The 221,900-nt window shown below is 38.4% G+C and overlaps 1 protein-coding gene and 1 long non-coding RNA gene across 4 annotated transcripts; one reads left to right on the top strand and one right to left on the bottom strand.

Annotated features, from left to right (window-relative positions):
* The first annotated feature begins 4,159 nt into the window (after nt 1-4,159).
* On the top strand, nt 4,160-169,130 carry adamts3 (ADAM metallopeptidase with thrombospondin type 1 motif, 3). 3 transcript variants are annotated; one of them, XM_079871576.1, is made up of 23 exons: nt 4,160-4,537; nt 5,625-5,649; nt 6,290-6,690; nt 36,747-36,903; nt 74,178-74,365; nt 80,029-80,112; nt 81,433-81,589; nt 96,899-97,004; nt 101,236-101,379; nt 103,892-104,024; nt 108,941-109,054; nt 109,139-109,284; nt 110,189-110,364; nt 115,222-115,355; nt 122,194-122,317; nt 134,007-134,090; nt 134,576-134,656; nt 140,963-141,126; nt 153,937-154,093; nt 154,701-154,833; nt 162,216-162,423; nt 164,188-164,305; nt 167,900-169,130. In XM_079871576.1, exons 1-23 carry the CDS (start codon nt 4,472-4,474, stop codon nt 168,379-168,381), a joined length of 3,582 nt encoding a protein of 1,193 aa, XP_079727702.1. In that variant the 5' UTR covers nt 4,160-4,471; the 3' UTR covers nt 168,382-169,130. The 3 variants fall into 3 exon arrangements, with proteins under 3 accessions (XP_079727702.1, XP_079727703.1, XP_079727704.1); XM_079871577.1 differs by lacking the exon at nt 134,007-134,090; XM_079871578.1 differs by lacking the exons at nt 134,007-134,090; nt 134,576-134,656.
* LOC307158731 lies at nt 62,751-65,010 on the bottom strand. Its single transcript, XR_013821270.1, has 6 exons — nt 64,808-65,010; nt 64,373-64,426; nt 64,136-64,196; nt 63,976-64,035; nt 63,797-63,894; nt 62,751-63,586 (listed from the first exon to the last, which is right to left on the bottom strand). It is a non-coding gene; the product is annotated as an uncharacterized lncRNA (long non-coding RNA).
* Nucleotides 169,131-221,900: the final 52,770 nt, after the last annotated feature.

The raw sequence follows: 221,900 nt of genomic DNA, 5'->3' as shown, positions 1-221,900 counted from the left end.
ACAGACCTCAAAGTGGTGTGACGAAACAAGGACTCCGTAACAAACACTAAAACAGACAGGGTATAACTACACACAGAACTAACAATCATGATGGGGAACAGCTGGGTACAATGAACAGTGATGAGTGCAGACAAGGATTGTGGGAAATGCAGTTCCTAATGAGAATGACACCGTGGGGGAAGGGGACCTCTAGTGGACACCAGGGAACATAACACAACACTGTGACAATGTGATCCAAATGGACTGTGGGGCATTTTCCTTCCCAGCAATTCTTACATTTACTTATCAAAAGAGGTCATGGATAAGAAATACAGTCAATTTGAGGCTGGATCCAATTGGTTGATGTTGTGACCTGTCCATGGGCTTTAAAACAGCTGCTCACTCATGTTCTCTCTCTCTCTCTCCTCCCATTTTCTGCTTCTACTGTATCTTCACTTTTTCTTTAATTTAAAGTTTGATCAAACCGGGGGACTTCATCAGTCGTTTTCTTTGCCAAAACATCACATGATAGACTGTGGTGAGTCCACCAATTCTTGTTTGATCTTACAATGTTTTTTGGGGAGAAAATAAAAATATGCTAAACTAAAATGCTAAATTAATTTTAAACAAACTGAAGCAGCATACGTTTCACTAAACTATTGTTCTTCCCACATTAAAGTGTATGACATATTAGTAATGATTGTGTTTTTATGTTTTATGGGAACATTCCCCTAAACCTAACAATCACAGAAAACTTTCTGCATTTTTACATTTTCAAAAAAACATCACTTAGTACGATTTATAATCCATTTTGCTCATGGTGACCAAAAAATGTCCCCACAAGGAATTTGGATATTGCCATCTCTGTGGTGACAAAACACACACACACACACACACACACACACACACACACACACACACACACACACACACACACACACAATGAAAACAATATTTTTCTTCATGTCTTTTATTTTAATATTATCTTTGTTCAGCAAGATCTATCAAACTAGTACAACCTATTTAAGAGCAGATCACATTAAGAGTGTAAGGGGCAATTAAAGAAGACATAAAGTAATACATTCAGCATAATGTGATTGTAATGAATAAAATAATAATAATAGTAAGTTTTATTTATTAGTTTATCTAACATTAATTAGCTTTACTGTAATGTTAGTCAAAGGCTATTTTCATCTGTAGTCCCTGAACAGAATGTTACAAGTCACCCTAAAAACAAAATGTATTGTTATAAACATAAAAGGAGAAAAAAACTATACCATGCAAAGCAGATGCACAGACCTAAAAAGCATGCACAGTGTATTAGATTTAAAAAAAATAATACAATAAACCACAATACCATTGTGTGCTTTTGTTTTAGAAATTGACATCTTCTCAATTTTGCAGTGGGTTTTTACACATCTAGTAAGTTAGTGTTATTAGCAGTTGTTTTTCCGGTTTGGTTTGGGTTTCTAGTATCAAGACAGTAGTTTCCTGTTTTCAGTAAAGCTGTCTACATGAAACTTTTAGAAGAGACATACAGCTACAGTATACTAACATAGATACACATGGATGCCCCATTAGCGGCTATTTCTATAGGCTGCTATTTGAACACTTGTGAGTTGACTGTGTGTCTTATATTACTCACATGTGTGAATATCTATATAGACTTTAGCAGCAATAGGATTTAATTTATAATAAATATTAGATAATTCTGCAAATGGATATTGCATACTGAGTTAAAACACAAATCAACACATTCTCACCTGAAATGTATAACTTTGTGGTTGTTATATTCATATTGCTCTGGTATTTCTGATTTGTTAGTGAAGACTGTTGAAGACATGCTGAAAACTGTTGTGGGAAACACAATTAATGGATAACACAAACATTAATTTAAAAAAAATCACTATTTCCTCTAAAGTTATAAAATTGATAATAATTATAACATTTTACCGTTACAAATATCTTGCTTTTTTAATCTCGTAAAACAGTACAGACTAACACCAGAGGATAAGGGACTGTAAAAAATGGTCTTGCCCTCAGAATTAGACAAGTAAGGGTTAAAATGGCAAAATGTGTTGTCCTTCCCTTTGTGAAAATCCTTTACATGGCAAATTTTTATTGGTGTTTCTTTTCTTTGACTCAAAGATGAGCATGGACAAAAACTTCCATTCAGCCCTCACGAGGTCAAAGCACCAGTGAGATGCACATTGTGACTTCTGCATGCCTCCAGTTGCTATTGTGTTCGAAAACAAAGACGGAATGACAGCAAGTGGACAGCTTGACATTCAAATATTTCATATATAGCAATCAGAATGCCCTTTGTGAGGTCAGGAAGGTCTATCCGTTTCAAATTGCTGTTTGGTGTGGCCTTGTGGTCTGGTCAATGTGCAACACATTAGACAAACCACAAGTGTCTTGTTTTGAAAGACCAAAGCATTTGAATTATTTCCGGAATTGGTACTCATTTCGCATTAACCTCAAAATGCATGACTATATGCTTACAGTTTAAGGTATGTATTTCATTCAAGTCTTGTGTTTTAAAACAAGCTTTAGTGTTGAGAAATGCCTGGCTGAAAGACAAAACAGGTGATATGCCTTAAACTTAAATGTCCTTCATGAACAGTATGGCTCTTAATGTCAGCAAAGTTGCAAATAGTTTATTGTTTCATTGACCACTTTACAACCTCATTACTCAGCTGGAGTCTGCTTTACAGAACCAAAGCTTAGGCACAAAACAAAAGGGTTGCTGACATTCAATTTTACCTTCCAATAAAAGCTTCAGAGTGCATGGACCTGAGTGCAGACAGATTCTCAGGACCTCCGAGCACGTCTTTAATCAACGATAACAATACTGCTGGAATTTCATATACCATTTCAGCAGCAGACCGGTAACACTTGGAGGGAAGCCAGAGTTAGGACCACAGGGAAAGAGAAACACTGCTATGAGCATTATCCATGGGAGAGTTACATGTATCAGATATATCATTCAAGAAATAAGAACAACCTTTTTACAAAAGTAAATAGATAAAACAATGAACAGTGAATTTCTTATCGTACAGTAATCTAACAGTTATACACACTCCAAATTCTTAGGTTGAAATGAAATAACAAAATTGGCATGTGCTTGTATTGTAAAACATACAAAAAATGTCACCAGATGGGAACTGCTTTTTTTGTAGACAGTCGTCACTGAACATGGGCTATTATTGAGTGATATGGTCTGGGAACGTACTCAGACAGTGGAAGGCATGCCTAAATTGGGATGAGGGAAACATAAGGTCTACAGATGTGAAGGTGATCAGATTACCTCTGCTTAAAACTCACCTGTAATGCATTTGAACTGACACATGGCCTTGAAGGCATCAGAAAGACCTGGAATAGTGTGGAAGAGAAGAAACGAAGGTAAAAACTGCAGGTGGTCTTTGCATGGATATGAGGAACAAAATTGCTGGTAGCCCAGTGTTATTTTGGCTAAGAAAAAAAAAAAAAAGAAAAGTGCTAAACAAAATTGTGTTACAGATTCAGACAACAAAGAGGTTGAGAAAAGTGATAAGAAGAGATGAGAGGTTCTGTTATTATGTTAGGGAATGGAACCCTACAGCAGTTCCCTACTTTTTCTTTTCTTTTTTTTCTTCTCAGAGGTATTGACACATCCCTCACAAAGAAATGAGAACGCAGAAATTAGTTGTATTACCCAGTATTTTTTTTTGTCTAGAATAGAGACCTTGTAGAAGGCCATTAAACAACATGTTGATTGAGATGGGAGAGGAATGTATTCTCTGCTTTGTTGAATACAAAACAACTCATTTTAAAGCACTGCAAGCTGTTATTGCATTTGTTTAATAAAAGTCTTGAAAATAACTATAAAATAACAGATTTTAACTTCGAACATATTGAAATCAAAACTAGTGTAATTTTATGCTATGCAATATTATTATATTATGTTACCAGTAAATATAACATGAGCAGCTTAGTTTTACCCCTGTAGGATCTCAGACCTCTTCTGACTTCAATAGCTTCACTACTATATTCACACCAGCTAGCTTTGACAAAAGCATCGCCATGTGTTTTCTTAGCATATTCCTTTTCTTCTTCCCCCCCACCTTCCCCCCCACCATGTGCTTTCCTGGGAAAGGGTAGAAAATGACGTCACTGTAGGGCTGGTCTGTAGTTTATTAGGCAGCGCGAAGTGCCAGGTTAGAACTCAGACAAGGCTCTGTCCAGCCAGCTCAACTCAACTTAACTTAACCACCTCAGTTCTTCAGAGGGATGTCTTTCCTATAAGTTTAACAAACTGAGGCATTGACCCAAGTTCTACAACTTTTAACTTTCTTAATGACTCTTTGCTTACTTTTAACCAGTCTTTAAATGTGTCTTGTTTAAGGATTAGTGCGCAACACTTTTAGAGAAGACAGGCGCGTAGTGAAACATCCAAATTTGGATTATAGTTTCTGTTTCTCGTCTTTCAGTTGAGAAAACCCGACTCGTGATGGTTGTCCTGTCACTTAGGTTACTAATGGTTGGAGTTGTAGTAGGTCTGACTTCAGCTCTTCTGGTAAGTGTTAATGACTTTCTGTTTCTGCATGTAAAGTTGTATGAAAGTGATCTGTAAGTGAAAGCTCGCGGGACATGTTGGAGGTTTAACAGTCGCCCTCCCGCTTGGAACACGATTAGAATCCAAATAAATCTGACTGAAATTTAAGCTGGTTTTAAGAATATCTACACCAGTATTGTGTTTATTCTGTCTGTTCGTAATATGCAGAGAACTTAGAGAAAACGTATCAACCAAATACTAGAGAGAAACTTGCATTATAGGAGAGTGTTCCCAGCTGTCAAACCAATAGCCAAACTGTCCGAAAGTTGGCATGGCAGAAAACACGTGAAATATGGCAAGCTGTTTTCATATTTATTCCTTTAAACGAACAAGCACTGAATTAATTTATTGATTAAATACTAGTAGCTACTTGTAATTAATTGATAGTGACAAATTATTCCTCTGAGAGTGACAAATTATTTCTTACTATTCCAGGTGTCTAGTATGTATATACCGGTATATATATATTTTTTCTTCATTATATAACTTCATTTTTAATTTTATGAAACTATAAATTACACAAGAAATGTTACTAATAACAGCTGGAATGGAATACTAATGTCAGATAAATAGGTAAGAGTATCTGATAAGTATCAGAAAATCTGAAATAGATACTAGCAAAAATCTGGATGTTATAGTAATAACAAGAAGTACTAGTAGCTCACCTAATGAATAGATAATAGTAAAAATAGATAGGTACAGTTGGAGCACTTGTTGGAAGTGAATCTGAACCACAGTAACAATAACAATGGAAGAGTTGCTTATTCCTTTGCTTCTGGTCACTATTGGGTTTCATCCTAGAAATTGAAATTAAGTAGTAGCCTAACATAAAAATAGATACCTATTAGTTCAAATGAATACATGTAAAAATGGCTTGCCACAAACGAAATTGAAAGTTAAATGTCAGATTTGGATATACTCATGACAGTTTTACATCCATTATGGTTTCTCTTGTTCTACAAATGGTACTTTCTCAGCTGTTTTGTAAATGTCTTGGCTGCATGTTTTATGCATCTCTCTTTATCTGTTTGTTTTCTTTTTCTTGCAGGCTGGTGAAATTATAGATAAAAAAGGTAAAGTATACGGCCTTGTGGTCCTCAAAAATTTTCCTCTAATATTGTGTTTGTTTTGTTTCTCAAATAGTTTTTCAGGGTGAAAAAGTAATTTTATAACTTTTGATGCTTCTTTAATAATTTATGTAGACAGCTGCAAAGTAAGAGTCACACTGTGCCAAGTCATGTGGTGTTTAACTGTTATCACTTGCATCTTCTCCTCTCAATGTTTAATGACAAATATTTTAATCAGAAAATTGATCAGAATTGTTAAACACTCAGTAGAGGAAAAGCCCTAAGAGATGATGCAAGCCAATCTCAAGAGAACTTTTAACAGACTTTAACACCTATAATAATGGTCTGTTAATTAAAGTTGGGAATGACAAACAAATTGCACAGGATAATACATTGTTTAGTCAGCTAGACTTACAATAATTTATTTTGTTTCTCTTTTTTAATGAACAGTGGGATAACTTTAAGAAGTTAATTGTACACCGTAAAAACTCACACTTGATCCTTTACATTTAAGTAAACTCAAAGTAGAGTCAACGTCACAACCTGCAGTGATGAGTTCAGTGCACTTTTTCAACCACTTTGATTTTAATTACTGATGTAGAAAATCATATTTTTTTCATCATATGTTTGTCTTATGTTTTATCAGACTTGTTGAAGATCCGTCTGAAAGAGTATGGCCTCATTACTCCCATCAGTACCGATGCAGAGGGACACTACCTCTCGCATCTTCTCTCAGCCAATCACAAGCAGCGTGTGAAGCGTGAGCTTTTGGAAGGGTCGACGCAAGCGGTAGACAGACTGTTCTTTAACATAACTGTCTTTGGCAAGGAATTCCACCTCCGACTACATCCCAACCAAAGATTAGTGGCTCCAGGATCTATGGTGGAATGGCATGATGAGATCGAAATAGCTGGGAATGCAACTGAGAATGGAACCCACTCAGAGAGAATACTTAGAAGGGAGTTGCTGAAAACAGACTGCACTTTTATAGGGGACATCACGGATGTGCCTGGAGCTTCTGTCGCTATTAACAACTGTGATGGACTGGTGAGTGTTGTTTCCTTTCCTAGTATATTACTTTTGAAATGAACTTGGCACAGGGCCTGGCACAAATGACAAAATGCAACAGAAACTGCAAAGCGTCAGATTTGTGTAGTTAATATAATGGCTTACAATCTATTTTGGCCTATTTTTGTACTACATAATGCCAGTGCAGTTTGGTTTCTAAACTTTTATGGAAATCCTCACTGGCATTGAGTGTTGAGTCATTCCTTTCCACCCCCCACCCACAGAATATTTGAAGTTTGCATTATATTTGGCATTCTCTTTATTTCTTTATTTCTATGCTATAAAGGGACAGCTCACTCCTTTGTCTACTAACTTTCATGGCTCTCAAAACTAGCAGTAGAGCAATATTACATTTCATAGTCAATATAATCAAGTCAGTGATGTTTTTAATTTTATGGCTGGTAATTAACAAATGGCCAATAATAAAATGTTACATTAATAAACTTTTCTAAAAAAAAAAAAAAACTAACGTTACATTAGACTGCGAAAAGATATATAAGCAGTCCATAAGAGCCATTTGTTAAATTACAAGTCCTCTAAAGCCATCCAATAGCTTTGTGTGAGAAATGGTCTGACATTTAAGTAATTCATTGAAAATCTAGCTTATAGCGCAAGTGAAAAGTTATTAATTTCCCTTTCAGAAGATGCTGTGGTGAGGATGGTACAAATCCACTCACCTGCCAGTTTACAAATCAGATCATTCAAGGAAATTGTGCATTGTACTGTGTGTCTTTTGGTCTTTCCACTTCCTCACAAAAGACTGTGAGCTTGAGGCTAGTGTCCTGAGTGATAGTGGAGTTGAGTGAACTGTGAGTCACCCCAGGAAGCTGACAAATAGGATGAAGCTGCTCTCCCCAGGGCCTGTCTAACATCAGAGGAAAGCTTTACTCTTCAACAATAAATTGAGAGGTCAAATTGGAAAAATCAATTTCGCATAGACTTCCAGTTTGCGCAGATAAGCATGGGCAAAGGAGTGATGGCTATGTTGATGAGACACTCAGTGGGAAAATATGTTTTTTTTGGAATCAAGCAGTAACACTCGATCTCTTTGCTCTGACCTCCTCAGTAAAAAAATAAACTTAAATCAATTACTCATAAGATCATCAGACTACTCTCACTATGTGCTGTATATTTGTTATTTTTGTAGCCTGCTAGAACACCTCAATTGAAAGTCGTGTTTTCTCACCAGTTATTATTTTGATTCAGATGTTGATTCAGTAACTGCTTTGGGATGCATTTCCCAAAAGCATTGTTTGCCAACTATGTTCGCAATTCCATCATTATCAGCATAGTTCAACGAGTCTGTTTCCTGAAAACATTCCAAGCAGCGTCGCAAAGTTGTGTGGTCTGAACGACAGCTCTCGACCTGTGGTTAGAAGCATAGTTTCTTGTTTGCTTGACATGTGGACTTAATAAATTCTTATCTTGAACAAAATAAGCAAGCTGACATTCAGTACAATCTATATCTTTTATTTAGAATATATACAAATTTCATTTACGTCTTTTAGTTTATCAAGAGATATAAAACACCATTTTTGAGTGTGCGTGTGTACGTGATCTAGTACGTAAGAACGAGCCTATCTTTGAAACTGGAAATAAAGCAAAATAACTAAGAAAATTTTAATTAGTCCTCAGATGCCATGCCCGTAATTTATAGCAAAACATCAACAGATTCATTAAAAGAAGTAATTACACCACCACCTGCCTGACATCAACCAACATGGTTGAATAGCAAATTTATGACAATACGGTTTCGGGAAACATTCTTGAGTAGCTGGTTGATTTCTTTAACAATGCATTGTTCTATGGTAGTTAAGCAAGCCCCCTGATGAATTCATTGAGTTCATTCAGTAAATTTGTCAGACTAATTTAAATTGGTTATTCATGAGTTTGCAATTCTTTTTGAATGTTCATTAAAATAACTGCTTAAAAGTTTAATTTGGTCATGAATTGGTCTACACTACATGCTGTATGTTTTGATTGCAGCCCACAAAGGCCCCTAAATAGATTTTTTTTTTAGTGAATCAGATTCAGTATCTGCTCTGACTTATTCAGTGAAGGATTCATCAGACTCATTAGAACTGCAATGCAACTCCTGAGTTTGAGTGTACATACTGTGAGACTGTAAGCTGAACCATTCCATTTGAACTGACTTCTTTAGACATTTTCCTTCAGCTCTGAATGTTTAAATTGTCTTAAAATGACATCAGATTCAGTGCTATTGTGTGACCTTTGAAACCTTGACTGTGTATTTCTTCAATATCCACTGAGGTTTTTGTAGCTTTACATTTTCCTCTTAAACTATGCCATTTCCTTAAGTAATGGATCAAATGCTTACGTGGACAGTCTTTGATGTAAAGTGGCACTCAGAGTTGACACCAAGATATGTTTCACTGTTCTTAATTACAGCCACCGTGGATCTTGAAGTCTTCACATGCAGCCCGTGAAGCAGTTATTTCCTCTCTGAGCTGAGAGGTTGTGGGGGATGGAGGGATGATTTTAGCTGAGAGAGGAGGAGGAGGAGGAGGAGGAGGAGTGGGAGGCTCACTTACATGACATAGGCATGTTTCAGGCTTGTGAACATTCCTCTGAAAGTGGAGAAAAGTGAACAGTTCTGTTTCTGCTTAACAACTCAACAAAGTCTCGGGAATATCAGCAGAAATACTTTGGTAGAATTATCAAAGATCCCAGCCATTGCCCATTCCCTTTCCACTAGGGACCAAAAAAGGGTCAGTAGTCCCAAAGCAATGGGAATTATCCTTTGCTAATCTACAGCTCTGTGTCACTCATAGCTTGGCCTCTTTAATGCATACTGCTATATTCTGTGGCCAGGGTGCTGAATGAGGCTCCTCACTCATTGATGATCAGAGCTGGCTGTGTTACTGAACTCCTGGCTTAGCTTCACACGGGAGGCTGGCTCTGAGCCAGAACTTCACCCCCAGTGCACCTTTGTCAGGAGAATAATGACATTAATGGTCAGTGGAGTCTGTGTTCTTCTGCCCACACTGCCAGTAACAATCTAACATGTTCAGTCTTTTGCAGATCCACTTTAGTGCTGAGATGACTTTGAACTTCTCTGTTTTTTTTCCCCCATCATGCCTTGAATTCCTCTGAGTTCAGTTCACTGTTCCAAGACCTAGTAAGCTGACAAACAGTAATTTGTAGTACTCTACTGTACATAGACAACAAGAAGCTACTAACAGCATAAATGCATATGACACCCATCATTTGAATTGAATAAATATTCATCAACGATGCATTAAATTGATCTACACTTGTGATGAAGAGAGTTAAGACTTTTACATTGTTACAAAGATATCTAATTCAAATAAATAAACTCTAAAAAAGTTATCATGGTTTCCACAAAAATATTCAGCAGCACAACTGCTTTCAACATAATTCAGCATATTAGAATGATTTCTGAATGATCATGTGACACTGAAGAGTCATGATGCTGAAAATTCAGCTTTGCCATCACAGGAATACATTACATTTTTTATATAATAAATAAAAACAATTAATTAATTTATTTTTTATCACATAAAGGCCGACTCGATAAGTAATAAGATACTTGTTTCAAAAACATAAAAAAAATCTCACAGACTTCAAACTTTTGAACAGTAGTGTATGTTAATTTAGTGAAGGATTCATCAAACTGATTCAAATGGGCAACCGCATTTTTGATTTATTCCTCAAAAGAATCACTCATAAGAGCCATTAGTATTCATATGTTGATTCAGTAACTGCTCTGATGGATTCAGTGAATGATTCATATTCATATATGACAATTATTTATTTTGATGTATATTTAGTGATGGTGGAGGGAGCTGGAAACACTGCTGTTATCACAGCCTGGTTAAAATGTATGTTGGAGTTGCAGTTCAGAGAGGAAAACTGTGCTGTTTTTTTTATTTTATCAAGTTCAGACACAGTGGCTGCACGACCTACATCAAACAGAAGTGCCAGTGACCAAGCAGTGTATGATGAACTGTCACAAGTGGGTGTAAGCTGTTTTAAGAGCAAACACATCTCTGCTTTCTGACATCTCTGGCACACCAGTGTGTGTCCCACCCTTTACTCATTGGATCACTCACTGTGCCTTTTTCTTAACGCTCCAGACTCTCACCATCTGGGAGACAAACTAAAAAATGACAAATTCATTGAGCATGAAAATAAAATATGGAATTGAAGAACAACATTTTTCAACCAAAACATAATGCTTTTTAAAACTTATAACAAAATTGTCTCTGAGTCTGCCCTCATGGCTGCTGCAAAAGTGAGTCAAGAATTGTGGAAGATGTAGATGCATGTGCATTGAATTCTGTAACCCATTTACATAGATACTAGAACAGATAGCCTTGCTGATAGAAAATGAATAGAACAGTTACTAGTTAAATAAATGGTGTCATCATTTACTCTTAAAGAGGTTGTTTCAAACCTCTTTTACCTTATTTCTTCCATGAAGCATAAAAGTAGAGATTCTGAAGACTGACCCCCCATTCCATGGCATTAAAATTAATAGAAAAATAAAGCTTTTCAGCTTCAAAAAAGAAGGACCTAACATAACAGTGCACTGCGTATATGACTCGTTTTATGAAACCATATACAGTAAGCTTTGTGTGAGAAAGCTGGGACCAACATTTATGTCATTCACCTCCACAGCGCTGTTAACCACTCAAGACTTAAACTTGAGAACTGGATCAGGTAGATTTATGAATGAATCATTCAGAATCATGTTTTGTTCATGAATCGGACATCTCTACCTTTCTTTTGAAATTTCTTGAGAACTAGGTTGGATGTTAAGATATTATGTGAATAATGAATTCATATTATCCCTGGAATATTGACCCTTCTATAGCATTTTTGAAGCTTGAAAGCTTCAATCCGTGTGTGTGAAATAGCTTGGAAAAGAGCATAAGAACAATCTTCAAAATAAATCCTTTTGAGTTCCACAGAAGAAAGAAAGTCATACATGTTTGGAATAACATAAGGATGGATAAAGTATGACTGGATTTTCATTGTTGGGCGAATGGACAGCTATATTATTGAGAGAGTGCTTGAAGGAAAGAGAGTAAAGCGAGCTTTCTGTACTATCATACCTATCAGAAGTTATTGCTTTCCATTGGAAAGAGCAGCATTAGCTTGAGTTTCACTCCTTAACTCTGTTTAAACTTTGCAAACTTAGGTGAGGCTTTTATTCAGTCCAACACCAGTTTAAACTCAGAAACCATCCTTCTGGGAACACAAACATTCTTCACCAAATATTGGCTGAACTCAGTGACTTCAACTTTAGCATCTCAGCTTGAAATCAGGTAACATTTGGATCATAACAGGCTGTCCTGATTTTAACTGTTACCTCAGTTCTGCTAGTGTTTTTACAGCTAAAGAAATGTAGACATGTAAAAGAAACTAAAGCCCCCTTCTATGTTCCTCAGTGCACTATAAAATGCACCAAAATAATGTTTTTAGGGTGCAAATTAACTGGCAGTAGTCCCAAAATATTTCATAAAGTTTTGTTTTTACTGGCAAGACTTCCATTACGCAGAGCATTATCTAAAGCGACAAAGAGAGGCTGGAGAAAACAGATGCTTCAATATTTGGATTAGACTCAAATGCCCAATTTACATTTAATAAGCCTCTTGTCCTCTTTCAGAAAGAGAGGCCCTTAGTCCATCTTCAATATGATTTAAGCATTTGCGATTTAGCATATCCAGAAAAAAAGGTTGCCTTTGATTGAGAAAGAAACCGAGCCAGTTCCTTCCCCCTGAGAAGTGAACCCGTGCACAAGAGTTGTATTCACTAATAGTTATTGATGTACTTTGTTGATTCAGCCGAGGACTTGCCTGTTGCAGAGGCTTGACCCCTGAGCTGTTTTGGTATATGGTTTGAGGTTGAAGAGAGGAGGTGTTGGAGGATATGCAGAGGCAACTTGTTTCTTTAGGTCTGCTTCAGGAGAGGCCAGAGACTAGCAACTCTAGCCCTGTGTGTTTGGCTGCTTTTATTGGTATATTCCTTTTTTTTAATACATTTTTAATCATGACTTGTTTAAAAACACATTTTCTGTTGTCATTGCTCTGAACATTGGGTCCTGTTCACCAACAGCGCTTGGGTTTAATTTGGAGTTAAGGCCCTTTCACACTGAGCGTGACGCGATAAAGCTAAGCAAATTGCAGATGAATGCAGCTTTCACACTGAACGCTAAACTATTGATTGCCTTCAACTAATTCACGCCTGGTGGCAATAGGTGGCACTGACCGAGAATACATTTTTCTTCATGAATGTATCTCGTAGGTTTTCCCATTTGGATTTAACCTTGTCCGCTGCACAATATACAATAGTTATTTAAGACAAATAAAGTTGGGTACTTACACAGAAACCATTATCGATTGCATGTAATAACTTCCGACTTTGATCTAAAGTGGATTTTGCTTAAATAATCAGCAGACGTGCATTATTTGTACTGTTTTATAATAAACTTTGAACGCTACACCTGCTTAGCATTTCTCATGTAAGCATTTCTCATTCTTTATTGTAATAAAAATACCCTGAGCTGCATGAAAAACACATACAGAACATTAACGTCGTAATCTTACATTTATTTGGCTTCATGTTTCATCTGTATGAAACGTTTCTTTCAATTGTTTATGTGCGTAACCGTGTGGAACTCAGAACGAGGAAATTAACACAACATCGTCATTCGGAAGGGCAGGAGTTATGATCACATAATATGATTGACAGCTCAAGCGAATGGGCTCCCTGACTCATAACAGACACGCATGGAAGAAAACAGCGCCCTGTACGCTATTTCAAGCTCTTCAGATCGCATAAATGATAGAAAATGATAATAACATTCTGATAACCATGATGATAACACTAAGAACGTAAGAATAAATCTGTTCTCTAAGACACAAATGATAACACTCAACATCCATTATCTTCTCTCTTCCGGTGTGGTTGAGTCCCAGCGAAGTCTAGGCTAAAACAAGGCTAATTTTCGGCTGTCAGTGAAAATTTAATAGACGTCTAAACGTAGCCCAAGAATAGACTAGTCATCAAATAGACAGAAAATGAATTACTACATATAATAGACAACAAAATACAACTTAAGGATTCTGTTTACTCAAATATAACACATTAAAAATATATATATATAAACCTTTTATTAAGAACAATATAAAAAATAACAACTTAAGATAATAACACATGAGAAAATATACAATTATGACACTTATTAATTATACAATTACAATTATGAAAATAAAATATTATAAATACAATAAAATATATTATAAATACAATAAAAATATATAAAGATTATAATAAAAAAATATTGGAAATTAACTTAAAATAATGAAAATATAAAGAATGACAAAATTAAATATTTTAAACAACAAGTATAGCTAGGTATAACTTACATAACTGTAAAGTTTGGGTTATTATTCTCTTAACTCTCAACAGTGAATAAATGATTAATTGGATTTCTGACCAGAAAACTCGGCCTCTCAGTTGATGCCATTCTCTTAAGTAGGCTAGTTGAGATCCATAACTGTTGAATATGATAATTAAAAAAATACATAATTTAATGTGCATCACTGTTACTGCATAAGACATGTTTGCCTACTAACATCATATGATTTGAAATTAAAATATATAGTAGATTTCTAATTAACATGACAGTAAAAACAACTTTTATTTTTATTTCATTTGAGTTTTTTTCCTAAATTTTAAGCCATTTATCACTAACCCATTTATGTCTAATGCACATGTAAGTATACTTAAACACGTCACATGTTTTTAGCTATCGTGTTGCATTAGAACAACGAGATAGGCGATTGGGAAAGCTGCTTTTATTCCTTTATGAGTAATGTGCTGCCTGTAAATTTAAGTGTTACGTTCTGTATATTTATTGTTGTGCTTAGTTGACTGTATGCTGGATAATTTGCAAGAAACAGTGTCTTTAAAACCAAGAAAGTGGATCACATCTCTGCAGTTCTGAGGTCTTTACGCCGGCTTCTTGTCTGTAAAAGAATTGATTTCAAAATACTCATGTTGGTTTAAGCACTGAATGGTTTAGGTACATTTCTGATCTTCTGCTATCTTATATTGTATTTTTATATTGCCTTGCTGTTGAAATGTGCTATACAAATAAACTTGCCGAGTTAAAAAGTCCTATTTTCATATCATAATGATCTAAAGAAAAGAGTAAAATATATTTGTGGCTTTCATAACACATTATAATAGGTTGCACATGTTTCATGTTTACCCCTTTGAATTCAGATAATTCGAGTTTAAGGGCACATGGAAACGGGTTACAGTTCACTGTACACTATTACCCGCCAAAATGTCACGATTCCAACAACAGCAAATAATTTAGATAAAAAAATGAGCACATGTCAAAACGAAAACACAGATACTTGAAGACAAAAGTTGGAATGTCTTTTACCTGTTCTCTTCGACCGACAGATAAGTGAATGCAATGCTCCATCTCGTTTAAAATGTTTAAAGCTACACTGTGTAACTTTTTTAGTTGATTCTTAGCAAAAAACACTTAGTTCTTTCAAAAATATATGTGCTCATTAATGTATATTTACTTATTTCAAGTAATAAAGTATTCTCTTAAGTTTATAATCTGCCATTGAAAGTACATACGGGTGAGGGGTTCGAATGCCAGTCGCCATGTTGCCCCTCCATCTTGAAACTACATTAGCCAAAGAGGGACATACCTGTAAATTCAAGCTTCGCCTTTTGCGTTTTTCACTCAGTGACACCGTGACGAATGCGAGGGGGAGATTACTCGCGAGCTCGCGAGTGCCGGCAGATTTGAAAGATAGTGTGGTGTGTGTGTGTGTGTGTGTGTGTGCGTACTCACATTTGAAAGAGAGAATTAAAACGTCAACGCGACAGACAAATCAGCAAGACCATAGTCAATATTGGAGTAACTTTTCCCTGATGGAAAGAGCTCATGAGGAGAAAAGATTTTAAAACGGACGCCGAGGTTGCCTGCTTTCTTCTCGACAGGTAATTCAGCCTGTTGTAATTCATTTGTGTAAATTCGAAGTTTTATAGTTGCTTGTCTAACCATAGCATGGTTGTGCATAACGCCAGAACGACCTCTAGTATAAATTCATCCTTGCATCAATGGTGAAAAAGTATTGTTTACCTTGTAACATAAATCTGTGCTGCGACGGATCACAGGTAATGAATAGTTTTAAAGGCGCAATTTTTTAAGCTATATAAAAAAAAAAAGGACACTGTAAATTTTTGTTATTTTTAATTGCTTTTACTTTGTACACATTGTAACGTTAGCCTAATCTGATTATGCTGGGATAGCCGATTCCAAGGGTGAGTTTACCTCCTGACATCTGTCCTGTAGTTTTATTCATTTTAGACGTATTGTTTATTATTGTCATGGACGAAGTGATAACTGGAAGCCATGTTAATCTTGGAATAATACGGCCACCGTAGGAGTTTAAACGCCCTCGGAATTGAGAGGAACAGAAACTAATATTCACTGGGTAGTCATATACAATTTCACCGCTAGATGGGGGTAAAAATCACACAGTGTAGCTTTAAAAATGGTGGAAATGTTTATCGCGCGATTGCGAGAACAGTGATCTCTAGCCTACTAATTATCAAGTCTCGCGTTGCCAGTAGTCATGTCTCAGTAGGGCTGTTGCCATCTAGCGGTTGAGAAATGTAATTGCATTTTTATTTAATTTAAAATGAAAGACATTCAAATAATATCGTAGATTTTGTATGAATGTTATGTGTGACAGCAAACATGAAGCTGCGTGGGCAAAAAACATGTAAACTATTTTAAGACTATTTTGGCTATACTCATCGCTGGTCTAAATCAGGGCTATTGCCAAGCCGTTAAACGTTGACCACTGATTGCCTCGATTTTGCCGGGTGGGCTAAAAGCAGACTACACATAGCCCGTCCAATTCAGAGCTAAATCTACAGATCGACCATGTCATGAAATGACACTTGCACCTTGTAGATATTATTACCAATGCGAACATAATGGGATATCATCCATATCATGCGCTGCCTGGCCACAAAAACTACAATTAATCAGTTTTGACTATAAGTAGGCTACAAATAGCCAGCCTGACTACGAACTAAATCATGGCTACGCACAGCCTACATATAGAACATGTCAAAGAAATGAAACCAAACACTTTGTAATCACAGTTGACTGTGCCTATATGATGGAATATCATACATCTCGCAAGTTATTTAGCAAAAAAATGACATGTAACCAGATTCAATGTTATTTTGGCTAAAAGTGGGTTGCACATAGCCGGACTATATAGGGTCTATATTTAACCGAGACGGTGAAATGACGGCTATTGCTTGCTGGGCCAGCTTAGGACCCCAGTAATATGCCTGATCTAAAGCTGTTCTCGCGATACTTAATGTAATCAATCAAACTTTAATTCATCTAACAATCTTTTATTTCTATCCTAAATATTTATATAGTTATAGTGAAAGAAATTGCATTTTTTAGGTATGTTTTGCGACATTGTTAATTGTTATTAAGCAATAAGGCATAATAGGCCCATATATTTTTTTAATTACAATTAATTACAAGTCATAACATATGACGTCATGTCATTAATTCTTAAACAGAATTATGCTTGTATCATATTTGTTATCGAAGTGTTTTATCGAAAAATATAGTAGATGTAAAAAAAAAAAAAAAAAAAAAAACCCTCTCTCTAATAACTTCGGATAGCTGTATCGCGACGTACATTGGCGCCGTTTAATCGCACTTACTGTGAAAGGGCCTTTAACCATGCAGGTCTTGCCAGCACTCAAAGTGGTGGGTAAATGTTTGCTTTCAGAGCTGCACAAAAATAAATGAATGATTCTGATTTGATTATCATGTTGTATTTTCAAAATGGATTTAAAATTGTAACACAGTTCATTATTGTGGGAAGAAGGAGGTGGAGCCGGCGAACATTTAAATACTTTAATGACATAAAATAAAACAAATACAAAACGAAAGTAAAAGACAGCAGCCCCTCACGGATGACTGCTGTCACATCAAATAAAACATAAACATGAAATAAAATCCAGGCCTGGCCTTTCTCGATCTCCACTGTTGTCGCTCCCCCTTTTATGCTTTTATGCTTCATGTGTCGCTCATTAGCAATCACGACACCGGCCTCGCACCGTTCTCCCATGGCCCTCGGCCTCGTCCTGCTCGCCACATAATGTAGCATCACATGGCCTACTATTGCTTTTTATTTTTTCAGAGTCCCTTTGGGCTTGTCAGATACAGAAATTTTGTAAAATCATGCAGGGGATTTCCAAGTTTCCAAGTTCAATGCAATTTTAAGCTTTTATTTTGATTAGGCTGTGGCTAGGATTTTGAAAGTGTACTAAATTCGGGTTTTTGAAAAGGAGATGTGCATTTTTTCTACTGAAATGGCGAATATATATGAAGACTTTATTGATTGTGTATTGAAAGCGATTATTGCACACACTATTGCACATTTTACAGATACACCCCAGAGTGACAGATAGATTGCACATTTTGAGTGGTATTGAGCTGTTTATTCAGCACCAGCACATATAATAATTTGCTATGTATGATGTTTTCAGCTAAATTCTCTTCTTCTGGCTAAATAACAGCATGCACATAATTAAAGGGATAGTTCACCCAAAAATGAATATTAGCCCATGATTTACTCATCCTCAAGTCATCCTAGGTGTATATGATATTCTTCTTTCAGACTAGGGCTGGGTATTGGCAAGGGCCTCACGATACGATACATTTCGCGATACATGTGTCACGATACGATATATCGCGATAGATTGTGATACGATACATATTGCGATATATTGCAATACTTAAAGTTCCCATATGGTGACACTTAAACTGATATTTGTACCGTTTATATGTGTCTATTAAACACTAATTTAATAGTGTTACCAAAAAAAAAAGAGTTGGGTTGATTTTCCCACACTTTTCTGAGAGCCTTTTTTCTCCCCTCCCACAAACGCTTGGATTCGCTGCTGGATGGAATGTTCACGTTTATGTTTGAAAGTCACAGAAACCACTTAGACTAGAGTGAATGATGTGTTTTCATATTATTATCATACTTTCAGTGATGTGTCTGTGTTTATGTTCCGGTACACGGCACATAATGTTACCTGACACACGCCCACCTACTCTTATCCCCGGCTCTCTGTGCGCCGCTGTTGCCTGGAAAAGGCAGCGGTGTCAGCAGCATGAAGGTCCCCTGTGACCGCTGGTAGACGATATAGTACAACCTTATTTGTAGTTTTATAAAATGATGCATTTCTCATGGCCGGTTTTCAGGGACGACTTAACTCCAGACATGACTCCCGCTTCCTCTCGGATTCGAGAAAGGGGGCAGGGCGAGGTCGAGTTTTGGAACATGACACCCATTGGTTACCCAGGTTCTACGTAGTAAAATACATCAAATTCTAACTGGCCCGTTTAGCTGGGAGGCGGTCTAGTTTTGTGGGGGGTGGAGCAATGGCGGCATTGAGCGATTTCATATTTTCACAGCTTTTAATTTACACCCCTGAGCCTATATGACACACAGAATCACATAAACCCCCCAAAAAATCAAAAATGAATAAAAAAAAAATCAAAAATGTAAAAAATAATAGAGCTGAGAAACAACTTGCTGTTTACCACCTGAGGTATTCTGGTATGTGTATCACTTTATATTGATAACTCAGCAGAAAAATAAAAACTTCCATTCTAATTTATTAGCAAAGCTATTTGCATTGCACAGTTGTCACTGAACAGTGAACACACTGAAATGTATGAAGTGCATATTGTGTCACTGAGCACTTAAAATGTAGATTTATACATTATAAAATCCACAATTTATAAAACTGAAATAGTAGGCTATGTTGTAAATAAAAAAATATTTAATATTTACATAAAAAGTGTTTACTTATCAGTGTATTAAGTAAACATTCATAAAACTGAAATAGTCAGTAATATTCAACAATATTGCTGATCTGCCTGCATTGACACCATTATATGAGAACTGAACTAGGCGATGACATCACTTTTTTCTCCAGAGCTGCTGTATAGATAAATGATTTTTTTAATAATTCATGATTTTTACAACCTAAATTAATCGAGTATTGAACTATTACAGTACTATTTTCTTCTAGAGCTATAAACAAATGTGTTGCATTATTTTCCTGTTATCACTTTAAGCTGCTTTAAAAAATCTCTGTTGTGTAAAAAGCGATATATAAATAAAGGTGACTTGACTATGCTTTAAACAATTTTTTGATATTTTGATAAACTCACCTGCTAGACAGTGCGCGCATCGTGTTCATTATATGCCTAAACCTGGGTTTTTTTAACCACACTATATGACCTTGTAATCCTTACAAAGGAAATGCACCACCGACTCCATTATCTTCTTTACACGGGCTAAGGTAGAAGGAAACTTGTTGGTGTTATTAACTTATTATCCAGTGTAGTTTGCCTTGAATCAACAGATTTGGGTTTAACAGGTTGCAGTGGCGCCATTTCATCTGCTTGATGTCTTAAGTGATAACGCAAGTTGGTTGTTGCCTTAATATTTTAGTGTAGCCTGGCAAAGCTTACAAATGACATTTGTTTTATCTAAATCATTACTCCCTGACTTATTTTAAAACCAAAGTGCACCCACGTCTGCTTTGCAAGCTGGAGGCACTCATTCCGCCATGCTCGCTCCCACTTGCTTCCGAGACATTGGCCGTATGAATGTAGCCTATATGACGGGGAACTGTTAGCTTTGTAGTCAGCGAGTCAGCGATCTACATGAACTGAAGAGGTCATTTGACACACAGAGGGATTTGATGAAATGTTCACGTCATTTTAAATCCGTTTAAAACATGATTTTTTTTTTTAGTAGGCTATCGATACTAAAGGTCGGAATATCGATTCCAAGCTTTATAACATTTAGGCCTACATTTTACATTTATTCATTTAGCAGACGCTTTTATCCAAACGTGAGCTTGGAATTATAAGGTTCTATCTCCACTTTTGGTCGAAATTGAGTTTTTGACATAATCTGATCCATTAGGTGTTTATTAATGCCTGTGTGGTTCCATCTCTCCATTGCCAGCTGGGATGTAAAAACGTTGATGCTCAATATCTCAGAACTACCCTAAACGGAGATAGAACCTTATAATTCTAAGCTCACGCAAAGCTACAAGAGAGCAATAAAAGCAATTAAACTAACAATAGGACAACAATATGCAAGTGCTATGTTATAATGTCAGTGAATGGCTGTTTCTGTTTTGAAGTCCATAAAAGTGAATCTATCTATCATAAAAGTGCTCCACACGGCTCCGGGGGGATAATAAAGGCCTTCTGAAGCGAAGCGATACGTTTGTGTAAAAAAAATATCCATATTTAAAACTTTATAAAGTAAAATAACAAGCTTCTGGCCAAACAAACGGATTCCACTTAAGTCTAAAGTGCAACTTTGCGAGTAATGCGACGTACTGCTGATATTTACACTACGCCATGACGTACTACGCTACTTCCGACGTCATAAGTTGCGTAAGTTGCGCTCTAGGCGTAAATATGGCCATTTGGCCGGAAGCTAGATGGTGGAAAAAAGAAAAAGTACCAAAGAGTATAGTGTAAATGTGATTATTATGTTAATTTTTACTAAGTGCACGTAACATAATTTTGCTTCACTCAGTTTACTTTGATTCTCCTTCCTCGAAATACAGAGATTCCTCTTTTCCTCTATGGGTTAGATGACTTTTACATTCTTCTCTGTTTTGTTTTTTTTTCGGCGAAAGAAATTAACTGGTGTAACTTTTTAAAAGTTCCTTTTAAAGGAGGGATGAAAATGGCAGGTAATGATGACGAAGGTTTACACACATTTCTAAACCAAACACACCTTTAAACAACATGGCGGGTGAAAGGTAGCAGTGTGTCGGCTGAATCTATGCTTTTTGGAAAGTGGCAGTACCTCTTTTTTAAATAAAGTACATTCAGACCGGCTCCTTAAGAGGTTTAGACTGGAGTGCCGTCTTAGAAAACTGGACCCCTTCAGCTGAATCCCATATGTTTGTCTTGGCCCATAGCTGGTGTCTGCTTGGCGGGCGCTGATGCTGGGGATATTAAACTGATGGAACACAGGTCTCTTGATCCCTTTCGAGGGCTGCTATTTAGGTAAAGGCAAGAGGCTCTGTCCATCCACCTGTGATTGTCTGCTTCATAAAACAAGCTGCTTTGTGGTCGGTGCAGGTAATGGACTACTGGGGCGTTCATAGAGGTGACTACCCTGTGTCCTCCTTGTTTTTTTACTTGCACTGTCACCTCAGAGATGTGTTTAATATTTTTAACGAGGGCTGGATGTAAAAGTGGATTTTTTGAATAGTAGTAGTTCATTGAATGTGATCAGCTTTAATATTTATCTACCACAGTGTCCAGCCACAGATGTGTATAAACGTGTATTTATAAAAATACAAAATACATCCCAGTTATTTTAGCTTGAGGACTTCAGATTCATTCCAGTGTTGGTCTACTTGACTAGTGGTTCCTTACTACAAAACATTAGATTTTGTTTTTTACCCTTATTCAGGAGTACAACACAAGACTTATTTATTTTTTTATTTTTTTAAAAGCTTCCCCATCTTTCATCTTCCCATTTTCCAAAAGTCTTTTTCAAAAGATTTTACAAAATGCAGTATAAGTCTCAGGTGTCCCCAGAATCTGTCTGTGAAGTTTCAGTTCAAAATACCCCACAAATAATTTATTATAGCATGCTGTAATTGACCATTTTTGAGTGAAAGCAAAAACGTGCAGTTTTCAAGCATGTATTTTTAAATGCAAATGAGCTGCTGCTCTCCCCCCCTGCCCCCTACCCCCTATCCAAAAGAGGGCAGAGCTTTATAGCTTTGCCAGAAATGAACAAAACATCTGATTGGTTTTGATTATCATCTCTATCTCGGTCATGCTTGCGTGACATTGCAGTTCTTCGTCATCATGAAAGTGTATTATCTGCATGTGTTTTAAAGCCATATCATTCTAACCTTCTGATATATGGTTTTCTGAGCGCTCACATCCAAAGCACACGCACAGAAAGCTGGCTGTCAGACGGCGTATCCCGTGAGAATCAAACTAATTTCTCTTTAGTATCTTATTGCGCTTAAACTGACAAATGCACACAAGGTTATGTCAAAAACATACAAAGTTCACACAAACAAAGTCCGTAATGTCTGTGAACGTAAACAGCTGAGAAAGAAATCACATGTGTATATTAGATATGTATATGAAAGTGACAGCAGTGTAATATACAGTACCCACTGCTGTATGTTGTTAATATGAACCAAACAACAAAAGAAAAAGAAAAAAAAAAACACTCACTGGAGTCACTGCTCTTGATTGAATAACTCAAGGAGCTTTAAAAAGAATGTATTTCTTACTTGAATGCTGCTGTTAAATGCTCTGGCGAGGAGATACACATGGTGGACTGTGTACAGCTCACTCAGGGGAGGAGTTAAGCTAATAGGGCAGATTCTATTGCCAGTTGTGGGCAGAGCCTGTTCCAATGTGATGTTAATGTGATGAGTGAATGGATTTGTACCACAATAGGGTCTTTGTGTACACATACTGCAGACACATAAATATGTTCAAAAACAATCTAAAAGTGAATTTTGCATAATAGGTCCCCTTTAAGTAAGTGATGCCTCAGACTGCTGCTTCTCTGAGACCTTGTACATGGAGATGCTTTGAGATCCCCATATCTATGGGACTGAACTATATAGGGCCTTCAAAATTAGGGGCTCCATTGACAGCTATTTCATTAACACTTCGTAGACCCAGAAAGGTAGGAAAGACATCGTTAAAATAGTCCTTGTGACTACAGTGGTTCAACCTTAATTTTATGAAGCGACGAGAATACTTTTTGTGCGGCAAAAAAACTAAATAACGACTTTATTTCTTCTATTTCGAATCAGTCTCCGACGCACATTCACGAGAGCACCACGACACATGCGTGTGATACATGTGTCGTCTCATCGTCTGAATTATCCAAACTTTCAAGATGTGGCATGACAATATCACAATCGGTGCACCACACACTCTCCTGTTCAGCAGGCATCGCTTGGTACTGATGACATCTTCACCACCAGCTCTCCATGCTCTCTGTTGCTGTGTGTTGCAGCCTCTTCTATCTCTTTTATTTTGTTCTCTGTATATTCTGGTTCGAATAAGTACGTTTGTGCAAAAAAAATGCATTCTCTGTGTTGAAATCTGCAGACATAGTTATGAACTGTTTTATGTTGAGCGTGCGTCTTCCTCTGCTTGTAAAAAGCCCTACGTTTCCTGGTCATGCGTCATGCGCACGCGTCGTGGTGCTCTCGGGAACGCGAGTCGGAGACTGATACGGAAGAGAAATTGTTGAATAAAGTCGTTATTTTGTTTTTTCAAAAAGTATTCTTGTCGCTTCATAAAATTAAGTTTGAACCACTGAATTCACATGGACTATTTTAATGATGTCTTCCCTACCTTTCTGTGCCTTTAGTGTTAATTAAATAGCTGTCAATGGAGCCCACCCTGAGCCATCGGATTTCATCAAAAATATCTTAATTTATGTTCCAAAGATGAATGAAGGCTTTAAGGGTTTGGAACGACATGAGGGTGAGTAATTAATGACTTAATTTTCCTTTTTGGGTAAACTATCCCTTTAAGATATCTTTAATACTTCTTGAGTTACAGGCATGCAAACGAGGCAAAAAACACAATAAGTGTTTTTCCCCATTTTTGAACTGTCACTGTTGGCATATAATGAAACAAAGATTGCTAAAGTCAACAGATTTAAATAATTGACCTACCCATCTCTGTTTAAAAATAAAATAATGATGCTGCCATCTTTCTAAAGTCATTTTACACCACTGTAATTTGGCTCCAAATCTTGGCTTTCATCACTATAAATGTTTGTCTATCTTCAGAAAAAATATTAACAAAATCAACTATTTGAGCTGGGGACCTCTGGTTAAGTTGACACGGAATGACCCCGCAGTGTGTGTGGAGTCAGGATCGCTAACAGTATACCGCTGCTCTTGTATTTTGAACTTGTTTTTACCCCATAGCGAAGAACAAAAAAGATCTACACTGCGAGTATATAAGGGTCTTTAATGAACTTGCAATGATCATTAAAAAATTATAATATTATCAATATGTCTTACAGGCGCTTTTGACAGCTGTAATGCCTGATTACTTGATTAAACTTGAACCATGTTACTTTTTTGATTATTATTGTATGATCATTAGCTTTACTGATTGATTGCCAATTAAAGGTTAGTGCACAACAGTTTAGAGTTAGATTTGAGAATTTGTCTATATTGGCATCCCCACAAAGGCAATAGCATTTTACATGGTTAAACAGCAGTTGAGAACAATGTTCTGTTACAATGGTCTCCTGCATATCCTCTTGCTTTCCTTGTAGACTCATCAATAAATTATTCTTGCCATAAATGGACATTCATTTACTTTTATTTTACATGATTAAAGTGCTCAGTGCAATATTGTGCAAAGATAATCCCTCTCCGCAAGTCAAACAGTTTGTCAGTGGCTCAGGTGGTTGGTGCAGTGACTTGTGGGTCTGCAGGGAAGAGTGTTGAACATGTATGTTTGGTGCATACTGATTCTGTATTCAACACGGTCTATTTACTTGCCTCGGGCAGTTTGATAGAAACTGGGTTTGATTTTCATAATAATACATAATCATTTAGGGCCCTATTTTAACGGTCTGAAACGCAAGTATCAAGCGCAAAACGCAAGTAACTTTGTGGGCGGGTCTTGGGCGCTGTTGCTATTATACCGGCGGGATAAATGACTCTTGCACCCGACGCAAATCTAAAATGGGTTGGTCTGAAGTAGCTTCATTATTCATAGGTGTGGTTTGGGCGTAACGTGAAATAAACCAATCAGAGCGACATCTCACATTCCCTTTAAGAGCAGGCGCGCTTGTTCTATAGCGGATTCCTATTATAACGCAGATTTGCCAGACGCACGCGAGGAGCGGTTGTGGAGAAACACACCCAAATTAACTTCGGTTAAACAGGCGCATGATAATTTGGGTAAATGTGTAAGCTTGATGTATGCTTTTATAATAAACTGTCTGTCTATCTATCTATCTATCTATCTATCTATCTATCTATCTATCTATCTATCTATCTATCTATCTATCTATCTATCTATCTATCTTAATAATGTATGATTTGCAAAAATGAAAACTGCTGCGTCTGTGTAGATGAGAGAATCAAAGTGTATGCGCGTTGTGCACACTCTACATTGATTATGGCCAAGCATGCGCCCTTAAAATAGCATATGAATAACATGCGCAACGCGCTACTGACTTTAAACTATTTTTTTTCGGTTAGTGGCGGAATTGTTTTCTAAACCTGCAAAATAGCATGAGGGAACGTTTGCGCCGGAACACGCCTCCTCTTTGCGCTGAACCGCCCCCGGGAGCGCAAGTGTATTTCTTAGTTAACCGACGTGCGTCTGTGGAGGGAACAGTCCTCTGTGCGTCGGGTGAAAAATAGGAATGATACATGCGTCGGTGTACAAAGTCAATTGCGCTGGGTGCAAGATAGGGCCCTTAATGTTATTGTGACTAATGGGTGCAGTGCGATTCACGTGGTGCAATTGTTCAGCTTTAGGAATCTGTTACACTTCGGATGCATTTTAAAATGTCCTATAAGCCAAAAATGACTTTTGAAGCATAGAGTTCTTTTGAAATCGATGCAGGCATGGAGGAAGGTAAACCGTGTCTTCTTTAGCACACAGGATGACTCTGAGAAGAGGTGGCCAGGTTATAACTAGGAAAGAGTGGACTGAGAGAAAGAGAGAGCGCTAGTCTTTCAGCACATTCCAAAGCACGGCCTCTGAGAGGCTGTTCTGTGTCCAGGAGGCCGACTCTGGGGCTGGAGGTAAAACTGAGAGGCTGTTCAGAAGAGCAATGAGGTCGGTCCATGCACACACACTTGAAGTACTGTACATTTGAACACTCACCCAATCACGTGCACAGAGCCGAGTATGCAGTTGAGCATATGAATGAACTCCCACAACAGAAGTGAGCACATGTACATCACATATTGCAAGTCAAGATGGTTTGGCGTCTTCATGATGTTATGTTGTACACGAGTTGAAATGCACATAATTTACTAATATACTGGTGAAAATGCTTGCTATTTTGCACTTTTTTAAATGTTTTTACTTTAATTGCTTTTTTAATGAGTTTACCAAATTGAAAAATAAAATAAAAACTTAACCCTTTAACCCTAAAACCCCTGTATCTTAACTCATTAATATAAAACTCTCCTGATATTATAGTAACACTTACAGAAGAATAAAATAAAGTTTGTTACCTTTTAGAGCTTGGAAATGTTCAGTGTGAGCAGATGTTTTATACCATCATAACTGTCATCATCTGGCTCATATTCGTGATCTCAAACATATTCTCAATCATTTTCAACATCTTCAAAAGCAAGATTTTGGCTGACTGCTTCTTCACCAGATCAACCATCAAGTGACAGTGACACTAATATTTGATTGTCTTCATTACTTGCTCTGCGGTACATCGCTGAGCCATTTCAAGTTTTGCTGATGATACTTCCAATTCTTTTATTTTCTGCCTGCGGTAACAATGAGTGAAACGTCACTTCATCATTGTGTATCAGACATTTCCACCTTGTGGAATAAAGGTGAATTGCACTTATTCAGTCATCAAAGATTCAATTATTGTTGTGCAGAAAAATTATACATACACTGTTACACACCTTGGGTTGTTAACGGAAATACAGGCATTCGTTTGTATTTTTTCTTTTTCTTGTTTTATTGCTTAAAAATGAATTGATTGAGGAATACTAAGAAGATTGATGTCTAACTTAAAAAAAAACTGAATGAGGAGGAGGGTAGTGATTGACGAGGCATGCATTTAAGTATTAATACATTTTTTTGTTTGTTTTATATATCTTTTTTATTCTTCTCTGTGTTACACAATAAGAAGACAATCTGTAGAAAATCAGAAAAGGTATTGGTAATTAATTTTCTGCCACGACATTATCTGTTAGGTTTACAGACATTTCCTATAATGCAATGCGTAATTTAAAGGGGTGGTATAATGCCCTTTTCACAAGATGTAAAATAAGTCTCTGATGTGCCCAGAGTGTGTATGTGAAGTTTTAGCTCAAAATACCCAACAGATATTTTTAAATAGCATGTTAAAATTGTCACTTTTTGAGGGTGAGCAAAAACACACCGTTTTTGTGTCTGTTCCTTTAAATGCAAATGAGCTGCTGCTCCCGGCACAGGGGGCGGAGCTACAATGGCTTGTGTCTTGAAAATTACAAAAACTTTTAGTCTTTTATGTTCCAACCAGAATCAGAGAAGAAGTGACAACATGTAGACAACCTTTCTGAATGGCTAGTTGATGAATGTATGTAGCTTATGTGTAGTTATCTTCTAGTCATATTCTGTCATGATAATCTATAAATTGTGTTCCCGGGGGCGAAGTTTATGTAAATTTTAGGGTTAGTGATGTCACTAACCCGAGAGGAATGTTGTGTAGTCCCTACCAGCTGTTTGTTGTAGTCCTTAAAAAGCTATTTCTTTAAAAGAAAATATCTCCCTTTGCTTTGAACTTTGAGCGTTGTGACTTTGCAGATGTTGTTTATGCTCAAACAGCAACATTACACACTAACTAAAGTTAAAAAAGTGAAATCATAATCAACCACCCCTTTTAAATATGGGTAAAACACCTGTAAAAAATAAATACAGAAAATTTGTTCATATTAACACAGTACATTGTGCCCTATTTTTATGGAGTTTCTTAGTGCATAAAGTTTTTTTTTCTTCAATTATTCAAAATACCAAAACTCTCTTTCTATTAGATAGAGTATTTAAAGGGGTCATATGCATTTTAATTTTTTCCTTTTCATTTAGGGTGTATACTGTATGTATCTATTTATACATGTATACGGTCTGCAAAGTTACGAAGCTCAGTGTCCCACAAATATTTTATTCTATCTAACAGAGGATACTACTCCATGACCTGTCTAAAACACCTAAATATTATTTTCGGAAATATCTTTGTCACAATGTGAAATATTTGCATAATGCCCGCTCAAACGCAAATGCAAAGAAAGAAGATGAGGCTTCAGTGAATTGTAGTGTTGACGTTGTGTTTAGATGCGTAAGCAAAACCCCTTTGTTTAGCCATCCAAAAATGGATGAAATTAGGAACCAATGGCTAAAATGTATTTATAACTCTATTCCTGAGCAGTACAACCCTAAAGTTAGATTGTGTACAATGCATTTTATGGAGGACAGCTTTCTGAACCTGCGAGAGTACAACGCCAGCTATACATTTCAGTATGTTTTTTTAACTGTATTTTATGTTGTTACATTAGGACATAAAGTTGTTATAGTGAAAAAGACAAATTAAACTATTTTAACCTTTCTGAAAAATAAGAGAGTTACAAAATAAAAATTTATCAAAATGTTTTGCTCAAGTCGATTCCAGTCTATCTGCTTGATCATCCGCATTTTCAGAATCTGACTCGGGCTCGAACTGATATGTTAATAGCGACAACATTAAATTGTGTGTTTACAATTTATTTAGAAGCCATGGAAGCTTAAGCTCACAATTATGGTAAGGGGCGTTACATTTCCGACACACACTTGAGCTGTTTGGCCAATCACAATTCACTGGGTCAAGTGGCCAGTCAGATAACTCTGGGCTTTTCAGAAGGAGGGGCTTTGTAGAAATCGGCGCATTTCAGACAGACTGGGAATAGAGATACTGCATTAATGTACAGTATGTGAAAAATGATGTGTTTTTAAAGCATGTTAACCTATTCCATTTCACCCATTAAACAAAATAATGAACTTTTAAAGCAGCATCATGACACCTTTAAATAACCCCTACTTTGTTAGTTTCTGAACAATTTTGTGTAATAAATAAAACACACAATGCAGTAATATACATTTGGTGAAAATTGTGAGGTTTTTTTGCCCTTTTCATATCATTACATTATTATATTTATTATAGTTATATAATCAGTGTTCCAATTTGAATTTTAAGTTTTCTTTTTCATTTTATGTGATCATTTTTATATATTTTTAATAATTTTAATGTGATAAAGATTTCTCACAATACCACACCTTTTAGTTTTCATTAGATATTTCCATATTTTCAGGATTAAATTATCCCCATTTTGTTGATTTTTAATACATTTGTGTTTCAGACTCATTAAGTCTGATCTGTTTGGTCAGGGGAAATCTGATTAGTTTATTGAGTTTTGCAGGAAAACCAAGTTCCCTTTCGAGGAATCTCGAACTGCGTCGATGACGACACTTTGGGGAATGCCCTTAGCGTAATGCATCTGAAGTATGAATTAAACTATCCAATCCTGATTGGTGCTGCGTCATGACGTAACATGTGACGGCATATACGGAAGCTACAAAGGGACGCCGGCACACAACAGAGTTAGTTTTTTGCTCTTCAGCAAGCACTCTGTGTCAAACTGTCTGTCCTATTTGGTGTTGTTTGTCCCGTAAGAACTTCAAATAAAGGTCTGCATTGCCATATAGAATCTAGTGGCTTGGATCTCACGTTTGCCGAGGCAGCGCGTAGATTACGGGTCTACTTTGCAATAAAGATTCTGTGGCTGGGATCTTGTGTTTGCCGAGGCAGAGCGTAGATTAAAGGTCTGCATTGCAATATAAAATCTAGTGGCTCGGATCTCGCATTTGCCGAGGCAGTGCAAAGATTACGGGTCTACTCTGCAATAAAGATTCTGTGACTGGAATTTCGCATTGCCGAGGCAGCGCGTAAATTAAAGGTCTGCATTGCAATATAGAATCTAGTGGCTCGGATCTCGTGTTTGCAGAGGCAGCGCGTAGATTACGGGTCTACTCTGCAATAAGATTCTGTGTGGGTGCCAGGCATGAACAGTCAACTCCTGAGGGTGCTGGCTATGTTCATTGAGAAATATCTCGACACGCACAGCCGTGCGTTTTCGGGTGTTTCAGCCTCGCGCTCGTTGACTTTCTTCTCGAGAGATGAAAGCCAAATATATTGTGAATGACTCGAATCTCACGTTTGCAGAGGCAGCGTTTAGATTACGAGACCGTATAAGTAAATATTAAAACAGTATTGTCTGGTGATTATGGCTGCATTTAATTCTAAGAAATTAAAATGATGGAATATTATCTGACTTTAAGAAGTTATATATTTTAATTCAGCCTACCATTCAGACTGTGTTTCACTTATCCAGTGTTTATGCCTGCATTTAATTCTGAGGAATTAAAATGATGAGCACCGAATGCACGCTTGTCACAGAACGCTCTACAACGCCTCCCTCTGGCATCATTCGATCCCTCTCTCCTGACTATTAGGACTTCATCTACCCTCTCTGCACTCATCTCCATCCAGCCCTGCCATATTCCCTGATTATCTTCAGTATTATCACCTGTTCCTCATCATCTTCCCTTTATATGGACTGCTCACTCTGTTGTTCTTTGTGAAGTATTGATTTGCCAACCTGTCTATGCCGCACGTTCCTGTTATCTCTGAAACTTGATCTCTGACCTGGACTTTGTAATTATATCACGAACCTCCGCTGCCTACCCTGACCTTTTGCCTGTGTTTCACTCTGATTATTGGACTGCCCTCATACTATTCCTGCCTGAGTATATTACTGATGTCTGCCTGAGTTTGAGTCAGCTTACCTCGCTTGTTTCCTGTTTAAATAAACTGCTGCAGATGGATCTAACTGCCTCAGCCTCTACATCACAACGCTGCTCTGTCTGCCCCACAGGTTTGCGGCCAGGCAGTGTTCCGTCCGCACATCGAAAATCGTTTTCGATTTTTCCTTGCCGGTCCTCTGCTTTAGGGTATTGAAAATGAGACGAAAATAGCAGGGCTGCCCCCCCCCCCGTGGAGGGACGAGCGGGAATCGCTCCTCCGCGAAGCCCTCAGGAAATCAATGTTTGTATCCAGCGTCAAGTGCGCTTCGGGACACATCGGTTTCCAGTGAACGCACACTGCTCTGTCTGCCCTACATGCTTGCGGCCAGGCAGTGTTCGCGTCCGCACATCGGAAACTGTTTTCGATTATTCCCTGCTGGTCCTCCGCTTCAGGGGATCGAGAACGAATCTCGAATAATACCCAAAATCAGTCTTGAGAGACTGGTTCCCTTAGTAGAATATGTCAAAACATGGCAAGACCTGCCAAATATTTCTCCTTGGGTCCTGCGCACAATAGAGAAGGGTTACAGGTTGCAGTTCGATCCCGCCAACCGAAATTCAGCAGGGTGGTGTGGACTGCAGGTGACCCAGTGCAGGGTCACATTGGAACAGGAAGTAAACTCCCTGCTGGTAAAGGAGGCCATAGAGCGTGTTCTTCCGCCGGGCAGGGAGTCCGGGTTCTACAGCTGCTACTTCATAGTAGAGGTCTTCACAGTGAACCCGAGACCCGTCGACCCGTCGACCCGGGACCCGACCCGGGACCCGTACTAGTTCGGGTCTATATTTTAAATGATAAGCCGGGTCCGGGTCGGGTCCGAATCTATTACTTCGGGTCCCGGGTCTGTTTAACATTGTGTGTAATACCCGTGCGATCGGAGTCATCAGATCAGACTCGGAGAAAACCCGGTCGTGTTTAGACACTGCTTGTGTTTTTTTGTAACTTGCAACTTGTAAAATTAGGACACTCAAAATAAATTGCGTTAAAAAGAATATTTTGGGTTGATCCAGCTAGCGCGCATGTGCAGTCTCAAACGCGTGTCATCTTTCTATGGCAACCAGTTACCAGAGCAGTGAGGGACCGCCAAACCGCGCTTTAGATTTTACAATATAAATTAACAACCGTCTTGTTTAATCTTAAAGTTTTAGTGGTCAGATTCAGACTCGATGCAGAGCAGAGAGCACGGAGATGATAGCAAATAAATAACGTCAGTGGCCATGGCACTGAACGAGAAATCGTTATTATAGTTCAAAAGGGCAAACAGTCAAAGTTATTATGCGAGTTAACTCGAGTCAGAATGTAAGTTACATGTGCAAAGTTGCATTTGTCATCCGTCACCGTGACATCAAGTGGACTTTTGAAGCTGAAATAATGAGTGGATTAAGCTTGGACTTGGAATAACGAGAGGAATAACATGAATAACTTTCTTGTCGGAGGATTGTAATGCATGATCACAGCCAGTCAGGTACGTTAGAAGTACAAGGAAGGGAGAGGAGACTAACGTTACTACGGCTCCTTAAATTAAGACAAAAAGTTGTATTTTTCGCAACAGGTTTATTGACTTGTAATAGCAGTTTAAGGTGGAATATGTGACAATCGGGTCCAGTCGGGTCTGTGTCTTCCCGGCGGTTTCGGGTCCAGCTTTGAAATAATAGACGGGTCCGGGTCGGGTCCGGTTAGGCATTTCTCGGATCTGCACGAGTCCGGGTCCAGCTTTGGAAATAATAGACGGGTCCGGGTCGGTTCGTTGTAGCACATTACGGGTCTCTTTCGGGTTCGGGCACGAATTTTTGGACCCGTGAAGACCTCTACTTCATAGTTCCCAAGAAGGATGGGGGTTTGCACCAATTTTAGATCTAAGGCACTTGAATCGTTCTCTGAGGAGATTCTGGTTCAAGATGCTCACTATTCCCATCATCATGAGTCAGATCAAATCTGAGGATTGGTTTGTCATGATAGATCTAAGGGACGCATACTTCCACATATCCATCCTTCCATCTCACAGGAAGTTCCTAAGGTTCGCTTTCGGGGGCGAAGCGTTCCAATATTGCGTTCTTCCGTTCGGCCTAGCTCTCTCCCCTCCCACGTTTGCCAATTGCATGGATGCTAAATTATATAGACGACTGGCTTATTATGGGCTAGTCACAAGAGCTGGCAGTTCGGCATCAAGATGTCGTCCTTGCCCACATCCAGAGCCTGGGGTTGAGACAACACAAAAAAAAGCATGTTGGCACCAGCCCAGAGAACCACGTTCCTGGGAGTGTTGTGGGACTCGGTCACGATGCGGGCACAATTGTCTCCCGCACAGATCGAGTCCATCCTTGCCACAGTGACCAGGATAAAGCTAGGCCAAGCCATCACTGTAAAACATTTTCAGAGAGTGTTAGAGCTCATGGTAGCAGCGTCCAGCGCCATTCGATTCGGTCTGCTGCACATGAGGGCCCTGCAGTTGTGGTTGAAAACCAAGGGGTTTTCCCCGAGGGGGAACCCGTTCTGCATGATCAGGGTTACGCGCAGATGCCTTTGTTCCCTATCTATGTGGAAAAAAGCGTGGTTTCAGTTCCAAGGCTCCGTGCTGGGAGCGTCATGTCGCCGGAAAGCCATTTCGACAGACGCCTCCCTGACAGGCTGGGGCTCGGTCATGGATGGTGAGGGTCTGAGGAGCTTCCTCCCATACCTCAGGGGTCACCACGCAGACAATGTGTCGGTGGTCTCCTACTTGATTCATCAGGAGATTCTGAGATTGCGCCCTCTATCCAGATTGGCGTATCAGATCCTCCTGTGGTCCCAGGGGAAACTGTTATCTCTCAGAGCAATGCACATCCCAGGGGACCAGAATCAGAGAGCAGACATCCTGTCGAGGCAGGGGCTGAGGCCCGGGGAATGAAGACTTTAACACCGGTAGTGGAACACCGAGGTGGTGAAGTCGATATGCAAGAGGTTCGGCCCAGTGGTAGTGGATTTGTTCATGTCTCGAGGGACGTCCCACTGTCTACTGTGGTTTTCTCTCAGCCATCCAGCCCCATTGGGGTTGGATGCCATGGTACAGACGTGGCCGAGGCTATGCCTGTGCGCTTTTCTCCTGATTGCTCTGCTCCTGGGAGTTCTGGAGAGGGTCCGTCGAGACGGGGTCAGCCTTCTTCTAGTAGCCCTGTACTGGCCGGCCCAAGTATGGTTTTCAGACATCATAGCACTTCTGGCAGGCCAGCCTTGTCAGATCCTTCTGAGGAGGGACCTGCTTCCTCCACAGGCCGGGGGCTCAATATTCACCCTCGAACAGACCTGTGGAAACTTTGGGCCTGGCCCCTGAGGGGGCTCAGTACCTTGAGGCTGGCCTGGCGGCTGGAGTGTTTGAGACCATACTCAGTTCCAGAGTTCCTTCCACGAGGAGATTGTACGGCCTAAAGTGGAATGTGTTTCCACTTGGTGTAGAGAGCGTGAGGTGGACCCAATTAACTGCCCAGTTGGCTTCAGTGCTGGAGCTCCTCCAAGATCACTTCTCGGATGGTCTTACCACATCCACACTCAAGGTGTACTTGGCTGCCATTGTGGCTTTCCATGCTCCTCTGGGTGATGGGCCTCTGGGGAGACATCAGCTGGACGTACGTTTCCTCCATGGGGCTCGCAGGATGAGACTTGCGGCTCGTAACAGAGTTCCTGAGTGGTTTTCGAAGGGCTGGTTGACTTCTTTCGAACCTCTGGAGTCGGCTGAGGCCAAGAACCTTTCCCTCAAGGTATCTTTTTTATTAGCCATTACTTCTCTGAGGAGAGTAGGAGACCTTCAGGCTCGCTATATCTCATGGGTGCCTGGAGTTTGCTCCAGGCGACATTTAGGCTATCTTGCAACCCAGGCCGGGCTAAGCTAACTCTGTTGTGTGCTGGCGTCCCTTTGTAGCTTCCGTGTATGCCGTCACATGTTACGTCATGACGCAGCACCAATCAGGATTGGATTAGTTTCATTCATACTTCAGATGCGTTACGCTACTCTCGTTCTCTTCTCAGGGAACAGGGGTTATTATCGTAACCCGAGATGCTTTGTTTACAACTGTGTGTAATAATCAGTTTTGTATCCTGAAAGCATTTTTGAATTAAAGATGTCTTTGATTTTGAAACGAATATAGGAGACTGAGAAGAAAGCAGAGATGAGATTCAATCTCCTGATTTTTCACTGATGAATGCATTAAACATTTACAACTTTTTCTGGTGTTTTCAGTTGTTATCGAGGCTTCTAGAAAATATTTGCTTGTAAAGACACACACTGGACTGCTTTTTATCTGAAAAATATATGATTGCTGAACTCTGAGTTGAAGGAATGTTTGGAGGTGAAGCACATGTTCAGTACCTGTACAAATGTTGTGACTTACCATATGTTAGATGAAAATATAAATGTAAATGTAAATGAGGGGATGAGGGTTGAGTGATAAATAGAGCATCTGCTCTCCCAACAAGACCATACGATGTGTTTTGGCAAGGGCCTTGCATTTAGTGGTGAGACTAAAGTCCCTTTCACACATCGCATTGATCCCAGGAAATTGCCGTAAAATTGCTAGAGTGCCTTCTGTGTGAACGTAAACACGTCCCGGGATTGATGCCAGGATGGGGACCTAGTAACATTGCCGGGATCAGTCCCGGAATGCGCCCTGTGTGAACAAAAGTGTCGTAGTGATGACGCATGTGCCATCGCGCGACACTGTTGCTCTTAGAAGGCAGTTTGTATTCGTCATCAACAAAGAAAGAACGAAAAAATTTTTGCAAAATGGAATGATGCAGAGACCAGGGAGCTCCTTACTTTCCGCGCTGAAGCTGAGATCGTTTGCCAGCTTTGTGGAATGGTACGCGATGCATTAGCTGTACATGTTTTCGATGCGTACGTTACGTCACATCCTGACATCACGTGTCTTTACGGGATCTTTACGGGATGTGTGTGAACGCACCCACAGATTCCGGAAAATCACTGGCAGTGTGAATGAACCAAAATCAAACGATCCCGGGACAAATCCTGGGACAGATTATCCATGTTTTTTATGGAATCTCTGTGTGAAAGGGGCTTTATTGTAACCAATGACAGTCATCTACATTTCAGTCACATACATGACAGCCAATGACAGTGAAATACATGAACATATTTAATTTGTACACTGTCAAATCTGGTGTTGTAAATAACAGTAGTTATAGGATAATTCTCTTGAGAGGTCCTTGGTTAGACAGACTTCAATTTTCTGTTAACTTCATTTCTGATAACAATTGGTCTTTTTTTGTCCTCCAAAGGCTGGTATGATTCGTACTGATTCTGATGAGTACTTCATTGAGCCTCTGGAGCGAGGAACACAGGAACACGAGGAGAGAGGAAGAGTGCATGTGGTATATCGAAGGTCTGCAGTATTACAAGCTCCTTCAGACATCTCCTTGGATTACCAGCCGATCCGTACGTATCACTGGTTTATTAAAGTCTTGTGTGCATCTGTTGATTCTAGCCTTGTCCAATTTCCTGTGTATGCCTTGGGCTTAGGGTTTTCCACAGCTTCATGTTGTAGATCATTTAATAATGCTTGATTTGAAACCTCTCTGTGTACACTCTTAAAAATAAAAGTTCCAAAAGTTTTTTTTTTTACATTGCATTGAATGACATAGAAGAACATTTATTGGTTCCCTAACAAACCTTTTCATGAACAGTTCTTAAAAGAACCATTTTTTCTAAGTGTGAAGAACATTTTAATAATCTAAAGAACCTTTTGTGGAATGGAAAGGTTCCATGGACGTTAAAGGTTCTTCAATGAACCATAGATGCCAATAAAGAACTATTTTTAAGAGTGTATTTTTCTCTACCTTTTTAGAGATTCCTCTGTACTTTTATTGTACACTGCTATTGTGACAGTGTTTACCCGAGTGACAGGGGTGGCACACATGTCTATGGTTGCCGACTCGTGCCGCTTTGTCATATTTATGGTTCTTTAGAAACTAGTTACATTTTTTTCTTCAATCAAATATACACTACCTGTGCTAAACTACCGTAAATGGTACATGCTTTTCCCCCTTTTGAATGAATAGTGTTTGTTTGGAGCACATACATTCATTTATATAAAAAAATTAAATAAAATACATATACATATACATATATATATACAGTGCCCTCCACAATTAATGGCACCCCTGGTAAATATGATCAAAACTGGCTGTAAAAAATAAATCTGCATCGTTTATCCTTTTGATCTTTCATTAAAAAAATTAGCAAAATTCTAACCTTTCATTTAAGTAAAAGAATTGAATGTGGGGGGGAAATCACATTATGAAATAAATGTTTTTCTCCAAAACACGTTGGCCACAATTATTGGCACCCTTTTATTAAATACTTTTTGCAATCTCCTTTTGACAAGATACCAGCTCTGAGTCTTCTCCTATAATGCCTGATGAGTTTGGAGAACACCTGACAAGAGATCAGAGACCATTCCCCCATACAGAATCTCTCCAGATCCTTCAGATTCCCAGATCCATGTTTGTGCTTCTTCTCTTCAGTTCAGCCCACTCATCAGGTCAGGGAACTGGGAAGGTCATGGCAGAAGCTTCATTTTGTGCTCCGCAACAAATTTTTGTGTTGATTTTGATGTTTGTTTTGGATCGTTGTCCTGATGGAAGATCCAACCACGGCCCATTATAAGATTTCTAGCAGAAGCCGTCAGGTTTTGATTTTTTATCTGTTGATATTTGATAGAATCCACGATGCCATGTATCTGAACAAGAAGTCCAGGACCTCCAGCAGAAAAATATGCCCACAACATTAAAGATCCAACGGTATATTAAATTGTACACATGGGGTACTTTTTATCCTTGTGTTCACCAAACCCATCTAGTGTGTTTGCTGCCAAAAAGCTATTTTTTTTTGTTTCATCTGACCACAGAACCCTGTGCCGTTTGAAGTTCCAGTCATGTCTGACAATTAAATTTGCTGGAGTTTGTTTCTGGAGGAGCGAGGAGGATTTTTCTTGAAACCCTCCCAAACAACATGTGGGGATGTAGGGTTTTTTTTGAGTTTTTTTTTTTGGCTTTCTAACCCCAAGACTTAACTAATCTCTGAAATTCTCCATCTGTGATCCTTGAAGAGTCTTTGGCCACTCAAACTTTCATCCTCACCGTGTATTAAGACAATATAGACACACGTCCTCTTCCTGGCAGATTCGTAACATCTTTAGTTGATTGGAACTTCTTAATTATTGCCCTGATGTTCAAAATGGGGATTTTCAATTCTTTAGCTATTGTCTTACAGCCACTTTCTATTTTGTGATGGTCAACAATCTTTTGATCCACATCAGAACTATATTCTGTGGTTTTACTCATTGTGATGGATGATTAAGGGGATTTGGCCTTTGTGTTTCCTTATATTTAAACTCCTGTGAAACACGAAGTCATAGCTGGACAGTTTCATGTTCCTAGTCACCCTGGAATATACTTCAGAGATATTTTACTCATAAAAAATTCTAGGGGTGCCAATAATTGTGGCCAACGTGTTTTGGAGAAAAACATTTATTTCATAATGTGATTTCCCCCCACTTTCAATTCTTTAACTTCAATGAAAGGTTAGAATTTTGCACATTTTTTGAATGAAAGATCAAAAGGATAAACGATGCAGATTTATTTTTTACAGCCAGTTTTGATCATATTTACCAGGGGTGCCATTAATTGTGGAGGGCACTGTATATCTATCTATCTATCTATCTATCTATCTATCTATCTATCTATCTATCTATCTATCTATCTATCTATCTATCTATCTATCTATCTATATATATATATATATATACAGTGAGGAAAATAAGTATTTGAACGCCCTGCTATTTTGCAAGTTCTCCCACTTAGAAATCATGGAGGGGTCTGAAATTGTCATCGTAGGTGCATGTCCACTGTGAGAGACGTAATCTAAAAAAAAAAATCCAGAAATCACAATGTATGATTTTTTAACTATTTATTTGTATGATACAGCTAACACCTGAGAAAATCAATGTTAATATTTGGTACAGTAGCCTTTGTTTGCAATTACAGAGGTCAAATGTTTCCTGTAGTTTTTCACCAGGTTTGCACACACTGCAGGAGGGATTTTGGCCCACTCCTCCACACAGATCTTCTCTAGATCAGTCAGGTTTCTGGGCTGTCGCTGAGAAACACGGAGTTTGAGCTCCCTCCAAAGATTCTCTATTGGGTTTAGGTCTGGAGACTGGCTAGGCCACGCCAGAACTTTGATATGCTTCTTACAGAGCCACTCCTTGGTTATCCTGGCTGTGTGCTTCGGGTCATTGTCATGTTGGAAGACCCAGCCTCGACCCATCTTCAATGCTCTAACTGAGGGAAGGAGGTTGTTCCCCAAAATCTCGCAATACATGGCCCGGTCATCCTCTCCTTAATACAGTGCAGTCGCCCTGTCCCATGTGCAGAAAAACACCCCCAAAGCATGATGCTACCACCCCCATGCTTCACAGTAGGGATGGTGTTCTTGGGATGGTACTCATCATTCTTCTTCCTCCAAACACGTTTAGTGGAATTATGACCAAAAAGTTCTATTTTGGTCTCATCTGACCACATGACTTTCTCCCATGACTCCTCTGGATCATCCAAATGGTCATTGGCAAACTTAAGACGGGCCTTGACATGTGCTGGTTTAAGCAGGGGAACCTTCCGTGCCATGCATGATTTCAAACCATGACGTCTTAGTGTATTACCAACAGTAACCTTGGAAACGGTGGTCCCAGCTCTTTTCAGGTCATTGACCAGCTCCTCCCGTGTAGTTCTGGGCTGATTTCTCACCTTTCTTAGGATCATTGAGACCCCACGAGGTGAGATCTTGCATGGAGCCCCAGTCCGAGGGAGATTGACCGTCATGTTTAGCTTCTTCCATTTTCTAATGATTTCTCCAACAGTGGACCTTTTTTCACCAAGCTGCTTGGCAATTTCCCCGTAGCCCTTTCCAGCCTTGTGGAGGTGTACAATTTTGTCTCTAGTGTCTTTGGACAGCTCTTTGGTCTTGGCCATGTTAGTAGTTGGATTCTTACTGATTGTATGGGGTGGACAGGTGTCTTTATGCAGCTAACGACCTCAAACAGGTGCATCTAATTTAGGATAATAAATGGAGTGGAGGTGGACATTTTAAAGGCAGACTAACAGGTCTTTGAGGGTCAGTGCCCGGTTGCATAAAGCACCTTAAGTGTAATTTTCCCTTAAGTTCGCCCTTATGTTTCCCTTAAACCTAAGGGTGTTGCAGAAAAAAACCCTTAAGTGTTACTTAAGGGTTTCTTTAAGTGAAACGTCATAAACACTTAGAATTTCCCTTAAATGCTGTTTTTTCACTTAAATAATCCCTTAAAAAGCGATAAGTGTTGCATAAAACCCCTTAACGGTCATTTCCCTAAGTATAACAAGGTTTGGAAATCGTAACCTTAAGAGTAACGCGGACAAAAATAAGACGACATGGCTGAATTTATGGAACCAGCTTAAGATCATTATGTGCCAATAAGAATTTTTAGGGATAGGGAGAACCATTTGGACCATTTTAGCGATGAAAAATTGTTGCAAGAATACCGATTTGATCGACGCGCAATATTTGCGCAATACATCGCTAACAAACTAGAGAGCGACCTTGACCATGTCACACATCGCAACCACTCTTTACCTGCGGTGTTACAACTGCTTATAGCACTGCGTTTTTTTGCAACTGGGAGTTTTCAGTAGTGGGATACGTTTTACACGTGCATAAATCGGCTACCATTAAATAAATATAGGCTACAATTAGTGTGTATCGGATTTTCAGGTGATATTCTCAATTCATTCAGTTAACGGACGCTCTGAGGACGTAAAGTGTTCAGACTGCAGACTTATAGCAACGATTATATTTAATTGTACAGTACAGTCATAACATAACGTACAGACATTATCTTAATTCCATAATGTCCTTAAACATAACAATATTGCTGGCCATAAACTGAGAAAGTGCGCGTCTGGTGTGTGATACAGTTGTCCTAGACGCGACACGGCGTGTTAGTGTTTTGCGTATCTATGGCAACAACAGACTTTTATAACGTGAATCCAGGATCGCTGTCGTGAAACACTTAAATGTTTCCCTTACCTAAGAGAACCGTTTAAGAGATTATATGCAACACCCTTAAGTTATTCTCTTAGGTAAGGGGAAATCGCCCCTTAAGTATCATACTTAAGGGACAAACTTAAGGTGCTTTATGCAACCGGGCACAGAATTCTAGCTGATAGACAGGTGTTCAAATACTTATTTGCAGCTGTATCATACAAATAATTTTTTTTTTTTAGATTATGTCTCTCACAGTGGACATGCACCTACGATGACAATTTCAGACCCCTCCATGATTTCCAAGTGGGAGAACTTGCAAAATAGCAGGGTGTTCAAATACTTATTTTCCTCACTGTATATATATGTATATATATATATATATATATATATATATATATATATATATATATTATATTGCCTTTGCTCAAATGAAATCAAATGCATTGTGGTACTTTTTAGAAATGGCTTACTAAAGCATGCCAGAAACTCTGAAGTCAGACATTCTTTGTAGGTGGGCCAGCCCATTATTGCTTAACAGCATCTTCCCAACCAGATCACATAAACCTTTTTACAAACCGCCATCAGGGCGTGTGAATGACTGACAGCACTTTCAATTCACAGGCAACTTTTTTTTGTTGAAGTAATTTTATAATCACGTTCAAACAGTGGGAAACTCTGGGAAGTCAAGCCCTTTGTGCGGTCACGACCTTTCGAGATTTCCTCTCAATTCAGTCACTTCTAAAGAGTCAAGTGCTTGTGTGGTTGAAGCGGTTGCCATGGTGATGTGATGGCATTCCATTGTCCCAGGTGGGAAACATGCCGTAGGCAGAGATGATTACGCTCTCGCTCCTGTTGCTTAGATAGCCACAGTGTGCTGCTTATATGAGGAAAATTCTTCTCTGTTTGGCCAGCAGACCTTGAAGTTATTGTCACTATCAAACCTATTGTGACTTTTAATGTACTACTTTTAAAACCTAACCAATGTTTAGCCGTATTTGAATTACATAAAAGATGCAAGATCCATTTATATGGACAAAGCTCTCTCAAGGTAATAAAGGGATAGATCACTCAAAGATGAAAACTCATTTACTCACCTTCAAGTTGTTCCAACCCTGTATGGTTTTCTTTCTTTTGCTGAACACAAAAGAAGATATTTTGAATAACATGAGTAACCAAACAGTTGATGCGCCCCATTGCCTTCCATAGTGGAAGTTAATGGGTCCCATCAACTGTTTGGTTACTGACATTCTTCAAAATATCTTCTTTTGTGTTCAGCAGAAGAAATAAATTCATAAAATAAATGTCCAGTTTGAAACAACTTGAGGGTGAGTAAATGATGACAGAATTTTAATAATTTTGATTTTTTTGGATGAACTATCCTTTTAAGCTAAGTTGCTTGTCCAAATTATGGGAATATCTCTATTTTTAACATAGTATCATCTTTATGATGGCTGGTCTCATGAGTATCAAAAATACAATGATCTAAAGAAACTCAATTGCATGCCTCATTCAGCTGTCTTTCTAAAACATCTCCACTGAGCTCATTCAAACTGTGGCCGGGTAGCAAGCTGTGTAGTTCTAAGAGAAAGTTAACGTCACTTTGCTGCTTAACCTTACGTTATGTGTTATTTTAACTCCTGTCTGGTACACAGGTAAGCTGCTTACTCTCCTGACCAAAGAGAAGTTCTCCTTCCTAAGTGAACGTGTCTTGAGCTCTAAGAAAAGACCAAAGCGTCTATCAGGTTACATTTGCAAGTGTGCAAGTGTCTGTCCTGTAGCTCAAACAGTATAGCATGGTGACGGCAACACCAAGGTTATAGGTTTGATTCTGTGTCTTGAATATCATATACAGTAACTTGCTTTGGATAAAATGTAAGTGGGTTTGTTGCACACTAGGTAACACACAAGTTGCTTCTATTTTTTTTTTTTTTTTTTTTGGACATGTAAGGGAATGAAAATTGTGTAGACAGCTCTCAAAAAACTCACTAGAATCAGTGTAATTAACATAAAACTATCATGCTGATCCATGTTGATAGATGGCTGTGCAGCGTCTAACACCATTGTGGTTTTTGTGATTTTACTGACTTGGATCTTTGAATCTCATTCAGCAAAAGGAATGAATCTTTATTCAAGTAATTTTTTTTATTTTAGCATAATTATTACATTTTCAATAGCCAGATTCCCCAAAAAAGTCACATACACAAACTTTGATCATATTCGATCAAATATTAATATTATTATACGAGACATGGATATGATTAATTCAGAGTCTTCTGGTCCAAGTCATTCCTTGTCATATGGCAGCTGCATATAGGCTGTACAAGATTGTGCAAGAAACAGAAATGATTAGCTCACCAGAATCTTCTGGTCAGAGTCGTTTTTTTGTCATTTGACGGCTTAAATCGGCTCTGTACAGGAAACGGACAGAAATGGACTGTGTTTCTCAAAAGCTCTGTAGGCTATAGAAATTTACACCGATGGTCTCAAACAACTTAGCTCACAATGCTTTTGAGAAACGTAGCCATGATTAGTTCACTTTTCCTAGGCTGAATCCAAAATCGCCCCCTATACCCTCAAATATGACATCATTTAAGGGGACAGCCATTTGTAGTGGTGTCCGAAACCATAGTGGACGTTATTGAGTGCACTCATTGAATCCCACATTACACCACAATAACGAGTGTACAGCTGATGTACGCTCAATGGCTGTCCAAATTCGCTAACTCGTTTTCATTCATTCCTTCAGGTGAACTGTATTTGTGGACTAATGTAGGGAAATAGTGATTGAGGGTTTAGGGGGTCATTTCGGATTCAGCCCTAGAGTCTCTCCTCTGGTCCAAGTTGTTCATTTGTCATGTGACTTCTACTCATCTCTGTATTTATTTACAAATTATCATATTATTATCAAAAGATGTGTGTAATAAACAGTTTTTATAAAGAGTTTTTTTTATAAACTAATTTCTGTATCCAGTAAAGAATATATGAAGAGTTCAGATGCAAAAGCCTCTAAGTGCCATCTGAAATTTTCTTCTAGAATGATCATTTTTATAAAGCTTGTATATTTAAGTTCAGTAATTTCACTTAAATGACAATTAATAGGTAATTTGCATTGCCATTTAAGTGAAATTATTGAACTTAAATATACAAGATTTATAAATATGATCATTCTAGAAGAAAATTTCAGATGGCACTTAGAGGCTTTTGCATCTGAACTCTTCATATGTTGCGTGACAAATGAACAAAAGAGACTCGGACTGGACAAAAGACCCGGGAGGTGAATTAATTCATAATTTATTCCGGAGCCTATGTGGCTGTCACTTGAAGGAAGGAACGACTCGGACCTGAAGACTAATCAATTCTGTTTCCTGTACAGAGCCTATGCGCTTTCCACATTAGTTACAAATGAAATGGCTAACACAAAATTAACGAATCGCTCTCTGAGACAACTCGTTATTCCCTAGTCAAATAAAAGATTTGTTTGAAATGGACAAATCGTTCATGATCCATCACTAGTATCTGCTAACACTAGCTAAACCACTACTGACTGCAGATTTTTATTAAATTTACTGGTGTTTTAATGATGAACTTTGAATGTTTGATGATGCCAAAGGTAATCTAAATGTAAAATCAAGTAAATAGGCATGCACAACTTTTGTTTATATCCAGGGGTCCGTTCTTTGTACGTTGCTTAAAACATCCAAGATCAAATGAGACATCCAAGATGATATCATCGTGCTAATCATGATCTGGCTAATTAGGTTCTTCGAACACACTTGCCGGATATGATTAGTATAGCTGGATTGAGTTATCTGAGATAATTGCGCGTTCATGCGAAGTTTAAAAGGGATATGTATCGATAGTAGAAACATTGATCAGCAACGCTGCTATTGGCTGTTCAGCGTGACCAAAGAGCGCGCACAGTTTTTCTCCTCAGCAGAGCAAGAACTAATAGTCGAAGTTTATTCGGAATTTTAATGTTTAATCAAAACGCCAGGGAACACCTCAAAGTCTGCAAAAGCCAGGAGAGAGGGCTGGCAAAAAGTAGCAGACAATTTAAATCCGTTAGAAGTGGCCATGTTAGATGTTTTTTATCACTTATTAGCCTATATTTTTGTATTTTAATAATTGCATAATTACTTTGTTCATTGTAATGTCAGAGTCACCATACTAGAACATGGGAACAAATAAAAGTGAAGTACAAAAATATTCTACATAATGGTAATTTTTAGTTATATAGTCTCTTTTATAAAAGGCACTGTTAAATAAATGGTTGTCTGATTATAAAAGCAACCAAGAAAAAGGATGAGAAAAAAAAGAAAGAAAAGATCTTAGTAGCCTACACTGTAAAATCATTTTTGCTGCATTAAATTAAGGCCGTATAGTCATTTCAACTGTTAAATCTTGAGTAATGATGAATTGCTTTGACTTGTGAAAGTGAAAACTGATAAACCTATGTTAATGTAAAAATATTTTGCCATGAGTTATTGATCACATTTTTCCCGAGTGTAGTTCATTGTAATGACATTGTGTTTTCCTCTTTTGTGCACTTTTACATAATACACACTTGTATCTGTTCCCAAGAAAGTGGTGGCTGAAATATGTGCAGTAAGTGGACATTTTCTAACTTTCCAAAGGAAAGAAAGTATAAGACTTTGTAATGTCCATTTGTTTCCATTACACTGGACAGTGAATAAACTCTCTCAGATAACTGTCATATGGAGGAACTAACCTACCTGCAAGTGCATAAATAACTTTACTTAATTTATACTTGTATGCTTTATGGCTGCAATATAAGTTGCAGGATTCCACATCTACAGAAAGGCCTAAGAGTCTGCACAGACAGAGGAGATAGGCCTACAGGTGGGCAGTGTATAGACAACTTTTCCTTTTTATTTGTTGCATGAGGCATGTGTCTAATTTCTCTTGTTGCAGGCACTTGACCACTGGCTTTTCTTTACAAAGAACAATTGAAATAAAACTCAAGGAACTAAGCATATTTGTCTTTTATAAAACATTTAATGAAAAGTGTTTTTTTTTTTTTTTTTTTTTTTTTTTTGGGCAATGTTGTGTAATATGGCACATGCAACAATGTCACAGGCCCTGTCAGGTGTGCAACCCTCAGACTTTTCAGACACTGAAATCTTCCCTTTAGTTAGCCAAAGTTCATTTCATTGTGTGCCCTTGTCCTGGCTAGAGCTGCATAGTAACTGGTTTGGGTCAGGGAAGGGAATGGGGTCATAAAACACCTGTCTGCAGGCAGGAACATGTTATAATCACCTATGGAAAAAAATGCAGTTCTGTTAGGATCAGCATAAGTGTATGTAATACAGTGATCTTGATATTTAATTGTGGAACTTTCCTTACCACTTTCAAATAATATGCATAAATGTGAATCTCTGAAAATGCTTAAGTCATGTACAGATCCTGGCCATTTTGCTTTCACATTTGTGATATGGAAGATTTTAGTCAACTGCCTTTTTTAAATTTGATATAATATTACTAATCTGGAATATTAAGAATCACAACAGTAACTGGGCTGCACATTTACATTGTGAACCCCCTTTCTGTTCACATAATCCCCTTCATTGAGGCCTTGATGGCAGTCTATGGTAGCTTATAGTCTATGGTACCAATCACGTTAGTGAAGCCTGAGTGACATATACTGTAATCGGCATGGTCGTGATTGCATGATCTTCATAAAAAATTATGATAGCCTAAAAAAAAAAAAAAAAAAAAAAAACTGCTTTAAAAAAAACTGCTTTACAACATTGGGTCTTAAGTGGCTTGGAAATGCCACAAAAAAAACTAAAACTGTTTTTTAAACCTAAAAGCGCCAGGAAAACTCCGAATGACATGACAGACAGCACTTTCCATCAAGTTCTCTGCATCTCCAATAGTGTAAAGGAAAGAGCCACTCGCAAATAATCTTAGGGCAACGCAAACAGTTTGTGCTGTAGTTAAAGCCCGACTCCGACAAGTCGAAAATAAATGTGCGTTTCCAACACATTAATAATGTAAACGTCAATCTCACGAGTCACGAGAAAAAATATATCTCTCAGAAAGTGCACTATCGCGCTGCGCTGGACTTCCCGTATCAGCTCCGCTTATGAAGCCGCAGTCTAATCCTGTTTACATGAGATAAGCCTGCTCCAGAGCAGGTTTAAGATTGCGCAACTGTTGCTATGACAGCAAGTCCAGGATGAGCGTCGAAGAACCAAACAATCCAAGATCATGCCAAATCGGCAACAATCAAATCCAGCTAACTGAGTTAGCGACGTACGAAGAACGGGCCCCAGGTGTTTAAGAGCTAGATTTGAACTGTATATCACGCTTACCTCTGCCTACACAATTTAGTCCATAATGAGATTAGCAATGGGCCGTCTCACCCTCAGTGTACATAATTCAGGCCATGCTGTTTTATTCAGTTAAACTCATTCTGTGATGTTGAGCTCTTCTTTAAACAAGCTTGATTGCGAAGGGAAATACGTATATCATCTGAATGATTCTTCTTTTCTAAGCCATACTCTACGAACACAGTTTTGGGTGTGAATAATGGTAGTGTTCCCCAGGGCCACGGAATAAAAAAATATTTTTTGCTTTCATGCAGATAAATATCAGCACACCAAGGACCATATTAAAATTGGCTGGAACAACTCCATTATCTGTTTAACATGGTTACCACACAGCTTTATCAGCATGTCAGTGTGCAGTGGCTGTAATGGATGACACCAAGTCACTTAAATGACACAGCAACAACTTGAAGCACAATTGTCTGATTATAACAGACTTGCCACAGAGTTCTCGCTTGTGATAACAAATCAGAAATTGCCATTATAATCTAGATTCAGTCTCCCTCCGAAGACTGTGAGTCATCCATCTGAATGGTCATGACGTCTGGGGGAACAGATAACATCAGGACATCGATGAGCCCATTTAGTGTAAATTGCAGGCCAGGCTGCTGGACACCTACTTTGTCTTAGTTGCAGTGCATGTTCTGTTTACTCCTTAAGTGATATATCACTGGCTGTAAAGATTGGCTCCAGACCCTGGAGAGATAAGTTTAACCAAAGGGAATAGCAATTATGGTGGTTGACATTCACGGCATACCATGCTGGGTAAGGCACCTATTAGCATGCTGCAGTTGCTAGGCTTTTAATTAAAGATGCAAGATCAAGACCGAAGGAAGGGAGAAAAAGACTGTGGTACCTCTGAGAATCCATATCAGATTGGACTAGAAAGTGTAGAGGTGTAGCACCTTTGGGCTTTTGTCTCCAATCTGACAGTGTCTTCAGGGTTCAATCCAGATTTGGCAAATGGAAAATAGTTGTTTATATTTGAAATGATACCCACTGAGCTTGATGGAATTGGGATTCAAACAACTGAGGAAACTGAAAACACCCACTTAAACACATAATCCCTCCACAATGCACTAGTGCAGGGGTCGGCAATTAACTTTGGCCGCGGGCCAATATTTTTTTTAGCCAGTAGATGGCGGGCCAGCTACACGGAGTAGGCCTATGGATACAAATTAAATACTCTAGTCTAAATGAACTCTGTCTCACCTCCCATTTCAATGTGAATAATAAATTTGTAGCTTACAATATTTTGGCCAATCATGTCTCATTCGCTTACAGTCCGACTTTTGAACTTTATTCCTTTTTTTATTATTATTTATTCGGGACACACACATACACACCTAAGGTTTAAGGAGGTCTGCGCAGGACTGTTTTTTTTTTCCTTCCCGCTCCCACAAGGTTCTATTCAGCAACCGCTTAAATACACTCTGTGTTCACCCGCTTAATTTCCCGACCTGACGGGTCCGCAAAATTTAGATCTCGTTTCCAGAATCTCACATTCAAATGTCTCTAACGGAAAGAGAGAGATTAATTAGCCTATAACAATTATAAATGCTATACAAAAATTGTGTTTGTGTCAATATAAGTATTATTTTAACATTGTACTGTCAGCAGAGAAAAAAATGTCTCAGAAAAAAATGAATGAAATATAAATAGCATAAATTAAATAGGACAAAGCCTATCACTCAAATTTCTAAGCAACATAAATGAAAACCATATTGCCCTACTGACAAATGAAGTAGGCTATTTTCTGCCAAACTATTTCAAACATCCTTACAAAAAAAGAATGTTGTTGACTGACAATGTTTTCAGTACCAATGTGTGTTATACCCGAATAAATAATAATGAAAAAAAGTTCAAAAGTCAGACTGGAAGCGAATGAGACTTACAGGAGAGCATGATTCACACCCTTATTAAAATGGCTGTAATCTGTTACCACAATAGTACTTGATCTGTTTAAAATGATTTCATTGGTATATGTCTGCTAAGGCAGCGGCCCCCAACCTTTTTTGCGCCACGGACCGGTTTAATATCAGACAATATTTTCACGGACCGGCCTTTAAGGTGTGGCGGATAAATACAACAAAATAAAATGAAACGACCGGCATAAAAACTGGGGTATTTTTTAAATATAATAATAAACGTGAATCCAATGTGTAGGCCTACTCGCAACTTTATTAGCAGTGTCCTCGTAACATCGCGCCTAAAGACAACTGAGAAAATCTGAACACAAACAACTCACAACGAACTGGCAAAATTAATGATTATAAATATGTTAAATATAGCAGGAGACATTTTAATTGTTTACTAATAAACCAGTATTTTTATGTCAGTGTCGGCTGGAAAGATGAAGATGACGATGCTGACTCGCGATCTTCGAAGTAGTGAACTCACCATGAGAGAAATGCACATTTCATACGAATTACATAAGCAGAGAACAGTCAGTTTTCTTTCGTTTTGATTTGCTCTGTTTAAAGGTAGCCTACACATTTCAAGCTTTATATATGTCTCAGGTCTGTGAGGCAAGTAGGCTACCTTATCACTGAGTTTCGGTTAAATTATGAGACCAGCTCCAGTTCACGTGCCGGCGCCTCCGTGTCGTGGTTAAATAGGCCTATTTTCTACTATATTTACTTCTTATTTATTAAATCCAGACAATTGGTTGATGAAACATTGATTAAAATTAAGATACAATTAATACAAAATGAAATTAAATTTAAAGACAGGCTTTGTGCTTTCTGCTTGAGGTCCCTGTGAAAGTTTTAAAGCAGTCTTTTAGTGCCACTTTCAGAGCGCTCACGTCCGTAACGGAGAACTATCCCGTCCGTAACATTCTTTTTTTTTTTCTGAAATAAATTTCTAAATAAATGCGACTTATATTCCAGTGCGACTTAGGCTATATATGTTTTTTCTTCTTCATGGCACATTTTTTGACTGATGCGACTTATAGTCCGGAAAATAATTAAGTTATTTATTCTTTCTGTGCGGCCCGGGGGTTGGGGACCCCTGTGCTAAGGTGTTAAATTTAAATTCAAAATTAAAATTTGTCTAAACCCGTTATTCATTTTTTCTATTTTTGATCTGAGCGCACAATCAGAAAATCGGAAAACTAGTTGTTATTCGTTTTTTCATTTTAGTTCAGGTGGTATCATGTTAGAATAAACTAACTAAATAATGGAAAAACAAGTCGTTTTTCATTTTTTTATTTTTGGTTTTAATTTGAAAAAACGATTGAACGAATGATACACGGGGCCTATTTGTAAAAAATTATTGTAAAATAAAAATAGGCTGATTTAAAAAAAAAAAAAAAAAAAAAAACGACCTTCCAAAATAATCCGGCGGGCCAGAAAATATTGCTGGCGGGCCGCCTATTACCGACCCGTGCACTAGTGTATGGTATCAGAAAATGTCAAGCTGAATATAAAAGGTGAGACGACATAGTGAGGTAAAGAGAGCTGTTATCTGAGGACGACTTAACTGAGACTTTTTTTTTTTGTCAACCTTAGACCGCTTATGGTGGTAGTACAACAATTTTCCTTTTTGCAGTTTAAACTCTTCAGATTAGAATTTAATTGATTTTTTTTGTCTTTTCTTCATTGCTGTGCTATACTTTAGAGAATGCACTGACATTTCTAACATCAAAACCTTTAACAGATCAGATAACAGAATCTTTAAAGGGAGATTTCACCCAAAAATAAAAATTCTGTCATCATTTATTCACCCTCATGTATTTTCAAACCTGTATGACTTCATTTCTTCTGTGGAACACAAAATAAAAACTAATTTGAAGAACTGTTTTTGTCCCTCTTCTCTTTCAGAGAAATGTTTAAAATATGTAAATAATTTTACTTATGGGTGTAATATCCCTTAAAACATCAAAATAATCATATTAAATAGAAATGGCTGCTGAATATTATTATATTTATAGGAAAAGTACATCTTGTGTTCAAAATTCAAACAGTTTGTAAACAATCAGTTAACAAATGAATTTGCTCTTTAAAATTGTACACAAATTATGTGACCATTCAAATACTTAAAAATAAAACATAACAATATAGCTTATTTTAAGCATTAAAAGCTTATTTGGTGTTGCCTTTTTCGGCCCAGTGGCTCCAGAAATTCGTTTTGGCCAAGAATTTATTAGTCTTTTCAATTGTTTATTTTTTTTCTATTTTTTTTCCCCCATAGTTTCAGGTGTTTCATTAGGCTGAAAGAGAGAACAAGGATAGCTAGTATTGTGGATATTAGTGCAGATTTACTTCTAAAGCTTGTTGCCCATCTGTTGTCTCCAATGCTGTAGACCTTGGGTTCACTAAGTGAAAGCTCCAGAAGCAAGGACAGTTGGCTTCTCTGACACATTAAGGATCAGCAGAGTAAAGCTATGTGGTTACACAGTGAACACAAGGGCTTAAATTGTGAGTAATTACATCCCTGAAAGAGCCAATCCAAAGTCCCCTCCTCTTCCATTGTGCTGTCAAAGACTTCAACATAAATATTTTCCCACATCAAGAATAAAAGGCCTTTAAAGTGCCTTTTCATTGGACTAAATAGCTTTAGCTTTAAAAAGCTAGCTTTTTTGTTCTTTCCCAGCCTACATGATCGTGAAGACACATAAACATGTCAGATTTGCACTAGCACTTCTGAGTAGGAAGTTCTTAGAGTATTAATTGGTATAAACAAAGTCATAGAAGATGATATTTACATTTGCCTGGAAGCGGATGGCATCATCTTAGAAAACACTTTGTAGTTTAGCTAATTAGCAAACTGTTGGCGTCTATGTGCAATTGCCAGAGTTTTCATCATGAGACTATTGGAAATGTCTTGATCAGGGATCTTAGCAAAGTAATTGACTAAAGCAACATTATGTTATTAAGCGTCATTCTCATGTTCACAAGATAGGAAACATTGTTTAGGCTTTTAGACTGGGGGAATTTTTATGTTCTTGCTTATCTAGCACTGTATCTACTCTAGCACTGTTAAATCTTACAAAATACAAAATAAACAACCAAAAGGGGATGAGATGAGTCTGTCATGAAAATATTGTGGTCCATTAAAGAATGAAACAGGTCTTCTAGCTTTACATTCTGGTCCTGTATGATGTGTTAAAATGTAAAATGGCATGGCTAAGAGAACCCAGAGCCTATTGAGACAACTATTGCCAGTTGCAGAACTTCATTTGCATAACACAAATACGGCAGACATAATAAGTAGTCTTAGAATAAGTAAGTCTTTAATAAGTGCAAATTTCAGCATACCTTTAGGCTAATTCGGTTTGAATATCCTACAACCATGTTTGACAGAGGATATAAAGCTGATCTTGCCCGGGGCACTCACATTTTTTAAAAGTAAATGCTTTGGAGCAGAAAACCGGAAACATATACCTGCTTATATTATAATACTGTATGGTGAGAGGGAATGAATTTGGTTTTTGGTTTCCATAATTCTTCTTGAAGGTTTGCACCATGAACGATTCTGATCCTTGAGTCAAAGAAAGAATTGCATGCTTCCATCTTTTATTCTTGGGTAAAGCATTTGTTGTAGTGAAATATTAATGTTTAATTCAACCCTGCATGATGGGAAATGGACTTCTCAGCTGAGGAGCTACTCAAGTTTATTAAGCTAAAAGCCACACAATGAATTCTGATAAATGGCTAATGTAAAGTTTTTAAAAAACTAGCTCATGAATATCAGCTATTGCTCTTGTTCAGCAATATGCACAACTTTTAAACAAGTTTTAAATTGAACCACTAAACAGAACTTCTTATGCCAAGTTTGCCTTTTTGTCAGATAGACAGAGATATATATGTACAGCCCTCCAATTCTCCATCGGTGAGTCTTTTCTTTTCGAACTTCATCTCCTGTCAGTCAAAAGGAGAATATTGTGTCAAATGTGTGGTGCAATTTACCTCTCAAATGAATTGTTCTGTGAAATGAATTATTAAGGCACTGTTCTTTTCATATTCCCTTTTGAAAATAATTTGTAATAGTTGATACATTTTTTCCATGAGCCATTGTTATAATTATCCTAAAGTCTTGGCTCTGAAAGTGTGTCAAGTCGAGGACAACCTTGAAAGCAGTTTCACAACATTTGAATGTGTCATTAGAGTAGGGAAGTTACTCTGTTAGTCTCTGTCCCATTGAATCACCCCTGCACGGCTGGACTGGCCATTGGGCATACCGGGCAAATGCCCGGTGGGCCGACGTGCTTTTTGGGCCGATATATCTCATATACTTTTTTTTTTTTATTATTATTTTTTTTTTTTACGGCCCATAAAATGTGTACATCGGCGGGCCATTCGTTTTGTTTTGTTTTGCTTGCGTTTTGGGTTTGTGCCGGTGTAATGCATTGGTCAAAAAAAGTCAGTGTTAGTTTTTTTTCTGACAGACCAGCCCATGAAACACGTAGATCAGCGGCCCATTGGTTCTTTCCTTGATTGACACTGGGCTGGCCCAATCACAACTTTAAACGAGTGAGCGAGCGTGCAGCAGTGTCAGTGTGTAATATCTGCCAGAATAGTCTGCGAGATGGAGAAGAAACGCAAGGAATGTGCAGATAAATAGCGTGAAAAAATAGAACCAGGCCCTTAAAGCAGACGCTTTATGTGTCAAAATATATGTTTTCTGACCTTCGTCAGCTCCAGCGGCAGATGATGATAGTGAGGACGGAGGATCAGGAGAGAGATGAGAGAGTGTAGAGCCTGCGGTAAGCAGAACTACTTTCAAAACACTTAGGCTATGTCATGATGGAGTGTAGGAACCCATAACCCAGTTACAGATTATTTCCACATCTGCATAGTTGACGATTACCATGACAGGCGTTTGTAAACCATGTTTTCCGCCAAAATAAAAGCTTGATGCAGTTTGCGTCAAAATAAAAGATCATGTGCTTATCTCTTTCAAGTATAGAAATTGTTACAAAACTAATTATGAAAGTGTCCTTTATTTTTTAGTGCATTTGTTTTACAAAATATGGCTATTACTGTCATTGGATTAATATTATAACTATTATATAGTAGGTGTAATGTAAATAGACACTGTAACTTAAAGAGGTTTGAATTTTTATTTGTTTAATTTGCACACTGAATATGGGTTGGAGCTTTTAATTTTGAACTCTCAAAGTGCACCAGATTGATGAATTTAACATTAAAATGCACAAAATTTTCTCACGGGGGGGCATGCCCCCGAACCCCCCTAGAAGAACCAAGGTCCACCCACCACAGTTTTAACAAAAAATCCTTTAAGAAACACTTGTATTGCTATGCCAGTGCCGCTTATAGCTTGTTTTAGGATTCACCACTGTGGAGTATAGTTCGACTGTATTAATAAATGTCAAATTTGTACTTATTTCATCTGTAAACTCTCACTCGTTCCTATACTCACTCATTACATGGCATTAGTGGTTTTAATGAATAGGAGTTGGTATTGAAGACTAAAATTTACTGTTTAATGTTATGTATTTGTATTATTTTCTTTTATTCATTATTTCATAATGTATTTTGTCAAGCCAGAGTTATGCATGTGTTCAGTGCATGAGGAGACTATAGATAGCATGAACCATGTGAAGATCATGTCACATGAGACAGGTGGATGAGCTATATTTTGTACAGGGTGTGTACAATGTACATGTGTTCGACTGATGCAGATGTAAACAACAGAGATAGTTTCTTAATATGGAAGTGAATTGCGCCATGTGTTCGTATGACATATACGTTTTATTTTTAAAGCTTAAGCTACATGTTTGTTACCTTAAAAGGAAGCTGCTCTGTAATGTATATAAGCTCAACCTTACTGTACCACCTCAGAGAAACAAAGCTATGAGAAACAAAGCCATATGGATGAGAAACAAAGCTATGAGGGTAGAGGCACAGGAGAAACAAAGAATGGAGAGAAACTTAGAAACATAAAGCCAGAGAAACCATTTACATCTAGTATGATGAGAATATAAAGAAATGGAGAACAGAGAAATCTGGGATGAAGACCTCTCATGTGGCCTTGTTCTTATGCTTGTTTCTCTCTGTCTGACACATGATACATAATAAATTCATATCTCTTGGCAAAGGTAACTGGTGTAGCTTCCGTGATTCAACCATAAAGGGGAAAACATGATTTTTAAATCTACAGTATGAAGATAATTAAGGGCGTGCAAAGATGGGTGGTGTTTATGATCATATAGTGGGCCGGTCTGGGCCAAAATGCCCAGGCCGATTTTTTGTCCCAGTCCAGCCCTGCACCCCTGTGCCATGCCATCTGGCAGTGAAACAGATCTGGTTTTAGTAACATCCCATAATGCCCTTCTTCTTTCCTGTCTCTTTAGCTTTGCTGGAATTAGATACCAGCAAATAGACAGAATTCTTTGAGTTCTTGGCCCGTAGAATGATGTCATAACCATTGCGTATTTTATTCCATAAGTAATTTATTAACAGGAATAAAAGAAAAGAGGGAAATCTTCAAGAGCTGGCAGAGAATCATGCTCAGTGACTGAAGTTATCATCCAAGAATGTATTCCTTTTGAGACACTATGTGGATATATTATGCAGTAAGTTTCTTTTCATGCCCCTGCTTATATAGCTTCTGGCTTTTATGCAGTTTTAAATTAGTAGAAACCACCTGCAAGGCAGGAAGACTTTGCATGTGTGCTGTTATCAGCTGGTTTACTTTATTGAAAGGTATTTGTGAATGTAAATGGACTGTTGTAAATGTTTATTCTGGAGTTAATGGTTTTTTATGGACTAATGTTTATCACGTGCAGCTCCTAATGACATTTTTTTACTTTTTCCATTTGCTTTCTAGCAATAATTGTACTTTTTCAATGCACCTGGCTTAACTTATTCAAGGCTTAATATTAGGTTCTATCTGCATTTTCATCAATGTGGCCACATCTGTTTTTGTTTTTCCCTTCCCCTCCCCCCCTCTCTCTTTCTGGGGGGGGGGGGGGGGCTTCCTGCATTCAATGCAGTATTTGGAGAGGATAGCACACCACATGAGGTTTTCATGAATTATAGACGTTCATTTGTTTACTTTCACGGTGCAATGTGCAAGGTTGACAGAAGGCCTTTGAGAGCTGAATCCAATGACACCAACTGTTTTTATATTATATTTACAGCATAAACAACAATATATAAGCATGACAGGTTGAATGACAGCATACAAGTGCTCTCCTCTTTCCCCTCCTGACTTTCAAGGATATTGTGTTTTGAGACATTGGTGATAGCTGTCATATGCCCTATCAGTTTCACAGATGTTTGAAAGCCTGTCATGACAGCTTGAGTACACTTCTGATTTTAATAAAAAGCATAACACACTTAAACAGTATCATATGAGCAAAAGTGCCTAAAGTCAAATCACAGTACTGGTATTTAATAAAATAGCACAAATGTAAGTGGAAAGTTGTTTTTGTACAACAATAAACTTAGAGAGTATTTTATACCAATATATTGGAAAAAAGGCCAAACATAAAGCTTTGCATGTCGCCAATCAACACACAGACTAACATTTTGGTTTGACATGTACATAATCTGTACATATCAAACGATCTGTAACAAAGCAATAGTGACACAGTAAAACCTTTTTTACTCACATAAGTGTGTTGCGCTGTTCCTTTCGGATCCAGTATAGAAGGCACAGCATTGTTTTTTAATTTCAGGCTCTCTGCAAATCCAATGCAGCTACTGTTTTTCCACAACCTGGGACTGCACAACATCTTGCACTCTTCAAAGGCATGTTTATCGCTTAGTTGCTCGATCCAGTGTTAGCATCACATCTGTTGTTTACCTACTACTACTAGTCGTGCTCGAATCAGTGGGCAGCGCTACTGAACTTAAGAGTTTGTGATGTCACCAACCCGGGAAGAAGCTTATTGTAGTCCCTACCAGCCGTTTGTTGTAGAGCCCTGCATTTCAGCCCGAGCCCGACGGGCCCCGACTTTTTTACGCCCCTAGGGCCGGGCTTCGGGCCAATTTTCACGTCATAGTTCACATGCGGGCCGGGCCTCGGGCCTTTTTTGAGTTATCCTTCTTTTTATATTTTTAGACATTAATAAAAAAAATATGAGAAATTGACGTCGACGATAGAAAAACAAACATAGAAAGACATTTAATAACCTCATAACTTTAATAATCTTATAATTATTTACACTGACATATGATTGACATGACAGTCGCACGCACGCACGCGCACACACAAGTGGTTTCCCGTCAGCGCAACCAACGATTCACCTCATGTGCAAATAATGGAGAATATTAAGAGAAAAATCGCGAGTGATAGAAGAGAGGACTGGGTTAAAATCTTCCACTGTGGATGCTATTCTTTTTCTCCACGATGCTCTGTAAGAGACTATTCTAACTTTTCGTTTGATTGGACTTTATTTTCGTTTAAAGGGACACTTCACCTCTGGGAAGATGAATGTGTATTTAAAATAGGTCATTTAAGTATAAGAAATGTGAAGAAATTTTTCAATTTGGAGCTTTCTAGACTGAGAAAAGCCAGAAAATGTATTTTTGGCTTATGTGGATGAAAGACAACAACTCCCAGAATGCACTTGCTTCGCTGCCTTAGGAGGCCACGCCTACCGGTAAGGGAGCGCAGTTGAAAACAAACAACAAGGCTAGCCTACGTGATGAGTTTGCCAGGGATTTAGAGATCGCCGAAAATGTCCGGGATTTGGCTTTTGCGTTCTACAGTCGCCATTCATTCATTATGTTTACTGTGGCGAGCAGGACGAGGCTGACGGCCGCGGGAGAACGGCGCGAGACCGGTGGCGTCATTACTGAGACGCGCCGGGTCTCGCATCTCTCACGGAGGAGCGGGAATTTTCTTAGCAATGGTAAAACGCACATCAACCGATCACTTGTTTAGCGTTCATGTTAGGGCTGCACGATTTGGAGAAAAAACCTAATTGCGGTTTTTCTGACAAATATTGCGATTGCGGTGCGATTTTCGATTTTTTGGGTTTTATTTATTTTAAAGCTTGAGTAAGCAAACTGTACTTTGTATGTAATTTATGTAATAAATATAACCTTATTGTAAAGTGTTACTGATTAGTTATACACCGATTCAGACGTCTCCTGAGTTCACTGTTGGAAAGATCAGTTGTTTTAACCATTCATTAAAATGAATCGGTTCAAAGGAGTCATTAGTTCACGAATTGGACGTGTCATGCGCGTTGTGTGATTATCCCAGCAGTTAGGACATGGACATCCAAGATTTCTGTCAACACAGAAAACATTTCATCACTGGATATTTTTTCCGTTTAATTAAAGAGTTTTTTTTTTTTTTTTTTTGTCAGTTAAATGTCCGGAACGCTTTTCAGTTCAATTTATTTAGCACAATTCACACCCAGCGATAATTCAGAAAAAAAAAAAATTCTCCGAATGATCCACATGTAACTTTGGTCTTCCGACCTTTTACCACCGTGTCGATTTATTTTGATTAATATGTGCGAGGGAGAGAGAGCAAGACAGCGCTTAGTTTGGAGACGGTGAAGTCTTGTTTACATTTTCGCCTGGCTCCGAAGAGAGAGAGAGAATGCGCGCGCGCGCGACCGGCTCTCTCTCTCTCTCTGCTCGTTCTTTCAGTTAAACATGCGCCCTGTCACTCACAAGCGCAGCAGTTCATCTACATTACTCACCGATCAAATAAGACTTTGGCGGGACAAAAATTCACTTTGGCGGGCGCTAAAACAAGTTCAATGCAGAAAATTCATGCGTGAATTTAACTTAGTAGGCTACATGACCATGCACTCGCACAAATGCGACCACATAAAATTTTAACTCGCACATTCTCAAAAAATGGTCGCATATGCGACCATTTTGGTCGCAGTCTGGAACCCTGGTGTCGGTGATGATTTTTAAGATGCTGGTATAGATTGGTAGTGTTTCTTCTGGATCTGGCCACGGCACGTCGACATATTTTAGCACTCTTTTGCTCCACGTCGTTCTTCGCGAATCCAAAATAAGTCCAAACAGCTGAAGTACAAGTGCTCCCCCGCTTCCTCTCCCGTCACCGAAGAAGTGCCTTCGGCCATTTCTGCGCAGTTACAAGCTTTTTCGAGGTACAGGTTGTGTGTTAGCTGCTTTGCTGCTGCCAGAAAGCCGGTGCACTGCATACAACCTTGTAACTTTCCAATGCCATTTCTAATTGGCCAGCAAGCCAGGAACGCGAGATTCGACCATTTTGATTGGCTAATAGGTTTGTCACTCAAATGTCAGAGGCGGGGGAAAAAACCTCAGACTCCTGAGGTTAGGTTATTGCGGGAGTTAAAACCTCAATATCGATGCGATAAAGGTTAATCGTGCAGCCCTAGTTCATGTAAACACTACATTCAGATTCACCAATCGGAATGAATTCAGTTAGACTGAAACAAAAGGTGTGCATGTAACTTAAACAATGACTGGCGACCGCAGAAAGCAAAAGCTGAATCCCGTACATTTTGAACGATCTTGCCCGCCGGACAAGTCCGGGAAAAGGAGGATGGTAACCCCTACTTACTCAGCTTTCTCCTACTATTAAGCTTTCTCCACAGAACAAGAGCCTGATAGCTTAGCTTCCAAAGAAAGACGGCTGACACTGTGTACATTCTGTGAGTGAGATCCAACCCTCTATGGGCGGGCTGAAAACATGCGGAACAACGCCATCTACTGGCTGTAGTCTTTAGCCTCTGGCCAGAAAATCCTCCGATGACGCAAAATGACGATTTTTGCGTCATCGGAGGATTTTTTCCAGACAAAAAATACATAAATCTCTCGTCTCAGGGGGATATGAGGGTGGAAAGCAGGGTAATTCGAAAATACTACAGGTTTTCTACTAATACAAAGCTTAATGCTAAATCCTGAAGTATCCCTTTAACTGTTGGAAACTTTTGATGTTTTTCGTTTTTCGTTCGATTGGACTTTATTTTCGTTTAACTGTTGGAAACTACTGGAAAAAAGAATGGTCATGTTCTGTGGTGCATTTTTGAGGTAAGATAACCTGCAAGTTTGTTTTTTATTTATTTTATTTAATTTGTTTAGATTGACTATTGCTCATTTCGTTTGCGAGCGCTGTTGCGAGCAGCCTGAGCCTGCCTCAGTATTTCAAAAAAAAATTACTCACTGTGGTTTAATAAATAAACATTAAACTAACTGTCTGTGTGATATGCTTGAAGTGTTTTACATCTATGGATTTTATTGTAGCTAAGTAAAGTATTAGCGTTGATTTGAGAGGCTAAATTGATCAAACATGTTTTACTCGCTGTTGGCTCGGCTGCTTGGTCGTCATTTTTTTTTTAAATACTCCCAACATTTGTCTAAATTAGCTTAATAAAGAAATGAAAAGAAAAGAAACATAACTAACAAAACGGACATATTTTAATGGCAGTCTGCCGCTGTGAAGAAAAAAAAAAAAAAAAAAAAACGGGCTCGGGTCGGACTCGGGCTGATAATTCTGATGAGCTGTCGGACACGGGTCGGGCTAGGGCCTGAGCGTCTCGGGCCAGGGCCGGGCTCGGGCCTAGATTTGAGGCCCGTGCAGGGCTCTAGTTTGTTGTAGTCCTTAAAAATCAATTTCTGTAAAAGAAAATATCTCCCTTTGCATTGAACTTTGAGAGTTGTAACTTTGCAGATGTTGTTTATGCTCAAACACCAACATTACAGACTAACTAAATTTAAAAAACGTTAAATGATAATCAAGGACCCCTTTAACTAATGGGACCTTACTACAAAGTAATACCAAGATTTTATGTAAAATAAATGCAGTCATAACCTCTAGGCACAAAAAAGAAAAAAATGCTAATTAATTATAATTCATCAAAGAATCCTGAATTTTTTTTACCACAGTTTCCTTTTTTAAAAATTTTTTTTTATAAATAAATAAATATTAAGCAGCACAATTGTTTTTTAGCATTGATAATAAGAAATGTTTCTTGAGTTTACATGGACCCTAATGATCTAATTGTAACCAGACTAGTGTCAACTATGTCAATGTCAAATTTATTTCTAGAGCACAGTTTGCAACCAAAGTGCTTTACATTGATACAAATATAACAACATTCGAAACAAAACAAAACCAAAACAATACAGGAGATGATATTAATCTATGATACATATACATATACAGCCAGGTTTTTTTTTTTTTTAGCTTAGATTTAAAATCAGAAAGTGTTTGAGCAGTTCTAACACACAGTGGGAGGCTATTCCACAGTTTTGGGGCAATAACAGAAAAGGCCTGATCCCCTCTCAATTTTAGTCTGCTCTTTAAAACAAAGGAAAGAAGCAACTTAGGTGAATGATTAGTATGCGAAAACAGCGGGAAACTCTGTGTATTCATGCAGTGTGCACATGTCAAAAAAATCAATTCCGATTTGAAGCTTGTGACATAAATATGTGCATCAACCCGATCACTTTATTTAGCGTTCATGTAGACACTGTGTTCGGATTCATCAATATGAATGAATTAATTCTGATTGAAACAAAAGGTGTCCATGTACTGAAGATGCTGAAAATTCAGCTTTGTCATCAAAGGAATAAATTACATTTTAATTAGGGGTTCAAGCATGAAATGCTGAAACCCTACACTGTTAGACTTTTCAAGGGTTTTTTACAGTAACTTACTGGCAACACTGTTGCCAGTAAGTTACTGTAATTAAGAGTTACAGTACCAAACCGTATTTCAGTTTTGTGTAAATACAGTGCATTACTGTAAAAACTAAGCTAATCAGTACAGTGCATTACTGTAAAAACTAAGCTAATCAGTACACTACTGTAATTATTTTTATTTGTACTAAATATAAATTAGATTTTATAATTTTGATATATGATTAATTTTATTTTTATCCTACATAAGTACTACTTTCATACAAACCAATTAGACAAAGTTATCACAAAATACCATTTTTTTATTTAAAACATTTCGTATATATCACAAAATAAACATGCCAATGCTGGAAATGATGTGTGAAATTTTTACACATTAATGAGTTTAGAGACAACATTTTTTTTGTGTTAATTTTAACTCATTCATTGTGTTAATGATTTTAACAAAGTAAATATGTCAGAGAGGTTAGCACAAAGATGTGTAAACGTGTTAAATTAACACATTATGTGCTGTCCTTCACTGCAAACATTTTTGAAAACATACATAAAACCATAAACAAAACATTAGCATTTGACTAAATGAATGTAGAGTCATTGGTTGTTTAGCTTATACAAGTATTATAATGAAATATCAATCATTACATTCATAAAACTGCAGAATATAAATAAATTTTTAAGCATTCAAAAAGGAAATGTCCAAAACAGGACAAAACACAGTTCTTTTCACAATACATGACACATAACCCCACCTTCAAAATAATTTCACTTATTTCCAAAAATGTGTTGGATTCATGTACACTGGTGGCCAAAAGAAGTATTTAAGTGTCTTAATGTTTTTGAAAGAAGTCTTTTTGATGCTCAAGAAACATTTCTTATTATTATATCAATGTCTGACTGTCTACTCCATCTTTTCTACAGCATAGGAGTAAAAATCATCATCAAAATAATCTTTAAAAAGCCAACACAATGTTTTTGTCCACCTTTGTGAATAAATGAACTTCTCCAAAGATTGGTTCCTGTTCAGAACTTGATTGACAACATCAGAATGTTCCCTGGTCTGTGTGCGTGTCCACAAACACAAATGTACTCAGTCCTTCAGAGGAGATCCCGGTTCCAAAACTATATGAGAGAGAGAGAGAGAGAGAGAGAGAGAGAGAGAGAGAGAGAGAGAGAATATTAGTGTCACATTATTTTTAACCTCCTTTTTTGTTAATTTTTATTATTATTTTCACAAAAACTTCAGAATATATATTTGTAAACAGCTTTTGTCAATAAATAGCATACAAAAGAACTAAATTAAATTATGCCAGATTAAATTTTAATACTTACAAATCCTAAATTCTGGCCAAAAATGCTGAGATCCATAGAAAGAACGACTGAAATCGATGATTTTAGCCCATTTCAGCTTGTCTGCAGTGAAGGGGTACCTGTTTGAGACAAATACACAGTAAGATACATGCAAGAAATCACTGTGTGATGATCGTTCTCCTTCCTACAGTATAACCCACCTGTGCGCTGATATTAGGACCTTCCTAGTCAGGTGGGACTGCAATGGTAGAGTCTTCTGGCTAATAAAATATCAAAATAATGCAAAAATATAAACTTAAGTTGTTTAGAATGCTAGATTTGGTATGAATGAATTAGTGAGAGTTTTACTGCAGTGCTTACCTACATTTAATCTGGTGAGACTGAACAAAGACAATGGTCCATCTTCTGATTGGTTCATTTGCTGTGTAATAAAGTTAGACATAATGCAAAGGTCACTTATTTGATATAAAGTTTAGAGATTTTATAAGATATTGTAAGCTACCTAGTCTGCACCAGTGGCTCAAAGCAATTTTCACATAGCGTATGCTAATCATTTCAGCAAACATCTCAAAATATATCACAAATGGGCTGCTTTACCTCCGGAATCTTGCTAGAAGTCACTGGCGCGAATTGGCGCTTTGTTGCAGTTGCCTTTAAACACAAAAATGGAAGTATATATTAAATTCCATTAAAAAAAAACTATAATATGATATAGTTTGAAAAATAATGCTAAAACTATAAAGGTTCTCATCAGTAGGCCAACATTAGGCTATAAACAGAATTTCACATTAGTTTATTCACATTTATTGTTTATGTAAACGCGTTGCTCGTTGGCATATTTTAACTCGACAATTCAATCTAACAAAGTGTGTAAAATGAAACGTTAGCTCAGTTTACCATGGTAAAGTTCGTTACCGCCATGTTGACGACGAGTAACGTTAGGCTAACGTTAACGTTATAACAAAGGTTAAACTGGGCACAATCCTGTCAACACACACAGAAGGTTGTTTTTTTGTTTGTTTTGTTTTTTACCTTGCTTGCTGATCTCTCTCTCGGTGAAGTGAATTCCGTCTCTTCCCCGGGCCAGACACGAACGTCGCGATCCAACAAAACACAGACCCCATTACCTACACTGGATGCTCTGACGCGACACGACAAATCCCAGACAGTGATGCGCCGCGGCCGTTATATTTCTGACGTAGTCCGATACGAGTCCAAGCGCTCGCGCTATTTCTGACAAGGGACAAACAGGTTTGCATTTAAAGGTCCGGTCGCTTCAATGTGTCCAATATAGACAGCCTCTGGCTATTATAGCGTTGTAGACACGCGGTGTAAGGCAACAATTAGGAAATAAAAAGCACGGTGGAATGGTGCCAGCCAGAGAGGCAGTTACGTCAAATACAGTAGTATACAGCAAATTTAAAAAATACAGTAAGTCTCTGTATGTGGTGTTAGACGTCACAGAAAATCCCCATGATGCAATGGGAATCACAGTTATTTACTGTAAAGAGAAATAGCAGTATAATACTGGGGGATTTAAAGTAAATAACTGTAGAAATTACAGAAAAGTCTAACAGTGTATTGTAATTGTAAGGATTTGTAAAACGCATCGTGCAGGCCAAACCGTAAGGCCTAGAGACTTGAAACCTGGCCAGATGGTAGGCCTCAATTTGGGGACAACCAATCAGAGTATGACCCCGATTGGCCCATAGGTGGCGCTACAGCAACCAAAAGTACAAAATCGCTCATAATGCTTAGACCGTTTGACCCATCCAATTTCGATTTAGGCAGGAAAAATTTTCTGCTATGTCAAATTTTGTCCAAAACCTACTTTTGCGAACTAGTCCCTGGTTTTTGGCCCGATCGGAACCAAACCAGTCTAGGACAATTCTCTGGACTCTCTAGATCAATAATTATCGAAAAAAGTTGAACTACTTCATTTGAATGGCTATAATAGGGTCACTTCAAAATGTGGCCTTGACCAAGTGTCCCCAAAAGCCTATATCTCTTCAATGAATGCTCTTAAAAACAAGTCAGAACATGTGACATAAGACTCTAAACAAGCATGAAAATTTTAAAAGCAAGACAGATTGGCCAAAAATAACTGTTAAAAAGGTGAAAATTAAATGATATAATGGCATGTTAAAGGACAATTCCGGTATTTAACACTTTGAGTCTATTTTGTAGTTTGTTTTGGATGAACAAGAGTGGTGGACAAAGAAATTTTGTCAATGGTTCCTGTCGCGACTTTTTGACTATTTTAGAATTGCCCATGACCGCTTTAGAATGGGAGTCAATGGCCATGCATAAACATGCCCTTAAAACAACCCTTAACGTTCGTTTTCAAAACTGTGCAACTCACCGAGTGGTTAGTGGTGTTCGTTGATGATTAAAAAACAAGTAGCGTAGCGAAATACAGTTTCTGTCGTGTTTTATTTGGCATTTTGTAAAATCCATTGATTTCCGTTGGAGGACTCATTGCTCGTTGATATTACTGCGCTAACGGAAACGGAAAGGATGCTGTTTACATTTGATTGTAGTCTTTTAGGTCTTTTTGCTCGGTTCTCTGTCTCTCAGAAGGCTAGCGTGAGCAGAGCAACGGAAGAGCGGAAGTTTATACGCGGTTGTGAGGTATCTGAAAAAATAGTTCCACTATAGAAAAATAAACGGATTGAAATCATATATTGCGCCGATATATTTGTTTTTAATCATCAACGAACACCACTAACCACTCGGTGAGTTGCACAGTTTTGAAAACGAACGTTAAGGGTTGTTTTAAGGGCATGTTTATGCATGGCCATTGACTCCCAGTCTAATGCGGTCATGGGCAATTCTAAAATAGTAAAAAAGTCGCGACAGGAACCATTGTCAAAATTTCTTTGTCCACCACTCTTGTTCATCCAAAACAAACTACAAAATAGACTCAAAGTGTTAAATACCGGAATTGTCCTTTAAGCCAATAAGTGGTATTTTACTGCCCCCTGCTGTTTAAAATAGTAATTTTGTCATACTATTTAATATTGTTCTATAATTCATATTTAGACTTTATAAAATCACTATTTTAACATTTACAATCACATTTAGTGAAAATTCATCTATTGAAGTATTACTACTGACAATTGTGTCACATTGAGAAATGTGAATCCTGAAGGACAATTGCAGTAAACAGTTTGATCACATCATATAGTTTAAATGTTTGTATCTACAACAGAATGTGTGTGTGTGTGTGTGTGTGTGTGTGTAGTCTTAGGTTTCTGAATAAATTCTGAATCATCTGATTAATAGTTTACAAAGACTTTGTGAAATGTTTATAGACCATTCAAAAATATTTTCATAATGACATATCCCAATAGCATTGTGTGTGTGTGTGTGTGTGTGTGTGTGTGTGTGTGTGTGTGTGTGTGTGTAAGTATGCATTATTGAGTTAACATGGAAAAACTGGTTTGCTTTAGTGCAGAAAACTGGTTAAAATCATGAAGTTTAAAGTGAAAGTGAGCCAATAAGTGGTCTTCTACTGCCCTCTGCTGGCCATTCTACTTATTAATGAAGTCTTTTCACATGTGCTTTTCAAATGTGCTCACATTCATATTTAGACACTAAAAAATCACTTATATAACAATAACTATTATAACACAATCATATTTTGTCAGTGTTTATCACTTCATTTGCACTGACACTTCACATAATTGCTAGTTATGTGGTAAATCATGGTAAATCACGCTGGAAACATGGTAAATTATAGTAAATAATACTAGCATGTAGTGTATCAAGGTAAATCATGCTAGAATCCTGGTAAATCATTCTAGAACATGGTATATCATGGTAAATCATGTTAGAATGTGATATATCATGGTAAATCATGCTAGAACATGGTCTTTTCCATCTATGATGTCAGTGGTTACATGCTTGCTAAATAAAACTTTATGACTTTTGATGCTTTTGTGCTTAAATGTCTTAAAGGCCTTAATTGCTTGAACCCCGATAAATGCTGCTTGCAGCTTTAATTATTAATTAAAACTGATTTAAACATTAAAAATATTTTTTTTTCTGGGTAAATATATTTACAAAAGCTGAATATGTCTTGTTTAAACTACTTTAAAATGTAACTACAGGTGAAACTCGAAAAAATGTAATATCGTGCAAAAGTTCATTTGAAGACTTCAGATGCAAAAGCCTCTAAGTGCCATCTGAAAATTTCTTCTAGAATGATCATTTTTATCAAGCTTGTATGTTTATGTTCAGTTATTTCACTTTAATGGCAATGCAAATGACCTATTAATTGTCATTAAAGTGAAATTACTGAACTTAAACATACAAGCTTGAAAAAAATGTAAATTTCAAATGGCACTTAGAGGCTTTTGCATCTGAAGTCTTCATTTATTTCAGTAATTCAAATTAAAATGTGAAACTAATATATTATATAGACTCATTTCATGCAAAGTGAGATATTTCAAGCCTTTATTTGTTATAATTTTGATGATTATGGCTTACAGCTTATGAAAACTACAAAATCAAAATCTCAGAAAATTAGAATATTACATGAAATCAATAATAAAAAAAAAGGATTTTAAATACAGAAATGTCGGCCCTCTGAAAAGTATAATCATGCATTGCATATGCTATACAGCTCTTCTGCATTGTTCTGTCTCATGTCTCTCATCTTTCTCTTGGCAATGTTAAGGTCAGGCGAGTTTGCTGGCCAATCAAGCACAGTAATCCCATGGTCATTGAACCAGGTTTTGGTTCTTTTGGCAGTGTGGGCAGATACCAAGTCCTGCTGGAAAATGAAGTCAGCATCTCCATAAAGCTTGTCTGCTGAAGGAAGCATGAAGTGCTGTAAAATGTCCTGGTAGACGGCTGTGTTGACTCTGGATTTAATAAAGCACAGTGGACCAAAGTCCTCTTTTCTGATGAGAGCAAATTTTCATTCTCATTTGGAAACCAAGGTCCCAGAGTCTGGAGGAAGAATGGAGAGGCACACAATCCAAGATGTTTGAAGTCCAGTGTGAAGTTTCCACAGTCTGTGTTGGTTTGGGGAGCCATGTCATCTGCTGGTGTTGGTCCACTGTGCTTTATTAAGTCCAGAGTCAACGCAGCCGTCTACCAGGACATTTTAGAGCACTTCATGCTTCCTTCAGCAGACAAGCTTTATGGAGATGCTGACTTCATTTTCCAGCAGGACTTGGTATCTGCCCACACTGCCAAAAAAAACCAAAACCTGGTTCAATGACCATGGGATTACTGTGCTTGATTGGCCAGCAAACTCGCCTGACCTTAACCCCACAGAGAATCTATGGGGCATTGCCAAGAGAAAGATGAGAGACATGAGACAGAACAATGCAGAAGAGCTGAAGGCCGCTATTGAAGCATCCTGGTCTTCCATAACACCTCAGTAGTGCCACAGGCTGATAGCATCCATGCCACTCCGCATTGAGGCAGTAATTCATGCAAAAGGGGCCCAAACCAGGTACTGAGTACATATGCATGATTATACTTTTCAGAGGGCTGACATTTCTGTATTTGAAATCCTTTTTTTTTTTGATTTCATGTAATATTCTAATTTTCTGAGATTTTGAATTTGGGGTTTTCATAAGATGTAAGCCATAATCATCAAAATTATAACAAATAAAGGCTTGAAATATCTCACTTTGCATGTAATGAGTCTATATGATATATTAGTTTCAGCTATTAAGTTGAATTACTGAAATAAATGACTTTTTGCACGATATTCCAATTTTTCGAGTTTCACCTACTACAAAGCCTTTTTAGAGAGTAATCTATTGTGCATTAATTATGCTGTCAAATGATACATTTTCTGCCGGAGACTAAACTTATGAGGCCAAAAATACAAGTTATTTCTCATAATCAAACATGACAGCCCAGGGTTTGCCACGTCTTGAATTGTGCACAGAATAATTGAACTGCCGGAATTAACTCACCTGCCCAGTGTACGATCCACAGTTGGCCAGTACATGTTTGCCCAGCTGCATGTGTTTTAGTAGGTATTAATTTCATACAATATAATTTCTTAATATATATTTTCTTTATATTCGTAGGCATCTTTCAATATTTGGATCCTGTTCATTCTAACAAACTGAATCATTAAGAAAAAAGAAACGTTTGACATTCAGTATATTTTGATTGTGAGCTGCAGGCTGGGTGACATGAATGGGATAATAATTAAAACTGATTTGCTTCATACCTGCTTTCACTGTGGAAGAAAATGAGAATTGACACCAGAGATCACAGATAACATCAAGTCTCATTAGGATATAGAAAATCATTTTTCTCTCCCATCTTAATGGATTCAGTGTATTTAATAGCTAAAAAGTTGATTCTGTTTTATCTGACGTCTTCAGAGAACTTTATAGAGATATACAGAGAAATTTACCGAGGCCCTTTGAACAAACAGAAAAAGATAATAATTTATTAAGCTCACAATAAGATACTTATAGTCGTAATTAAAAATTAAAGATCACCTGACTGCCTCAAATAAGGCAGAGAATGTTCATGATGTACAGTAAACACACCATACTCCAGCTTTAGGAGGCCGACATTTGCTAACTCAGCTGCTCTCGTTTACAAGCGTTCTCCTAATAAAGTGTCCTAATAAAGAGTTAAAGTAGCTGCCGGCACGTTAGATCACAGCTAGTGGTGTTATACTTGAGCACCACGTGGAAGAATTCCATCAAAACTGCCTCCTGCAGAATCTTTTGATCCTGATGCTGTTTGTTATTAGCACACTGTTGCCTGCTAATTCTTTATACTTCCAGGGAAGAAACACCACCTTCGCCCATCAAAGAGATGGCCGTTAATCCTCACGCAAGTTTTCTGTAAAGAGAGCAGAGGGATCTATTTTCTAAACCAAGATAGAATAGGGGGAAAAAAAGCTAAATCCAATCACACTGTTCGTGTCGAGAGACACTGCATAGATCCCTTTTACATCCTTGAATAAAACGGTAATTGGATTCATAGATGGTTTTAGCATGCCCAATTTGTTTATCAAATAATTTCAGAGTAAGCGGATTTCATGATGATAAAGGGGCTCTGTAACTGTCAACTCAATTTGTTCATTTTGTCCCATTAAGAATGCTTTCATCATGACAGCGTGAACATTTTTTACATTCATTATACTTATATGTAATCATGCAAAATAGTACTTTTATGTAGAATCTTTCTATTTTAAGTAGACACCCGTGTAGACTTTTTCTCTGAGAACAAAATGAATGTAATTTTCAGCACTCTAAAATATGGTGAGCACATCTGATAATAATGTAAAATCAAAATAATGTAAAACGAGTTAAACCAAGGCTCATGATCTTCCAAATGTTTCTTTGTGCCATCATTTTAAAATATGTGACCGTGGACCACAAAACCAGTCACATGGGTAAATTTTTTGAAATTGAGATGTATACATCATCTGAAAGCTGAATAAATAAGCTTTCCATTGATGTATGGTTTGTTAGGATAGGACAATATTTGGCCGAGATACAACTATTTGAAAATCTGGAATCTGAGGGTGCAAAAAAATCGAAACATTGAGAAAATCACCTTTAAAGTTGTCAATTTATGTTCACGATTGTGCTGCATTCACTCACAAAAATAAATGTTTTATATATTTACGGTAGGACACGCACAAAATATCTTCATGGAACATGATCTTTACTTAATATCCTAATGATTTTTGGCATAAAAGAAAAATCTATAATTTTGACCCATACAATGTATAAATGCGACTTATGACTGCATGGTTTTGTGATCCAGGGTCCACATGTATGCATCCAGTTTCTCCTCCACAGCAGTCTGCCACCTCCTGAATTTTTATTGTGCAGAGCATGGCTGGCAAGGCAAACCCACTCATGTTTTACAATTGAAGAATCGAAATGAGATCGAGTTGAGGGGAACACAAACACACATTTGTTTTTTCTGTCATGGTGGGGACCTTACTTGGTCTACTGTTGTTGTTTTACAGAGGTAATGATATTTTCTGTCCCCTAATTAGGGGTGTTGCTAGATAAATCCTTGTCTGATAAATATAGCTGATAAATTCTTGTCTGATGATGGAGAGATTAACTTATACCATCCTCAGAGTCATTTATAATATATATTTATATATATATTATGATAATATATTTCAGCATTTTTTTTTTTTTTGTGCATTTTCTATCTGTTCAGAATGTGAATTAGCAATGGCAGATTCGTGAATGAATCTCTTGGTCAAATGCTTTTGCAAGAAGGTCTAAAAATTGTTTGCAATTTAGTTTGATTGATTCAGACATTTTACTCGTGCACTGAATCATTTGTATCATTTTCTCACAATGCAACGCGATACTACAAATAAAAAGACAGCTGGATGAGGTGATATTTACTTACTATGAAACAAAACAAATGTAGAAGACATTGTGAGTCAACGATGAAGCAACTCTTTATTCTTATATGAACTCACTGTTATATGTTAGGAGGCGCTATGACACATCTTCTGAAAGTGTATTGAATCTGATCAAAACACATGCGAAGAAGACACAGAAACAAGTGATCTCATGTAATCATATGCATATTTAAAATAATGCAATCATCAACATTAAACAGCATATAAATCAAAACTGCCTAATGTTACTGAATGAAATGTTGACCCAGGACAAGCTATAGGATTGTGAAGCTTTAGAGGTGTTGATGGACTCGATCTATATGATCTATATGTTTTGATCATTGTTCTGAATCCAATTCAGATGTAGTCTTTGACAAAAGCGTGTTTTTTCTCAACTTTTTGCTCAAAATGTAGCTTTTGTATGAAACTTACCCATATTCAAGTGTTGATAAAAAAGTGCATGAAGCTATAATAAAACAGTTTTTTTTTTTTTTTTTTTTTTTTTTTTAAAGCAGAGGGTCTGTTCTTTCTTTTGATATATTGTATGTTCAGATATTTACAACCAAATATTCTGGGGTCCATGAATGTTTTGTGAAAATTATCAAAAATGCTGGCCCTGGCTGGAAACCTTTTTTTTTTTTTTTAAACGATGGCGGTAAAATATTTAAATGTGCAGTGAACGAGTGCCTTTCTCCACTGAAGTTCTATGATGTTCAAAGAATTTCTAAGGATGCTGAAGGCAGACGGAGATGGCGAATGGGAAAATGGTGTGTGTAACATTAGCAACACGTTTGGTAACGTAGTCAAGCAAAAGGCTAATCATATTAATTACCGGTATGTGTCCTGACATTGTAAAGAGTGATATCTTTGTGCAGTGTTTACTACAGTAACTTGAGGAAACTCAAGTGGGTCTCTGAGCTGGTGTGAGTGATTGGAGGCGGGGCTAACTTGCATATTCATGGATCCACGTATACTAAGGGTGTAGAGTTACATTCAAGCTATTTTAAGGCATGAAGAATTTTTTTTCATTTTGGTGATTAAAGATGAGTTTAAAGGGATACAATTATTGACTACAGGGAGACTTTAAGACATTTAGTATGTTTATTAAGCTGTTTTCTTTGTGAGGCCTGGTAAAACCTGAGGATATTAAGAAGGTTATAATCTGCCACAAATAGTATAAACTGCTTTCTTTAATATAGACATGACATCTCATTAATGACATAACATAGGCCTGTTAATAAATATGTTTGCAATAAATCATAACCAAACAAATATTACAATTGTATGACACACATTAATAAGCATAACTATGGCATACAAAATAATACTGTAAAATCCTGACCCACACACACTTTTTGAGTTTTGCAGTCTAGACATAGTAGATTTCCACTGGTGATCTGGATGGTCTCATTTGCCATCATAAGTAATTTTTAGAATTGGGGCCGGCGGGTTACGCAGGTTTGCCATGTGTGTTCTATCCTTGGTTTGCCATTTGTGAATGGCAGCCCCTCAGGAGAATGAGGGTGTGCATAGAGACGCTGTGGACCAAGGAACCTGCGAGGGACACACGGCACGTCTGAGCGTGAGGGGAAGCCCTGTGCTTTTTGAACTGGAACCTCAGAGACGTGTTTACTCTTCTGGGAGCTGGGCCACACAAGAATGCGTGTGTCATGATGGGATGTAGGAGCCGAGGAATGTTCCTCACAATCCCCACACTGTAGGCCAGAGCCAGCCAAAGAGCAAGATGTTTGGAATATTTATTTTAGCATCAGCGTTTAAAAGACACACAGGTTTTAAAAGACATTGGTTTACAGCCTGGATTGATGTTGAATCATGAAGAGCCCTTGTTAGGATTGCTTTCTGTTGTTCTTGGCTGGCATTCACTTGCTCTCTGTGAAGAAGAAGAGAAAAAAGAAAACTTGCAAGACGCTAGTGCATAGTAATGCAAAGATGCCCTTAATATGTTTAATATGCTGGTGTTGTCAAATGATTAAGATAAGGTGCTTTTTTGTGACTAACCATTTTGTCTTGCAGAGCCTGAATTGAATGTTCCAAGGGTGCTGGACAGTATTGCTAAACAAGTCAAAAGGACAGTCAGGAGACGGAGGCATGCTGGTGACGATGACTACAATATTGAGGTGCTGCTTGGAGTAGATGATTCTGTTGTCCGTTTTCATGGGAAAGAGCATGTGCAAAACTATCTCCTCACCCTCATGAACATTGTGAGTATTCTATCATCTTTAGCAGGGCTCAACCGGATTGCCTATTTAATTACTTCATTACTTAATTAATTCATTTATTTATTTTGGGTGCTAGAACACAATATTATTTGCCATATATATTATATATATATATATATATATATACACACATACAGGGCTTGACATTAACTCCCGCCAACCCGGTTGAATTTTATATAATAATTCAATTGTAGTCTTTTAAAAAGGCATCTGAAATAATAAACTACAGCGGGGGAAATAAGTATTGAACACGTCACCATTTTTCTCAGTAAATATATTTCCACAGGTGCTATTGACATGAAATTTTTCACCAGATGTTGATAACAACCCAAGGAATCAGTACATACAAAGAAAACAAAACAAATAAGCTCAGAAATTAAGTTATGTGTAATAATGTGAAATGACACAGGGAAAAAGTATTGAACACATGAAGAAAGGGAGGCGCAAAAAGGCATGGAAAGCCAAGACAACTGCTGAAAACTATTAGTAATTAAAAAGCAATCCAGCCCCCTGTCCATGCAAATTAATAACAGCTGGTTCAGTCCCAACGGATGGCCTACAAAAAGGTCTCATTGCCAAGGTGTCACACAAGACACATCTCATGATGGGTAAAAGCAAAGAGCTGTCTCAAGACCTTCGCAACCTAATTGTTGCAAAACATAATGATGGCATTGGTTATAGGCGCCATTCTAAGCTTCTGAATGGTCCAGTGAGCACTGTTGGGGCCATAATACGGAAGTGGAAAGACAATAATTTCACCATAAATGTGCCTCGACCAGGTAGGTGCTCCTCGCAAGATTTCTGATAGAGGAGTGAAAAGAATAATCAGAAGAGTTGTCCAAGAGCCAACACCAAGGTGTATGGCGTTTTTAGGGTAATGTGCAGTGCCATTTCTCCTCCAAACATGGTGTGTATTATGGCATCCAAACAATTCAATTTTGCTCTCATGTGACCACACTAAATTCTCCCAGTATTTCCCTGGCTTTTCCAAATGTTGTGCAGCAAACTTTAAACGAGCTTCAACATGCTTTTTTTCTTCAGTAATGGAGTCTTGCGTGGTGAGCGTGCATACAGGCCATGGCGGTGGAGTGCATTACTTACTGTTTTCTTTGAGAACACAGTACCTGCTATCTGCAGGTCTTTTTGAAGCTCTCCACAAGTGGTCCTTGGCTCTTGGACAACTCTTCTGATTATTCTTTTTACTCCTCTGTCAGAAATCTTGCGAGGAGCACCTGGTCGAGGCAAATTTATGGTGAAATGATTGTCTTTCCACTTCCGTATTATGGCCCCAACAGTGCTCACTGGACCATTCAGAAGCTTAGAATGGCGCCTATAACCAATGCCATCATTATGTGTTGGAACAATTAGGTTGCAAAGGTCTTGAGACAGCTCTTTGCTTTTACCCATCATGAGATGTGTCTTGTGTGACACCTTGGCAATGAGACCTTTTTGTAGGCCATCCGTTGGGACTGAACCAGCTGTTATTAATTTGCATGGACAGGGGGCTGGATTGCTTTTTAATTACTAATAGTTTTCAGCAGTTGTCTTGGCTTTCCATGCCTTTTTGCGCCTCCCTTTCTTCATGTGTTCAATACTTTTTCCCTGTGTCATTTCACATTATTACACATAACTTAATTTCTGAGCTTATTTGTTTTGGTTTCTTTGTATGTACTGATTCCTTGGGTTGTTATCAACATCTGGTGAAAATTTCATGTCAATAGCACCTTTGGAAATATATTTACTGAGAAAAATGGTGACGTGTTCAATACTTATTTCCCCCGCTGTAAGTTCAGTCAAGTGATTTTTTTGATACATAACGATACTGAAATATCTGAAACTCTTTGCAGGATACACAATTCCAGCTGCGCGTTCTCGCTCTCTAATCTCTCCGACAGCGAGTTGACAAGAGTTTACTCACTCGATTAATTTGCTCTGGATAAATATTGTTGGTGTTACAGGGCTTGAATTTCGGAGTGGGATTGCGCGTATTCAGCATAATTTTACTAATTCCCGCAGATTTTGTGCTCACACCAAAAGTGCGTGCACATAAAGACAAGTATATTGGCTATATAAAACAGTATGATGTGTCTGTGCGTCAGGTCTTAAAGTGACAGCACCCTATATATATATATATATATATATATATATATATATATATATATATATATATATATATATATATATATGGTGATTACCATGCAGATATCAATCCCAAATTTACTGACATACCCCTCAACTGGCCCAAAACTGTCTCACACTGGCCCCTGACCATCAGGCCATCTTTACTGTTGAGCAACCCACCTTTAGTTTTGCTTGAACAATTTGCAAGAATTAATGTCAATATATTCAAAGGAAAGCTGTACTTTCTTTTGTGGAGGATTTATATGCTTTTTCATCTTGATGTGGCACACAACAAAGCATAGACCAAATGTGGCATACTTGAGGATGTGGCTGAGAATTAAAGTAGCTACGAAATAGCTATGGCTATACACTCATAACATTTTAAGATTAAACCGCTGCTTTTGAGAAATTTAGAAGTCCTTCCTCCAGTAGATGTCCCTGCTGCTCTGTATACCAGTGCATTGATGAGATGTACACTACAATATTTAATAAACCCTCACTTAAGATTGGCCCAGCATTCAGAATGTAATGAGCTCTGTATAAAAATGTAACATTACTACAACTTTCACACATGCAGACTTCTGTGGTTAGGCCCCTTGCATGCTTATTTAAAGCCCTGCTGCCTGAAGAGGACAATTTTCTGTATCAAACAGAGCTTCTGTTTAATTGCATGAGGTGGCTGGGACGAAGAGAGGGGGGCAGTTGGTAAGAGACTAACCATCCCCTGCTGATTTAGAGAGTTGTTTAGGCAATCTGTGTTCATATGCCAATGTAGAATTTAATCATTTTGCACGGGTATATTTTTGCTGCTCCCTACAACAAATTACTACAGCAACACAGATCTGCTGAGGCATATTTTTTCTTTCTGTGCACCTCCCCTTCTTTTAAAGGCTGTCTAAACATGCATATAAAAGTAGTTTTTTTTCCCTGTAACATAATTGTTTTTCTCACCTTTCCCTTCTGAGTGTAGAGTTTGTGGCAGACCCGACAGCTTCTGCCAGTTTTAAGGTGAAAATAATGTAGGAGGAAAAATTGTTGACATTAACATTTTTATTAACTAACATTATCAGAGTTTTATAAATGCTGTAAAATTTTTAGAGGTTAGCTAATAAATTCAGTAAAAATATACACTACCGTTCACAAGTTTGGGGTCAGTAAAAAATTTTTTTTTTTTGGAAAGAAGTTAAAGAAATTAATACATTTATTCATCAAGGACACATTAAATTGATCAAAAGTGACAGTAAAGACATTTATAATGTTACAAAAGATTCTATTTCAAATAAATGTTGTTTTTTTGAAGTTTCTATTCATCAAAGAATCCTGAGAAATAAAATGTATGACAGTTTCCACAGAAATCTGAACTGTTTTCAACACTGATAATAATCATTAATGTTTCTTGATCATCAAATCATCATATTAGAATGATTTCTGAAGGATCATGTGACACTGAAGACTGGAGTAATGATTATTCAGAAAATTCAGCTTTGATCACAGGAATAAATGACACTTTACTGTATATTCACATAGAAAACAGCTGATTTACACTGGAATAATATTTCACAATTTTTACTGTATTTTTAATCAAATAAACACAGCTTTGGTGAGCAGAAGAGACTCTTTTAAAAACATTAAAAATCTTAGCGACCCCAAACTTGTGAACGGCAGTGTACATCTCATTGTTCATGTTAGTTAATGCTTTAAATAATGTTAACCAATGAGACCTTATTGTAAATTGTTACTATATGGCAGAACAAAGGGACCGTATGAAAGATCTTCAGCATGCCTACTTCATGCCTTCTTCTGATTGTTCATGCTCTGCTTAGGAGAAGAGATCTTGACACAAATTCAACACAGATGTGCATTTAGATCCACCAAAGTTGTCTCTCTTCTCTGTCATACAGATGACCAGGACAATCTGAACTTTTTGTTTACAGAATCATATGCTTAAAAATGCTTAACTGGGTTAACCAATTTGTGTCAATCTGATAAGAACAACAGTTGAATCATATTTTGAAGCATTTTCAACAAAATGTCAACACTTTCAATTAATTATTATCAAATCAATTATTAGTTATATAATTGTATTATTTATTATATCAGCATCACAGAAAGAAAACTCCTAATGTAACTCCCATCGTAAAGTCAATCAACCAACCAACCAACCAACCAGTTTATTCATATGGCTTTGTTTCTTGGAAAAGTTCACTAAAGTCATGAGGGGGGAATGTGTGTAACAATATATGTGTACAATAACAATTTTTGGAAAAAATAACATTACGATGTCCAGAAATAAATTTCAATAGTACATTGGGTTTAATTTGTCGTTTAATGAGATCTACTATATCAGCCCAGGCTCATTTGAAAAACGGACCTGTGGCAACATTTTTGCAAAACGTCAAAACTGAAATGTCCAGTAAGTGGCGTTAATAGAGTGTTTATTTTTTTTCTGGAACAGATGAACGAGAATATGTCAATGTTTTATTATGCAGGAGTTTGTACGTATCACATCACTGCAGTTCTGAATTGAAATGTCCAGTGAGTGGCGCTTAAAGCATAATGCTCCATTATTTTTTACAATAACGTACACCTACACTAAACCCTAAACCTACCCGATAGTGTTAACAAAAGCAAATGCGACATAAAAAGGTGATCATGGCCTTTGAGCTTGATTTTAAACTTTTAGTTCTTGCGTTATGACTTTCACAGGGTTCGTACCCGAGCTCTCCGCATCACAAGTACAATTCTGTACCAACTGAGCTACTGAGCTACAAGTCAGTTAAACTGAACATATGGAACTGGTTAAATGATGCAAACTCCAAAATATATTTGTTTACAAATCATGCACTGTGGTAAAAAGTGTTTTGAGGTCATAACATAATTGTGCAAGGAGCCGCGTGAAAACAAGTCTTTATTAATCCATAATAGCTAAGAGAAGGTTAAGCTCCAGAGGTTTCGATGAAACATTTGTACATTTAGGATGTAGTCATTCATTACAGCATCACACCTTGCATTTAAACAGCAAAACTGTGCCTTTAAAACGCAGCACCCCACACAGCAGGCTCTTAGCTAGGTGGAGAAGAGAAAACATCTGAACCTTTAAAAAAAAAAGGCCTCTGTATGACCAGCTAAACACTGGGCCCTTTTCATTTACCAACCTTTTCCATGCCAACCGTAGCCTCAAGTCCTGTCTAAAAACGCCTTCTATGCCTCAGAGAGCCACTCTTATGGGTCTGAGATCCATTTCCTCCCACTCTTTTTATCTTGATTCTGTTGTTGAAAAATCTTTGCTTTCTCTTGCTCATTGTCAATCATGGTGAAGTTTCAGAAATGGAATGAAGCAGCATTTGTTTTCACAGTCCCTGGAGTTGATAAAATCAGTAGCTGTCATAATTGACTAGGTGGAGTATGATGCAACTTATCCTTGCCTGATATCCCTTTTCCCCTTTGTGGCAGGATCAATGTTTTGTTGTTTTATTATGTTGAATTTAGGGGATAATAATGTAATTTTCATCATGTGTTTACAGGTGAATGAGATCTACCACGATGAATCATTGGGAGTACACATTAATGTTGTGCTTGTGAGGATGATAATGCTTGGGTATGCTAAGGTAAATTACAGCTAAATATCTCTTTTATCAACCATAATGGGTCATATCATATATTTCTTACATAAGATGTAATATTTTATATCGTTATTTATTTATTTACTTTAATTTTTTCATGACAACACTCTCTCTGACTCTATATTAACCCATTAATGGCCTGAATTAATTTTTATTTTTGTATCTGTTTTTGTCTTTTTTATTAGTTATTGCTTTTTTAAATGTCTGTATAGTTTTTGTTTTAGTATATATTCACTATATAGTTATATAAGTTATACCAAATTGAGAAATGTTGCTTTGACAACTAGCAGTAATAAAATAGTTTTTTATTTCATTTTATTTTATTATTTAACATTTATTATTAGCAGAAATGCTTTTTTAATGGTTTTAGTTTTAGTCAACAATAGCCCTGTAATGTTGCCAGGTGCATTTATCGGTAAACACACAGAAATGGCAGCATGGACACAATTATTATTATTATTATTATTTTTATTTTTTTACTTAACCCCCTCCCCCTGCCATTTCAGCATATGTCAGTTACTGTCACAGTTTAGTTTGATGGGTTTTGGTTTCATTTTCAAATACTTTTTTTATGTTTATCTTTGCTTCCGGTTTCCTCGTTCCTCTGTTCCCTTTATCATCAGTTACCATGGTTTTTGTAACACATTGTAACATTGTATATTCTCGATGGAGTACTGCTTTTGTTTGTTTTATTAACGCTAACGCTATTGTTTGAATACTATCTTTCTCCTCATCATCCTTTGTGGAGCTAACCATGACAGTTTCCACCACAGTTTTGAAATGTGCAATAATTTGGTGTGTAGTGGGGGACAGGGAGAGCACAACAACTGTCGGTAGTCTAGCTACTTATATCTGTCTAATTATGACAGTATCTAAACCTCTCACTAATGCACACAGCCATTCACTATTGAAATCAAAAACATAAAAATATACTATTTTGTGAGCTCATAATTCAGTCCACAAATACACAGAGGTCATTTTATGTCTGTTTTGTAATACACAAATAATTGCAACATGGTTTGTTCTTTGCCAAATACATGTTAATGTGATTAATAACTAAAATGTATTAGGAAAAAAGCAGCTACAACAAAATGGAATTTTAGTTTATTGTACTGTAGTTTGCAAATGAAAAGGTTTGAATTTCACCTTCAAGTATCTTGGCTACTCTCTTGACTATTAATAAACAGGAGTTTAAGGACGTTAAACAAACAGACCCACAGTGAACAATGTGAGTCAGTTTAAGGTGTTTTATAGATTAATGAATGCTGAAAGTGTCCCCTAATGAGTCTCTAATCTTTTTCTCAGTCCATCAGTCTCATTGAACGTGGCAACCCTTCACGAAGCCTGGAGAACGTGTGCCGCTGGGCATTCGTCCAGCAGAAAGAGGATCCAGAGCACTCAGAGCATCACGACCATGCTATCTTCCTGACCCGGCAAGGCTTTGGCCCCACCGGGATGCAAGGTTTGACTTTTTTGGTCTTTAACATGCCTCAGACTTTCCAACATTTCCTCCCTTGTCATGTATAGCATTTTTCACACACAAAATAACTTTCATAACTTTTTGTATTTAAAATGTACAACATTTATGTAAGAGTGAGTACATCATGAATCCATTTTCCAAACCATGTTTTTGTCTTATCCTGAATCACTAAGGTACACCTATAAAAAGTGTTTATTTTGGGACTATTTTAAGGGCCGCGCCGCTTTCTCCTTGTTTCCACAAGCACTTACACTCCCGTAACGTCTGTCGTTGCTATGCAACCATGAACTGCGCTCTCCATGACGTGATGACGAGGAAGTATCAGCAAAGAATTTATTATTTCCAGCCCTTGCATTAGCTTTACTACTAGATATATTTATGGAGATGAGAAATAAAAACCCGCCCTGTACAGCTATGATCAGCTGTTCGGCCGAGCTTTCGATGTTGTTACAAAAAGGCCGAAGCTGATCGGTTGGTTTTTGTCACATGACCTGCTGTGCGCTTGCGGTATTCTGAAAAGTTGAGACGTTTTCAACGTCGCTTCTATTATGAGCGCACTTGCTGCGCACCTACGTTATTTTTTTATATGCACTGTTTGTGGACTGTGATTTTGAACTGATAAGTGACTAAATGTCACAGAGGCTATTATTTATGGAAGACTAGGAATGCAGGATTTGTTGTGACACCTTATAAACCGAAAGAATAAGGAATAGCATAAATCAATTTAATTAAAACAAAAATGTAAACGAATAAATAATTTTAAAATGGACAAATGAGTTGACATTTAAAATTGTTGTGCAATTCTTGTTTTATGTTAAATGTTTGATTATTCATGTTAAATGTAAAAATGTTAAATAAAATAGAACAATGCATTAATAAATAGTAGGCCTATATTAAAAATAAATACATATGAGACTGTTTATTCACACGTTTAAAACATAGTTTAATAAAGCCAACATGTAAAAACATTTTGGCAGTTTTTTTTTTTTCTTTATCCATTGAAAATCTTGTTAAAATATGCTATTATAAACTCGTGGGGGCAACAAATGAACTTCTGACTCTCTCCCATGCCAGTCAAAGTAGATATAAGATGTCTAGGGATGTATAGGGCTGTCATTGGACAGTAAAAACGACCGTAGGCTGTACGGTCATTAAAGCGGTAATGTTTGCACTTAGGTTTTATTACGCATTTAGGAGAGTATTGAAAGAAGCTGCTTACATTAACCTTATTTTCGAAAAAATAAATAAATACAATCATGATTTTTCATGAAAAATTATGTTAGAATTGTAGGCCTAAAATACCTTGGTATCAGCTTGTTTTCATCAATGGTATAATTAATACAATTACAATTAATTTGGTTTGTCATGATTAATTTGTGTTCATAATCAGTAAAAAAGAAAAAAAAAAAATCTTCTAACAAGAATAAACACATATGAACAATTAAATTATTATTGTATTATGAATTATTTTGATCTATCTTGAAACTATCCAAGCAGCGTTTCGCGCTCAGATGTTATGGCGAAATTAATACATTACCAAAATGTGATTACAGAATATATTTAAATTATCCAAACAATAATTTAATAATTTATTAAACAATTTTTATTGCGAGTTAACAATAATGCCTGACCTGTAAATTGCTTGGTGAACAAAGAAAACATTTTGGCATTAGGCATTGGAATTAGTTAACCCTCTGGGGTCTGAGGTGTTTTCTGGGCCCTGGAGGTAGAGGTCTGCATTCCCGCGGCTGTCCCGCGGGATCCGCGGGACCCGACCAGATATTTTGCGCCGCGGGATTAAATTTCAGACTAAAAATCGGTAGCGGTCGGTAACTCTGGTGTAATTTGAACGGGAGCGGTCGGTCATTCAATATCACGTTCCCGACGCCGACGTTCTTTCAGAACAGCATATCTTCGCTTTACCTAATCTTAATCTTATCGACCAACAGGGTCTGCCCTGTAGGCTACTCAGGACCGTTATGCACGCGCTGCACGCACGGACCAGTAACGGTTCTTTCTGTCATGCATTGATTGTATTTGCTTAACAGCAAAATGTTACGAATTTTGATAATACGAATAAAAATAATAGCCTACACTTCTTTTTTTTTTTTCGCTGCGATATTTTTTCCCCTACTGTCTGCAGCAAAATGTTAAATTTTGTATATTGACAAGGCGAATAAAATAATAATAAAAAAATGTTTGTGCAGACTACATTTTTATTTTCTCTGTGAAAATGTACATGTGAAATTCTGGGAGATCTATATTAAAGCGGGATGGTCGGGTCGGGAAGAAAATTATTCTAAGCAGACAGCGGGTGAACAAATAGTGTATATATAGCGGGAACGGGTGGGTGCGGGATATAACCCCAGCGGGAGCGGGCGGGAGCGGGACTTAAAAAACAGTCCCGCGCAGACCTCTACCTGGAGGTGTTCTGACATGCTCTGACATTTGTGCTTATTTTTGTTACTTGTGACATTTTCATGGCTGAAGTCTAATTACACTGCATTCAACACAAACTCTGCTACAATAATATGTCAGCAGCATGTATGTAAAAGTTTGTATTTTTGAGATAATGACATTTATGCGTGGTTTGTGAAAAAAAAAATTGAAATAAGTCACTGAAATAAGGTCATGAAACCCATACTGATTATTGTATACATGAATATTGATGTGTTTCACACCTGAGAAATACAAAGACCCTCCCATAATGGCCCTATCAGGTGCTATCAGGCCCTATCATTATGAGGAACCTTGCATAAAGAATGGGCTGCACGATTTTGGGAATACATTTTAGATTTTTCTGGTTAAAATTGCGATTTAAAATGTACAAAATACATATATATATATATAATGACCACCAGGTTTGTTGTGCCTTGTAGGCATATACGTGTTGGGCTGCATAAAATAATAATAACAATAGCCTTTAGCAGGTGGCCTATAAATCGTTAAAAAGGAACACTTCAGTAACACTACACTAGAGAAAAATAAATGGATTATCATATGTTACTTCAAATGTTTCCATTCGTTATGATGTTATGAAATGAGATTGGAGTAAAAACATGAAGCCTAATGTTTGGCCTAATGCTTTTCAAACGCACAACGCAAGTGACACAGCATTTGCAGAGAACATTTACTGTATGTGGAACTTTGAATCGCTCCAAACTATGAAACATTATTGTTACCACATTATACATATCTACGTTTGAGCACATATCCACAAACACAGTATTTAACAGAAAACACGGGTCTAAACATTATAATATTCACCATATTAGACTAAACACTCATACTAGCCTACTTTTATATCATGCTGTTTTATTATCGAACATAAAAACATCCTCGTGTCGTACATGTATATAAATTTAGCATTAGGCTTCATGTTTTTACTCCATTCTCATTTCATAACGTACATTTTAGTCTGGCACCAGTTTGACTAGTTGCTACAATGTAAAGTTTATACAACAATAACATGCTTACTTTTATGAGTGAAAATGCCTTACCTTAAAAATCTTTCTCATCTTCAAATCACGTTCTTCTAATTCTTCTGAGGTAAATCCGAGCACAGCACAAACACAGTCTTCCAAACTCGATGAAAAGCAGAGGAGTCTGAGGTCTCTGATTCTTTGTTTTTGAGGTGATGGGGCATTTACAGGTCTGCGTTCCTTCATGTGGACGATTTGCATGTCAATTGCTCTTGCGCTCGTGGGTGTGGTCACATTAGAGCTAATGAGCACGGGCTGGAGAAACTGTACATCTCGTTGCTTTCATACGGATTACTTAAACAGAGAATATTTGTTTTTTATATAATTTACATCATTTAAAAACTTCAAGCTTTGTAAAGACATATGTCTCATGTCAGTGTGGCAAGCATTCGTTGAGTTACAGATAATTTTCTGTCGCGTTTCAGAATGAACTTGAACACATTGAGAGAGACAGCAGAACGCGCATCATGTTTATTTTCTTTATTTTACGAAAAACACAACATTTTGTTTTTATTATGAGTGTACACAAATAAAAGAAGACATTTAACAGTTTTGAATGATGTATAACACTCAGCGCTGGATTCTAGCCACCACCGGATTGTTGACAGCGAGAAACACATTTTTGAGCACATGAATGCTGATTCTTGTCAGCGCTGGATTCTAGTCAGTGCTTGAGTGCTAGTATAAAACTGGAAAAATAATAGAGTCGTTACAAAAGAAACGATACATAGCTTACATGTCGCATTAAACTGGCAGATTTTAGAATGTTGTAGGCAATTATTTTGTAATTACATATTTAATCTTGTCTTGCCTGGATCTTTGGTGTAAACTCGTGAACGTCCCCCTTTCAAAAATCTTGCTTCCAACGCCCCCCGTTGTTCTCTGAACGCCCCCTGGGAACCACTACTGTAAGAAATGCTACCTGGTGTAAAAACTCCTCCTCAGACAGATGGTAGATGTGTAAAGAGGTTCACACTATTGGAAAGAGAGACATGAAAGCGCCCTTACATAAGCACATAAGAAAAAGGGATTTTGTTGTCTAAGGATTGAGGCGGCTGCTGAAGCAGCAGTCCTCTCAGGGCATATCTCATTCAGCACTGACACAGTTCACACAGTGCACATTTAACGTCTATTCAACCTGACAGGAAAACTCGAGCTTTTCCAGAGAAGAGCACTGATCTCAGCATGAAGTGTTTATGCTGTCACTGCGACTCTCACATTTCCTTTATCATGCCACTGTATGTACTCAACGGCCCTCGTTAATCATCCGAGAAAAACTCTTTGGCCTCTCCATCTACCTGTGGTGCATCTGTTGTCTGGCAGTGGTGGTATTGAGCTAATCAAAGCCGATGTGCTTTATTGGCTTATTGACACCAGATATGAATATAGCTTTAGAGCCGAGATCTTAGAGGTACTTATTCTACTATTATGATAGGCAACAATCTTACATTTGGGAGCAATTTAGCAAGAACATACACTGTGTAGCTTTTTGTTATAATAGTGTACCAATACTTAAAGGCTTTTTATAATTACGGGGTACATATCAGTGCATTTATACAGTTATTTGTTTTGATAGCAAAAATGCACTGATCAAGTTAGGTCTTCCGTGTTTCAAGGCAAGTAAAACTAAACATTTTGCAACTTTTTTTAAATACTAGGGAAATATACTCTTGTTCCATGTAGTTACAGGGTAAGTGTGACATCTGCGGGCTGTAAATTAAAGTGGTGCTGGTTACCCTCTTGTTTAATGAAGTTACAGGGTAAGTACAATAAAAAATACATACAATCTGATATCACTGACTCAGAAACCTTTATTTGTAACACAACTTAATTCAAAACAGATTTTCAACACTTCTTATTCATTTATTTATATATATATATATATATATATATATATATATATATATATATATATATATATATATATTTAAATCAACTTATCATTTCAAATACTAAAGTCCCGACAGAAAGTAGCGCTTTGTCCCTTTTTTTGTTTCTCTTGCTTGGCTTCCTCCTCTTCTTCTTTTTCATTCTTTCCACTGGTGGGGAATCCCATGTCTTATGCTATTCAGTATTAAAATATAATACAGTACACACCCAATGTTCTCATAATGTTCTAATCTTTTCACTTCCGATCAACTGTCACTAGCGTGCATGCGAGTCAAGTTCACGTTGTATGTAAACCTGTTGTGAAGCGCAAAGTGAAGTGTGACGTAAGCGCGCTGTGAAACTCACGCGAGAACTGGCGTCTCTGTTCTCCTGTCTTGTTTGTTTCTCATTGTTATTATCTGTTACTATTTGTATTTTGTTGTAAGCATTAATAAAAAAATGCTTACGTCACGATTCAAGTTACGTCAAGCGTGAACTCAACCCTCTCATGCACCTGCAGGTGACATTTGGTTGGAAGCGATTAGTCTACAGTTTAAAACGTTTCAAATATTTGTAGTTTTCTTACAAACACTTAACGTTTCACTTCAGAGGCATTGATTCATCCATTGTGGTTCTATGGATTACCGTCGTTATTGCTGTACATGCTGTTTGACTTTTAGAAACCCATGAGCTTGCATTAGCAGATATTATTTATTTTTCTAAAAACCTTTGTTTGTTTTCATCAGAAGAAAGAAAGTTGTATACATCTCGGATGCCATGAGGGTAAAATATGAGTAGATGGTGAGGACATTTCTGGGTGTACTGTATTTTCTTTTAATACATAATACAGAATAGCAAGATGCATGGGATTCCTTCTTAAAGGGAACCTATTATGCAAAATTAACTTTTATAAGGTGTTTGAACACAGATGTGTGTCCACAGTGTCTGTAAACAAACAGCCTATAATGGTAAAAATCCACCCAATACTTTTTTTTATAATCCCCATATATCATTATCAATCTCTCAGAACAAGCTTTCAAATTTCTGTGTTGTTGATGGCTGGTTAGAGGGCGGAAAAGTGAGTGCTTCACCGTTTCAGTTCACTGTTCACTGTTCAGTGTTGCCGTGGTCATTCCCCTGTGTACTCCGGCACTGGTGATGGGTCCCATTTCCTGAAAGAGCAACACGGGTGCGTTTGCGTCTTTTTCAAGATGTCATTCCACCCGTGCATTTCTGGATGCGATCGTTTCCTGTCCCCCCAAATGGACGGTCACAAATAGCTGTATCACGTGTTTGTGGAAATATATATATATATATATATATATATATTTATATATATATAGAGAGAGAGAGAGAGAGAGAGAGAGAGAGAGAGAGAGAGAGAGAGATACAGCACTTTGAAGCAGCTTTTGTGGATAGTTCATTTTCTCATTGTGAGAACTATTGTGATAATCGAAATCTCAGTACAAGTCCCTCCCTTTGAGTGCTTCATAGCCAGTTGGGTCTTCAGGTCAACTGGAGAAGAGTAACTCGTCTATGGACTGAGGAGCTTTTTTACAGTACGGAGGTGGACTTGGTTTACACGTTTCTCAACTGGAATGTGTCCGGTCGGTGCTTAGAGGTGAGAAAGGGTCCCACTGAATAAACTTCAGAGGCTCCTGGGGCATATGTGAGACGCAGCCGCATATAAACTGTTTCCTCCATATGATGACCGCTTCAGCACCGACTTCATGTCCCTAGGTGGCCGTGGCAAAGCAGCACGCTCCGTGTGTTAACAACACCTGGTATATTGCCAAACTCTCAGCAGTGTTCAGATCTTTTGTTTCACCGGGCTAATCGCTCTTAGAACAGAAGTGTCTACAAAACAGTAGCTCAGGTGCCACGTATAATGGGCATGCAGTAAGGAGGGCTTGGGCATACCTCACACTGCATTGGAATTCAATTGCCTCGAGTTGTTAGCAGTTTCCTTGTTTGATGCCGCTGCTCAGCAAGATGTATTGCCCAGTACCGCGACTGTTGCTCGTACGCTTCCCTTGCATGTCACAACTCGTCCGCCACCTCCTCCTATGGAGTCAGAAGCTTCTGAGGTCGCTTCTTCCACTTTAAATTCCGGCCTGCTCAATCGTGCCGCCCATGTGGCCTCACGACAGCCTGTTGCCGAAGAGAGTGGAGACTCCATCCCCAGGCGTTCCAGCTGTCCGGGATATCTTCAGGGCCGCACAGTTACATCTGTTGCCACTCTGATCTAGTCCCCTTGCTAGTTGTTTACGCCCTTAAAACACGGAGACACTGGCTTACAGCTGACGCCAGGGCCTATGCAAAATGCGTTAATTCCCCAGTGAGCCCTCTTGCACATCACTGTGTTAAGTCAGGTAAGAAGGAGCAGGTTCTTTCAGTTGCCCCATAATGGCCCAACTAGGACCTCGTTCCCTAGACAGCCTTCCTGACTCATTCCTCTGAGACTTCTCAGGGATGGGGCACCGTTGGCACCCGCACCGAACCGGAGAAATCCAGGTTCTGTTGCGGTGGTTCAGCTATCTACCTCTGAAAGAACGTAGATACTATTACTTCTGCGAGAGCTCCCTCTAAAGTTGAGGATTGCTTACGATCTGAAGTAGAACCTGTTCGTTGTTGGTGTTCTTCTCAGGAGAGGACCCCTGAGAGTGTTCAATCACTTCTGTGCTTCCTTCCTGCAGAAGATGGGTCAGAGCGTGGCTGTTCCGCTCCACCCTTGAAATTATGTTGCCCTTAAAGCACATCAGGATGCGGTTGAGATATAGAAAGTACGACTTGATCGTCAGGTTCCTGAGTGGTGCAAGGAGATGAAATCTTCCTTGCACCTTCTCTATACCTTCTTGGGACCTATCTCCAGTGCTACTGCACTCTGAGACCTCCCCTGAGCACTTCAGGTAGTTGAGTTAAAAATCTGTTTTTAAAGAAACAGTTCTCCTGCTTGCTTGCTCTATCAAGAAGGTAGGGGACTTGCACACATTTTCGGTCAACGAATCGTGCCTGGATTCAGGCCAGCTAACTCTCACTAATGTGAGACCCCGGCCTGGATATGTGCCCAAGGTTCCTACCTCTCCCTTAAAACGGGACCAGGTGGTGAGCCTGAAAGCGCTGCCCCGGAGGAGGCAGACCCAGTCCTGACTTTCTCTGTTCCTCCCGCCTTGCGGTTATTCAGGACAGAATGCAAAGTCACAGGACCTCTCTAGCTATTGTCTGTTTCGGAAACCAGCAGAAGCGAAGGCGGTTTCCATGCAGAGGTTGGCCCACTAAAAGATTAGTGTTGCAATCATCTTGGTGAAATTTCCAAGGTGCACTGTGGGAAGTGTGGAAGTGAGCTCCTCCAAAAAGAGAGTGTAGCTCCTTCCTGGGCATTGACATGAGTGCCTCGCTGACAGATTAAGAGCTCTGGGCTGGGTGACACCAACACATTCGCTAAGAAACTAGCCTATGTGGCTTGCTGCGCTATTCCCCTCCTTTGGACTGGATAAGTACACCTTTTTGCTCCAGTTGAGTTCCCTCTTCGAACCCTGTTGAGTTCCTCCTCACCCCGTCTGTGTTGGACGTGGCGGAGCGTCCGATGCTAGTCCTATCACTTGTGTACTTGTTAACTTGTGTTAGGTGGGGTCCATATGTTGTAATTCCCACGGCGATCCCATATGTGTATTCTTCCACGGTTTTGACTCCCTGCGGTGAGCCCGTGTCTTCCCTTGGCAAAGCCTGCTCTGCCGTCACTGACCGGTTGCGTCTCCCCCCTGTTATTGGCTGGAGCCACCTCAGTGACATGCCATATGTTGTACTACCCGCTAAGTTCGCTCAGTCCATATGTGTTCTCCACATGTTACCTCCTTCGGGCAGGATGTGGCTTCCGCAGCGTAGACCTTCCAACAAAAGGTACGCTTTCCCAGTGGTCCTGTGGAACAGCAGTGACTTTCCTGGCCTAAGCCCTGTCATATTCACAAATGCGGAAGATCAGGAGGCTTTTATCTAGGCACTGGAAGGTGGCAGCACTAGTGGCATTTTAGTAGGGATCCCAATCAGTCGACACGTCGACTACGTGTTACCACTTTATTCCCCAAACTTTACATATTGTTCCCTTATACCTACACGTACGTACTTCATAGGAACACTTTAATTGCCGAAAGTTACCCTGTACATTCATTTTACTTACGCAGTAATTTCCGGGCTGTAATCTAAAGCGTTACCCTGAGATCTTTAGTTAAGCATCTGTCACAGTTTTGTACACGAATGCTGGGTTTTAATAACTCAATTTGGGTTATTTGGCAACACATTTTCTCCTCTCCTCTCCTCTCCTCTCCTCTCCTCTCCTCTCCTCTCCGATCCGATCCGATTAGTTTTCTTCTATTTTCCACATATATTCCTGTTGTAAGTATGGCAGTGTGTTGCTGAAATCTGAGCCGGTGATGGGCTGCTGATTCGGCGGGGAGCTGCAAACCTCAGACCGCTTCTGCCTAGGGGTGTAAATCGGAGCCTACATGACGATTCGATACAATACCGATTTCTTAAGCCAACGATTCGATTCTTTTCGATACTTCAGAATTCCCCGCGATACGATTCGATTCGATTCGATTCAATACTAGATTTTTACATGATATCTATTAAGTTTCATATAAATCAACAAAAATAATAAATAATTTGCCTTTTATTGAGAATGCAGAATACAATTGCAATGCATGTCACAAAGAAATTGTTTTTCCACCTCCACGAATGAGACAAGTGTTCATTATGTTTGTTGAGGTAAATTGTAGTTTTCCTTGCTTTACCCCGGTCTTAAAGTAAAAAATATGACTGTGAAAAATAGTACAATTAAATTAAATACATTTATGGTGAGATTACTACAATTTATTTAATTAAACGCATTTATGGTGAAATTGCTACATTTTCATGTCAATCTGTGTTCATTTTGACCACGAACCATGCGCTGTCACTTTACAGCGCGTGCAGCACAGCACAAATAGACTCGGTGCGGAAACGATCTCTGCACTGCTGTATAGCCTATGCACCGCAGCTGGAACGGATAAACGGACCGCAACCGCGTGCAGTGTGAAAGCTCTGACCTGTTAACATGGGTACGGAAAAAAATACGCACTGCAAACGTATGTGTGAAACGGGCGCAATCAGACAAACGGCAACTCTTACCACTGCTCCATCTGTTTTCCTGAAGCCAAAATACTTCCACACCCATGACTTGACGCCGACTGGAGTGTGTAACATTTCACTGTCATTGCCAGCTCGCTCTGACGGTTCCATCGCTCTTGAAAGTCAGACTCAACAATGTGTCCTCTGAACACAGATAGACTATGAAACGTAACGCGTGTGAAGTAGAAGACAATAATGAGGTTAGCGCCACCCGCAGCTTAGTAGGTTGTACGCATATGTCGGAGTGGATGCTGAAAATAGACAGGCGGCAAAATAAACACATTAATCGATTCTCTTGCGGACGCATCGATACATCGAATCGTCGGCTGTATAATCGATGCATCGATACGAATCGATTAATATTTACACCCCTACTTCTGCCTTTCTCATCATAGACGAAAGATATCGTGACAGGCTCCTATAGGAGCCTGTAAGGATATTATAATAACCTGCAAATAAACAAGTAGTACAAAGCAGTGGTGTAGTCTACGTGATACGCAGGTATAGGCCGTATACGCAGTAGGAAAGGCCAAGGATTTCTATATACCAATTGTGGTGGCAAACAATTTTCTAATACTGAATAAGAGACAAACAGGAATCAATTGTCTTTAACAATTATTTATTCCCTTGCAAGGAAAGGTCAGCAGTCATACAGTCATACAAAGTGCCTGCAGAGTGTGACAACTAGTGGGGGGTATCCTTCTTCCTTTATAGTTGTTCCTCCCCCAAGGTTGTTTTCCCGAGGCTACATCAAGATTCATCTTACACTCTTAGAAGAAAAGGTTCTATATAGAACCTTAAAAGGTTCTATCAGGCGCTACGTATTTGGAACCCCCAAAAGGTTCTATATAGAACCCTTTTTAAGGGTTCAATCAAAAGAACCCTTTAGGGTTCTTCGTAACCATGAAAAAGGTTCTATGTTTATATTAACAAAAATAATTACTATTACTGAAAGAATGCTACTGTAATTTCAAGTATTCAAGGCTTTAAATGTACAAATCAACATTAAAACATCAACCATTTAAAAAATATCTCATAAATAATGAAAATACAGTTTCACCTGCATCTACATATTACAAAATAAGTCCATAAAATGTACAAAATTACATTAATCTATCACTAATAAATAATGCAAATATACAGATTCATCTAAATTCCCATCAGTGTTAGAACAACATCAAGTCCCTCAAAACTACAAATCCATATTAATATAACTCACAATGGAAATACAGATATAGAAGTACTTCAAATCTACAAATTTACATTAATATCACTCATAAAGAATGTGAATACATAGATTAAAATTAAGATCAGCATTTCAGAACATACACTTGTTATCAAGGCTGATTAATTGTAGTTAAAGGGCTAGTTCACTTTAAAATGAAAATTCTGGCATCCTTTACTCACTCTCAAGTTGTTTCAAACCTGTATGAATTTCTTTCTTCTGCTGAACACAAGGGAAGATATTTTGAAGAATGTCTGTAACCAAACAGTTGATGGACCCCATTGACTTCCATAGTATTTTTTTTTTCCTACTATGGAAGTCAATGGGGTCCATCAACTGTTTGGTTACTGACATTTTTCAAAATATCTTCTTTTGTGTTCAGCAGAAAAAAGAAATTCTTACAGGTTTGAAACAACTTGAGGGTGAATAAATGATGACAGAATTTTCATTTTTGGGTGAACTATCCCTTTAAACAAGAGAGAATGATAAACTTTACTGAAGAAGCAGCACTGGCCTGATCGTTCAGATAGCTGATTATAGTTTTAGGGGTGCTGAGATGAAAAATATGGGGGTTGAAGCCCAACTAAAAATGGTCTAGAACCGCCCTAAGCTGAACGCACAAGCGTTCTGTTCTGTTATGTAACGTTAGGGCTGTTCTTCATGACCATTTGAGTGTGCGGTCAAAAACTAGCTTAGAGCACTAGCTGCAGTTAAAAAGTAAGCTTAGGATCAGAAAACACAAAATTTAACAGTTTGCAACAAGCACAACAAAACTTACCGATGTAAGGCAACTTGTGACACTGTCGCGGTTCAGGCTCTTTCGTGTTTTAGTGTAAATCCGCTATAGAAATATTGAGAACTTTATTACTAATGGGTTTAAAGCTTATAACAAGTAAATTACTTTAAAAAATCGATGTATTTCTCTGACTTACCACAACAATATTTCCGTCAGACCATCAATTTAAATCAGCAGACGGGGATCAGTCTCTTCTTGACCGTTGGAATTCAAAAACGTGCACTGCCATAACTAACTTATTGTTTAGATTTGTCTATCATATTTAATCATATTACACCCTTGAATGGAGACTCTCTGTCTCGGTCATACATTCAGTCACATTAACTTTTGTCAGGTCATATACAAGGACATACGCATATCGACACTAAATTCATCTGATTATCATCATATTTCTAAGATTCTATGAATACAAGAAAATGCAAACATATAGAACATATTAAATTTCTTCCACACCACTTAAAAAAAGCGTGAGGATACATAACAACTTCGTTTTGTGTAAGAACTTTCACACTTTCATTAATAAATTCATCCCGTCTGTGTTTGCGAAGCGACACGGATCGAATCGCGGAATCCAGTCACAAATGGAACTTGCTGTAAAGCAGAACGTCACGGAATTAATAAATCAAAAGAAGGGCTGTACAATGAATCAAATCTTGATATGGACTACTGTCTGTGAATATTAAAGTTCAAAGAGACTGCAATTGTTCTACGCGTCTCTGGGAATGAGTGCTCAATGTGTGCTCTACTACACACACACTGAAGCACACGTAACGCTCGTGGTGTTTTCAGCATTTCACTGTATTGAGACATGATGTAGGCCAGTGGTTCTCAATCCAGTCCTCGGGACCCGCTGCTCTGCACATTTTGTATGTCTCCCTTATTTAACACACCTGAATCAAATCATCAGCTCGTTAAGAGAGACTCCATGAACTGAACTGAGTGTGTCAGATAAGAGAGACATACAAAATGTGCAGAGCAACGGGTCATACAAAATGTGCAGAGCAACGGGTCCCGTGGACTGGAGTTGAGAACCACTGATGTAGGCTACACGTGCATTTCATCGCAGAGCTGCTATGAGAGTCACTTCACGAGAATTTCACCATTTCATTTGATAAAACTATCGTTATTCATTCGTATCATATACAGACAGAAACTGTAATGTCTTTACGACAACCTGTCAAAATAAAAGTTCGGTATAACTTGAGAAATTACAACATAATATATTGCTATTGCACAGTAGAGTATACTTCAAGTAGGCCTAATAATAATAATAATAATAATAATAATAATAATAATTGTTTATTAAAACACACAGAAACTCAAATGTCTACAACCCACCAAAATAAAAGTTTGGCCTAACTCAAAGTAATTATGAAAGAAATTGCACAGTAAAATGTACTTTAAAATAATAATAATAATAATAATAATAATAATAATAATAATAATAATAATAATAATAATAATGAACTCTATTAAAACGTTATTTTAAAGGAATATCACACAAGTTTTCATACATGTTTTAATTTAAACAGTAAACTTGCCAAAACAATAACACTGTTTTTTTTTTTTTTTTTACTAAAAATAAATTAGTATTTGTGCCTATAATGTTTTCTTTTTTTCTTTTTTTTTTTAATTGTCAGCTGATAAATCCTGTTCTTCAGGGACCATATTCATATAACATATAAGGCTAATGTAGCTCTTAACTGGCTGAGTTAGATGGTGATTAACACTAAACAGTAGAAAATCAGTCCAGTCTCCCCAGCTGTAAATGTCATTGTCTATTAAAGTATTGTGTTGCTTATAATAAATTGACATGTTGATAACACTTAGTCTTTCATAATGCTCTCAATTACATGTCGATGCATACTGTATGCATTAGTGAGTGTGGTGGTGCTTATGGGGTGATGCTCTGGGACGGGTGAGTATGAGGCGAGGGGTATATCACAGTATACTCACTACAAAAAAATAGACTACACCACTGGTACAGAGTTCTGAGAACATATTTTAACATCCAAATTAATTAACTAACATCCCAAATAAACGACTTGACAAAACGCAATGAATCTGTCATGTTATCTTGCATTCAGATGTCTGGTGTTTGGTAATGCATTCATGTAAGACACTTTTGGGAGGTCATTATTGCAAATCATTCTGATGACTTTGGCTCATGCTTTTTGATTTGAGATGCTGTGCAATGAAATTGGTCCAGTGGTTAGTCCAGTTATCCAAACACATCCACTGTTGAGTTGAAGATGTGAGCTTTTTTGCTGTGCATCGAGGGATTCGTTAAATGTGTTTCCATTGTAGTTTATGCGCATATGCTATAACAATTGCACATTTCACTGTATTGCACTTCGAACAAAGTGACTGTCATTGCCCAACACAATGAAATGTGGTGTAATGACAGCTGGTAGGTTGACATTGTTTTGGCACATGCTGTCACCTTTGCTGGAAAGACTCTAATTGGTTCCATCCCCCTCCAATAATCCTCAAATATGTATTTGAATTGTTAGTAAAATAGCTATTACATGTCATAACTAAATGAAAGAAACAGAAAAAATAATGAAAAATCAAATCTAATTCTCCTGGACAGCTCTTTGCAGAGTTGTCAGCATTACTCTTCTCAAAGAATTACAAGTACACCAAGCAGCAAGCTGTCAGACTGTAGAATCACACGGCAAGTTATGACAGAAAAAAATAAACCCTAACCATTTCATCTTCTCTGTCTGTCTCTGTCACTCACTCACTCTTAGGATATGCCCCCGTCACTGGGATGTGCCACCCTGTCCGCAGCTGCACCCTCAATCATGAAGACGGCTTCTCTTCTGCCTTCGTTGTAGCCCACGAAACAGGACATGTGTACGTTTTTAAACATTATATTTTCAGCCATTTCAGATTGATGTTAGCTTTTGTAAAGTGTTTTATGTCACTCTGAACATTTGTGGTTTCACATTTGAATAAAAAAAAAAAAAGTTTGTAGCAACAATGGGTTGTACATTAATATTAATATTAGCTCAAATGATCTATAGGGAATTTTAATAATTAATCATGAATATGATTAATATTTTGTATGTTACAGTTACATTAATTTATCGCAGCTGAACTAGATTGATATATGAACGATTACCATAACGGGTTATGGTTCGTCATTAATACATCAATTGTTCTTATTTCAGCTCGAAGTTATGGGATAACTTTAATGGAATTAATTTAGTTATCAAACAATCTGTTTGTCCAGCAAACATTGAACGTAAGATTAACTTAACTCTCAAGGAAAATTATCCTTCTTACAAACACGAGAAAGTGTATCTTTTCCAGGCCTTGAAAAGACACTCTCGGTGTTTGTAGACTAAAATTAGGTTACTTAAATCGTAGCCTACCAAGATAAAGCATATAGCTAAGATCGAACATTTCAGGGACTAAGTAACATGGGCAATTAAATCAGAGTCAGTCAAGGGCATATGGAATTTAATAATTGGACCAATACATCGAACTAAGGAATATATCAAACTACACAATACACACGGATTATATGTCTATGTACATAAAATACAGTTAAACAATACAAGATAACGAATAACAGTGAGAGAGAATAAAATGATCAGAGTTAGAAAAAGATAGAATGCCAGAAAAGGATTAAGAGAGAGTGGATGAGAGAGAGAGAAGGATGGGGGACGAGATCGGAAGTGAAAGCAAAAATCTGCGATCAGAGATCGCAGTTGGCTATGGCAAAATCACAGACAGTAACCCTTAAGACACAACAAAGAAATCACATCATAAGTTCAATTCAATAATCGATACTTGCATGGCATATGGTTCTCTTTGTATGAGGTGTGTAGGACCGCAGGGTTCTGCGTGTCTTTAAAAGCAGCGCGAGTCGTCTGAGGGGAGGCGTGCGCGTGCTGTCTTCCGGCGCGCGTGCGAGCGCGGGAGCTTCAAAGAGTCTCTTTCTTTGTGGTGAAGTTGCCGGGAATGATTCAGGCTAAGTTCATTCAGCTCGTGAATGAACAGAGGCGAAGAGGAAAACGAAACTAGACTTTAGAAAAACATAAAAGAAATAAATGAAAAGAAAAGAGAAGCAGGCCGAAGCCGGTCCGGACTTTGGTTTTGGAGGAGGAAAGAGCGTAGGAATGAGAGAAAGAAGAAGGAGGGTTTGGACTTTTTATCAGTGTCCTGTGTACGCCTCCTTTTTCGTGGATGACGAATCAGTTTAGAGCATTCCGAGCAGGAAGATCGTCTGGGTGTGTTAATGCTTCCCGACCCGTGTGGAATCACGAGGGGGCAAAATATGATATTATGCTCGGGGAATTAAAACGCATGGAACCATAACGTTTATCACAGTCTCTTATCAAAAATCTTCTTCCTTGTGCAAAGGGAATTTAAACAATACTAAGGACGAATATTGACAAAGATAGCAACATAGAGATACATTATTTTGTTGAACAAAGGCACTTTAAAATTACCTTACTGTAATCCAAAAACACAACTATTCTAATATCACACTGGTGAACATGCAAATCACCTGGAACACGCTTTGTACATTTGTAAGGAATGGTAATATGAAATTTTACTACGTGGAAGTCCATATATGGCAATGTGCGTGTGTGTGTGTGTGTGTTAGAATGTCTCTTCAGTTGCATCTTGTGGTGGCGTACCATGTGAGGGTTTGGGGGTTTGATTGGAACATGTTACTCGGCCAAAACAAAGGTAGTTCTGTGGGCAGACTAACTTGACAGCCTGAGGCGTCATATAATTTTGCTGAGAGAAGCAAGATAGTCCTAGCTGTCCCAAAACAACTGAATGGGGTACGTCTTGTAATTTGCCTTCAGTACACAAAGAACAAACGTTAGACACAGTAAGGGAATTGTGGTCGCAGCACGTGATAGTTTGAGAAACAAACCATGGCCTGTTCGTTGATTTCATTAAGTCGTGTGAAACATTAACCAGGCCCTCCTTGTAGATACTTGTAGTCATTGTGTCAGAAAGCTAGTCATTTAGGGCTTGTATATGCTCATATGCGTTTTAGCATGAGAGAAACAATCAGGATTCGCTAATTCAGAGCATCTGGCCGGATGGACTGTCAGTGTCGTTACAAGTTTTTTGTCAACCACATGGAATGCGTGTATTCAGGTAAATAGGCATAGCTAATGTACTTTACTGTCTGCTCTCAAGGTGAGGGCTCTATTAAGAGTAACACAATGGACAAAAGAAAATGTTGATGCCTCATACAAGTGAACTTGCTTATCTTTTGTGAGGATATTATCTAATAGTGAAAAAGTCTCAGTATATTTAAGAAATAGATCATATTTTGTCCTTACTTACTTCCTTGATGTAAAGTCAGTCTCTCATGTTGTTCAAAACAGCCCTCATGTTAATTTTTGAGCTCATGCTTGAGAGCCACTGTCTCTACAAGCCTAATTAGTCTTGCCTGTTCCCTTTTGTGAGTGAGCTTAAATTCCTTTTTTGACAACAGTTGCTAAAAGTCTGTAGTAATATAACAATCAAAGGGGTTTCATAAAAAACCACCACCTACACACAGATTAGTCATTAAGGCCAACTCCTTATCTCCTTCTCCATATTGAAACTATTGTCCAGGACTTCACCCTCTCAAATTCTCTGTCTCTATCTGTGTATCTCTTTCTTTCAAATGCCTTTATCCAGTTTTCATTGAGCACATGACAAGAATGATAAACCATAATTACTCTACATCTTGCCACCATCTACTGCTAGTCTTTCATTCAGTTTGGCTTTAGCACAGACTGAAATAACATTTTATTTAATTCAAAGAGAGATGTCAGGGCCTCTCTCATTTTCTGGCTGGCAGCCAATTGATTTCTGCTTAAGCCTCTGTCCTTCCTCTTTCCATACCAATGCCTAGGCAAACTTATCCATCTGTTCGACATTAGTATTGCAACAATACAACAGTTATTTCTGGTTCTCGATACTGATTGGCTGATAGCCTTTTCCAGCCTTCACACAGTATCAGCACTAACTGTTTTACTGTTTGTATGACGACTGTCATGGCGGTCTAGCAAATCCACCATATTATTTACAAAACTACTGTTGTCGTGTCACAAAATGTAGTTTTGAACAGTTTTTTTTTTTGGCGAGAATGTAGTTATTTAGACCTCAAATATGTGACTCATATTAAACATAGTGCCTATTTTACAATTTGTTTAGACGTTTTCGGAGATTGAGCTCCAGGCCGACAGTGGCCTTTCAGCGCTCATGTACCCGCAGAGAACAGCTTCATCTCGGCCAGTCCTTCAGGGAACTATTTATAGATAGTGGTTAAACACGAGAACAGGCAATCTTTAAAAAAAAATAGATAATAATGTTTCACAATACATGCAGCCTTGGTGAGCATAAGAGACTTCTTTTAAAAACATTTAAAGAATCTTCCCGATCCTAAACATTTCAATGGCAGTATATAAAAAATAAATGATGCTTTGTCAATTAAACTGAAATATACAATAATACAGACCGACATGCATTATGACATGCACATTTATACTTTTATTCAGCAGGGGTGCATTAAATTGAACCAAAATTGACAGTAATTTTGTTTACATTGTTACAAAATATTTCCAACGTATAATATTACGTATATTTAATAGACTTCTTTCAAAAACAAGAACTAATCTTACTGACCCCAGACTTTTAAGTGCTAGTGTAGGTGTTTAGAAGTAGTATTGTTTGTTTTTCAGCATTTAATCAATCTCTTCTGGGCTTATTCATGTTTGATATTTAATATACATGAGTGAGATTTTCCATGTACATGAGTGAGATTCTGTCCAATCAGATTTCATTGTGGGCGGGGCTATCCCCTGCAATACTGCAAAAATAACCAACACAGCTAGTTAGGCAAAAGATTCAGATCATCAATAGTATAGCTTTCATTGCTTTGTTGTGTATCACCTGGTTAGGTCACAAGGTCACAGTGTCCTTTTGTAATTTCATAACCATTAATGATGATGTTGGGAGATGAGGTGCGTCCCTGTTTAGATATTACTATGCTAATTGGGGTAGAAAATGTTTCCATTTCTGCACTCAAATGTCCCTACTTACCAAAATCATGCCTGATCTGTAGACTGGGAATGGAGCATGACGGTCAGGGCAACCGCTGCGGTGACGAAACAGCCATGGGAAGTGTCATGGCTCCTCTGGTGCAAGCAGCCTTCCACCGCTACCACTGGTCAATGTGCAGTGGCCAAGAGCTGAAAAGATATATTCAGTAAGTTCACACTTCTCTCTTCTCACACCTCTCTATGTTTTATCTAGAAACTGGAAGGCCTTGAATTTATGTGCATATTTTAAAAGGAAAATGTCTCTTCACAGGTATGCCTTATGATCAGGGTGTGATTTGTGTAAAAAGCAGAGGGAGGATGTTTTTAATTTTTTTAATTTTTATTCATGAAAATAAATCAAGAACCACAGTAGGTATTTCTTGCCGATGTTAAAGTAACATTTATAAAATAATTTTGAATTTTAATTGGAATATTTAGACGAAGTTTAATGTTTTAATCCATTTTTACATTTGAATTCTGAGTGATTTACATTTAATAAGATCGAGATTAGATTAGTTTACAGATTACCTCTGTACCTCTTGTTGGTTTCATATGGATTACATAATCAGAGAATAGACCTATCTGTTCATATTTCAAGCTTTCTATAGACATATTTCTTATCGTGACTGAGGCAAGTAGCCTAGAGTTTCGGTTTATTTTTGTGACGCACTGCTGTCCAGGGAGACAGAGATGGCAGAATATGCATCCTGTTTGTTTTCTTTATTTTACAAAAGCATGTGAGTGTACATAAATAAAAATAGACATTTACATCAAACATTTACGTTTTTTAAGTTCTTGCCACTGTTATAAGAAAAAAAGAAAAAAAAATCCAAGGGAATGTGCCGGCGCGTTCGGCGATCGCTAATGTCACATGCCAGAATAAAACCCGATTTAAGAACAATGCGTAGCGCCACTCGGCATGGTGTGCCAAAACACATATTGATAAACTTCAATATTTCATACAAAACAATCAGAAAATGTTTTGTGACATTTTGAAAAGCTGTGCATGGATTAAGGAAACTGGAACCAGGATCGTAAATTAAACGCACAGCGTCATCTCTCATCACACGAGCGGAAGTGCTAACAGTTCTGATTTTATTGTTGTTTAAAGGTGCGTGTTGCATAGATTTCAAATCTTTATTTTAGATATTTAATATGGTCTTTTGACGAAGGAGCATTACTGTTGAGGGTACTGAAAAAAAAAAATTCCCCACCGGGGATAAAAATAATTCCTGAATTGGATTGACCAATAGGTAATTTGCTGCGAGAAAGAAGTGCAAGATCAAAGGGCTTTTATTTAACTGGTCAGTGGATCGCCGTGATATCTGACAGTTTACATACAACATGACCAACAGAGATTACTTCTAAAACAACCTGTAATTGCTGCTTTAGCCATGATAATGATGATGTTTAAAAAAAAACCAAAAAAAAAAACCTTTTGGCCATTCACGTTTTTTTCCACAGATGATTTCTTAGGCTTGCTCTGCACACTGTAGTCATTCTTTATATAATTTCTTATATAATGCTAAAAACACTCTTTGTTTTCTTAAAGAGACATTTGATACACATACATCATCATTGTATGGACAAAAACATATGAAACAGGATCAGAAGTTTAATTTTTGGGTGAACTATTCCTTTAAGAAAAGATCATGACAGTTATGTGAATATGAATTGGCAATAAAAAAAAACAACAGTTATAAATGAGATGATGTGATCCAACAGCAAACTTCTCTCATCTGAGACCTGTTACATTATGATCTGGGCTAAAGGTTGTGGGTTGTATTTATATAATAAACCTCTCAATTTGAGGTAATTTATTCATTTGAGGCCTCACTGATTCACTCAATCATTTCAGAAGGCATCTATAGTGCCACTTGAATTTATATACTGCTTAATGTTCAGGGTTACCTATCATGACTAAGAGCTGATGGGATATAAATTACCCATGAATCGTGGCAACTTACTGCAGCCAATAAAAATTAGATATTGAGTAGCTCTCTATGACAGGAAAAGCCTTTTCACCGTTATTGAGTTTGAAGTGGTCACTATTCTCGGTAGTCTTCGAGCAGCGTAGAATGAATGATTTTTTCATTCACACCAAGCAAATCGACTTGTTCTCAGAAGAAAATCTGTGTTTACCAATGCAATAGATTTGTGTGATCATTGTGTTTTACTCAACTCTCACATCACCTTTAACCTAAACAGTGCTCATGAAGAAATGCTGATAATTAAGAGCGGACAGATTTATTTCTGATAATAAAAGGCTTCACTTTTACTGAACATCCTTGAGCTGTTCATTATTGGCCTATTGTAAATGGAAAAACCTCTGAAGAGCCTTTTGAAGTTCAAAATCTCATTGTGGTTTGAAAGTTTAAAAGCACTTTCTCTGCATGTCCTGGCCTCACTCAGAACTTCATGATTTTTAACATTTACTGTAAATTATCTATTACATGGAGATTAGGAAATGTGATTGTCCTTTCTGTGAGGGTTCAAAATGAGTTCCGCTTTAATGATATGAATCATATGAATCATCTAGAATGTATGAGTCTCATTTTCATTACGCCATTCTGTCCAATTTAGGCTTACTGTTTGCTTCCAAAGTTTATAGGGCCATTCATTAAACACCTTTTCTGGGTTTACTCAAACAGCTGTTGTAACTTTGTTTGTTTTTCACAGTTCATATGACTGCCTGCTGGACGACCCCTTCAAACATGACTGGCCGCAGCTCCCTGAACTTCCCGGCATCAATTACTCCATGGATGAGCAGTGTCGCTTCGATTTTGGTGTTGGATACAAAATCTGTACTTCAGTGAGTTTAGCTGGAGGCAGTATTCTCCCTTGACATATCTGATAAATGTCAGTCATTAAACCAAGCACCAAAAAGTCAGTCTCCTAAATATTTCGTATTTTAACCAATGCTCATTAAGGTCTCTGTCCAAAGTCTTTTAGCTGGAAGTACTTCAAATATTTTTTATATATTTCTATGCCAAGTTTCTCTTGTAAATAAGAAAGTTTTAAGAAAGATATGGATAATAATTCAGTATTAGTTTCTGGCCTTAAAAAATATATTTTTTAATCTTCTCTTAACCCCCCAAACCCTCCGCTCTAAATACTTTCAAGGGCGAGATGAATATGTGCTGCAAAGTCCCAATCACAGGTACAGTGTCAGGGAAAAGAGACCCACACCTGGTTTATGGCCTGAAACTGAGAACCAGCAGATGGCAAGATGTTTTGCATTCTGTGATCAAAGGTTGTAACACTAGTAAACAAGAACACCATGCTGTGATCCTTCCTCCCAGCCCTCTGTCATGCCTAAACAATCTGTTCCCAGCTGTACACCATAGCCTGGCAAAAACTTACACCCTCATGAGATGTTCTATGACCCACCAATCATGCTTTAAATAGTTGTCTCTCTGTTTCCCATTGTCAGTGTCAATAGAAACAATTAGATTGTAATGGGATTGTAAACAAAACATTTGTCAGGAACTATTTGTTGCTTCTCCCATCTGCAGTGCGACATTTTATTTAGCTCTCTGAGGAGTTTGTGGTACCAAAAAAGGTAATTTTGCAGCAAAGCTTTTCCATCTTTTACTCCATAACAAGCTGTTCTTAGATTCTGAAGTGATGACTGACTGACACTGCCTGTTGATGGACACTGCTGTTTTAGCATAGACCCACCCTGAGTGAGCTATACACAGTCCGCCATTGTTTCGACGCTGGAGCAGGTTTAGACAAGAATGTCTGAAACGAATGAGGTGTTTTGTTGTTGGATGTAAGAATGAACATAGCAGTCTTCATTTACTCCCGACCAGGCCAGCTGACAGTCTTGCCTGGGCCCGGGACGAGATAATCTTAGATGCCACCCTCAAAAAAAATTCAATGCAAGAAAACCCCAGACAAGGCTCGTAAATGTTGGCTGCGCTGTTTCATATCTTGCTCTACGTTGACTTCACAAGTTCCAGCTTCACCGTCACCACCTTTTTTAAAATATTTGTTTAGAAAATCTCTAAGGCCTCTATTTTCTTCTTCTCTTTTCTTTACTTTTCTGAGCACCGGACTTGAGCTGATCGGACATTTTGAGCGTACTGAACTTCAAATCAAATGACATCGAATTTTAATCTGTGGCCAAACCATTTTGTGTTGGGGGTGGGGGGGGGGGAACTTGACCACTATTTCAAGGACAATTAGGAAGAAAACAAATAAAAAGCTTTATGTAACTCAAATATTACATTTTTTTTCCACAAATAGGCCTGTTTTAATTAAAAAAAAAAATATTATTCCATAATTTAATGAGGGCCCAGTTCTGTACTAATAGTGGATAAAAGCAAGATGACAAATAAAAGTTATAACCGTAATTAAAGGTCCCATTCCATGGATAATTTTATTATTTTATAATGTTTCCTGGGGTGCCCTTATAATGTTAGTATGTTTTTTAGATCAATTTTTTTTATAATTTAGAAATAAAAGGCATATTTCCTAGCCTGATTTCATCACCTGATTTGAACGCTCTGTTTGAAGGGGCGTGTCTGCTGTGAGACTTCAATGTAAACACCCTCTGCTGTGATTGGCTGACATGCTTGCATATGAAATATCTGGCATTACATGTGGAACTATCTGGAAAACTTTTACTATTACAGCTATTATACGTTTTTACTATTACAGCTATCGGGATTAACGAATCGTGAGAAGTTTAAGTATTTAGATCTATTTCAATCACATAAAAGGTTGCAGTGATGAGCATTGAGCAGATGACAGCCTGTTGATCGCGTGAAAAAAGATCTTATCATTGCAACGCAGTTTCTGCACTCACTAATGATTTCACCAATGCAAACATGAGGTATATAAATACAGTAAGAGATTTGTTGTGCAGTGTAACAGCGTCATTGATTTCATAACGAGTTTTGGCAAGTGTCCAGATAAACTCGCGCTGTGTGATTGACAGCTTGGGCGATTGGAAAGGGATTGTTCTTTGATCGCTTTCTGTATATTAATCACAGTTTAAGTAAGATTATTTTCATCCTACTAAGAGAAACGATGTGAAGTTGATTGCTACTTCCATAGTAAATCACTACTTACTGCTTGCTGGAATATAGTTGAAATTGTCCCCTTCGTCAGTATGAAACGCTGAGAGAAGCCTGCTTGATATTATCCCAGGTTAGAAAAACAGTCCGTGGTGAAATGGACAGAGCAAACTAACAACTTCGAATTAAACTTTTGCGGTATCCGATTATAGATAAACATCAACCACGTCTGTCGTTCGCCATCAATACGCCTGTATTCCTGTGGGCGGAGGTTAGTCAAAACACGGTTTTAATGACGTCATTAAAGAAGGAAGTAGAGGGATGTAGTCCAATCCAGCCGTTTTTTGTAGGCGACTTCTGTTAAATAAAATATCTCGCTTGGCATTGAACTTTGAGCTTTATAATTTTACAGATTTTATTTATACTCTAACAACAACATTACACACTAACTAAAGTTTGAAACATGGGATCACGAAGAACGGGACCTTTAAACAAAATGATACCTGTTCTATCTTTTTACAGCACTGACAGTTTCTGTTCTGATATTTTCATTCCGTGAGATGAGATTGTCCTGACACCGGCTTCCATGAAGCTTTGTCCTCTTCTTGAAAGGGGGCCGGAGGCACCATTTGAATTTAAAGGGACACACATAAAAAACGGCGCGTTTTTGCTCACCCCCAAAAAGTGGCAATTTTAACATGCTATAAAGAATTATCTGTGGGGTATTTTGAGCTAAAACTTCATCAGAGACTTATTTTACATCTTGTAAAAAGGGGCATAATAGGTGCCCTTTAATAAGCAAATCGGTTACGAACTTGCAAAGAGCTACGTTTGGCACATGCATGAAATACTATTACAGTTTTTTTCACGTTACTGTTGCTTCAAACCTGTATGACTTTTGTTCTGATTGTGTTTTATGGGCAATTACAATGAATGCTGACTGTTGCCTTGAAGCTTCAAAAAGGGTGTAAAAATGAATGTTTTAGTGTGTTTTAACCTATTTTTGGGTGAACTATAACATCACATTGAAACAGAAGTAGCGGCAGATCCTTTTTTACTGTATTGTTAAGGGTCATATTATTAACATTAACATCCAACGTACATGATAAAGGAAAAAGAAAAATATATAGGTTGGTACTTTCATCCATCAGATGTTGCTTGGATGTAGACCTGAATGTGAGCTTGTGGTCGATTGTAAGAAAGGAGTGGGGTTTGTGGAATAAATGTTTGATTGGAGAGTTATGATATTTCTATTTACACACAGAGGAATTGTTCTCAGTAAGGCCAATCATTTGGATTTTTAGAAAATAGACAGGGTGAATTTCCATTTCATGCCAACTTGAATAATACAGGTACTGTATATAGTAATCGATATTGGCTTCAACTATTGGTTAAATAAAGCAATGAGCCAGTGACATAGCAGACAACTGATATCTTTTAGTCTAACTGCTTGCCAAGGGACTTGTTAGATAGTTTAAATGGAAGTTCATTTATGCCCTCAACATTGTGCCGTTTCTCCCTTGGGCACATCCGTCCATTTATTAACCGTATGTCTGAATCTTCCTACTCCACACGGCATTGCAAATAAGCAGAACTGTTTTGGTAAAGCACAGAGCTTAGAGATGAACCTTGTATTTCAGCTGTCATTCATTAGTTTCCTCTCCCAGTCTTGTGTTACAGGCTGGCATTTTAATTATTTGTTTACATTTCTGTGTGTATTTTTTCTCAAGAAAAAATATATTGCAAATATGAATTGTATTTTCACTTTCTGCCACATTCTCCTGCAGCGTTTAATGAAAAGAAAATGTAGTGAACATAAGTCCAGCTGTGAATCAGCCTGGAGTGGACAACGTTATCATTCCTAAATGTTCCTAATGTTTTCATCTCATGTGATTTAAACGCAGAAACAAATGTGTAAGAAACCACAGCTGATGTGAATTAAAGGGATAGTCCAAGCAACAACAACAAAAAAATCACTATCACGTCATTCCAAACCTGTGCGACTTTCTTTCTTCTGAGATATTTTGAAGAATTTTGGTATAGCAAGCTGTTTTAGTTCCCATTGACTTCTATTGTATGTATGTACATAAAATTCAATGGAAACAAACCCTTTTTTTTTTACCAACATTATTCAAAATATCTTTTTTTGTGTTTTGCTGAAGAAAGAAACCCATACAGGTTTGGGACATGAGGGTGAGTAAATTATTCAGACAAAATTTTCATTTTTGGGAGGACTATCCCTTTAAGATAAATAAAATACTCAGAAACTCAAATCCTATTTGGTACATTTTATTGTGTACACAATAGTGCGCAATGACTATTTGTTCCTTCCGACTAAAAATATACACTTTTTTTTTTTGTTGACTCAGATTGTGGCATTTGCAGTAAACAGAAAATACAAGCCCCCCAAAAAGTCTGTATTCTAGCAGTGTCTAGCAGTAACACTAGCTCCAGAGTGGCACTGGCAGTCTCTAGAGGGAAAATCAATTCAGTCTCTCTCTCTATTTTTTTTTTTTTTTTTTTTTTTTTTAGCTCAAACGTGTTCCTAAGAGGAAAAGGATTGTCAGGTCTGATCTCTGGTGGAATTGTAGTTTTGTAGCTTGGCCAAAAAAGTTCAAAAATCTTTTAAATTTGTCTTGTCAATTAATTCTCTCTCTCTTAAAATGCCAAGCATCCGACCATGGGCACTTTTCTCTCTCTTCAGTTTCGCACATTTGATCCATGCAAGCAGCTTTGGTGCAGTCATCCAGATAACCCTTACTTCTGCAAGACCAAAAAAGGGCCACCATTGGATGGGACTGAATGTGCACCTGGGAAGGTAATTTCATGTGTCCACATTTTGCTGTGCCTATTTTGTCCTGTTGTTCCCAATTTGATTCTGTCTCACACCTTCCCCTTGTAGTGGTGCTACAAAGGTCACTGCATGTGGAAGAATGCCAACCAAGTGAAGCAAGATGGAGCCTGGGGCGCCTGGAGCAAGTATGGCTCCTGCTCTCGCTCCTGTGGGACGGGCGTCCGATTCAGAACCCGCCAGTGCAACAACCCTGTGTATGTTATCTACTGAACGCACAGTCAGGATTGCTAATGATGCTTACTGGCACACTAGAGTACTCTTCATAACCAGATTCAGTTATCATATGGATGGCTGCTGTTTCTTAAAAATGAAAAGAACTATCTGTCTAGCAATAAAGCATACAGACAGCAGGGGTGAACATGATTGACACTATCCAATGATAGGAAATGTCAGTCACAAACTTTGCATTATCCAGTAAGGTTAGTTTGTTCTTTATTATTTCAATAAATCAAAATCATGTATGAAATGATCTTATTACCTGTTTGCATCTCTAAATCGATTTTTTGATAAACATCTGCACAGGGTGTTTTTAATCAGATAGGGCTGCCGTCTTTGCTGTCTAAGTGTATGTTTCTTTTTGAAGTAGGGGTATTATTTTGCACCAGAAAAATGAGTGGATGCTTCTTAATTAGCATGCATGCTTTGAGAATGAAAGAAGCAAGAGAACTAGTTTTTTTTTTTTTTTTTTATGCCAGCACATTAGTGTGCTAGTTGTGTAGAATATTGGTTTTAAGGACCTGTTAAACAGCATTTGAGTTGAACAGATGTTCGCACTTATAGAAAATATGCATGAATGGAATTTAAAGTGAGGCTTGTGATGTTGTCAAAATTCAATCTATCTTTTGCATCGGTTGCCATTCGATCCAAACATTGCTTAGCTTTTCTGAATCTGGATCTAAATATTTTATTTGGTGAAAGAAGGGAAAGATGTGTTTCTACTATCTGTTTGTGCCAGACTTCTTCATTGAAGTGATTCATTTAAACTTTGTTTAGATTAACTTTGGTTACTGACTGCTTTTTAAACCACATACTTGTATAAAGTACTTTGTTGATCTTTATTCATTTATATCTTGTTGATTCTTATCTTTTGTCTGTTAGTCCATCTAATGGAGGTCAGGACTGTCCAGGGGTGAACTATGAGTACCAGCTGTGTAACATTGATGATTGCCCCAAACACTTTGAGGACTTCAGAGCACAACAGTGTCAACAACGCAACTCCCACTTTGAATACCAGAACACTAAACATCACTGGCTTCCCTACGAACACCCAGACGGTGAGTTTTTCAGATTTTAAAGCAGTGTAATTTGGGGAAATATATTTATATAATAGTGCCGAGTGACATTCCAAGAGCACTGAAATAGTGCAAAAGTTCCTGACAACTTTTTCAGCAGCCTTGTTCTATATTTTTTTCCATAAGAATGTCTGTGTTAAAGGAATATCAGCCATGAACCAAACCAACCAGTACAAGATGAACCACAACTTTACCCACTTTCCTTAGTGTGTGCGGCTCAAGAAGCCGTTTAGAGTGCCCTCACACATGAGGTGACAAAGTGTAATTTTAAAAGCTTTTGTCAAGCTTTGCACTTTCTGCTGTTGCTTCATGTTGTGTCCAGTGCCATTTATTGCTTTAACCCACAAAATGAGGACCGCATTGTCCAAAACTAAAGCCAGTGTGAGAAATGTCACTGACAGCCATTGCAGTTTAAAAACACATATTTTAGCATGTATTATAATAGATACTGCATTTGGGTGATTTGGGCCGTACGCCATCTATGCTTACCTTTTTTTCAGCAGTGCTTTTTGTTTAAAAATATTTTTAGCGACACAGTAAAAAAATTAGGGACAGGCGAGGTACGTTTTTTTTAAAGACTGCAATGTTGCTGTATCACAATATGTTTTGCCGCAAAGGTCTCTTATTCAAACAATAACAATGTTGTAGCTTGATAATCCCGTGAAGGAGTGTGGAATAATGGGGGTTGTCATCTACACAGCCGATGGAATCAGTCCGATGGGAACAGAAATCATGTTCATGCATGAGGAAGCACACTGTTTTTCTTGGATTCTTCAGGAGTAAAATCGACAACCAAGGATAATGCGGATATGCAACTTTGACAGGCGAAGCAATGATACGGACCACTTTATTGGTTAAATGGTGGATTTCTCTTGATTTAAACATTGTTGGAAACATTTGGGATAATGCAAGTACACCTCAACGACATATATAACTTTGTTCTAGTGATTTTTGGATATTTTAATGCAAAATTTGTACATATTCGTGCCTTAAAGATATATAGGTATCAGCATCACACCTGTTGCATTAAGCCATCCAGCTGTTATCAGTGTTACTTAAGTCTCTGTGAACTGGAAGTTGCCACCAACATTACTTCAGTATTGTGACATATTTTCAAGCGAAGAGGATATTTGAAGAGGAAATCTCCATCTCTCACCTCTAGTTTACAGCAGGGGAGCAGTTAAGGATGTTTTTCCCAAGTAATCAACTGACACCATTCCAGAAGGGAAGCCATTCCCTTCACATTTTGAGCAAAAATTATTAAAAGACAACTTGCACATATGAAGGTTTACCATAAGACTAGCAATTTGCGCTACAGACATGGTCAATTTGGATTTTATGTTGACCTCAAGGTTTTTCAGGTATCAGCAATATGCCTGTTGCCTAAGATTTCTGATGGTTATTGGTAACATGTTTGTGGCTTAACAGCTCAGACACACCAAGCCTAGATCAAGAACTAGTGGCAACAAGCAACCATGGTTTACGTTTACATTGCCTGCTTCTAGGTCAAGTTGCACTCGAACACAGTGCAAGACTACAGCCCAGAAGCATGCACATTTGCACCTGCATGAGAGGAAAAAACTGTCAGCACCAGCATGTGGTAGTAATATTCATAATTCAAAAGAAAACTGGAGCTTGGACTGCAAGTATACAAACAATAACCAAGCAGTGGTTGATTGATGTTTATTACTTAATCTTCACTTTCTCATTCCAGACAGCATGTCATTTATGGAAATATTGCATTGGAATGCTCAGAAGAACCCTTCTGTGTATTCCCTCTTGCTTAATCACTTGCTTTTTTATTCTCGTGCACTGGTTTGCTAAGCTGAACACTCAATAGCTCTGATGCTGATTCAACATGCTCAATTGGCTAAAACACTTTTCTGGTAATATTGGCAACGTGCTTGTTGCTTGGCTATAAGGGTATAGGAAAACACTCGTTTAAGTGTTCTGGGAAAGGGCAACATGTTTGTTGCTTAGGGCTTTCTAGTTATTGTTGGATAAAGGGATAGTTCACCCAAAAATTTAAATTATGTCATTAATTACTCACCCTCATGTCGTTCCAAACCCATAAAACCTTCGTTCATCTTTGGAACACAAATTGTTGATCAAATCTGAGAGCTTTCTGTCCCTCCCATAGGCAGCAACGTCATTGCAAATTTCAAGGCCCGGAAAATTGGTAAAGACTAGTTAAAATAGTCCATGTGACTACAGTGGTTTAACCTTAATATTATGAAGCAATGAGAATACATTTTGTGCGCAAAAACAAAACAAAAATAACAACTTTATTGAACAATTTCTTCTCGTCTTTGTCAGACTCCTAACCTGTTGACGTAATAAACACAGTGCAGCGCGTTCGGGTTCTACGTCAGAACGCCGCGTCATTATAGTTCTCACTTGAACAGCGCCAGCCAATGGTGAGCCGGCGTTCTGGCGTTCTGCCATAGAACCCGGAAGCGCTGCACTGTGTTTACTACGTCAACAGTGTAGGCGTCTCGTCTAGTCTTAATTTTCCAGTATTAGAGTCTTACTTCCAGTACCAGTATGGGAAAAAATTGGCAAAAAACTGGTACAGTACAAACCTGGACCCTGGAAAAGTATTTTCTGACAGCTCTTCAGAACTTACAGCTGAGTTGTATCTTGCTTTGAGCTTCTTGGGTCACTCGGTGCAACTTATCCTTTAAAATAGCAAAATAAGGGTAAGAGAGTGGTCGTGTAGGTTGGAGAAGCTGTCTGTCGATTGACTGGACCTGAACAAATGCATTTTTCAGCAATTCATCCTGGGACTGTTCCAGGGGAAAATCATCGCGGTCTGTAAGGATTAGCCTTTCAACAGTGCTCCATTCCTCTGGTTCTGGTCCCAGCGGTCCCGGTTCAGCTTCCCCTAGCTGCGTGACCGCCCCCTTTCCCCACCCTCTGTCCTCCCAAGAGACATCTGCACAGAGAAACCCCAATAAGTGACTAAATGCTGGCCAATTCGTCAGAATTAGCAGATGTCTGAGGTGTGGACTAACCGCGACCTCTACACTATGATTTTTCACTCTAAATTGAATAGTGACAGGCAGTAAGGGATATTAAACACCTTACTGGAACCATACTGTTATCCAGTGCCTCAGGTTGAATCAAGCTTTGATGAATGAAAGTTTGGTTACATCCTGAATCCACCAAAGCTTGATAAGTACCCCCCTTTATACTCAATTTGATGGCCGAGTCCAGCGACATTGGACGGTGGCACTGGACCCACTGCGCCGTCTTCTTTGACAGTCAGCCGATGAACTGTTCCAGTACCACCTGGTCGATGATCTGGTCCACGTCGCTTCCCTCGACCACCAGCCATCTGCGGCACGCATCCTGGAGCTGCTGAGCCATCACAAAGTGCACGGCCACTTTCACCCAGGTCCAGTGATCTGAAATGCTGGCGGTGTTGTTCAGGGGTGAGGCCGACCCGCTGAAGGATGACTCTTTTCAGGTCTTGGTAGACCCAGAGGTTCTGGACCGGTAACTGCTAGGCCACCATCTGCGCCTTCCCCATCAGCAGGGGAATGAGGCACTCCGGCCAATGTTCTTGTGCCCCCCCACAAGCCTCGGCAGTCCTCTCAAAGAGGTCCAGGAACGCCTCCGGGTTGTTCTTGCCATCTTCATGAGAGGCACGTGTGTGGGTTGTGCAGGTGCAACAGCAGATGGTTTTCCCTCGGCACAAACCTCCCGATCCAGCTCGCGGTCCTCCTGCTGAAGGCTGAGGGATTTTGCATAACGGCGGCGGCACTCTTCTTTCCTCCTGGGTTTCGGCAAAAGTGTGATAATGTTCGTAGGAAGTAAGGAAGAAGTCAGAGTTGGCGTTACTGAGGATTGTGGGTTTTTTATTGATCTTGGCACAGGTTCAACATAAAGCACACTGTGCTACGCATAAACTCAATCTCAAAATAAACACAATCTCTCAGAGCTCTCCAGAGCGTTCAGTGCACCCACGAGTCCTCAGTCTGTCTTTCTCCCTCCAGCCACCATCCCTCAGTGGCTTTAAGCGGTCTCTTCTCGCCAATTACTGCAACAAGACACCGCTCTCTCAGCTCTCTCTCTTGGGTGCAGACCTCGCTGAACCACACCCCCCTCGCCACAGATGGGCAGCGAGTTCTTGCCCCAAACAGAACCATACCGCCAATCCAAACTGTATGCTAATTGTCAATCATCTTTGATGATAGTGGTCCTGACAGAATTGTCTACATTACCATGTTAATATTCAGACACTATATGACTTAATTTCATTGCATCCCATTACTATGTGCTGAATACTGTCGTCATTTACTTGCCCTCATGTTGTTCCAAACCTGTGTGACGTGACATGATGACATGAGGGTGAGTAAATAATGAAAGAATTTTATTTTTTGGGTAAACTATCCCTTAGAAAACTTCTGTGCTCTTTTTCTGTTGACTTAGATGGAACCAAGTGGCCAGTTGCAATGTGAAACCTAATTTGCATATGTTAAATGTTTTAGGGAGTTATTCTAATGTTATTTTATATGCGTTCAAGAGTTCAATAGGTTGTCAGACCTCTGCTAATATTTCACATTAGCACAAGTAATTTTTAATGCACTTGAATAATTCATTGGTTCAAAGCTTGTGTAGATCAAGACCTGTAAGAACACATTTATTTTAATTTTGCTTGAATATTACATTACACTATTCTTTATGCATGATTACATACCAGTCTTACTGGTTGAATATTATTGTTTTCTCATAAATTAATTTTATGTTAATAGACCTATAGCAGACAACAATGTATGTAATGTAATTTGTGGTCTTCCTTATTATATATTTCTTCATGTTTTTCTATATTGTCAGCCAACAAAAGGTGTCACCTTTATTGCCAGTCAAAAGAAACAGGTGACGTGGCTTACATGAAGCAGCTGATGCATGATGGGACAAAGTGCTCTTACAAAGACCCGTACAGCATCTGTGTGCGTGGAGAGTGTGTGGTAAGTGTTTGAATTGCATTATCCATTAACGTATTTCACGGTTGCATACTTACTTTTGCAGATATTACAACCGGTGCTAGTGTGCTAAAACTTAATTAGCACAAAATAAAATGAATAATATTATTGTTTTTCTCAGTAAGATTTCAATAATATAATGTGTGTAACAATGTAATTAGTTCATACAACTGCCTCAACAATCATTTCACGAGTTCACACTTATAAATAAGTCAGATAGAATAAATGCGTATTTGGCGTGCTGTCCGAGGAGAGGGCTCCGGGCTCGGTATTTGGCCCGAACCCAGAGTACTCCCCCCGTATTCCTGGCTGTGAAAGAACAAGCCAAGAGTGAGGAGTCGGGGTGGTGGAGGGATGCTGAAAACTGTCAAGGAAGTTAGGTGAGTTGACAGAGTGAATATATATATATGCTTCCTCTCATGCTGATAGGGTAGACATGGTAATTGTTTGATGAGTTGATTGATTGATTGCTTGATTATTTGAACGTGCTCCTCCCGAACTTTGTTAATAAAACATCATCTACTTCAAACAGAAGTGAATTTCTTTGAAAGATTTCATGTCATGAACTTCGCAAACTTTTGATAATCCAGCCACTAGATTATCTTCTGAGTCACTTATAATAAACCAGCCTGGTATTGATTGATTGATTGATTGGTTAATTACTAATAAAATTCTGTGCACTCTGACTCGCAGAGGTTGTGTAGCAGCCAGCCAAGAATGAACCAGCAGATTTTCTCCAGCTCTTGTCAGTTTAATTTACATCAGATTGGCAGTGAACAGTCCTTTTTTGTTGATCATTTTGTTGAATTTTAATGATCATGCTATCTTAGGCTGTGGCTCACTTTTAAAAATCAGCATTATTCTCTTTAACTCTTTCCCCACCATTGACGGAATTTTCCATAATTTATGACACAACACTTTCCCACCAGTGATGGAATTTTCCTGGCCATCCATGTTTTCTCTGTTATACAGTAGGGGCGCTATTATGCATCTTCTGAAAGAGGACCGGATCTTCAGGTCAAAACACAGGTGAAAAATAAGCAGAAACAAGTGATGAAAGCATTGCTTACACACATGTAAAATAAAGCAAAACATTAAACAGCATATAGATCATAGCTGCATAACATTACCGAATGAAATGTTGACCCTACAGGACTATACAAGTTTTGGGGGGTGGCATCTATGCTTTGATCATCGTTTTGAATCCGATCTGGATGTAGTGGTAACAGGAGATCCACTGGAGGCAAGTTGTAGAACCCAAGTGCAGTTTATTAATACTCTTCAAAAATAAAACAAAGGTATGGTGTGGCATGAAACTCAAAACAAGGACATGGGCATGGACATGGGCATGGGCATGGAGATGGACATGGACATGGACATGGTGCTCACCAACAGTGGTTACAGGGAAACAATACTTGACAAGGACTCATGGCAAACATGAGGGCTTAAATACACACGTCCAATTACTGAACAAGACACACCTGTGCACAATGAACCAATGACAACACATAACACATGGCAAGTGTGAAACATGACTGACATGAAACATGACCCAAAAACAACCTGTGACAGTAGTCTTTGACAAAATTGACTTTTTCTCAGCGTTTTACTTAAAGGTGCTGTATGTTTTTTGGAGAAAACTTTTTCACTCTAAAAATATACCATAATTTGTTATCATATATTGTGGAAACATGCTAAGTTCACATACTCGTTTCTCTGAAAAACACTTCTACAGCCAGTTATTTTACTTTGAAATGTGCATTTCCAGACTGGAATGTTTGTTATTGTTTTGGCCTGTGATACTGCATGTTGCCAATTTGCCAATTTTCATTGTCCATTGCGCTCGTGCCTGTTGCGTGTGCTCAAACTGGCAACCCGTGTGAGCGCCGTCCAGTCTGAGAAGCAGGTGGCAGAGAAACGACGATCACCGATATTTTTAATTAGACTGCAGTACCTATTTTGACCACTAGTCATTCTTACATACTGCACCTTTAATGTTGCTTTTTTAATGAAACTTACCCATATTTAAGTGTTGATAAAAAAGAATGCATGAAGCTAGAATAAAATGTTTTTGTTGTTGTTTTTGTTTAAAAGCAGAGGGTCTGTTCTTTCTTTTGATACATTGCATGTTCCGATATTTGTACAACAAAATATTCTGAGGCCATGAAAGTAATGTGAAAATTATCAAAAATGCTGGTGCTGGCCTGCAATACATTTTTTTTTTATTATTCTGGTGGGGAAAGAGTTAAAAATCTATTGTCTATGGTCCATTGGCTTGTCATTTTCTCCCACCAGCACAGAATTTGTATTTTCTTACTTCCAGCTTTTACTTTTTTCTTTTTTAAATTTATTAAGATATCAATGCCAGTGTCAATGTCTGTGGTATCTTGCCCTTTTATGTATTGCCTTAATCATAATTGTGCCGCACAACACAAGCATGCAGTGTAGATGGACTTTATCTAGTCTGATATTAAAGTAGACAACTGACTCACTGCACTCACAGACATGTGAATAAGGCCAGTTAGAAAATTATTGCACACTCCTAAATAGGCAAAATTAGTCTTAATTTTAAGACAAATCTGTCACTGTGCAATCCTGTTTTTTTTTGTTGTTTTTTTTCTGTAAATTTGTGAGTTGGCTCTGATCACAGTGCAGTGTGTATAGGATGAGTGCCACTTCACAATGAATGTTGTTTGAAGAATGAATCTCTCCAGATGGGGTTGATAGAAGTAAATTGATTTTTGTAGATGAACAATGAATAGTGATTAGCTTATGGGAGCAAGTGATAAAGTTTTGTTCAACAGACAGCTGTTCAACAAACGGCTGTAGTGTCTCATATTTGTCAATGTCAGTAAATCTCCATACCCGATAGCCGGCATCATTGGGGAATATAAATAGTGCGACGAATCGCCGTATTTCACGAAAATAGACTAATTTACGCAATCAACGTAATCGATTATGTCGACGCGTCGTTCCAGCCCTACTTTAAATATTACAAAGCCCATGATAACTTTTGTTTACTCTACAATAAGTAAAAACACTTGACTAGCCAATATACTCTTCGACAACGATGCCATAGGGTGTTTTCACACTTGAGTCCTCTTTAAAAGAACCGAACTCAGACTCCTTTAAGTGGACCAAGAAGTGAACCAAGTAAAAAAGGACCCAGTTCTCTTTACGTTCACTTTGTCCATGTCCCTGAAAGAGGACTCCGATCCTTTTTTGGTCCACTTAAGTAGGAATGTGGTCTCAGACCTCTTTGTATACTGTTGCTTTTTGGATCTAGTCCAGTTTAGTGTTTGATGGCTGACCCTATGGTTTTTCAAAATAGCGATTTCCAGTTTCACGATAAACCACGATAAAAGGTCTTGATGGTTAGTATTATAGTTTCAAATTTAATTATCATTAAAACCGTGTTTGATCATTGCGATTTTGAAAACTGTCCAGTTAATCATGACCAGCCAGCAGCAGTCTGACACACATGCAACGTTGTTGTTGTTTTTTTTGTATGATAAGACATGATGGAAGGCAGTGACAGCGTTTGGGAGATTTTCAGCCCTCTAAGAGGACCAAATCTGAGGTGTGGTCATATTTTGGCTTTTACAAAAGTCCTGAGGGAAACTTAATCGAGGATGGTCACCCTGACTGCAGAACATGCAAAAAGAAAGTCACTGCAAAAGGAGGAAACACTTTAAATCGTGACCACCACCCACTGTAGTATAGCAAATGCAAGGCAAGTTAACTTTGAACTCAAAACCAGTTGAAATATTTTATCTCACTTGTAATAAACGCAAAGCGTCTGTGAAGAAAAGTTTGCAGCAAGTGGCTTTGAGTTAAGAAGAACTAACAACTTCAAACAAGACTACTAAGGGTGACAATTGTACATTGTACACTTAATTCACCATTTATTTTATTTTTTTGCTACAGAAATAATTCTATTATATATAGAATCAATAATTCAAATATTGAATGAGATTAATGTTTTAAAATCTTTCCCATTTATAAATCCGTTTTTATACAGTGTACAAAACAATCGCCCAGACAAGATGACCACTACAACAATATTATATTAGTACTGTATTAATACTAAAGTCCTCTGAAAACACTGATAAGCATGATGGCAAGTTGCATTAGAATGAATAGAGAGAGTGTGTCCTCTGTCATACAAGAGACATGGATGTGCACTGTTATAATGCGTTGCTATTGACAAGGGTCATTAAAGGAATAGTTCAATTCAAAATGATAATTCTATCATTTACTCTCCCTTAAATTGTTTCAAACCTGTGTGAATTTCTTTCTTGTGCTGAGCACAAAAGAAGATATTTTGATGAATATGTACAACCCCAAATCAGAAAAAGTTGGGACACTGTACAAATTGTGAGTAAAAAAGGAATGGAATAATTTACAAATCTCATAAACTTATATTTTATTCACAATAGAATATAGATAACATATCAAATGTTGAAAGTGAGACATTTTGAAATGTCATGCCAAATATTGTCTCATTTTGGATTTCATGAGAGCTACACATTCCAAAAAAGTTGGGACAGGTAGCAATAAGAGGCCGGAAAAGTTAAATGTACATATAAGGAACAGCTAGAGGAACAATTTGCAACTTATTAGGTCAATTGGCAACATGATTGGGAATAAAAAGAGCCTCTCAGAGTGGCAGTGTCTCTCAGAAGTCAAGATGGGCAGAGGATCACCAATTCCCCCAATGCTGCGGCGAAAAATAGTGGAGCAATATCAGAAAGGATTTTCTCAGAGAAAAATTGCAAAGAGTTTGAAGTTATCATCATCTACAGTGCATAATATCATCCAAAGATTCAGAGAATCTGGAACAATCTCTGTGCGTAAGGGTCAAGGCCGGAAAACCATACTGGATGCCCGTGATCTTCGGGCACTTAGACGGCACTGCATCACATACAGGAAGGCTACTGTAATGGAAATCACAACATGGGCTCAGGAATACTTCCAGAAAACATTGTCGGTGAACACAATCCACCATGCCATTCGCTGTTGCCGGCTAAAACTCTATAGGTCAAAAAAGAAGCCATATCTAAACAGGATTTAGAAGCGCAGGCGTTTTCTCTGGGCCAAGGCTCATTTAAAATGGACTGTGGCAAAGTGGAAAACTGTTCTGTGGTCAGACGAATCAAAATTTGAAGTTCTTTTTGGAAAACTGGGACACCATGTCATCCGGACTAAAGAGGACAAGGACAACCCAAGTTGTTATTAGCGCTCAGTTCAGAAGCCTGCATCTCTGATGGTATGGGGTTGCAGGAGTGCGTGTGGCATGGGCAGCTTACACATCTGGAAAGGCACCATCAATGCTGAAAGGTATATCCAAGTTCTAGAACGACATATGCTCCCATCCAGACGCCGTCTCTTTCAGGGAAGACCTTGCATTTTCCAACATGACAATGCCAGACCATATACTGCATCAATTACAATATCATGGCTGCGTAGAAGGAGGATCCGGGTACTGAAATGGCCAGCCTGCAGTCCAGATCTTTCACCCATAGAAAACATTTGGTACATCATAAAGAGGAAGATGCAACAAAGAAGACCTAAGACAGTTGAGCAACTAGAAGCCTGTATTAGACAAGAATGGGACAACATTCCTATTCCTAAACTTGAGCAACTTGTCTCCTCAGTCCCCAGACGTTTGCAGACTGTTATAAAAAGAAGAGGGGATGCCACACAGTGGTAAACATGGCCTTGTCCCAACTTTTTTGAGATGTGTTGATGCCATGACATTTAAAATCAGCTTATTTTTCCCTTAAATGATACATTTTCTCAGTTTAAACATTTGATATGTCATCCATGTTGTATTTTGAATAAAATATTGAAATTTGAAACTTCCACATCATTGCATTCTGTTTTTACTCACAATTTGTACAGTGTCCCAACTTTTTCTGATTTGGGGTTGTATAACCAAACAGTTGATGGACCCCATTAACTTCCATAGTAGAAGTCAATGGGGTACATCAACTGTCTGGTTACCGACATTCTTCAAAATATCTTCCTTTGTGTTCAGCAGAAGAAAATAATTCATCCAGATTTGAAACAAATTGAGAGTGAGTAAATGATGACAGAACTTTAATTTTGAAGTGAACTATCCCTTTAAAAGCAAGGAAATGCCGCAGAAAACAGAATCTTGCTTAAAAAAGTGCATAGATCAGCTAATTTGATTTGTTGTTTGTTGATTTTCAAATGCAAAACCTGTTGAAAGGTTTTCAGTGCGTTTACCAGTTCTTTTGGAACATTTACATCTCATTTGATCAAAACCGTGATAATATTGATAATCGTGATAATTTGTGTCACCATAATCGTGTTATGAAATGTTCATGCCGTTTTATCTCTACTTCAAAATTGAATCCCTTTTACTTACATTGTATGTGCCTCACTAACCAGGATATTTGTTTGTAAAGATTATTATTATTATTTTGTAAAGAAAGTTGTTTATTTTGCACAAATGTTTGTTGCAATACTACTGCAATACTTTAAAGGGGTCTGAGATCATTTTGAGTGTTCACATACGAGACCAAAAATCATGCGAACCACGCTCAGACTTCTGAAAAGGACCAAGTGTTATACAGAGTTATACTGTATACAGAGCTAGCGCAAGAACGGAAGTTCAAACAAAATGTTCTAATGATGGCTGCTTGCTTGTTTCTCTGGCGCATTAGGTCTATAGTTTCATGATATTAGATGTAGACATATCCAAGATGAAAGCTTTAAAGTGTTTCTGATACCACATCTTGCCTTTTTTCTTAGTGTGTCTCGCATATCCCCCCATATCTCTCTTCCTCTCCTTCAGAAAGTGGGCTGTGACAGGGAAATTGGCTCCAACAAGGTGGAGGATAAGTGTGGTGTGTGTGGGGGTGACAACTCCCACTGCCGAACTGTGAAAGGAACCTTCACCCGTGTGCCCAAGAAAGCTGGTAAGATACTTTCCTCTTTCCTTGGTCAGTGACTTACAGTATTTAACTTAAATCGGGCAGTCCTTTATTCTGGACTTCAACCCTGTCATTAAGTTTATATTTCCAGTCCTCTAGTTTGAGGACACTTCACACTTGCCTTTTTTTATTTAGGTCTGTCACATTTCACAGTGTCACCAGCTGAAATTCTTATTCTGTATTCACATTTTTACTCTTGACACTCTTCCTCTGACACCATAGAATGAACAAGCTGTTTGAGAAATTTATTTGAATGCATTCAAAAGTAAAGGGCATCTGTACTTTCCTTGTTCTTTGCACATATACATAAATGACCATGCTCAAATGTCCATTAAGTTACGGACACACCAAGCCGATGGACAGCTGTCGGGCAGTTTTTGTGCGTCGGTCGACTCAATTTTCTCAGTGTGTTCCGCACCGTCGGCAGAAATGGGTCCTCGTCTGCTTTTTTTTGGCCGATTCGACATGTTGAATCGGCGTCGGTAAAGGAGGGAACTCTGATTGGCTGTTCAGCTTAGTGCACGAGAATAATAGCAAAACAGCATGCAAAGAAGTCAAAACGGTACAGATAGAAGGCTGTTCTAATGTTACGTCATCTTACCTGAGTGTTCCTTGGCTAATATTTAAATATTAACATGAGCGGAGTGGAATAAAGAAAGTGTTTAGCACAGGGGTCTCCAACACGTCGCTCGCGAGCTACCAGTAGCTCGTGGCCTGAATGAAGGTAGCTCGCCGAGGGGGCGTTCACATATTGCATCTTTTGCGCGCTTGAGTTCGTTATTTCAAATGTAGGTCATTATGTCAATTGAAGCGACGCGTTCATTTTTTCCAGGCGCAGCGAGATGAAAAAATCAGAACTTTTCAGAATACCGCAAGCGCACCGCAGGTCATGTGACAAGAACCAACCAATCAGCTTCACCCTTTCCGTAACAACATGACATTTTGGGTGACATACATAGGCCTTCAAAAACTCTTAGGTCTAAAACAGTTTGGATAGTTGTTAATATGAGAGTTATGAGACATTATTTAAGAGATTTAAGTATTGTATTACATGAGTAGCTCTCGGCCACTTTCATTTTTAAAAAGTAGCTCTCAAAGGAAAAAAGGTTGGAGACCTCTGGTTTAGCAGGATTGATATTCAAAACGGTAAGCACACACTGCTTTGTTTATGGTTTGTGTATCTGCAGCCTGCAGCGTCGGTTTCCCTTTTTGAATGACGATTATAGATCAATATATCTGCAGAAATAGACAGTTGTCTCATTTACACACAGGCGCAGAACACGCTTTCTAGCTGACAGTCGGCAGTAGTTCTCTCGGTGTGTTCAAGTGCAGCTTTTTTCCCTCGACGCAGGCGACGCAAGGTGACAACACAGTCGGCTTTCATCAGTGCTAGTTCTTTGGCGTCAGTTTGGTGTGTCTCGGGCTTTGGACCCACTCAATGTACGTACATTCATTCTTTATCAGACAAATTAGAGGTCTTGCCTACATCTGGAGAACTTTGTCATTGTACTTCAACTGTAGTTAAAGAACCTTAGCAAATTGAACAGCTGATGTCATAACTTTACTTTAGTCTAGCTTTAGGACTGAACAAAAGCAATTTCCTTTACTTCAGTTACAGCATATATTCATTGCTAGCCTGAATGTTATGGTTATGAAATTAACCCTCTACCGCACACATTATGATAGACCTATAGAAAAAAATATTTGACTCTTTTTCTTTTCTTAGAAGGGCTTCTTGAAGTAATGTAAAAAATAAAAATAAAAAATGGAATAATATTGTTTTAAGGTACTTTGATATGTTGCCATACGGCAACAACATACTTTCTTTACATTATCACGGTTCTTTTTAGAAAAAATTGCCATTTAATTTTGATTTTTTTTCCATTATACAAATGCCTTGGCAGTCCTTAACATATGACTAATCAACATTATGTAACCCGTGTGTAACAACATTATGTAACCCGTGTGTAACACATGGTTAACCACATGTAACCACACTAGTCCACACCTGACTGCAGTTCATTGTCGTAACTGACTTGAGTGGGCAAATGCTCACATTCGATGGCGTCTGGCACTTTGGAGAGGTGTTCTCTTCACGGATGAATCCCGGTTTTCACTGTACAGGGCAGATGGCAGACAGCGTGTATGGCGTTGTGTGGTTGAGCGGTTTGCTGATGTCAACATTGTGGATCGAGTGGCCCATGGTGGCGGTGGGGTAATGGTATGGGCAGGCGTATGTTATGGACATTGAACACGGGTGCATTTTATTGATGGCATTTTGAATGCACAGAGATACCGTGACAAGATCCTGAGGCCCATTGTTGTGCCATTCATCCACGACCATCACCTCATGTTGCAGCACGATAATGCACAGCCCCATGTTGCAAGGATCTGTACACAATTCCTGGAAGCTGAAAACATCCCAGTTCATGCATGGCCATGTGTTGCACTGCGTGAGGCAAATGGTGGTCACACCAGAGACTGACTGGTTTTCGGCCGTTTGGCAACACAGACATTTGATCGATTTACCAAAAACAAATTTCATAAAAACTTTTTTGAGTGGTGAATATGTCATAATAACTTACCTGAGGTGATGTGTGGCGAGCAGGACGAGGCCGAGGGCTGAAAGAGAGGTTCGTTATGGGAAGGAGGAGGCGGAAACCGACGAACATTCAAATATTTGAATAAATAAATAAACCAATACAAAAACGAAAGTATAAGCCAGCAGCCCCTCATGGACGACTGCTGGCCACACAAAACAGGAACAAAACATCACATAAAACTCAGGCCTGTTCCTCTCTCGCTCTTTCACTGTCGTCACTCCTCCTTTATGCTTCCGCTCCTCCGTGAGAGATACGAGACCGGTGCGTCGCGCAGGTGTCGCTCATCAGTAATCACGCCACCGGCCTCGTGCCGCTCTCTCACAGCCCTCGGCCTCGTCCTGCTCGCCACATGATGTTTCTGGGGTTTTTTTGTGTATGTGATATGGGCTGGTCCTTGTTTGTTACTGACGTTTTAGTTTGCTTTCAGCAACTACCGACAAGAGACCGCAGTCTGTCAAAAATCGTGCAACAGAAAAAAACTGCATGTCATGTGACTTAACCAAAGCACATCATTGGCTAAACTAAGGTCTTCTCATTCCAACAAAAAACACGAGAATGTTTTCTTAAAGAGACAGTGGCAAGGAAATGAACACAAAGAATATGTTGCCATATGGCAACACCATGCGGTAGAGGGTTAAATGTCTGAATTTAGCCCTATATGGATGGGACTAGTTTTCTAAATGACGTTTGAGTTAAAAAAAAATGTATCACTCGACGTCTGTGATTTCATGTACTGATTCGGACAGGACTAACATGTACGTGTTTAATACAGAGGTGGGAGTGTGTGTTTTCTAGATGTGGGCGTTATAGAAGGTCATCTGCTGTGCTTGCGTGCATCATGACGTATATGTATTTTAATTGATTATTTGTTAATATAATTTTAATTTATCATAAAAACCCTATTTATGTGAACTTCACGAGTTTATAGAAGTGGCTGTTTATAATGAACCCACATAAGTGAGTAGCGAAATCTAGACAAGCATCTTACTCTTAAATGACATTGATATTAAAATGGGTAGTCTTTGCAGTTTTTTTGCGATTTGGCTCTATTTATAAATTTTACAATTTTATTTCTTAGTCGGATACTATCCATATTGAAATTAAATGAAAGCATGCTGAAGATTGGTGTGCAAACGGTTGCTCAGGTAGGTCAAAAACACACAAGGAGAAGCATTAGGATAAATACAACATCAGCAATTACAGACATTCGCATTTGGACGGGATTAGCATTACCTGAGGTAATTTTTCCAGAGCTTTATACAAAAGGTAAAAGTTGCCATAATCTTTACTGACATTGTCCATAATGATTACTGAGATGGCACGTTCGGACGTTTATTCACTGAGATCTGGAAATATTTACTTTAACCCACCTCTCCATGTAAAACTTATCCCATCCAAATAGGGCTTATGTAAGTAAAGCACTGACTGCACGTTCGTGAGTTTAAAAAAATGATGGGACATTTGTTGGAAAATGTCTTTTCATTGGTCCTAATTCATCCAATAAAATCACAGACTCAGTTTATCTCTATTATTAAGGCCTTTTATTATCCATATAAGTGTAATGACCTGGGCCGGGTTTCCCAATAACGTTGTCTCTTAGCGCGCTACGAAGACTCGTAAGGTATAACTTAACTAAAGGGATATCATTTCTAGGAGTGTTCCCCGAACCATACCTTAGGAAGCTGCTTAAGATATACCTTCTTACGTGCAACGTTACCCGGTGCTGTCCGTGGCGATGGTGCTGAATTGGATGATATCGATGGCTCGAGAATCAATTATTCTCTTGTCCATTTTAAAATTGTAACATATATTGCTGCCACAATAACCATTTCAAAAATTGTATGTGCTTTCATCTCTTTCCCATTTGTGTTCGCTGAGGTGGAGCTGCGATGAAATATTGTTCTTGTAAATACTTTCCAGCATTTCAGTAATAAAAGTGTACATCTTACATACGGTGCTCGGCAGTTATCAAAAAGGATTTAAACAGTGAATTTTGAATCTCTTCTTGTAAACTCAGAGATGTGGATTCAGACGGCAATTAAATTACCACACGACCTGTTTGTCAAAAAACAGTAGGTACTAATTTGGCCAGGGATTTTTACGCGGGTTGGGTGAGAAAAAACACTGATATTATGGATTCGGACGGCACTAAAATCACTGACTTACCCCTGTAAATGTTTAAAATACTGGACGAGGCCATGAGAAACAATATTAGCGTCCGAATAGAACTTAACTGACAGTATGCTTTCACTGGCCTTTAAAAGCGCTCTTTTATTAAATTAATAATATAATATATAATAATAATATAATTAAAATTATAAAATTATAATTATATATATAATTAACAACAATCAGTGTGATTGACAATTTTATTCTTTGCATGAAAACACTTGAATTAGCCTAAATGAACACTGTCTGTGTGTATTAAAACTTCAGAATTATTTTCATATAGACCTGCAACAGTGATAATGTAAAGCTAAGAGTGGTCCAGACCAACCTTACGAAAGTGTGACTTACAGAAGATATACTTAGCGTACGAACGTGTCGGGAATCGTGCCATAACGTTAAGAGAGAGGTTAAGCAATAGGTTAAGAACTACTTAGCGATAAGAACGTTTTGGGGAACCGGGCCCTGATTGTTCAAATCACATTCAAGGCGAAAAGGCATTTGACTACATTGTATTTGTAGTTTAAGGGCCCTATCTTACACCCGTTGCAATGCAGCCAAGCACGACGAAAGTGTTTTTTGCTAGTTTCAGTCCGACGCAGTTATCATTTTCACATCCTGCACCGCGTTGTTTGAATAGCAAATGCATTTGTGCCCATGGGCGTGCTGGTCTGAGAACGATGTGTGTTCTGGCGCATTGTTGGCACGTTGCTATTTTGAAGCAACAGAAATAGACTGCAATTTTTTTTTATTTGAAGAGCACATTAGTAATGTACGCCTATAGGCGGGTCCACAACGTGCGTACACTCTGCTTATTAAACACACAGGGACGCACAGCAGCACACAAACATGCCAAATATTTCAAATAAAAGGATTACAATGTAAAAGATTATTATTGTGTACATAAAGATATGGTGGAATCCAGTTTGTCCCGTAGATGGTTTGCTTGCGCACTTTTACCTTGCGCACGAGCAGTTCCGTTTGCGCTCTGGAGATGTGTTCGGTCTTTCCACTATCAAATTCCGTAATGTAAATCCGCCATGGCACGAGTGCAACTGCATTTAAAGGGAATGGAAGATGAGACTCTGATTGGTTTAACGCACGTAAATCCCAAAACACACCCATTACTCATTAAGAGAATAGGGACAACCCTTTTAGACCATGCGACTGGTGTGCCGACAATTTTTCCCGTCGTTAAACTAGCAAAAGTGGATTCGGACACGCCTAAGGGAACTTGTGCCCTGTGCTTTAGACCCTGCGCTTAGATTGTTAAAATAGGGCCCTAAGAGTGTAGGATCACTTACTAACTTGTCAAAACTTTATATTTATATTTATATTAAAATGTATATATTTTGGATTTTTGCTTTATCAACATAATAATAACACAATAATATAGTAAGTGACATGTAGACTGATTATCAGAGACTCTCTTCTCCATCACAAGTGAGAGATGTAAGACATTACCACCAAGTGTAAACATTGACCTGTCTCTTCTGACCACTGGTGATCAGATCGACAGGTGGATTTTACTACCAGGTGTAGACATGTTCTCAGTGTGTGCTGTCTGAATTTTCATTATGTTTTATAGGTATCAGGGGATAACTATCTGTTTAAAATCAATATTCTCAAAGCGAATTAGACACATTACATGAAATGTAGTTTTTCATTAGATGGATACAGTAAATTACAGACACCTCATATTACACACACACACACACACACACACACACACACACACACACACACACACACACACACACACACACACACACACACACACACACACACACACACACACACACACACACACACACAGAAATCCCACACTGGTATCGCAGTGAAAAACAACATCACACTCATGTGAATAAAAAGGGGAAGGTGAATGATATACAGCAGGAAAAAAATACAACATAAATTAGACCGTAAATGCATGTCAAATAGCAAGCCAAGAACATTGACATTCGGGACCACTGGGCTGCTTGATGCAGGAGGTGCTCCCCTCACCTGTAAACACAGTGAAACAATATTTACAACATTTATTGAAATTATATGAACTCACAGAGCTTCCCTCAGGACTTACATTACCACTCCAACTCGACCGTTTACTTTGCATACAAACTGTGTATAATTTTCCCAAGACACACAGGAGAGGATCCTGGTTTTGTTGCAAGTCTCACTCCTTTCAGATCATCTGGTGACAAATAGAGCCAAGTGCCATTGGCAGTGAATTCATTATGAATTGAACAACATATTAAAAAGCAGAACATTTTGTACCCAGGGAATCCCAATAGATGGACAGAGGAAGCTTTTATTTGAGCAGTCCATCACAGAAAAGCCATCAGTTTTGGGGGGAGGGGTGTCATTGTCATTCAGCAAACAACAGGGAAGAAAGCATGGTAGTCATCTAATTGGTTTCCTTAAGCAAATATCACTTTACTTTTTAATGGTGTTTTCCACTTGTGCAGCCTAGTGAGGCTCACACCAGAACTAATTTATAAATAGATTCCCCCACTGCGATAGTATTAATTATATTATGTTTTGGCACATTGTCACTATGGCTAGTAACTGTAGTGCAGAGGTATTCAATTAAAGTACCAGAGTCCAGCCTTGAAATTTCCTTCCCAGCAAGGGTCCAAAGAGTCATAAGTTGGCTTTGCATTTAGATGATCAAATAAAACCTACAGGCACACTTGTGATACTCACTTTGATATGTTGTCTATCCTACTATTTTCAAGATTTTATAATTTGCAAATATTGTAATAAAAAGAATAACAAATTTCATTTGCTATGTGGAAAATATAAATGCTATATGGAAAATATAAATGGAATAGATTCACATCTAAAAATAGGCTTATTTTGTATGTTTCTACTTCTGGTTTAAGGACTGCCCACATCTGCATATCAGTAAGATTTCTGTCAGTGCAACTGATACAGGTACTAGCTTTCAAAAGTTTGGGGTGAATATGATTTTCTTTTTAAAGAAATTGATGCTTTATTAGGGATGTGATAAATTAATTAAAAATATTACAGTAAATACATATATTTTTGTCACAAAAGAGTAAATTCAGAATAATTTCTGAAGGATTATGTGTCACTGAAGACTGGAGTGATGCTTGCTGAAAATGTTGCTTTGGCTTCACAGAAATAAATTACATTTTAAAATATATTAAATAACCATTATTTTAAATTGTAATAATATTTCTCAATATTACTATTTTTATTGTATTTTTTTGATCAAATAAATGCAGCCTTGATGAGCATAAGATATTATTATTATTATATTTGTTTTACTCTTACCGACTCCAAACTTTGGAATAGTAGACACATCCCTACAGCACAGTTCTCATACTACTGAAGCTGGTTCTTTACACCTGTATGAAACTGTGACTGTGTGAAAAGCCTGTCACAATATTGTCACAATGCTTATCATCATGTTATTGCTTGTTCAACCAACCTCCATGTATGTTGATAATGATGCCTTGGCTGAAAGTAATAATTGTATAGTGGCCTGTCCAGTCACTAAGCAGTTAATGAGGATATGAAACATCTCTCCAGTTAATAAAAAAACAAACAGTGTTTTGGGCCACTGGTGGCTTTTATTATTCGATTATTTTTATGTCCTAAGATTATTTCTGTTATTTTATCCTTATTTTTTCCTTTTCAAATTAGCTTATGCTGTACATGTAGTTGAATTAATAGCACATAAGAAAATAACCAAATGGAGAATGTATTAAAATACCTATTTTCCTCTATTAATCCTATGTGTTTAACTTCATGATTAGAGAGGAACTCAAATACACAAAGGGCAAGGGGCTGACATCTTTAAAATGGCAGGGAAGGGCTGTCAAGCACTGCATGTACATTAGCTAATTTGAATACAGTGTGCGGGACTTTGCTACTTACAGTAATTCAGAGCTGTGGCTGCTCTGAATCAAAAATGACGTGATTATTGCTTAATTTAAATTAATTTAAGCTTAAATATGCAAATCACATTCTTAGGATAAGTATAAATCTTCTTCGGAAACAGGCATTGGCACGCACCATGTGGGTCTGGCACAATGTTTCATTGCTGTAATTTCAGAAGCTGCCTAATTTTACTATTCCATAGACACATACAATCGCAACAGATCCTTTAAAGCTTCATTTTGGCATTTGGCCTAAAGGTCTATAAAATGACGATAAAACACTTATGCTAATGCAAAATGAAGCACAATCCTTGCCCAGATGGCAGGACAAATGTGTCTAAGAATCATGCATTTTTATGTTGCCTTTGTTGCATCTGAAAGACGTGGCATGTGGCATTGAGGCGATGTTTCTGGCATGATTTCTTTCAGATGTGCCTCAGTTTTCGTTATGAATGCAGATTGTGCAATTCCTTAACTTTAATTAGCATGGTGTCACAAGTGCTGTATTTACTTGTGTCAATGAATTAATGTTTTATTCTGGTTCTATCCAGAATTTGCATGATTTTTACAGCATGATGTTTTCATAAAATATGCGTCATATGGGTGATTGTACACAATTTGTGACACTTAATATCACAAATTCCTTATATTGTACTTAATTATTATCATTACTAATTTTAACACATTGTCTGCATGAACTAAATCAGCATTTTTTACCTTTCACCATCTAACTCCATCTTGTTTTATTTTCAACTGATTACTTTTTTTAACAGGAAAAAAGTTAAGCAAGAGATCCCAAAAAGAAATTCCTGTTTTGGAAAACACAACCTGCAAGTATCTTATATTGTCTAATCCTACACTTCTCTTTCCTGCTGTACTGCTGTCCTCTGCATTGACTGTAGCTAGTAGCTTTAAATGAATGTTCCGAGGATGATATAAATTAAACTCTATCAACTGCATCTGAATAATGCTGTCGATTACCACAGAAAATAACTTCAATGAAAACAAATCCCATGGCTTTGTTTATAAAACCCAAAGAAAAACCTGTTTAAAGTAATGCACTTACAATGGATGCCCATGGGGCAAATTTATTGAATAGTTTAGAAATGGAAATGTGCAGGTTATACTTTTCTTGAAGCACTGGAATTATTCAGAAAATCAGTCTGTTTAAATCATCCTCTTAAGGTGTAAAACTTTTGTTCTACATTATCAACATAATTACTGAGTGACGTTTGTTCCATTTAAACAGCATTTTGTGGACAAATACATCCTCTGCTGATAGTCCTGAGCAGATATCATGTGAAATTTTACATTTAACCATTTTAACTTGGGTTTGCCAGCTTTTGAAACACAAAAACGTTGGCAAGCAATTCTATGACACCAGTGTCATGCTGACTTATGTACTGTGACTGCATAATTTAAAAGTTGTGGTGTTTCCATTATAGGTACTACATTACTGTTCAAGTGTTTTTCCTTTGTATTTTTCAAAATGGTGCAGATTAAAATGATTTTCTTTAGTGATAGACAGCATGCCACAGATAAGCTTGAGATTAATTTAACTCAGAATCTTCCTAAAAAGATTGGCTTAAAATTGTTTTGTTGTGCAAACTCGGCTTGACTTAAATGTCCATTGAAGACTACTCTTACATTAGAGGCATAGTTCACCCCAAAATTTAAATAATTTTCCCTCATGTCATTCCAAACTTGTATGCTTGTGTTTCTTTTTCTGTAGAAAAAAAAAGAAGATATTTTGAAAAATGTCTCCAGTGTTTTTTGTTTGTTTGTTTGTTTGTTTGTTTTGTAAGTCAGTGGGCAGTGAGTCGTTTGGACCCCAACATTCTTGAAAATAACATATTTTGTGTTCCATAAAGATTTGGAACGACACTGAATGATGACATTATTTTTATTTTGGGTGAACTGTCTCTTTAAATAAAGGTTTTGAAGAGCTTAATAAAAATGTCCATATTTCTACTTTCAAAATAGGATAAATATAATATGGAGATCATGAAATCAAGTGAATCTAAGATTACTATCGTTGTTTCGACGTTTGCAATCCCTCGTTAGTCGAGTATGATGTCTGCTTGCATTAGTTGTGCATTCTCAGATGAGTCCAATCTGAGATCGGCATATCTTGTGGCAGTGAGGGCAGTTGTTGCTCGGATCAGCTACAGCAGGTGTCATGACATCAGCGCTTTGCCTAGCTTTACAAGCTGCCCTCTTTTCTTCTCTTTTGTTTCTCCGTTGCTCTTCAAATATTTTAATACCACGATGGATAGTGCTCCTCCATAATTTCCTGTCCCGAGCTTGTTGTTCCCAGTTGTTGGCTTTGATGAAACACTGTTTAAGGCTTTGATGTAGAGTGTCCTTGTATTGTTTCATCTGACCTCCCTGTGTGCGCTTGCCAGCCTCCAGCTCCGAGTACATGATCTGCTTGGGAATCCTAGAGTCCTCCAAACGGACTACATGACCTTCCCATCGCAGTTGGTTCTTTATTACCATCGCCTCGATGCTTGTGGTGTAGGCTTGCTCAAATACACTATTAGTAGTTTGTTGATCTTGCCACTTAATATGAATATGCTCTCTCTCACCCCCACTCATACATACTGTAGTGTACAGCATCCCTCCCCCACCATCATAACACACCAACCATTATTTGTCCATTTTCTTTAATCGCTCTTTCTCCTTCCTCAACCCTATTTTATTCCTGCTCCTTTTAGGCCTGCACTCTAACCTCATCTGAACTCTATTAGGATTACCCAGCAGCCCAATCTTTCCTTGCAGATGTCTTCCTGTCCACATTAATTGATGATAAATCCTCCCAACAGACACTACCTTCAGTGACTTAATCCTTCATTGCAATGATTAGACTCCTAGCCAACTTGTTACATCACACCGGTGTCTCAGACAGGCATCATGCTGCTATAGACTGGTTCAAAGTCTAGCTTTGGTTTAGAGGCATTTAGCATGTAAATGACGTAACAAATCCTTGTGATTCTGAAGGGAAAACAAGAGGAGCCTTCTTGCTGCCGAAAGGAGCTCGGAATATATATCTGAATGAAACGGAGGATTCTAGAAATGTGATGGGTGAGTGGTATCATGCTTTGCAGAGGAATGGGCATTCGTAGAGAAGGCAACATTAGTGTTTTTGTGTTCTTGTGTGATGTATTGCAAACTGACTCAAGGCTCTGCCATTCAGCATCCTTCTTAATTAGCCTTACATAACAATTCATGTTATGTTCATGGTTTTCAGTTTTGTTTCGCCTGACATTGTTTTTTGAGCTTCTGAAGGATATGTCATACATTCACAAGGATGAATGTATGAAATGAATGGCAGTGGAACCTTCTGTCACGTCTTGATACTTTTCCTTTATAGGCTTCTCATGACCCTGCTAGATGGACAGTAGCAATAGTCTGACTGTTCAAATCTGAACGCTTTATTGATGTACTACTGTAGAAATGCCTTAGTGATGAGATGCCCACCTCTGCAAAGATTAAACCGTAGTAGAACTTCTTAGCTAACTAATTGCTTCTGCTTTCTCTTCCTTTGCCTTTTTTTCACCGTTGCAAAGGTTACCTAAAGATGTTTCTCATTCCTCCTGGAGCTAGACATGTGATCATACAAGAACATGAGGCTTCTCCTCAAATTCTTGGTAAGTGAAATCTGTCCTCATGTTTCCCAGGATAAACAATAAAAATATCAAATGCATGCTCATGTATTCTGTGCGTGGTACAGGTAGCTGTGCTTAATGGATCCATGTCACTCTAATACTTATCCATCGGACCAATGTATTCATATAAAGCAGCATGTGCATTTCCCTGGAAGTGCATTAAACAGAATTATACTCACAGATTTTAGAGACAATCACTGTCCACCACAATTTTTTTGTGGCATTGTGGACCATAGTCCTAAAACCTGAAAGGGAATGAGCAATTTCAAGCTATGGGTTCCTTTTGGAATTTATAGTGGGTTTTTATAATTGCAGTTTTCAGATTACGAGTATAATATTTTTTTTCATGTTTTGTTACACAGAATATAGAAACATTTTTACAATTTTAAAAGCATTTTGTTGTTTTAATGCATAAGTTGTACTACAACTGCCCATATTGTGCTTGCCAGACAACTTTTAGCAAACGTTTTTTAAAGCGTTTGAGAATGTATGTAACTCAATTAATGTTGTAGAACAAAACATGAACCTTCCTGTTGCTCAAACAATAGAGAATGGCACTAGCAACAGCCAGGGAAAGCAATAACATTGAATGCAATGCAAGCCTCTTTGGATAAACGCATCTGCCAAATTCACAAGCGTTAAAGGAGTAGTTCACCCACAAATTAAAATTTCTTGATTATTTACTCCGGTCCATCAAAGATGTAGATACAATTCTTTCTTCAGCTGAAGAGAAACTGGGCTCACCGTAGTCCATTTTTGATGGTCCAAAATCCATATTTAGGCAGCTTCAAAGTGATCCACATGATCCTAGACAACAAATAAGGGTAATAAACTGTCATTTTCTGAAAATAATAATAAAATAATACAAATTTATATACTTAAACACAAATATTCACCTTGGTCCTGCTCTGCAATGCGCTTCCATGAGTCCACAACTTCTCATGTGACGTATGCACGTTGGGGAGATCATGCTTGATGTAGGCAGCAAGAACCACACCATTGTTTAAAAGAGGAATGTGCAAAGATTACGTCAAGCCCCCTTCACACTGTAAAAACAGCTATTTCTGACAATTAATATTTTAGCTTTCACAAGATTGAGGCATCCCAGATACACACACGAACAGATGCATTTATGCAAAAATAACATGTTAACTAATTTAAATAAAAATAAATGATCCTGGAATGTTTTCCTCAAATTATTTACTTAAATGTTTCTTCGGCTGAAGAAAGAAAGTCATATACTAAACCGCTACTCTAAAAACACGAGCCACCCATGTAGAATTTGCTTTCCGGCATAACCTGCTAATTGGCATTGTGACTGAACAGTTTCCTTTCGTTCAGTCACTCTGAGTTACGTCAGTGAATGACGAATGGGGGTTTCGCTTAGAAGCCTATCACCTTCGAGTTCTTACAAAACGACCCAATGGCAAAACAATGCCATGGGTCTGCGGAATTTGCGTAGCGCAACTCCGTCCCACCGCGTGGTTATAAAAGGAGCAGCGCGGCAATCTCGCATTATGTTTTTGCTTTGGAGCCGAGTGTTTCTTCACTTCTCTCCACTGCAAACTGTCTACGACAGGGGTGTCCAATCCTGCTCCTGGCGATCGACTGTCCTGCACAGTTCATCTCCAGCCCTAATCAAACACACCTGAAGCAACCAATTAAGATCTTCAGAGCACGTCAGGATCACTTGAAAATTAAAGGCAGGTGTGTTTGATTAGGGTTGGAGATGAACTGTGCAGGACAGTCGATCGCCAGGAGCAGGATTGGGCACCCCTGGTCTACGAGTTCTAGATACGAGACGAGCGACTCTTCAGTGGTGTTGGTGTGATCGGCGTGTTCCAGCGAGATCTCATTCCTGCTGCTGGTCTGTGCAGTGATCTTCCAACAGTGTTGTTGAGTTTTATCCTCTCTAAAAGAGCTGCATGCGGCGCATCTTTTTAAAGATGTCTCGCTCGTGTATTTCTGGGTGCGGTAGATAGATTAATTCTGCTGATGGGCACGAATGCTGCCTGGCGCGTTTGAGCTTAAATCACGCTCAGGCAGCATTCATGGATGCGTCATGTTCTCATTGCGGGAACATGACCATCACAATGTTGCGATTGAGACTCAATGACCTCCTTAGAGGTAGAGTCCCCTCTTCCACACCCCAATCTATTCTCTCCACGAGAGGGGATACTTTGGCTGGTGGCCAGAGTGATCTGAGGCTGACGGTGTGGAACTACCCAACAAATTCTCCTCGCCACACCCCCCTCTTCCACATTGCAACCTGTAAGGTTTCCGGATGAGGTCTTGTGGCGGGCCCAGCATTTAATTTGCCGCCCCGGCAGATGACGTCATGTCTATCGCCGCGTCACAAGGTGGGCTTGAGTGGTGGTCTGCGCTCCCGCCATATGTCGCAACTCGCCCGCCATCTCCTCTTATGGAGTCAAAAGCATCTGAGGTCGCTTCGAGCCATTTACATTCCGGGAGAGCTGAATCGTGCAGCCGACGAGCTCTCACGATTTCGGCCACATCCCGGGGAATGGAGACTCCATCCCCAGACGGTTCAGCTGATTTGGGAACAGTTCGGTGACGCACAGGTAGATCTGTTTGCCTCCCCAGACACTTCCCACTGCCGCTGGTTTTATTCCCTGACTGAGGGGACACTCGGCTCGGATGCACTAGCGCAGGGCACCCTCTGGCACCCATGTCCCGTCCAGAACCCACACATGCAGGTTCCACAGATCGGGACGTGGGTGCCAGAGGGTGGACCTGTTCCTCATCCTCCCTGATTTCAGGTGGTGGCTACCATCACTTCCGCTAGGGCCTTGTCTATGAGACACGCCTATGAGTTGAAATGGAACCTCTTCGTCACCTGGTGTTCTTTTCGCCGAGAAGACCCCAGAAAATGCCAGATCGGGTCTGTGCTCTCCTTCCTCCAAGAAGGGTTGAAACGAAGGCTGTCTCCTTCCACCCTGAAGGTTTACGTGACTGCCATCTCTGCGCACCATGACCTTTTGGAGTCAAAAACGGTGGGACAGCATGACCTGGTCATCAGGGTCCTGAGGGGGGCGAGGAGACTAAATCCTACTCGCTCTCCTCTTATACCCTCTTGGGACCTTGCAGTGGTCTTATCAGCCCTGCAGAGAGCTCCCTTTGAGCCATTGCGATCAGTGGAGCTTAAGTTCCTGTCTATGAAGACAGCGCTACTGGTCGCTTTGGCCTCCATCAAGAGGGTAGGGGACCTGCAGGTATTTTCGGTTGACGAAGCGTGCCTAGAATTCTGGCCGGCCAACTCTCACGTGATCTTGAGACCCCGGCCTGGATACGTGCCCAAGGTTTCCTCCACTCCCTTCAGGGATCAGGTGGTGAACCTGCAAGCGCTGCCCTCTGAGGAGGCAGACCCAGCCTTGGCACTGCTCTGTCCAGTACACGCCCTCCATGCTTACGTAGACAGAACACAGTGTTTCAGGACCTCAGACCAGCTCTTTGTCTGTTGTTGTGAGAAGCTGAAGGTAAAGGCTCTCTCCAAGCAAAGGTCGTCTCACTGGATAGTGGGCGCCATTGTCCTGGCTTACTAGACGCAGGGTCAACCAGGTTCCTCCTGGGCTTTAGCGCATGACACCTTGCTAACAGACATCTGTAGAGCTGCAGGCTGGGTGACACCCAACACTTTTGCAAGATTCTATAATCTCCGGGTAGAGCCAGTGTCCTCTCATGTACTCGCTTCCACTAGCCAGTAAGTAGGACCGGCTCAGTGTCATCACTTGCTGCGCCATTCCACTCCACGGACTGGATACATGCGCTATTTCACTCAGATGAGTTCTCTTAGACCCTGAGTTCATCCTGCACTGTCGATGCCGTCACCAGAGTGCATGCCCGGTCGGTCAGCCCTCTTGCCATCTCGAGGTTGAAACATTCCACCCTGCGGTCTATGCATCCCGCTCTCGGGTCATATGTGTATTCTAAGTCCTCCCTACGGGTAGGCGCTGTGTTACATATTCCACCTGGGATATTCCACCCAGTGTACCTTGGTATTCTTGCGTTAAACCTAGCCCTTCATCCGTGCTAGTCTCATGACAGGGAGTTCAGACTTGTGCAGGGCACTGGAAGACAGTCGCTGTGGCGTGATTGAATTGGGACCCCCATTCGTCAGTCACGTCTTGGTTACGAATGTAACCCTCGTTCCCTGAGGAGGGAACGGAGATCTTGTGTCCCCCTGCCACAACCATTGTACCGCTGGAACAGCTGGGAGTTCAGTCTCGGCTCCTCAGCATAACATAATGCGAGATTGCCACGCTGCTCCTTTTATACCCTCACGGTGGGGCGGAGTTGCGCTATGCAAATTCCGCAGACCCATGGCATTGTTTTGCCATTGGCTCGTTTTGTAAGAACTCGTAGGTGATAGGCTTCTACGTGAAACTCCTATTCGCCAGTCACTGACGTAACGTCTACGTTCCCTCCTCAGGGGAGGAGTTCTGTTTTCCATAAAAATATGAGCATTAAGGCATTGCATTTTTATACTTTGTGAATTGAATAGCATTGAAAAGCTAGTTTTGAATGTCATTTTTTTTTCTTGTTTTCTTTGAGGCCCTATCTTAATTAAGGTTTAATTTTTTTGTATCTGAACTGAAACAGTACTGGCTTCACATAACCTTTTTAAACTGTACACAGAGTTAAAAGAGGGAAAGACAAAATTATTTATTGGCCCTTTTTATTCATTCTATTCATTTGGAGAAGCCCATGCAGACAGCAATTATCACATTGTAATGCACATAATTGAATGACTTAAATTGAAGTCACTTGTATTCTAAGAATATTCCCCTTCTTGAAAGTGCTTCTTGAAAGTACTATAGGACTTTAAATATTACTCCTTGGTAGTTGAACTTTTAATTAAACCTAACCTTATTTTAATTACCAAGATACAGTAAGTAGTTCAATGCCTATCTTTACTGCCCCAGTTAACCTTACAAAGGTAATGTTTATGTTTCAATAATACTTTCCTTTAGGGGTGCTTAATATCTAATTGATACAAATTTCAGTTATCCATATATTTAGCTTAACTGATTACAATATTTAAATTCCTTTGCATGCCAAAATGCTAAATCTTAGCAATTTCCATCAAACAGAAGAGTTGGATTACGGGAAGATTCCGGAAATCTTTTGTTCACCAGTCTGTTAAATTAATAAAGCAGAGTTAGCTGTCTAAGCATAGGCCTCAGGGTTCTGAAAAATAATAATAATAATAATAAAAAAAAAAAAATATATATATATATATATATATATATATATATATATATATATATATATATATATACAAGTCAAGTCTTGGCTAAACTGATACACTGCAGCCAGTTATGTAATATACATATGATATACATGTATACATATATGTATTATACATATTAACCAACAAGAATGTACAAAAAAATAATGATAAAATGTTTAGGGTGTCTTAAATGACCAATTTCTGTCTCCAATATTTAGATTTGTAATTAAGATAAAAAGCATTTATTTGCATGATAATTGAATATGTCAGTGAACGATGAATTAAGTAATGTATAATATGTGAGTTCCCATCAGTAGCATCCTTGCTTGCTCTGATTAGTTTTATGATTAACACCTTTAGCATTTATTCTGACCTATTCAGATTGGTCTATTTTTCAGTCATCAAATGGCCTGGGAAATGGCCTTTTATTTAAAGGCATAATTCACACAAAACAAAAAAATGATTTAAAAAAAAGTGACATTTTTTGTGAAAATCACAGGTGAAAAAGCGTAATTTCCAAGCTGAATGGTGACCATGATTTTCAGATTTTGTAAACCTTTATTTAAATGTATTATTCACACAAATCTCTGCGATGGCTTGTAATATAGCACACTAGTTCTTCTTCCACACTAGCACACTTCTGGTTACCATTCATCTTTGTTGTATAGAGGAGCAAAACCTTTTTTAATTCCACAGAAGAAATGTCCATGCTTGGGGGAATTACCCTTTTTAAAGTTAACATTTTTTTGATATTCAGCCCTTTTTTTCCTCTGCCAAAAATAAACACAATTTTATCACACTAAACGTTATAGGAAATCAAAGGTCAATTTTGACTTCATTGCATCAAACCTTTTTTCACAAGTGACATTTGATGACTGGTAGCAATGGTGATTTTCCTGACATGTGCACATCAAAACATCTGTTTTGATGGCCGTTGCAATAGCTTAAATTAACAGATCTTTCAGTTTGATTCAGATCCTTCTGTTAACCTCTTATCCCTGAACTTATGAAGAGTTGTAATTAATCTCTGAATGCAGCTATCAAAAACCAAGCAACAGGACATTACATTCTCAATGGCAAAGGAGAAGATGCGAGATCTCGGCGCTTCATTGAAATAGGAGTGGAGTGGGACTACCTCATCGAGGATGATGTCGAGACTCTCCACACTGATGGTCCACTACATGATGCAATTGTTGTTCTGGTAAATAAACTTTCCGTAATCTAATTTGAAGCTTAATGTGATATGATTATTAACAGTTATTATTTATCAAATCTCAAAATGAATATCCATTTTAATACTGTACATTCTAATGTTGTGATGCCTTAAATTTACCTGTAGCATTTAAAATGATTGATTTTAGTTTCTGTATTTAAAAAAAAAAATACTTAGACAAGACAATATAAATTTAATACATTTAAAACATTTAAAAAGTATTATTTTATTATGAGCCATTTTATTATAATTTTAATATCGGCCATAAAATCCTTATTGGCCACAATATATACTGTAGTATCAGGGCATCCCTAAAAATAATTGTAATATATATATTTTTTAAAATGTAAGCATCTCCTTTTCCAGCCCATTCTCACTCCCAATATATCAAAAACTAAAGCATAGTCAAGCGCCTTGCATGGCCCTAAAGGTACCCCTATAAGCTAGGAATGTCTTGGTTACTGTCGTAACCCTCGTTCCCTGATGGGGGAAACGGAGATGTTTTGTCGAAAGACTGACAAATGGGGTGTCACTTGGGAGCCCCAATCACCTTTGAGTTTTAGAAAAACAGCCAATGGAATTGGTGAGTGGAATTTGCATGCCCATCCACTCCCCCATACATATGGGTATATAAGATGGCACTCATTGAGGTTTATGCTTTGGAGCCGAGACAGGATCCCGGCCATTCAGCGGGGTGGTTCACGATTATGGCAGGATGGACATCATAACATCTCCGTTCCCTCCCTCAGTGAACGAGAGTTACGAGATGTTCCCCATCTGTCAGTCACGTTCAACGTTATGGCGAAAAACTGACAAATGGGGTCTTATGGAAAGTGCCACAACCTCTGAACTGTTTCAAGTGTTGAAGATGCAGATGCTGGCAAGCTGAATGTGCCATTTTAGCAACTGTTCTTGTAAAGTAATCCCAAAATCTTAGTCCTCCATTCCTACGGGGTGGAAGGGACAGAGCTTACCATGGAGACAGTCGTAGCTGCTGATCCTAGATATGATACATCACAGGAAGAGTGCTTCGGCTCTCTTCCTATTTTCTTTTACAGTCATGACCAGAGTTGTTAACACTGGGGAAGCAAACCTATTCCAGGTGGAGAGGGATGCTACAGAGGCATATCCAAGCAAAATTACACCTGTATGCAGATGACTCTGTTATTTATACATATGCTCCCTCCATAGTACCAGCAGTACAAGAGCTTCAGTTTGTATGTAATTCATTACAAACTGCTCTGTTAAGTTTACAATTGATTTTGAATGCATAGAAAAATACGTTTAAAAAAAGAAAAAGCTCACTCACAGATGTTTTTATGATGCTAGCATTTTCACGTCCAATGATAAATCCATTGAAAGGATGTCCATACAGCTGTAATACGCTGCCAGAGGGGAAGTCGCTCGTAGAAGACTTGATTAGCGCTTTCTCACTGGCCATAATCCACCAGCTCCCGGTGGTTGAGAAGGCTTGGAAGAACCCATACTCCTCTCGCATTCACCGTTTCTGACATTACAATTATGCGAATGTGAAGGGAATGCGAGAGCACGAGTACGTGTCGATGCCCCCAATTGAAGAGACATTTGCGAGCTATCTTTCAAATGGGAGAGACATCGACACTGAGAGCTCCAGCCCTCTAGTATTCGGCCTTCGTTTTAAAATCCATTAAAAAATCTGAGAGTTTTAATTCTGAGTCTTTCATTACCAGAGATAAAAAAATAAAATTAAAATAAAAACATTTTTCAGTTTAAGGGGATATTAAAGTAGCACAGGTAGTAGGCTAAGCTTCCCTGTGGGTCTGGGCATGGCTAGGCTTCCTATCATAACAGAGTTTTCTTCGGAGGCCTCTGCTCTCTAGAGCGTTGACAGTGATTATGAGTTTATTAGTCCCATAATGTTGTTGTAGGCTTCCTCTCATGCGAGAGTCATCATGCTGAGGCCTCCGTCTGTTAGAGTTTCATGCAAACAGCTTTGTCTTTTTGCAAGTAGAGTTGAGAAGAGGCCACTCTCCCTCTTAACCCTTTAGAACCTGAAGCTAAAATAGTTGTTTTTCCACATATGTAGTTTTTTTTTGACTGTACAATTCTAAAACAATGTGCTATCTTCATGTGCATGGTGTCATCTTTTTCAGAAAAAATAGGCTTTCAACAAATTACAGTTATTGGTCATTACTGTGTGTGGTGTAAATAGAATTTAAATAGACACACAAAAAAAAACAAGAATACATTTACTGATTCTTATTTAGAAAAAACAGAAAAATCACGAACGAAAGAAACTAATACTTTAAAGTTGAAAACTATAATACATATATACAAGTCTTTTTTGTGACACTGGGTTGCACAGTTTTCATTTAGGACACTTTTTTTCATACACGCACACATATACAAAGGCATGCATACGTAGGCACACACACATACACATGTACACACCACATGCTAAGATGCATGAAAGAGTAACGGCCATCCACCTCCCAAGTTTCATCAAAAATCATCCCAATCCCCTTTTCTGATGTCTACCATACATTCGCCATATATTTGTTAATCTCTTTTATTATTTTATGCAATCCAAAACACTCTAACCTTCCATGCTTTGTATCTCTCTGTTCAAATCCTTCCTTCTCGCTCTGCCAGAAAGCTGCTTGTCATTTGCTGACGGAAAGGCATATATTGCCGAAAAGTGCATGCTGTCTACTGTCAGGGGCAATGCTGTCTACTGTCAATGGTTTAGATAGTGCAAACGGTTGAAGAGTTACGGTAAAATGAATACAGCTTGCTGGTATGTGTCAGCGATGATACAGCCGGTTTAAAAGGGTTAAAAACAGAGAGCTGTTCTAAGCCCCTCACTCTCTAGGCTAGCGGGATATACATCTAAAATTTTCTTCCATGTGAAATCATTGTGCAAGACCACATTGGTGTGAGTGTGGCAGCCCTCCTCCTCTGTTAGAGTCTTTCTGCTGAGGCCTCCGCTCCCCATAGCCCTGTGGCAGCGCTATGTGTCTTTGAGCAGAGTAAAAATCTATGGTCAGGGTCACTCTGGTGGGAGTGCACATAGAGCTTAACGACATGCTTACATAACATTTAACATGCTCAGGTTGAGCTAATGTTACTCCTCTCGTTAGAGAGTTATTCTGTGAAAATGTTGCTCCCTGGAGTCCCCTAAGGAATATTTATACAAATATTTGCGCTTTTGTGAGTAGTTGGCCCTCTAAGAACCGGGCCTCCTTTACAGTAAGCGCCTCAGCTGTTAGTAAGTGTATAAACTCCTAACAGCTGTGTGTTAGTAGCTCCCTAGGTCTCTGAGTTCAGCATTGTGTGGAGAGGCTCGGCACGAGGCTTTTACCCTTTCGCACGTACGATCACACCGGTGTGATCAGTCTAGGCTGGTCCCTGGATTGTACGATCACACCGGTGTGATTAGAACGGTCAGTGCATCACGTGATCAACTGCTAAATTCAAATGTGCTTCCGTGCGTTGGCTGGCGCTGAGTCAGAGACAGGCACGCTCAGAGCTGTGATATATCATAACTTTTCAGTGTTTTCAACCACATAATGTTTATTTTAGGTTTCAGACATATAAATTCACATAAGTACTAAAAAAACAATACATTTAGAGTTTGTAAAATACACACTGATGTCTATGGAAGAGGCAATAAAAATCCTTTCCATTATAATTAGACACGTTTTATTCATATCAGATACACACTGTGTAAGTAACTTTGAAGTTTACTCTATTCTTAACCCAGTTCACCAGCCACTTACTTTCATGTATTTCGGGAGAAGTGGATGAATTCACGTGTTGTAAATCCAACAGATCCGATTCTCTGAACTGCGGCACAAACTAACATGGCGGCGCCCATCGCGCATGCAGCTCAACTAAAGCGAACGTTATAAAGGTGTTTAAACAACAAAACACTTCCACTTGCATATATTTGACAATCGGAATATCAGATATTTCATGTCATAGCTAACAAATTTGTGAATATTTTGAATAAAAAAGGAAAAATTGCATAAAAGCAGATAATCCTTCATTCAGCGCTGTTGTGGCTGCAGTGTGTCACGTGACAAGCAATGACGTGTCACCATGGAAACCATAAAGTGACACGTTCTAAATAATGGTCGCCTTGAAAAACTCACGCTGGGGGGTCAGCCAGAATATTTTAAACTTACGTGTGAAAGGGTTAAGGGTGTTTTTACAGAGTGCTCCGTTTCACAGATAGTCGGCGGGTAAGCCTAAACTCAACTTGTTTGAAAGGGTCATTATGCAGAGTACGTCACCTCTGTTTGAATCATAGCAGGCCTTCACAGGGTTTTGAGCCTCTTTAGTTCCAGCAGGCAGGACGTTTTAAGGTGACCGGCTTCCAGTGTAAAGCCTCCCTCAAATGACCAGGGTGCCCCAGATATAGACTTCAGTACTCAACTTAATTTAGGGTCGTTATGCCGAGTGCATCGCCTGTGGCCACATAAAAAAAAAAAAAGAGAGATATGGGTGTGGTAGGCTCCCTCTCATCTGTGAGTTGTCATGATGAGGCCTCCATCCTCCAAAGTTCCATGCAAATAGAGTTATCTTTGCATCAGGAATTGGCCCCTCTCTCTTTATATCAGAGAGTTGTTTTTAGGCCCTTCACTTCATTGCTCTGTGTTGTGCATATCTGAGCTTAGCTGTGTTTTACATAACACTAGAACCCTCTGGTGTGAATATGGCAGGCCTTATTTTCCTTAAAAAGAGTCATCCTGCTGAGGCCTCCATACAAACAGCTTTTCAGGTAGAATTAGAGAAGTGGCCCCTCTCTCTCTCTCTCTCTCTCTCTCTCTCTCTCTCTCTCTCTCTGTCTCTCTCTGAGAGTGGTTCTTAGGCCCGTCGCTCCCTGAGCTCTGTGATATTTGAGCCCAGCTGTCCTCAAACATGTGACAGGCCTCCTCTTTTTCAAGAGTCATCCTGCTGAGGCCTCCATGCAAACACTTTTGCAGGTTGACCTAGAAAAGAGGTCTATTTCTCATAATAAGGAGCTGCTCCTAGACCCTTCGCTCCCTGAGCTCCGTACTGGATATATTAAAGCTAAGCCTTTAAAAAAAAAAAAAAAAAAAAAAAATGGAGCGTGGACGGCACCTTTTACTGCCAGAAACTGTCCCGTTGGCTCCTACTCCCTCACCACCCTTTATGGCGGGGCAGCTAAGGGTTATATGCGTAACTCACCAGTGGAGCGATTACAATTACGGGCTAAATGGCCCTGCTGACCACAATTAAAACACTCTCTTTGCCTATAGTTTGATCATTGAGCTTTCAAACGGCTCCAACTTACTGCACACCCTTGAAGCAGTGTGTCCCGATCAGGAATGTAAACAGAGCCACTGATAAGCAGTTCTCTGTATTTTTTTTACAGTCCACCAGTGGCGGATTCAATCACAATAGCCGAATCATAATCTTCATCATTATCATTGGCAGCACATTCATTTTCATAAACTGCACAGAAAATCACTCAACATATTCTAAGGGGTTTTCACACTGTTTCTGTTTAACTTGAATCACATTTGACCAAGGAAATGATCCCCAACCCATAATTACATTTACTTGCTTTTTTGTAATCATCGGAAGCAATACAAGGCTAAAAATGAGCAATTTTCAGTTTCTTTCTTTGTTTAGCCAGTCAAGTTGTTTAAATTTCCAAACACAATCAAAACCCTGACTACCATTTACTTAATAATTTCTCCACATTTCTTTGAAGTGAGCTTTAGAGCACTGCTGTTTGCTCTCTTCTGTCTCACTGTTTGTTTCAGGACTCTTCATAAAGTATAAAATGTGTACTATATGCCATCAATTTCATTAAAACTGGGTTGAAACAGTATTCCTCTATCAAATGGTTAATCTGCAGATTCAACTTAACGTTATCATTATTTTCTCGTCCCACGTATCTCTGCTGTTTCACAAAAAACTAAATATTGTATAACTCATATCTCAATCCCTAAAGTGCACAGACAGCCATTATAGCTGCTTGCTCCTTCAACTCTTGTTATGAAAATTCTCTAGACATCATTATTTTACCACTAAAATATATAATTGTTCCCCATTCTACTTAATAAAACCTTTGTTCATTCCTCATCTTTATATCACTTAGTTTGACTTGCATGCATTTTGCCCATAATGGTTTCTCATTTGAACAGAAACCGGTGTACAATATTTACTGTTACATAATGGCTGTCTTTTTCTATCACTATTGTCTGTGGCTTTTCAAATTTCAGCATGCGTAAACTGACTTTTCACCCAAAATCAGAGGGGTTGAAATTAATTTCCGCTTACTCTCAATGGCCCTCATTTATCATTCTTGCGTAGAAACGGGCGTATATATTGGCGTAAGATTATGCTTACACTCCTCTCATCGCCTGATTTATGAAGCTGTGCGTACCTCTGAAATCCAGGTGTACGCAATACCTGCCCTTGATAAATGCCGCGGCTGAAAACGATCGTCATTAGAATAACACGCCCCTATATATTCAAGTCTCCGCTCCCCCCACGCCCTCATTTTACGCCATGGACACACGGAAGACGGCAAAGAAGAGAAACTTCTTTGAGAAAGAGAAAGCGAAACCAGGGAAGTGGAAAGAAACAAAATTGATTTCTAGATTTTTATTGTTAATGACGCTTATTGTTATTTAGAAGAAGAATGTCGTTATTATTATTTGTATTATTATTATTATTTAAAAGAAGAAGAATGTCATTTTTATTATTTTGTCAGTCTGAATTATTTTTTTGGTCATTGAAAGCCTTTCATTACTAAACCCAGTCCGTGCACATCTGCCGGGCCTAACCCTGGCCTAACCATCGTTTCAAAGAATAGTACAACGGCGAGCGCGTCGAGTATAAACGCCTCCGTTTGGGGAGGTGCGCGCGCAGTCTGCGGAGACTCGCGCTGCGGAGCCAGGCGAAAGTATAAACAAGGCTTGAAACGTCAGGTAAAGCGCACAGGCTCGCAACTTAAGGAATACATATGCCTACAAATCAAATGCTTTGGTAAAATCACAAAAAATTAAACATTGAAGTCCATGTTGCACAAAAATAAACACTGAAGTTTATAATTACTATGTTGTTGTTTTTTTTACAGTGGGTCATAATATATCATATCTTTTAGTTTGTCAGTGCGTTTTGTGGTGTTAGGAATTGTTTTTCTGCGCATTCCCGCACTCAAAACGTGCGTACACCACCTCCTGAGCTGGCGTAGGATTTGAGCGTGCCGTACGCCAACGTCCATATTGATAAATCTCAAAGTCACCGTGGTTTTGGGTGTACGCCAGGTGTACGCTGGAAATTTGGTGTACGCACTTTTGATAAATGAGGGCCAATATCTTTCTCTGGATGTTACTCAGTTTCGGCCTGGAAATCTCTTGACCTGCGAGGTCTTTATTTCCTGCCCTTCTTAAAAACTTCGTTCCAGTGATCAATTATTTCAGCTCCTTGAATTAATTTCCTAATAACGAGTACTCAGCTTCGGTCCGGACAATCTCTTGACCTACTCTGAGGTCTCAATTTCCATGCCCTTCTTAAAAGCCTCCCCTTCCTCGTACCACAGCTCTAGTTTCAATTTCCAAATACAGCCATTATGGTTCACCCATACATTTTTAAAATCCCCAAAAGAAAATAAATTTAGCTGTCTCTTACCAGAGATTTTCTGTTGCCACTCGGATTCGTTTTCTTAATTCCAGTGGTTGCTTCCTCCGGACTCCGGCGGAACAGCCCCTCGTCCCTCAAAACTGTTCGGGGTAGGGCTGTGACTCTGAGTCCAGGAGGCCAATTCACCGTCCGCTCTCGGGTCCGAAGGGCACATCCAAGGAGTCCCACTTCTGACACCAATTGTTGTGGCAAAAATTCTCATTAAACAATCATCACTGCGTAAGAGACACTCTGAAATCAAATGATCATTAAAAAGTATTTTATTCTTGCAAGAAGGCCCAGTTGCCACACAGAAGTCACAAGTACAGTCTGTGGAACAAGTGTGACAACGAGGGAGAGAAAAACAGAGCCTTTATATATTTTCCAAGGTCTCTTACAGGCCGGCTCTTATCTATAGAAGGACAGGTTTTCTAGTGATCTAATTGTGCCGAGTTTATTCTTACAAACTCAGAAGTCCCAAATGGGACCACCTCTGAGCCCTAGGGGTCAGAGGTTCCCTTTTCAGTTGTCTCCCCCTTTGTCTTACAGTGTTCACATTAGTTCAGAAACACAAGTCAGCTATGATATTATTTCAAAGTCTTACTGCAAATGGAGATTCATACTGCAATCAATGAAAATCAAAAATTTCCATTACAGAACCTACACTGGTCTCACGGTTCGGTTCGATTACGATTATCATGTCATCGATTTAATTCAATTCGATATCACGATGCACTGCATCCTCAATTTTCAATTTTATTTCACATGTATACAATTTAGTCAAATATTAGTCAATATTTATTAGTCAATAAATACAAGCAGTCAGATACAGTGGTGGTCAGAATTAATGGCACCCCTGGTAAATATGATCAAAAATGGCTGTAAAAAATAAATCTGCATTGTTTATCCTTTTGATCTTTCATTCAAAAAATTCGAAGAATTTGACGCTGATGCTGGCCATAATTATTGGCTCCCTGTTATTAAATACAACCTCCTTTTGCCAAGATAACAGATCTGAGTTTTCTTCTATAATGCCTGATAAGTTTGGAGAATAACTGACAAGAGATCAGAGACAATTCCTCCATACAGAATCTCTCCAGATCCTTCAGATTCACAAGTTCATGTTGGTGCTTTTTCTGTTCAGTTCACCCCACTCATTTTCTATAGTGTTCAGTTTAGGGGACTGGGACGGTCATGACAGAAGCTTCATTTTGTGCTCAGTTACCCATTTTTGTGCTGATTTTGATGTTTCTTTTGGACCGTTGTCCTGATGGAAGATCCAACCACGGCCCATTATAAGATTTCTAGCAGAGGCAGGTTTTGATTTTTTATCTGTTGGTATTTGCTAGAATCCATTAGCCTGGAAATCTAGACCTAAATCTGAAAGATTAATAGTCTGGTGTCGACTAATGAAAATCGAGGGGCAGCACCAAGCATGCATTTGAAAATCTCACTGCACGCAATAGGATAACACTATAACCAATCACAACAATAAACCCCATACGCTACCAGCGGAGCTAACTGGTAGATTAGACTCTTACCGTATCCGGTCGGCAAAACAGCAAAAACGTCCTTCTTGCAAAGGAACGATTCGAGCGCCGTCTTCTGTTCCTCTTTTAGATAAAAAGCCAAGTCTAACTCGTTCATTGTAGCGGCCAAAGCCTTTTCAAACAACTGGTATTCATCCATAGCCATCTTGCAATGTTTACTACTGTGACTTCGACGTCACATCGCTGTCGTCATCTGTTTAGCTCGCCTCTGGCCCGCCTATATCAGATGACCCGATGTGATTGGTGCAGCTCAGATCGAGGGGCATATTTAATGAGCTCATTTGCTCGACACCAGAGTAACTCGCTGAGCAAATTCAATTTGTGCTCTTGCGAGAACTCTGGATTACCAGGGTAAGAATCCATAATACCATATATCTGAACAAGATGTCCAGGACCTCCAGCAAAAAAATAGACCCACAGCATATAAGATCCATCAGTATATTTAACCGTAGACATGGGGTACTTTTTATCCCTGTTTGCACCAAACACATCTGGTGGGTTTGCTGCCAAAAAGCCCTTTTTTTGTTTCATCTGACCATAGAATCCGGTCCCTTTTGAAGTTCCAGTCATGTCTGACAACTGAATATGCTGGAGTTTATTTTTGGAGGAGCGAGGAGGATTTTTCTTGAAACCCTCCCAAACAACATGTGGGGATGTGGGGTTTGTTTGATCATTTTTTTAGGCTTTCTGACCCCCAAGACTCAAGTAATCTCTGCAATTCTCCATCTGTGATCCTTGGAGAGTCTTTGGCCACTCAAACTTTCCTCCTCACTGTGCATTAAGACAATATAGACACACGTCCTCTTCCTGGCAGATTTGTAACATCTTTAGTTGATTGAAACTTCTTAATTATTGCCCTGATGGTCAAAATAGGGATTTTCAATTCTTTAGCTATTTTCTTACAGCCACTTTCTATTTTGTGATGCTCAACAATCTTTTGATGCACATCAGAACTATATTCTGTGGTTTTACTCATTGTGATGGATGATTAAATAAATTTGGCCTTTGTGTATTCGTCATATTTAAACTCCTGTGAAACAATAAGTCATAGCTTGACAATTTCATGTTCCTAGTCACCCTGGCTAAATAAAGGTAAATATTAATGGGAATATACTTCAGAGATATTTTACTCGTAAAAAATTCTAGGGCTGACAATAATTGTGGCCTTTCATAATGTGATTTCCTCCCCACTTTCAATTCTTTTACTTCAATGAAAGATCAAAAGATCTATTTCATTTCATGAAAATGATTTTTTTTAATGAAAGATCAAAAAGATAAACAATGCAGAATGCATTTTTTTTAATCATATTTACCAGGGGTGCCATTAATTCTGACTACCACTGTATATGAACTGAACCTTTAATTTTACCTGCTCAAAGTAAACACTCTTCTTGAATGTATCGAACATCAAACAAAACTCAAGTCTGGGCACAGAAGACAACAGGAGCATTTAGAACACACAAGTGATAGCTGCCAATCATCCACGACATGAGACAGTAGCTCTTCCAGGCGTTAACAGCTCGGGGTGAAAAAGGCTGACGTGGTTTCTCAAGTTAGTAGTATTACCCTCTGCATATTTTATTTGTGCGTGATATGATTTACACACAGCGTGTGTCTTCTCCAGGTCGTGCTTACCGGGTTGTTCATAAAAGCTGAAATGTGCCTTTTAAATGTAGGCTTTTAAAATAGTTGGAGCATTTTTTAATTACTCTCACTCGTGTTTCGCCGAGTAGACTCGGTTATGGTCTATTACTGAACCGATACCGAATTGTCCTCGTCTGCATCGCGATGCATCATAGAAACGATTAATTTCGACGCCCCTACTAGTAACATCAAAGTCATGGGTTCGCATAAAATGTATACCTTAAATGCAATGTTGGCATTGATTTGGATAAAGGCATCTACTAAATCCCTAAATAGAAATAATAAATATAAACTCTAAAGGGCAAAAATAAATCGACAAAATTAGTAAAAATAATAGACAATTGATGCCATACACTAAGAATATAGAGCAATAAAGTACCATAGAACAATGATGTGAATAGCATAGGCCAGATGATTTATGCAGAAGCTCTCCATTCAATCACATTTATGTCTAAGAGAAACTATTGAGTTATTAAACTTTTAAATTAAATTTTGTATTTGCCATGAGGAGTGGTCAGGGGAAAAAAAAGAGTTTTCTTAATCATGATAAATCAAACTTAATCATGGCATCTTTTGTAGATGTCTAAATTCACTGTTCTGAATGTGATGGATGCTGAGAGCATAACTTGGACATTTTGAAGATTTAATGTTAAAAAGGGGCCACTAATATTTGGATGGTAAGATGTATAGCAACACAGAACACTTTACTGTCTTATTTCTGGCCAAACTTATAATTTAGCAGTCTCACATTAACACATGCCACAACACTTCAGCCAGATTAAGTTGAAGGCTTTGACTTGTCAAAGCACAACAGTTCTTTTACTTCAGATTTAAAATCCCACTTGAATAGGATATTTTTTGTGGCATGACCTACTTTCTGTAAAGCACAAGCTCATGGATAGACACGTTGACATTTTCATGTAAAATGTATTACTAAAGTCCATAATACATCAGATATTTAATGACCATAAGTCATCTGGGTCCTCAGGTTGCAAAAAAACAACAACAACTGATTTCTACCACCAAATGTCATTGTTCAAATGAAGTTTGTGGTTCTGCTACAAATTATTTAAATACTGTGATTCCTTTATTTGATATCCTTCCATTTACATCTGTATTAACTGTTCTCTGCCAGGTGAATTCATGAACATCAGCCAAAAAGTTAAAAGTTGCATACAGAATTTTAGATGTGTTTTTAGCTTTGCGTGCATAGAGAAGAACAAGAAGAATGAATGAAGAAAGAATGAAGAAAGAAGAATGTTCTCCATTTGGAAATTGTCTGTGGATTTATACAGGCCAGAATAATTAATTTTAGTAATGACATTGTGACATTTACACATAGAGACTTGTTTCTGATCAATGCGTGATTCATACGAATGCTGTACAGTTAGTATTCCAATTTGCAATGACAAATTGGAATTTATTCAATACAAAAAAACACTGTTTAATGTTTTCAATCACAACCCATTCTTAGTTTCTACTACCTCAAATTTTGGCAAAATGAATACAGGAAGGGATATCATTTTAATGAGTTCACCACCTTTTTCTCACCATCACAAAATGCAAAAATTACTTCGAATAAGTTTAAAATTGCACATGCTGAATGCTAATCTCTGACTTGCACACTGATTTTTAAATCAGGTTGCAGGCATATTAAGAAAATAAGAATCACTATCAGAATATGAATTCATGAAGTATGTATGAAATTGCTGTTACAACAGAAAACTAATGCAAAATGAGTCGTCCTTGAAATGACTCCACAAGCGTGTGGAGTTAAGCTGGTCATGCTCGTTTAGTTTTTAAATGTAATTAAACAGATCCTCGAGTAGGCCAACACATTAATCTGCATACTCTTACATATGCATGAACACATGCTATATCCCTGCGTACATAATCAAATGCTTGTAAATATCACTTTGCGATTTCTGAAACTTTTATCCTATTGTTTTTCCATCTCCATTAGATTATACCTAAAGACAATGAGACGAGGTCCACACTGATGTATAAATACATCATCCATGAAGATTCTGTGCCTCTCAACAACAATAATGTCATTCAGGAGGACACATACGAATGGGCGCTTAAAAGCTGGTCCCAGTGTTCAAGACCTTGTGCTGGAGGTAACGTTCCATTAGTATGATCTTTCAGCTTATTTAGGTTACTCAAATACTTTTCCTGGTGCTACTCTGCCTCTTTCAACAGCCAGTTTCACATTTAGTAATATACACTTTGTGTTTAGTTTCTTTTTTGATTTAGATTTTTTTTTGGTAAGCATTAGAGACACAAATCCTATGGTTGTTTTGTTGTCAGCAACATTTGATATGTTAAACTATTATCAAACATACAATTAACCTTATAATTAAAAAAGTAGCTAGTTTTAATCACATCAAATGTCTGATATATGAGATCACCCTTAAAATGTTTGGCCTGTCCCACATCAGAAGTCTTGACCTTCTCGACTGTATCCAATAATTAAAATCAGTGTCATACAACATCATAATTTTGACATAACCTATGAATTTATATATAATTCATTAAAAATACTATTAATAATTTGTTTATTCATTTTTAATTAACGAATAATTGTGACTCCCAATAAACAGCATCGTGGTTAAGTCTATTGAGGTGTATGAGAGATTTTGTTCTGCCAGGCCAGATTTTTCAAAAGTTATTGAAGACATTACACGTCATGTTTCTTTCCGTTCTTTCATTTTATTCACTCTTCAGGATTCCAATACACCAAATATGGGTGTCGTAAAAAAGGTGACAGCAAAATGGTGCACAGAGGCTACTGTGACATCAACAAGAAACCCAAACCTATTCGCAGAATGTGTAACTTACAAGACTGCACTCAACCACAGTAAGTTCAATTTCGATTTTTTTAAGCCTACGCACAATAACTGTAGTCCTTTTACCTCAACTGAAAGCTAGAATGTCATGAGCGTGCCATGGTACAATATGTGATTGTCATGGCATTTAACTCAATCTAAACTACACTAAGTAATGTATATGCACTCATGCTTCACCAATCTAGCTCGGAGAGCTCAGAGATGGGTTTTGATTGCGTTATATCATAGGGATGTCTTGCTTCATTTATTTCTCTTGTCAGAGGCTAAGAAGAAATTGCAGAGTGGAATTGTGCATGCATGTTTCATTTCTGGAAATAGACTGCCTCTCAGCCTGTAGTTTTTACTGAATGTGTAGCCTTGACTAATTTTCAACTGAGATAAAAATATTTCTTCCACAAAATTAAGAAATAAATCACAGATAAATCTGCAGCAGCTTTTGTTTTGTTTTTATCGAGCGTGTCCATGACCTACTTTTATGATTAACATAAGGAATGCGCATATAATAATTATTAAGACCCTTCTGTATTCTGCTGAATCAACCTACACATGCTACTGAGTGTACATCATATCCGCACAAAAAAAAACATCTTTTTCATTTAAATACATAGTGTAGGGTCTACATGCAGCATGTTTACCTTAGAATTGGAAGGCATTTCTGAGCATCGCAATCCCACTTTCTCTTCACCTAGTATTGGCATTTTTTGAGGAAATCTTCGAGGTTTGAATTGTTCTTAAAGAAAAACCTCTGAAATCTCTCGAGTTGTTAGTGTTTTCTCAAGCAGTCTTTCTGCTTTTATCAGCCATAGTACTTGAATGAAATACCAGTCATGAGAATATATAAATGCCCATTAGAAAGGAGCCATGGCAGCAGATGTTCTTTGTGCTCTGCAGTTTCTGCTGTTCATAACCTTGAAAGTCTTTTCACAAAAGACCAAGCTGTTTAATTAATTTCACTTTTTTTTTATGAGACTTAGTCCGTAAATGAAAATTATATTTTTACCTCAGTCTTACAATTGAATTACACTCTAAAACATGTTGAGTTCATTTTATTTCAGCTTAATGGGTTGATTTATGCCAGTTTGTTTTTACAGGAATACTAGTTCATTTTTTTACCTATACATAGGTTAATATTCCCAGATTAACTTTAATCTTGTAAAATACACTACACGACCCATGTGTTGTGTTTACATGATACGTCCTTTATTTTGGATGAATACAGTTCTAAAAACAGTTTTTATTCATGTGTACCTAGATCTTAAGTTAGAAGTTTGTGAAACAACCAATGCTGACTGACACGTTTAGCTGACTGGCATCTCATCCCTGTATGTTGTTTTGGGTAAAATAGCACAGTAAAGGCATTATAGATTAAATGAAATGTATACAGACCTTTATTTCACTGAAGAAACACAACTGTGCTATCTACTGAAAAGGTCAGAGCCTGTGATTGAATACTGAAATAAATACCTGCCCCTTCTGTTTTGGCCTTTAGATTAAATATTTACATTCATCATGGCATCGTTTATAGGGAAGATGAGATATTTTATTGCGTTACATGATAATTTGATGTTTTCACTGCAGTATTGCAGAATTCCGTTCACAATGCATCTGGTTACCATGAAAACAATGTCAGCTTCAAACTGATGGTTTCAATGCACTGCCATTATAAAGCTCGGAAGCGTCAACGTGTTTACTAATATAACTCCGATTGTATTCGTCTGAAAGAAGAAAGTCATATACACATAAAATGGCTTGAGGGTCAGTAAATCATGGGGTAATTTTCATTTTAAAGTGAATTACTCCTTTCACAAGACAGCTACCCATAACTCAACAAAGCATGATGTCAGCTTCACATTCTCTTTTGAGATTAACCCAGCCACTAACCCACTACCCAACATTGGAAAAAAAAGACCCAACAGGCTCAACCCAGTGTTTGGATAGAACAAAATAAAACAACTTTTTCAAGGTGTACAGATGAACTGTAGATAAATGTTTTACTGTTTGATATATATATATACAAAATGGTGAATGCATGACTCGCAAATAGTACATTAATTAGGTTATGCATAAATTATTTAATATAGCCCCTACAATAATTATTTAATATAGCTCCTATGCATAAATTATTTATGCTATTTAATATAGCATAAATTAGCCCCTAACGTGTGATAATTGTTCAATCTCCCACGTCACATCGTACACTTCCTGCTGAGAGGAAAGCCACATAATTGTAATTCAGCATTAGACTTTCTCAAAGATTATCCTCCTAATGTGGCACAAGAAAGAAAACCTTTCGCAGATCGAGGCATGATGATTCATTTATATATCTTAATACTTTCGAAATTGAATGCAGTTAGCATAAATGGTTTCCTTAAATGTGCACTACAGATGATGTTTTGGGTAAAAAAATTTAACATAACAAAAGTTGAAATGTTAATGTGTGAATGTTAAACTATACTGGAGCTGCTGCAGAATCATTTCTTTTTCCACAAGATGATCTGTTGCTGGAGATTCAGCGGCTGTGACGCCTTCCTATTTCGATTCTGATATTTCCTCTGTGTGCCCATCAGTCTCCAGGGCTCCTCCTCCCTTCACATCTGCGGAGGATGAGATTGCGCCTACAGTTCTTCCTGCATTTCCTTTTTTCCCCATTCCCTTTGCGTTCGCTTGCCCTAATTTAGTTTTTTCCTAATTTTTCATCTTCCTCATTCTTGAAGCTGTCTCTGTAGGCACTACTACGCTTTTTTGGTGTAAAATGTGTGAAAGGCAACTAAAGGCCCGTTCACACCAAGGACGATAACTATAAAGATAACGATAAAGATATAATTCTAAAAATCGTTCTCCATGTTAAAGAATAACAGAGTTCACACCACAACTATAACGATAAAGATATGAGGAATGATATCGTTGGGATCACTTTCAGAACGATTTTTTTCCAGCTGTCGAACGATAAAACACTGACAGCCAATCAGAATCCACTCTAATTTAAAGGTCTCGCGCATTTAAAATGGATCTGGATCATCCGGGCGCGCGCGTGCTTAGAATAAAAAGACCGTTATCGGTCGTTGGTGTGGACGCATATAGTTATCGTTATCTTTATAGTTATCGTGCTTGGTGTGAACGGGCCTTAAGAATAACCATCTCATATTGCTAAAAGCATTAATTAAATTTACTGAAATATTTAATAAACATGCATGTTGGGGAATATACAGTATTGGTCAAAAGTTTGGAAACATTAAGATTGTTTTTATGTTTTTGAATGAACTTATGCTCACCAAGGCTGTATTTATTTGATCAGAAATACAGTAAAAACAGTAATATTGTCAAATATTATTACAATATAAAATAACTCTTTTCTGTTTTAATATAATTTAAAATGTAAATTATTTCTACGATGCTATGATTCTAAAGCTACTCCTCCAGGCTTCAATCTCACATGATACTTCAGAAATCATTGTAAAAGGCTGCTTTTGTTCTCAGTTATAATCACTTATTATTGGTGCTCAGTTATTAATAATGGTTCTTAGTTGTAAATGTTGAAAACCTTGTTTTGCTGTCTAATATTTTTGTGGAAACTGTGATACATTTTTGTATGTCTCACATATTTTAGCTTCTAATTACATCTTTTAAATAATGACCATTGACTTCCTTAAAAAAAAAAAAAAAAATATATATATATATACAGTGAGGAAAATAAGTATTTGAACACCCTGCTATTTTGCAAGTTCTCCCACTTAGAAATCATGGAGGGGTCTGAAATTGTCATCGTAGGTGCATGTCCACTGTGAGAGACATAATCTAAAAAAAAAAATCCAGAAATCACAATGTATGATTTTTTAACTATTTATTTGTATGATACAGCTGCAAATAAGTATTTGAACACCTGAGAAAATCAATGTTAATATTTGGTACAGTAGCCTTTGTTTGCAATTACAGAGGTCAAACATTTCCTGTAGTTTTTCACCAGGTTTGCACACACTGCTTGAGGGATTTTGGCCCACTCCTCCACACAGATCTTCTCTAGATCAGTCAGGTTTCTGGGCTGTCGCTGAGAAACACGGAGTTTGAGCTCCCTCCAAAGATTCTCTATTGGGTTTAGGTCTGGAGACTGGCTAGGCCACGCCAGAACCTTGATATGCTTCTTACAGAGCCACTCCTTGGTTATCCTGGCTGTGTGCTTCGGGTCATTGTCATGTTGGAAGACCCAGCCTCGACCCATTTCAATGCTCTAACTGAGGGAAGGAGGTTGTTCCCCAAAATCTCGCAATACATGGCCCCGGTCATCCTCTCCTTAATACAGTGCAGTCGCCCTGTCCCATGTGCAGAAAAACACCCCCAAAGCATGATGCTACCACCCCCATGCTTCACAGTAGGGATGGTGTTCTTGGGATGGTACTCATCATTCTTCTTCCTCCAAACACGTTTAGTGGAATTATGACCAAAAAGTTATATTTTGGTCTCATCTGACCACATGACTTTCTCCCATGACTCCTCTGGATCTTCCAAATGGTCATTGGCAAACTTAAGACGGACCTTGACATGTGCTGGTTTAAGCAGGGGAACCTTCCGTGCCATGCATGATTTCAAACCATGACGTCTTAGTGTATTACCAACAGTAACCTTGGAAACAGTGGTCCCAGCTCTTTTCAGGTCATTGACCAGCTCCTCCTGTGTAGTTCTGGGTTGATTTCTCACCTTTCTTAGGATCATTGAGACCCCACGAGGTGAGATCTTGCATGGAGCCCCAGTCCGAGGGAGATTGACAGTCATGTTTAGCTTCTTCCATTTTCTAATGATTGCTCCAACAGTGGACCTTTTTTCACCAAGCTGCTTGGCAATTTCCCCATAGCCCTTTCCAGCCTTGTGGAGGTGTACAATTTTGTCTCTAGTGTCTTTGGACAGCTCTTTGGTTTTGGCCATGTTAGTAGTTGGATTCTTACTGATTGTATGGGGTAGACAGGTGTCTTTATGCAGCTAACAACCTCAAACAGGTGCATCTAATTTAGGATAATAAATGGAGTGGAGGTGGACATTTTAAAGGCAGACTAACAGGTCTTTGAGGGTCAGAATTCTAGCTGATAGACAGGTGTTCAAATACTTATTTGCAGCTGTATCATACAAATAAATAGTTAAAAAATCATATATTGTGATTTCTGGATTTTATTTTTTAGATTATGTCTCTCACAGTGGACATGCACCTACGATGACAATTTCAGACCCCTCCATGATTTCCAAGTGGGAGAACTTGCAAAATAGCAGGGTGTTCAAATACTTATTTTCCTCACTGTATATATATATCTACTACTATATACTAAATATATATATATATATATATATATATACTATATACTACTACTATATATATATATATATATATGTGTGTGTGTGTGTGTGTGTGTGTGTGTGTGTGTGTGTGTGTGTGTGTGTATACACTACCGTTCAAAAGTTTGGAGTCAGTAAGATTTTTAATGTAAAATTTAAAAATAAGTATCTTCTGCTCACCAAGGCTGCATTTATTTGATTAAAAATACAAACAAAAACAGTAATAATGTGAAATATTATTCCAATTTAAAGCAGCTGTTCTCTATGTGAATATACAGTAAAGTGTAATTTATTCCTGTGATCAAAGCTGAATTTTCAGCATCATTACTCCAGTCTTCAGTGTCACATGATCCTTCAGAAATCATTCTAATATGATGATTTGATGCTTAAGAAACATTTATGATTATTATCAATGTTATTATCAATTATCAATGCCCTGGATATATTTCCAATGGCTGCATGATTGGTCTTGAGGTTTATGAAGAAGCTTCAGATGTGTCCAACTTTAGTCAATCAGACCAGATATTTTCATTCTCTGATCACATTCTGATTGCTAAATAGTCCACATGAATCATTTTATCTGACACAGATTTGTTAGCAGCTGGTCTGTCTTGGGACAAGGAATAATGGATGGAAGCTCCTGCTGTTTGAGGAGGAAATGTGTTGTGCAGTTTTATCGTCCTGAAATAATGGGACAGACTTGTGAATGATAATAGGCAGATAAGGATAATTTTTTTCAATCAGAATGATTAACATTTTAATGTACTTAGCAATTGTCTTTATATATTTTTTCCAACCTCTCATGAGTAAACGTTATTATATTATTTTACGAGGTGGCGATTTCATATACATTTTTATAATGGCATTCATCTGAAAACTATGCTATATAAATGTATTGTATGAAAATGTACCACTTAGATCATACAAATTCATACAAATTATTGCCACCAATTCACCAATACATATAATAGTTTTGAGTTGGCCTGAAAGTATCATTTGAATTCCTGAAGTATAAAGATTCAATTAATCACTGTGAAGGTAATGTCAGGGTTATGTCAATGTCTGTTTAGTTTCATAGGGCTTTGGTTTCGGTTTCATTGCTCCAGTTTTTCCTGTATTCCTTCGTCATGATTTTCTGATTAATCCTGCACATGTTTCTGTTCTGGTTAATTAACTCTCCCTGTGTATTTAAGCCCTTAGTTCTTTGTCCGGTACTGTTTATGCTTTGACATGTTTGAATTGTCCTGAGTTTCCCCTTAGAATTATGATTAAAGACTGCGTTTTGTGCCCTCACAGGTACTAGGTTTTTTATTATTATTATTATTATTAATTTGTGATAATGATTTGCTGATGAATTAATTGGAATTAATATATCAAAGCCCTACATACTGTGAAGACATTACATGCATGATCATGACAGATGAAACCATCAAATAGACGTAATAAAAATTTCTAAAGTCAAAAAAGCCATAACATTGAACATAAACCTATAAATACATAAACAATACATCTTGCAATCAAGTTTGTCAATCTGTCCGAGGTAGACCAAGGGGCTGTTTATACAGGATATGTTTCTTCTGTAATATTTTATAATTGTTCAGTTGTTGGTCTGTGGACACATGCACATGGATGTCTATGTCCAGACCATATCTCATATCTCAACTATGTCCATTTATCCGCATGTTTAGTTTGGCATCACATATCGCCATTTCTGGGTCCAAACAATCTATCAGATCCCAAAAGCAAACAACAAACAGTGCTAAAATATGCTTGTGGTGTGCTATAGTGCAACTAAAAAAAATCATGATCCTAACCTTTATCTCCATATCAAAATCTAAATTGGTCACACAGTTATTCATCTTTTCTGAATTGTTAAAATATTGGTGTCCAGGACGCCGTGAGCCTAGACACTGTAATGCACACTGTGAGTTTTTAAAAGCTTAGCTTAAAGGTGTGCTATGAATGAACAGTGCTCACAAACAGCTGTTGAGAAAATGGGAGGCCTGGATCTGGAAACAGTATTCGATATGTCACAACAAGTGGATTGAACCATATTTCATTTGTCTTCTGACAGATGGATCACAGAGGAGTGGGAACATTGTACTAAAACCTGTGGGAACTTGGGATACCAAATCCGCACTGTGCGCTGTGTCCAGTTCCTTCACGAAGGCACTAACCGCTCCATCCACAGCAAATACTGCAGTGGGGAAAAGCCTGAGATCAGGAGGGCATGCAACAGAATACCCTGCCCAGCCCAATGGAGGACCGGGGCCTGGTCAGAGGTAAATTTTTCTTAGGTCACATGATGTTTTGAGTCTATCAATACAAAAGCACTAGTTGTCAAGGTTTTTGAAAGGAACCAATCTTCTTACTTCCCCAAAATGCTCAATTATATTTTGCAATGCTCAGCAGAAAGAAATACTATGTAAATGTATAAAAGAAATACTAAGTAAATGCAAGCATTCTTCAGTGTAATTGGGCTTGAAATCAGTGTGAAATTAGTCTCATTTGAAGAAAGTGTTTACCACATCCAAGGAATGAGGCCTGACATTTCCAAAGAATTTTACGTCAATAATGATTTAAAAAGTCAACCATAGAGCTTCAAGCTTGAGCTAGAACACTGTCAATAGGTGTAATCATCTAGTGAACCAGCCTATGTGGTATTGATTTTGACCCCAAGCAAAAGGATTAACACCAAGCGCTGTCAATGAATATTGTTGATAAGTCATTGAATAGGCTGACCAAACAGGACATAAGGAGGAATTATGACTTTATGACTTTATGCTGTGCGATAAAGGCAATCCCCCTTTTTTTTTTTTTTGGTCCTAACCAGCTGTAACTGCAAATATTTTCTGTTGTCATTCAATTGGATTTTTTTCACGCTACGCTTAACTTTGGCGTTCTAAAAACTGCCCGAGTAAGGTAACATTTTACACTTGTAACTTAGAAGCAGGTTTGGCATCACTTTTGCTAAACTTGTACAGTGTGAAACAATGTGGTGCTACGGCTAGATGCTTAGCAACCGACAGCCAATTGCCTGCCTCATTTTCAGGTGTTTTGGCCAGAAACGCTGTATGCTGTATTTAAATCAAACATAGCGTCAGTTCTGGCTGGTCACATTAGTCAAGCTTGCATCAGCTGAATCTCAGCTGATCCATGTCTACCTATAGGAATATGACACCTATCACTGTATTCATAAATAAGCTCCATTATTATCAGCAGCTATCGCGTTTCTCAGGAGCTAATGTCCCTCCTCCATCTCCTGCTCCTCCTCTCATCCAGTCAGGATTTGGCATTCTGATTCCCCCTTGAATGAGACTAATTTTTTAAATTAATGATATCTGCAATACATCCATGTTGGTTCTGTTCTGTTTACCCTAAGGGGGGTTATCGCTGCTCTCCCTGCTCTTATCCACGCTAGGCTGCTTGGATGCACAGGGAGTTCTTGCCCAGAACAGAACCATACCGCCAATCCAAACTGTATGCTAATTGTCAATCGTATTTGACGATAGTGATCCTGACAGAAGCCCCCTCCTCTCTCTCCCGCTACAGACTTCGCAAAACCACGCCACACTGATAGAAAATGCAACAATTGGAGTAAAGAAGAAATCATTAGATTTTCACCTATAAAGTCCGAAAAGTACATAAACTTGATAGTACAGTCTGCAATATATTACATGAGGAAGCTCAATGCTAGAGCCTTTACGTAAACATTGTATTCACAGTCATCCAAACAGTAACACTGACTCAGTGAATATGTAAATAAGGACTTTTACCCAGGGTTTAGGAATCTATAGTGTGAAACGTCATTTTATGAATGCTAAGTATTAACTGTTAACCCCAGGTAAATTATGAGCAATGTGAAACATAAAGATAACAAAGGATTTCTTTTTCCCAGGCTTTAAAACGACCCAGGATTAACTATTTCAAGTGTGAAAAGTCCTATGTGGACAGATAAAATTGCATTGTGCTTGTTTAGGACAGTGTTAGATGTTTGAGACCATGTGTATTTTTCTGTGGTAACCATCATCCTCCTTATCTCTCAGTGCTCAGTGTCCTGTGGGGAGGGTGTGGCGCGACGCCTGGTCACATGTCGCATTGGAGATCAATGCACCGGTGAGAAGCCTGAGTCACACAGACCCTGCAGGCCAGGATCCTGTCATGGTAAGATGACACAGACACATCATTACAAATTCTGCAACCCAAAGCAGGAAATCGGTTTCAACAGGAAACGCTTTAGCACAGGGATGAAAATTTGCGATTTATGGGGTCAATTTTATGGGGTCTTGAATGGCTGAACTGTTCATGTTGTTCTTTTAACAAAAGAAAGCATATTGAAAGAGAATAGAAAATATTGCACAATGAACAAATTCATCTGCATTGATGACATTATTCATGGTGCCCTTAACCACAGTGCATTTCCCAGAATGCTTTTGTGGTCTATGAACTTCTCAACTGCTCTCTGGTGAAGCGTGTTTACCCCATCTCACTTGTCTGTTGAGAGCTTTTATTTAGACAAGCATTTTACATGTGAGAAAGCTTTTAATTAGGCCACGCAATGCCTACAAGCTTAAACTGAACATGAGGTTTTGGCAACGTTCCCAATACCCAGTCTTTTGCTTTTTCGCACCCCATGAGTTTGAAATTGTACATTTATATTTGTGTTTTATGCAACATGTTTGGCTGTTGTGATGTGCACTGCCTACAGCACAGAAAATCACAGTTTCTTAAAAAACATAGAAGCTTGACATTGTTCAAGAGAACTGCTCTCAGTATGTTTCCTCCAATCTTTTATGAGTTACACTCAGCTGGTCAGCATTATTTGTTAGATTGATTACAGGGATACGAGTTAAAAATCCAAAATAAATTTCAGCACACATTACTGTGAATAGCACTTTCTTTATGTATCTACTTGCATGATGCTCCTCGTAATTCCTGTTTAATGGCTTAAGCCGCACCTGGATGACATCCATCTCAGTGGAAGGTTAATAAAACACCTACCCATTACACCTGACACTTGCGGCACACTGCTTACCTTTTCAGCTTCATATAAAGCGGGACTCCTTAGGGAGCTGGAGGCATTTTCTTTTCATCTGTGAAACAGCCAGTTGGTGGTTTACCTAATTACAATGACAAATTGTCCATAATCCAACTTCAGAAACTGGAATGGCTCTTTTATGACTTTTATTAATCAAAAGACCTCATGGCCTTTTTACTGAGGACCATTTTTTGTGTGCTTTTACTTTTGTATTGAATAGGACAGTGAGAGGAGGAAGGAACAATACAGTAAAGCTGAGGGGATCAGAAAATGACACAAATCCGAGTCACCCACACATAAGCGTCAATTAAAATGCATATGACTTGCCAGGCCACATCACTGGCAGACCTCTGAGTTTGATATTAGCTTCAGAATTACATAATCAACAGTTACATCATTAATTATCAAGACCAAATGGATAGTTCACCCAAAAAAATGACATTCTGTCATCATTTAACTCTTTCCCCGTCAGCTTCTTTTTTTTTTTTTTTTTTTTGCCAGCCAGTACCAGCATTTTTGATCATTTTCACAAAAGTTTCATGGCCTCCAGAATATTTTGTTGTATGAATATCGGGACATGAAATTTATCAAAAGAAAGAACAGAGCCTCTACTTTTAAACAACAACCACAACAACAACAAAAATTCTAGCATAATTAATTTTTTTACTTTTTTTATAAACACTTGAATGTGGTTAAGTTTCATAAAAAAAAGTTTTTTGAGCAAAAACGCATTTTTGCCAAAGACTACATCCAGATCGTATTCAAAACGATGATCAAAATTGGATTAGATCACGTCCATAAACAACTCCAGGGCTTGCACAGTCCTATAGCTCGTCCTGGGTCGACATTTTATTTGGTAACATTAGGCAGTATTGATTTATATGCTGTTTAATGTCGATGATCGCGTGCGTTACTTTACAATATGCATAAGTGACCCAGCAAAAAGAGTCACAATGAGCAAAAAAAGATGTATTGTTATTTTCACATTCTCTCTACATTATCATTAAAAAAAACCTTTAAAATGATGTATGATTTGTTGTAATGAGACCAAAATTACAGAGCTAAACTTATTTAAATTTGATAGTCAAAAAGTCAATTTTGTGAAAAGATAACAATCACCTAGCAACCATGCATTAAAATCCCACAATACCACCAAATTTGGCACAGACCAGGGTTAAAACCCTTATCTATAGGACAACTATATATTCAACTTTTCCATGATACCACAATTTGTTTGATTAACATTAATGAGACAGACAGCCTATATATTAAGACCTACTGTAATGCACGGATCTAAAATCAGATGTTTTTCCCCAACAGTTAGCCAAACGTTAATTTAAAACATAACAGATAATGTTTGTGTGAATACTCGCCAAGACAGATATTTTGAAATACTGTAATTCTGTATATCGGGATCATGTGCTGCCTGAGAGGCATCTTTGTGCGCACGCTTCGGATCTGTCTGTTGTCGAGTAAGATCATTTTGTTTACATTAGCGTGAGCTAATGATTTAGGAAGCTTAAGGCTTAATGAACTCATTTTTGTGAAAACCTCAAAATCAGCCAAAATGAACATATTTCACTTTTAAAAGAGTTAATCACCCTCATGCCGTAACAAACCTGTATGAATTTATTTCTTCTTTGGAACACATCTGATGACAGTTTAATACAATGCAACAAATGGGGACTTTTTAAGTTTCAAAAAGGATGCAAAAGCACCATTTTGTGATTTGAACACACTGTTCGATTCGTGCAACATTTTGTGAAATGACTCAACTGATTTATTGAAAAGATCCAACTCAAAGGATTAATTCACTCACGAAGATCTAAGTGATTTTTAAGATTATAAGTGAATAACATTTTAATTTCAGTCTGAAAATCATACACTTAACTATTGTTTGGTTTAAGAAGATTTTATGAAATAAGTGAACAAGTGGTATTCACTTTTTTGTATATTTTTATTATTCACTTTTTCATTTTTAGAACATGACAACCTCAGTATCCGCTTGTTAAGTTTTGATATGTTTGAAACAGTTTGATACTGTTTCTGGGTCAACTCTGTTTCAAGTGAGAATACAATCTCAGCAGCTGTTTATGAGCACTATTCATTCATATCATAATTTTAAAAAATACTTAATGTACACTAGTCTCTAGGCTCATGGTATCCCAGACACCAATATTTTAACGATTCAGAAAAGATGAATCATTGTTTGGCCAACTGAGATTTTGGTGGAGGTAAAGGTTAGGATCATGATTTTTCAGTAGCAATACAGCATACTGGGATTGTATATTCATTTTTGGACACGGAAACTGGGATGTGCAACATCAGACTTGACAAAAAGAATGACCAGGATACTGGTTGAAAAAAAAACTGAATGCGAACACAAAACAAAAGGCAGAAAGTCATACTGATTTGTCATACTGATGTGAAACACAAAAGGCAGAAGGCTACTGGCTTGGAATGGCTTGAGGGTCAGTAAATCATGACAACATTTTCCTTTTTTGGTAAACTTTTGGGTCAAAGCTATGAATTGGGTGAAATACTGACATAGCCTAATTCTGCATGGGCAGCGCATTTTACTGTACTGTATGTAAAGAGATTGTTCCTGCTGTATTGGGTAATATTGATGATATAATGGCCCTGAATATTTAAAAAAGCTGAAATGTGAAAATCTTCTGTGAAAAACTGCACCGAATAAAAGCATTCTGCTTCTCTGACAGATGAGCCATGCGGAGGAGACAAGTCTATATTCTGTCAGATGGAGGTTCTGGCTCGTTATTGCTCGATACCAGGTTACAAGAAGCTCTGCTGTGAATCCTGCAGTAAGCGAAGTGGCACTTTTTCTCCTCTTCTGCACGAAGCTGCTGAGACAGAAGAGGAACTTCGCTTCGGTTCAGCCTCTCAATTTCTGGAGATGCTTTCAACCTCAGCCATTAATGGAACACTGAAAGGCCCTCAGCAGCATCAGCGGGGATCCTCGTCACAAGGCCAATTTGCCAAGAAGTCCGCCACTCCCCCGCCTCGCAAACCCAATACCGAGAACAGCAAGACTCAAAAGCGCCTCAAACCTGGCGCGAGAAATCTGCCTGCAATGACGATCCATAGCTCGTGGAACGAGAACGCCGCTAAAGATGCACCATGGCTGCTGGAAAGTTTCCAAGAGACTCAGTGGCCAACAGCATCATCCGAGGTGGAGAGATGAAGGCTAGTTTGTCTCTTTTTTTCCCTCTGGACTCGCTCTCTCTCTCTCTCTCTTTTATTTGTTTGTTGTAGATATAGATCTTTAACATTCATCATTCCCTTCAGATCATCCTTAAGATATTTGAAAGCAAGAGAGAGTAAAGTGCTGGTTCACTTTCAATGTTCTCAATTCCCTCACCAGCAGTATTTGTTTTTAGAACACACTTGTCAATCACACACTGTTGTGAAGGGGAATGTGCCAAAGACTTTTTTATGATGATCCTCTCAGCAGCCTGGTCTATGGAGGTTTGGTTCGCATACGTGAAGAGACTCCGGTGGTACTCGTGAGGAAATGCTTGTAGTTGCATCAAACTTCACAATCTATACAGTTTTACTTTGAACGGCTCCAAACCTGTTTGACCAAATAATATTTATGAACATTCCTGTAAATACTGTATATGGAAAATGTCAGTATTATTTAAAAAAAAACAAAAAAAAACAAGCTGAGGATTTTTAAGACCATTATCGGTGCTTTTAATGTTAAGAACACTTAAATAATATTTTAGGAAATGTGCTTTCAGTCATGATTTAAGCACTGAAGAATATGTATTCCAAAACGGTGTGAGCCAAAGGAAAAACATCAGTGAAAAAGCATTAAAATTGCCATAAAATATCAACTTTTGGTTCCAAAAGCATTTCTGTCACTCATGAATCAGCCTCTCAGCAAGTCATCGATCAAATGAAATTCTCATCAAATAAAAACTTTGTTTTCCTCCTAAAGAATTGATTTTCCGCTAAAATGTTTACCCATGATGTTGAGGCTTCTCTTTGACACATGCCTCTTAGATTTCTCCTATTGTGTCTTAGTATGTATTCACCTTTTCAGTCAGAAATTTTTTTAGCCAATGACAAAACTGAGTGTGAACGTCATCAAGCAGCTGATATAGGAGACCCATCATATATGTTGTGAAATGAATTGGATGTTTCAGGTGGGATTTTGAAGAAGTAAAGCTGGACTTTCTGGAGATCTTATACTGCACACGGTATCTCTTGTCTGAGGGAGAGGAAAGCTATTTATTTTTTATAATCGAGGGTTAAATCTCAACCACAATGCATCTGACTGCAATACCAAGGAGACCAGTTAATCTATCAGTGGAGTTCAGCTGTTCATAACCATACACACACTTTCACCTGTGTGCCACTGTAAAGCTATTGTATATACCATTGAGAACTTTAGAGTATTTATTGAGATTCAAAGTTCAATATCATGTCTTAAGTGTTACTCATTATCTGTTACTTCAGAAAAAAACACAAGCTAACATTGAGTTGTAAGAGTTGCTCACTAAAGTAAATGCAGTAACAAAAGTAGACATATGAATAGCCTTTTTTGTTGTTGTTTTAACTGGCATTTTAGATATAAGACACATGCTCAGTTTTTGAGATGTTATAATAAGGGAAAGCTGTTTCACAGCCATTTTAGAATAGAAATAATGTAGAGAAAATCCTAAACAAAACTGTCATTTACAGTGATTCATTGTCCTTCACCCAAAAATTCCCCAATCCTACACGAAACTGTTTTTACAGTTAATTCGTAGCTTTAATAAAAAAAATTTTTTTAAAAAGCAAACTTATTGTGGATTTTGATCCTCTAGAATAGACAATAGGTGCAGTTGCATAAAGATAGTATCAGTTGTTTTTGAACTTCATTCAACCGATGAAAGCTGAGGTGAACGTGTGCATCACAAAAAAATATTGTTCACTTTCTCCTAATAAAGAATTGGTTTCTGATCAAATCGACTAGCTTTCAGAAACACAAAAGAATGTGATATAGTTCAAGCTAAATTGACAATCCCTAAGCCACAGACAGACAACCAACACAAAATGATAAATCATGTTTATCCTCACAATTCTATGTCCATTTAGGTATTAATTGTTCTGGCTTACAAAGACACTTTCAGTTGCTTGCAGTCATTTATTTTTGTTTTAATTTGTACTTTTGTTAGTTGTAATGGAAGTGTACACTACTGAGGCTGTTTTTGTAATGGGGAGCACATAGAAATAAAGAAAGTAATAAACACCACGCTGTCTCTTGAGAGTACTTTTTAGGTTTGCTTTAATGTTTGATTAAATGTGAATTCACATTTTCCCTTTTCCTCTACTGAGTCCTTACAAGACTCATTACAGTGAAAATATGTGATTATAATTCTAAACAAATTAAAATTAGATGTTGCGAAAATAGCAACAGCTAATCACAGTATTCAACATTTAATGAATCTACTAAATTTATTATATAAAGCCTGATATCAAATGTATGCTGGGATATGTGTCCTGGAGCACTGAGGCTTTAAGTCTGTCTATTTTTAGTTTGCACCCTTGTTCTTTTCATAAAACTGAATTAAATGCAAAGAAAATGTTCTTCATTTAAGTTTTTTTTTCACAAAGGATGTCCATACAGACTTCTCTATGGAAGTCAATTATTTCACTCAGGCAAACATTTTATTGCAACATTAAATTGCTTAAGAGGGCTACCCTGGTGCTGCAGATGGTATTCATATAAAAGTATAACCCCTTGCTCCCAATTCATTTTCCAGCTCCACATACTACCTTCAGGCTCAAAATTGCTATATTGTGGGAGGCTTTAATTTCTAAGACCGATTCAGATTAATGAGTCACAGTTATATTTAATGTCATGTCAATTTTATGTAAAAGGACATTCTAAATAAAATACAGTTCAGCGTGATTTTTTTTTTTTTTTTTTACAAAAGCAACGCTAAAAGGACAATTCACACAAAAATGACATTACTTACCCTCATGACATTCCCAACCCATAAGACTTAAAATTCTGATTCTGTCTAATGAAATTTGAAGTCAATTTGTGAAAATTGCAATATTTCTCCAAATGTGCACACTTTTGGACTCAATGGCCAATGAATGTCATTAAGCAAAGCCCTGTGAACGCAAATAAACTGGAGAAGATGTGATTGAATTTGGATGTCTTGTTACTTTGTTTGGCCAGAAGAGGACTGGTCCCCCGACTGAGCCTGTTTTTTTTTTTTTTTTTTTTCATTCTGTCACCTGATGGAGTTTGGGTTCCTTGCCATTGTCGCCTCAGGCTTGCTTAGTTGGGGACACTTAATATTCAACAATATTATTAATTTGACTGCACTGACACTATTGGATGAGAACTGAACTGAGCTGGATGATGACATCACTGTTTTCTGCAGAGCTGCTTAACAGCCCAACTTTGCGTCATTGAATTGTTATTTTCCTGCTATCACTGTAAAGCTGCTTTGAAACAATCCCTATTGTATAAAGCGCTATAAAAAATAAAGGTGACTTGACTTCATTGCAGCAACTTGCTCTTGCTCTTCGCAGTATACCAGACCGTAGAAGTTTGGCTGATATTCAACCTCCCTAAATATTTATATTTCATCTTTATTTGATGCATTAGTGCTAAAATGTTTATTTATTTATTTATTTATTTATTTATTTCTATCTGTGTCTGTAAGCAAAAAAGAGAGCAAGAAATATGAACTTTTCCCATTTAATGAATGCTGGACCATCCCAGAAAGAATGGAGTGTAGTATGACTCAACCATTTAAAGGTTCACTGTGCTTTGAAACGCGCAGCATTATTCAACGTGTTGACATAATTTCCACAGAAATAGAAAGACATGGCAGGACATATCAAACTTTTTTAAAATAGCCAATAGCATTTAGTTTAGGCCTATATCACAGCTCGGCCAAATCAATTGAGCTCTGTAAAGCCGCAGTTTCCTCCTAATCTCTAGCCATTTATCCTCCTAATCTCCTCCATTTCGCTTTAAAATATAGCATTCTGTGCAGAACTCAAATGTGTCCGATATGTTTTGTGGTCTGCGCCGACTCATGATATGATCCACTCTGTGCTATCGTGTCTTTGGACCGGAGCAGACTGTGTGCGCACTGTGCTTTTCTGCGTGACACTAACGTTAAACCAGACTTCATTCGCCCAAATGGATAGTATATTTACACCATCTGAATCGTTTTCTATCCCCTCTATAGAGTGTTGCATTCACCATGTAGAAAATAGTAATTGTGTGAACAAGTGACTGTTCTCAGCCGCAGCTTCAGTGTCTATTTATAATGTAGTGGTCGGGACGCTTTACAAGAGAGCATTGGATTGGACAGAAAATCTGATGAGAAGCTGAAGGTGCAGAACAATGTTATCAAAATTGTTGATCCATATTGGCCGAAGTGAGAGACTGCAAGTTTCTTCTATATATGAATTGTGTCATTGTTTTGGAGCACACTAGGTTATAAATAACAGTAAGGCTAACACTAAAAGCCAATTTTTTTTTTTTACTTTAACTACCGTGTATTCTCACGCCTCAATTATAACCCCATTACTAGGTTCACCATTCTCTTCACACTCAAATGGTAAAATGTTTCCCTTTTAATTTTTGCTATGTTGCTCAAATTTTAAAATGTAGGCTAAGTGTATTGAATGTACCTCAAAGCACAGGGAAGTTCAAGTTCACTTTATTTATATAGCACATTTACAACAGCCAATAGGCTGACCAAAGTGCTTTACAAAACAACCAGACAAATAATAAGAAAATAATACCTGCATAACACATAAAACACAAATAAAAGCAGCAAAGCTAAGAGCAACCTTAAAATCGGAGTAGCGAAACAGTATCAGACTCAAATATAAAATAGTAAAACCAACCTAAGAATAGAGATCAATATGCTAAAGAAAACAGGTAGGTTTTTAACAGAAACTTGAAGACAGACAGGGTAGGGGCCGTTCTAATCTCTAGAGGCAGGGCGTTGCCCTGCCACCGCAAATGCACGCTCCCCTCTACTCTTGAGTCTAACACGACTCAGCAGAGCCTGGTCGTAGGATCTTAGGCTTCTGGACGGAGTGTAAGGATGAACAAGTTTAGAGAGATAGGCAGGAGCTAAGTTATGTAGAGATTTAAAAACAAAGAGTAGAATTTTAAAATCTATTCTCTGTCGAACTGGCAGCCAGTGTAGAGATTTGAGAATCAGATAGATGTGGTCATATTTGCGACACTTATGAATAAGTCTGGCCGCATCATTTTGGACTAACTGAAGACGAGCAATTTGAGAACTTGATATACGGCAATATAAGGAATTGCAGTATTTAGTCGAGACAAATGCATTAACAGCCATTTCCAGAGTTTTCGGAGTGAGAAAGCCTTTTATTTTAGACGGTAGACGAAATTGGTAGAAACTGGAACTGATTACGGATTAAATGTGTTTGTCAAATTTTAAAGGCTGGTCAACAAGAACACCTAGTTCCGCACTCCTGGGGATTTAAAACCCAATAGACTCTCTAAATCAGGGCTTATACACTGAGAATTTTCATTTGGGCCGAAAACAATTACCTCAGTCTTGTCTTTATTTAGAAAGAGGAAATTTTGGGTTAGCCATGCTTTAACCTCCTCTAAGCATAGCAGAAGAGAATTTATCGCTACAGCGTTGTTTCTATTGATTGGAATATAAATGTGGGTGTCGTCCGCATAAAAATGAAATGATACACCATGTTTCCTTAGAATAGCGCCCAGAGGTAGCATGTAGAGAGAAAATAGAGAGGTCAGAGGTGCCATGGATCTGGAGAAATTACCCATCTTTACTAAAAACTTTCTGCCAGACAGGTATGACTGAAACCATGTCAGAACAGAAGCTTTTAGACCCACCCAAGACTCTAGTCTAGATAAAAGAGTAGGGTGGTCAATGGTATCAAAAGCTGCAGAAAGATCTAAGAGAACAAGAACGACAGTATCTCCGGAATTGATAAGAGATACCATACCTGGCCCAACCGAATCAATGATTAATTTAAAAAATCTCGGGTGAATGATATCATTAGGACAAAATTAAGGTTTGAGCTTGACAGTCACGTCCTTCAGTGTCTGGAGGTTGATAGGATCAAAAACCTCCCAAAAAACAGAAGCAGGTGTCAAGATTGGGGGGACAGTTAAATTAGGGCAGACACTAAGTCTTAAGTTAGTGATTTTGTTAATAAAAAATCTTTGGAAGTCTCAAGACAGGACTCAGGTGTAGGGGAAAAACAGGACAGAGCCACCGGTAAACTGCATGCCAGGCAGCAGAGCTGCACCAAGACGATTTGAGCGAAGAATTAGAGAGAATACCAGCTCGTAAATGAACCCTCAGTTTCACCCCGAGTTTCGCATTGTATCCTCCGCGGATTCCTCGTTTCCTCCTTCGCTTTCTCCGCGAGATGTTGAGCAGCCACCAGCGGATACCGTGCAGGAAGGATGAGCGTTCTGAGCGACTCGTACGATTTGTAGAAGGGGCAGTCCACGTCCAAGGTGTGAGAGTTTGTGAATGAGTCTACAATAGAGACGCCGATGTCTAGGAGAGCTTGACGGTCGTATACTAGAGGCGTACAGCAGGTTAAAGACACAGCAGACAACCAGAGAACAAAACACAAGAGCAACAGACGGTAAGTCAAACACACAGGCGAAAAAACCTCCAGAAAAATCATGCAAGTGTGGAACGGATGTCATCTACCCATCTGTCCACTCAAGAAGAAGCCACTAAGGCAATATGGGGGAAGAATCCATTGACAGATGACACCAAATGTGAATGTGTTCATGTAAGCACTAATTGACACAAACCTGAGCACATATAACACTAGAGAATCACTTATAAAGTGAAATATGTAACACTGTAACAGATATAACACCATAAGTGTTAGTATTCAATAGGGGCTAGGTTCGACTCTAAGGAGGATATAAATGAATTTTGGGCCAAATGGTATAAAACCAGCTAACAGCCAGCACATTTATTACACACTAAATTCTAAAAATACTAATACAAAAGAAGCAAATGAGTTTATAAAGGTCTTGTCCCAACAACACTGAAATAATTGTATATACTGTACATACGCACACTGATTTGAGATAAGGGACAAAACATATTTTAGAGGTTATTTTTAAGTATTTAATACTTTATAAACTGATATATTTGAAGACAAAGGACTCAGCTATGAACCATGTAAGGGAACATTTTTACTATTTTTTCTAAAAATGTACATTTGTTCACTTTATAAATTAATTTGTATCAACTCCAACTGACGCATTAAATAGCATGCTATTTTAATTTGACCCATCCAACAACTTTGTAAAGTCTTCAATTAATAATGGTGTTTAGTAAAGAAGCGAAACATTCTCTACATTTTTTTCCTGGGTTAGGATTAAGTTCCTAAATTCCTTAATTATCTACCCTACTTTTTAATATTAAACATAACCAATGTTCTCACTTGGCAAATCAGACATAATATCATAGTGCAGTTGATTTTTTTAATATTTTAACTATTATATTTTTTACATTATATTTTTTATATATTTTATATTTTTATATTATAAAATATTTCTTTCAAAATTAACAGAAACCTTCATCTGACAATGTTAAATACTGGGAGTTGACAAAAACTGAAAGAGTTGACAAAGGTCCAACTGAGGTTACAACAACTGATTGACAAGACAACAAATTAAGACAGCTAACTCATTTTTTAACTATTATTTAATTTCATGCAACAATCCTTCCAGTGGTTTGTTTTTCTCCTTTTAGCGGTAGGCCTACAGTACGTCTCATTCTGAGTCTCCAGTACCTCACAGAATACAAGAAGTGTATATGTTAGGTTGAGTGTAATGGTAAGCATTATTATGTGCCGCCCTGTAGCAGCAACAGAAATGTTCCCAATGTGAATCCAAAGGATCTGTAGCCTGTCTTTAAACCGCATCAGTTACATACATATTATTTGTGTTGACCTGCATGACTTAAGCCCAATTTATATTTATGTGCCGTAGCTACGTCGTAGGCTGTGTGTAGCGCGCGTAGCCTACGGTGTACCCTGGCATGTACCTCTCCAAAAATGTCTTTTTTTTTTTTGTCAAAATTGGGTTTTCATTAAATTATTTATTCTATAACATCTTGTCTAGGCCTATCATTTCTGGATATATCTTGGCAAAATTCACTAGTTTAGTGCAGGAAAAATAGGGATTTAGTGACAAGCTGAAAAGACTGTGTATTTCTCTTTAAGAACGCGCACATCGGCGGAGGTAATTTTTATTTATTTTTTTAAATCGCCCACAGCATCAAAATAAGCCACATAACATCTAGAATGAAGCTATATCAATGCACATTTCCCGCCAGTCCTGTGTAAACTACAATGGCATGCAAGATTTGTTGTTGTTGTTGTTGTTGTTGTTGTTGTTGTTGTTGTTGTCCAACATTATCGTGAGATACGGAGTGGAGCACAAGAGAAGAACACTTGAACTTGACCGAACTTGAAGCACGACGTAATGACGAACGCGGTTGCCCTGTGTGCTTGAACCATAGACAGTAAAGGAAATGGACACAGCGACCCCATTGGATTCAACGGAGACAAGTGAAGTCAATTAGAAGCACTCACTTCCTGATGGCCGAGCGTACTGCACAGACTCAAACTGAGCTTGATGACGTAGATGTCACGTGAGCAAACTGTCTGTCTTCTAGTAGCTGTGCCAAGAGAAATCTGAATCATTCCCTTCCGAAACTTGCAGAGACGGAGAGTGTGAGTAGGAGGTGTCCATGAGCTAGGAGCAGGAGCAACTTTTGCTAAGTATTCTAATTAATTACTTTGTCATTTTGCCTCCACGTCCCCCCGAATGCGCGCGATCTTCTCCTCCTGTCCGGTAATTTCTCTACTGTGCGACAGAGAGTCGCGTGGTTATGACGCAATCGTTAGCCTATTTTTACAAAAACTGTTTCTACTAGGCCATAACGTAAGATACAAGGTAATGGAGCCTTTTATACATTTTTGTGTTTATTTAGAAATAAACAATGGACAAATGGAGTCTTTAAACGCCTCAGATGTAAAGTTATTCGCTGTCAAAGTGACGCCAAAATGAATGGGAGTCAATGGAATGCTAACAGCAGGTGGGGGTCCGCTAATCAATGGTGGCGCCCGGGGAAGCTTCAATGTTTTCCGGAACACTGCCCCCCTTGCTTGAACCGCAAGAAGCGTCAACTGCCGTCATTACGTTGTGCATCAAGTTCAAGTGCTACTCTTTTGGCGTAAATCGATGAGTACGGCCGTAAATGAATAATGACCATTGTCCATTTTAGCTTCAAGTTGTATTGCTTCTTTTTATGAGTCTGATAGTATACACAAGCACACACTCTATATCAGTCTATATGAATTTATTTGTTAACCTGTCTACTGCAGTGAGGCATTATTAACCTTGCTACCTGCAAATATAGCTGAGCTCAGATGGGAGATGAGATTTGTTTTACCCTAAATGAAAACCTAACCACACCATGTTTTATCTTTAGCCCTGTCTCCAATTTCCTGCTGAGTTCTGAGAACACATACTGATGTTTTATCTACTGAAGAAGTGACAAATATGGTTACATGATATTTTGCTAGAAATGGTTTATCCTTTAGCCATAAAAAATACACTTGTCATTGATTTTCTATTAGTCACAACGTCCTGCACAAAGGCTACTGAAAAAAATCACTCTCAGTGAAATTTCTGCTATAAACACCTGTTGCATTGGACTGATTTCTGCAAAGCCTTCGTCTCAGGGAAATACATCAACATTTAAAGCGAGTTGTTTCTAGTCTGATCATGATTCCTTATAAGAGCTACTAAAATTTGTTTAAAATGTTCGTCATTTGAATTTGGGTCCAAAGTTGGAGCTGACAAATACTATAGTGGGCTTTGAATAAATTGTGTTCAAATCATTCTCCTTGTCTCCATATAATACAGGCTTGAGTGATTGAAAAACTAATTTAGCTGAAATATTGCATGGGTTTCTGTTTTTTCTAATCACCTTTCATCTCATATTCTACAGTAATCAAGTATGTGTGTAGAGGATTCTTACACAATAATCAGGTAAACACAAGTCTGTCCATAATAATTTTGTCATCTCTTGTGTTACAAGCTGTTAAAGGGGACCTATTATGCAAAATTCACTTTTGTATGGTGTTTGGACATAAATGTGTGTTGGCAGTGTGTGTACACAACCACCCTACAGTGATAAAAATCCACTCACTCCTTTTTTTTTAATCCCCATAAATCATAAGCAGTCTCTCCAAACAACCCGTTTTCAGAATGTGGCTTTAGTGACATCACTAAAGCCACAGACCCCGCCCCCGAGTGTTGACTGACATACCATTATAACTTAGACCCGCCCTGATCGAGTTCACTGCGAGTTGTACACATCAGCCATTGCTGCAGCAATGCACTCACGAGAAGCGTCGAAGCATCTCCCAAGCGTTGAAGGTGTTGTAGCTGGATGTATTCATTCACATAGCTCTCTCTATTTACTCTTGAAATCTGCCAGCCACTGAAGACGAGGTGGATTCATTTTGTTTTCAAAGAAAATGCTCCCTTAACTCTACAGAAATTTATGTAAGTTACTTAAGCACTTATACTGTTTACTCAGCTCTAACAGTGATTTTCTGAAGAAAAACTGATGCTTCATCTTTTGTGTGACATACAGTAAACTTTATTAAACTCATCAGTATATTTTGTGTCATCATTCAGACAATTCAGATTGTCCTACAGAGAGTCCTACAGCAGGCTTGCATTAATAGTGTATACAAGCAATGCCAAATAGGTTATAATCGTAATTAAACTAAACAGTGCGTTTTTCACAGACCCAAAAAATTATGATTTAAACGTGCTGTAAATAAAATTCTGTTGGGTATTTTGAGCTAAAACTTCACATACACACTCTGGGGACATCAGAGACTTATTTTACATCTTGTGAAAAGGGGCATAATAGGTCCCCTTTAAGACACCTCACAACAAGGTTATATGTGTTTCAAACATCCCATATAGCTCTGCAGATGTAAACTATATGCAAATCTTTTGCCCATGTACTCCAAGGGCTGATGAGCATTTTTAGTGTGTCCTAGTTTCTTCACTGACCAGGGCCTGTATTGAACACCATTGTGCTTTCTGCTGTACATCATTCAATGGCGGTTCCTTGGCCTAGGTGAGAGAATGCTGAGTGGAGCGTCTGCGGTTGAGAGATAAGCCTGGATACTTGTGCAGAGTTTTCCTACTCCACACCTTTGTATTATTGCACAAAATAATCCTTTTTTTTTTCTTATTTAAATCAGGAGTGTCAAACTCATTTTTAGGTTGCAGACTGGATTTTTCTAAATGTCACCTTATGGGATGAAAGTGCATGCATAATACACACTCTTCTGGAACGAATAATGTCCAACTTCTTAAACTTAATGCTGCTTACATAACTCCTATTGAGATAAAGTTAACAGGTTTTACCAATTACATTAACCAAAGGCTTTTGGATTAAATATACATGCAATTTATGCTCTGAAAAAATTTGCAATTTAGTCCTAAGACAAACCATACAGCTCATTTTAAACACAGACCTACTACTCTATCAAACTGACAGCACTAAATCAATGCAGTAATATATAATCTAATAATCAGAAGAAACTTGGAAACAAATGTGAAATTCACTTATTACCCCAATCATTTTCCTTGCCTGGCCATGTTGTCTATATTGCTATATATACATTTTAAATTCAATCACTTTTAATCTAATTTTAATCTTGAATTTTTAACAGCTTCTTTTTGTTATTTTGATATACTATGAATTCCAGTACCATAGGCAAAAAATTTTAAATAATAATAATAAAAAAATGTAAAATGCAAAAAGGATTGATGTGACATTGAAGCTCCCACAATGATGATAATCAGGTCCAAAATGTTAGTGTAACTAATGCACTCAAAAGTTATGAGAATAACTGAGAATCCCTCTCAGTAGCATTTCTCTCCCACAGTACCTTGATTCAGGGAGTAATGTATTATAGAAGTACCAGGGGTGAATCACAACGAGGCAGTCACAAGATCCTGGATATATGATCCATCTTATAACACATTTCCTGCAATGTTTTCTCAATTAATTTAGCCCTTTTGAACACAATAAACAGATCGTTTACATTTGAATGGCCATCCATTCTCCTCAGATAGACACTTCATGACAAATTCAGAAGGCTCTGCTCTATTGCGTCCTGTCCCATTCACCACATCAGAATCCTGCTATCTCTGTCTTAAGTGTCTCCTGATTCAACACCCACAGCTGCTGAATTAATGAAACACAATAAAACAAAGCTATCAGGAAAGGGCTGCTAATGTTCTTCCCAGCATTTCTCAGATTTTAGTGCCTTTATTGGATGGGATAGAGTGGCCATTATCAAGGCTCAGTAGAGGGGGAAACAAAAACAAATCAAAGGCAAGAAACAAAAATTGTCCTTAAATTGGGCACGTTTTGAGTACATTTTAACGACACCGTAAATTGTACTAAACATACTAAATTGTACAACAAAATACTAAAACATACAAAAGACTATACACGACCTAAAAGCCTGTTGATTTGTATAGTGTATGTGCACCATTTCTCTTTAAGAAAGATCTTATTGGTGCTGCAAAACTCTAGGGTATCAAACAGACTATCCTCTGGTGATGAAAAGTCTATGCAATGATACCTTTAATGGTGCTGTAAGTTGCTTGAAGAACATGAGATGAAAGGCTCTGCCGCTGCTGGACTGCGTTCCCCTATTTACCTTTGAACCACAACAAGATCTTCTGAGTTCAAAACGTCGTAATTATTGATGATTGTGTATTATCAACCATTTTTTTGCTGCCAGACATATTTTCTTATGTCATATTTTCTTATGGACTTACTTTTGCTTCCACATTGTCAGTCATTAGTAATCGAAAGCTCAATCAATTAAAAAAAAAAAAAAAACCTTAATGAACCATTAACATGTGGGTCTCTTTAAACCATCCAGCTGTAATATAAAGTTGTGAAGTAACAGATGTTTTTGTGCTTTCTCAGGCTCTAATGCATGTAGACTACATTAGATGACACATTTCCATACTGCATTGTAAGCCCGTCTATTGGTCCAATGGGGGTCTCAAATAATACGGGGAAGGTTTCTCTGCGCGTTACTGTCTTTCCTTTTATGCAACACAACAAGATTAAATGCAATATATTTTCTCACATGCAATAGCTCGTTTCATCTGACTCCATAAATGAAAAGGTTTTAATGATATCTGTGCATCATTAAACGTGAACAAATATTTGATTATTCTCTTAAACTCTGTTTATATTTTACCCGCTTAGATCAGGAAAACTATATCGCTTCGAGTTCCTTACCTAGGTCTCCGACACAAGTGGTCAGCCCCGAAGATCAGAAGCTGGGGCAATTGGCTAAATATCTAGGATTTTGCCATACACACGCAACAATCAAAGATATATTAAATAGCCCCCTTGGATGCCCTTCGGGAACTTAATTCAATCGTTTTACTTTAGTAGGTTTTGGCTCTTTGGATTAGCCAAGTCATCGGAAGCGTCCAAGCTAGGTTAACCAACCAGCGTCTTGCTGATCCTAGACGGACAAACACATCCTCTCATCCAAGTCGCCCGCACACTTCCTGATATCAGTTTTTAGCCGTCGCTAATCTCTGACGCAACCTTGTGGCAATATACGAATCCGTTAATCTTATTTGGGAAAAACAAGTCTCAGAGTCGTTCAGAATAAAACACCTTTAAAGCTACACTGTGTGATTTTTACCCCCATCTAGCGGTGAAATTGTATATGACTACCCAGTGAATATTAGTTTCTGTTCCTCTCAATTCCGAGGGCGTTTTAACTCCTACGGTGGCCGTATTATTCCAAGATTAACATGGCTTCCAGTTATCGACTTCGTCCATGACAATAATAAACAATAGCCTACATCTAAAATGAATAAAACTACAGGACAGATGTCAGGAGGTAACGTTAAACGTCACCCTTGGAATCGGCTATCCCAGCATAATCAGATTAGGCTAACGTTACAATGTGTACAAAGTAAAAGCAATTAAAAATAACTAAAATGTACAGTGTCCTTTTTTTTATATAGCTTAAAAAATTGCGCCTTTAAAACTATTCATCACCTGTGATCCGTCGCAGCACAGATTTATGTTACAAGGTAAACAATACTTTTTCACCATTGACGCGAGGATGAAGTTATACTAGAGGTCGTTCTGGCGTTATGCACAACCATGCTATGGTTAGACAAGCAACTATAAAACTTTGCATTTACACAAATGAATTACAACAGGCTGAATTACCTGTCGAGAAGAAAGCAGGCAACCTCGGCGTCCGTTTTAAAATCTTTTCTCCTCATGAGCTCTTTCCATCTGGGAAAAGTTACTCCAATATTGACTATGGTCTTGCTGATTTGTCTGTCGCGTTGACGTTTTAATTCTCTCATTCAAATGTGAGTACGCACGCACGCACGCACACACACACACACACACACCACACTATTTTTCAAATCTGCCGGCACTCGCGAGCTCGCGAGTAATCTCCCCCTTGCATTCATCACGGTGTCACTGAGTGAAAAACGCAAAAGGCGAAGCTTGAATTTACAGGTATGTCCCTCTTTGGCTAATGTAGTTTCAAGATGGAGGGGCAACATGGCGACCGGCATTCGAACCCCTCACCCGTATGTACTTTCAAGGGCAGATTATAAACTTAAGAGAATACTTTATTACTTGAAAGAAGTAAATATACATTAATGAGCACATATATTTTTGAAAGAACTAAGTGTTTTTTGCTAAGAATCAACTAAAAAAGTTACACAGTGTAGCTTTAAGGGGACACATCACTTTCTCATATTTTATAACTTCTTTTAGCTTTTCATTATGGTTGGGAGAATGGGACCATTTTACCAGGCGCTCTGAGACACTTTAAATGATATCAAACATGCATAGATACTTCTTGTACATACTTTACATTGCATAGGTTTTCAGTGCATTTCAGGAGAGGAGGAGAGGGGATGAAGGGGAGATGGTGTGTGTGAAGTGTGAACTGCACTGTGTGCTGCGCCTCGAAATCCCTGTTACATATGCAGGAGATAGTTCAAGTGTTAATGTCCAGGGGGGCCTTTTGTTCCATTGAGGGGTCGACCAGGCATACTGGCACCAGCCTTACAGCATTTTATTTATTTTTTTGCTCTTCTCCACTACAGCACTTCCCCAATCACTATGCACACTGACTCACCAATGGGCGGTCTCCAATAATACAGGTGAAGGTTTTTGCGCATTACTGTCTTTCCTTTTACGCAACACAACAAGATTACATGAAATACATTTTCTCATATGTATTAACACGTTATTTCATCTAACTCCATAAATGAAAAAGGTTTTAATGATATCTGTGCTTCATTAAATCTGAGCGAATGTTTGACTATTCTTTTTAACACTTTACTGAAAATAATGTCAGAGTCAGTTAGAATAAAATCAAATGTAACAATTTATTATGTCAGGTAAATGTATCATGCCAATTTCATAATCAGTTCAAAGATAATAAATACAAAACATCAAATGCTCTGGAATAAAGAGAAAAGATGCGAACCTGGAATTAGAAAACACATGATTCTAAAAGTCTCGGCCACTCTCAGCATCACGGGCCAATTTGTCTACAAATCGCCACGAGCCTTCTTCAGAATCTCCCTAAATACTCCCTAAATAATACCAAGGCAGAGACCTCTTTTCAAATGTAAACATGAGTTCACAGTGGGAATTTACATTAGTCACCATCCCAGACTTACTGGGGGCAGGAGTTGATTTACATGGAAACATTTGCTAACAATGGGAATTTGCATTGAGTTTACACCTTTTAGAGCATGATGCCATTTGCCTGGAAGACACACCCTCCTCTGTGTGCGAATTATCCCTAAACCTTATTACCTTTTGGTTTACTTCTTTGGGAATGAGACCTTTGTACCAGTCGCACTGAGACATTTCAAATGATACCAAACATGTATAATAATTCACATTTAAACCATATCGATTTTTGGGTGAATTTTAGGTGGTCTCAGCATGAGAGAGAGGGAGTGGGGGAAGAGGGAAAGAGATGTATTCTGAGGTGAGACTTGCGTCTCAAATGGTGAGAGTTCAAATGTTAATTTCCAGAAAGGCCCTTTCTCGGGGAGTGGTCGTTCCTCAACCAGACTGTCCTGCATTTTCTAATTTCTCCAGTCTTACACTATTCTATAAATATATATAAGACTTTGCATTATAAGAACAGTTATAGTTACATTTCTATTATTTTTTTATAATTACTTAAAAGTTATGTGTTTGCTTTTTCAATGTGCATGCTCATAATCCATTATACACTGATTTATAAATGATCAAATATAATTAGTTCCAGAGACACTTGTTTGGACCAATTAGTAATCAATTATGTATTTAATTGCTAATGTTTGCATTAGAGGTCATGAATGGTAATTATGATTTGTGAAATTATATATCTCCTCAGCCATATGCATGGCATTGCTTATAGCAGTTTGGAATTATACATAAATATTGTTGCAGTATTTTGCTAGTATGTAACATTTGCTTTAGGAATATTGCATCCTATTTTTTCACTTTACTTAAAGCCATCAATGATGCATTTATAGAGGTTAGTAACTGTATTATCACTCACAATTATTATTTAAAAGAACACAACATGTGTTCTGATGCAGAGCAGGAAGCATGATCCAGATGCAGCAGTGTTTTTATTAAATAAACTTGAATTATGACAAAGACTAAGAATAAACTTGATCAAAGACTAAGACTCCGGGACAGAACAGGCAACATAACAACATCAAGAACTCACAAAGACTGAACTAGACACAGGGCTTAAATACAAAGGCAAACAAGCTAAACAAGATAACAAGGGGGCGTGGCTAATAAGAGACACCTGGGAAGACTAATCAACATAACGGGAGACAGCTAAAAGACAGGGGAACACATGGCAGACAAGAACAAGACACAAACCCACACCGTGACAACATGGCTGTTAATAAAAATATATTCACTTATTTGACAGAAATAAATCTGAATTACTAAAAAGTAATTGTAAATATAATATAATAACATTTTAGCAATGTAGGTTGCATCTTTATAAATACATTCATGGAACATACGACTGGCTAATTATTACTTATAAATCAGTGTACAATGGATTATGAGCATGCGCACTGAAAAAGCAAATACGTGACCAGTAATTATAAAAATAATATAAATGTAACTATGATTGTTCTTATAATGTAGTATAGGTCGTAAAGAGTCTTTATAAATATATTTATAAAATATTAATACTTACTTATAAATAAGTATAATGGAGCTATAATTCATTATAAGCATGGTCTTCATAGAATTTGTTGCCAAAACTTTTTATGCTTTTGGCTGTTCATTTACATGACAACGGTCTTTTGGTAATTATAAACTATGTTTTTTTTGCACAATCAAAGCACTCGCGCCACTTCATAAAATTGAGGTTGAAGCACCGTAGTCACATTTATTACTTTAATTGTTTTACGACCTTTCTGGGGCATGAAAATGGTAGTTGTGTAGGCTGTCAATGGATGGACAGAAAGCTCTCAGAATTCATCAAAAAGATCTTCATTTGCTGAATTGAAGCAAATGAAGAACCCCCCCCCCCCCCCCACCCCCTTCAAGCAGATTGTTAAGCCTTATTACAGCTAAAGCCTTTTATTACTTAATTAATATTAAATTATTAAGATTATTAAGATTATTACCCCCCATATTAAGGCATTCACACCGTCTCCTGAGCTGAGTGTCAAAATGCCATATTAAAGTGTGTAGAAATCAGCTGTGGCAGTAGCAGTAGTGGGAAGAACAGAAACAGGTGACATATTGGTGGCAGCAACTGCTGCATAAGCACTTGCCTTGCAATTAAGATTTTCAAGAGAGTTTTTCGCTTTCATTTCACTCTTTTCTTACTCCCTTTTTTCAGACTTGCAATTCTTTGTCCGCCATAAACACAACTAAGGAAAAGCATTTTTTCTCTTTGACAGACACAGCCTCACAGTTTCACACACACATACAGAGCAGCAATCACAGATCAAAGATGGAGAAGTAGAGAGAGAGAGAGAGAGAGAGAGAGAGAGAGAGAGAGAGAGAGAGAGAGAGAGAGAGAGAGAGAGAGAGAGAGAGAGAGAGAGAGAGAGGAAGGGAGGGAATGACAGGCAGCGACAGAGTAAGTGAAAGGAAAAGGATGCCAGGCATTTCTGTTGCATGTGGCATTTATGACAGTTCTGTCTCTTCTCTCTGACAGCAAATGCACTCCTACTGACATCTGAGACAAATCTCCTAAATCTATTCCGGCCTGCCAATGTTCCAGTTTACCTACGTTTTATTTTCAGTAGAGTGTTTATTGTAAATTTCGAGAAGGGAGGAACAGAAAACTTGTCATGGCAATCTCTCTTTTTTAAGTTTTTTTTTTTTTTTTTTTTGTACTGTACCATCAAGACTTCTATGTAAATGCACTGTTTTGATTAGCTAACTTCTTTTCATGTGTAATAAGTAACAGACCCTGTTAATTCTAATATAGTTGGTTCTGTCAATCCTTCAATAAAAGCCTTTTTGCAAAGCCTCCATTAAAAGCAGGGTAGGTGATTTGTTCCAGAAACATTTTTTTGTTAAGCTGGTTGAAAGTCTCTTCACATCCTGATAGCAGTCACTAAGTTAATTGGTCTAAATGTATGCATGTATATGATCTGTGGAAGGCGTAGGACCACAAAATGTTAGTCCAATCATTGCATACAATGTTCTACCTGCCTGTCAACATAATTATTTCCATACCTCCATGAACCCTGCTGGTGCAGACAGCACACATCTTCAGCGCGTTTCATGCTATGCCGAGTTAGACAGACCTCAGTCACAGTCTACTGTAATTTAGAAGAAAGGGAAACCTTCTAAAGAAATACCAGTGTTTTGTGGAGATCCTCTTCAGTTTTCATTTTTTTTATGTGAGCTTTCGACTTGATTTGTGGGGGCTTTTTGTCCACAAATTATTCCAAAATTAAAGCCACCCATCTTGTGTGAAGGTTGAGGGATTCATTGAAGCACATAATCCAAGAAATTACCTCCATACCCAATATGTGCTCTCTCCACCTTCACACCTGATTCCAATCTGCCCACTTCTTTATACAGAGTCACCTTACAAGATAAAAGTCATCTCCTTTAAACTCATCAAAAACATGAAATCATAGTTTAAGTTAACAATTAAGATACATTAGATATAATTCAAACATTCAAACTTAAATGGCTCCAACACCCATGACATTATATTTGGAGTTTAAATGACTGAATCTGCAGCAGTCAGGTGGTACAGGTCATCACTCTTTAAGTTATGTTCATTATTATTGTGATGTTATGTGCCTTGAGACATGAGGTAGTTTAACGCCATCTCTCTCTTGTAATGCGTGGCTTTGGAGACGCTTTGATCTCATGCTTTTAAAGCTTGCTATTGCCTACCCTACCTTTAAATCAGATTTACAAAAATGTACAAAAATGTACAGCACATATTATTACTATTACTATTGTAATAGTACCTGGAATAATAGCATATTTGTCTGTGTTTAGAAATTATAGTATATATCTTCCTTGTTCTTCATCATGACCGGATGGGCCAAGTTGCTGGCATGTGTACATTAAAATGTAAGAAAATGAACTGGGAAGTATAAACCTGATTTTATTGGAAAACATAACTATTTTGGCAATTTCGTATGAATTTGTACGATGTGAATCTAGTTGCTTATGTACATTTATATTGACTCATTACTTACAGTACTCCCTTCTCTAGCTTTCAAATTACAATGTAGACTTAAAACTTTTGTCCTCTTTTTTTCTCTACAGTGCTTTAAAATGTCTGTATATTTTGTCTGCTTTCAGCTACAGAGCAAAACAACTGAAAACATGATGCTTTATTGAGAATCTTGCCATTACAAAATCAGCTGCACTGTAAGTGGCCCATCACTTACTAGGAGTGAGCAGGTTATTCTGTTCCACATATCCTCAAACAAGGTCAATTATTTGTGTGGAAATGGCACCTCAAGGCTGGTCTTGAATTTGAATTAGAGTCGCTGTGTGTATTTTCACTGTGCACCCAAGAACCCTTCTTACAAAATCAAAGATGTCAATCCTTTACTTCACCCTTTACTTCTGAGGTGGTCTATTATTTCAGCACAAGGACATGTTGTTACCACCTTGGCTACAAATGGTACAGGGTTATGGAACCTTATTTTATAAAAGGGAGATATGAATTGCTGTTGTGAAGATGGACTTGGACAAGAACATGTCTTTCAAAATGATTTTTTTCTTTTTTTATATAATTTTTTTTTTTTTTGGTTTGCTTTTTTTAGTCTGATATTGGAGTATTTTCACATTATCTCCTTTAAAAAACTTTCTCATTCACTAACTGAGCATATGCAAGTATCTGAGCTTAAAATCCAGATTCAATAATTAGTCTGCACTAAAATGTATTATAATTTGAATTTGTAATTTTAAAATATAATTATTATTATAACAAAAATAACTAGGTAACTAATAATCAATAATTTGTACACTAATAACTTGTACAGAAAGAATAAACCAAACATAAAATGCACAAATAAAAAATGAGAGGTCTGAGGCACGATCACATTTAACTATTTATTGTCCAACTATTGATTGTGTTTTAAAGTAGGCATGAAACAGAATTTATTATAATCCTTTCTTTGATTTTGTCCATTGGGAATTGATTGGATCGTTGTGCAGCAACACAGTGTCATTAGAAGTCATTCATTCATACAAGATGCAAAAGTGTACAAACTTGTACAAGCTGTAATGCATTTGTTGGAATGAGACTCATTGCTGAAGTGCTACTCTTCCTAGCATGTTTATATTTGTTGAAAATATTGAAAAATTATTGAAAATATCATTCACCAAAATCCTATAACATGTCTTACAGAGTCCCAACAAATAACATTATTTGAATCAAATCTAGTTTCCTTTTTCTTTAGCTGTGACCTTGATGTGCTGTGAAAACACCTGCTCCTATATATTCATTCAAGAGTGGCATCCCAGTAATATTGAATAAATAAAAATGGCACAGAAATTCTTCTTGCACAAAGAGAATACAGCTCAAATCATTCAATTCCTCCAGAGGGTTATGAGAAAAGGGAGAAGGTTGACCTGAGTATAGACTAAACCTTTGCTTTACCCGTGTCTTTTTCTCATTAATAAAATGTCATGGAAAATAAAGCTTATATGACATGCGATTTTGTTCATCTTTCAGAACCCCCGTCAGATTCTTATTGGGAGTGAAGAAATGGCATTGGCTGGCCTCAGAGCGATAATTGCAGCAAGCACAGGGGGTAGACAGATGTTATTTTCTTCCTTGAACAACAGCACAGTGACATAAAAAAAACACCATTCAGTGAGTTTAGCTTGAATTCTTTTCAAGACAAGCAAGACTGCAACTCCCCTTCAAGCAATTCAGCATAAGAGCATAGCATGCTGGTTCTGATCTCTCTCAATGAAAAGACGAGAACTGTGACAATCATCTGACACTAACTTTTACTGTGGGTTTCCTGTGATTAAGAATCCCCCAGCTCCAAAAAAAAAGAGAGCATCAGATTAGGTATTAGTTAATCTATCTGAGCTTTCATCAACAGTTAATTTTAAAATGACATGGACATACAGTAATGTTTTGGAACACTTTGCTAATACTGTCAATGAAAAATTATAGAAAACTTACCAGCCCCAAAACCCCCCCCCCCCCCCCCCCCCTCCCTAAATGTGTACAATGTGAAATTAGAATACAATGTGAAGATACAAAACAGATACCTTCTTGATAGTGAGGAGTGGCAAGATTAACTGCATGAGCTGATTGCCTCAACAGCGACACAGATTGCGTTGATGCTGTAGGACAGGGATGGCTCACAGAGTGTTGGAGTGAAATGAAAAAACATGACTTTACCACCAGCTGCAGCTATCACAGAGAACTCAAGTAGAACTGCACAACTGATTCACACTTTGATGAAAATGATACAAGACACCAATCATGTTTGCCAAGCAACTCACAAGCTTGAAAATTCCACAGCCACCAATGGAGATACAGTAGTGTGAGTTGTGTCAGGCACGTGCACAGATAGACCCTTAGTGATGTTCAATAACCTGCCCTTTTGGACTCTGATATAAATAGTGCCCTATTTGCAAGAAATTAGTTTTATTTCATATTGTTTATGTTTAAGTTTGGCCCGTGGCATCAATTCTCAGCGTGTGCCCAACAACTTCTTAAATTCTTAATAATTCGACAAGGCCGCACGAACCCCTCCCACTCTCCGACATCCTTGTCACAGCATCCACATCTCCCAGACATGCCTTCATTGGTGACAGCCAGGTAACAATCGTTTAACTTTGGCACTGTTTGACACAGCTGTGAAATTAAACCACTATTAAAACATCTCAATACAGCCAGCCTTAATGACTTAAATGGCTGTCCCAGTTTGCCAATAATACCCTGTCCCAGTTTAACAATACGCTATGGCAAACTGGGACAGTATCAAAATCACATAAAAAAACAAACAAAAAAAAGATTAATATGAATGTGATTTTTACAAATTCTGATTCACCATTATGTCCTATAACAAAATATATAACAATTACAAATGATCCATGAGTGTTTTAATTTTTATAATCTTAACATTATTCACCTCACATTTCCAGGTATGTCCCTCTTTGGCGAATGTATTTTCAAGATGGAGGCGCAACATGGCTGCCGCCATTCGAGCGACTCGCTCGTATGTATTATAAATGGCAGATTTTACGCTTACGAGAATACTTTAGTAGTTGGTGGAAGTAATTACACATCATGAATGAGCACATATACTTTTGATAGAACAAAGTGTTTTTTTGCTAAGAATCAACTCAAAAAGTTACACAGTGTAGCTTTAAACGAATCAGTTGAGTCTATGATTCAGTGTCTATTCATAAAGTCAATGAGCACTTGCTTTTTTCAAGAATGAAACAGATGGTTTGAACGAATCGGTTGAATGATTGATTCTATGATTCGCTTATTACGACTTGCCTCAACTTTACTCTTTTTTTCTTATAAATAATTATAAGACGGTGCGGTGCCCTTTTTTTCCACTTAAGCACCTGCCCCCCAAAAGGTCTGTGCACGGCCCTGGGTACTTAGTGTACTCAAAACAATCTAAATGATAAATGGAGCAAGTTCGGCACTGCATCTTGACCTGTATTGTTTACTTAGGCCATGGTTCTCAGTTGTTTATGCTGAAGCTCCCTTTTCAGTTGTAAAATTGTACAATATCACAAAAATAAATAAATAAAAAGTGATACTGCTTTACAGGAGTGAAATGAAAGAAAAGTCCTGTCATTTACACACCCACATGTTTCATCAAACAAAATGAGAGTTGATTGTGATTGTTACTGTCAAGCTAATATAGTCCATATAATTTGTGTGCTATTCCTAGTCCTGGAAGGCAAAATATCCATAGAATTGCCGCACTACCCTGTCAATTTTCTTTTTGTTTCAAACCATAAATATTTAAATCACCTCTCAAAAGAAGAAAAACATGTGAACAAACGGTAGGTTTGGCCACTTGAGATCCATATAGCACCTGCCACAGTACTGCAATCAGTGGGACAATATGAAATGTTTACCTTGAAAAATGTGCCCTACTGTCCTAAGGGTGAACTTGATTTAATCAAGTAAAACATATTCCTGGATCAATATCCTTGTTTATCCTGGAACAACATTCCAATCAACCAATCAGATATGAGGGATAGGTTTACAGTTAATGTCAAGTTTAGACTTACAACCAGGGTTATTGTAGCTGCTTCTACATCAGTGTTATTCACCTCATTTCAGGGATAACTTATGGGTAGGGCTAGGTTTAGGGGTAGGGATAGAGTTAGGACTATGTTGTTCCAGGATTAACAAAAGATGTTGATCCAGGAACAAGTCTTACTTGGCAAAAGCCCGGCGACCTTGTACTAAGACAGTGATAATATAAGATATAATTCAATATAGGCAAGCAGATGAGACCAGTTGCATAAACATAACCGCTAAGCTAAACTGTGTCTTACTATTCTGACCATCAAGCAATTAGTTAGGGCTAAACAGTCTTACTTTTCAGACATTTTTAGACCAATCTACCTTTTTAGGTAATTAACTTAAAAATGTCATGGCCAGTCTTGAAGACTATAAGCAGTTTATGCAACTGGCCACAGAATATGAATTCAACTCATTAAATTGCATGCTTAATGATTTCTTTAAAAATGGTTTTCTATGGGAAAATGCTTAATGTTCACTTAATGAGTGGTCGCATCACACTCTTCGAAAATCTGTAACAAAACAAATGTAATTCTGTAATGACAAAATAATATAACTCTGAAACAAAGTGATATATACAGTATACAGTTAAGGAATTCAATTAAGAGGATGGTGTAAAAAAAAAAAAATGCAGCCTATAGAAAAATTCCATGATCGATATACAGCAACGCGTTGATGGTGCTGTAATACAAAAAAAATAAAATAAAATGATTTCAATTGCTTTTATTTCTGTTGCTTTATTGATGACCTCCTAATTAGAACAGAATTCATCTGTGTGCTCAACTGGTTTTCTGAGCCTGAGTGTTTAAGGGTACGTTTATAAGACAACTGTCACATTCCAGTTTGTGTTTGGACTTTCTGTTTGTATTTGATCAGTTTCTGTGTTCATTTGTTCAGTTTCACACCACTCCTTTGTTTCTATGGTTACCCTTTTCATTAGTTAATTTGGTTCAGCTGTATGTCATTAATTATCTTGTTAAGGTCCTTTGTTTGTATCATGAATACACCCTGCGTGTTGTGTTCTCCCTCAGTCGGTTCTCAATAATGTTTGTTGTAATGTGGTTTTCTCTTGCTTTTTTCCTGGTTCCTGAGTGAATGATGATTAAAGTCTTCCTTCTAGAATTATTCCTCGTCGTGAGAATTTCTAAATACCAAGTTACAACAATAAAGTACTAAAAAAGTTTTTGAAAATGTCAACATACACAGCAACAACGTTGTCAAAGCAATCACAGTTCACACGGACTGTGCGTTCTGAAGACACATGCGCATAATATCACCATTTTCACAGAGAGTTTTTGTGGTTTACACAGAGATGATAAAGGTATCGTTTTCAAAAATTAGCATTTTCAGGACCCCAAAACGCCATTGTCGTGTAAATGAATGGCCCGTTTTTAGTTGTAAAAGACACCAATGCCAAATCCACCTCCTAATTTTCTGGATTGGTTTATTGTTTGGAATAAGATTGTATGAATGAGAATGCTGCAAATTCAAAATTAGCTTAAATTTCTTCACAACTAAAGATATGAATTATAAATATAAAACTGTGATCAACTTAATCGCTAAATATAAGTAGCCTAAATACCACATAATTATGACCGCCGCTAGCGTAGCTAGCGAAAGCGGTCATATAGGGATTGTCAAAGTTTTTTTTTTTTTTTTTTCCTATCATCTAACTGAATTTTTCGTCAACGATACCAGGGACACCGAAACACCGGGGAACATGAAATTTGGTGGGCATGTAGCCCCACTAGACTTTTACGGAAAAATTTCGTTTGGTCCCCGGGGGCCACTCCCCCCCCCCGCGCTGGGCCCCCCCAAAGCCAAAAAATGCAGTTTTTCCTAAATAAATACCTGAACCGTGGCACCGAGGATGAAGAAATTTTTATGGTATGTTGGTCTTAAGGGCCCACATCAACCTAGCCCATAATCGATTGTCAAAGTTTTTTTTTTTCTTTTTTTTTTCGTCATCTGAATTTTTCGTCAACGATACCAGGGACACCGAAACACCGGGGAACATGAAATTTGGTGGGCATGTAGCCCCACTAGACTTTTACGGAAAAATTTCGTTTGGTCCCCGGGGGCCACTCCCCCCCTGCGCTGGGCCCCCCCAAACCCAAAAAATGCAGTTTTTCCTAAATAACTACCTGAACCGTGGCACCGAGGATGAAGAAATTTTTATGGTATGTTGCTCTTAAGGGCCCACATCAACCTAGCCCATAATCACTCATTTGTGATTTGCGCCCCTCCCATAAAAAATGAAAATGCAATATTATTCTGCTTTAATCACCCCTATCTTCAGTTGAGATGTTCAGAACTGCACCATATTTCATGTGTATGATTAACTTGACATCCTCTGGGGGTATGCTAAGTTTCGTAGAAATTCATCCATGGGGGGGTATAAAATAAATTCATTTATGTGCACATTTAGTGACTGTACACTCATCGGCCTGTAGATGGTGCTGTTGAGCGAAGGGTTGCTGGTTTAGGATGATACTGTCACACACACACATGCAGGAATACAAACAAACGCAAGCATGCACACACACTGACATCCACACGCACAAACACACACACAAACACACACGCGCACACACATGTACGCACGCATACATACACGCACAGACACACACACACACACAGACACACACATACACAAACACACACACATACACACACACACAGACAGACATGCACATAATACTACTTTTTTTAGGTATCAGCCATATACCCGATTTACCAATACCCAATGTGTTATGCTTGGGCAGTATACTAATGAGGTGGGTGGGACATGTTTCATGCCATGTTAGATCACATCCTGAGAGTCTACGATTTCAGAAAATATATAGTTTATATAGTTGAATCAGTTTTCTCTTCATGGTACAGACCAAAATGTGTTATGTGTACACTTTCTTCACCTAAATCCATAAAATCCCATTAATTATGACCGCCGCTAGCGTAGCTAGCGAAAGCGGTCATATAGGGATTGTCAAAGTTTTTTTTTTTTTTTTTTTCGTCATCTAACTGAATTTTTCGTCAACGATACCAGGGACACCGAAACACCGGGGTACATGAAATTTGGTGGGCATGTAGCCCCACTAGACTTTTACGGAAAAATTTCGTTTGGTCCCCGGGGGCCACTCCCCCCCCCCCCCCGCGCTGGGCCCCCCCAAACCCAAAAAATGCAGTTTTTCCTAAATAACTACCTGAACCGTGGCACCGAGGATGAAGAAATTTTTATGGTATGTTGCTCTTAAGGGCCCACATCAACCTAGCCCATAATCACTCATTTGTGATTTGCGCCCCTCCCATAAAAAATCAAAATGCAATATTATTCTGCTTTAATCGCCCCTATCTTCAGTTGAGATGTTCAGAACTGCACCATATTTCATGTGTATGATTAACTTGACATCCTCTGGGGGTATGCTAAGTTTCGTAGAATTTCATCCATGGGGGGGTATAAAATAAATTAATTTATGTGCACATTTAGTGACTGTACACTCATCGGCCTGTAGATGGTGGTGTTGAGCGAAGGGTTGCTGGTTTAGGATGATACTGTCTCTAGGTTGCCAACTGTCCCGAATTAGGCGGGACGTCCCGTATTTTGGGCCTAATTTATTTGTCCCGTGCGTGACCTCCCGTGTCCCGTTTTTGGACAAGCTGATAAACCACTGACTGATACAACAGCAACAGCAGCAGTGCTGACCACGACACTTGAGAATGATCACCAACCTGTCATCATCCAATCACAGCTTTTTTTAATCACTGTTTTGAGACAAATCATTGTTTGATTTGCGAACATCCTCTGCCGTCTGGTCGCTTCCGCTTCAAGCCGGACTCGTCTCGCGCTAACGGTAATTTCCTTTCACTGTCCACGTTTTGATTTCGGCTAATCAATTTTGGCGAATGCAAACAACATGATTATTGTTCATGAGTCTAACATCCAGCCACGCAAGAAAACATGTAATCTACCTGAGGGAATAATATGCTCAAAAAACATTTCTGATTATTATTAATGTTTTAAAGCTTTTAGAAAGTACATAGAAAGCTTTTGTAACATTATCTTAACTGTCACTTTTGATTAATGTAATGCATCCTTGCTGAATAAAAGTAGGCAATTACTTTCTTTATTTTTTTCCCCAAAAAATAATCTTACTAACCCCAAACTTTTGAACTGTAAGCCTAGTGTATAATGTTAAAAAAGCTTTCTATTTTAGATAAATGCTGTTATTTTGAACTATGGTTTGTTTGTAATGGTGACTTTTTTCATGTATGACATTAAAATTATTTTTAGAATTAAATACATAAATAGGTTAAGCAATACAAATGTGTTTATGTCTGATAACCTTTTAAACACAAACTTAACTGCAGACACTGAAATGACGTACACTGTGTGATACAGTACAAATATTTTGAGTGTCCCTCATTTTCCTATAAATAACCACGATTGTCCCGCATTTTCCTTTTCTGAAGTTGGCAACCCTAACTGTCACACACACACATGCAGGAATACAAACAAACGCAAGCATGCACACACACTGACATCCACACGCACAGACACACACTCATACACACACATACAAATCCACATGCACAGACACACACACACAAACACACACGCGCACACACACATGTACGCACACATACATACACGCACAGACACACACACACACACACACACACACACACACACACACACACACACACACACACACACACACACACACACACACACACACAGACACACACATACACAAACACACACACACACATACACACACACAGACAGACATGCACATACTACTACTTTTTTTAGGTATATACATAAACACGCAATACAGCCAAATTGCTCCACGTCATTTATTTTTGTGGAAAGCCAGTGCAGGCCTGAGCGGCGGTCATATTTTGTAACGCCATGCGGTACATCTAGTTAAAATAGGTTTAAAAATCAGTATGGGGACATGTTAAAAGTCTCTTTTTCATATATCTTTTTCATTTCATTTTCATATTGATCTGTTGTCTTACCACTTTAATTTGTATAGCCATTAACCAGAATTAATATACCTGACTTGCTGAAAATCAATAATTAAACATTTTCTTTCCTCATGACTTGCCTAATCGTATAAAAATGTAGCTTTCAGGAGAAATTAACAATTATGTAAAACAAATATGAGCGGCTACACCAGAGTGCACAATGAAATGTTTTGTCAGGTAAGCTGAAGATGTGCTACTGAATGTAGAGACATTTTTAAAGACAAAAATATTATATAATATGACTTAATTAACAGTATATGCTATGGGTGTGGGTTACACCAGAAAGCAATTATTAGAAATATCAGGTTAAAATAGACCACACTTTTTAACAGCCCAACAGCACTTTTTCATGTTTCACCATGTCTAGAGATCCTCATTGAGCTCTGTTTAATTTGTGAGGCAGCACTTCGCAGACAGGGATGAATGACCGAAAGCAGATTCCACAAAAAGAAAAAAAGAAAAAAGGTTTAATCAACTGCCACCACTGAAATTGAAAACGTTGGTCTCATTTATCATGGCCCACAATAAACCTTGCAGCATGATATCTTTCTTTTTCTGGTATTTTACAGTTTTTTTACTACCTATTTTGACTGCAAATAGAAGTCATGCATTTTGTCAAGTAAAAGCAAGCTAACCAGCCTGCGGTATGTGGATGGTAAATGGCACCCTTCCAGCCTCAGTGTGATTGTGAAGAAATTCCCATTTCACTATTAGATTGATCGATGTGGCCTGATGCACTGACTGCAGCACAGAGTCATTATCCAAATCGAACCAGTTTTAGAGATTTAAAAGACATGTTTATTTTGTATCTCATTGTGTTCATATTGCAAGGCACACCTAAGATGTAAAATAGATCTTTGTAGGGCTTTCTGATGTAAAATAGTTTTTCTTGTAAATGTAACACTTTTGTGGATGTTAAGAGCTAGAGACAAAACAAATCACCCTGTTGTCATGTCTGGATGGTACTTGTTGTCATGGTTACCCGTAAAGAGCACGCTTTTGACCTACAACCATTTGAAATTGAATTTTAAATTTTTGTCCACAACAGTTTTGCGATTTTCTGCATCTGTATTTTTTCTATACATTTGGACATGTTACTTTATGTTGAGAGCCTAATTGTATTGTGATGTCATGATCATTGTGAACCAGAGTATTATAGGATACAGTCTGAATCTGGTCCCTGTAACCATGACAATTCTGAGATCGTTTCAGTCCAAGCCTCTGGGGTTTGTCAGATCGACGGCTGATGTCCTGCAGTCCCTCTTGCATGGTCACTGAAGTTCATGGTAAGCACAGCATGCTCCTGATTCTTCTTCATGATGATGCAATTCCAAAGGAATGAGTGAGATCCAAAACAATGACAACAATGAAACTGACAGTCAGAGAAGAACTGACTTTTGAAGGTTTTGGAAACCTTTGGGAGTTTTCTGAAAGGGAAATCAGGTTTGTTGTTTCTGAAAGGAAAATCCTGAAAGAGAATTTTGTTGGTATTATATCAGAAAGCTTACATTTGTTTTGATGAATAATTCCAGCATAATTGCTTTCAAGCTCTTTGAATGCATAACTGCAATTACTAGAGAAATAATTCCTACCGTTTCCTGTTTATTCAAGCATTTGAGTGCTGAGAATACTCTATACCACACAGAAATGTGACCCTGGATCACAAAACCAGTCACAAGTCGCACGGGTATATTTGTGGCAATAGCCAAAAATACATTGTATGGGTCAAAATTATTGATTTTTCTTTTATGCCAAAAACATTAGGATATTAAGTCAAGATCATGTTCCATGAAGATATTTTGTAAATTTCCTACCATAATATATACAACATTTATTTTTGTGAGTGAATGCAACACAATCGTGAACATAAATTGACAACTTTAAAGGCGATTTTCTCAATGTTTTTTACACCCTCAGATTCCAGATTTTCAAATACTTGTATCTCGGCCAAACATTGTCCTATCCTAACAAACCATACAATGGAAACCTTATTTATTCTGCTTTCATATGATGTCTAAACCTCAATTTCAAAAAATGTACCCATGTGACTGGTTTTGTGGTCCAGGGTCACAAATAGTATTTTCAGCTTTCATTTTCAACCTCTCATACTCAACGGAAATGTCTGTCATCTCTGTCAAGGGCAAGTGATCAGGATGCTATTGAATCTGGTTAACTAGGTTTCATCCCTATGTCTTTCCTGTACCGTGCCACCATCGAGACGACATTGAATCAGATCCACAACCTTTTCTGTGTTACTGTAAGGTAATAGTTACATAGTGAAACAATGTATAGGGCCAAAAATATATAATAAAAGTATATTTAAAAATAGAATAGCTTGCCACTTGGTTCCTGCATGGTTCATGGGGGGTTATTAAACCACCTCATAACGTACTTGGTTACTTCAAGACAAACAGAACCTCAGATACTTTCATCTCCAGAGATATGGACAACACAGACACATACAGCCATTTGTCTCCACACCCCACAGAGTGAAGTTGTGGGAAAGCTTCTTTCCCCCTGTCCTCCCCTCACATTTGTTCCTTCTCCCGCACTTCCTTCCCTTTACACATTCTTTTTTTTTACTCAGTTCACTTAGAAAGAGTATATAAATTATTGTTCTATGTCAATTGCAAATGAATTAACAGTCACGTTTGGTCTCATTTAAAATGTCTCAGTGCTACTGGTACAATGGTCTCGTCTCCACAGAAGTAAACCAAAAGGTAATAAAGGTTTTAAGAGTTTAGAGATACTTTGCTTACTGTGGTGGGTGTGCACCTTTCCGAGAGTCCTTCATCCAAACCACTTCCTGTTCCTCGTCAAGGTGCGAACCACCTTGGTCTTTAACCCTTGTCAATGCAAATTCCTATTGTAAGTTCATGGCCCACATTAAAGGGGGATATTTTGTCTTGGTCTGGGTATTTAAAGAAATGCTGAAAAAGGCTTGGGGCAATTTGTAGTCAGATCAGCCCGTAATGCTGATTGTCCTCCAGACTCTCAACGTTCAGGGAACCGAGGTAACTGTAATGCCCGCCCAATCGGCCAAACAACAGTTTCTGATAAGCGGGTGAAGGTTTCCCGCGTGTTCTGCCTTTTCAGTGTGGCAATGTAGTTTAATTCCAATTTACTTTTATCTGACTCCATTTTATCACAACCTCGCGTTTAGATAAGATTTAGTTCAAATGAGCAGTAGTTCGCAAGATCCACTTATGATGGTGTTCATCTATTTCCAGCAGGTGCAAAATTAATGTTCATTGAGAAATCGTCTGTATCACTATGCTGGGAATTTCCTATGATTAGTGAGCTGCATGGTTTGCCTGAGCTACTCTCGTGGTTTGTTTGCAGAATGGGTCTATAGGCATCAAACAGACATTACCTCTGGGACAGACACTTTTCCAAGGTTTTGTATCCTCCTCACAAACCCCCATCCCCCATCACTGACATGTTAAACTTACAGCTTGGATTCTATTTAAATTCACAGCCTGGTTCATAATTCAGTTACACCCATTAACATTGTTATATTCTTGAGTCAGATTCACAGTTAAATATAATTTGCAACACTGAGATAACATGCATGATTACAAGATCATATATTTTTTTAATATCATCATGAGTGAGAGGTTAATATAATTCAAATAAAAGCATTATACAGTTGTAAATGAAAGTATTCAACCCCAAGTATTCAGGTTTATTGGCAAAATTGACATACTTTCAGCTGTTTGCAATAAACAAATCAAACAAAATAATTTCCCCAAATAGTTTCCCCAAATTCAACTGAAAATACAACTTTTAATAACTTCTGCAGTCTCAAAATTATTCAAACCCCTAAATAGAATCTCTCACAACAGCACAAATCTACAAAACAGGTTTTGTCTCAAGCACACCTGATGCAACTAATCAAGGACTTCATTAGTTGCACCAGGTGTGCTTGAGTGCGAACACATAAAATATCATGCATGTTAGAAATAAGTCAAAAGAATGGTCCAAAAAGTTAAAAGGGACATATCATGAAAATCTAACTTTTCCGTGTTTAAGTGCTATAATCGGGTCCCCGCTGCAACCCAGAAAATGTCTACCAACCCAGAAAATGTGAAAAAGTGGCAACCCAATAACTTTGTTTGGTAAGCCTTTCTCTGCAAGCATGTAAAAAAAAAAAAGCCGATCAGATTTAGCTTCCCTTCTGACGTAGGAAGGGGATCTTATCATAATATTACCGCCCCTTAATCTGCACGTTTCCACCCACGGCGCCACCATTTGGTTTTCACAGGCGACAACAGTGTAACCAGTTCTAACGCAATGGCAAAAGTTCGAGCAAAGCATGCAAACTGTTCTGTCGTTGGCACAACACTATTTGACCAAAAAAATATCACAGCTGTCTTATAAAGACCTCAGGGAACTGTGTCAGCTTGTGTAAAAGTTAAACATGACGGTACATCCAAGTCGATGAAATGAATCAATGCAACTCCACAACAACTACATTTGTACCCAATAACCATTCAGAAATGTCCAGGTGAGGTCTAAAAGTTGCAACCTCTTCCTGAGTCTCTGTGTAAGGCTGCACTCCGCCTCTGGTTATTTCTGAGATTTTATTTGGATGAGAGAGAAATCACATGTTTTGTTATTGTTGGAATATCCAAAGCTTGTGTAAAGGATTGGCCATCTTCTGAACGGAGGTGGGGAGCAGCAGCTCATTTGCATTTAAAGGGACACACACAAAAATGGCGCGTTTTTGCTCACACCCAAAAACTGTCCATTTTAACATGCTATAAAAAAATCTGTAGGGTATTTTGAGCTGAAATTTCACAGACACATTCTGGGGACACCATATATTTATATTTATATTTATATTTATATTTATATTTATATTTATATTTATATTTATATTTACATTTATATTTATAATTTCACAGACACATTCTGGGGACACCATATATTTATATTTATATTTATATTTATATTTATATTTATATTTATATTTCACCTTTAATGCTGGGGCCACACCACAAAATATTCCGGCCGATTTCTCCCCTTCCGACAATCCTAAGTGAAGTTCCGATTATCTTGATGGTTCAACAGTTTATCTTATCAGATTTTCCTGTGGTGTGAGATGTGTTAAGAGTGACCGAAAGAATGTCAGAGCCGCCCCGATCGCGAAACATGTTGAATATTTACGATCAGAAATCCTGATGTGTGGGGGGAACCCCGAGGACAAACGCGCACGTACTCTATTGCTTGTCAGGTGGAACGAAACGATACCCAGTAAGAAAGCGAGCTGACAGAAGACGGGAGCATATTCGCAGTTATGGCGCAGCACAGAGGGAAATGGATATGGACATCAGAGATGGATGATCAGCTTGTCGATTTCTGGCAATTCTGTCAAAAGCATTCCAAACACTATCATAGCAATTTCTTCCTGCCTACTGTCCGCTATGTTTATTCTGAAGTCTCGAAAGATTTTGTGCGATTTCCCATGTTCACAGTCGGGACTCTGGTTGAAAATCTGTTTGTGTGTGTGGTGTGTTTTCTTCTTCACATCGTGGCACACAACACACTATAGGAGCAAATCTGTTAAATCTAGGAGTTTTTGTCCTCGTGTTTGTGGTCTCTCACATTTTGAAATCTTATAAGATTTTAAATATCTTTTGGTGTGGCCCCAGCTTTAGAGAAGATATCATCGGCCTTCACAAAAAAGGAACAGGATACAGAAAGATAACGAAGGCACTAAATATTCCTAGAGACACCGTTGAAAGCATAGTTTGCAAGTTCAAAGTTAAAGGAACGGTGTTTGGAAGTTTTCCTCTCTGTCCTGCAGTTGCCATGCCCCATTTTTCTTTGCCACTCAGTTCCCCATGCAGTTCACCACACCTTCAATTAATTAACTTCAATCACCCACAGACTTCATTAGAGAGCACCTGTACACACAGCCCCTTTCTTTTGTTCATGCCACATGGAGGAATCCTTATGTGTTGCTGCTGGAAATGCCGTGTCTCCTGCCTTGTGTACGTTATTGAACTATGTAAGTTTCATACGTTTCTACTGTTAGATTGAACAGTTTAACTTGGTTTATATTGCTCATGTGACTGTGGTAATTGTAAGAATATGTGCATTTGAGTATTTATAGGCATTACCAGTTTATTAATTACGGGGCAGAGAAAATTTATGTATTGACTTTGTTTGTAGGCTACCTGGCTAATTTCCTGCATTCTAAGTTCTTGTACAAATGTTTGATTGTCATTCAAATTAATTGTGGTCTTGTATTGTGGCATTATGTAGCTAATTGTATCCCAAATGTTGCCCCCTAGTAGGGCGATGGCAGTGCTGACTACGCCACCCCTTGTACAAGACTGGTGAGAGCAAGGGGACTCTATTTTATAAAGAAGCACACACAGGCTTGGTTTAGCAAAGTAAAAAGATACAATCTTCATTTTATCTTAGTTAAAAATGTGTTGCTTTAAGTTGTCAATAAATAACACACAAATCCATCATTTAACATAGGGATAAGCCATAGTTGGGTGGGCCACCGGAATACAAGCTTGACCAGGCCTAGGTTTCGATACCACACGTGAGCTAAGACACGCCACTTTAGAGTAGAACAAACACTACAAACTCAGCTTACACAACACGGCAACCATGCTCTTTGAGCTATTACAAAAGATACACACTTCACAGCATTACACTGCACACATCGGTTCCAAATGGGTGAAACACTCTAAGGAAACCAGGCTAGAACCAGGTGGGCTAATCTATCCCATGGGCCCAATCCACACCGAGGCTATTAATAGGGAAGGGGAGGAGACAAATAAAAAGAAGAAACCGCCAGCCGGTGGCCACAAACAGTTCACTAATACAAATCTCTTACAGCCCGCCGGCTAGTGGGAAAAGAAAAAAAAAAGAATCAAAATGGAAAAGTGTCTAAAAAGCAGCACCTGCACATACATACACATTCAAACACATTCAAGAGAACAGTAGCCGACAATCGGATTGGCTGTAGCCTCTTTTTGCAGTCTAGCGATTGGGTGAGTAGACAGTGTTCCGACGCTTCACACAATCACCAGGGTCACTGAACGCTCCTCTATGCTTGTCAGTCTAAGCATTCCAAACATGTTTCGGAAACATTCAAGAGAACAGCAGCCGACAATCGGATTGGCTGTAGCCTCTTTTTGCAGTCTAGCGACTGGGTGAGTAGACAGTGTTCCGACGCTTCACGCATTCACCAGGGTCACTGAACGCTCCTCTATGCTTGTCAGTCTAGGCATTCCAAACATGTTTCGGAAACGCGCGCACACACACAAACAGTGGCGCCGTTGGCAATCACTCGGTAACACCATGCGCTACAAACAGCACCCCGGAACACTGCTGCACTCCAACACGTTAGCAACTAGCTACAGTGAATGGCTCCCGGCATGAGGACCCCAGGTGCCTATACACCTTAATTGCCAACCTCTCCCACCCACATTAGGTGACGTAACAATACGGGGAAGAGTGAAAGTGAGCGGGAGGTGGAGAAAGAGGGAGAAGAAAGAGGGAGAAGAGAGATAGAGAAAAGAGAGCGCCTCAAACCCACAGGCCACACATATCCTTTTCCCTCCTAGAAACCACACACACACACACACACACACACACACACACACACACACACACATACACGTACACATACCTAATAAAGAAAGACATTGTGTAATTAAAGTGACTGGACTGGACTGTTCTTACCGACACCTCCACTTGTCTCAAGCCAGCCACCTACACATCCCTCTCAAACCTCCTTTTCAAACAGTGATTACACTACCTGGACAGAGCAGAAAAAGGAAGCCATCAATGGCTGCAACCACATTCAAGATGGCAGGTTCAGAAAAACCTTTTGGTGACTGCAAAATACCTGCAGCACCACTACTGACCCAAATGCACAAGAAAAGTTCTCCAATTTGCTAAAAATCATATAAATAAGCCACAGAGGTTTTGGGATTCTTTTCTGTGGAGTGATGAAACAAAACTGCAAGTTTTCGTCCCTATTGATCAGCGGTATGTATGGAGGAAGAAGAATGAAGCATATGTTGAAAAGAATACTCTGTCTACAGTTAAGGTGGTGGTGGCTTGTGATGCTCTGGGGCTGCTTTGCATCCTCTGGCACTGGAAACCTGCAGCGTGTGGAAGGCTAGATGGATTAATTTAAGTATCAGGAAATCTCAGGAGAAAACGTCACGCCATCAGTGAGGAAGCTGAAGTTTGGGCGTCATTGGACCTTACAACAGGACAATGATCCCAAGAATACCTAAAATTCCACCAAGGCTTGGTTGCAGAAGAAGTCCAGGAAGATTCTACAGTGGCCTTCACAGTCACCTGACTTGAACCCCATAGAAAATCTCTGGTGGGATTTGAAGAAGGTGGTTGCTACAATTCTAGCTACACTAGATATGTGTATTCATGCTACATGCAAACCCAAAAATATTACTGAACTGGAGACAATTGCTCATGAGGAATGGGCTATATAAGATTCCTCAGAAATGCTGCCAGAAGCTGGTGTCTGGTTATACATCTCTTTTGCAGCAGGTCATAACAACAAAAGGGTGTTCTACGAAATACTAAACATGCTTGCCATGAAGGGGTTGAATAACTTTTAAAAGACTGCAGAAGGCATTAAAAGTTGCATTTTCAGTTGAATTTGGGGAAACCACTTGAAACATTTGTTGTGTTGAACTTCAATTACTTTTGTTTGATTTGTTCATTGCAAACAGCTGAAAGTCTGTACATTTTGCCAATAAACCAATGGGGGTTGAATTGCAATGTAGGTTGAATAATTTTGATTACAACTCTATGTAGCAATTAATTTTTGTTGAGGAAAAAATTGCAAAATTGCATAGGATTCAACAGAGCATATGCTGTGCTTTGAATTTAGAAAACAACAACAACAAGAATAAAACAGTCTAAAACCAATGTGCACAAAGACTGCCACTGTTTTGCTAAATCTATTACAAAAACAATGAATATTACTTTGGGGCTTTAATGAGCGTGTGCTCTAAAGCACTTGCAACATGATATGCATGCGTGCATAGTCTGTCATTACAGTTCAGCCTTCAATTTGGAAAACATTTTTTTTTTTTTATTGCAGCTGCATAGGAATAAGTGCAACAAAAAACAGCATCCTCTGAACGGACAGCTTAATTCTCTTTGCAAAGTGTAACTTCGCAGATTTTCAACCCGCGTTGTATTGTTACATTGTCGGTAGTAGCCTAGATGTAAATGAACAATGTTTACTCATTATCTGTGTTACCTGGACAGAGAAATTCACGTTTATTTGTCAGGAACAGTTTTGCTTTTGATAGCTCCTAGGATTTCGTGAAAACGATTATATGCCGCAGTCATGATCCCAGTCTGTGTTCCCCTGTCTTGTGTTGGACTCTAATTTTGAAATATAATGTTGTTCCTTTTGTTCCTATGTTCAGTTTCTGGGTTAGGTTTTATAGTCCTTTGTAGTCCTTTTGTTGATTAGTTCCCTGTTTATCAGTCTGTTATGATTGTTCCTAGGTGTGTCTTGTTATATTGTTAGCCCTTTTATATTTAAACCCCTGTGTTTCCTGTGTCAGCCTTCATGGCTGTTTGTTTGCCATGAACTATGTAGTGTTGAAAACTTGAGCTACAGCCTCCTCGAGCCGTTCCTGACCCGCAGGTCAGAAGAGGGAGAGCCTCACCAGATCTACGAGGTTGGGACAGGCCACGCAAGCATTTCTGCCCTCCTCCAACCGGCTTTCCTCCAACCCTGTCACCTTTGCCACCCAGTGTGTCTCGAAGTGCAGGTCCCATTTTACTTTCTTTAACCATTCCGTCACAGCAGGAAGGAGACGCGTCTTGCTTTCTCCCCTCGCTCCCGGTGCACGTTGCACCCGCCAATCGCTTCTTCGGAGGCACAGTTTGTCTTCCTCCGGAGCAGGTGGACCCAGTTACTCCAACCCAGACAGTGGTGCCCCCCAGCACGTGCCAGGACGCCAAGCGCTCTCCTCCACGGTCAACCACGGCGCCCCATGGAGCTCAGCGCGACACCCTATCTCAGGTATGTCCATTGCATCACAACTCTCCTCTTCCTCTATCTCATTTCCTTCAAAAATGGGAGCGTTTACCAGGGGTATCGCCTTGGATCCTTCGTACAGCTCGGCTCGGCTAATCCCCAACGTCTCCTGGTTTCTTGCTTCGATGAAGAAAAAGTTTTCAACAATCCATTAGTGCATGTTCACAGAGGAAAACAACTGAAATACAGCGCTGGTTGTTCTCTCGAACGATACTCGACGACAACGACGGAATCCAAAGCCGTGGGCGAAGTAATGGGTGTAAGTGGACCTCTTTGCAACTCAGGAGTCGTCCCAATGTCCGCTTTGGTTCTCCCTGAGCCCCCCAGCTCCGTTAGGGATAGATGCATTCGCCCACCCATGGCCGATGCAGAAACTCTATGCCTTCCTGTCCATCAAGTTGATCCAGGCGGTTCTGTCCAGAGTGAGGGAGAGCGGAGTCCGCCTCCTTCTGGTAGCCCCATTCTGGCCGTCCCAGCCATGGTTTTCAGAGCTGATCACTCTGCTGGAATCCTCCCCCTGGGAGATTCCAGTCAGGGAGGACCTGCTTTCCCAACTTCAGGGCAGGATTTGGCATCCTCGTCCCAACATTTGGAAGCTGTATGTATGGCCTATCAGAGGCCGTTAGCTTTAAGCTTGGATCACCCAACCGATGTTCAGGAGACCATCGCGAGTGCTAGAGCCCCTTCGACGAGGAGGCTGTATTCCTCCAAGTGGGGGGTGTTCGAGGCATGGTGCTTAGCACGTGGTAGGAACCCAGTTAGCTGCCCAGTTGGCTCAGTGCTGGAATTCCTGTAGGAAAAGTTTGTTTCCGGAGCGGCTGCTACCACTGAGTATACGTTGCAGCTATTGCACACTTATAGAGAATCGGACGAGATTCCCCTGGGCAAACTGAGTTAGTTAGTTAGTTGTTAGTTTCGGCCTTTATGCTTGGGGTTAGGCACCTGAAACCGGCTCGCTCCCCTAGAATTCCCTAATGGGACCTGTCAGTTGTCCTAGAGGGTTTGACAGAGGCTCCCTTCGAGCCCTTGGAGTCAGCTCCTGAGCGGATTCTGACACTTAAGGTTGCTCTTTTTGTTGGCTTTATCTTCGCTAAAGCGGATAGGGGATTTACAGGCTCTTTCTATTAGCGAGTCATGCTTGGACTTCGCTCCTGGCCTGGTCAAGGTTACCTTGAGGCCTAGACCAGGGTATGTACCCAAGGTTCTTTCCACGGCGTTCCGCTCTCAGCTGCCCTACAAAGGCAAATCGCCGTAACATCATGTTTGGTCAAAAATGAGTTAGTGTCATTTTTGTGGTATTTGAGACCTCCTTTATCATGTGAATAAATATCGTGAGTCAATTTGATTGTTTTAACGAGAAAATAAAGGGCTATGACAACCGTAACTTCCAAAACCATACGAGAAACCACAGCAGAACGCCGTAACAGTTGTTACGGCTCTTTGCCTTTGTTCCAGCACGCTGAAGTTGAGTTAAGGTGTTCTGACTTTGTTTAGCCTGGCATCAAGAGAGATGTTACGGTGCCACTGCGATGATACTGTACTCTGGCTTTGTCATACTGTCAAAGTTTGCCGCTCTTTTATTGCCGCTCTTTACACCAAACCACGTAACACAACACGACACATCTTTTGAAATAAAGTGTAGACTGCCGAGTGTTTGTTTCTATTATTACTCTGTGATAGCGTAATGGCCCATTACTCTCGTGGAAAAATGTTGGTGGAGATGGCCTTGAAACGCCGACATCAAGAGCAAGGTAAGAACATACCAAAAATTTTATTATAAACATGATACATTTTCTGCTTAATTCAGCTAGCTTGCGAGAACAACATACCATCACTTTGCTGGCCAGACAAACTGCTCCAAGTATGCAATCAGAAACAAAGCAAGGTGAACAAGCCATACTTAGATGGTATGCAAGCTAATAGGTTGTTATAAATGTTATTTTCATTCAGGGCGATGGTTCAGATCTGTCAATGTCAGTGACAGCCCGGAGCTAAATTTAATCTGTGTCACGTAAATTAGCGCTAACATTGACACGCCTCACATCAGACGCCGAAAACCAATTATTAAATATACAGGCATCCTACCTTTCCATGCAATCCGATATAATCCATGGAAGATCCATAATCCATAATCCATAGCAATGCACGTCATCTGCTGTATCCACAACAATCCATACGTGTTTGAGCCATATTTCCTTCTTCCTGTGTTCATGTCAGATCTTAAACAAATCCATATAGCACTAAGCTAACTTAGTTATCGCTAACGTCCGTACAAGTAGGCTAACCTAAATGGTAAAAGTAATTCCAACTTTTTTTCGGTTGACTCTGTCTATAATTACGTTAGAATTAAAAAGCAGTAATCCAAGTCGAGTTCGTTGACTGTGCATCTTGAGCAGTTTGGTGACCCTTAACCCTTTAACTGTCACCACCCCCAACCCCTCCCCTCCCCTCCCCTCCCCTCCCCTCCCCTCCCCTCCCTTTTAGCATAGGCTAGACATGAAAATCACTATCCAAACTTAAATGGTTGTAATTCAAGAATGCTTTGTAATAGACCTTTGGACAAGTTGTGTTCCAAATTTTAGGTTGATATCTCAAAAAATGAGCTTTCAGTAAGATTTTATTTGGGCGCAGTAACAAACTTTTTCACTAGATGGACAGCCAAGCTTCCTTACTGACCATATAAGGGCGTCTCCATTTTCATATATGCTTTGAGTGATCTGAACCAAGTATTTCCATAATTTTCATACAATTTATGAAGTAGACATCTTATTCAGAAGTAGTATGGGTGGTTTGGCAGTATTTGATTTGAATTCAACCTCTAATAAACGCATAAAAAGAGCATATATATATGCGTTATAGCTGGCAGCCGCATCACAAATCAAGAATCCATAATATTTTTGTTTATATATAAAAAAAAATTCAGATAATTATTATTTTTTTAATCAAATTAAATTATTTTTGAACTCTTGATATGAAAACAAACTGAGCTTTCTACCAATCTTTCATGATTTTTCATGTTTATTGCTATTTCAAAATAAAGGCCTAAACACGCCTAATGAATATGAAATATTCTTGTTGCAAATTGATAAAAATAATTTATTTACAATTTATTTTAAAAACATCCACCAAAATATGAAAACTAGAGATTGTAAGCTTTCAAATGATATATATAGTTTGTCAATATTACTTTAGGTTTTTACTAAGATGTTATTGTTCTAAATATGGGACATTGACAGTTAAAGGGTTAAATTTGATTGACCAGCTTGGTCACAAGGTGCTGCTCTTTTCACAGATAGGTTGTTTGTAAACATGGGCATTTTTTTCTTTCTCCAGTATGGAGGGTATGGTTAAACTACTTTCCTCAGGTGATTTGTTAGGTCCCTATATGCAAAATATAAAATTTGATGTGTTGGGCAAAAGTATCAACTAAGAAATTTAAATATAAATGAACGTAACTTCTGCCATCCGTGCATTAGATGGCATATAGTCCATGAGCCACAGGGGGTCGTCACTACCACTTGAATTGGCTATTTGGAGACTGTGCTCCCCTCTGGATCATGATAATTGTTGTTATTAATAAAAGGACTAGTATACCAGTATTAATCATCTCCTTGTTTCATATAATTTCAGAACCTTGTAGGGACAAGCCTGTTCAATGTGGTCCAGAAGCACCAAACACAACAAAAAAGATAATTCTGGACAATGGTATGCCTATTCATCCAAATTAATGTCATAATGTCTTGCCTCATATTTTTGAGATTTCCATGTCTCTAATTATAATTTCTCTAATTATAATTTTCATTTCAGACTCTTTTAAAGATTACTGTGTTCGAGAAGATGATACAAAAACATGGGCAATCCTGGATAGCTGTCTGGACATCAGTTTCCCGGAATTTGGTTCAGAGGACTTGTTTAACATGTAACATTAACTCAAAGGGGAAATATTAATAATAATCCATAATTACCAATTATGATTAATTATTAATATTTGGGTCAGTTAATTAGATTAACTTTGAGGTAAGCTAATTAATATTACAATCAATTAATCAGTTCCAATGAACTTTTTGATTATTCATTTATCCTAAGAAAAGTGTATCTTTCCTCGTCACTGAAGAATAATTATTCCTTAGCATGTACAGAAATTAGAGCATACTGTAACAAAATCAAAATCGTAAAAGGGACTTTGTATGCAAACAGAGGATTAGAAATCAAATTCATAATTGTGCACATGTTTTATTAACTAAATCACAAACATAAATAACACTAAACCAAAATAAATACATTCATACATCCATACATACATGCATAGGAAAAGGGGTGAGTGATGTGGAACCGGAAACAGGAAATAGAACTATGGAGCAAGATCTATTTTAGTATAAAGAAGAACCATCAGCTTATTTCAGAGCACCTCATTAAATGTATACCTTGCATGGTCAATTCTTGAAGTGGTTGAAGATTGAATTCGTCGCTGGGTCCTTGAGTGTCAAATGTCACTTTATGAGTTGCAATCATTTCTTCTCCGTTGGATGAAGGAGATTGTAGTGTTGCTGCTCTCATGGCTGGAATGCAGATTGTGGCCTGCACGCTCTGGGCCGGCAGGACACGAAGAGCACATGGTGAGAGTTGCGAGGGACTTCGTCCGTGTTGAATGACGTCACTGAACTTCTGAAGTTGTCCTTGATGCTGGAGTGAGCACATGTCCTGGATGCTTCGAAGCCTCCTGCCCTGGGCCTGTTGAGGCCATGCTGGAACACACGGCATCCTTAAAGCAAGAGTTGTCCGTTTCCTTCTTGGTTGGATTTAAGAAAGGCAGTCTGACTCGGCCTGCAGAGGCCTGCAGGGCCCAGTGGGGGGGGAAAGGGGGATTCCCCTCCCCCCCACAGGATTCACTTGGAGCTGCAGTTTAGGTCCGAGGACAAGAGCTAAGAGGGCCGGATCTTGTGGTCAGTGACTTTTAAAGCGTGAGGATGGCACACCCATTTGGAGCTGTAAGATCCAATAAGAAGTGTCTTCCTTTGGAGGGAAAATGTCTTTTTATGACCTTTGTTCAAGCATGCTCATTTGCAATGTGTACTTTCATTGGGTGTTTAAGAAAAGAATCTTCAAGATCCTTATAATTCTAATGCGTCACAAAGTTAGCAAAATGTAATGTAAATGAACAAATTGGGAATGCAGATTGGAGTTTATAGAAACCAAATACGCCACACATCTGATTTTGGTACACCATAGTATGCAACAAAGTCTGAAAATCATGAGGTGGGAGAATTAGATGTCTACACATTTCTCAAGAGGTTATACATAAAATACATAGGTTTATCTCTCCTTCTCAGCGTCCCAGCCACTCTGCCTGTCTCTAATACCACCGGAGCCCTTGTCCCAGCCACTCTGCCTGTCTCTAACACCACCGGAGAACTCGTCCCAGCCACTCTGCCTGTCTCTAACACCACCGGAGAACTCGTCCCAGCCACTCCACCTGCCTGTCTGCCTGCCTCCAACACCACCGGGGCCCTGTCTACATTGGCCCCTCCGATGAGGGAACCATGTGGCCAGAAATGCAGGAGAAAATGTTCAGAGAAATTTAGTGAGGAATGCCGAAAGAAGATTTGGGCCATGTACTGGAACATGGAGTACACCGAAAAACTTGCATTTATGTTCTGTAACATAACCCAGCTACCAACGGCAAGATTGTTTGTCCCAAAAGGAACAAGTCGACGCAGCAGGTCTTTTGTTTACAGGCTTAAAAATGAGGATCAGGTTCCACAGCAGGTCTGCAAGAATTTCTTTTTGGCCACTTTGGGGTACCACCCAACAAATGACAGCCTGGTCCTGTCGGTGATGAGAAGTGATATGGGAAATGAGAGGATCCCAAAGGATCAAAGAGGGAGACACACACCAGGCAACAAACTGGACCTGCAGCCATTGTTGGATCACATTGAGTCTTTTCACCCTTCCGTCAGTCATTATCGGAGGGAACATGCTCCCCATCGCCGCTACCTCCCTAGTGACATTAGCATCAAACTGATGTATGCAGACTGGCTGGAAAAGGGCAACAGGTGCTCCTACGAAACATATCGCAAAGCAGTGCGGCAAAAAAACATCAGCTTCACAAAGCTTGGAGAGGAGGAATGTGAGGAGTGCTTACTGCATGAACAGCATGAACATGCTTGTGATGACGATGTCATTGACTGCTTGCAATGTGAGTGCTGGCGCAAACATAAAAATTCTGCTTTGCAGGGCAGACTCGCATATCAGGCTGACTCAGAGAAGGACTGGCAGGGAGACACATCAGTGAGGAGTGTGGACCTCCAGAAGGTTATTATGTTGCCACGCATACCTGGAGTTTAAACTGGCGTATAGTGGCATACCATGAGACCTTTGCTTCAGTGGGGAAGAAAGGGAATAAAAAACACACCATCTCTGTGGTCTGGCATGAGGGCATGGCAGGCAGAAGTGCTCAAGAAATAGCATCAGCTTATGTGATGGCATTGGAGAAAGAGCGAGATGTCAGACACAGCATTTACTGGGTGGACAATTGTGCATCCCAGAACAAGAACTGGTGTCTGTTGAGTACGTTAGTCTGCACCATCAATGCTGCCACCTCGGAAAGGGAGGATATCACATTGAAGTACTTTGAGAAGGGACACACCTTCATGAGTGCCGACAGTTTTCACCATGGGGTAGAGCTGGAGATGAAGAGGAGGCCTGGCGGTGCTGTCTATGACTATGAGGACTTTTTTAGTGTAGTGGCCACTTCCAACTCCAGAAAAGTGGAGGCTTTACATATGAAAAATGCCAATGTACTTAATTGGAGGGATGGCCATTCCACCACGAAGGTCAAGACGGCCCACAAGTTGAGAGAAATGGCTGAAATTCAGCTGCGACGTGGGTCGAGGAGTTTATTTTACAAGCTCACCCACACAGATGAAAGCTTCATTGAATTGGACTTTCTCCAGAAGAAGTTCAGCATGAATGTACCCTCTCTCCTCAGGTCACATGACCGGGGGATTGAAGAGGGCAAGAAGACTGAAATTATTAAAAAAAACTGTGTCCTCTTATGCCTTCCAGCAGAAGGGCCTTCTGGGTATCGCTGCCTGTGAACATGGATGAGGAATGAGCAGTCTCTAATCTCTAATGTCTTGGTCTAATGTTTAATTAATTATTACACTATATCTTCCATTTAAATAAATATACCTTTGTATTCAATTATAATTAAATTATCTTTATTGTGAAAATAAACCTTTGTATTCAATTATAATTAAATTATCTTTATTGTGAAAATATTTCTTGTATTTATTCATACTGTACTGCAAAGTAACTTATCTGTCATACTGTTTAACTGTGTTAGTGTTGCCGCACTATCCTGATCATTATAGCACTAAATAGGAACAACCAAAGGTCTTCTATATAATTTAAAACACATACCATGATGACTAGACCTTGGTTAGGTGTTCTTATAATGGATGTAAGTATGGGGGATAGCAAGCAAATATTGATTATATGTCAGTTACTGCCTTTTGCCTTTGCACGACTCCTTATTTTTGGCACATGATACAAAGGCAGAGTACAGTAACTGCCAAACAAGGGTCAAAGGTCAATTTTGAGCTCAAGATTTTTTGTATACAAACATTTCTTCATTATAGCAACTAGTTGTCAAATTTTGGGAGTCCTACATATAATACTTTTGTCTGAACAAAACAGAAACTTTAAAGTAATTTTTCTCAGTTTCACACTCTAGCGAGTTAAGGTTTTTTGCCTTTGCAGGGCAGTCAGGTTGTTAACCTTAACGCTTTCCACCCTCCTCCTTTTGCCTCTGAGGAGGAAAGGAAACTTAACTTGCTCTGCCCTGTCCGTTTCTTGAAGTTGTATGTAGATCGCTCAGGCGGTTGGAGGAAATCAAACCAGCTCTTGGTATGTTTTGGTGCTGGCCGCCGCGGGCTTGCTGCATCAAAGCAGAGAATTTCCCACTGGGTTACGGACGCTATTTCGTTAGCTTATGAGGTGCGTGGTTTGCCTTCACCTCTTAGTATCAGAGCACATTCCACCAGAAGTGTGGCCTCCTCTCAAGTACTTTTTAGGGGCCCTTTTGGAAGACATTTGTGTGGTGGCAGGTTGGTCCTCTCCGCACACTTTTGTAAGATTCTATAATTTAGATCTTGACATGACTCCAGGTTCCCAGGTTCTATCTGCTTGAACCGATCATGGTTGTTATTGGTCTTGTACCAGTTATGGCAGCGCTTTAGATTGGCGAGTTTGGTATTTCGTTCCCACTGCGCTTTCCGCAGCGTTGAGTGAACCTATGAAAGAGAACGTCTCTGGTTACTTACGTAACCTATGTTCTCTGAATAGGGAACGAGACGCTGCGTTCGCTGCCAATCTCCTCGCGCTGCCGACAGTTTTTCTTTTCGGCAGAGAAATCTGAGGAGATGATGGCGCGCGCGCGTATATCAAATGCTACGACGTAAGTGCGTCGGGGCGGAGCTAGCATTGCGCGAGCGCCATCAGCCAATGGATTGGCGTGATTCTATAAGGCTTCAGACAATCGGCACATCAGAGGATATCCCACTGCGCTTTCCGCAGCGTCTCATTCCCTATTCAGAGAACATAGGTTACGTAAGTAACCAGAGACGTTTTTCATTGATCACGTGTTTCTCTGAAAACAATAGGCGCTTGGGCACGAGCACAGTTTGAACACAACTGTAATTAGTGACATAATGAAACAGAAACGCACTAAGCTTCTGTTTCATTATGTCACTAATTACAATTGTGTTCACACCAAGTCGTAATAACTGTAATCTCGAGATGACAACATGTGTCATTCTATTCGGGGGTGTTCGCGTTCTTGGTCAGGGAATTATGCGTTTCTATGACAACACTCTCTTTCTCTCATTAATGTTTCAGCCGTATCCAACTCTTGGTGATTCTATGGCCATAGGTTGCCTGGTCTTTCCCAACCCATTGGGACACACACACGGACAATTTTCCGTCTCCAATTCACCTGCACTATATACCCCTTTTGCGCGGACGTCACAGTTACGTCACGGCGCTATGGCAAAAGAGAGTGAAAACTGGAGGCGGCCAATACAAACCAGCACAGATTCGACTACATAATAAGGAGCTTAAATTACAATTATTATTATTAAATGTCATCTTGTTGTGTTGTTGGTTTCTAGAATCGATGGAGTACAGGCTCCAATTTTACATTTTATCGCATAATGTTTTCTAAATGATTGTGATTATTTGTGAATCATCTATGATTGTTGTTTTGATTGATTGTGACTAGAATTTTTGAATAACCTGGTAAGAAAGGGTAATCAAATACATAGTTAAAAAATGAATATGCTGTATCTGGAATTTTTATGTAAAGAAAATATTCACATAATTAAAATTGCTACGTAATGTCACTCTTTACATTGTCGTCTTCTGGCCTTGGCGCTGGCTAGGCAGAACTGCGGATTGTACCACACAAGTCTTGTACGTGGCCATTCAGCACATAGTTATAGGCATCTAAAGATGTATATGCCCTCAGTTTCTCTTTATGCTTGGTTTCTCTATCAGGCAGGTGTAGAGCAGGCTTCTCAACCGGAGGTTGCGTTAACGTTAATCCTGTCAGATCGTCCATCCATTAACTGAGTGTACGGGTCGGCCAATCTGGTTCCGTCCGTTAAAATTAACTTTTGCAAATAACAATCGCGGCCCTGGACAGTGAGTGACCTTGCACATTAAGATAAAATTGGATTTTCTCCAGTTATTGTTAAAAACAAGCTAACAAAACTGGCAAACTAACGTTAGTGAAGCAGCCAAAGGGATCTTTCTGCCGCCAGCTAAGCCCCGCCCACACAAATACGTCACAATGTTTACCAACTGTAAAAGGGTCTATTCATACTGCATGTTTTTGGATTGTGGGGGGAAACCGGAGCACCCGGACGAAACCCACACTGACACAGGGAGAACATACACCACACAGAAAGGACTCCTGGTTCAGCCGGGACTTAAACCGTGGACCCTTTTGTTGCAGTGCTACCCACTGAGCCACCCATGGCAACACTATCAACACCTAAATTAATCTGTAGTGGTCAGGTGGTACAGCGGTCACATTGTACAGGTAGGAGCTCTCAGAAAATTCCCATCTTACAAGCTGTAATTAAAAGCTCTACAAGGAAGTGAATGAGTTGGAATCTCGTAATTATGATTATTACAACATGGCGTGAACTCACCTAGGACAGTCAAAGCAACAGAGGGTTATTAAGATAACCGTTATTGTAAGGGAAGGTATATCACTGAAAATTGTTTTGTATACTTCGTCTACTCTTTAAACAGCATTATGGTAAAAAAAGGAACAATATGGCAACAGCTTTCTTACCTGTACATGACGGCCTCTTGCTTCGGGGGGTTGGCTGCAACTGACAGAATGGCAGTTTCTTTCAGTTTTTCCCCTCTGTTAAAAAATCCGTTTGAAATGTTTATTACAAACATGGAGATTTTTCAGATTTTCGGTCTCTGCATTCTCTCCGTATTTAAGATTCTTTGCAGCCTTTAGCCACCGCCTACAACACGCTGGAATCCTTCACTGGAAACCGAATGTAACTCACTCTCGCAAAATGTTTGCTCTTTGAATTCATGCAACCGAGAACAATACAAGTTGACACCTTTATGACTAAAAGTTTGCTAAAAGGTATTTCCTACTGTGGCAATACGAGGCGAGCTGTGGTGTTGAGGCCACGCCCTCAAATACAGGGCTACAATGAATCACGACTACGCCACCCCAGCATTAATCCAGCTGGGGAAATACCCATAAAAAGGGCACACAAGTTCGTTTCTCCCTCCCATAATTACAAGACACCGAGACGTGAATACGTACAGAAAAATAGAATTCTTTATTTGATGGTCATATATAATTTAAAAGACTACTAGAGTCCATAAAACAATGGTACTGGATGGCAAGACCACTAGTTTGTATATGAGCATTGAAGTTCAGTCAATAACCGGACATGTAGATTCTCGTGACGGAGCTGGGGTGCACCATTAGCTGGACAGGCTAAGCAGTAGGCTCGAATCAGTCCGCAAGGAGTGCACCGTGCCCAAAACTTCCAAAGCACACACACACACTGGTGAAATCCACTACAAGAAAACCTATACCACACACTTAAGGAGGATTGCTGTACACCAGGCACAGGATGGCTAGCCTGCCCGCCTTTGGGTCACCCCTGCTCCTGGAAGAGAAAGAAGTAAGTAACTTAACAAAAGAACATAAAGATGGAAAACAGCATTAATTACTAATGTTACCAGCAATAGGCAATTAACGCCAGATAAACACACAAAAACAGTTGCTTACCAACAGTGAAGACAACGAGCACAAAAAAACAAAGAATCAATTATATCGGAATCTAAGCATAAGCCAAATATTAAAATGAGAAAAAGAAAACCAAAAGCAAGCAGCTGTACTCAAAACAGTTGCACGCAAAACAGTTGTCCGAAACAGTATCAGTAAAACAGATATAAACAAATCAAAATAAACAAAACAAATAGAAACAAAATTAATGAAAAGAAAACTAAAAGCAAAACAAATAGAAACAAAACAGCAGCGTCGAGGCTAGACAGCATCGCGATCAAACGCCATCTTTAACGACCTAAAATACACAAGAAACAGAATTAAAACCACACTTTTCGCTTCAAAGTGGACAGACATAAATGGGTTTACATACCGATCAGCAGAACTTCCATTCAAATATCCGGCAGACCATTCCCTCATCCTATTTACTACACAGGAATTCACGCGTCATACATTTGTAAAATACATACAGTCCCACGCCTGCATATACACAATACAATGGACCTGCCGCGCAGGAGAGCAGCAGTCATTCACAACACGCCGTGTTATACGTGCGATTGGATCTCTTTTCTACACTGGAACTACAGCAGCAATGCAGAGGAAGAAAAACCCTCAAGCAGTACGCTCCATACCTCCACACAGACACCAGCTGCGTGGAAAAGTCAGCTCACAGAGCAAGCGGGCACCAGCAACCATGACACCCAGAAGAACGAAAGGATGACGCCATGACGCCACTCTAGGAATGCCCTTTATATAGTCCAAATAAGGCCCGCTACATAATCATGGGGCGGAGTCATGCTTAAAGGGGCACTTCACCACACTACTAAAGCAAGGAGGCATTTGACTGGTGAGCTGCACACTGGTGGGAGTGGCCTTGGACAGCAGTAGCCCAGTGTATTATGGGTGTTGAAGTTTTCCTACCTATTTAGCAAAAGGGTATGGAGATGGGTTTGTTGAGGATCAGTGCTGATGGCTGTCGTGTCGATGAGGCCTTGACAGGGGAGAGTCTAGTTGACACAATCTCTGCTGACACTTCATGGATGCGTTGTGGTCATGTCTAGGTGTAGGTACTCCATCTGGTCTGGATACGGCCCGGATCTGGCTGACATCATGCGTTGTGGTCATGTCTAGGCGCAGGTCCACCATCTGATCTGGATACGGCCTGGATCCAGCTGATTACAGTGAACCTCGGAATATGCAAAAAGACTAAGGCCACGTCCACACGAAGCCGGTGCGTTCCCGATCCGATATTTTTTTTTCCTCGTTCTAAAAAAAAATTCCGTAAACACGGCGTCGTCTCAAGAAATATCTGCGTACACACGAAACCACTGAAACCGACTGAAAACGGTGTAGTATATATGCCAGACCAGTTTGGGGCGCTGTAATTCTGCCACAGAGATACACTATACACGGAGAAGAAGACTTTGAGCATGCGCATAACCTTGCGCGCTGTATACGAACCAAGAAGAAGAAGACAAAGATTATCGCTTTTTGCTCACCACAGTTGCAGAGAAGCAATAGATTTTGCTGTAATAAAGCTAGTAGGCTTAGTTGCTTCTGCAGCACGAATACAATCATATAAGTCCGCCATTATTGTTGTTGCTGTTACTCGTGACACAGACGACACGTGATGTGATGACATCATCGTTTCACAAAATATACGGATTGACTGTACACACGAAACCGCAAGGGTGTCGTTTTCAGATTTATCCACTTTGGGACCCGGTTTCAAAAAATAGCGGTTTCAGTCTCCCAAAACGCCGGATCCGTGTGGACGAAACGCCAATACGATAAAAAATGTATACGTATACAGCGAAACGCGTCTCCGTGTGGACGGGCCCTAATATAAGCGTAGATGCGATTCTTCTTATGATGTAACGGGTACAGCGGGTGTTATAGGAAGTTTTCCCGGCTCCGGCTGACCTAATTTATGCAGCCTAATAATCATTTAACTGATTTGAATAATAGGAATGTATAATTCTATATGTGTATGCCAGGTTAAAGAGATGTGTTTTTAGTCTAGACAGAGTGTGTCTGCTTCCTGGACAATGCTAGGAAGACTGTTCCAGAGTACTAAATAGGAAAAGGATCTACCGCCAGCAGTCAATTTTGATATTCTAAGTATTATTAACTGGCCAGAGTTTTGCGATCGCAATAGACATGAAGGACTATAATGCGTTAAGAGCTCGCTCAAGTACTGGGGAGCTAAACCATTTAGTACTTTGTAAGTAATCAGCAATAATTAAAAATGTATATGATGTTTAATAGGGAGCCAATGCAGTGTTGACAGAACCGGGCTAATATGGTCATACTTCCTGGTTCTGGTAAGAACTCGAGCTGCTGCATTTTGGACTAGCTGTAGTTTGTTTATTATGCGTGCCGGCAGGCAACCACCCATAAGAGCATAATTTAGCCTTGAGGTCATGAACGCATGAACTAACTGTTCCGCATTTTTCATTGAAAGCATATGTCGTAATTTAGATATATTTTTAAGATGCAAGAATGCGGTTTAACAGATGCTAGAAATGTGGCTTTCAAATGAAAGACTGGTGTCAAAGAGCACACCCAGGTTCCTAAACGACGATGAAGACTTGAAGACTTGAGTGGTGAAGTACCCCTTTAAATTGAACTTCACTAAGAGCCTCATTATAACTAACTTCCTGACTAAATTTGTTTGTGTTTTTACAAACCCTACAAACCATTAAAGTGCTTAATAAAATTAGAGTAGAGTTCTCTCAACTTTTCCTCATGAGAAAATGGCAAATTTCTGTCAGTTGCATCCCATGTGATCTATTTTTCTCAAAAGAGACTGAAACATTGACCTTTGCACTTAATCTTTCAGATTGTAAACAATCTGTCAGAACATAGAAAAACAGATCACTCAATACAAGTTTGTCCTTGTAGCATATACTGAATAATTCAGAGTGTGGCCAATCTGAGACCGGTATTTGTAGTTTACTGTGACCATCCTCTATGGATCACCCATTTTCCAAAGGCTAACAAACCAAGGGTTAGTTTTTTTTTCAGTTGTATACTCCAAGGCCACTGAATGAAAAACTAAAGTTGCTTGTTTGTTATTAAATATGGATCAACTTTACTGCGTGACACTTCACATTTGATAAATTTTTGTTGAAATAATGAAATAATTTTTCTTATTTTCTTATTTTTTTCTAATCAGTTATGTACATTAGGGTTTTATGTTACATTTAATGTTGTTAAATTAATGTTTATTGCATTTTTTTTTTATTTCATGTGTGTTACCATGATGATGTTTAGTGTTTTTGTGAATGAAACTGTGCAGCTTAGATATATTTATTAGTAATAACTTTCTCAGATTGTGGAAAAGCTGCCAGCTGCTTACCGTAATTCTTTTTTTTATACAGTGCAC

The sequence above is a fragment of the Squalius cephalus genome (genome assembly GCF_949319135.1).
Source record: "Squalius cephalus genome assembly, chromosome: 5".
Taxonomy (NCBI): Eukaryota; Metazoa; Chordata; class Actinopteri; order Cypriniformes; family Leuciscidae; genus Squalius; species Squalius cephalus.
Note: the sequence above shows the minus strand (reverse complement) of the source record. Positions and strands in the feature narration are given on the sequence as shown.

Excerpts from the sequence above, each read along its gene's own strand:
- adamts3 (XM_079871576.1), top strand. The coding sequence starts at position 4,472 with ATGGTTGTCCTGTCACTTAGGTTACTAATGGTTGGAGTTGTAGTAGGT. Across the intron at positions 81,590-96,898 it reads TGGCCCCACCGGGATGCAAG|GATATGCCCCCGTCACTGGG; the intron begins GTTTGACTTTTT and ends ACTCACTCTTAG. Across the intron at positions 141,127-153,936 it reads ATGATGCAATTGTTGTTCTG|ATTATACCTAAAGACAATGA; the intron begins GTAAATAAACTT and ends CATCTCCATTAG.